The 274,583-nt window shown below is 43.3% G+C and overlaps 11 protein-coding genes, 2 long non-coding RNA genes and 3 other non-coding genes across 43 annotated transcripts; 9 read left to right on the top strand and 7 right to left on the bottom strand.

Moving 5' to 3' along the window:
- Nucleotides 1-29,376: 29,376 nt before the first annotated feature.
- Nucleotides 29,377-33,864, bottom strand: ACTRT3 (actin related protein T3). Its single transcript, XM_053390491.1, has 2 exons — nt 33,516-33,864; nt 29,377-30,423 (listed from the first exon to the last, which is right to left on the bottom strand). The coding sequence occupies exons 1-2, from the start codon at nt 33,716-33,718 to the stop codon at nt 29,505-29,507; spliced, it is 1,122 nt and encodes a 373-aa protein (XP_053246466.1). The 5' UTR covers nt 33,719-33,864; the 3' UTR covers nt 29,377-29,504.
- Nucleotides 33,865-35,609: 1,745 nt separating this feature from the next.
- TRNAV-AAC (transfer RNA valine (anticodon AAC)) lies at nt 35,610-35,682 on the bottom strand. Its single transcript has one exon. It is a non-coding gene; the product is annotated as a tRNA-Val (tRNA).
- A 524-nt stretch (nt 35,683-36,206) lies between these two features.
- Nucleotides 36,207-36,279, top strand: TRNAV-AAC (transfer RNA valine (anticodon AAC)). The gene has a single exon. It is a non-coding gene; the product is annotated as a tRNA-Val (tRNA).
- Nucleotides 36,280-36,590: 311 nt separating this feature from the next.
- TRNAV-AAC (transfer RNA valine (anticodon AAC)) lies at nt 36,591-36,663 on the top strand. Its single transcript has one exon. It is a non-coding gene; the product is annotated as a tRNA-Val (tRNA).
- Nucleotides 36,664-37,368: 705 nt separating this feature from the next.
- Nucleotides 37,369-50,095, top strand: MYNN (myoneurin). 6 transcript variants are annotated; one of them, XM_053390495.1, is made up of 8 exons: nt 37,369-37,467; nt 39,795-40,094; nt 41,816-42,618; nt 44,905-45,100; nt 45,616-45,794; nt 46,422-46,505; nt 47,195-47,281; nt 48,573-50,095. In XM_053390495.1, the coding sequence occupies exons 2-8, from the start codon at nt 39,829-39,831 to the stop codon at nt 48,833-48,835; spliced, it is 1,878 nt and encodes a 625-aa protein (XP_053246470.1). In that variant the 5' UTR covers nt 37,369-37,467; nt 39,795-39,828; the 3' UTR covers nt 48,836-50,095. The 6 variants fall into 6 exon arrangements, with proteins under 6 accessions (XP_053246470.1, XP_053246469.1, XP_053246467.1 ...); XM_053390494.1 differs by having other exon boundaries at nt 37,433-37,521; XM_053390492.1 differs by lacking the exon at nt 37,369-37,467 and adding an exon at nt 38,133-38,594.
- A 5,145-nt stretch (nt 50,096-55,240) lies between these two features.
- LRRC34 (leucine rich repeat containing 34) lies at nt 55,241-73,073 on the bottom strand. Of its 3 annotated transcripts, none has more exons than XM_053390512.1 (11): nt 72,967-73,073; nt 67,320-67,444; nt 66,031-66,152; nt 62,694-62,758; nt 61,738-61,821; nt 61,180-61,308; nt 60,095-60,190; nt 58,656-58,810; nt 57,320-57,475; nt 56,401-56,527; nt 55,241-56,166 (listed from the first exon to the last, which is right to left on the bottom strand). In XM_053390512.1, the coding sequence occupies exons 1-11, from the start codon at nt 73,003-73,005 to the stop codon at nt 55,963-55,965; spliced, it is 1,302 nt and encodes a 433-aa protein (XP_053246487.1). In that variant the 5' UTR covers nt 73,006-73,073; the 3' UTR covers nt 55,241-55,962. The 3 variants fall into 3 exon arrangements, with proteins under 3 accessions (XP_053246487.1, XP_053246488.1, XP_053246489.1); XM_053390513.1 differs by lacking the exon at nt 72,967-73,073 and adding an exon at nt 69,386-69,498; XM_053390514.1 differs by lacking the exon at nt 61,738-61,821.
- Nucleotides 72,688-89,381, top strand: LRRIQ4 (leucine rich repeats and IQ motif containing 4). 2 transcript variants are annotated; one of them, XM_053390510.1, is made up of 7 exons: nt 72,688-72,811; nt 73,071-73,152; nt 80,388-81,565; nt 82,911-83,084; nt 84,971-85,109; nt 87,295-87,491; nt 89,189-89,381. In XM_053390510.1, exons 3-7 carry the CDS (start codon nt 80,405-80,407, stop codon nt 89,378-89,380), a joined length of 1,863 nt encoding a protein of 620 aa, XP_053246485.1. In that variant the 5' UTR covers nt 72,688-72,811; nt 73,071-73,152; nt 80,388-80,404; the 3' UTR covers nt 89,381. The 2 variants fall into 2 exon arrangements, with proteins under 2 accessions (XP_053246485.1, XP_053246486.1); XM_053390511.1 differs by lacking the exon at nt 72,688-72,811 and having other exon boundaries at nt 73,077-73,152; nt 80,398-81,565.
- Nucleotides 89,382-89,729: 348 nt separating this feature from the next.
- Nucleotides 89,730-129,237, bottom strand: LRRC31 (leucine rich repeat containing 31). 11 transcript variants are annotated; one of them, XM_053390503.1, is made up of 13 exons: nt 129,142-129,231; nt 115,794-115,882; nt 106,044-106,154; nt 104,061-104,224; nt 101,218-101,457; nt 100,565-100,684; nt 99,368-99,535; nt 98,533-98,700; nt 96,411-96,578; nt 95,465-95,632; nt 93,838-94,005; nt 91,496-91,663; nt 89,730-90,061 (listed from the first exon to the last, which is right to left on the bottom strand). In XM_053390503.1, the coding sequence occupies exons 4-13, from the start codon at nt 104,221-104,223 to the stop codon at nt 89,730-89,732; spliced, it is 1,863 nt and encodes a 620-aa protein (XP_053246478.1). In that variant the 5' UTR covers nt 104,224; nt 106,044-106,154; nt 115,794-115,882; nt 129,142-129,231. The 11 variants fall into 11 exon arrangements, with proteins under 11 accessions (XP_053246478.1, XP_053246476.1, XP_053246474.1 ...); XM_053390501.1 differs by lacking the exons at nt 106,044-106,154; nt 129,142-129,231 and adding exons at nt 119,686-119,795; nt 124,713-124,779; XM_053390499.1 differs by lacking the exon at nt 129,142-129,231 and adding an exon at nt 117,051-117,138.
- On the top strand, nt 117,094-129,518 carry SAMD7 (sterile alpha motif domain containing 7). Its single transcript, XM_053390517.1, has 8 exons — nt 117,094-117,196; nt 118,308-118,434; nt 119,453-119,589; nt 121,561-121,639; nt 122,678-123,360; nt 124,750-124,871; nt 127,010-127,120; nt 129,165-129,518. The coding sequence occupies exons 1-8, from the start codon at nt 117,094-117,096 to the stop codon at nt 129,435-129,437; spliced, it is 1,635 nt and encodes a 544-aa protein (XP_053246492.1). The 3' UTR covers nt 129,438-129,518.
- Nucleotides 129,519-134,535: 5,017 nt separating this feature from the next.
- SEC62 (SEC62 homolog, preprotein translocation factor) lies at nt 134,536-159,232 on the top strand. The gene is made up of 8 exons (XM_053390516.1): nt 134,536-134,755; nt 143,794-143,902; nt 145,039-145,144; nt 146,042-146,258; nt 152,729-152,821; nt 154,665-154,725; nt 155,039-155,158; nt 157,261-159,232. Exons 1-8 carry the CDS (start codon nt 134,720-134,722, stop codon nt 157,731-157,733), a joined length of 1,215 nt encoding a protein of 404 aa, XP_053246491.1. The 5' UTR covers nt 134,536-134,719; the 3' UTR covers nt 157,734-159,232.
- Nucleotides 159,233-162,618: 3,386 nt separating this feature from the next.
- LOC128414762 (uncharacterized) lies at nt 162,619-166,415 on the bottom strand. The gene is made up of 3 exons (XR_008330726.1): nt 166,005-166,415; nt 164,637-164,780; nt 162,619-163,227 (listed from the first exon to the last, which is right to left on the bottom strand). It is a non-coding gene; the product is annotated as an uncharacterized LOC128414762 (long non-coding RNA).
- Nucleotides 166,416-175,285: 8,870 nt separating this feature from the next.
- Nucleotides 175,286-204,394, bottom strand: LOC128414761 (uncharacterized). 2 transcript variants are annotated; one of them, XR_008330725.1, is made up of 4 exons: nt 203,953-204,394; nt 201,148-201,190; nt 199,825-199,939; nt 175,286-175,821 (listed from the first exon to the last, which is right to left on the bottom strand). It is a non-coding gene; the product is annotated as an uncharacterized LOC128414761 (long non-coding RNA). The 2 variants fall into 2 exon arrangements; XR_008330724.1 differs by lacking the exon at nt 175,286-175,821 and having other exon boundaries at nt 199,547-199,939; nt 203,953-204,386.
- Nucleotides 181,877-217,559, top strand: GPR160 (G protein-coupled receptor 160). Of its 2 annotated transcripts, none has more exons than XM_053390530.1 (2): nt 181,877-182,238; nt 215,341-217,559. In XM_053390530.1, exon 2 carries the CDS (start codon nt 215,389-215,391, stop codon nt 216,409-216,411), a length of 1,023 nt encoding a protein of 340 aa, XP_053246505.1. In that variant the 5' UTR covers nt 181,877-182,238; nt 215,341-215,388; the 3' UTR covers nt 216,412-217,559. The 2 variants fall into 2 exon arrangements, with proteins under 2 accessions (XP_053246505.1, XP_053246504.1); XM_053390529.1 differs by lacking the exon at nt 181,877-182,238 and adding an exon at nt 204,486-204,688.
- Nucleotides 217,560-224,818: 7,259 nt separating this feature from the next.
- Nucleotides 224,819-274,007, bottom strand: PHC3 (polyhomeotic homolog 3). Of its 8 annotated transcripts, none has more exons than XM_053390519.1 (15): nt 273,969-274,007; nt 269,609-269,759; nt 268,932-269,090; nt 267,801-267,878; nt 266,714-266,872; nt 263,866-263,964; nt 240,311-240,551; nt 237,937-238,811; nt 237,076-237,226; nt 235,197-235,450; nt 233,380-233,539; nt 230,053-230,167; nt 227,217-227,352; nt 226,889-227,120; nt 224,819-225,044 (listed from the first exon to the last, which is right to left on the bottom strand). In XM_053390519.1, the coding sequence occupies exons 2-15, from the start codon at nt 269,735-269,737 to the stop codon at nt 224,890-224,892; spliced, it is 2,943 nt and encodes a 980-aa protein (XP_053246494.1). In that variant the 5' UTR covers nt 269,738-269,759; nt 273,969-274,007; the 3' UTR covers nt 224,819-224,889. The 8 variants fall into 8 exon arrangements, with proteins under 8 accessions (XP_053246494.1, XP_053246495.1, XP_053246493.1 ...); XM_053390520.1 differs by having other exon boundaries at nt 266,714-266,839; nt 273,819-274,006; XM_053390518.1 differs by having other exon boundaries at nt 273,819-274,006.
- On the top strand, nt 243,974-246,464 carry LOC128414759 (A-kinase anchor protein 4-like). Its single transcript, XM_053390528.1, has one exon. The coding sequence runs from the start codon at nt 244,115-244,117 to the stop codon at nt 246,161-246,163; it is 2,049 nt and encodes a 682-aa protein (XP_053246503.1). The 5' UTR covers nt 243,974-244,114; the 3' UTR covers nt 246,164-246,464.
- On the top strand, nt 254,566-257,250 carry LOC128414758 (A-kinase anchor protein 4-like). Its single transcript, XM_053390527.1, has one exon. It carries the CDS (start codon nt 254,711-254,713, stop codon nt 257,081-257,083), a length of 2,373 nt encoding a protein of 790 aa, XP_053246502.1. The 5' UTR covers nt 254,566-254,710; the 3' UTR covers nt 257,084-257,250.
- Nucleotides 274,008-274,583: the final 576 nt, after the last annotated feature.

Raw genomic sequence — 274,583 nt, forward strand, 5'->3', positions numbered from 1 at the left:
CAGGAGTAGCCTGATCCTAAGCATATTTACTCAGAAATGCCGTGAGGTTTACTCCCAAGTAAGCGTGCATAGGGACTGTAGGAGAAGTCAGCCTTGTTTAGGGCCGAAAGGTTCGTTCAGTCCCCCGATGAATATACAATTCATAGATGCATTAATATTAAAGCTTACTAGGAGGAAAGTCCCATTGAATTCAGTGGTCTAACTTCCGAGTAAACGTGCTTAGGCTTGGGCTGCGCGGCTGCAGTCCCGAGCACCCTTATACCTCCAATAAAATGTGCAGGATCTTGCAGCAGTGCAATTCTGCAATATAAACAACACATCCAGAATGTTAACAAAAATAAAAATAGGGGGTGCATTTAAATCACCTGAAGATACTTCAGAAGTAATAGATGTAGGATCGGGGCAATGGATGCAGATTGGAGCGGGGTGTATTTGCACACTACTCCTAACCCTTGTTTTGTCACAGGGATCCTATCATATCTTTCATCTTCCCCTGGATACATATTTAACTAGATGGCGATCATGAAATCAGATTCCTTTCATTCGCTTTAATGACAAGGGATGGTTGAAGCGGGGAGCGGCGGCGGCGGCGGGGGCGGGGTGCACATCTATCGAAAACATCTATCGAAAACATGCTTGGGAGAAACTGGCTCCTGTTTGGGGAATGAATCAACCCAAGCTACATAATGATTTTTGCAAAAAAATAAAATAAAAAAAATTGCTCCAGAACAACCTCCTTGCACTAAACAGTTTTGTTCAATACCTTCTCGGCGCTATTTATGTTCCCATTAATATCTGTAGCAAAATCCTGCCAGACGCCATAAAAGAAAATTACGGTCTCTCAGCCCCGATGCTGAGCCAGTTCTGCGAGACCAAATTGTTCCGGATTTGGGGGTGCACCTTCTCCTCTGGATTCCCTGTCTCTCCACCTGCCTGGGGGTGGCCCCTGCCTGAACCCTAGGACAGGAGAGGCATCCGATCCTAAACACAATGATCGGAAGCCAATCGCTGGAATTTTGCTTCTGAATTGATGGTCACAGCTCAGCGTCGGAGTCAGTCGCTTTCAAGCCCTGCTCCATTTCCATAGGATTTAAAGCCACAGGATTTAACGCAGATTGGATCATTTGTGGCCAGCTTTAGCATCCTCTGCATTCTTGACTTGCAGACAAGTGGGACTTGCCTCGGAATAAGCATACTCAGAGTCAGGTGCATTGGCAGCAAATCTAAGCACTTGTATGGGCCTAGGTTTCATTGAAATCAGTGGGATTGATTTCTGAGCAATTTTCATCGGATCTTAGCTGTAAAAGTGGGAGAGACCTGGGGTCGGGGGTTTTCACTTGTAGCAGCGTCCAGCTCGGCAAAAGCGCAAGATCAAAAGCCGAGGGGCGCTTGCTAGGAAAGCACAAGTTTTCTCCATTCTTTCCTGAGCGACCTTTGTCGTTTGCTAGCATGGAGACGGCCAAGCGCGCTTCCTAACCCTCAAAGAGGCCGTGGAATATGGGAATGGTGCTAAATGTACATTACTAAAATCCCTGCGAGGGGTTGCTTTTTTAAAAATTGAGAACAGGTGGTCTTGCGGGGGGAAAACGAGGGTTCCTTTAAAAAAAAAAAAGTAATAATCCCCTTCTCATAAAAAGGAAAAAAATGCATTGGAATTGAAGCCTATTTGTGTACATAAAAAAAAATCTAAAGGGGAAATATTAAATGAATTGGCAACTCCCTCTAAAGCGTATTCATTTGAAGTGAAACAAAGTCGAGAATAACTCGACCAACGGGGTTGGGGAAAGGTTGAACTAAGTAAAACCTACATATACAGGGGCAGTCTACCTCCGAATAGCAACAATGGGAAGGCTACTGCCTTCAGGCAGGTGAGAGGTGAGTTTCTCAGCGGCATATGGCCTGGCTGCTTTTGAAAAGAGGGTGCTGGACGTGATCCGTCGAAATATGTTAAAGACCACCGCGGGAAAGACACAAAAAGCATTGGAAAGGGATCCCCTACAAAGGGAATTATTTGGGGGGGGGGACTGTTCTAGGTAGACCGAAGGTCCCTTTGGTGGGACGTCCGCCCAAGTTCTAGCCTGAGCTTACCTGCGAGGAAAATATTTCCGTTTGGAAAGGCTGGACTTCGTGTCATAATTAACTTTACAATGTAAGTTTTTGTGCTGATGTCAAATACTACCCGCCCTAACTTCCAGAATAGAGTTTATTTGTTTATTGGTTGTTGTTTTTAAACAGCTAGATGAGACAGAAATCTACACACCGATTCAGTCTAGGGTAAAAAGAGGAGGAGGAAAAGGAGAGGCCATGGTCTCCATTTCGGAAGAAATGGGTGGAGACTAAGGTGAGGAGCAAGGAAACAGTTAACTTTGCCCCTCCCTGGCACATCAAAATGCACCTTCTGCTTATGTCTCCCCGCCCCAGCTCAATCTTTTCATTTTTCATTTTTCATTTTTTTATATATATACAAGGGATGCCATTGCCACCTTTCAGATTCTCCGAGCGGGGCTCGCGTGCTTTTTAACATCCCAGGGCAGGATGGAGAGAGATTCAAACAGGTGAGGTGTTTCTCTCCATTTCTGCCCTACCAGGATTCCTGGAGCTGCTTCACCTGTTGAATGTGCAGCTCTTAAAGGCACAGGAGGCCAGCCGAAGAGGAGGAGGGGCGGCGACGGAGGCGGAGAGGATGGCCGTCTTTCTTCTGCCTGAGCCGCCACCTGTTGGCTTCCCCCGTCGCCTGTGTAAACGGAGGCAGACTTCCAGGATTATCACCTTGAAAGCCTCCTCTCGCAGCGCCTCTTCCGTTCGCCTCCCTTTCTCTCTCGCTCTCTCCAGGCCCGGGCAGACTTTTTGCTGGAGTCTGCTGCGTGGCCGAGAGAGTGGGGCAGGATCCGTCCACTGAAAGCCCCTCTCTCCTCGCTCTCCTGCGTGCTTCAGCTGCCCAAGCCCATGTTGTCCACCCGGAGGTCTCCTTTGGGGAGAGCGCTTGCCCGGAACGAACCTTATAGACTTCCAGCCTGCGGCGTTCCCGATGTTCCCAAGCGCTGTGCAATAACGCAGTCTGGTTTACGCACACAGCAAAAGGGGTGGCGGCTGGCGGGCGCGCGTCAGCGAATCGTGGGAGCCGGAGGCAGTCGGGCATAGTGGGCAGCGTCTTGGGTCTTGACCTAGGAAAGTCGCTGCTTACACGGGAGGCGGGGTGTGGGAGAGATCCGGGTTCAAAGCCCGGTTCAGACACGAAGCTCACTTGGGCCAGTCGCTGCCGCGGCGCTCAAACAGACCTACCTCGCTGGGTTGTTGCGAGGATCAAAATGGGGAGGGGGAAAGGCGGGGTGGGTGGGCTCTCTGCCTTGAGCTTCTTGGAATCCAAGGCTCGGGTGAAAGGAGAGATTCAAAAATATATAATTTATGCAGAGAGTCTGACACCTTCTTGGGTGCCCTTGGCAAACGGGCATTGCCTTTATTTTGACCACGATAGCAAAAGGCTGCAATCTAAGTGCACTGACAGTCCTCACCCAGACGTAAGTCCCGTTCAGTTCAGTGGGCTTACTCGCAAGTAAATGTGCAGGATGGTGGGCAAACCCTGTAGTGGGCACCCTTCCTTACTTGGAAGTTAGACCGACTGAACTGGAGGGGGCATATTTCTGAGTAATCGTGCACAGGATCTGGCTTTTAGAACCCAATCCTAATCATTCTACTCAAGCTCCGTTGAGCTCAATGGGATTTGCTGTCAGGCGAATTTTCTTACAAATTTAGCTTTCCTTTGTAGTATATGTCACTGAGACCAGTGGGACTTGCATTCTAGTAAACGTGGTTTGCCCCCGGTGCGGGGTTTTACTCTGCAGAAATGATTGCGAATATTCTTCCCCCTTAGGCATCCTCCAGATACTGTACTTGGGAGTTTTTAAAAAATAAATATGAACATGTCCTTTTGGGTTGTGTCCTTAACTATACAGCAACTACGTTTGCAACAGTTGTTGCGTGAGCTACCTAAGCCGACGCCGGCCGAGCCTCCTATTGTTCTGTCATATGGCACTTATGCACTTATCCACAGCGCTCTTCCTCGAATTTAAGCCCCACTGAATTCAGCCGAGGTTTATACCCGAGTAAGTGTTCACAGGAGTGCAGCACTGGGGCGTGTTTTTCAATATATTTAATCCGGAGAGTAAATCCCATTCAATTCAATGGGACTTGTGGCGCCTGCAAGACCGGGTTCCTTAACCCAAAGGGCAGGATCCACCCAAAATCAAGTACAGTATATACATTATACTTTTGCCTCACTGATTCGAGTTCGTGTTTGAAGTTCCCATTGAAATCAATGGGGCGTGCACTACTAACACCGAGCATGTTTTACTCAGCAAAAAAACAACAACAAAAAAAACTCTCAATAAGACTTCCTTGCACGTGGAGCATAAGAAGGTAGCATAAGAAAGTGGCCAAAGGTGTCCTCCTTATACTCTCGGGTTTTCTGAACTACCCTTGTGAGTGTTACACTCTTCCCATTTCACAGATGAGGAAACTGAGGCTGGGAGAAAAGTCGCTCGCGGGGGGAGTTTCCGACTTGACAGAGGGGGCCACCTTGCAAAACGTCAAAGGAGGAGGTGGGAGGGGAGCGGGCCCTGAAAGCCCTTTCTCTTCCCCATCCAAGATCAAAGGCGAGGGGAGGTTGGTGTGGCAGCGCACGCGACGCATTTGTAAAGCGTTTCTTCCGACGGCCGAAACACCCAACCAGGAGGCGGTGGAATGCAAGGGTTATATATATATATAAACTGTCTCAGCTAAATGCGCAAACCCTTGACCTTTCCCCTCGCCCACCCTCTTCCCGGTCCCCCGGGCAGTACAGACCCTCCCGCGGCGCAGAGAGAAGAGAAAACTCGGGTCCAGCTCCAGGCCCCCTGCGCCTGGTCACTTTCACCTGCTCCGAATCTCAGGCGACTTGCAAGCCAGGGAGCCCCAACCAGACGTCGGGGAACCCCTCCCTCTCCCCTGCACGACTCTCCCTTTCGATTACAGAGCCATCAGGCGGACAGCTCCGGTCTGCATTTATTTCTCGCGCGCCAGAGCCCTATCCTGACGCCTCGAGAGATCCCCAAGCCATGAGGAAAGGCAAGGAGGGCGCCGTCCAGTGCTTTCTATCCATCCTTCCCATCTCTTCGACCACGAATCCGTTTCCATGCCGCTTTTAGGGCAAGAGAGGCGGCGTGGGTTTTTCTGTTTGTTGTTTGCTTTTAAGGATAATATAATATATATATATATGGCTTATGACGCTCCTTCTCAAACGTCCGAATTTGAGAGGGGTGGTTGGGCGGGTGCAAGGAAAGGATCGATGGTGGCGGTCATAAAGGCTGGGCGCGTTTACTGCCCGACCGAAGGAGACACCCCCCTCCCGCCTCCTCGCTTGTAAAATAAAATAAAAAAAATACTCCGCCACGTGGCTTAAAGAACGGTGCGCCGTCTCCGGCGTTATAATCCCAGGTTGTTGGAATTGCGGGTACTGGCGTGCTTTTAAATGCCTGTTACAGGGAAATGGCCCGACGTCCAGAGTTTTCAATGCCTTCTGCTATGGAACAGGAAATTTTTCTTTTCCTCACATTGAACTTAATTGAACATGCCCCGCAGTCTGTTTGGAAAGCGCGGCGGAGAGAAAGCGAGAGAGAGAGCCGGTTCTTTTCTCCTCTTTCTTTCTTCCTTTCCTCCCCTTGATCATGGCGTTTGTAGCCCCCATTGTTTTTGTGCAATGAACTCTACCTGCTGCTATTCAATCTCGTATATATATTCTCCTAGCTACCAACGCAGGGAGATTAATTTAATCGTTGTAAGGCAATTATTAGTACTGTTTACCCAATGCTTGATTTCAGGTTTTTGCTGTTAAGAAATTAAATCTCTCGCGGGCTGATCGCAGCTGATACTGGGAAGCTCCCCCCAGCCCGGGCAGAAAAGAAACTTTTTATTTTTTAAAAAATGTTTTTATTAATAATATTAATATTAAAAGTCTCGGGACTCCCAGCATTCAGCCATGGGGCTCAATTAGGCAAAATGGAAACAATTTCCAGCCGTTGTAGTAACTCAGTCTCCTACAGATCGCTTTCAAAATACACACTTTTATTATGATATGCTGACCTCAGTGGCGTGAAGTGGCATTGGCTCGGGAGGGGTGGGTGGGAAGGAACTCTCCCGCCCCCAAGCCCCCTTGGGCTATAATTATTAGAAATTAATTGGGTTCAGGACCCTGGGTAGCATTGGGTAAATTAATAGCGTGTCTGGTTGCTTACAGTTGAATGTGCAGACCACAGGAGAGAGGGAGAGAGAGTCACAAATGGGCCATTCAGACAACACTTTCACCTCCCCCAGGCTCTGGGGTGGTTAAAAGATTTTTTTTAAGGGGGTATCTTTTTCCTTTACAAGACCCTCCTCTGTTTTAACCTTACTGATCTGCTTCAATGGGCGTAGAGGGCTAGTGAGGAAGCGGGGTATGAAATGGACCTTAGCTGGCTTTATTTACCTCTGATTTTTCTGCCTCTGCATTGTGGGCTTTTCTCTCCCTCTCCTCCCCCCTCCCTCCCGCCCCCCTACTCTTTTCTCCTCCTTCTTCAGGGGGCTACTTAGGGGTTAAAATCAAAGCGAAGGCCCCTGTATAGTTGGAACTGTCGCGCTCAGAGTCAAAGTGGGAAAAGGGAGCCCTGGGCGAAAGGAAATTACTGCGAGCTTGCGTGACCTTTCCGAGAGGTAATCAATCAAGTGATCAACAGGGATATTTATCATTTCTCGATGGGGCTACTTTACAAATGCACAAGGAAGGGGTGGGGGGAACGAGAAAGGAGTGAGGCGGACGGGGGGGGGCGAGAGAGAGAGAGACGGGAAAGTTTGAATAAACCCCAGATGCCTAAAGACAAATATGGAGATTTTAATCAATGGGAGGACTCCCCCTCCCTCCCTCCGTCCGCCGCCATCACCCACATCACTCTGGAAACTTTTGGAGTGCCAAAAACCTCCCGGAATATATGTTGAATCTCCTGCTCCTCCCACCCCGGGTAGCAAACCGGCCTGGTAAAGCCTATAAAAGGATGGAGGCGAGAATCCGATCGGCTGATTCCGCTTTCGCCTCAGACGTTATAAGGAAGGACCGGGGCAATGCGAAAAGATGCTGCCCTTTAAATACATGCATTTTCCAAAACAAACATGTATGCGTATGCGGTATATTAAAGATCCAGGGGCACGATCCCCTCGATTTGAATGGGCAGCCCGGCCCTGGGTTCAAGAGAGCGCTTCGCACCCCGGGAGAAAGCGCGCGTGTGCAGGAAGGGGGTGGCCAGAAGCGCACGCTCCCCTCCACCAAAAGCAGAGGCCATTGAACAGCCCGATCCTCCTGCCTGCTCAGAAAGTAGTACTCAGTGGGGCTTACTCCCAGGTAGACCAGAGACCGCACGCTTCCCTCGGAGCCAAGCCCTTTGAATTGAGCGGGACCTACTCCCGCGTAAACAGCGTGCTGCGCCATCCTGTGCGCGGTGCAGCTCCTCTCCAAATGTGGCGGGTTTTTGTTTTACTCCCCAGTAAAGCCCATGCCTGGGCTCGCGTGCACGTGCTTGACTTGGGCTGGATTGCGGCCTTCAACCTCTCCTCTCCCGCGGAGAGAGAGAGCGCTTTCATTTGTTCTTGGAGAGCACTGCCTAATCCGGGTTTTAGGCTTTCCTGCTTCCTTTCTCCGCCGCGTGTTTCACCGGCACCGAAACAACGCCTCCGGATTCGCACCCGTGGCCCTCCAGTCCCCGGGAAGCTGGCCATCCCCTGCCGTGCCAGCAGCGCCCCTTCGGCGGAAAGCGGCGCCTCGCCCCGCGCGCTCCCAGGGAAGCCAAACCCGCCAACTGCTTCTTCCTCCGGCTGCGGCGGCTGCGCAAGAAGGGGCCTTCCTGGAGCTGCCCGCCCTTCGCCTGGCTTCCTCTTCGCCCAGGGCCTTCCAATCCCGCCTCACCTTCGGGCCTTCGGGCGAGTCCCACGCCGCTTCTGGTGGCGCAGAATTCGGGGCCCCCTTTCCGGGGCTGTTTTTAAAGGTGGAATGAAATAGATGGCGGCTCTGGCGAGGGCAGGTTTCCCCAGAGCTTCCCTTGGGCTTCGCGCCAGGCAAATCAGGGGCAGGCTAGGCTTGCAGGCGCGCAACGGGGCCCGAGGTCGGCATAGGAGCCAACTCCCCCAATAAAATCTTTGAGGGTGCGCCCCCCCCAAAGTTGATGGGCACTGCCATTCAAACGGTGCATCATGCGCCTGCATCATGTGATCAGTTTGCAAGACGGGGCTTACCTGGGCCACCCCAATATTTTATTCAAGTTGGCACACACCCCCCACAGTCAAGTTGCACGTGGTCCCTGCACGACGCCTGCTCCCGAGTAAGTGTGCGCAGGGTTGACACCTTCGATTCGTACACGCCGCGTAACAGAAGATGACCGACAGTCGAAATGTTTATGCTGGACCTTTGGCGAAAATTAGGGCCCAAAGCGAGGGCGATAGTTAAAAGGGAAAAGGGTAAAAGGCGTATCCAGCTGATTGTAAACGGATCCTCATGAATTCATATGATTTTTTCATTCAAATTAAATAAAGCCACCATGATACTGTAGACCATGTCTTACTCTGTAGGCAGCATCAAAAAAATCATGCACCCACTGTTTCGTGGGCCCGCAGTGGCGCAGAAACATGGTTAAAAAACACGGATCCATTAAAAGCGCCTCCATAGGCTCTCTCCTACAAGACACATTTTCCTGGAGATCGTTTAAAACAAAAAACCAGGGGCACTTACTCCCAAGTAACAGTACTTATATTCTGGCCTTGTCTGCTCTAATTGTTCGAGGTGGGGTGGGGGTAAATGCCTCCGATCGCGATGGTGATTTAGGAATCTCGGCCTCCGCCCCCCCTTTAAGGCGAATGAATAAATCTCGGGCTAAATTATTATGAGAAACGCCCTGTGTACGATTTGCGGCCAAAATTCAATCAACTGGATATCAGTGCGGGAGAGATTTCAGCTCGTGCTTTAACTCTTCCCCTGGAAGTATAAGAAGCTGAAAAGACCTTAGTTTTATTGCTCTGGGTGATATTTTGAGTTTCATCCAGAGACCTGGGATCTTCCCGTGTTTGTGTGCAGACGGAGCGAGTGAGAGATTTCGGGAGCCCCTGTATAATTCGAAGGAATTCGCGGCGCTCGGGATCTGCGCATCCTAGATAGCGAGAAGAGAACCTCGTCCTGTCTGCCCGCCGTGGGAAAGATGCCTGGTTGCCAAGTCTGCAATGGATCCCGCCAGATGCGGTTGCGTGGCCCGACTTATTTTCCTTTCCTTTTGCAAGAAACAGAACCGTCTCGGCTTCACACGCTACTGGTTGAGCGCAAACGGGTTGGTCTGCGCTGCCCCCTCCCGGCCACAACGCGGAACTGCAGGTGGAGGGATGGCACAAGCGTGAGACTTTGTGAGGGACCGTCTCTCGCCAGGAAGGGAGTGACTTCTACCCTGTTCCGGTGGCTCTTTCCAGAATTTAATTTCTAAAATGAGTGGTGCTGAAGGCTTCCTAGGGTGGGGGCCAGATGTGTGTGCATTCACAGACGTTATCTTATTTACATTTGCTTCTCAGGTGCTAAAAGGAGGTTTGGAGACAAGGTGGGTGTCTGGACTAATCCTGATTTGTGGCTCTGATAAACCCAACAGTGTCTTTGCATTGTCCCTGCCATGTTTTTCATCTTCTTAGGCACTTTCTTTTATGTATATAGGAGGAAGGGGGGCACATTTCACACATTTGCACAGCAGTGCTTTAATTCGCACTTAATTTGTGCCAGGGGCATTGAAAAATAAAACAAAAAATGGAGAGTGGGGCAACCCAACTAGTTACTATGTCAGAGCATTTTCTCTAAAGGATAATATTGCTGGGGCTTTTGTTTTCATCAGAATTTTTTTTACAAAGGCAGAGGGGTGGAGTTTAAAAAGCGATGTGTGTTGCAGTGCATTGGCATTTATGCACCGATTTCCCTACGCTTCATGTCAAAAGACATTGGAGGGCAATAAATCGTACCCCTTTCCTGATGAAATTCAGTGTTAAGCACGTGATGGAAGCTAGACCTGTCCTCTACCCCGTGTTATGAATGTGGTGTGGTACACAGGCATTTGTGTCAAGTATTCTGCAAAGGTTATTTCTCTCCAGCCCAAATGATGGTGAAGTTCACTCTTGGAGCACATTTAAGAATCTATATGAAGCTGAAGAATTAATGCTTTTGAATTATGGTGCTGGAGGAGACTCTTGAGAGTCCCACGGACTGCAAGAAGATCAAACTCATCCATTCTGAAGGAAATCAGCCCTGAGTGCTCACTGGAAGGACAGATCCTGAAGTTGAGGCTCCAATACTTTGGCCACCTCATGAGAAGAGAAGACTCCCTGGAAAAGACCCTGATGATGGGAAAGATGAAAGGCACAAGGAGAAGGGGACGACAGAGGACGAGATGGTTGGACAGTGTTTTCGAAGCTAGGAACATGAGTTTGACCAAACTGCGGGAGGCAGTGGAAGACAGGAGTGCATGGCGTGCTCTGGTCCATGGGGTCACAAAGAGTCGGACATGACTAAATGACTAAACAACAACAAATTAAGCCTATCAGTCCACCATGCTCAACTGCTAACCTCTTGAGTTTGTCTGCAAAGCAACGTAAATCCCAAAGTTCCCTGGGAAGTGGGATCGGCTGCTAAACCACTCTGGAAGTTGTAGCTCTGTGAGGGAAATAGGGGTCTCCTAACAATTCTCAGCACCCTTGGAAGACTACCCTTCCCAGGATTCATTAAGAGAAGGCATGGTTCTTTAAAGTGGTATTATACTTCTTGAAGTGCACAGTGTATATGGGGCCTTTGGTCTAATCCCTTAAAAAAACAAAACACCCCATGTAAGTCTCCAGCTATCACCACATCTTGAGGCAGTAAGTTCCATAGTTTACTTTTATGTCTCTGAATAAGAATATTCCAGGTTTAGTTTCTGACATCTCCTGTTAAGATGATTGAGTAGCAAGTAACCGGAGTGTTGTTGGGACGCGGTGGCGCTGTGGGGTAAACCACAGAGCCTAGGGCTTGCCAATCAGAAGGTTGGCGGTTCGAATCCCCGCGACGTGGTGAGCTCCCGTTGCTCGGTCCCTGCTCCTGCCAACCTAGCAGTTCAAAAGCACGTCAAAGTGCAAGTAGATAAATAGGTACCGCTCTGGCGGGAAGGTAAACTGCGTTTCCGTGTGCTGCTCTGGTTTGCCAGAAGCGGCTTAGTCATGCTGGCCACATGACCCAGAAGCTGTACGCCGGCTCCCTCGGCCAGTAAAGTGAGATGAGCACCGCAACCCCAGAGTCGGTCACGACTGGACCTAATGGTCAGGGGTCCCTTTACCTTTACCTAAGACATGGTTTAGGGGGGCTTCACATCAAACTGCAGGCCGCAAACCATGCAGGCTGGTTAGGGTTAGGTGACTAACTTTCTCTTTCATTTTTCCAGTATTAAATTCATTTCCCCACATTTCCACTTCAGTTTGCATTAAAAAACAAAAATCCCCATGAAAATTCAGCAGCATTTTACTGCAAAATTCTCCTGACATACACAATTTTGTTTGCAATTCTGCCAAATACAGGGAATTTTGCAACACAGTTTTTCCTAATGTAACAAATTTCTCCACATTATTTTCACTAATATATGCATGCACACTTTCTCCTAGTATCGGCGCCAGATTTAGGGTGGTTCCCCCATACAGGGTGCCAAGTCAAGGGGGAGCAAAATTGAGGCGATCCATAATTGAGAAAATGCATTAGGGAGTGCCGAATTTTGGCCTCATACAGAGCACCATATTATGAAAGATGGTCAAAGTCTGCCTCTGCTAGTATATGCATTTTGTACACATTAGTTGACTAGAAAAGACTACTGAAAATTCAGAGGACATGCAAATTACAAAAGCTGTCCGTGTTTCAGTCCCTGTTTCAGAAAGTGTGAATTGGCGTAGGTTTGCCTTTAAATGTGAACCGAGTTGAGTTTCTCCCCCATTGCAACTTATGCACTTAAACTCAGCTGCAAGCCAAATAATAATGTCTCTGACCAGAATGCCCGTTTGAGAATATCACGATTGCAGGCCAAATAATAGCTTGGTGTATTGCAGTCCACCAGGCGTTACACCTACCTGGCAAATGAGGAAGGAGGAGAGTTAAAATACTCTATTGACCTCTGCAGGGAAGGGAACAGATTGTGCTCTATCGTTGCAAGTTCCTTGGAGCAAGGGCCCATTTTGCTTTCCTTCTGTGCCATTCCACGAGGAACCTGAGGCTTTCTAGATGTTGCCGAACTACAACTCCCATCATCCCCGGCCATTGGCCATGCTTGCTTGAGCTGGTAGCAGTTGTAGTTAAGCAACATCTGTAGGGCCAAAGGTCCAGGGGCAAACGAAGGTGTTGTGACACCCAGGGTGGGCATCGCTACATAGGGCGCATGTGCGGCGGCGCTACGTGCGATGCATGCACTGTACGAGGTGACGCTGCACATGCGCTGTACTTAGCGGTTTGCCGACGGCAGCACTCCAGTGCCCTACGGATGGTGCCAGGATCCTCTGCTCGCGGCTGTAGTGGCGACGAAGGGATCCCAGTGTCCGTACGGTGCTGGAGCGGCGCCGGCAGCAAATCGCTAAGTACAGTGCATGTGCGGCATCACTACATACAGTGCATGCATGTGACGCTGCACATGCGCTGTACATAGCAGTTTGCCACCGGCGCCGGGATCCTCTGCTTGCAGCTGCAGCCACGAACAGAGGATCCTCCACATGCGGCTGTAGCGGCACAATGGCTGCTTGTGCCACTGCAAGCCCCCGCAGGGTGCCTTCTTGTCACCCCCCCAGACATGGCACCCGGGGCGCACTGCCCTCCCACCCCTGTTGTGACACCACTGCAAAGGTCCCCTAGACCTGTAATATATGAAGAAGACATTGTACTAATAAGCACAATCTCAGGGGGAGGCATGCGGACCATACACAGCTTAACAACAAATGCACTCTTACTGCAAAACAGTGGAGAAAAGCATGGAGTGTCTCCATCTATCCTCCAGTTTCTTTCAGCAGAAGATGAGGGCACTCAGCACCTCTTAAGAAACCATCAGCACCTAATAGATGGGGAGGGTGCAATTACCCAGTACTGTCTCTGCAGAGTGAGCCTGCTCTTTTTTCCTTCTCTTTTCTTAAATACAGCTAGCCCCAAACTCATTTCACCAGAGGTCAAATTCACATATGTGACCCAGGTGCCCTTTGCTGCTCTCTGGTGATAACATCTAACATAACATAAGTTGAACTCCTGATCCCTCGGCTGTCCGTGAGTCATCTAACAGTTGCAGGAAAGCTCCATAAATAATACAAATGCATAAAGCTTCATGAGATGGATGACAATGGTAATTAAAATGGTCTTGCCACTGGTGGACACCATTAGCCCAGCAACAGCTGTAGGTAAATTGTTAACTGTAGTCAACGTATTAGAGTTTGTCAAATATATTCCTTGTGGCACTAATACATTCTGGAGATTAAGTAGTACCAAATGAGGGTTAATAATCGGGAACATGCTTCAGTCGGTGTTAGTTACGACTTTTCTTCTTCATATTTTGTTCCTGAGGCCTCTCCTACTTTCTTTAAAAATTCACTCTTCTGTATTAAAAGACAAAAACACTTGGAATCCAGCTTCTTCAGCTTACAAATGTAAATTGTAATTTTCAGGTGTGACATACCCCTATTCATCTCTTGAGGCAAAATGCAAAGTGCTGTCCTGCCCTGCTCTCCTGCTGCCGCTGGCGCCACCATACCTGCTGCCGCCAACGCTGCTCTCCACTTGTCCTGCTGCCTGTTGCTGCTGGTGGAGGAGTGGTGGCCAAAATCAATTTTGGCCAACATCAGTGCCACCTTGGGGGCTTCTGCCACCTGAGGCAGGCGCCTCAGTCTGCCTAATGGCTGAAGCGGCTTGGGTACGTCCTTAGAATAAGCTGAGAAGCATTCATTAGAGTGGGTAAGAAGTGCTGGATTTCAGAAGCGGAGACCAGGGACCAAATCATCAATAGGGTTTATTAAGTTTTGGGCGAAAGGAGAGTAAGGGGGAACATGATAGAGGAGAAAGTGGTTAGAGAGAACTCCCCCACACCGCCAGTAATAGAACCTGCGGCCATCTAAGAAAGTGGAGTATTGGAAGGTTCAGAACAGTTATAAGTATTTTGTCACATAGCATTGAGTCAAATTAGAGACTCTGCTACCAGAAGATGGACAACAGCTTGTGGCTCTAAAAGGAGGTTAGAGTAATGATGATGATGATGATGATGTCTTTATCTTGGCTGAACCACAAAGTTCCTTGAGTGGCCTTGCGCAAATCCTTGTCTTACAGCCTCACCAGCCACAGAGGATTGTGGCAATTCTCTAACTCATTGTCTTCAGCCATCAATATGCATATCAGAGGCAGGATATAGATAAAGCGTCTTAAACTATACCCAGCGCTTAATCTCGGTACAATCCTAACAAAACAAAAGATGGACCCAACTTTTTACAAACCCGTTCTTGCTCCACTGGAGCCAAAATTATTATTATTATTATTATTATTATTATTATTATTATTATTATTATTTATTTATTTATTTATACCCCGCCCATCTGGCTGGGCCTCCCCAGCCACTCTGGGCGGCTTCCATAGAAACCAAAAATACACTAAAATTTCACATGTTAAAAACTTCCCTGAACAGGGCTGCCTTAAGATGTTTATCACTTTGACATTTGCTGGAAGGGCGTTCCACAGGGCGGGTGCCACTACCGAGAAGGCCCTCTGCCTGGTTCCCTGTAGCTTTGCTTCTCGCAATGAGGGAACCGCCAGAAGGCCCTCAGCATTAACTGCTTGCTTCAACAACCAGCTGTTATTTTGAAAACAATAGTGCTTTGCTTTTTATTATTTTCAACAGCATTCTTTTCAGATGCATTTTTTTTCATATTTATTTTCTGCTTCAAAGGCTAAATTCCAGCCTTACATATTGTTCATCACTGGAAAAACACACTCAATAGTTGTGATGTGGTTGAAATTGTGTCCATGGTTCATTTAGCATGATCACTATTTTTTCAGATGAAATAAGTGGTCATAATTAATTACATATCCTTTAGTGCCATGGCATTATTTACTCTCCTAAATCCATTGAGGCTACTTTGAAGCCACACATTTCACTGTCGCATTGGGAAGTATAAACAGGATGAGATGGGAGGGGTCTGCTGGCTTTCTTTGAAGAATAATTCATGTCTAAGGTCCTTTACATGCTTTTGACATAATTTGATGTTATTTTGGCACTCAGATACCAGTCACATTTAGAAACATAGGAAACTGCCTTATGCTGAGTCAGGTCATTGGTCCATCTAGCTTGGTATTGTCCACACTGACTGGCAGCAGCTCTCCAGGATTTCAGATTGGAAGTATTTTCCTGCCCCACCTGGGGTTGTTCCTGGGACCTTCCATATGTAAAGCAGATGCTCTACCACCAAGCTATGGTCCTTCATGTTATAGAATCATAGAACTGGAAGGGACTCCAAGGGTCATCTAGCCCAACCCCCTGCAATGCAGGAATCTCAGGTAAAGCATCCATGACAGATGGCCACCCAGCCTCTGCTTAAAAACCTCCAAGGAAGGAGAGTCCACAACCTCTCAAGTGAGACCGTTCCACTGGCAAACAGCTCTTACTGTCAGAAAGTTCTTCCTGATTTGATCCAGAATCTCCTTTCTTGTAACTTGAAGCCATTGGTTTGTGTCCTACCCTCCAGAGCAGGAGGAAACAATCTTGCCCGTCTTCCATGAGATAGCCCTTGAGATAGTTGAAGATGGTTATCATATCTCCTCTGTTCCCTCTTGCTAAACAAGCTCAGCTCCCTCAACCATTCCTCATAAGGCTTGGTTTCCAGACCCTTGATCACCTTGGTTGCCCTTCTGTGCACACTTTCCAGCTTGTCAACACCCTTATTAAATTGTGGCACCCAGAACTGGGCACAGCACTCTAGCTGTGGTCTTACCAAGGCAGACTAGAGTGGTACTATTACTTCCCTTGACCTGGACTTCTGTTGATGCAGCCTAGAATAGCAGACTTACGGAACAGACTGATGATTAAGTCAGTGCTACAAGATTTCAGTGGAAGTGACTCCCACAAAGGCTTGACCTCCCCATGACCAATAGCTGAAAATTCATTTCAGGTCATTGGTAAACAGTGGTTCATTACTGAATCTAATACAAATTCTCACATTTCCCTCCCCGCCCTCAAAACACACTCCTTTTAGTCAGTATGGTGTTAGTGTTAGAATTTGAACAAAGAGGCCCTGTTGAACATGAAGCTTGCTGGATGACAGAGCTGGCCCAGGGTATTTTTTCCTGCCTGAGGCAAAGGACAGAATGGCAACCACCTCCTCCACATTCCATGAACAGCAGCCAAAGTCAACAGGTTGACTTTGACAGGACAGCATCCTCCACTGTACCTGATGGCAGCAGGATAGCTGTCTTCCAACAGTGGAAGACAGTGCTGAACCACAATACCTGCTACCTGAGGTGCTTGCCTCATAATGTCTAATGGCAGGGCCAGCCCTACTGGGTGACATTAGAATCTTCAGCTTACCTTAACTCATGGGTTGGTGCTAAGCATGAAGAATGAGGAAGCCTGACATGCAGTCTTCTTGGGGGAATAGTGGGGTTTCATTTTGATAAACATGAATTGGTTTTAAAAGGGAGGGGAGGGCTGAATATTAGCAAACTGGCTATTCAGTGGATCAAACCAGACCCCACTGGGCTACCATCTGATGGGCTGCAGTGGGACAGAAAATTGATTCCGTACTGCAAAGGAGAGGTCCCATCAATTGTGCACGGTAATCAAAATTGTAAGGGTAATCAAAATGCTTTTATTTTTGAAAGCAACTGGGATCTTATAAAACTATTGTCCCCTATGTAGTCATTGATACCAATGGAACAGCTTACTTGCAAATAACTTTAATCCCTTTATTTTCAAATAGTCTTACTACAGCAAGATTTGGGCTCAAAGCTATCATTGTAATTTGTGGGGGTAGGGTGGGGATGTGTGTGAGGATATATATTGCATATATTCTATGCAACAGAAGCCTGCCAAGCTGGAATGTTAGTCAAGGAGAAATAGGGGATAATGTTTTCATAAATATAAATAAATAAATAAATCTTTCCCTGGTTGCTATATAAAATTCAGTTTTATTAGTCTGAATCTTCTGGGAAGGATCTATTTTAATAAGGCATAAAAGAACTGTCTAGTAGTTGACTCTTGGCATTTGCTTGATACTTAATGTAATCTGTAATTACTCTAGTTGTTTCAGTGTTGGCTAGCATGCTGAGGTCATTGGCAAGCTATACTATGTAGTACTTGACGTACAAGAACATCCTTACATTGATTAATGTTTAGGCTTTACCGAAGTGTTTTGATTTTGTCCTTGAAGTATGTCTTAAGAAATGCTCTCAGTGTGCATCCTTTCCTATCAAATACTGCACAGTACTTGGAAATCTGGAAACAGATTATGAACTATGAGTGCTCCCACAAGAAAATCAGGATGAATTGCTCTGTGTTGTAAAATTAGAAGAAATGCTCAATTAAGACCTCATATAATCTAACTGCACATAAGCTTTGTACAAGGAAATCAGGATGGATATACAATAGATAGGTCATCTGGAAGGGACTTCAGGTCTTGCTAGCAGTGTTAGTACATTAGAATTTACAAGACTTTAAAAAAAATCAGCAAAGTATACAGCAAATCTTTTCCCCTTTAATGTTTGAGAACATGAGGCCCATATCTTTCCATTTCATAAAATTAGGATATGGTTATTATTTAACCCAACTAAATCAGTGGTTCTCACTGTTCATTAATCAGGAGCAAAATGTATTGGGCTGATGCTCAGAACTTCCATAGTACCTCAAACACAATGGTGTTCATTCTAGTCAGTTTTCACATGTCCAAGAGTTAGTTGTCAAATGAACAAGTAATCAGAGAAACCACCAAATAAATTCACAAGGTATTTCAAGGATAATTGACTAACCATTTTCTTTCCTTGTTTCCGGATACCAATGATAAAATCTTTCCTCTTCTGAATTTCAGAACAATTCTAGTTCTCTTACACCTTGGAAATAAATACCTCAGTCTGGCGAAGGGTTAAAGACTTTTTTTTTTACACACACACAGCTGAATATGTTTTACACACACCCTAATATACCATGACACAGGATGGATGTTTAAGGAGGGCATCTGTGTTTAAACTGTACTTATAAGCAAAGAGTTTATTAGAACAGCAATCAATTAATCTTAGGCCTTATCTTAAGCCTGGACTTGATTCAAGGCCAACACAGATGGAAACGAAATATATTCTTGGTCACCTGTAATGAAAGAGCAGCCCGTGTTTACACAATGCTCTATTTAACTTCTAACTAACAATTCTGTGCATGGAAAGCCAACAAGCTTCTGCCCTTGAAGGAACCATTTGACGGTCTTTGCTGAAAAATGTGTTTTGTTCTGCCTGTCAGCTGTGTTGCATCATTCTCTTCAGGAACTGTGACAGCACCAAGAACAGGCACATCAAAATAATGACATACAATCTCTAGTTAACAGGATCAAGATCAGACATGTCCAAGACTGAAAGATTGCCCATTTTAACACAAAGAAAAATATACTAAAATCAAGGTAATTACAGGAGGGGTGACTTTTACTCAACCCAGCACCGAAGATCTCCCTACTTATCTGTTAAGATTCCTGCTGTAATCCCAGATAATTTTTTGGAACAGGATCAGAGAGGTACACCACTCACTACCAAATGGCCAGGGAAAATATATATTGAAAAAAAATGAAAAAATAAATTTTCTTATGTTTGGTTTAGAAGTGCTCAATTAGCACATGAAAAGATCCAGCACAATTTGTCTTACTATTTGAACACTCTCTTGTAAACATGCAGATAAAGACATTTACCTAAGGGAATTGGTTATGGGGCGGGGGAAACAAAATTAGGAGATTTCAGTTTGTTCCTTTAATTTCACTTTTGCAATGCCCTGCTTGTTAAAAGTTGATAACAAAAAGCATAGTATGAAGCATTTACTAGATTGTAATATAATATAATGTTGGATAATATTTACACATACTTGTCTTTAACCACAGCTACACCTTCCTAGGCAGCACAACAGAGACATTGTGAAAAAAGGCAAGAGTATTTACTTCACAATTTCTAAATTACTCTGGCTGCTTCCTGCAGAGAACATGCATCTTGTAAATAAACTACGGGTAAATATGAATAATATTTGAGTGGTTACCTCTTTGGTCTTGAATACAAGCATACATTGGATTGGACTCAGACATAGCCATGCTTAAATTCACGACTCACTGAGATCAATGAGTTCTATCTACACTTAAGCATGATGAAGTCTAGATCCAACCTATTACCTTTTTTTTTAGTTAGGGGGTTAGCATGCTCTATTTTTCAATTATATATCCCAGTGCAACATATCCACACCTTTTCTGAGACAACAGCAGCAGATCATCGCATCGTTCTTTCAGGATGAGACACCTGTTATTTGACAGCTCAAAAAAACCAAAGGCAATGTTTATATGTCAATACATGCCTACCAGAGCTGCTTTATTAAGGCAGACATATTGCAGCTGTCCAGTTTTTCACTGAAGATGAACTCCACCCAGCAGTGTTTTTCAATGATGAAATAATGCATTCCACAGTACAATCAATATCTTTATAGCAGTGGCAAAAAAAATTATGCCAAAATCTGCTCACTGACATTGTTCAAAGTACCTACTTTTCTGAAGTAAATAAAGTAAATAACTGGGATGGGGTGGGGGAATCAGCAACAGATTCAATTACTCTGCTGTTTATATGTCAGGCCATTCATATAAGCACAACAGAAGTACAGTGGTACCTTGGGTTACATATGCTTCAGGTTACATACACTTCAGGTTACAGACTCCACTAACCCAGAAATAGTGCTTCAGGTTAAGAACTTTGCTTCAGGAAGAGAACAGAAATCGTGCTCCGGTGGTGCGGCAGCAGCAGGAAGCCCCATTAGCTAAAGTGGTGCTTCAGGTTAAGAACAGTTTCAGGTTAAGAACGGACCTCCGGAACGAATTAAGTACTTAACCCGAGGTACCACTGTATTTAGACAAGCACTTTTACTATAAAAGCCAGCCTTCACCAACCTGGTGCCCTCCAGATGTTCTGGAGTACAGCTCCCTTCAGCTTTGAGAGTTGTAGCTCCAAACATCTGGAGAGCATCAGATTGGCCAATGCATCTGCCTGCCATACCCTGCACTTTGGAAAGTCTGTCTTGCACACAGACTTGTAAATTCCAAATAACTGGTTGATAATGGACAAGTACAGGCACACAAAATGGAATCCATAGCTCAGAAAACTGGATCAGCAGTGGATCACACTAATTTGACTTTGCCAAGGTCAGTGCTAGAGATTAAGGTCTGGATATGCTGTTCTAATCCAAGGAATATGTTATATGCAATTCTCTTAAAAGTAAAACACAACTTCTGATTAACTATCATGCTTGCTTCCTCAAGGAAGCAATCCTGCACTACTACACATATAGTAAGGTGGACTTACTATTGCATGATACAATCCAAGGTGGGCAGCTGGAAATAACTGTGCATACATGGAGCAGTCGTGTGACCATAGTTCTTAATCCCACTGCAGTCTATGGATTTTAAGAACACTTTAGCAGGTGCTTCCTTAAGCATGTTATCTTGATATTCACTTAGAATGCATTTATTATTTCTTTTCTGACATTTATATCCTGCCCTTCTTTCTTTATGGAACAAAAATGTGCTTCCCAAGAGGTTAACCATCATTGGCCAGACTCAGAATGGCTTAGCTTTAGCAAGGGTGTGTGTCTTGTGTGCATTCAGACAATACCTTGTGAATGTATGCATTCATATATATATACACATTCAAATAGACACCTAATTTCAATGGGCAGAAATGGGATTTCATAACAGTGTATTTTCATCTCACTTGTTTTGGAACAGGAGACATAACAAATTTTATTATTTGTAGTCTGCAAAAAATCCCCCCAAAATCTGAGCTCTCCATAGTTTGCATTAGCAACTACATAAAGGTTTAGAGGGAAATATGCTATCATGATCATCAAACTGTATTTTAAATGTTCAACTGTTTTAAGTACTGTACTGTATCTTCAATCTTGCGAGTTCTTTGAGATCTACACTTTATTTCTACTTCTAGTGAAAGTATGTTGCCATCTGCTGTTGGGGAAAAAAAGTTCATTCAAAACAGACTGAGTTGAACTTAGTTACCATTGAAATAAACAGGAACAAAATAAATTCATAACTTGTCCCATTGGTTCAAGGGGAACTAAGAGCAACTAGTCTTCTGGCTCCAACCCAATGGCATATGAGTGGGATTCTGTTTGCAGGATGGTGCTTCCCCTTCCTCTCCTCCACTCTGTGCACTACCAAAAACTGTTTCCATCCTTCTGAAGCTGATTTTTACAGGCACATACAGGATGGTCCAAAAGTAAGTATACTGCTTTAGAATCCACTTTGTTCTTGACTCAAGTTCGCTGTCATCATCAGTAAAGAAAAATAATCATTTTATCTGACTCCACTATTCTTTCCAACTGTCAGCCTGAAATTTAACTGCCACTTTGCGGTGTGTCAGTTATGTTTACCCATTTCATCTGTTGCTGATGAATTTCATTGATTCAACTTTTGGGCCACCCTGTATAGGAGATTGCAGGTGGTGGTGAGAAATCAGTTGTGTCAATAGTATTCCATTTCACTGGCATATTGGCACTATTGGATTTCACCCATATTTTTAAAATGCAGTGTTCCATCATTTCATTAATAGCTATTCCTCTGTTTCATGAATACATGGTACTATCTTACACTGTCTCAAGCCAGTAATCCATGTACCCCAACATCATTTATCGAGTGGAAGCAAGTCCTGGGCCTCAGGCAAAGATCTTCTCCAACCCAATTCCACCCCCTCCAACTGGAGATACCAGACTGAACCTGGACCCTTCTGCTCAGCTGTTGTCTGACACCATGTCAAATGATATATGATCCTGAAATAATGCTATAGCAGAATGCATCCACTTAAGTTGTTAAACTATTATACTTGCACATGGTATGCCAATCATGGGGTATTCTACTATAAAAGTGCTGTGGTTTTTAAATGAAAGCTAGGCAGACTATGCATAGTTGATATTTACTTAGAAACACAAGGGCCTTGCCCTAAGTTCTTTGATGATTAATTTGCACAGTAAATCAGCAGCTTTGCCAAACAAACTTATACACCAGCAGCACAATTCTCTACCTGCTTCTATGGAGCAAGTGCCACAGGGGTTGATTGAGTGAACACATGCAGGACTGGGTTGGACAGCACTCAGATGTTTTAGACCAGGCTTCCTCAACCTGGTGCCGTCCCAATGCTTTGGACTATAACCCCCACCTTCCCCAGCCAGCAGTCAAACACAATGATGGAAGTTGCGGATCAAAAATATAGAGGGCACTGTATGGTTTTCCAAATGAGATAAATGTTTATCATTGCCAAAACAGACTATATCTTTCTTGGTATGGCGTAACTCTTCTCATGCAAAAGTCAACAAGATTGCTGCTCAGACTCTGTGCCTTACATCTCACCTGTAAAAACAGACAATGTCTGTTGCAGATGTCCCTCCCCCCACTTACGTGTGATTGACTAACACACGGCACTGGGAAATAAATCTAACCAGGAAATGGAGAGAGAGAGCTGGAGGGTCCTTGAGGCTCACAAGACGACCCTCTCCACTGAGAGGACTTCAGTGAGGGTGGGAAATGGCTGAAAGAGACTGGAGGTGCAGTGAGGTTTTGTTTAGGCTGCTCAGCTGCCCCGCCTAGCAGCAGCCACTTTTCCGTGTGTCCTCCAGCTGGCTCCTTCAGGGCTTCAATAATCAGGATGTTCATTTTTAAATGTACAGCTACAACATCAGAGTTGGAATTGAACTCAAACATCATTTGGACTAATCACCTGCAAAAACAGAAAATCTACAACAGAACCTCTGTTAGGATGCTTTCCAGCCTAGAATTAAAACCAACGAATGAGGTTGCCTGTTCCACTGTCTCCAGTCACTTACGGATTCAATGTTAAGACTGTGTTCATGGAAGACAATCTTACTTGGCTTCGAGTGATCGCCAAAGTAGTACTCAGTCAACAAGTGCATTCTTTCATTAGCTGAAATTCCCTTCTTTAATTTGAATCCACTGGTTTGAGTGCCACCCTCTAGAACAGAAAACTAATATAATCCAGCATGTGACAGAAACTTAGAAGAAAATATACACATATTTGGTCTCATTTTCTTTAAGTAAAGTGGTTTCCACCTCTTTACTTGTGTTAATATACAGTATACCACTAGATGACAGCATACTCAAGAGCATACTCCTTGCAATTAGTTGTATTTGATTTTTGATTTTTTAAAAAAATACAAGTTAAAGGTGTTGAGACATTAAGTTTGCTATCTTCTAAATAAAATAACACTTTCCTAACTTAAACCAGACCATTCCTAATTGTTCTTAATTCTAAAATTAGCAATTTTTATAAAGACTGTCTTTCTCCAAATTTTCATATTGATAAATTGGCTGCCAGTATGTCAATGTAACTTTATAATGCATTACACCAGTAGCTTATCATAGCTGACAAGCAGCAAAGTCCTTAGGAAAAATCACATGAGCCCATAGGGAATTAAGTTTTAGTACTGGTCTGCAGGATCTTGATATACTGTGAGAGAAGTATTCCAACAAGTATCAGACACGGCACAATTTTATATGCATGCACAACTGTCTAAGCACACAATTCACAAGAGCTAATGCCATTTTAACAAACAAAGAGGAACAAACATCAGAAGTGCAGAGAAACAAGTTACAAGTTGGGGCAACAGGGGGACTGAGAATTGACAAAACAGCTCTGTTTTTTTTTAATGATTTTATAAAATTCAAAATATATAAATACATTTGCATAGACTTACAATTTGGTTGCATATGAACATATAACATAAGAAATAAAATTTCAAAATAGCATTTTTAACTTGTAGACTGAGTAAAAAGCTCTGTTCTACAGAGATCAGGGGAAGATAAGGGGCAGGAGAGAGATAAAAATGTACCGTATTTTTCGCTCTATAGGACGCACCCAACCATAGGATGCACCTTGTTTTAGAGGGGGAGAACAAGAAAAAAAATATCCCCCCCTCTCTGCTCAGCGCCCCTTCAGCGAAGCCGCAGGAGAAATGGAGTCCCTTCCATTTCTCCTCCCGCTTGGCTGAAGGGGCGCTGTGCACTCTCCCTCTCTGCTGAAGCCAGGACAGTCTCACCCTCCCAGCTTCAGCAAAAGGAACATGAAGCCTCCGGAGCGCAGCGCGGAGGCTTCAAGCGCCTATCCCTGATAGCCCTCTCACTCTCCAGGCTTCAGCGAAAGCAACGCGAAGCCTCCGGATTTTCTTCTTTTTAAAAGACCTTTATTTTGGAAGACTAGTAACTCTCAAGCGCTGTGGCGTTTGCCTCCTAGGATGGGTCAAGGAAAGGAGTAAAATGGGTGTGATGTGATTGGCCAGTGAGAAGGCAAGGGGGGAGTAAAAGTCAGGAAGATGATCAAGGACTTCATCAATGTACGATGGTTTTCCTTTATGCTTTGTCCAGTTTCAAAAATTCTTGGTGATCATATACATCCCAACCTCCCTGCTTCCCCCCTGTCCGTTGAAGGAATTTATCAAGCTCAACTACTCCAGGAGGCAGGTGATTTCGTGTCTTTTTATCCACTACAAGCATGCCTTGATAAAGCATATTTCCTGTTGCTGAAGTACTTAATGGTCAAAGCTCAATTTTTCTCTCCAATGAATTAATCTCATTAGTAGCTGTCTTCTTCTCTCTCAGAAGCCCCTCAGATCTTAAATAAAAGCATAATTAATAAACCATTAACAATTAGCAAAATAATTATCCAACAATCCTAAAGGCAGTAAGATCGGGATAACTATGTGACTAGTATCAACCATGCTTGCCTGGAAAAATATGTTTGAAACTGAGCAGATTTGTAAAAGGCATGCTGATCAAAGTCAAAAATCCCACTGAGGATGCCTACATTATTGGATGTGTTCGACAACTGGAGCCTGACAGTGGCAGCAAAACATTGGAATAGTAAGTTTTCAGACAGTATTTATGCCAAAAGGTCATATAAACACTCTCTTGTCTATGTAGATGAAGGACGGCATGCATTCCTGAAAACTGGGAAATACCGTTTAAAAATCACCAATACAATCCTATCCCTAGCTACTCAGAAGTCCTCCTGAATTCAAATGGACTTACTCCCAGGTAAGTGTGTATAGGACTGCAGCCTTAAAATCTTAGGTAAGGAACCAAATAATAAAAAAACTATATACATTTCAATCTTTACAAGATGCTACCAGGTACCGTATTTTTCGCTCTGTAAGACGCACCTAGTTTTTAGAGAACAAGAAAAAAAATATTCTGAATCAAATGTTGTTGAAGAGGCTTTGCGCGACTATCCCTGAAGCCAGAACAGCAAGAGGAATTCTGCGCAGCAATCCCTCTTGCTGTTCTGGCCTCAACGAAAGCAACGCAAAGCCTCTTCAGAGAAGTGGGAGAATGTTCCCGCTGTGCTATACCTGGTCATGGGCTGCACAGCCTGCATTTGCTCCATAAGATGCACACACATTTCCCCTTACCTTTTAGGAGGGAAAAAGTGTGTCTTATAGAGTGAAAAATACGGTACGTATTATTCTTAATTAAATTTATATACTGCTTTTCATCTTAAGATAAAGTATGGTTTACAGTATAAAAAGGGTGGTTTACAGTATATGTTAAGAATACAGAAATTGAAGAAGGAAAACCAGTCCTTCCACTGCCTTCAGGCTATATTCATTCTTGAGAAAGGCTTTGGGAACAAACCCCAATAACAATCAATAACTTCTGCTATGTGGGACACCTTTGGGAAAAGAAAAGGCTCAGGAGCGAACCCTACACAAATCCGGAGTGAAGCCCCTAAGGGAGTTGGATGGCATATTGTATGCCTCCTTCCAGCAACTCATGCAGCCATGCTGGTGCCAGATGTGTTTACTTAGACCACATCAGCAAGGCCAAGAGGGGGATGGGTCTTGTCTTTTGGGCTGCTCAGGAGTCAGGACCTCTATACACATTGCCCAGGCTTGCACTCCGGAGACAGGAGACAGCAGTTACGAGTAAATAACAAAACACAGAAATAATGAAATAATAATAACAATGCACAAAAGTTACAGATAGGTAGCCGTGTTGGTCTGCCATAGTCAAAACAAAAATTTTTTTCCCTTCCAGTAGCACCTTAAAGACCAACTAAGTTAGTTATTGGTATGAGCTTTCGTGTGCATGCACACTTCTTCAGATGCACAAAAGAGAAGACATACTAGAATTAAGGTAAAACACCACATAGGCCAGGCTTCCTCAACCTCGGCCCTCCATATGTTTTTGGCCTAGAACTCGCATGATCCCAGCTAGCAGGACCAGCGGTCAGGGATGATGGGAACATCTGAGGACCGAGGTCGAGGAAGCCTGACATAGGCAGCAGCTGTTAAAACTTGCCTAAAACATACAGAACACAGGCAGAAGAATGGCAAGAAAATGAGAATAACTCTCAGGGGCTTGATGACTCCCAATTGTGTTATAATGCTTTTTTCTCTCTTTGAAGATTTAAATCCACCAGCATTTAGGAATGATCAGAAGGTCAGCAGTTCGAATCCCTGCAACGGGGTGAGTTCCCATTGTTCGGTCCCAGCTCCTGCCACCTAGCAGTTCGAAAGCACGTGAAGTGCAAGTAGATAAATACCTTCCGGCGGGAAGGTAAACGGGGTTTCTGTGCGCTGCTCTGGTTCACCAGAAGCGCTTTAGTCATGCTGGCCACATGACGCGGAAGCTGTCTGTGGACAAACATCGTCTCTCTCGGCTTATAGAGCGAAATGAACACGCAACCCCAGAGTCGTCTGCAACTGGACCTAACGGTCAGGGGTACCTTTACCTTTAGGGCAGGCCCACCTATACAAAAGTCCAACCGGGCAAAATATGAAATTTCAAGGAAGCTTACCCTGCAGTCTACATGCATGGGAACCCAGTCAATTGCTACCACCTACATTGAAATGTGTCACTTCAGCAACTTTTAGCGAGAAACTTGCTCTCGAGAACAAGATCTGGGGTGAGCAAGGCTTCACTACAACTACAATTGCAAGGTGCCTATAAACAATTCCTAAGCACTGAGCCTATATGAACCAGCAAGGGACTCCCTTGCCCGAATGACGAAGATACAAAAGGAAAGGAGGTGGAGGAGGGAAGAGAAAAGCTACCAGCAGAGCGCTGCACGTGTACCAAACTTGTCTTCTTACCAACGTGCACCAACAGAGCCTCCCTCCCTTAAGCTCTATAGCTCCCCCCCATGGTGGGCGTGGGGCTTCTTTTAAGCCAAACTTGAGGGGCCAAAGGCACAACTCCCCCCCCCCCATTGCTTCTTAAGGCGCATTTATTGCGCGCTCGCCGCCACCATCAGCTCCTTCCCTCCTCCCCTTTTAAGTGAGTGAGAAATGTAGGCATATACACACAGCAATAGCAACAGTTTTGTGTGTCCGGGCGGCGTCGGCCGCGCGCCCCACTGCTCAGGAGCGCGCGGCACCGGCTCGCGGGGAACCGCAGCACCGCCCGGTTGGTTTGTTTTGCTCTCGCGCCGGTCCCCGCCCCCAAGCTCCTCAACCGCCCTTCAGCCGGCCGCGCCGCTCCCCGAGGCTGACAGGGCCGAACCCTTCGCGGCAGCAGCGGCCCAGGGCCAGGCTGACCGCGGCCTCTTCACCGGGGGTCGGGCTGTGGCCGCTTCAGGAGAAAGGAGTTGGGCGAGAAGGCGCGGCAGGCGGAGGAGAAGGCACCTCCCCATTACACGGATGACGTTTTTTGAAAAAAGAATTCGCTGAAAGTCAACGGTCAAAACAGCGAATGTGAGCGAGAGCCGTTAACGGCTAATTAGGGTTAGAACAGCCGGGGGGGAGGAACCCCACCCGGGGGAGAGAACCTTTCGGCCGCCTGCGGAGTGAATGTTGCCGACATGCGGTTTTATATAGCCGGTCCGCTTCAGGCGATTGCCCCGCCTCCCCGGCGTTTGATTGGCTTTTTCCGGCGCTTGCGCGGCCTCCGCGGCGCTTGATTGGTTAGCAGGCGGAGCGCGCGCTGCCTCTCATTGGCTGCGGGTCGTGGGCGGGAACATCATCTGGCGGAAGTTCATGGTGAGGTCGCTCTGCCTTGTAGCAGCATGCAAGGACATGCCTGCTTGCTAGTTTACTGTGTGGAGTTGCTCGAATTGTACAGGTGCCCCCCCGTTTTACTAGGCTTTGCCTTTGGGGCCCTTATTCGAACTGTTCAGACATGCACGGAGGCATGTTGCAGCATGCCTGTCTTTATACCACTGTGTTCCCTCATTTCCTTCACAAGCAGGGATGGATCTTGTGAACACAATTTAAAGTCTGACAAATGTATCACGGTATAATAAGCTTTCCGGACACAAGGCTAGTTCACCTGATACATTAATGTTAACCTTGATTTGTAGGCATATATACACATCGTTGAAGGCTTCGTCTGCCCTCTTGCTGTATTGATTTATCCCCTCCCCTCATTTAAAAGCCATGTGGATGGTTCTTTTTGTTCAACAACAACAAACATAAAAAGCCACTGTTGTTGCTGAAAGTATTTTGCTTTGCAGTGCTTCATGGTAAGTCCATTCTGGCTTAATGGTAAAACATGCCAAACTGGGATCTTTTGCTGAATGAGGTTGTAAGAAAGGACCTGGTGAACTATATGAAAGAAACATTTAATTAAACCTATACTTGAAACAAAAAACTAGTGCCTTAGTTTGCTTTTTACAACCTTCCTCCAAGTCATTTTTTTTCTTATAGATTGCAAGCATGTCATTTTTCATAAATAAACAAGTAGTCTTGAAGGGACAGGATACCCAAATCCTGTCTGTGAAGTCACCCCAGGCCTAAAACTGTAGCTAGGCCCCAAAATTCCCTTTCCTCTCTTCTAAAATCCGCAGCTTCAGCTTTTCTCTGCTTTTCTCGCTGTAAGAACTTGTACTTGGTTGTAAGTGATCACACAGGTTCCTTCCTGTTACTCAGGATAGCAGGAATAAAAAGCTCTTTCTCTGGTTAACCCTTGAGTGTCTGTTTGACTCCCACTTCCCTTCCCGGGCGCAATGCTCTTCCCACCCGAAGGCAAAGCCTGAAAAGGCTACAGTCTATTCTACAGACAATCCCAAATTTTTACCCTAAACAAGTATGCATGGAAGTGTTACCTTTATTCATCTTTCAGAAAGCTGTGAGGCTAAAAGCCTCACCAAGGATGCCATGAATTTGTGTTTCTTCCCCACAGCTTTTTAAATAAAAATGTTTCAATACAACAGGAATCTAGAAGCACTTCCTGTGTACTATATTGGCCCCAACTTCAGCATATTCTTCCTTGGATATCCACATCTCTTGGAAGGCAGAGAGAGAAGCAAGGATAGATCCTCCCATCCAGACAGAGATCTTCCTGTCAGAAGGTGCTTGGACCATCACCTCCGTGTCCTTGGGAGCCATACGAATCAACTCCTTTGTGAGGCGATCAGAAATGCCAGGAAAGAGACTTGAACCACCAGAAAGGAGTATGTTGGCATACAAAGTGGTCCTCAAATCGATATCACATTTCATTATAGTGTTGAACAGCAGTTTATCAATACCTGGGGCTTCCATGCCAATGTTAGATGGGCGAAAGAGGGTCTCAGGGCAGCGGAACAATTGGTTGTGGATTTTAATGATTTGCCCATCAGGCAATTTCCAGGTTTTCTCAATTGAAGTAGGTTTTTTAGCCATCTCTTCCTCAGGGTTCAAGCACACGTAACACAGAGCCTCCTTGATGATTCGCACAATTTCCCTCTCAGCTGTGCTCACCAACGCAATGCCGCTCTCCCTCAGGATCCTCATGAGATATTCTGTAAGATCCCGGCCTGCCAGGTCAAGCCGAAGAACAGCATGAGGCAAGCAGTAGCCCTCAAATATTGGGACAGTGTGGGTGACACCGTCGCCAGAATCCATCACACAACCTGTTGTGAGGCCTGCTGCATAGAGTGCCAAGACAGCCTGGATGGCCACGTAGAGAGCTGGTGCCTCAAATTTTTCAAAGAGCAGCTTTGTCATTTGTTCACGGTTGGCCAGTGGGTTGAGTGGTGCCTCTGTTATCAGAGCTGGTCTTGTGCAGGAGTTTAACCTCAATTCATTATCATAAACATGCTTCCATATTTTCTCCATGTCAGGCCAGGAAGTGACAATTCCATGTTCCACTGGATATCTGTAGAATAAAAGAAGATGGTGGTATTATATTATCATAATCTGTCATGCCCCAAACCTTTAGCATTCCCAGCTTTAAAATGCAGCATGCCTATGTACCCTTGTGAAAGCACATAGCAAACTTCTTGTACTACTAAATTTGCCAGCATCTTATGTACTCTCTATGTATTGCATGTGCAAGTGTATGTAAAAACACATTGAATCAGAAAATAACCAAAGTGCTAAGTGTGTCTAGTGTTGCACTTGAATCTGGAACATCAGGTTTCAAATTCTTTATCATCTGTGTGGTTCATAGGGTGACCTTGGGCCAGTCACTAACTCTACACCTAAACTACCTCTTAGGGGTTGTTGTGTGGATGAAATGGAAGGGAAAGAGGAACCATATATGCTGCCTTGAGGATAACTGTAGTAAATGAAAATAAATCCCTCATGAAGAGAGTGGCTCCATGCTGAATCAGAAGCAGTTTCAAACTTTTTTTTTTTTTACTGTCATGGATTTAAGGATTCTTTTCTAGATTGATTGATTTTACTTATACGCCACTTTCCCACAACAAACTATGCCCAAAGCAGCTTACAACAAACATTCAAAACATTAAAATAATACACAACATATGGAACATGTCAGTTAATTCAAAATACAAAAATCAACAATTTAGCAAACACAGAATAAATTCAGCATCCCCCCCAATACACCAATTTAGGCTCAAAGCAAAAACAAAAGTTAACCAACAATAAAATTTCTGGTAGTGGTCTTGCTACTTTCCAAAGGAGCCTGACTTATATAAGGTTCAGAGTGGGGATAAAGATGACATACAAGCAGGGCTCCCACATCTCCTGCAGAGGAGGCTGACAGCACCAAAAGGCTATTGTCAGGCAGAGCAATGGTGGCAAGCCTCTTCTCCAGCCTCCTGGAAGTGCCAACTGCAGTTGCAGGTCTTATTGCACTTCAATGTACACCTCAGCAGCCTGCCTTAAATGCTGTTCAGTGGGGAAGAGTCCTCTCACCAGGTTAGATGACATACAGCTGAATCCCATATCCTTACTCCAGAGGAGACTGACAGCAGCAATGATGGTAAATGCACTAAAATGCTGATGCATTTACATGAGAACTTCATTTAAAAAAAAATGCCAACTGATGTAGAAATGTGGAGAACTGAATTTAAGATTGGAAAAACTAAAAACTGAGCAAAACCAACATTGATAGATTCACCCATCCCTCATGGGCCCTAGCTAATAAACCTTGAGAACTGTACCTGTGCCAGGGTGCTTCTCGGTGGGGTGAGGTAGTCATGACTGTTAAACCAATTTCATTTGTAATATAGATGTGTACCAAAGACTTTTAAGTGCCAGCCCGTTTACCACCATTTTAAACACAGTATGAGAAAACAAAGCCAAACTGATCTTAGCTCTTATATGTGTGGTGGAGTTGGGGTGAAAAGTTCAGTGTGAAACTGGATACACTGCAAACAATAGAGGAATGCTCCAGATAACTATCAATCCATTATAAGCTTTGAAACTCACTCTACCCTGTTACTAGGCATTGCATTGATGAGACCATGACATTTCCAGAACAAATTGCATCTGGACTGTAGATTGCAAAATTGGCTCTTTTCCCTGTGAGTCTTGCCATTTTGAATTTGACTATGAATCTTCTGCAAATAAGTCAATTTGAATGTCAGATGCTTTTACCTGTGAACTAGTCCTATTCATTTATGTTGACCTATTTTGCTAATTAGTGCAGTTAGATGACAGCCTAAATTTTGAATCCTAAACATGTTAGCAGAAGCCATGTTGATGTAGGGCTTCTTCAGCCTACAAAATTTGGTTAAGCCTATAGCAGTGGGGCTTTTCATAATTTACCAGACTCATGCATTTGAATAAAGTTTCGGGACAACTCTTTGGATCAGGACCATTGTGTTTCTTATTGTGAAGCCCTCCCAAAACCTGTTTATCCGAATAAGACTATTTTGGCTTTGTTAATTTGGGAAAAGATTTCACACTGCTCCTGTATAGGATATAGAAGATATAGAAACATGATTAGTTGCACCAACAGGGTAAATAACAGCTTCTATCCTTGGGCTGTTAGGCTGCTGAATGAAAAGATAACAATAGGGCAACTGACTTTCGGGTTTGGTGGGTGTGCGTCAGTAAACGAGGGGAATTAAGACTAAAAGAGCTGAGTGGGGGGTGCTTGTGTAATCTCACTGTATACAAGTTGTACAAGTGACAATAAAGTATTTCTATTTCTATTTCTATTTCAATTTCAATTTCAATTTCAATTATATGTAAAAAATAAAAATAAGAAAGTACCAATCAGTGAATAGCCTTAAGATTTTACAAAAAGTAGTCTTTGTCAAAAAGGGAAATGTAAATTTCAGTTGTATTGGGAGGGTAAGTATTTACAAGTGAGCAGATATCCTGAAGTAATAATCACTGATCCATTTTGACCTCTAATTTGTTTGTTTTCAAGAGTGACTCACAGTGCAGATAAAGGGATGCAGCTGTTTCAAGCTGGTGGGCGCAGCCCCTCTCTCATTGCTCTTAAACCCCTCCTCCTGGCCATTTCCCCTGATGCCACTGCCCTCCTCCCTGGGCTGCTCCTATCCTTTTTTTGGTAACCTTCCATGGGCCACATGCTATTTGTGACTGGAACAAAAGGCAAAAGTGGGTGGAGCAACAAATGCAAACATTTGCCTTTAGCTAGTTTCTGCGCACATTCACACACCTTCTCTCAGGAAAGCAAGAGGTATTATCAGAGTTAAAGGGCACATTCCAGCCAGGCAAAAACACTCAATGCCAGTGTGAAGCAGGGCCAGTGAGGGGGGTGTTCTGGGCAAAGTCCCAGGGGCCAGATAATAGAGGCTTGGAGGGCTGCATTTGGCCCCCAAGCCTGAAATCACCACCACCGTTCTACCCTATTGTGACACTATAGCCTTCGTGAGCCTGAACCACTTTTTGCATGAACTCGCCACTCCCCTTCTGTGTACCATCCCAGGCCACTTGTTTCCCTAGACACCCCCACTCCTAAGAAACTAGCTTAGCCAATATGTATTGCTTCCCTACGGTTCAAAATCCCCCACGTCTTCCAAGCACCTGAGGGAGAGGATCCCTCTCTTGGCTTGCGCTTCATCTCCAATGTAGAAGTCCTTCTGGCCAGCGCCCAACATCACAGACTTGGCCTTGGGGCGGCCTATGAGGTTGGTGAAGATGACACGCGGTTCCTTGTCCCCAGCCACGCCAGCCTTGAGCAGACCTGAGCCATTGTCTATCACCACAGCTGGTGGCAGCTCACCCATCCCTGAGAGTTGGTTCTGCTTCTGCCTAGTTCCGGAGCGGTGGTTCCCTGAGTGATGGTTCTGCTGCTGCCTGTTTCTGCTCAGGGCACTTGACTCTCAGTGGGCTTGTCTTATTTTGGGGGAAGAGTAAGGCTAACAATCTTCCCAGGCATGTGTGGCTGGCTCTATTGTGACTTACATGTTGCTATGATACCTTCTCCTGAAGCTTTGTAAGGCTGTGAATATCTAAATGACTAGGAAATGGGGAAGGATTTTTATTTTGTTTTGCTTTCTGTGCACATACTGTGAATCATTATTCCAAGTCTCAAGAACCCAGTGGGAGCTGATACATACAGTAAGGGTGAACAGAGCACTGCCCCACCAAGTTGTCTATAATAATGATGATGATGATGATAATAATAATAATAATAATTTATTATTTATACCCCACCTATCTGCCTGGGTTTCCCCAGCCACTCTGGGCTGCTACCTTCAGCCAGCCCCCATTATGCAATATAAGCAAAAACAAGACTACGTTCTTAACTGTTAATGATTTTTTGTTGCAAACTGCTATACGTAGTTCAGTAGTGTCAAGCATGAAGCTTCTGGGACAAAAGGGATTCCTATGCCTGGGACTACTAAAGGTAAAGGTACCCCTGCCCGTACGGGTCAGTCTTGACAGACTCTGGGGTTGTGCGCCCATCTCACTCAAGAGGCCGGGGGCCAGCGCTGTCCGGAGACACTTCCGGGTCACGTGGCCAGCGTGACATCGCTGCTCTGGCGAGCCAGAGCTGCACACGGAAACGCCGTTTACCTTCCCACTAGAAAGCGGTCCCTATTTATCTACTTGCACTTAGGGGTGCTTTCGAACTGCTAGGTTGGCAGGTGCTGGGACCGAGCAGCGGGAGCGCACCCCGCCGCGGGGATTCGAACCGCCGACCTTTCGATCGGCAAGCCCTAGGCGCTGAGGCTTTTACCCACAGGGACTACTAGAGAGTAACAAATACGTTTGAAATCGTATCAGCTTTGCAAATGTGCTAGCAGTTTTATTGCTGCACCACTAGGAGGCAACATGAGCATACTTTGAACAACATGTCCTGTCTCCATAATTCAGCTACTTTTGGGGCAGAAATAAAGTTACAGTGATCCAGATTTGCGTTTTGTTTTATGCATCTGTTTACATATTTGTAGATTTTTCTATGAATGAGAGAGCTGTAAAGGTGTTAGGGGAAGGTTCACCTGCTGACTAACATGCTCAGCATATAATGCAGATTTGCATGACCCACAAATGAGAAAAGAAATGAACAAGGTGTGACATGATGAAGGAAGGACAACCAACAGTTCCGCACAGAATAACCCTAAATTTACATAGTCAGAATTAAGTTCCAATGAATTCAATTATAAGCTCTATAGTCTGGAAATTTGCTGAGTGTTTGTCAGGCTTCTGGGTGCAAGCCTCTACCTTGGTCCACTGCAATGTTCACCTGCTAATTTATTAAGGGCTGCCCAAAACTGCACAAATTCCTCTGTCCTGGAGGATCACCTCCTTCCTGGTCACTGTGCCTGAATTTCTTTGAATGTTTGTGATTTATGCATTAGTTCTTAAAATAATTTATTAGCTGCTTTTTAAGTCCTCAGAGAAGAGAGGCACCCCAGGAGAATTTCAATAATATTTTTCAAAACCGTAAATTTGGTATATTTTTAAAGAACAATGCAGTTTTGGAGATCAAGGTCAATTCAGGCTACTGTCTATGCACACTTAACTGGGAGCAAGCCCAACACAGAATGCACCTGAGACTATAACTCACGAGGAAACATACCGAAGATTGAGCTGTCAAATCTTCCTGCATGGACATGGCTGATTGATCTCCAATGATTTCAAGGAAGAAGTTTTTTTTTTAAAAAAAGTTTCTGTTTCCGCCCGGTTTCGAACCGGGGACCTTTCGCGTGTTAGGCGAACGTGATAACCACTACACTACGGAAACCTGAATACAAGGGCGTCTGCTTCCTCTTCCTCCAGTAAGTACAATTGCTGTTAATTTCAGATGAGCATCCTAAACAAATACAGCAGATAATTTAAGTGGGAGATTTTGTTATGGGAGAGCTAATAAGCACCATTTCCACAATTAAGATCCCTGGCAAAGTTTTACCTTCTCATTCTACTTGTGGAGATATATACGTATAAATTAGCATACATCAGGCAACCTCTGGGTGGTGGGGTCTGCCGTAGCAATCCCCTGACAAATGCATTGGTCGTTAAAGCTAGAAAGGAGACAAGAGCAACCTTAGTTTTAACTGTAACCCAGCCTCCCCCCACTCCCGGCATGCTGGCCGGGACAGATAGGAGTTGTAGTAAGCCCTTTAGAAATATATGCAATCATAAGTAGAAGGAAAAAAACCCTCAAAAGCTGCCATTGTAATGATCTACTCTTTTCATTTAGAGCGCACGCCTGAGATTACAGCAATGGTACTTACTAGGGAAAGAGGAGGCGTGGTGAGCTGTATGCAAGTTTCCGTAGTGTAGTGGTTATCACGTTCGCCTAACACGCGAAAGGTCCCCGGTTCGAAACCGGGCGGAAACAGGAAAAGTTTTTTTAAAATATGTATACACTGTTGGACATCAGCATGTTCACGCAAGGAAATCTGACAGTTCAGTCTTTGGCATGTTTCCTAGGGAGTTGTAATCTCATTGAGTTCTGTGTGGGGCTTGCTCCCCATATGTTTGGGAGTTCTGCGCATATCTGTCTTTGGGCTTGACCATTCAGGATTATAAATGTACTTTTGGAATAATAGTTCAGTATTAAGTACCATGTATTGTACTGATGTTTCTATTCGCGCTCTCATTAAGCCATAGGCATATATATAGAACAATTTCAAACGTTTTCATATAGAGGTTTCCGTAGTGTAGTGGTTATCACGTTCGCCTAACACGCGAAAGGTCCCCGGTTCGAAACCGGGCGGAAACACGCAAGTTTCTTTTTCTTGAATTTATTTATTTTGACCCGTTTATATTACGGATTTGGGATGACACTTTATTCGCTGCCAAAACGTGTTTTATTTAGTTCAATCTGAAATTGCCTAATACTGGATTGTGGAGGGAGGGGGCAGAACTGGCTGGTAAATCTATTTCAGATTAACCCGAGTGTGTATTTGTAACCGAACTTTCAACATATCACTTTATATCTGCAGCCATTAGGGCCACATTGGAATCACATTTCCTGCAAAACAGCATTTAAGTGGCCGTTATATATCTTGATGGCAGCCCAGTCTCGGGATTTTGATTTATTTATTTCCCTCTTCTGCCCAGCATTGCAGGGCTTTCAGCATAAAAACCGCAATAAATGTTGGGAAATTATCTTATGCAGCTTTGCGGGTGAGGGGACATTCCTTTGCGTGCTCTGCTGCTACAACCTACTTCCTAACAAAGCCTATTCCAATCCGTTCTCATTTCATCCTGTCCTTGGCACCCAAGCAGTTAACCTTGGCGAGCCACCTAGGAACTACATTTCCCCTCACGCTGAGGAAAAACTCGGCCGCTGGCAGAGTTCATTTTTGGTGCTAGGCATCATGGGAAAGGTAGTTTTGTCAGGGGAGGTGGGAGGGAAGAACTTCCCGGCCGGAACCTAATTCGGCCCCGCCCTCCATTTCCACCTTATTTTTTTTTCCCGCCCCTCCCGCCGCCACTCTTTAGTTGCCGGAGTTCATTTGAGAACGGAAGTGAGATTTCGGCTGCCGGTGCGGGTCGCGTCATCATAAAATGGCGGACTGAGGTGAACAAGGTTCCGCGTCCCCCATCCCCCCACCCCACCCCTGCCCCTCTCCAGGTGTGTTTCCCCCTAGTAGTTCTGAGGGGAGGGAAGAATGGGCGGTTGGACGGGACCAATCTGGCGCGGGGGGGGGCGGGTTCGGGTAGTGGAGAGAAAGGGTGTTTTTATGCGAGGAAAGATATACAGGAGGTGTATAGGGAGGGCTGCCTCGACGAAGTGCAGGAGGAATGGGGCAGCGCAGAGGGCGGCGGGGGCGGGGCAGGGCTGGGCCAGTAAATGTGCGGAGTGGTCCTCATAGAGTCAAATCTGCGGGGCGGGTGGAAAGGGGCGCTCCTCGCCCGCAGTCCGTTCGTTGGCAAGCGTCTGTCCCGAGCCTGGGGTAGATCAGTCGGTAGAGCCTGACGCTCTTAATCTCAGAGTTGTGTTTTGAACCCCATGTCGGACAAAAAGATTCCTTTTTCCGTTTGGAGGGGGTTGGACTAGGTGACCGTCGGGGTCCCTTTCAGCTCTATGATTCTGGGAAGTAGAGCTGCCATCCTAAGCACGATTATATCTATTTCATCCAATTTATAACCGGTGGATTGGTCAGACAAACATACCCGCCAAACCCCTCCAAGTGATTTGCAAAAAAGAATTAATAAGGAACAGGAGCCACTGAACACAGTGGTACAATCTTGACTGCTGCCCCCAAAGCGCTGAGTGAGCTTGTTGGGAAGCTTCATAGTTGGTGTAAGATTACAACATGCAAGTGCAGTTGTGTACACGCTTAGGGCATAGTTGTCAACTTTTCCCTTTTCTTGCGAGGAATCTTATTTGGAATAAGGGGATTTCCCTTTAAAAAAGGGAAACATTGACAGCTATGGCTTAGGGGTCATCTAAGCAAGCTGGGAGGAATTTACCTGCTAGCTGAGCAGGCTGAAATTTATAGTTCAGTTGTGATGGTAACAGGATTGGACCACATTGCTCTCCACTCTACAGTATGGGAGGAAAATGATGTGCTAAATGGGTGGTAGAATTGATGTAAGTTTTCAGGAGTAGGCTGGCTGAGGTTATTGGGGGGTGTCGGTAACCATCCTTGACAGACTTGCGCTTGGTTGGACTGAGAAGGCTGGAAGGTTGGTGATAATGATGTATGTACTGTATGTAGATAGTTGGGTAAAGGGAGAGCGATTAATAGGGAGCTGGCACCAAGGTCTAAATCTTTGGGCATAATATACGTGGCATAATGACTCTTGAACTCATTCCAACTTCTGTGTTGTTTTTATGTTCAAGTGTTGAAAGAGCGGCAAAACCCCAGAAAGATAAAGGATTCTTCTCTCTCCCCACCCCAATTGATATAAGTGATTGTGTATACTGAAGGAGAGTTAAAATATCCCTGGTGGTTTGAGTGTGTAGTTTCAGACAAAGGCAGTGGTCTGTGAACACTCCAGAATAGTTACATACTGGATTTCTTTTTGTCTTTGGGGATTGTTGAATTGGAGCCCAATTCATATTTTACAAAAGTTCTATTTAGGAAGTACTTAAGATTACTTATTTTGAGCATTTGTACCCCACTGTTCAGCTGAAAAGCCTCCCAGAGTAGCTTACCTACAGTCAGTTATTCTGAACTGGAAACTACATCTAACACACCTGTAAATATGTGTGTTCTATATGCAGCATATCCATGCAGATTTGAATCCGATTGGAGCTTTATCCTAGCAATTTATATTTGGATGCAATATTATTTTCTTTATGGATGTGCCTTCTTTGTAGGAACTACATGCTGTATGATAATAACTATGGATAATAGTTCTAGTTACAGGTAGGTAGCCGTGTTGGTCTGCTGTCGTCGAAACGAAATAAAAAAATTCCTTCCAGTAGCACCTCAGAGACCAACTAAGTTTGTTATTGGTATGAGCTTTCATGTGCATGCACACAAAAAGCTCATACCAATAACAAACTTAGTTGGTCTCTGAGGTGCTACTGGAAGGAATTTTTAAATATGGAAAATAGCTATGAGATACTAATCTTCCATTCTTGTCAGAGTATACAAGGCCTACATGATGCAGTCTGGGACAAAAAAAATCCCACTGAAATGAGGGACATCAAATTTTCAGTAAGCTATCATATAAAAATGATAGTTGTGACCCAAACCAGTCTGTAAAATTTAATAATCTGGTTTTAGTGGCAAGTAACAGGAAAACTCACTGCATGTGATGCTATTCATATAATTTGTCCTTAAGCGCAGGATTGCTTAAAAGTTTAAGATTGTTGAGTGGGAACTATAGTGAATCTATATTCTATTCTGAGCCTGGCATACTGATACTAAATATGTTCCTTTGCCTTCTCAGACCAAAGCAAGGAAGCTGTGTCTCAATACCCAAAATGCAGTATTCCCATCACTGTGAGCACCTTCTGGAGAGACTGAACAAACAGCGAGAGGTGGGCTTCCTTTGTGACTGCACCATCGTTATTGGTGAATGCCAGTTTAAAGCTCACCGAAATGTTCTGGCTTCCTTTAGCGAGTACTTTGGGGCTTTTTACAGGGATACTTCGGAGAGTAACATATTTTTGGATCAGAATCAAGTGAAGGCTGATGGATTTCAGAAACTTCTGGAGTTCATATATACAGGAGATTTAAACCTTGACAGGTAATACAATAAGGCTGGGCATTTGTCTGCAGAGTATTCAAAATAAGACATTCACAGAGAACTAAAAAGACAGGTTGCTGCCTGACGGCTTGCGATTTAAGTAGACATGTCACAAATGGAGCGAGGACAAAGAGGTCAGAAAATACAACTAGGATATGCTAGGATAATACCACCCACCTGATAGGTGATGTCGCTGTGGTTTCAGGCTCCTCATTCAAGGGAGTAACTGTTTCATAGGCCAATATTATAACATAAAAGGAGGCAAACACTAATTCTAGTTTTGCCAGAGATTATTTACGGGAACAGTTTCTCACCCTAGCTCTCCCTTGCCCCCCCAGAGGGATATAAATAGCAAATGGAAGGGAACTGAGGGCTAAACTATAAGTGATGCCCTTGAGTGCATTATTTTTCTTTCAGAAATAACCAGTATGATCCACCAGATCCAGATCATGACCCTGGTTTGGGGGGGCTTCAGCCCCTTACTTCCCGTGCCTGCAATTTACACAGAATACAGTTCCCATTGGACTGTGATCATCTCGGGCCTGCACTGCCTCTGTTTTAGTATTATACTGCAACCTCAGTTGTTGCATTGCAAGCAGCTGATTAAAGATGTTCCCTATTTCCACACCCTCCCTCCCCAGGGACACAGGTGGCACTGTGGTCTAAACCACTGAGCCTCTTGGGCCTGCTGATCAGAAGGTTGGCAGTTTGAATCCACACTGCGGCAGGAAGGTAAACGGTGTTTCCATGCACTCCAGCTTCTTTCACGGTGTTTTGCTGTGTCAGAAGTGGTTTAGTCATGCTGGTCACATGATTTGGAAAACGTCTGCTCCCTCGTCCTGAAGCGAGATGGGTGCTGCACCCCATAGTTGCCTTTGACTGGACTTAACCATCTAGGAGTCATTGACCTTACTTTTTTTATTACTCTCCTTTCCACTATGCATATCAGCCATTTTCTTCCATGCATCCTGAGGCAAAGGCAAAAGTTATAAGAAGTAAGGGGTCACTGAGGTGACAGAAAAGGTAAGCAGAATTAGAGGCTTTTGCAAAGACTATTCTTGCCTGAGTCAAGACACAGGGAAATTGTGAAAGGAGGGGTGGGGCTTTTCATGAATTTCAGTTGATGTCCCAGTTGTGAAGGAAATGGGCTTAAGGGGTCTTTTGTGCAGCAGCAACGAACCTGTGGGTGAGACCAATGTTACCTGTCCTTTAGTTTTGACCAGTTTCAAAATACAAACACTTGATCATTTTCAAAATTTTAGCATTACTGACTGTGGTCTTGAGATGTAGTGGCTCATACCTAACACCTTTCCTAGGATTTAATGTATTTATTTAAATCAAGTTCTTAACTTTATTTCTCATGTTTTATTATGGAAATCTTATGTTTCTAATATAAGGTTAAAAACTGCAGGGCACCTTTTGGATAGTGGGATCTGAACCTGAGTCTCAGAACCTGAATTAGATGTTCAACCACAGCACCACGCTGGAAAAGAGCAGTGGTTGATTAAAACGCTATTAAATTCAGCTTTTAAACTAGATTATTTTTAAAGGAATATGTAATACATTTGAATTTTTTTAAAAGATGGAAAATTCCAGTCTAAATTATAAAAATCTGATTTCAAACTTCATCAGTTTTTATCCACTTAGTATTTATACTAATTCTATAAGACAGCCTATTTTCTTCAGCTGGTACATTCCCATTTAACCTTTTTCCCTTGCAGCTGGAATGTTAAAGAAATACATCAGGCTGCCGACTATCTCAAAGTGGAGGAGGTGGTCACTAAATGTAAAATAAAGATGGAAGACTTTGCTTTTATTGCTAATCCCTCTTCTACAGAAATTTCTAGTATCACTGGGAATATTGCATTGAACCAGCAGACTTGCCTGCTAACCCTTCGTGACTATAACAGCCAAGAGAGATTGGATGCCCCTTCAGTGGACACGGTGCAGTCCCCAGTCTTAATAGCAACCACAGGGAAAAAATCTGTTCAAACCAAAAAGCGAAAGAAGGCCTTCAGCTCTCCCAAAAACCTGCCAAACAAGCCAGCACAATATCCAAGTGATGCTGCAGAGAACTCTGCAGTGGAGATGTTTTTAGATGCAAATAAGCTCGCCACAGAGATCACGGAGCAAGCTGCCCAAGGTGGGGATAATTCTGAGCTGCAGCTTACGCCTGTGGTGGAGAGTGAAACCTTTGCTGCGCAGGAGATCCTTGTCCAGACGATGACTATGAAGTCCAAACGGGGTAAAACGCAGCAGGATTGTGCTTTGAAGGAGCACTGCTTGTCCAACATCGCCAGTGACAAGAACTCTTACCAGCTGGAAAGCTCGGGAGAGGAACTGGACCCGAAATACCCCAAGGCCAAGCCAGTGTGTAACACCTGTGGCAAGGTGTTTTCCGAAGCTAGCAGTCTGAGGCGGCACATGAGGATCCACAAAGGAGTCAAGCCGTACGTGTGCCAGCTGTGTGGGAAGGCCTTTACGCAGTGCAACCAGCTGAAAACACATGTAAGAACCCATACAGGTAGGCTCCTTGCTTTGTGTTGGGAGTTGCCTCTTGTGAAAGTCAGCAGAAAGACCCTCATTCTCTCCCAGAGAAGTTGCTTTCCCTTCTTCAGTATTGTGGGTTGATAGTTGCTTTTGAATGATCATGGCAATATTGTGAGTGGAATATTCTTTACTGCCAGTGTTTTATTTTTAGCTGTTATCAAATTTGTACAATTACCATTTTTTAAGATTTTTTTTTCTACACTGGCATTGCAGGGGACTACTTTCTTCCACATCAAGTTACAAATACCCATAGCTTGCTCATTTATTCAAACCATAAAGGGCCATATCTGTGTGATAGAGCACATGCTCTGCATGCATAAGGTCGATTCCTGACATATCTAAGTAGGGCTGTGGAATACTCCGGTCTGAAACTTAGGTGAGCCAGGGTCTATGAGTGTACAGCAGGGGTGTCAAACTCAAATTCATCGGGGGCCGCATCAGCAGTTTGGTCACCCTCAAAGGGCCGGTTGTATCTGTAGGAATGCATGTAAAGTGGAGGTTTCCTGTGTAGAACGGCCGGCGCCGCTAGAGGGCAGACGTTCTCTGGCTTGTAGGCTGCCGCGCATGCGCTGAAGAGGCGGCTTTCTTGTGTAAAAAAAAAAAAAAGCGAGAATAAAAGGTGAAGGCTGGTGGCCGGCGGCGGCTACACGGGCCACATGACGAGGTCTGGCGGGCCAGATTCGGCCCGCAGGCCTTGTGTTTGACACCCGTGGTGTACAGTAACAGATGAAACAATGGTTTTGCTCAGTATAGGTCAGTTTCATTTGTTCATTAACCATATTAGGCATGGATCGTGTGACTGTACACCATAAACCATATTCATTTTTTTTTGCCTACAGTACAAGCCTGCAGACTTGTGACCAAGCAGCCATGTGTGGCACGTTACTGCTGCTGGCTTGATACACAATTTCTTGGTGGCCAGCTGCAACTACAAAGGCAGCAGTGTTAACATACCTCTGCCAGGCATCAGTACACAACTATGGTGATGTGCTCAGCTTGGTGACACACAAGTTATGTTGGCCAGCTCTGGTTTAAGCATTAAGTTTACCATTTGCCACAAAAGAATTTAAGAGACAATCGTTTTTAGTGTTTACCTTTTTGGTAGTCTTTTTAAACTGTTTGCTGTGGGAGCTGCAATATAATAATAATAATAATAATAATAATAATAATATTCTTCATACCCCGCCCATCTGGCTGGGTTTCCCCAGCCACTCTGGGTGGCTCCCAACAGAATATTATGAATAAGAAAAGCAACAACATCAAACATTAAAAACTTCCCTAAACAGGGCTGCCTTCAGATGTCTTCTAAAAGTCAAATAGTTGCCTATTTCCTTGACATCTGAAGGGAGGGCATTCCGCAGGGTGGGCGCCACTACCGAGAAGACTCTACCGAGAAGTATGTAGTCCCCACTTCCATACTTTTCTCATATACACTTAGAATAAAAATAATAATGTGAACTTCCTACATTTCCTTTCATCCTGTGGTAACCACTGGTGACATTTGCTTTTGAACAGGTATTTCTGGTGGAATCATCAATAAGCTAATAAGCCCATCAAAGCGGACTCTTTCTTTGTTTCTTTTTAGTCTTGGAGAACATGGTGCATTTTAGGAATTCAAATGTGGCAGTGATTATTTATTAAATTTATATCTTGCTGATTCTCCCAAAGGAACCCAAGGCTATATTTATATGCCTTTTAATCGGGGAAACAACTGCTTATGAAATTAAAGGAACACTTAGATAGCTGCCATACATACATTGATGGTGACCCTGAGACACCATGGGATAAATGTGTTATCTGAAAATGGTCAAAATGGGAAGGATTCTAACTTAAAAAGACAGTACCTAGAGCTCCTGAACATTTGCCATTGCTTATTTTTCGTGTGTGTGTGTGTGTGTGTGAAGAAGTCTCCTAGCATCTACATTATTTTTTCAGTCATCCAGAGTAATATCAGCATTTCATCTGTCACCAGTTATAGATGTCGATTTCCAATTGTTTGCTAAACATTGAAAAAAGGCTACTTAGTGAGTTCATGGCAGAGGTGAGTCTTGAACCAGGGACATCCTGAGATGCCAGCTGCTGTGCCACACTATCTAACATTAATGGTTGGCTGGTTTGGAATAGTTATTTACGGCCCTACCAGCTTAAATTTAGACACGGTCGAGTAGTCTTTGACATACTTTCCCTTTATTCCGAACCTTTTGCCCCCATCCTCCGGTTTGCTATCACTTCTCATCTGAAAAACCTCATCCTTCACAAGACACTGCTAAAGCAAGCAGCTCAATTCTCTACACAGGTGAAAAGCCATACAAATGTGAACTCTGCGACAAAGGCTTTGCTCAAAAATGCCAGCTGGTTTTCCACAGCCGCATGCATCATGGGGAGGAGAAACCGTACAAGTGTGATGCCTGCAACCTGCAGTTTGCAACCTCTAGCAACCTGAAGATTCATGCCAGGTGAGTAAAAGGACTTCATCTGAAACTGACAGCTTAAGTTAGGGAGATTAGTCCCCCCCCCAATGCATTCAGAGAATGCATATGGGTATACAATGTGAAGGGGGCACAGGCTGTGTGCATGCACACCATCTGTACCCGTAGTTTCCTTGTCCCCTCTCTGACCTTCCCACACTGAACGGGAAAGTCTGAAGGCGGATACTTCCTGCTTTCAGCTGAGTGTGTGGATAATCCTTCCCATGGTCACAAATCCTGATAATGCAGGGGTTCCCATTCAAGGGGAGGACTCTTAAGTACATTCACCTGAGCACACAACCCCCCTTCGGACCTTCCTGGTCAATGCAGGAAAGTTGGGGGTAGAGCCAACTGGAACATGGAACACTGGAGCTAGCCTGTGCAGCCTGACATCCCTTTTGCTATTTATGCCTGCATGTGTTCTTTGACTGTTTTAATAGGGCTGTTGTCCAGGGAAACCAATTGGTGCACCAATAGAATCTAACCAGCTCCTTTCCTTTAAGGAAGCACAGTGGAGAAAAGCCATATGTCTGCGATAGATGTGGGCAGCGATTTGCACAGGCAAGCACACTGACATATCATGTGCGGCGACATACGGGAGAAAAGCCGTATGTCTGTGACACCTGTGGGAAAGCCTTTGCAGTCTCGAGTTCCCTCATCACTCATTCAAGAAAGCATACAGGTGAGATCCAAAGTGGAAGACATGAGAGAGATGGCGCAACCAAGTTTGCATGGAGTGCTATAGATATGGAAAGGGAAGAATATGGCTTTGTAGGGCAGCGCAATAGGCAAGAAAATCTGCAAATTGTAAATGAGTTGATCTGTTCTTGCCTGCTTTATTGCCTGCTGAACAGAACACCGTGATAAGCCCAGCTTTCAGTTTGCAACCATGCCGCTTTGAACACACCTGATCTTAAAAGCTTAAAAGGTGGAGATAGACTGTTTGAGAATACCAGATGCTTTAGATGTTAAATGAGGTGTTTGAGGTCAACAGCAGAGCTCAGCAAAAGAACGCATGCTTTGCATGCATGATTTCCTAGAAATCTCCCGTGAACGAAGCTTAGGCAAAATCTCAGAGCTGCTTTAGAACTGCTGCTAGTCTGGGTGGATGTATGTGCGATGTATATCAATCAGACCTTCCAACTGGTGAGCCCAAGGGGCTCAATGGTTTAGACCACAGTGCTACCCGCATCCATGTCTACTAATAGGGGAGACTGAAGTGTGTCCATACACTTGAGATTTCATGATGTCTTCACATTCATTGTTGCTAGGTCGTGTACTGAGTTCATCCACTTCTTTTTCACTATAGGAGAGAAACCTTATATATGTGGAATTTGTAGCAAAAGCTTCATTTCTTCAGGAGAGCTCAGCAAGCATTTTCGGTCCCATACAGGTTAGTTCTCAGACGTGCTCCTCCCTCTTACCTTTTCCATGCCTTGTATGCAGGTATGTGCATACTCAAAGTCATTTAATGTCAAATAGTTAAATGATAGTATACTACACATCATCTAGTTTCAATTAGCATGATCCTCCTACCTGCCTTTCTAATTGTCTGTCTGTATTAGAAGGGCCATAACTTAGAGGCAGAACATCTGCCTTGCAAGGAGGAGTTCCTAGGTTCAATTCCTGACATCTCCAGGCAGGGTTGGGAGAAACTTCTGCCTGAAATCCTGGAGCTTCTGCCAGTCAGTGTAGACAATTCTGAGCTAGGTGGACCAACAGTCTTTGTATAAGGGAGCTTCCTATATGTATGTGAACTGGGGATTATGATCTTTATATGTAATTCTCTAATAAAGAATTGTGAAATGATAGCCTTTCCACATTAAATGTGCTCTTGTCCTCTGATATTGGACACCAGTTTTGAAGAAACCGAAAAGCCTTATGCCTGAGGATCGAAGTCACTTTGTAACTTGTTATTTCCCAAACATGTAGAACAGCCTTAAGCAACTTTGCCATAGAAACCTGGGTGGAGTTTGAGATGCAGTGGCTATAGAAACTTGTTTTTGGTTGTGGGAAGCCCTGGTTCAGATCCTAGGATTGCACTGCACATCTATGAAGTCTAATTGACAATTTTTGTTGAAGGTGAAAGACCATTTATCTGTGAGCTGTGTGGAAACTCCTACACAGATATAAAAAACCTAAAGAAACACAAAGCAAAGGTTCATGCGGGTAAGTGCTGGTTATTTAAGAACTAATATCTACTAATCATAGGTAAAAAGGTTAGCTGTTCAGCAATGCTATCCAAAGACTTAGCCACACTAAAATGGTGGATTCTTTGGACTGCGCCTCAGTATTCTCCGTGGTTAACCTAGGCTCCAAAGTGCTGCCAATGGGAGACCTGCTACCCTTTGTCAAGAGTGTCAGCTCTGTACGTTAGTAAAGTGATGAAGGAATGGCATTGCTGAGCCTGCCTAGGTACATGTTTAGGTACCGTATTTTTCGCCCTATAGGATGCACTTTTCCCCCTCCAAAAATGAAGGGGAAATGTGTGTGCGTCCTATGGGGCGAATGCAGGCTTCAGGAAGCAATCCGCTAAGCAGCGCGCCACAGTCTTCGGGCAGATATCCGCAAGCCTGGGAAGCCCGGCAGGAGTTCCCACGGGCTCCCCAGGCTTGCGGATAGCAGCCCCCAAACTCGACCTGGTTTGGAGGCTGGCGGTGGGGAAAGCAGCACTTCTCCCCACCGCCAGCCCCACAAGCTCGGGGGACAGCGGGGAGGCGGAGCGCCGCCTTCCCGCTGTTCCCCGGCCTGATTTGGAGGCTGGTGGGGGGAAAGCAGCGCTTCTCCCCACCACCAGCCCCACAAGCTCGGGGGACAGCGGGGAGGCGGAGTGCCGCCTTCCTGCTGTTCCCCGACCTGGTTTGGAGGCTGGCGGTGGGGGAAAGCAGCGCTTCTCTCCACCACAAGCCGGATAGCAGCCTGTTCTGGGGGCTGGGGTCCGGGGAAGCTCAGGCCCCAGCCCTGCGCCTGGGGGGAAAAAATTCCCCCTTTATTTCCTCCCCAAAAAACTAGGTGTGCCCTATGGGCCGGTGCGCCCTATAGGGCGAAAAATACAGTACCCTACTACCTGTCATGTAAGGCACTTGGCTTTAGAGGGCAGATACCTGAAATGAGCTAATCTAGTACCAAATTCTGTCATAATGAAAATATTGGTTTTGAGGTGGTGGTTCTGAGATTCTCTCTCCCTCCACCCAAATCTGTAATGAGATTAGTCCCTGAAGTCAGGGCCATCAGCCATTCAGTTATCAAATTTTGCTGATAGTTCTTGTAGCCCAACTGTGAACTTTAAATCCCAGTTATCAGTTTTGTTTTCAGGTTTACAATAAACATCTATGAAGGCTTGAAGACTAGTAAATAGTAGTGAGTGTCCTTGAATCGTTTGCAGGGGGAAATCATATCTTCTCTTCCTGTGCACAACTTTTAGCAATGAACGCAATTTTAGTTCTGTTTGCTTTCACAGGTTCTGAGAACCCCCTGGATCCCATCACACTTGACCATTCCTTCAATGATCAAGACTCCATTCCAAATGAGAAAAGCCCTTTGCTGGAATCTGCTGATGTGAAGCCTTCAGATATAGCATTACCTCTCCCTTTTGGAACAGAGGACCATCAAGTTCTGTTGCCTGTCACAGATAGCCAGTCACCCCAGTCAGACACACTTCTGAGGTCTACCATCACTGGCTATTCAGAACCTCAGTTTATTTTCCTCCAGCAGTTGTATTGACATCCTGCACATGATGAAAACTCGCAAAAAAACTTTGGCCACGAGAGCTTCTTTGGTAAAGGGAACGTAATCATGCAAGCTGTTACTGAGCTGGACTTCATATGGGTTTCAAATAGGGACATTTGAAAACGCACCTGTTTTTCTTCTGTTTATTTTGTTATTCTAGAACAATGGTTGCCATTCTTTTTGTCATGTAACAAAATCAGGATAGAATTACAGTGCTACCTTGGGTTACATACGCTTCAGGTTACATATGCTTCAGGATACAGACTCCGCTAATCCAGAAATATTACCTTGCGTTAAGAACTTTGCTTCAGGGTGAGAACAGAAATTGTGCAGTGGCGGTGCAGCGGCAGCAGGAGGCCCCATTATTTAAAGCGGTGCTTCAGGTTAAGAACAGTTTCAGGTTAAGTACGGACCTCCGGAATGAATTAAGTACTTAACCCAAGGTACCACTGTATTGTATTTCTAGAAGATAGATACTTCCTTTTTTTCTTTAGTAACACATGCCTTAAGAATTATCAGTTCATGCTGGAGGTCTCCTTCATTGTTCATGCAAAAGCTAATTCTATGTAGCCAAGATGTTCGATCCGTGTTGTCCACCACATTGGCTTTCTGCAAAGTGAAGATTGCAGATGTGCATGATTTCTCTATTTTGCGTAGATTTTGGTTAGTGATGAGGAAGGGCCAGAAACTATATGTGAGAATTAAAACTGTGTCCCAATACCTGGAAATCTTTAGTAAATTCCCTAACCGGATATTTTTGTAGCTGTTGCCCCCTACACAGTTTTGAATGTATTTTAATAGCTATAAGGATTTTAAACTTTTTATTTACAAGAAGAAATGAAAGTTGAGATTCTCAGGAAGCTAGATTCTGTACCCAGCACCATATTTTGACCCTTTCTCACACTCCTCAGCAGATCTGCAGCAAACGCACAACCTTCCGAATATGCAGCTGTTTTATATAGGAATTCAGATTCCTGTAGTTACGACCAATGTTGGATTAGTTTTCTGTTGAATGATTTTTAGGAAACACTTATGGAGTGGTTCTTGGCCTTCAAGTTCAGTATTGTAGGGCATGGAAATGCCCATGTTGTCTCATCATTTTACAGTGCAAATATCTTCTTTTTCTTTTATGTAACGGCATCTTGTCGTTCAAGGTTTCATATTTCTCGCCTTCTGAAGTTCTGGGCTTAGAAAGAAGGGTCAGTTTTGTTGCAGTGTCAGTGGGAAATCTTCCTTCAGAAGGCCCCCCCTCCCCAATGAAAGGGGGGCCTGTTTCAGATCAGGAAGCTCAAAGCAGCTTAAGGGGAGTGCAGGCAGTGGTAGTGTCTTGGCAAAATGTTTCATGGGAAGAAAACAAACACACACACACTTTGCTATGATAAATCAAGCCCCTGCCCATTATAAATTCTAAAGTGCCCTGCAAAAAGGGACAGAAAAACGGAAGCCTCATTTGCAAGTAAGAAACATTTTGAGAAGCTGGAGGACAGGTTTTTGCACAGCACTACAGAAAACATTTGTTGGGTCCATATTTTAGAGGAAGTCTGATGGCTCTAGCAAGTTACTATCCCGACAAGTCTAGGATTCTGTTCCCAGTTTTGGCTAGTAAGATGCTTTCCAAGAAGCTTGGCATACTGTGTACAGTTCTGGTCTCCTCGCTGCCAAAATGATATTGTAGAGTTGGAAGAGCTTCAGAAAATGTGGAAGGGCTGAATAGAGCGACTCTTCTATGAAGAAAAGTTGCAGCATTTGAATTTTTGTTTAGTTTAGTGCAAAGGCAAGTAAGAGATGGCATGATAGAAGTTTATAAGATGGTGCATGGCATGGAGAAAGAGGATGGAGAAAAGTTTTGCTTCTCTCATAACACTACAGAGTTTGTGGACATCCAGTGGAGCTGAATGTTGGAAGATTCAGGACAGATAAAAGAAAGTTAGTGCCTCACACAGCGCATAGTTAAACTATGGAACTCACTCCCATAGGAGGCAATGATGGCTACCAACTTAAATGGCTTTGAAAGAGGATTGGAGAAATTCACGAATAAGGCTATTGATGGCTACTTGCTACGATGGCTATGCTCTGTATCCATGATCAGAGGCAGAAACATTTTTGAATACCAGTTGCTAGAAAACTGCAGGAGCGGGAAGTACTCTTGTGCTTGGGTCCTGCTTGCGGGTTTCCCACAGGCACTGAGAAAAGGATCCAGCAGGCTCTTACATTCTTAAGCTCTGCAGCAGGGCCTGATGAAGATGGCTATCCCTTGTTTGCTCCTAGCTTTTGATAATTGGAGGTATACTGCCTCTGAATACGGAGGTTGCATTATCAGCTGTTGTATCTAATAGATATTGATGGTCCTATTCTCACTCAATTTCCCTGGAGGTGCTCTGAATTAAGTATGCAAAGTGGAAGTGTCGGAATAAATGGTTATTTTTAGTGGTTCGTCGGCATCCATACGAGATCACTTAAAAGTTCCAAGTTATACACTATCTAAACACCCAAAAGAACTTTTTGATCTCCCATGAGATCTTTTTTTAAGTCGAAAAAGCAATTTTATCATGTAGTTCAGCCAGTTACTATTTACTGTGCTGCTTCATAGGCTCTGCTTCCTAGTCTGTTGGGTGTTTAGGAAGCAACAAGCCAGGTGGCCTGATGGGATAGAAAAGCACCCTTGTAGGATGCAGTTGTTTTGGAGCTTATCCAGTGCAACAAATGCAAGTTCAGGGTAGAATACAAATAATGACGTTGCCTGTTACGGAGCCAGTTTGGCACTGAAGGGTCTTGAAGCAACCAGCTGGGAAAGAGATAAAATCCAAGATCTGTTTGGGACGGGTTAGTGGTGTCCCCTGGAATAGGGCCGCATGTAGGCCACCCAAATTAAACGCATTTCTGTAGAAAGGTCACCAAATTCCAACATCGGAATACAAGGAGCTATTTCACCCGACATCTTCCCAGTGGTTCCTCTAGCCTGGCAAGCAAGTAGCAAGAGCCCTTTATCATCGCTGCAGCTTCTGTCTAACTGCAGGCCAGCTATTGAACCTGGTTTAATATGCAAAACATACTCTTTGCCATCTGATTGTCTTGCCCATGTTTTCAAGATATTAGGTGACATTTTGGCATGAGTGAAACCGAGATAAATGGGTGAATGGTTTGAAGCTGTCTGCAAGCATTTCTCTGTGGTCGGAGGGGGGTTTATATTTGGAGAGAAAGGCTGTAGCTTAGTGGTGGAGCCCGTGTTTTGCATGCAAAAGGTCCCAGGTTCAACCCCTAGCATCTCCAGAGGGCTGGGAAAGAACTGTCCAAAATCCTTTAGAGCCACTGCCAGTCAGTGTAGACAACACTGAGCTAGATGGACCAATGATATTAGCCAGCTTCCTATGTTCCTATTCGAGCTAGAAATTCCCCCTAGGATGCTTCAGAAACCATGCCTGATATGCATGCTTGCCTAGTAAATCCAAAAGGTATGCAGAATCCTCAATAGCCTCTGACCCTTGCTTCCACAGCTTCAAAAGAGGTTGCAGCGCATGTCAGATAAGACCATCTTGTAGCAGCCCAAGTTCTGTCCTCTTAGGCCACAATGCAAAGACTTCAGCACAGCAGCAGGTTGTTCACCTGTATCTGCTTTTGGGGATACTCTTAACCTCCACTCTACTTAAAGCACTTAACAACTCTTTTGACATGGTTGGGAGAAGAGAATGTGGGTTGCATCTATGAGTTTGACACCAGTTTCCCCCAAACAGGTGATCAGCTGCTGGAGTTGATCATCTTTGTATAGTGCGGGAGTTGTGCATGGGGTTAGTTATGGTTGTATCTTCTTTTCCACACCATTTTCTCCAGCCACTTGCTTTTCTGATGAGGGAATTTAAAAAACACACCAAAACCTTAAATTTGGGTGGAATTTTGTTAAGACCTGATAGTACTAAGTTGCTGTTAGCACAAATGGGCTGTGTCTTTCTTCTGCAAAATATTCCGGGCCCATTTCTTCACAATATGACTGCAACAGCTAACCATCTTCTTGAAAAAAGCATACTGTAGTGTATGCATATTTGATATGAATGTTTTTGAATTTTTTTGGTGTCACTTTTAAAAATGGTTTTGGACTTTTAAAAAACCTGTTCTTAGATTTATAGTAGACCTTACTTAGCTATTTAATATTTATAAAGATGTTTTACTTTGTAGAACTCATTTGTCTTTTGTACATGAATATATTTTTTAAGAAACCATTGTTTGACCCCTCTTATAACACTACACAGGCTCTGGGAGAGCTAGAATCTATTGCAGCAATAATTGAATAAACAGAGCTTTTTGTTTCTAAACTGAAGTGTTTACCTGTGATATCAAGAAATCTTGGGCTGTTAAGCTAGAGTGACCTCTTAAAAATATTCATTAAATCATGACTTACTGATAATAAAATACAGTAGTTAAAAGAGTGTGATCAGCTTGGTTCTATAAAAGTTGCATCTTCGTAAGCAATATAGGGGTATGTTACACACATCCTTTCTATCTATTGCTCCTAAGTTTTGTTTGGGAGTTTCAAGCTTTCCTGTTGAGATGCTCAACATGGAGACATGTTTAAGAGAAGGGAATACTTAAAGCTTTTTTTGGTTCTTGGAATGTTACTACTAGTTCTGGCACCATAACAATTCCAAGACTGGACATTCTGAGGAGCTGTTGTGAATCCTCTCTGGTTTAAATTATTTCCGAAGTACTTTGTCATGGGCGTTTGTGTGTATATAGCTCACCTCCTGCTTTTATACTCCCTTCTGAGGGATTATGTACATAAATTTGCAACATTTTAATGTTTAGACCTGAATAAAACTTTGTTTTGTAACCCTTCTTTGTTCCTCTTGTTGCTCATTTAGCTATAAATAACTGAAGGGAACAAGTGGTTTGAAAAAGCTTCATCCCAGAATGATCTATGAGTTAGTCCTAAGCAAAAGCACAACAATAATTTGACAGGAAAGTAGAATAATGTCTTACAGTGGTAAAGTACTACATTCTGTTATTGCTTTGACTGTAACAGGCTTTTTCCTCAATCCCATTTAATACCATTGTGGACAGCAGCTAAAGTAAATCAAAGAAACTCTGGCATTTTGGTCTCGTGTTTTGAAAGTGAGTTATTGGGGAACATTGGTTTATAGAGACTTATATAAACATTACCATTGTGCGGTAGGCTGGTCTCTGCACATACACAGCCAGGCAAGGAAGAAGCATTATCAAGGGTACAAGCAGGTATGGGGAACCTCTGACCACTCGCCATGCTTGCTGGGGCCAATGGAACTTGTAGCTCAGCAACATCTGTAGGGACAAAGCTTCCCCATACCTGCAGCCAAGAGCACATTTCAGGCACCCAAAAATCCTTAAAGGACCGGGGGGGCGGGGCGGCGGGAAGTGGCCAGATTAGAGAGGCCTAGAGGACTACATTTGGCCCTGATGCTAAATGAGAAGGGTGCCTGCTGTTGGGATATGAGAGCTCACCAGCTGCGTGATAGCAGCACATTGTTTACATCATGTGATTCTTCTGAGTTTACTGAGCGCGAGACAGGATGTCCTACACTGTTCTCAAGGTTGTGTTCTCAGTGTAACTTGAGACCTTCTGTTGTTGCAGCGAAGGAGGAGTGAGAGAGTTGTACGGAGGCTTCTGAGAGAACAGACATGATTTGTACTAGCTCGTGTACAGTGTACAGTCTGTGGAATAAAGTAGAATGAGTTAGACTACTTTCAGACCGTTTTCTTTCTTCTGCTGAGATGCAAGGGGAAAGGGAGTGTGCATCTTCCAAAAGGGAGGTGTCGCTTATTACCGATCTCCCTGGACTGAGCAAAGACCAGCCAGGGGCAGATCACCGGCCAGAGGCCCCGGTGCCTGGGAAGAGGAGTCAGCCTTTCCTGAGGGGGCTGATCGCCAAGAGGTCTGCCAGAGGTCTGGTTCACACATCTAAATATGCAACTGCGAGTGTTGAAAGAACCACAAATGTTCCAGCTGCATCGCTAACAGTGACCGAAACATAATGCTTGCCAATGAAGATGGCACATTCAGTACACCAAGGCTTGAGAAATCAAATGATGCATTTGTACCAGTCCATAGATGGCTAATAGTTTGGAGTAAAAGGGCAGGGACTGTGAAAAAGGAGAGGATGCTGCAAGCGAGTCTCATTGTAGTAATCAGACCCTACCTGGTCTCTTGGAGCCTGTATAGCAGGCGTAGGAAACTTGCTGTCTTCTGGATGTTGTTGGACTCCCAAATGTCATCAGCCCCAGCCAGCATAGGCAATGAACAAGGATGATCTTGTCTCTAGCCATGAAGTCTGTGTACAATTCTAATAGCTTGCAAAATAGGATTAACAGGAGCATAATGCATTCACTGAAAGCCCGTGTCGATGAATGTATAAAATTCAGTGCAGCTCAGACTTAACAGATCAGAACAAACTTTATTGAACATCATTTAGATTACCCTGCCCCGCCCCCAATGTAGCTTATTTTTTAAACAAAATTTGTCATTCATAATAGCTGGAAAACCTATATTCTTTGAAAATAATGTTGTGTCTCAGTCTAAGTCATGAGCCATAAGCCTTGCACTGCTGCACTGTCACAACTTCCTTCTTGCCCATGCTCCCCCACCCCACAGTCGGCTTCAATGAATTCATTTGCGTAGACAAATGTTAATATAAATAATAAACATCCTAAAAACACTTACATTGGCATCATGTTGATTTATATGGTGCTTTATTTCCAAAGAACCATGCCTAGCATAGGAGCCTTACTTTCAAGCTATTGAACATTCCTTAGTAGCCTCTAAGTGTTTGAACTGTATGAAATCACTTCAACAGGCTGCTTTGTATTATCACAGTAAGTGTTGCTCATGACGGTCCCCATGCAGTTAAGAACCTATGGAACTCACTGAAAGCTCTGGAACAAGGGAGTCACCGGTAGTTTACCTTTCAACGGGACCTGAAATTAGCTGTCGCTAGTCAGGGATCCAGCACTTTCCCAGTTCAGTTTAATAGAGTATTTATGGTTCAAAACCTTTTAAAATCAGTTCTCTACATGTAATTGGTTGCAGGTTTGAGGCACACACTATTTAAAAACAACAACTCCAAGATGCCAAGGCTTTAGAAAAAATATGTAGGCATTTACAAGTTTTCTGCAACAGGAGTTATTGCCAGAGAGGCATTCTCATCGTGGTTATCAGGCTGTCCGTAACTCGGTGTCCAGTAATAGTGCCTCTTAAGGCCATGGGAGACTTCGGCAAAGTACGTGTTCCCATCCACTTCATACGGATCGACATCTGTGCCAGTTGGTTTCAGGCGACCGCTTTTAATTAACTCTGCAAATGCCTGAAACACACAGGGTAGACAGATATCTCTTGATAAGAGATCCTTGTTCTTTTAAGGGGAAATGCAGCCGTGGGTGGCTGCAACACTGGGAGAAGGAGATCAAACCCTCCCTCCACCGACCCCCCCCCCCCAGAGCATTGTTTTTCCAATCCAAATCCCTCTTCCTCTATCTATTTTTTTACAGGGTTAGAAGGATGTCAGCTATTTCATTTCATAAGAAGACAACAGATGTACCACACAGCAGTCTTCATCAAATTTGTTCCCCCATATGTAGATATAGGAAAGAACTAGGTTTGTTTTCATTGACTCTGCAAAGGCCACCAGTCCTTTCCCAGATATGTTGTTGTTTGTCACTGCCAGCCTAGAGAGCAGAAGGATAAAAGCAAAAAAACCAAGGTCATTGAGAAGCTGCAGATAGCCAAGCAATCATAAATTACACAAATCCATATATGTGAGCCATTCTATTCTTTTCTCCCAGCAGCTACCAGCCATGAAGTCCACACACCACTTCCTCCCTTAACAGCCTCTGCTTCTTCCTGCTCACTAGCGAACCCAAGAGAGGAAGGCTGTCTTGTTCCTCTTGACTAGAAAACCCTCTGCTGCTGGTTTTCGAGATTTGAAGCAGTTGTTCTCTTCTGTTTTCAACTTTTTCTGATCTACCGTCATATCTGTTTACTGGGTTCACAGCAGGGATGAGGAAGAAGATTGATTCAGTTTGCATCTCAAGGCAAACTTAAACGCGCAAGCAGAAATCCTTGCACTGATGGGACTCGATAGTTGACTACTGCCCAAAATTTCTAAGACAGCCTCCCCCCCCCCCCCGCCAATGCAGGCTGTGATTGCACGTGACCCAAGAACTTACTTGGGGAGAGTAATACTTTTATGGTAGTTGCAAGCAGCAGGTGATCTGAAAGGTGCAATGTAACAGAAGTTGCTGTGGTGGGCCTTTTGGATTGGAAACTGCTTCCCCAGTGATGTCACCATCACCTCAACAGTTTTCTGGAGCTAGGCCCATGGGTCACTGTTGTGTTTACTGCAGACACATTTTGGTCTGAAGTATGGGCCATGGTGCTTCCGAAATTCTGTGCTGCCTTATCCAAATGCCTGTGCTCACAGTAATGCATTATGGGAGTTAAGAGTTCTGTATACTAACGCTTGAAGAGTCCGATTATGTGTAGTAAGGGCCTCACTCAGATAGAAAGCACCATCGTCCTCTATCCTGTTAAAATTAAGGTCCAGGATTTCCAGGGTGGCGTTGTGTTTTAACAGCTTTCCCAAAAATTTAATACCATCCCGAGTAATTTTGTTGCTGAAAAGAGACAAGCGTACACATTTGTTTTCGTTCAGAAACATCGTTTAGAGGACAAAGTGGACTTTGTTCTACAAAAACTTAGGTTGCTATAAGCGGGTTAGTCTTTGCCGTGCCACAAAACTCTTGTTTCTTTTAACTGTTAATGGGTGTTACTTTTTATTATATTTATCAGTCGCCTTGTAAAATAAATGCTGAAGTCATTGTACAAATAAAATGTGAATAAAAACATGACAATAAAACCATACTAAAGCCACAATAAACTTAAGAGACAACTGGCATAAAAACCCAAATGCAAAATAAAATACTATGTATGTGTAGCACTGAGCAAGAAGAGTCATCAAATATTTACAATAAAACCACCAACCACATTACAGGGACTTAAAACCAGATCTTAGGAGCCAGTGTAGTGGATATTGTAATTAAGAGCGTGTGCTGGAGAGCTGCCAGTTCAATCCTGTTACTGTCATGAATACATGAGGTGGCCTTAGACCCGGTGTGGAAAACCTTTGGCCCTCCAGATGTTGCTGAACTACAAGCTCCCATCATCCCTGGCTATTGGCCTCGCTTACTAGGGCTGATGGAATTGTAATTTAGAGACATATGGAGAGCCAAAGGTTCCCCATCCCTGCATTAGACAATCCATTATTCTCTCAGCCTCGCCCTGCTCCCTCCATTCTGCAAAATGTCCCGCTGCAAGAAGTACCAGAATAATGTATGTGAAGCACTTTGCATATTTAAACTGCATGATCTAAATCTTAAGCATTATTATTAAACATTGTACAGTCGTACCTTGGTTGACAAACGCCTTGCGAGTCGAACGTTTTGGCTCCCAAACACCACAAATCCGGAAGTGAGTGTTCTGGTTTGCGAACGTTCTTTGGAACCCGAACGTCTGGCACAGCTTACGCAGCTTCCAATTGGCTGCAGGAGCATCATGCAGCCAATCGGAAGCTGTGCCTTGGTTTCCGAATGTTTTGGAAGTCGAACAGACTTCCGGAATGGATTCCATTCAACTTCTGAGGTATGACTGCATGTACAAGCACAATTGTTTGAAACACTCAGTTAAAAATCGATCTTAGCTTATTTTGAGAAGTAGGTATCAAGTGCATCAGTTTTCATACACTGCATATCATTCTAATAGCTAAAATGCTATCTTTATAACTCAAGCTTCTCTTACCAGCTGAGATCAAGATATCGCAGGGTGCTGTTTTCATACAATGCATCACACAGGCGTTCCATGCCAAAGTTCTTCATTTCGTGTTTACACAAATGCAGTTCAACAAGAGTGCAGTTGACTTTCAACATGAGGGCCGTGTGGACCGTGGTCTCTTCCTAAAGTTCCGTATTATTGAATTACAACTTGAACATAAGATGTTCTAGAGCCAGTGGGGATGTGTACCCTGATCACATTACAAAATACATCTGGTCACTTCTATGGGGATAAATGCAGATGTGATGCACATTATCATTTGCTTTACTCCACAGGACAGGTATGTTCCATCCACCAAATTCTATTGTGCGAACATGAAGCATGTAATGCTAAGCCAAACCATTGCTTAGCTTGAATGTGTGAAGATTCCCAGAGAGGAGCTTGTGGCAGCTGTGCCCCTTCCCCAGCCCTTGTGCTCCCACACTGTTCTGAGCTAAGCCATGGTTTGGCTTAGTGCGTCATCTGAACCACGGCTCACGTATTCTGTTGCTCCAGATAGACCATGATAACAGAACAAACCTTGATGACAGCCCGTGAGACAAACCATGAACCTGGGTTTAGAGGGCACACTTAGACAAACCATGGCTTAGTTCAAAGCAGAATAGCATCAGTAGGGCCAGAGAAGAAGCCAAGCATCCGAAATCTCCTTTCCAGGAGCCCGCATGGTTGCACATCTCCGCTAAGCCAGTTTGGCATAGCATTATGTACAAACCAGCTCTGTATGTAACTAGCTACCCACAACATGAAGGTGTTTGGGGGTGGAGTTGCCCTGTATTTAAATTCAAAAACACCTACTCTAGGGTCCTGCTTTATGCTGAACAAAGGTTGATTTAATTGAATGTGAAAGCATTCCCTTGCGCTGCACCTGAGAATGCAACACAGCTCTTGCTGAGATTAACAATAACATCTATATAAAGGAATGGGGAAAAGTAGAATTGCAGACTACTTACAGACAATAGGGTTTGAAAATTCTGCTGCCTAGTTTAATCTTTTGGAGATGTGCTTTCTGCCATTTACCTTACAGTAAGGGTGGACGGATATCAGGCTAGTGGGATGTGTGTGTGTGTGTTTCTAGATCTCTAAGATCCACCCACTAGAGGCAAGAGTTTGCACAGTGGGGCAGATATACACTTCAAACAGAAGGATAAAGTATACCTCTGAGAATTTGTCTTTAATATCAACTGAGCTCTCAGCCATCTCACACAAAAATTTATTCCTTGTTCCCATCCCTGCCAAGTTTTCTTCATTTCAGCAGCCACAGAGAGAAAGAGAATTTTAGCTGTTATTGTTAAAACTGTTGAAAAGCTTTGTCAGTGCTTATTCTTATTCCCTAGGCTTGTTTTTGATGCATCATGCCTGGCTCCTGGCTCCCCATTTCAAGGGAAACAATGCAAAATGTTGCTTACCTCTTCGCTGTAGAGTATTGGCCGATTTAGATTTATGGCTTTGATTGCACTATTGTAATTCAAAACTGTTGCTAATGCTATGAGACTCTGTGTGCGCTGGAAATAAAAGACAAAAGACACAATCCAGACTAAGGCAGGTGCATTTAGCTCCCACTGAGTAAACCCTCCATCTACAAGCAAGATTACCGTATTTTTCGCTCTATAACACGCACCAGACCATAACACGCACATAGTTTTTAGAGGAGGAAAACAAGAAAAAAAATATTCTAAACGAAACAGTGGATGTATGATTTTTGTGGTTCATGCTGTGGCCACAGACATGTGATCTGACAGTGAGTTTGGAGTAGCCCAATGCAAAAATCCCGAGGATCCATGTGGATCCATGCTTTGTAACCACGTTTTTGCACCACTGCGGCCCCAGGCAACAGTGGATGCGTGATTTTTTTGGTGCAAGATGTAGCCATGGACATGCTATGTGATCTGATGGTGAATTTGGGGTGACCCAGTGCAAAAATCCTGAGGATCCATGTGGATCCGTGCTTTGTAACCACGTTTTAAGTGGGGAGGGAAGGAAAAGCACTCAAGGGACAAGGAGCACGCATGGGGTGTGTGGAGAAGGATGCTGCTAATAATGCTATTTAGCGAGCTGAGTGGGGAGGAGAGAGGGACAGAGAGCCTGCTTGCTTTAAAGGAGCCAACCGGACAGGAGCTGCTTACATTCATGTTAGCGGCTCCTCTCCTCTCCCGCTTTGCTCCTTTGAAGCAAGCAGGCTCTCTGTCCCTCTCTCCTCCCCACTCAGCGGCTCTTCTCCCGCTTTGCTGTTTCAAAGCGAGACACGGAGGAGGGAAGGAAGGGCAACCATGGATCCTCTGCTCACAACTGCAGCAGAGCCCCCCTGCCACCCGTAGGCATTCGCTCCATAACACGCACAGATATTTCCCATTACTTTCTAGGAGGAAAAAAGTGAGTGTTATGGTGCAAAAAATACGGTATATTTTGTCCCCCTAAACTCATAAGGATATGTTTGAAACAGGCTTACATTTCTGTGCATGTAGACGTGTCCTAAAATGGCAAATTTACTCACCAGATCTGTGTCTCCCAAATCTAACTTCTGTAAAGTGTTGTTAACTTGCAACATTGCTGCAAAATACATTCCTCCCTTGTTGTCAATCTTGTTGCCAGTCATTCTTAGGTGAAGCAGTGTTTCATTCCTCTAGGTGTGAAAAGTCAATTATTTCCAATATAACCATAATCTAAACTCACAGAAATAGGTTATCTCCTAGAATACTGTTTATTGCTATGAAAAATAATAACCTGCTACTGCTACAATCCTGTAACATGCTCAAGAATCATATTTGGGCAGCAGGGGCGGAGCGGGGCGGGGGGGGAGTACTAGTGTTAAATAATCCTACAGCTGGGAGGGAGCCTGTGGCTTACCTAATTGATCCCCATTTTCTTAAACCAAGACAGCCTACACCCAAAGCACTGCTCTCAGTGGAAATTCTAAATAAATATGCTTCTGACTGCAGCTTTAAGCATTAAACCATTTAGTTCTGCAAGCTGATTTTTGAGTTCCAAAGTATTTTGCTTCAAAGGGGAAACTCGTGTAGTGTTCTTTCTTATCCAGCTGAACAATACTTACATGCAATGATTTAGCTATGAATTCTGCTCCCATGGTACCAATGTCATTAAACATCAGGTTCAGGTACAGCAGAGTATGATTATCCTGGAATACAAGGAAATTCAGCTTGCTGTCAATGTGTGGGTTCCGCCAGACCCTTCCTTCCCATTCTACCCAAAGACTTGTCATCTGAAAACTGCAAAGCCATGCCCTCCCCAAGTGGATGTACACTGCATTCCAAAGACACCAAACTCCAGGCAGGCACCGGGACCCCAGAAACCTCTCCGTGCTCTGAGTCTGAGATGCACATAGCAATCCCCTACCAACAACATTGATTACTGTATTTTTCACTCTATAAGACACACCAGACCATAAGATGCACCTAGTTTTTGGAAGAGGAAAACAAGAAAAAAAATATTCTGAATCTCAGAAGCCAGAACAGCAAGAGGGATCAACCGCTGCACAGTGAAAGCAACGATCCCTCTTGCTGTTCTGGCTTCTGGGATAACTGCGCAGCCTGCATTCGCTCCATAAGACGCACACACATTTCCCCATACTTTTTAGGAGGGAAAAAGTGAGTCTTATAGAGCAAAAAAATATAGAGAGCAAAAAATGTGCATTTTGCTAAACTCTGTTAAACTCAGCCGCCCTGAGCCCGGCCTTGGCTGGGGAGGGCGGGGTATAAATAAAAATTATTATTATTATTATTATTATTATTATTATTATTATTATTATATTCTTTATAATACCTGAATGGTTTGTATTTCTCTCGCTTTTCGCATTTAAAATAATTTTTTTAAAAAACAATTTACAAAAAAACCCCAAAGCAATGTCCTGGAAGGAACGCAGCGCATCGCAAAGGAGAAACTTACATGTATAAAGCTCACTTTTGGAAGAAGGTCACCTTAACAAATCACCTATAAAATTCACAAATATGATTTAGTCTCCTCCCCCCCCCCCGCCCCCCCAAGAAGTACCTGAAGGAAAGCTGCAATGTGTACTGCGCCAGCGTCACTCAAAAGGTTGTATCTCAGGTCAAGTCCTGAAAGAGCCGAGGAATACAGAAATGAGCAGGCTCCATGTTAACCTTAATGGATCACTTTTTGCCCAGTCCTTTTGTCTTAGCCACCAAATTCTCTGCACCTTTTCATCTACTTTGGTACCTCAGGTTATGTACTTAATTCATTCTGGAGGTCCGTTCTTAACCTGAAACTGTTCTTAACCTGAAGCACCACTTTAGCTAATGGGTCTCCCGCTGCTGCCGCGCCGCCGGAGCACAATTTCTGTTCTCATCCTGAAGCAAAGTTCTTAATCTGAAGCACTATTTCTGAGTGAGCAGAGTCTGTAACCTGAAGCGTCTGTAACCTGAAGCATCTGTAACCCGAGGTACCACTGTAATTGCATTTCCATACATGAGACTTAGGATAACTGTCAAAGGAAAGAATCCTGGGAACCGTAGTTTACCTCTCAAAGAGCTACAATTACCAGCACCTTTAATAAACTACGCTTTCCGGTATTCTTTTTTGGGGGGGTGGGGGGAGGATATGCTTTAAATGCATGGTGAATCTTTCAAAGGAGCAGGTTTGTTGCACAATACCTCCAAACCTACTGCAATTGCATGCGTTGAAATTGGCGTGATGTGACTGAATCCCACCCAAAAATAGGGACGGTCTGTAAGTGCCCTTAAAGTGGCTCTTGCTTCCTTTAGTTTTCTAACGTGAATATAAAACCTAGCCTCTCTTCTGCTTCCACTTATGCAACCCGCATAGGTTGGACACTTTCACTGAAGGACAAAAACAGAGCTTTATTATCGCGTGACCCTGAAATTCTGGATTGCCCCCCCCAACCTGATGCCAAAGTTTAGTGCTCGTTTAGTGCCATTTTGTGCCACGAACCCTGCATTTTGTGCCACCCACAAACAGAGCATTTGACACAGAAAATCGAGGTCACAAGTTAATGCCAAAGAAGTCCAATCTTCCTGCTTCAGTTGGGCTTGTCAACTGAAGGTAAAACCTTCTCCAGGGAAGAACACTCATTCTTGCGGCAGGTCGCTCTTCTCTGTTTCTTCAGCATGAAATAATGCCTGCAGCTAATATAAGTAACTATGGGAAAGACTCAAAGGTGATTTAAGCCTCTCTTGGCAAAATGCCCCATGTCCTGTTTGCACAAGAGCTGGCTTTTGCTCCAGCCCTGGGTTTGTTCTGTAGAGAATTCATAGGAAGAAAACCAATTCTCAGTATCCAAGGCTCTGGATACCATGCAATGAGCTATTTCATAATGAAAGTTGCCGCTTAGGTTGTGTCTGCACCACGTTTCATTTCAGTATTAATTACATCCAGTGCTATTTTCCTAGAAAAAGAGGCGGCAGAGCTCACCATGAACACCTCCCTTATTCTCTTAAAAAGGTATTGGCGCCCACCTGAGAGGTGCTGGAACTGAGTTCCAGCAATTTCCGGCTTGATTACACAAGAGGTAATACTCTTTTCTTCCTTTTTTGGGCAGGGGGGAGGGAACCATTTCTCTCCTGAGCGCCGCATGTGCTTCTGGGAAATTTTCCAGGGGCTGCATGCCCAGAAGCAACAGTGGGAGGAGCAAGGAATATAAATGTCCAACGGTAACATTTATGCTCATTGCTCCACCCACATGCTCCACACGCTTGCACGACCTTCTCTACCCTCCACCCAGGGAAGTGTGAGGCATTATCAGAATTCAAGGGCATATTCCAGCCAGGCAAAATCGCTCAAGGAGGATGCAAAGCAAGGCCAGTAAGTGGTGTGGCTTGGAAGATCCCTTAGCGCTAAAAACAGAGGCTTGGAAAGTGGCCCTCAGAAGGTGATGTTGCCTTTCTGCTGAAAAAGGTTCCTTATCCCGGTGAAAGACTTCTGGGAGAAGATTTATAATGAACTGAAAAAAATGTTGAGATATACATTTATTAAGAAACCAGAGGCCTTTCTTCTTGGAATAACAGGTTTGGAATTGCCCAAGAAAGTTGTCAAATTGTTTTTGTATGCCACAACTGCAGCAAGAATTTTGTTAGCTAAGAATTGGAAAACACAAGAAGTTCAGGAGAATGAAACTGTTAGACTATGCGGAGTTGGATAAATTGACTGGAAAGATTAGATACTTAAGAGACCAAAAGTTCATCGAGGACTGGGGGAAATTTGTGGAATATCTGGAAAGCATAAGTGAGAGACAGATAACGCTAGAGGGATTTAAAGAAGCACTGTGAAAAACTGAGAACTATTGTTGAAAGGGAATAGAAAAGAAAGATATAAATAGTGACAATATTAACTTAAGGAATGCATATTTTAAATAATGATTACGGATGATTTACGGAAAAGCTGAAGGAAGTCCAAAAAAGATGTAATTTGTGAAAAATTGGATGTGAAATTATATATGTTTGTGTTTTTTGGTTGTAAATTAATAAAAATTATTTTTTTAAAAAAAGGAAAACACAAGAAGTTCCAACAGTGGAAGAATGGCAAATGAAAATGATGAACTTTTTGGAGCTAGCCAACCTGACTGGAAGAGTCCGCGACCAGGAGGAGGAGTACCAGGAGGAATGGATGAAATTTAAAGACTATTTAGTTAAATATGTTAAGATAACTTAATTGGAAAAGCTTGCAATTATCAGATAGGCTTAGGCTTTAAATATGTAATGTTAGGAATTAATATGTTTAAAGCTAAAATAGAAAGAAAGAAAGATGTTAAGTGATTAAGTTAATTTTATGAGAAAATTGGTTTTGGAAAACTGTTAAAATGATATACACTGAAATTCAACTAGGGGGATTCGAGGAAGTCACTTAACAATGTCACTAAGATTGGTTCAAATACAGCTGAGATTTATGTTTGTCTGTTTGTTTGTTTAAATTTTTTTTGGAAAATCAATAAAAAAATTTGAGGGGGAAAAAGAAAAAGGTTCCCTATCCCTGGCTTAGAGAAAGGGGGGTATGTGAGTCTGAAAGGCAGTTTCTATAGTGGATCTTGTGCACAAAAACTGCTCTGTGAATCAGGTTGCAAATCCAAAATAAAGATTCTTGATGGTTCTTTGTTTGCTCAGTCCTCCACCCTGGGCTAAGTGCAGGCATGGGTGTGATAAGGAATGTTTTCAGTGCTCACCCACAGCGCAGAATAAGCAACAGAGAAAAAATGCCTACATTAGTAGCTTAAGGCAGTTAGTAGCTTACCCCCTGGAAGGCTGAATATTTCTCAATATGAACATATGAAAAGACAGACAAAGGAAGTGGGCAGAGAATGGAACTAAAGCTATCAATTGGTCTGCATTTCAAAGGCTTAAATAAAAACAAGACATACCTGTAAGAAACATATTATTTGTAAAAATCGTAGCCAGGATTTGAAAATCGTCATCTGTCACCTTCTGCACAGGTATCAAGCGGTTATTTCCAGCAATTTTTATAGTGATTTTCTTTTTCAACCTGTTACGAGGTAAATGGGAAAGTTGGTTGTTGTGGTTTGGTTTCTCTTAGTGCTTCAAAAATTACCGTGTTTTTCGCTCTATAGGACACACTTTTCCCCCTCCAAAAATGAAGGGGAAATGTGTGTGCGTCCTATGGGGCGAATGCAGGCTTTTGCTGAAGCCTGGAGAGCAAGAGGGGTCAGTGCGCACCAATCCCTCTCGCTCTCCAGGCTTCAGGAAGCTATCCGCAAGCCTTTGGAGTGCCTGCCGGGCTCCGAAGGCTTGCGGATAGCAGCCCAAAGCCCAAAGCCCAAAGCCCAGGGACCGCAGCGCTGAGCCCCCCGGGCGTCGGGCAGCTATCTGCAAGTCTTCGGAGCGCAGTAGGAGTTCCCACCGGGCTCCGAAGGCTTGTGGATAGCAGCCTGAAGCCCAGGGAGTGCAGTGCCAACTCCCACTGCGCTCCCCGGGCCTCAGGCAGCTATCCGCAAACCTTCGGAGCGCTCCCCCAGCCCGCAAGCTCTGGGAGCGGCGGCAAGGCTGCGTAACCTTGCCTCCAGTCCTGGACCTGTTCTGGGGGCTGGGGTTGGGGGAAGCTCAGGCTTCCCGCGCCCCAGCCCTGCGGCTAAAAACGAAGCCGTGAGCAGCCTCTCCTGGCTGGAGAGGTTGTGCGTGGCTAAAGAGGAAGCCAAGACAGCCAGCGGGATGGATACCGCTGGCTGTCTTGGCTTCTATGCTCTTTGGGGCTGGAGGGGGAAATATTTTTTTTTCTTTATTCCCCCCCCTAAAAACTAGGTGCGCCCTATGGTCCAGTGCACCCTATGGAGCGAAAAATACGGTACTTCTGGACTCATAGAAGCTCCTTTTCAATAAAACTTTTAGTAGACAGTGATTGATTTATATAATGACAATGTGGATTTGCATACTCTTTAATGTATCTATAGGGGTTTTTTTGTTTTGCTTGTTTGGTTGGTAGTAAGTCGCTTTGGGTTGCCTTGGGCAAGATAAAGCAACCAATAAATTAAACAACAACAACAACTTACTGATTGCAGAAGCCAGCTTAATTGCTGCAGAATTTGGTTTTATCTCGGCATACAATGTTTGCATTTTGAAGCACAGCATATAAAAGCCCAACTTAACAGTTCAAAATCGTATTGGTTTAGTCCCCACAACGTAACTATTCGCTTACGTTTCTTCGTCCTGCTTTACTTCTTGGAGAATGCGGACTATGAAGGGGTTTTCAGGGTGTTTTAGTTCTTCACATGCTAGAGAATATTGTTGGTCAAGGCTTATGTATTTTGGCATAGTATCTACCTGAGGGGGATAAAAACAATTGACTACACATCATGTATGAAGAGAATAATAACAATGCATACAGCAGCAGGAGAAAATGTCTGTCAGCCTCAGGGCCTCACTTCCTTCTGCACAAGTTTCCAAAGGTCACATGTGGCAGCAAAAGTAGGTGGAGCAACGAATGTACATTTTACCTTTGTACAGTAGGCTAATTTTTAGACATGCTCACACACCCCTCTCTGTTCTACATCCAGGGGAGCAAGAGGTATTATCACAGTTCAAGGCCACATTCCAGCAAGGCAAAAGGAGGCTGGTGAGCGGCAGAGAGAAAGACAAATTAGGAGGCGCTTTCAGAGAGAGAAAGAGAATGCAGTGGCCCTGCCCATGCCAACATGCGGCCTCCAACAGAGAATGCAGTTTCCCTCCCTTCCCTAAGACTTAACAACAAGGTAGTTGCTTTTCTATGCAGCCCAATTAGTGCCATCTCTTCAATACAAACTGGGCATTAAAGTCCTGGCGGCAGAGTTATTTTGTGTGCACGCCCACTGCTTCACCCAGGGGCATAATAACCCCACAGAGGAAGTAAGCACGGGGTAGCCAAGATGGTGCCATCCATATGTTGTGGGTCCCAGCCAGCTTGGTCAATAACCAGGGATGATGGGAGTTGTAGTCACCAACACCTGGAGGGCACAGTGTTGGGTAACCCTGAAGCTGACCAGGCAAATGCTGCTTCCAGTTACCAGTCCTTCTTCACATAGGAGTCGAGGTCCCTTCATCCCCCTCAATAAAATATTTTAAGGGGCTGCATGGGTATTGCCATTCAAACAGTGTGTGTCTGCTGTGTCATGGGATCAATTATGTGGAACGGGGCTTACTTGCCCCCACCCCCTGTATTTTTTTCAAGTTACAGATAGGTAGCCGTGTTGGTCTGCCATAGTCAAAACAAAAAAAAAATTCTTTCCAGTAGCACCTTAAAGACCAACTAACTACTGGAAAGAAAGATGCTACTGGAAAGAAAAACTTTTTTTTATTTTTTTCAAGTTGGCACTCCTGCTTCTTCATCCATACAAACAAAATGCTAACAGACCAATTCTAAACACAATTGTTTGGAAGCACATAAGCTGGTTCCAGTGGAATTTTTTTCTAAGTAGTTTTGTTCAGGGTTACACCTAGCATGGAAGGAGAAGGAGCGGGAGGAACACTACTAGGGGAACACTACTGGGGTCATATGATCCCAGTTAATCCCTTTGAGCTGAGTAGTACTTGCTTCCAAGTCGGCAAGCATATACCCTGTTGACAAAGGGTATTTCCAGACAAATGTTTATTATGGTACAGGTGCTGCTCATGCACATAAGTTTTCTCCCAGCTTCCACACAATAATGTCTTCAGCATCAGGATACCAGCTGGTATCCTTCCCCATTCAATCAGGATTTGCCCTATCTGTACACAGAAGCAGTGGGAATAACCTTTCCCCATGCACCCTTCGTTTAAATATGTCAGGGAGGGAGGAAGGACCAGGTCACTTTCTGTCAGCTGATGCCACCCACAGGATGACAGACACCCCCATCCTCTCCTCTCCTTAATCCCCACCCAAAACCTGAAAATAAATTTCTAGCAGCTCCCAACTAAAAATATTCCCCTTCGTTCTAATACTGCACTTCACTGGAATTCCGCGTGGCAACGATTTTCAGATTAATCCCGCAGGAGCCAATCCTTTGCACAGTTGCTTGTGAGCAAACCCCACTAAAAGCAGTACTTCTGAGTAAGCGCGCGCAGATTTTGCACACCGACACTGCTTGAAGGAAAATACTGTAATCCCTTTTTGTAAATCCAATTCCGTTTTGTCGATCGTAGGGCAAAAAGTGAGGGCACCGCTGCCCAGAACCTTGCACCCACCGCGCCTTTGGGGAACCGTGAAACCCCAGGATTAAGACCGCAACCCCCTACAATTGCGCCACTTACCTCCTGCTGCTGTTGCCGCCGAGACGCTTTATATTTATTTATTTTTTGCAGAGCGCGCGCGCCAAGGCAACCAACTCCGCCCCGATCGCGGTTGCTATAGTGAGTGGGCACGCGCTTCTTTTTTTCGCCTGCGTCCCGGGGGATTCCTGAATGCGCCTGCGCCCCTACAGTTTCAGAGTACAAGATCCCGGGTAAGAAGGGACCTCGCGCCGCCCGCCTTTCCCTACAAAGGCAACTAGCAAGAGGGCCTGGCGACCGCCTGATTTCGGGCTCCGTTGGAACTCAGTAAAGCACCACAGCGCGCCTACACCCTGGGTTTCCTTTGCAAAGCATGCAAAGTATTAGCAAAATAATGAGAAAGCGGCATAGCTCAGTGGGTAGAGCATCTGCTTTGCATGCAGAGGATCCCAGGTTCAATCCCGGGCATCTCCAGGTAGGGCTTGGAAATGTTCGTTGTATGGAACATGGTAGAGCTGCTGCCAGTCAAGGCAAGCAATACTGGGGCAGAGGTACCACTTGTTTCATTACAAGGCAGCTTCCTATGTTCATTGATCGGAGACATATTTCCTTCATAGTGCAGTTCCTTTGGCAAAGGTTGGTGGCATCTGAGCCCCGGCACATGGAAAGCAAAGCTAAATGGTGTTCCTGAACATGTACAAGGGCGCCTTTCCTTTATTAGTGAGTTAGTACAGCTACTGCCCATGCAGATGAGGTTAGAAAGAAGTGCTGTGAAGTTGAGAGAGGATGACCTCCAAACTGTTGTTGTTGTTGTTTAGTCGTTTAGTCGTGTCCGACTCTTTGTGACCCCATGGACCAGAGCACGCCAGGCACTCCTGTCTTCCACCGCCTCCCACAGTTTGGTCAAACTCATGCTGGTAGCTTCAAGAACACCGTCCAACCATCTCGTCCTCTGTCATCCCCTTCTTGTGCCCTCCATCTTTCCCAGCATCAGGGGCTTTTCCAGAGAGTCTTCTCTTCTCATGAGGTGGCCAAAGTATTGGAGCCTCAGCTTCAGGATCTGTCTTTCCAGTGAACACTCAGGGCTGATTTCCTTAAGAATGGAGAGGTTTGATCTTCTTGCAGTCCATGGGACTCTCAAGAGTCTCCTCCAGCACCATAATTCAAACCAAACTACTCATCCTATAAAACGCATAAAGGACTGAGCCCATGCCCGTAAGACTTTCAAGGGCAGGAGTGACTAGCCTTTTTCTCTCTGGGTACCCTATTCCCACTGGGGTGGGGTGGGCACGTGGCAGGGGTGTATGGGGTAGGATGAGATGGAAAAGTGGGCAAAGCAGCAAATGTGATTTTTACCCAGTAGGCTAGTTTCTTCAAGCTTGCATGCCCTTCTCTATCCCCTAAATAAATATTCCAAGCAGTCCAATATACTTGATTGTGCAAAGCAGGGCAGGTGAGCGGTGTGGCTCAGGAGGGAGTGTAGAATGGGTAGAACCCCAAGGACCCAATAGCGAGGCTGAAAGGGCTGGATTTTGAGCCCCAGCACCTGAGACCGGAACCCTGTTGCCCTTCAGATGCTGTTGAACATTCTTTGTTGGCATCCGTCTGTCTCTGGAAACCATGGGAGGGAAGTCGAACTGCAGGAGAATCGCAGCGCCTGAAGTGACCTGTGTGGAGTGCAAGCCCGGGCAATGTATGGAGGTCCTGGGCTGCCTAGCCCTAAACAACAAGACCGCCCCCCGCCCCCCAGCCTGGCTGATGTGGTCCAAAGGAAATCAAAGCAATACATTTGGCACCAGTATGGCTACAGCTCTCCTTATCCCTCTGACCATTGGCCATGCCGGCTGGGGCTGAGGAAAGTTGAAGTACAACAACCTCTGTCTGGAGGGCCACTGGTTCCCCATTCCTGCCCTACATGCTTCAGAAGGTTCTGTGAACTATTCCCACAGAGCACATTGAGTTCATGCGCTGGGGCTAAGCATCACTTGCAAGGGAATATCAGTAACGACAGACGAGGTGCCCATCATGAAGTTTGTCCATAGTTACTTATTTTCAAATTGAGGAACCATAGAGATCTTGGGTTGCGCAGTGGGCTAGTATGTCTGGCTCTTAACCAGAAGGTTGGCGGTTTGAGCCCACCCTGGGATGGCTGTGGGCAGGAATTCTGCATTGCAGGAGGTTGGACCAGATGGCTCTCGGGATCCCTTCCAACACACAATTCTATGATTCACATCCCAAGAAGTCAGTCCTCTGGAAAAGTTTGAAACCCACTGTTGCAGACTATTGCCCTGTTTTAGATGGGGGTCTGCTGTGCAAAGACAACCAAGGATGGTTACAGGCTGTGCTTTCAAGTCCAAAGCTGAATACTGCACCCCTTGTAAGTTATGCCAATTTAACACGTTTGTCCATATTTCTTTATTTGGCGCTATTAATGATGCTTCTGTTTGTTGGGAAGCAGCAGTGAAATGATGTGCAAGCCACTGCAGCCACTTATTCTTGGCCACTGAATAATTTTTCCTCTTTCCCTTGCCCTAGCTTGTAGCTGTTAATATAAAATTCCAGGCAAAACAGCAGGAGATGCTTGCAAGGTAGTATGAATCTGAAGACATACTCTGAAGCTGGTAAACAGCAAAACTTTGGACACAGGATGTCTCTTCCTGATTGGGAACTCTTCCTCTGCAAAGCTATGAAAGCCAGTCACCAGGACACAGATTCCGACCATACATTTAAAGCATATCCAACACGCGTTTAAATCACACAACTTCCCTCAAAGATTCCCGGGGGCTCTGGTCTGTTAAGCGTGCTGGGGCTTGAAGCTCTGTGAGCAGAAAGGTACAGTTCACAGGATTCTTTGGGGGAAGCCATGTATTTAAAATGTGAATTTGATATGCTTTAAATGTATGGAGCGGATCTGCTGCAGGTCCGTTTGTGCCTCCAACATGGACCTGTCTTGGCATTAAACGGTATGCTAATTAATTATTTGTGTTCAGTAGTATAATTAGGTTTGGGTAAACAGAGGTACCTGCCCTTGAGAAAACCTGGACAAGAGGTATAAAATAGCCAACAAAAGTTGTGTAATACATTGGCAGCTGTTAAAAGGTCACATTAAATTATGTAAGGCTTTCTTTCCTGTTTGTAATAACTGGACCTGTTTTCAAGGTACCAGATGCAAGACTGTTTGGAGGTTTCGTACAAGCAAGGAATTCAGGCAAAACAACAACAAGATTACACCTTCTCGTTATGGAGAGCTATTCTCCCATTCCTCCCAGGAAATGAATGTGGTACATATACCTCAAAACCAACCTGTGAAGTAGATTAGGCTGGGAGAACACAACTTTACATAATGCCACAGTGAGTTTCAGGATCTAGACAACGTCTCCGTGGGCCAAGGCTCTACCCACTGCACCATACTGCCAGTCATTATGAAGTAAATTAGGCTAGGAGAACACAACTTTACATAATGCCACAGTGAGTTTCAGGATCTAGACAACGTCTCCGTGGGCCAAGGCTCTACCCACTGCACCATACTGCCTGTCATTATGCCGTCGCCAGGATGCAATTTGGTTGCTATATATTAAATTTTCTCTGACCCTACAGCTCCCCACCCCTGCTTTTACTGTTACCTGGGAGGTTGAGGCCAACTCCAAGAGAAAGCTGTCCATGGTGGTGGTGGTATTATTATGATATCTGAGGTAAATGTGAGCTCATCAGCCTCTCCTCCTCACAGCTCTCCTTTCCTCTCATATCGGAGCCTGCCTATTGAAAATCAGACAGAGCCATCCATCCCAAGTACTTTTATGACATCAGAGGTACGTGAACGAATCACATTCACTCCGTTTGAATTTTGACAGTTGGGTCAGAATTCAGGAAGAAACTCTGCCGTTAGGGGAAACTGGGGTGGAAGACAACCTCTGGGTGCTACTGCCAGTGATTCCCAGCGTCGCATCCATATCAGACATTTTAAACACATGGCTCCCCTGCCGCCCAAAAGAATCCTGGGAACTATAGTTTAACCATCACAGAGCTACAGTTCCCAGCACCCTTAACAAACTGCAGTTCCCAATACAAAAAGGGTGGCATTCAACTTAAGTTTTACTCAGAGAAGACCTATTAACATGAATGGATCCCAGTCAGGCTCATTAATTTCAGTAATTTCATTAATTTCAGTAATTTCATTAATTTCTAATCTGAGCAAAATTTATTTGAAGATCATTCCAAGTTTGCAATCAGCCATGCTCCCTCCTCCTCCTCCTTGCCATTGTTTGCTGTTTTATACAGTAAAGTTAAAGGTACCCCTGACTGTTCGGTCCAATCGTGGACGACTCTGGGGTTGCGGCGCTCATCTCGTTCTATAGGCCGAGGGAGCCGGCATTTGTCCACAGACAGCTTCCAGGTCATGTGGCCAGCATGACTAAGCCGCTTCTGGTGAACCAGAGCAGCGCATGGAAGCGCCGTTTACCTTCCCGCCTGAGAGGTGCCTATTTATCTACTTGCACTTTGACATGCTTTCAAACTGCTAGGTTGGCAGGAGCTGGGACCGAACAACGGGAGCTCACCCCGTCACGGGGATTCGAACCGCCAACCTTCTGATCGGCAAGCCCTAGGCTCAGTGGTTTATACCACAGAGCCACCTGCGTCCCTATGTTTATGTTGGGATACTGCCAGGGAGACAAAGTCCATCTGAGCCCCCAAGCCGGCTGCCGGACGTTCCATCGATCTCCCGTAGTCACGCAGTATCAGCAATAGCGACACAAAGCCTCAAGAAAACATTGCCACATTCTTGGACTTGTGCACACTCTATCAGCAGAATTCACACAGCAAAAGATGCACAGCAGGAGAGCATATTTACAGTTTATTCAGCGTTGGTCAGAACAAAGAATCCATGACCGTCTGCTTCGGTCTGCTCAGACAACAAGAGAAAGATGAAAGCAACTGACAACATAAACATCCTGTGAGACAGGAAATACGCAGGCTGTGACACAAACATCCTGCTCCCTTTTTAAGGTGGAACGGAAATATCCTAACAGTTTATACAGCAGGGTGGCTCAAAAGTAGGTATACTGCTTCAGAAGCCACTTTCTTTTTTCTTGATTCAAGTTCTCATCATTCACAATATAAGTAAAGAAAAAATATTTATTTATTTGTTTGTTTGTTTGGATATACTTTTTAATTTATCCTCTTCTGCTAGTCACAATGTGGAACAAACCTCCTAAATATTACTGTTGGCCTTCCTTTGTTAGTTAATGGTTCAGAATGGTTGGCTGACATTTCCTCAGTGATAGTGAATGAATGGTTAGTAGATATTTGGAGATTAGCTGAAAGTTGAGGCATTGTGGGGTGTATACATCTCTTTTTTGGGATCTGTGATGTTTCCCCAATGTTACTGGATTATTGCTGTCTGGAGGGGAACTCTTGCACTATAATGCAACAAAAGCAAGACAAAACACACACATTTGTGGTATGAAATGTTTACAGAATTTCAGCAGGAAGCTATAGGACCTGCACTGACTGGAAATAAAGCAGAATATTTACACCCTGAAACTCTTGTAGGGAAAGATGATATTGAAAGTAGGTGTTATGTACTGAGTTGAATAGGATCCAAACTGCAGCAGTCTGATTGGTCCTAGAACAATAGGATCCAAAAGGCAGCAGTCTGATTGGTCCTAGAACAATAGGATTCAGAATGCAGCAGTCTGATTGGTCCTAGAACAATGCAGCAGTATGATTGGTTGGCAGGAACTACCCAATCATGCTCCAGATAGAAGTGAATCCACAACCTGATTGGCTTACAGTAGAATTCCGGAATTAGCCAATCATGTGTAGCCCATTGTGTAAATAATGTATATAAAGCAGATACTTTGAGGGGACTCTCATTCATTCCTCCTCACCACTATGAGCTGAATAAAGAGCATGAAATCACCTTGCGACTCTGAGTATATTTCACTGGCGACGAAGGTGGGATCCCGCTGAGCTGACTGCCACACACAGCACCGCAGCACCGCCACCTGCCGCACCGCTGCCTCGCACCGTGTATCCAGGCTTCAGCTCCGGGACACAAGGAACTCAGAATGGCAACCGACAACAGCTTCTCGCCGTTCAACCCAGCATCGGGAGACTGGGAAGCGTACGCCTCCCGTTTCACCTTCCTCCTAGAAGCCAAAGGGGTCACCGACGAAGAAGACGCCAAGAAGAGGGCGATATTCTTCAGCGTCTGCGGAGAGGAGACGTTTGAAATCGCCCGGGCTCTCCTTGCGCCTGAAGACGTCGCTACTGTTCCATACAAAACAATAATGGAACAGCTGAAGGGGCACTTTTCGCCGCAGCCCTCAGTGGTGGCTCGTCGAAATGCCTTCTACGCAAAGCGGCAAGCCCCTGGGGAAACCATAACTGGGTTTGTGACCTCTCTCCGCCAAGCCGCCCGGTTCTGCAACTTCTCAGAGCTGGAGAACATGCTTCGTGACCGCCTCGTCGGTGGCCTGAAGGATGAGAAGCTGCAACGACGCCTCTACGCTAAGAAGGACCTAACGTTCCAGGTCGCTCTGGAGGAGGCCCTGGCAACGGAAGCTGCCGAGAGGTCGACGCAAGAGGCACGGCCGAGCCAGCTGTCCCAACCGAGGGTCCACCACGAAGACCTCACCGACGACTCAGGATCCGACAGGGAGGAGGTGCACCGAGTACAGCAGCGCACTCAAGCAGCCCACATACCACAGCTGCCTCGACGAGAAGGAGGGAGCTGCGCAAGCTGTGGAGAAAGTCACGAGAGGAGGACCTGCCGTTTCCGCAACGCAGAGTGCAGGCAGTGCAGAAAATTGGGACACATCGCCCGGGTGTGTCGGGCTCGGCCCACCCGACGCCAGGCATCAGATGACCAATCCAAGAGCCCCAGGTCCCGGGGCCCAACGCACCAAGGCAACTCGACAGAGCTCACGGACTTCCAGGTATACCAGTTGCCCCACCCCAACGTAGAGAAAATTTATGTTGACGTACAGATAGAGGGGGCCCCATGCCGCATGGAGCTTGACACGGGTTCAACTCTATCCATAATCTCGGCAAGGACCTTAAGGAAACTGTGTCCTACTGGGGGTCCCAAACTCAGGCCGGCCCCATTCACCCTCCGGGACTTCCAAAAACGTAAGGTCCCCACAATGGGGGTGGGGACCTTCAGGGTGCAATACCGAGGGCGGACGCGGCAACTGGACTTGCTTGTGGTCAAGGGCCCCTACATTAGCTTACTGGGATTGGCATGGTTTGGACCACTGGGGCTAGCCGTCACCGGGGTGAACCACACTAGCTTACAAGAGGACGTGGACGCCATATGCAAGGAATTTCCGGGGGTTTTCGATGGGAAATTGGGACAGTATACGGGCCCCCCCATTGCTCTACAGCTTGACCCCGCAGTACGACCAGTCAGGCTCAAGGCCCGCCGGGTCCCGTTCGCCCTGAAACCCCGTATAGACGAGGAATTGGACCGGCTCGTGGAGCAAGGAGTGCTGGAGCCGGTGCCTAATGCCCCCTGGGAAACCCCAATCGTCACGCCCGTCAAGCCTAATGGTTCAGTCCGCATCTGCGCAGACTACAAATGTACCATAAACAAGGCCCTCACGGCCCATGCATACCCAGTGCCAGTGGTCAGCCATGTTCTTGCCACCCTGGCTGGGTCGAAAATTTTTGGCAAGCTGGACTTGGCCCAAGCATATCAACAGCTGCCAGTAGATGAGGCCACAGCAGAGGCACAGACGATTGTGACGCACAGAGGAGCATTCAGGGTAAAGCGGCTGCAATTCGGTGTCAGCGTGGCACCAGGCATATTCCAGAATCTAATGGACTCTCTACTTAAAGGGATTCCTGGCGTCACCCCCTTCTTCGATGATGTGTTGATTGCCGGGCCCACACCAGAGGAGTTTGAGGACCGCCTCCGCACCGTTCTGCACCGTTTCCAGACGGCGGGTCTCAAGGTGAAGCGGGAAAAATGTCTACTAGGAGTGCCTCAGGTGGACTTTCTGGGATTTATGGTGGACGCAGAAGGGGTCCACCCGACTGGGGACAAGGTACGGGCCATTTGTGATGCCCCAGCGCCCAAGAACAAGACTGAACTTCAGGCCTTCTTGGGACTATTGAACTTTTACCATTCCTTCCTTCCCCACAAGGCGGCGGTAGCAGAGCCCCTACACAGACTCCTGGACAAGCGGGCCCCTTGGGTGTGGGGCCAGCGCCAGGAGGCCGCATTCCAGGCAGTCAAGGACTTGCTTGTCTCAAACTCGGTCTTGGCACACTTCGACGAGAGGCTGCCGGTGGTGCTAGCATGCGATGCCTCGCCCTATGGAATTGGCGCTGTCCTGGGACACCAACTCCCGGATGGAAGAGAGGTACCGGTGGCATACTTTTCCCAGACACTCAACGCAACCGAGCGGAACTACTCGCAAATCGACAAGGAGGGTCTGGCAATTGTGAAGGGAGTAAAAAAATTCCATGATTTCTTGTACGGGCGGCCCTTCACTGTGGTGACTGACCACAAGCCGTTGCTTGGCTTATTTGCCCCTGAAAAGCAGACCCCCCAAGTGCTGTCTCCTCGCGTCCTCAGGTGGTCAATTTTCCTTGCCAGCTACCAGTATGCACTGATTCACCGTCCGGGAAAGGCGATGGGCCATGCGGATGCCCTCAGCAGGCTACCACTACCGGAAACAGGCCCCGACCCAGCACCTGCACAAGAGGTTATGAGCCTGGAGCTGCTTCCCGACCGCCCCATTCAGGCACAAGAAGTTGCACACCATTCCAAGAAAGATAGGGTCATCTCCCGGGTCCTGGACTGGGTGTGGAGGGGATGGCCCAGCAGCAGCCCCGGGCCAGAATTCGCCGGCTACACAACCCGCAAACATGAACTGTCGGCCCACAAGGGGTGCCTGTTATGGGGAAGCAGGGTCGTTGTTCCCCAGCCCCTCCGCAAAAGGGTCCTCACAGCCCTACACGAGACACACCCAGGGGTAGTAAGAATGAAGGCCCTTGCCAGGAGTTATGTGTGGTGGCCGGGGATCGACGGAGAGATAGAGGCCTGGGTCAAACACTGCCAGGCCTGCCAAGAATCCCGCCCAGATCCCCCAAGGGCCCCAGTCCAGTCCTGGGAGTCCGCCCGAGCACCATGGTCACGCCTGCATGTGGACTTCGCTGGCCCCTTTCAGGGGAAAACATTCTTCATAGTGGTGGACACCTACACCAAATGGCTGGAAGTCGCACTGGTACCGTCCACTTCTACGTCCGCAGCCATCCGGGTACTACGCAGGCTGTTTGCAACCCACGGGCTCCCTGACACTCTCGTCTCAGACAACGGGACTGCATTTACGTCAGGAGAATTCCAAACCTTCACAGCGCAGAACGCCATCCGCCACATCCGTTCGGCGCCATTCCATCCTGCCACCAATGGCCAAGCAGAACGCATGGTGCGGACCACCAAGGACACCCTTCGCCGCATGACGCAAGGGGATTGGGAGTACCGCCTTGCCAATTCCTTCTAGCACAGCACAGCACCCCCAGCTCAACGACTGGCCGGAGCCCCGCTGAACTACTAATGGGTCGGCGCCTTGCAATCAGATTGGACCGCCTTCACCCCGATAGAGCTCAGGATGAGGTAGTGGTGGGGGAAGGCAGGAACCCCCGGACCTTCGAGGCCCAGGACCCAGTGTACGCAAAGAATTTTGGGGCAGGCCCAGCATGGGTACCCGCCACAGTCACCAGGGTCACTGGCCCCGTGTCGTATGAGGTGCTAACAGATGGGGGGCAATGCTGGCGCCGCCACTGCGACCAGATACGGCGACGATTCCCGGGAGAAAACCAGGAGGAGGAAAGGTCAGAGGAGTCCCAAGGGAACAGAGGGGCAGTGAGGCCCATAGAGCACGAGGGGCCAGCAGGAGAGGCAGAATCAGTAAATACAGAGAGGACCTGCGAGGCCGAAAGGACACCGGAACCAGAACCACGACTGAGCGAGCCGGTTGCGCCAGACCAAATAGCCCCATCACAGCCAGCATCCTTGGAACACGAGCCAGAACCTGAACCCCGGACCAGGGAACACCCCAGGCCGCAACGCACACGTAGGCCGCCAGCGTACCTCGAGGACTATGAATGCGACCTCCCGGGCAGGACTGGAACTTAGAGGGGAGGGGTGTTATGTACTGAGTTGAATAGGATCCAAACTGCAGCAGTCTGATTGGTCCTAGAACAATAGGATCCAAAAGGCAGCAGTCTGATTGGTCCTAGAACAATAGGATTCAGAATGCAGCAGTCTGATTGGTCCTAGAACAATGCAGCAGTATGATTGGTTGGCAGGAACTACCCAATCATGCTCCAGATAGAAGTGAATCCACAACCTGATTGGCTTACAGTAGAATTCCGGAATTAGCCAATCATGTGTAGCCCATTGTGTAAATAATGTATATAAAGCAGATACTTTGAGGGGACTCTCATTCATTCCTCCTCACCACTATGAGCTGAATAAAGAGCATGAAATCACCTTGCGACTCTGAGTATATTTCAGTAGGATTGCATATAACTACCTCAATGCCTTCATGACCACAAATTATCATGAGTGCACTATAAACAGGACACCTGGAGGGACATCCAATGTTACAAAAATGCTCCCTTCTCAAGGAAACCAAAACTCAGGGAGTTTGGAACTTTTCACTGCTTGGCAAAGTAGGGAGCATGTAATAATATAACCCAAAAATCTTGATTTGGTTAAGTTCACATAATTCGATTCTTTTACTTCAGCTCAAGAGTAGGTTAAGTGCCAAAAATTCCTCCTACATTTCTTGCACAACCATTTCTCTACAACAACACTAGTTCAAGCACAACATCTCCAAAATTTGGGAAGAGATTCAAATCCTACCTGAATCTTCGTGGATTCAGCGCCATAGCCTAAACATCATTTACACTGCCCCTTACTAAAGAAATAGTTGGGATTTATGAATGAAAACAACATATTTTGTTTATTCTTCATAAAACGTGGTTTAAAGGAATGTCTCCAATTTCATTCCACTTTTTTTTTTTTTTGCAGCCAAAACTAGGTTTACAATGATTGCTACCTCCAAGAGTTTTGTTACCGCTGAAATAGTGTCCCAACTCTCTGAAAAATGGGCCACCATTCCGGAAGAGGATGACGCGGAAGAGACACAAGAAGAGGTTAATGTTGTTGTTGGTGCTGATGTTGGCGTTGAAGAGGTAATAGAGGAAAGGTTGGCAGATGAAGAACCCAAAGAGGAGGTGGTTGTGCCAGTGCAGATCACAGACCGCATCTCTTTTCTTGATTTGGCCAACAAAAAACTGGAAACCATCCCATGGCAGGTTTTTGAACTGGAAGACTTGGAGGAATTGCATCTGGAGAGAAATATAATCAATAGTATCCCAGAAAGTATAAATCGGCTTAGAAATGTGAAAGTCCTTTATTTGAATAAGAACAACATACAAGACCTATGTGAGGAACTTGGAGAACTGAAAAGTCTTCAGAGCTTGGATTTAAGCAGTAATCCACTCCCTCTGAGTTCACTGAATATCATTAGTAAATTAAGGGCACTTTGCCAGCTTAGATTATATGATGTCAACCTGGATGAATTTCCAGTGGAAATCTGCAAACACCTCCATCATCTAGAATTGCTGGGACTCTCTAGTAACAATCTGAATTGCCTTCCCAAGGAAATTGTCAATTTGACCAAACTGAAAGAGATTTATCTAAAGAAGAACAAATTTGAAAATTTCCCACCAGAACTTTTTCAACTCTCTAATTTAGAAATAGTAGATCTAGAAGAAAATAGTCTGAGTCTCATTCCAGAAGAGATTTCCTCCCTGCAAAAATTATCCCAGTTCTTTGTTGCAGTTAACAGCCTAGCATCTTTACCCGATACAATGAGTAAATGCCCGAACCTATCTGTGCTTGATTTGTCCAGTAACCTCCTGCGCAAACTTCCACGATCTTTTAAGGAACTGACAGAGATGAAGGAATTTTCAATGTCTCGGAATAGCCTGGCAACTTTCCCACGCCAGATTCGCCGCTGGAGGTCGCTCATTGTGGTTTACTTGAAAAATTGTGCCCTGGAAGCACTGCATCCTTCTTTCGCCAAGCTAACCAGCTTAATAATACTAGATCTAAGTGAAAATCTCCTAGAGGTGTTTCCAATAGAGATTTGTTCGTTGGAAAATCTGGAAGTGTTGTTACTTGATGACAACTTACTATGTGAGGTAATCGAAATTCAGTTAAAACCTTATTTTAAAAAGCAGGGGCACCAGGGCAAAACTACACATGTTGGCAGCAGACAAATGTCCAGATGTCACTCACTGGGATGGTGGAGCCATTATGCTAGCATCCCTGGAGCAGTGTTGCAGAGTGATGCAAGCAAAAAGAAGAAGAAAAAGCCTTAGACCAAGGAGTTTATAATTTAAAAATTGTAAACTGCTTTTAGAAATCTCCCTTTAATGTTTGTATGCCTGTTTATTTTCCGGATTACCTGAATCCAGGTAATCCACTTCCTGAACTTCTGTCAGTCTTGCTTCTCTAAGCAGGCAATTAGACTCTGGGATACCCTATTATTACAGCACCATCTATGTGGGAGGGTCTCCTCATAGAGATTCAGGTGAGCCCTTCCCAACCTTCATCTTCACAGAGTTAAGGATTTGCAGGCCTGGGCGATTTCTGGTGCCGTGCTGTGCTGCGCCGGTTTAGTGCAGTGTGCGGGGACTCGCTGAGCGGGCGGCTCGGTTCAGTGGCGGCTCGTGGTCTTGTTAAACGACCCCTGTTGACTGATTGTGGCCCATGGGCCTTAGGTTGCCGACCCCTGGACTTGACAGTTGGTAGTGTGTGTGCATCACAGGTACCAACTCCCTGAAGGGGCTGGGCACCCACAAATTTCTGTGCAAGGGCCATGCATGCTCATGTTACCCATGCCCCCGGGCACCCACAATGGCGGGGCCAAGCTGGCACTCCTTGCATGCATGCATGTGTATAAGTTCAGGGGGAGCCAATAATGGGGAAAAAGGGAGACAGCTGGCTAGCTGGAATTCTGTACAGGAGCAGTCCATTTTGTAACATTTTGTTGCATGTCCCACTTCAGCATACTAATAGTGATCTAAGTTCCCCCACTGCTGGTCCCACTATCAGCAGCCATTCTTATTTATATATTTATCGCTTTATGATTAGCGGTGTACATAAAAATAAATCATGCAGATAATAAAACAATAAGAATTAGGGAAATGTGGGGGAAATCAAGGTTTGGCCAATTGCAATCAAATGACTTGTGGTGGTGGAGAAGCCATCTGGGGAAACACTCATCCCTGCAAAACCAGCCTAGTGGGCATGGAATATACTGACAGTTGGGTGTGTGTGGAGTTTTGCAGGTGGAATCTCAAACAGCAGAACTCCCACTTCTTGTCCTAAAAGGAGTTTGGGGTTTTGTCACAGGAAGATTTGCACCCAGCTTTCTGTACCCTGCTATGGGAGGATAATAACACTCATTTCTTTGACTTGTAGTGGAGTGTTGCAGTTTGAGAAATCTATATATTTATATGTTTCAATAAATTGTGTGTGAAGCTATCTCCAGCAGTGCTCAGGCTGTGTAAGCTGAAATGCCTCAGTCTGACCGGCAACAAGTTCACCTCGTTCCCGGAAGAAATATTTGCAATTGGATCGCTGGAGAAACTGTACATGGGGCAAGACCAGGGAACCAAGCTTACAGTAATACCAGAAGGCATCAGTAAGTTAGAGGTAAGGAAATGATCAAGGTTTGGATCTCAAAAGTAGCCTTCCCTTGTCGCCCAAAGAAACATATATGTATGTGAATACACAGACAACATATAATGTAAAACCTTTTCGAACCAGTGGGCGCATTTGAGATTTCAAGAATGCGCTATGGGAGTGAGTCATAAAATGGTTGCCATGGGATGTGTGATATAACAGAAAAGGGCTGCTGTGGGGGTGTGGCGTAACGCAAAATTGGTTAATGGCACTTCCATAGTGTTATGTATTCAGTGGTCTGTGTTTGCCTGAGCTTGAGTCTGGACTAAGGATTCTGAGTTCCTATGTTCTGGTTCAACACATGATATCCAATCACAGAACATTTCAGGATTTGGGCCTCTGCCATTGGCCCTTAAACTCTGAGTTATGGTTTGCAGCTTGGAAGTTTAGACAGCCAATCATGTTGGAAGTAGGAGTTCCACCTACCCCACATCAGGTTTCTGATCCAGATCAGCACCCAGTCCTACTGTATCTGCAATTTACTTTTTAAAAAGCAATTTGTGCAATTGTTATTGGTGGTATTATGTCTAGATTGGCCCAGAGATGTTAGAAACGGGATATAAAGCATTCCTCCAGGACAGGAGCAGCCAAAGCCTATTTGCTGCCTGAGGCGAAGAACAAAGTGGCACATTCTCCACAAAAACTGACTAGACTGGTAGTTGAGTCTTACTTAAGCACTGATGATGGAGCAGAGTCCCTCACTTCACCCCAGGGCAGCAAGCTAGCTTAGGAGCTGCAGGGTAGACCACATGACATACCTTTGCAACCACTTTCTGCCCCTCAGAATTTGCTGCCTGAGGCAGCTGCCTCACTTTGTCTCGCTGAAGCGAGAAAGATTAGAAAGACTTCCATGCCATGCAGAAACCTGAAATCTAGTACACACATATCTCACAAATAGGGCCGGCTTGGGAAGCTTCGCCATTTGATGCAGCTCACCACTTCCACACCCTGGCTGCCTCCTCCATGGCAGAGGAGCTGAGGGTGGGGCAAACCTGAGGCAGAGGCAACAGAGGAGCCCCTGAGTCGGCAGGGGCACCCATGGTAGCAGAAGAGGTAGCGTGTGCCCATGGCGGAGGCATGGCAGCAGCGAGCCAGGCAGTCCTCACGCTGGGCCTGCCTGTTTGCAAGGTCTTTAAAAATTGGGGCATTGGTACAGCTAGCTGTCAAAATATGGGAGGCAAATTTTTGCCACATAATAGAGGCCAGCACTGCAGAACTTACCAAGTCAAGCCAAAAGCATATTCCTACATTGCAGGCGGTTGGCCTAGATGATTCTCAGGGTCCCTTCTAACTCTATGATTCTATGAAAACATAAGTAGGGGGCTGGGCTGTTGGATTTGAGAGGATTTGTCCAATAGCCGATTTGGATCTATGCTTGAAGAACACAAACTGCATTTTCTAATAGAGATGCTCTGAATACACTAGAATCCATATTTGAAATTCACAGTGATGCTTTAACTACAGTGCCCAGAATTCTTTGAGGGAAAGAAAGTGCTTTGAATGTTCTTTAAAGGTATAGTGTATGCACTGTTCATGGTTGCATGTTTAAATTGTTAGAATAATTGTAAACAGATGTTTAGTATGGTAAATGGCCTTTAAAATCATCACAATAAGTAATAAACCGGTGAGGACCAAAAATTTTAAGCAGTGGGGCCAGCACCTTAAAAGGAACATTTGCTTAATTTTTGATCCTGTTGTGCTTTTGGTGAGACTCTTCAGGAATATCAGAATTTGCTTTATACTGAATCAGACCCATTGGTCCATCTACTAGTTCAGTATTTTCTACAGAGAACACAGGTGAGTCTCTACACAAATATATATTCAAAATGCAAATTATGTGTATTTTCCTCCCCCAGAACCTGAAAGAATTGTACCTTGAGAACAACGATTTGGAGTATCTTCCCTCAAGCATAGGCTCGCTGCATAAGTTGGAAGTACTTGACCTTCACAACAACTATCTCATAGAGCTACCTGATCACATATGCGAACTACAAGGTAAAAGGCTAGATAAAAGCAGGCTCTGCACGAAGGCAGAATTCACAGCCATAGCTTCCTTTGCCAAGGGTACCTCTTGTCAACCCCTTATAATGTCTTTCAAGTCCCATTTTCCTCCAAAGCTAAATTTAAAATACATTCTTGCTTTGCATAATTTGGGCTGCAATTCATACTCATGATCTGCCTTGATGTGGGCGGAGGGTGAAGTTTCAGTGGGGCAGAGACTTCCCTCCGCCAGCCCAAAACAGCTCAGTTGGGGTCACCCCTCCAGTGCACAACTCCCTTTTCCACCTGCCAAAAGTGCGGGCAAGAAGAAGTACCCTTCATAGGATTCCCACTGGTGGTAGGCCTACAGAAAGCCTCAAAAAGGGGTGTTCCAGGGGAGAACTCCACAGCTGTCACTTGACATCAAACCCAATCTGATTCTGATAGCTCCATCAGCTGCAGGCTGGCATAAAACAAGGTTTTGCCTCCCATCAAACACCTTCTCTCCTAGCTGGCATGTGTCTGGGTGGTGAATAGGCTGCCCTGTCACACACCCCTCTTTGCCTGGGGCTAGGATTCCTCTGCTAGACTACTTGTGTAGGACCTATACAGACCACTGAAGCTCCTTGACCACTGGGGTTTTGTTCACCCCTTGCTCCCCTCACCTCTGCATCCTGAAATCCCTCCAGGCATTGCACACACACTTGCTAGCCAGTCTTCTGTACCGTAAGGAGAAAGGTCCATTCCCATGTGGATGGAACACAACCCGTCCCAATGTTGTGTACATGCAGGAAGGGATCTCTGTAGGTCTTTATTGAGCATTCCTTCCGATTTGCTTGGACTGTTTTTATACGTCTTCCAGTTAATCATACATTCATCTCACACTATTCAGCGCATTTCCCTGTCACTAGCCTAATTGTAAAAAAAGGGGATTTGTTGTGCTAGGATTACGTAACACTTTTAAGTGGGTTTGTTGTGCTAGGATGGCACTGGACTTTGTAAAAAGTGGGTTTGTTGTGCCAGGATGACTGAGCACTTTAATCACCTTTAACTGTGCAAACCTCGATTTCCTGGGATGCACCTGGATCCCTCCCAAAAAATACTGACCGTTTGGAGGTGCCCAGAGGGAACACAGACCAGGGTGCTTTCCCCCAAGGCAGGAAGGCCAAACACAGTGACTCCCAGCATCTTTTTCTTCTACAAAAAGCAGGTTCAGTCCAGACTACGATCACAGCACAAGTGGGTTAACCATTTATTATTGAATTTTTCTGCTGGAAATCAGTGCCCCTGCCCCCCAAAAAACCTACTATTTGCCACAACTGGGAATAGGGTGGTGGGCCAAACAGTTGTGTTTGCATTTTTCCAATCAGGGCAAATGACAGCTTTAGGTCAGGAGTGGATTATCAACAAGGAAATTGTTTGGGGGAAAGGATTAACCCTTTCCCCCCATGTTAACTCTTCCAAACTTGGTTGGCGGTTCCTGAACCTGCTTTTGGTAAAATCAAAAGTAATTGGGAGATACAAGCCATAGGAAGCACAGGTCACCATCTTATACCATCAGACCACTGATCCATCTAACTCAGTTTTGTCTGCACTGACTGGCAGTGGTTCTCCTGGATTTTCAGACAAGGGTTTTCCCCCTCCTTATCTGGAGATGCAGAGGATTGAACCTGGGACCTTCTGCATTCAAAGCAGATGCTCTACCACTTAGCTTTGGCCCTTTTGTAGTTTGATCCTGAGCCAACTGTTTCACTTAGCTCTGCTGACTGTGTCTCATTTAATGTGTGGTGTTCATGGGCTCCCATGCTCCTCTGTTTCTGCCCCTCTTCACAGCAGGGATTACCCTCCTATGCAATCTTGGGCACTCCAGATGTTGCTGTAGAACCACCATCATCCCCAAGCATTGGCTTTGTTGGTTAGAGTTGATGGGAGTTGAAGTCCAGCAACACCTGGAGGGAACACAGCTTCCCTAGCTGTCCTCTAAGCTACTTGGTACATAAGGAATCTAGAGTCCTTATTCAATTGAGCCTGTTTTTATTGTCAACCAAAGGAAAAAAGAAAAACTTTGGTAGGTTGGCACTTGTAATATTAATATTAATATTAATAACAATAATAATACTCAAACATTTAGTTTGCAAATAAACATGAAATGGATGTTGCTTATGCATCATATTCACCTTTATCATTCTCTTGTGTTTAGAGTTGCAAAAGCTATTTCTTCATTCCAATCAGTTATTTCAAGTCCCGGAGAATCTGGATAAGCTAGAGAAACTGCAGGTTCTGACACTTGAAGGAAACCCTCTGATGTTCCCAGCGGTGGAAATCTTTAGCCAAGGGTTGCAAGTCACCATGCAGTACTTGCGAGATGAAAGATACGAAAAGGCCTTGACCATAACGGTACAGAGAACACACACAAAAAGCCACATGGGTCTGCAGCACGTTGTAGTGACAATTCAGTGGAACTGTGAGTGGGCCACAGGATTTTAAATAGTGGAAGCAAAGTAGCAGATACCCCCACCGGAAAATATTCCAATTAGGGTGCATTATCTCCTGGTACATTGGTATGACTTGGTATTAGAGGAGTGTGGGGAACGTGCGGCATAACAGAGAAAAGAACAAGGGGGAAAGGAGCAGGTCTGGTCAGGTAGGAGAGTATTTTCCTCCTGACTTTGAGAAGAAGCTGGTGGGACAAGACAGGCAGGCAGTAGCAGAACCTTTGAGAGCTCCAAGTGAACATGGCAGCTTTTGCTAATCTGGTGTTTTGGACAACCTGATGGGAGTTCTAGCCCAAAGCATGGAAGGCACGAGGCTGGCAAACACCACCTACTGGCTCCTACAAACTCTAGGACCACTTTTAAAAGGGCAGCCCCCTGGCATATAAGCCAGCATACCTCCTCCTCTTGATTAATTCCCTCAGGGCTCTGCTGATGGCCCAACATAGTGATGTGTAGGGTCCATGATGTTGAGGAGGACAGTTCTTTGGAGAGGACAAGCACAGCCATTACTGACTCTGGAGAGCTCCTAATTCAGGACTCCTAATGGGGTACTGGGACGCGGGTGGCACTGTGGGTTAAACCACAAAGCCTAGGGCTTGCCGATCAGAAGTTCGGTGGTTTGAATCCCCGCGACGGGGTGAGCTCCCGTTGCTCGGTCCCTGCTCCTGTCAACCTAGCAGTTCGAAAGCACGTCAAAGTGCAAGTAGATAAATAGGTACCGCTCCGGCGGGAAGGTAAATGGTGTTTCCGTGCGCTGCTCTGGTTTGCCAGAAGTGGCTTAGTCTTGCTGGCCACATGACCCGGAAGCTGTCTGCAGACAAACGCCGGCTCCCTCCGCCAATAAAGCGAGATGGGCGCCGCAACCCCAGTGTCGGCCATGACTGGACCTAATGGTCAGGGGTCCCTTTACTTTAATGGGGTACTGTATGAGGGATTAGCAAAAGGGGGAGTGGTGCCAGAAGAATTCCTGCAAGAGATGTTTTTGTCCACATGACTGAGCCTTGGGAGGAAAGCGGGAACACAGCATCCATTTTATGTGCCAACATTTGAAATCTGAAAAACAAATAGCTAGGAATGGACAGCGCAGCCTAGGTCTGTCCCATTTCAGTTTCATTATTTAATCATAGGTCTGTTCACCATGAACTTCTCCCTTGTTCTCTTAGAGGGGCCATGGTGCCCACCTGAGAGGTGCCTGAGCTGAGCTCTGGTGAGCTCCAGCTGAAAAAAAGCCCCATGTCTCTTCCATCCCATATTGTGCATTTTTAAAAAGAATGTATGGAAAGTCCAGTTTAAATTGTATGCCTTATTGTACGTCTTTCTGCTAAAATATATATTTTTTCAATGCATGTCTCCATAACATGCATTTTGGCAGTAAAATACCTATTTCGGTGTGCACTTTTTTTGCACACCAAAACTGCATTGTAAAATCCAGAGAAGCAGAGTTGTTCTCCAACCTGGTAGCAAGTTTGCAGCCATCAAATTGGTCTGTCTGCTGTAAGAACAAAATGAGCTAATTCTTCTCCCATCCCTACAAACAGCTGCTTTTTCTTTTTCTTTTCATTTTAATGCTTATGTGGTTGTTTCTCACTCCCCTCAAAGGTCCAGGCTTGGTGGCGTGGCTTGATGGTGCGCAGAGGGATTGGAGCCTTTGGCGAGATCCTGAAAATGATCAGGAGAGGCAAGAAAGAGAAGAAAGAGAAGAAGAAGGAGAAAGACAAAAAGGGAAAAGACAAAGGAAAAGGAAAAGACAAGGGCAAGGAAAAGGACAAAGGCAAGGGCAAGAAGAAATAACTGCATTCTGTGATACCTCAAAGGGCCAGGGGAATAAATACAAGCAAGAAAAGAAAAGGACTCATAGAAAGTCATTTTCTCAGATCAAGATAGTATTTTCTACTGCTCAAGTCACAAACTCCTCTTAGTGGGGAGTAATGGTCCAGCATGGCAAGTCTTGCATCCTGTGTGGTGAAAAATTACTCACAAGGTGGGGCTGAGTAGGATTTTCACTGAGATCAGGGCTTCGGTTTCTCAATTCTGGCGCTCTTCTCTCTCTACCCCACTGCATTCTGTCAGGTAAGGCTATGGGAACTGCGTGCTGAGCTTCTGGGCCACCAGCTATAGATTGTTACACTGGCACAAGACATCATGCTCCATACCAAACATCAAAGCGAACATTTCGTTCATTGTCCCGATTAAAATGTTCCAGTTGCTTTTGCTGAACTTCGGAAAGAACCCAGCCTTGCAGCCCGAGCTCCGTGAACTGGGGCAGCTTCAGCAGTGCTGCCAAAAGTTTGCCCAACCATTGGCCACAGTTGCCACGTGACGACGGGCGACGGCTGACATCCAGTTCAGAAAGCTGCTCAAGGCCAACTATGTCTTGATAGAACATTGTCCATCCTTGGTCAGAGATCTGGTTGTTATAACTAAGGTCCAGTTCTTGTAGTTGAGCCAGATGCCCAGCTTGGATGACCAGGCCTGAAAGAAGCAACCAGTTCATCATTGTAGGTAACATTGGTTTTCAAAGTATACTGTACATGCTTTCAAGTGGTGAAGGGACTTCTGTATCATAAAAAAAAGTGGTACTTTGGAAGGAGAAAAATCATAGAGAAAAATGAGATTAGGGTGTTCATGCATTACATTGGATGAGTGTAAAGCCTGTGTACCTGTGTTCACCAAAGGTAAGTTGTACACTCATACAGTGGTACCTCAGGTTAAGTACTTAATTTGTTCCGGAGGTCCGTACTTAACCTGAAACTGTTCTTAACCTGAAGCACCACTTTAGCTAATGGGGCCTCCTGCTGCGCCACCGGAGCATGATCTCTGTTCTCATCCTGAAGCAAAGTTCTTAACCTGAAGCACTATTTCTGTGTTAGCGGAGTCTGTAACCTGAAGCGTATGTAACCTGAAGCATATGTAACCCGAGGTACCACTGTACTTATTCACATGAAATGTTCAACCGGTGTAGAGTCTGTGTACGTATGTACACAGTAACAGCAGAACAAATTAACAAGTGTACACATTATCACATAAACATTTGTACATGCATAGACAGCTTGTATATATGTTCAGTGCATTGTGTGGACAAGCCAGAGGGTCCTGAGGTTGACAGCACGAGAACTGGCTTTTCTGCAGTGGCTCCCAGCTTGTGAAATGCTCTCCCCAGGGATGCTTGCCCAGCCTGGCGCCATTGTTATACAGTGGTACCTTGGTTCTCGAACTTCATCAGTTTCAGGAGTCCGTTCGACTCCTGAAACCGTTCGAAAACCAAGGCGCGGCTTCCGATTGGCTGCAGGAGCTTCCTGCACTCAAGCAGAAGCCGCGTTGGAAGTTCGGCTTCTGAAAAACGTTTGCAAACTGGAACACTTACTTTGCAGCATTTGGGAGCTGATTTGTTCGCGAGCCAAGCTGTTTGAGTGCCAAGTTATGACTGTATATCTTTAGGTGCCAGGCAAAAACTTGCCTCTGTAACTATCTCTGGCCTTTTAGAAGTAGGTGGGATGTTTTTAATGTATTTCTTCCACCACTTGGTTTTAATGTATGTACCTATGTGGGGTTGTTTGGTTGTAAGTTGCTTTGGGTTGCCTTGGGCAAGATAGAGAGACTTAAAAATTTAATAAATAATAAATAATCCTATAGTGAGCATCACCTGGCATTATTTGCTCTGCATAAACATTGGTAAAATACATTTATTTCATATCTCCCACCTTGGTCCATGATCAATAGTCCACTGAGTTGAGTCCACTATAAAGCAAATAGGCATGGTGAAATATCCCATTTGAAAATATACTACTGGCCAGATTTCCTTCCATTTGTGGAAAAGTCTCTCATGTCCAATGAACAAATCAGCTCTGACATGTGGTCTGAAAACAAGGAGTACTAAGGAGAAGGGAAATACAATTTTATACCAACCAAGGCCACCCAGGTCCTCATCCACCAAGCTGCAGCTGCTTAGTCTTAACACTTTGATCTCAGCTCCAAGGTTTAGCGCTTTCAAAATCAGCTTTAGGTTCCCGCCAACGCATTTATTCCAAGAAAGGTCTAATATCTCCAGTTCAGGAAGGTGAAGGGCAGCATCAGCTGAAAAGATTAGCAACAACATCTTGTGCTTACTGAAATAAATAGGCCTGGTCCAATGCCATTCAACCCTCTGCACCCAGCTGCGTATCTTCGAAATAGATCAGACCGTATACAACATTCTCTCCCCCCTTCTCCCAACATTCTATCACACTTCAGTGCTACCAAGAAACAAAACCCAGAATGGGTCTGTGAAGTTCAAGTGACTTGAGTCTCAGCAGCTAGGAGTTTGACTCCTTTCCCCCTGGAATCATTGAGTGCAATTCTCCCATGCATATAAATGGTTGTCATTTATTCCAGTGGAAAAGTAGAGTGCTGTACTGGGGCACATGGTTGTGGTTAAAGCAAATCTATGTGACTGAGCTTTTCCTGAAAGAAGTCATGCAGGAAGGGTGCCAAGAGGAGCTGCACAATGTACTTCCAAGCATTCTCTGTTCACAACCAGGAGGCCTACCTGCAAAAGTTCATCTGAAATTAATGGGAGCTGAGCAGCAAGACAACTGCTTATGCAGCAAACCTCCCTGGCGATTTGGGCTCTATATTGGCAATCAGAAATATGCTTTTCCTATACTTTTCTAAGAGGGACCTCCCCTAAACCATGTTCAAACATCGAGAAAAAACACATGGGATACAATCCATCCAATGTTGAGTACATTCAACCTCCAATTACTTTCAGTGAGGGATGTGCATATATATGTGTGCGCATGGAACTGTCCCACTGTGCCTTCAATGAGAGTTATCCTCAAGGAAGAGTACACAGGGTTTTGGCCACAAGTGTGCTAAAATCTCTCTGACAGAAACAACTGCATATATTTTTTTCTTGAAATTAAGATTTCTACAGACATATGGAAGCGTCTACAATGCGGAGGTCCCAGCAGGGGTTACAAAAATTTAAAATTCAGAATTCAGAACAGTTAAATCAGATTACAGTCAAAAGAATAGGGAGGGTCTTGAAAACACACATCTCAGGTGTCAAAGGCCAGCGTAAAGACTGCATCTGTATTAGCAGTCTCCATCCAGCTGCAGGTTGTCACACAGACCAAGGGATTTTCTCTTTGTTGCATCAAACATAAAAGGGTGCAGAGAAAATATCCCAGTTTGCATGACAAGCTTCTCTGCAGATAGCTGCCAAGGGTGCAGTTTCAAGTGACCACCATATGAAATGGACATAATCCACAGGAAGTTACGTGTGCATGTGTTAACTGCATCACAGATAAGCATTACCTATGTGCATAATATTCCACTGATGATAATGGGACTTGGATGTGCCTAATTTTCACTCTGTGTTGCTCCTTTTCCACAGTACAGATATTTGGATAAGAGAACAACTTTATTATAGCTTTGTTATAGGATGATCAAACAGAACCAGCCTTGTAGGCAAAACAAAGATAGGAACAAGCCTACAGTGTTTCTGACAATGGAGCAATGTTTTTGTTAATTTGGGAATCAATAAACGATGCGATTATGTCTTAAGAAAGAGCTCATATTGCTTTAGAGGACACAGTTAAATGAAGAAAAAGAAAAGAAGTTGCCAACTTCTATAATTAACTGTCAGCAGGACTTGAGATCACAAAAAATATAGCTCTTGATGTCTGGATACTAGAAGAAAGGGGTTGAAAGAGATTCTTTGGACAGTGGCAAAGCATGATGCTGCTCTTGGTTTGTAGTGTTTTACGTTTTTCAAAGCTTTCATTGTGCTTTTGATTTAGTACTCTGAGCTGCCACTAGAAACCTATTTGAAGAGTTGGATATAATTTCTTGAGTGAATGTATGAATAATGAATAAACAAAAAAATAGCAAAGCCATCTGGGAAAGAGAGAATGAGAATGAGGGAATGAGAATACTACAATTAAGTATTATCTTATACTGCTCTATGTCTAGCAAAAGATCTTTAATGGAAGGTGGTTATTTCAGTACTGAGAAGCCCTTCAATGAAATGTATTCTCTGCATAGAAATTGAACTTCTGTTCCCCTTTCCGTACATTTGATTATATCAGACCTAATGAAAGTAGATGGCTCTGTAATGCACCTCCTGATAAATATTCCCAGGAATGTTTATTCAAATTACTGTCTGTTTCCATTTGACATTCATGCCCAATTGATATACTAGCCCTGTGGATTAGTAAGATGGAGACATAGATAAGGAAAGCTAGAATCATTTTAAGGCATATTCTTACCTAAAGATGCAAATGAATCATGCTTTAAAGAACAATTGCTGAGAAACACCGATTTCAGTTTTGGTAAAAAACGGAGTCTGCTAAGAAGGTGGTCGGAAGACTTCCCAATACTTTTATTTAATGATAAATCCAGGTCCTGAAGACTCGACAAAAGGGGGATTACATGGGCTGCAAAAAGATCAAAGGATAGTACAGCTGCAACATAGTAAACATCAACTCCACAATCAACCTAAAGGAGCTGAAAATATTCAAGTATGTCCCTTCCTTCCGCTCATCTCTATCACTCCCTTTTCTTGGATATTAATATACTACGTTATTTGAAAACTGAAAAATGATCAAATTTCATCAAATCCAGTCATGCCACTAAATTAAATAAACCTTAGCCAATAAACTGTCAGTTTTAGTATATTAACCAATTGATTGATTAAATCTGCATAAATTTGAATATGAATATACTTTTGAATCAAAAAGAATTTTGCTGCTGTTTTCAGATCATGCAGCCACATGTTGCAGCAGCCACAAGCTTAGAACAGGCACTGCTTCTTCACAGGTGCCACTTGCTGCCTCCGTATTTTAGAAGTACTATTTACATTTCGTTGGATGATGAACTTCATCAGACTGTGCCAACAGCTTTGTAGCAAAACAGTCCCACCAAGAAGCAAGAAGTGGATATCGTAATGTTTGGGTGAACTCTGAAGTTTGCAGAAGTGTTTGTGTGTATATCTATATATACACACGCGCGAGTGGCCAACCCTGTTCCCACCACCAAACATACACTTAGGCCCCATCGGCATTATACATTTAAGGCAGCATCATACCACTTTAAACAGTCACAGCTTCCCCCAAACTCTCCTTAGGGAACTTAGAGAATTGTGGCCTCCTGGTTTGTACACAAAACAGAAATCCTGACACTAATTAAGCCATGTTGATGGAAACAGCATTGTGGAACGCAGTGGGGAAGCACTGTGGAACGCACCAAAAAAGCCAATGTCAGTGTGATCCAAGGTGGCAATGTGAACACACCCAAGTGCAAATGTGACTTGAAATGCAGCGGGGAAGGGGAAGACTAAGTTGTACCTAGGCATAGCAGCAAGTTAGAAAATAGGTTGGAGAACCCGGGGAGCTGGTGCCTGACAATACTGGGCTGGGCTGCTTATATTGCCTATTATAATACCTATTATTTTGCCAAGTAGTAGCCTTCCAGATATTGTGGGACTTCAGCTGCCATCACTCCCATGTAGCATTGCCAACAGTCAGGGACAATGTGAGTTGTTAACCAACATCAGCCCGAGGCCACCTTGTTGGCTAAACTTGCTGTAACTTTAATCAAAGACATTGCTGGTTTGGTCATGTCCACAGAATGGATCCCCAAGGGTGTGCTCCTTATGTGGTCCTCTAGATATTGTTGGACTCCAGCTCACATCAGCGCATGCAAACATAGCTAATGAACATTCTGATATTATGGGATTTGTAGTCCAGCAACATCTGGAGGGCCAGAGATATTTCTGAGCTAGTGGGAGAGATGATTGATTGATTGATTGAAGATAAGATAATCTTCCAATTAAATATTCCACATAATGATTTTGCAAAAACGATTCTACGATTAAATGATTTTGCAATATCTTACTTAAAACAGTCATGTCCTCTTCTGTAATACAACACTGATGAAGATTCAGGACTTCTAGGTTCCTTAGCTCGGCCAAATGAGCTGCTAAGTACTTGAAACCTCCTCCAATCTCTTTATTACATGACAGATCTAATTCTCTTAGTTCCAGCAGGTGCTGCAAGGCACTAGCTGAAATAAAATAGGCACAGGAAGACAACTTGTCAATAATCAATTTGCCATCAAGGAAATCTGTTGTTAGCCTCCTTTAGTCCTTTTGCACATTCCTTCTCTTCATTGGCAGAGGCTGGCAAAAAAAAAATCAAATCAAATGATGTTGAAATTTGGCAATTTGAAAATTCAAATTTGATATTTTTAATTTCAAATGTTTTCAAATTACACTTATAATACTGCCCAAAATCTGATTGATAAGTAGACCTGAAGCACATTTGGGAAAATATTTTTTAGCATTTTTGCCCTAATTTGGATTTCTGGGTGTGTATACATTTCTAATTCACATTTAATTCAAAATTTCCAGTTACAGATGTTGACAAATGCATACGCATAATATATTTAAAGCACTTTCAAAGAATTCTGAGTACTGTAGTTTGTTAAGCGTTGCAGTGAATTGTAGCTCTGTGAGGGGCAAACTCTTTGAGGGCGGAAATGTTCCTCAAGTACTTTAAAGGTCTACTGTGAACACAGCTTCAGTTTCCCATCTGCAATAGAGGTATAATCATAGAACCTCTGAGTTGGAAGGGACTCAAGGGTTATCTAGTCTAACCCCTTGCAATGCAGAATAATATTCATGTACCTTACAGGGTTGCTGTAAGGATTGCAAGAAGATAATGCATCTGAACAGCCAGAAATGTGCACATGCTAAGTATCATTATTAAAAGTCCCAGCTACCAAATCATCACCTGCACTTCACCCCCAAAGACACAGTCTTGACAGATGCCAACCAACTTACCTAAACACTTGAATCCATCTAGTTTTAACCCACACCTGTTCAGATTAAGTACTTTCAGTCCTGAGACATGCTGTAATTCCTGGGCAACACTCTCCAGGCTATATCCTATCTTTTTGTTAATTGACAGATCCAGTACTTCAAGGCTGTGGATTTTGTAGAGATGCTGAGCTGAAAAGAAGCCAAGGGATGAACTGGTCACAACATATTCAGAGCAGATAATGGAAGAGTAATGTAATAAATTTAAAAAAGGTTTATTATTAGGAAATCAGGGCACTTGGAATTTAAAACAAAACAAGAAGGTAGTTCCAATCGAAAAAGGAAATATTATTTGCCTCATGATAAATAAATGGGCAATAATTTCATTTATCCAGTTTCTAAATATTCTTTTTAAGGTCATGTCCAAGATGTAGTTGTTATCTGGATGTTGTCTGGACTCCCCAGAATAACCACATAACCTTTATGTATGCATCTCTCTTAATGGGAGGTGGGCAGAGGGAGGGAGGGAGGAAGAGATACTACACATATCTCATTTTAAAATTTAACCCCTTTAGGATTTGAAAAAGGTTATCCTTCTGTAACAAACATGAACCAGTCAATACCTCACACATCTTGAGAGACTGCCCATGCTTCTCAAAAGCCAATCAGACAGCATATGCCAATTATGAAGTTTCCTTCCTCATGCTAATGAATGTTAATTTGCCTTAAAGGTAAAGGTAAAGGACCCCTGACAGCTAAGTCCAGTCACGAACGACTCTGGGGTTGCAGTGCTCATTTCGCTTTACTGGCCAAGGTAGCCAGCATTTGTCCACAGACAGTTTTTCCAGGTAATGTGGCCAGCATTACTAAGCCGCTTCTGTCGAAACCAGAGCTGCGCACGGAAACGCCGTTTACCTTCCCACCAGAGCAGTACCTATTTATCTACTTGCACTTTGACATGATTTCGAACTGCTAGGTTGGCAGGAGCTGGGACCAAACAACAAATGTTGAACCAGTAAGGGAAAAAATTTCAAGTGTTGATTTGATCAAACTAACTATATCTTTTGATACACCTCCCTAGCAATTTGTCGTTCATATCGTGCTATTCATTTTCATGACATTAAAATGTTTTAAATTGCTTTTAACAGGTTCTTATTTAAAATATTAATATTTCTTGCAAAGTGCTTCGAGGTTTTACACCATACTACAATCAAGCGGTATGTAGATTTTATCAAATAAATAAACAATGCTTTCATCTCAATCACTAGGTGTAAGAAACCAATGAAATAAGGTGTTGCCAGTTCCTATGTTATGCATGACTATACTATAGTCAGTGCTCTTTTTTTTCCTGGGAAAATTGGGGCCGATACCCACCATGAAGTTGTTATAGTAAGAACCACACTTTTTAACAACAACAAAAAGAGGTGCCAGTACTGCATATCCTTGAGTATCCCCTGGAAAAAAAGCACTGACTATAGTTACTTGCTGAAAGCCACAGTAAGTTAAAGGGCTGAGCTGAAATGTGAATCTGTACCTCCACTATTTGAAAACCATGATCATATGGGAAAATATGGGCAGGCACAATACAAACCATATTTGAAGCCTCCTAACTCATAAATCAGGGATGCAGGTGGCGCTGTGGGTTAAACCACAGAGCCTAGGACTTGCCGATCAGAAGGTTGGCAGTTCGAATCCCTGTGATGGGGTGAGCTCCCGTTGCTCGGTCCCTGCTCCTGACAACCTAGCAGTTCAAAAGCAGTTCAAAAGTGCAAGTAGATAAATAGGTACCGCTCCGGGGGGAAGGTAAACGGCGTTTCCGTGCGCTGCTCTGGTTCGCCAGAAGCGGCTTAGTCATGCTGACCACATGACCCGGGAGCTGTACGCCGGCTCCCTTGGCCAATAAAGTGAGATGAGCGCCGCAACCCCAGAGTCGGCCACGACTGGACCTAATGGTTAGGGGTCCCTTTACCTTTAACTCATAAATCACAGGGCGCAACCTGACAGTTTTCACACAAATTCTTTAACGCATTCAAGTGCAGCAGGTTTAAAATCTTGATTCCATACGAAGTGGTATTTGGTTTGATATCTAACTAAAATGCTAAAACAGTATTCAAAGCTGCTACATCACTATGTCATGGGCTCTTACCTAGTGATTCACCATCTTCAGAAGTTAGACTGCAATCCATCACTTTTAGTGTTTTGAGTTTATTGTCTTTGGGGATTTTTTGGATTAGAAGTAAAAGCTTCCCACCAATGTTGGTATTCCATGATAAATCTAGTGTTTCAAGGTGAGGAATTACTTCAAGCGCTTCCCCTGTAAATAAGCATTTGATACTACCGGTATTTTATACATTGATTTGAAGAAGCAGAAGACAATAAATGATCGCATCATACTTTTTCACTATTTAAACTTTGGTTTAAGAACATGCAAGAATGTAATAATTTCAGGAACATACATACACAGGTCTGTGTCCCCGTTTACAGCCCTACTTCAGCAAGCTCATATTTGCATAGTCTGGATGCAGCCTTAGGCCTTATCCACATTTACCTTTCCTCTGCTCCTTCCAGGCACAGTCTGCACGTTAAAGCTCTTTAAAGCTCTGCACTTTAAAGTGTTTGAGTGCTCCCCCTTTTTGCTCAAGAGCTTTCCCCACAAAAACCTGCACTTTTAACACTCAGTAGGAACAAGCGTCAATCCACAGTTAACCAGAACTGACACTTACTCCAACTGAGGGCTGAAGAGGGGTTTTGTTGGGAAAACTCCAGGGCAAAAAAAATCAACACACCTGGGCACAGTGCTTTAAGCGTGGACCTGTGCCTGGAAAGAGTGGGGCAAAAGGCAAGTGTGGACAAGCCCTGTGTCTGAAATGGAATTGCAGGACTAGGTCCCCCCAATCCAGATTAGAATTTACCTAGATCTCTAATGAAATAACCCACTGTAATAACCTCTCGGAGTAAGTTATGCAATTACTGGATGATACCTAAAAACGAAAGATCCATGGCTGTGAGTCTGCAGTTCTTCAGTCGGAGGACTTTCAGCTCTTGCAGACATTTGAACGGAAGGGTAAGAGACTTTAATGTCCCTCCTATTAAATCATTCCAGGAAAGATCAATCTCTTCCAGGCCTGGCAGCAAATATATTATGGCAACTAGGGGAGAAAGCAGAGTGAGAGATAAACCACTGCTGATATACGTGAAGGCGGCATGACTGAACTGTGTGCGCACATTAAGGTTTATTGAAGCAGATACGGAAAGCTGCAAGGTACTATTGGTACTACAAGTAACTCTGTGTAGCTCTGCTCCTACATCTGCAAAGAAGGGGGTGGGGGTTGATATTTTAAGACTAAGATGGCTCCAATCCATTCATCTCCTCCATGCGCCTGGGAAGTCAGGTGGCAGCAGAGAGGTGACCAAAGAAGAGAACCTCTGGCCTGCAGAGGAGGAGGAGGAGTTTTGGATTTGATATCCCGTTTTATCACTACCCGAAGAAGTCTCAAAGCGGCTAACATTCCTTTCCTTTCCTCCCCCACAACAAACACTCTGTGAGGTGAGTGGGGCTGAGAGACTTCAAAGAAGTTTGACTAGCCCAAGGTCACCCAGCAGCTGCATGTGGAGGAGTGGAGACGTGAACCCAGTTCCCCAGATTATGAGTCTACTGCTCTTAACCACTACACCACACTGGCAGACCAAACTTCAACCACCAGCCCTCCTCATTTGGTCCGTGAGGTCAACTGAGGCAAGTCGCACCCATCCAGCTTAACTCTTATATAATGCCATGTGGGGGGGGGCAGATATGGCCAGGACTTGGCTGAAAGAGGCTTTGCAGGGGCTACCAACTTATGTAATTGTTTAGATATTTTGATTATATTAAGGGACTATATTTTTAAATAAGTAAATAAACACCCATAGCTGTTGCCAACAGATTGTGATTATGCCAGGGGGCCATCTCCATGCACTGTGCACTGAGCTCACAAAATCCTTTTGGCACACCACAGTAAATCCCTGACTGCTGAAGCTTGCTTTCCCTTTTGCCAGTGAGCCTAAATTTTCATCTATGCATACAAATGATCACATGTAGATTTTATGTAAATTTGTGCCTTAGGCCTGTGCGCTCAAGTATTTAACACCTCTGAAGCCATTACTAGGGTGAAAAAATACGTATCAAAATGTATACTCACCCAGCTCCATTATATCTGTTGTACTTAATGCACAATTATTTAAGTCCAAAACCTTGCTAGAGGCCTGTTTGCCCAATTTCCCCAGGAAATTCTGGACTCTTTGCGGACACAGCATTGAGTCTGTGGAACCAAGACAATGGAAATGCAGTGACCTGAATGGTTTTCAACAATCCCAACATTTGCTGAAAACCAACCAAACCATGCTTCTGATCATGCAGGAGACTCTCTCCCGGCAGATCATGAACATATTTCTCGTAATCATCGTTAACATGCAAAATGCCTTCACAGCTGCTGCACAGCAGTTCTACATCTTCACCTGATGACTCCAAAATCTTGTTCTGGTCAGTTACTGCCGGTTCACACTCTATTAGTATATATGTGAAATGACTTTTTGCCCCAATGTGCACCACTGTACACTTGCTTACATGGAGTTGCATTTGTCCATTGACTGCCCATTCACCCAGTTTGGAGTTCCTCACAATCCTGTTTGCAAAACATTGGGACAACATGGTGGGTGAAAATGCTACATCTGTCTTCACTCACAGATGTTTCAATGTTAAATCTATCTTCACTCACAGAGAGCTACTCTTGGAGCACAGGACCCCTGGGCAGACAGTCCCTGTTCTTCAAGTGCTCTTTCTTATCACTATTACCTGGTGCAGGGAAAATCTGCTCCACCATTTGAGTTTCTAAGCAGGAATCATTCATTTTGTGTCCTCTGCTTTCTTTTCCACTTTCCTCTTTGGATTCTTCATGGTCTGAGCCCTGGTACTGTTCACATCCCCCTTTCTCTGCAGAGGGTTTTTTCTTCTGGATCTGACTTCTAAAGAAGTTGAATGGGGATCTCTGAAAAAAGCCATCTGCAGCCTTTTCTGTGCTTGTCCACTTTGCGCCTTTCCGAGGAGAGAGAGAAAGAGAGGCAGAAATTGTGTTTCGGATAGCACTTGCTCTTGAGCCTGCCTTAAAAACAAGGCAAAGAAGGCCATGCACTGTGTACTATGTACGCCCACACAATTTCATCGTAAGAGAAAGTTCAGAATGTATTGCAACTCCTGCCACGGTATGTACATAGTTATTACTTCCTAGCCATCTCTTCTTATTTTTCTGTATTTCTACACTGTCCAATCATCAAGGTCCTCTGGGCCATTCACAAACAAAAATACATTTAATCACAACAAAACATTCATGGAAACCATATCAATATAACCAAAATAAAAGCACGGGCACCAAGGACAGGGAGAAATTCAGTTTGTATTTAAAGGCAAACTTACCTTTAAGTTTGGGAATTTTTTACTTTGTGGGGTGTGTGATACTGTGCTTTGAAGCCTGGGTTGTTGGGACTTCAAATTGCAATGCAGGGTTGATTGAAAGCCCTGTTGCAAACAGCCCCAAACTGCTCTTTAAGGCTCTGAAAACCAGCTGAAGGGTGGTGGGAGCACACCTTGTTCTGGCAAAGGAACACTCAAGAGCTCACTTTAAGCTCCTGATTCTTCCTTTGCAATACCCACAGCAAACCTGAAATCACATATGGCATCAGGTGTGAGGGAGGTGGGCATGGTTTGGAGACCAAATCTGGCATAAAAGCCAAAGGTTCCCCACCCCATCATACAATATTTATGCTTGCTAACTAATGAGCATTTTGATCTGTTGGTTGCACCTGTTTTTAAGCATTGCTCCCTGAGTTCTTGGGACAGAGCATACTAAAGCTTGAAATACATAAAACAGAATAAGCATTGCCAGAGGTTTTTAAGAGATACAGTAAAACAACCTACCTTCAGCTTCCATTTTTTTTAATTGAAAGGTTGTTTTACCTTTCGAAGTATTTTCATGGCTTATGAAACAAATCAGCTTTGATGCTGATGATCCTCTTGATTCAGTTCCAGTTGCTTTATTGCTTGTCTTCAGACACTTTCTGTTCTTATATTAGCTTTCTCATGCAAAATTCTTGCTTTGGTGCAATGGTGAAGCAGGGACAGATGCTCTTCAGAAGAACTGTGCAGAGTTCAAAAGTATTTTCAAGGGTGATGATGGTCCGGTGGAAAGCATTACCGTAACTTTTTCTTTGATGCGTCTTTTCACCGGTTTTGCCCAACTACCTCCTTGAACATTTCATTTGAACAGTCTGGTCAGCATTTTTTGTGCAGTGGGGTAGGATCATTTGAAGAGAAAAGAGGAAGTAGTTGTGTAGACTTTGATACCGGAGCCTCTTACATGTGACGGATTGCTGGCAGCTGGGAAGGCTGAGTCACTTTATAGCTCAAATTACAAGACTACCTGAAGAAAAAAAGGATTGTTGTGTTCCCTTATAAAAGTAACACTGATGGAGTCTGGGAAAAGCCGAGAGATCAAATAGCTAGCATTCTTCTGTGGAGATAAAGCTATGAAGCAATATTATTACAGTGTGTTCATTTCACAAAAATATCTTATACCTATTGTGATTTAGTCTTCACAGTTAGTCCTCATAGTTAGGGTAGGATTCATAATGAAATCTGCCAAGATCTTTTGAAGAAAGTGATCTGCCAGAAAAATGCTCTGTTTCTTCTGGCCACAATACTTCTGCCGTTAATGTAGCACCTTATTTATTTTAAAATTTACAAAGGTCTTCGTCGTTTCTACTATGTTTGCACGGACAAAATTCACTTTAAAAAAATTTTTTTTATTAGGTTTTCACATAACACATCTTAAGAACATCATATGTTACCATTCTTATTCTTCTGTGACTTCCCATATCACTGCAATGACAAAATTCCTATTAAGCAGATCACTATCATTCCATTTTACAGATTCAGAATTGAGGCTGAGAAATTAGTGACTTGTCCAAGGGCCAAGACCCATGGTATCTAAACTCAGTGCTTTTTCAAAGACAAAGGCACAATTCTCGCCCAACTAGTGCTTTAGAAGGCAAAATCTGTTGGAGCATCTGTCCTGCTTTGTACCTTCCCAGACCCTTAGATGTTAATCTGTGGCCCTTCTCTAGGTACCCTCTCTGAGGAAGGTTTGGAGGGTGGTGACAAGGGCCTTTTCAGTTGTAGCTCCCTGCTTATGGAATGCTTTCCCCAGTGAGATCTGCCTGGTGCCAGCATAAACATCCTTTTGGTGCCAGGTATTTACTTATCTCTTCTCCCATGCATTTGAGAGATGATTTGTTGGATGACATTTTTTGTTGCCAAAGCTTTTGCTGTAGTTTTAACAGGTCTGTTCTAGGGATTTTTGTATGGTTTTATTGTAATATATTGGGTACCCCATTCATTTCTTTTTGATTTTTTTTAAATTGTTTTTAAAATGTTTTTAAATCTTTGTAAGCTGCTTGTTTTTAAATCTTTGTAAGCTGCTTAGAAACCTTTTACATAGCAAATGCCTGATAAATTGAATTGATAATAATAGCAATGCAAAAATGTATCTGTCTTTGAATCTAAGAATAAAAAGTAAGAATTACTAGTTGAAGATTCAGGGAAAAATGGGAGTAGCACCTCAGATGAACTCATTGGATACGCACTTTTGCACTGCACACCCATGAGATGAAGTGCCAGAAAGTCAAGGAACACACCAAAGTGTTGGAGAGATTTCAGTGCAGACCAACCAAGAGGTGATGGATCGATGAAGGAGTGTGTACATAGTACACTGGTTGAAAGACGGGTAATGTTGGGTAAATACACCATTCTGCAAATATACAAAGGGTGTGAACACACAGGACAAGAAAAACTTAACTCTGGTGATGTACAGAGTTATGGAATAGCAAAATACTGAAGGCAGTGGGTAGTGCATTTGGTCTTCAGAACCTCAAGGTTGGCTTAGTCTCTTGCAAGAATCTCCAGGAGACCTCCATTTCTTCCAAACAGGCCTGGTTAACAGATGATGTACTTATTTTCTTTATTTTCTGATGCCTCCAGTTTTGTGGCGTACACTGTATCCATTCAGCTGGTATCATCTTCTGCATTTCACATAGAAATGGTGATCACACAACTTTGCTAGTATGTACTAGACGTTAAAATCTCCAGAACTTTACCATTTGAAAGATGAGATGTGCAGCAATACTAAAATGTGCAGCCTTATATGATATCACAGTAATCCAGAAACACAATGGACCATTGGTCCAGCCAGCACAATATTGTCTGCGCTGATTGGCAGTGTCTCCCCAGAGTTTGAGACCAGGAATTTCATTTCCAGTCCTATCTGGAGATGCCAGGGATTGACCTTTTGCTTGCACCTGTTCTGAGCTACGGCTCTTCCTCTTTCACATGTGAAAATGGGTACCTAATCACTGGAAGTGAGCTACCTGGCCGCCAGGTTCATGCAGCACGAGACCTTTTAATCTCTGGTTGAGGAGGCACTGCCTGGTTAGCCTGTAGCTCCAGCAATGGTGCGGTGGGAAGGCAATGAAGTTAACTGCCCCTTCCCATGGCTTCAGTTAGTATTGAGCTGTCCAAGAGGAGAAGCTCCAGCCCCAGAAATGAAATCATGGAAAGGGAGGTGTTTCCCTATATAATTGTGGAACCTTTAAAAAGCAGTGGTTGTTGGAGTAGTTGTTGAGGAAGGTCTGTAGCTCACAGGTAGAGCTTCTGCTTTGAATGCAGAAGGTCCCGAGTTCAATCCTTGGCATCTCCAAGTGGGGCTGGGGGAGACCCCATCTGAAAGCCTGCCAGACATAAGAACAACCTGCTGGATCAGTTCAATGGCCCATCCAGTCTAGCATTCTGTTCTTACAGTGGCCACCCAGATGCCTATGGGAAGCCAGTGAGCAAAGCATGACACACACATTACTACTCTCCCCTATTGTGGTTTCCAGCAGCTGGTATTCAGAAGCATTGATGCCTACCCACTTGGCCCATGACACTGTTTGGGCCAAGCACACCTGCCCTAAACCTAATAATTGAGGCTAGTATTATACTGTGCTTGGAAGCTCCAACCATCAGCTGTGGATGACACTGAGTTCAATAGAACAATGGTCTGACTCTATAAGGCGTGTTCTACAAGCTAGAGATAGCACAGTGGTCTAGGCATTGCAGCACTCACCTCTGCTTATACTTCAGAGGGACAGGACTGGGGGTATATCTGGGTTATCAGGCCATGCTTTTGTAGGAATAATATAGTCAGAAAGGGAATGCTAGTGACTATTTTCCTTTCTCAAAGACATGCAGGACATTGTTTTCCAAAAGCATGTTTTACTCAGGTGCTGAACTCTGCAACTATGATAAGGTCTTGTGCTTTCTTGTGTGATTTTCAGAAGAAAACCTAGCTTCTGAATGCACAAGGAAACAGGTTTCATAAGTTGTTTTGCATTCACATCGTACAAAGCACAGAAGCCTTTACAATGGAAGTTATCAAGTTACTAATGACTGATTTCAAGGAGGGCAGATTCTGGCCACGGAACTGCTTGGGTGTTTCTTGTGTACACACCATCTACAAATATATTCCTTCCACTTCGTCACCATGATATGCCAGAAGGGGAAGGGACTAGGTGGACAGAAGAAGGACCGACCCTTAATGGGGACAACCTCGTTAGCTGCATCCCACGCAGCATCCTCCTTTGAAAGATTAGCGTGGATTTTTGTACTTTGCCTCATCATGACTCCTTAATCCGGCATATAGTCTAAGGGAATAATGCCATTAGAGGATTAATGCCACAAGTTGATTTGAAAAAAAGGATTTGCAAACACCAAAATCCTATATTGCATGCACTTAATCATGAAGTATTATTTTGAGGATTTCCTTTTCAGTTTAGTAGTGAGTCTAGTCCAGCCTAGGTGGTACTTCCCAAGAAGACACTCATTTCTGCCATCTCAACATAAAAGATTACAGTTCAAAGGCAAAGAGCCCTCTATAGTATCAGACATACCCTCCAACATTTCTCTGAGGAAAATAGGGACGTCCTATTCTACTATTTGGTCCTATTTGACCAAACTGCGGGAGGCAGTGGAAGACAGGAGTGCCTGGCGTGCTCTGGTCCATGGGGTCACGAAGAGTCGGACACAACTAAACGACTAAACAACAACAACATTCTACATTATTATTTTACTATTTATACCCTACCCATTTGTCTGGGTTGCCCCAGCCACTCGGGTGGCTTCCAACATATTAAAAAAAATCATTAAACATTAATCATTAAAAAAAAACTTTCTTATATAGGGCTGCCTTCATATGGCTTGGGAGTCAAATAACTCCATACCCTCCAACATTTCTCTGATGAAAATAGGGACATCTTAGGGAAAAGCAGGACATTCTGGGATCATATCAAAAACTGGGATGGCTTCTGTAAATCTGGGGCTATCCCTGGAAAATAGGGAAACTTGAAGGGTTTGATCTGATGCACATATATAGTTCCTGTTCAAAGGTGCCTCAGTGTGAAGACAGCAGCTCCAGTCATGTATTGATTTGTGCCTATGGGTCTCACCACCCATGAAAAGAACAAGGAAGATTTTGTTGATGAGAGAGCTCTGTGTATACTCTACCTATGCACTGAAGATCAGCCCCACCAAAGGAAACCAGATTGGGGCTCATGGATAAGAGCATCAATATTCCCCATGGGAAGGGCTGTTGCTCAGTTGTAGAGCGCATATTTCGCACGTGAAAGGGCTCTAAGGTTTAGTCACTGGCATCTAGCAGTAGGGCTGGGAAAGGCCCCTGCTTGAGACCCTGGAGCAGGGTGGTCCAACTTTTCATACCGAGTGGGCTGCAAGAGTATTTCAATATGGAACCCATGGGCCACACACTGCCTTGTCGCACTGGACAGCGGGAGCCAGGCCAACATTTGATGCCCCCCCTCAATCTTTCCAGAGCTGGCTAAGCAAGGCACAGGGCTATGGGAAGGAGGTGTGAGGATCTGGCAGGGCCCTAGAGCTCTCCTACCTCCTTCACAAAGCTGGGCTTTGGGAAGGAGGCAGGAGGACTTAAGGACCCTATCAGAGCCCTCATGCCGCCTTCCCAAAGCCAGCACTACAAGGGCTGAAGGCCACAAAAAGAGGCCCTGAGGGCCACTTGCAGCCCTTGGACTATTCATTGGACCACCCTGCCCTGAAGAGTCACTGCAGGTCAATATAGACCAGTTGGAGAGACTATTAATCTGACTTAATATGAGCAGTGTGTGTGTGTGTGTGTGTGTGTGTGTGTGGGCTTGAAATGTGAAAAAAGTGCTTAAACTTAAACTCTGTGATGTGTTCCTCTCTTACTTGGATAGAAGTAAATCCCATTACATCTGAAAGATGTACAGCCGCAACCACAGGGCGATGATCTCTACGGAGCAGACTTGGAAGGACGAAAGCTTCACCAATAGGGAATGGGGTAGAAAAATTGTGGACAGACAGCAGCCAGAATGGAAACACATCAAACTGTGATGATGTTTACCAGGAATTGCAAAATTGAATTGAAAAAGAGCAAGAGAATACAACCGCACTGCATTTTAAGCCTGTAATGTGTACTTAGCCTTAGTTTAGTCATGCTAAGGAACCTGTATGTATCTCCCGAGTGTTTCTTTACCGACACTGAGGTGCTGATAGGCACATGAAGTCCCCATGCCCACAACTGCTCCTTCATTCGCCTTAAGGAATAAAAGGGCTGAGGAAATGAAGGCATTATGCACACGGTACTTTGTCTGACCTTGCATGCCATCAAATCTGTGCTGGAGAATGTGAGCATGGGGATGGTGTCCCACGGTACATACACTGTTTCCAAGTGATACATCTAAAACACACCTGATATATAAATAAATTGGTGGCTAGAAAATATTTTCCACAGGATACATTACTCTCAATTTTACCCATGGACCGCCATATGTCCAGATTTTAATGTGCTCTGAACTAATTTTAAGATGTATTTTAATTAATTGATTGCCTGGTTTTATGTTCTTATGTTCTTTGTATACTGTGTTAGTTTTATGATGTTTTATGATGGTTTGCACATAACACTAAGCCAAGCTATGGCTCAGTGTGAGTATGTGGGTTCTCAAAGGGAAGCTCAAGGCCACTGTACTCTTCATCAGTCCTGTTTCTGCTCCATTAACTGGAGCTAAGCTATGGTTTGGATTGGTGTGCCATCTGAACCCAGGCTCATGGTTTGCCTCATGCCAAACAAACCACAAGCTGTAACCAAGGTTTCTTCTTGGTTTACAAGCTCATGATTTGTCCAGAGGGGACAAACCACGAGTTTGGATGATATGCTAAGCCAAACTACAACATATTTTGTGAGGTAGTGTGAGAACCAGAGAAAGAACACAGTGCCCACGATCTCCTCTCCAGGAACCTGCGCTCTCATATATGTTTGTGCTTTGCCATGATTTGAACTGAGTCATTATTTCACTAATCCTTACAACGACCATGTAAAGTAGGTCAATATTATTACCTCCATTGGGGGTATTTTTGAGGCTCATATCCTGAGTTTACAGTCAAGGCAAGCTTTGAAAAAGCTTATTTCCAGCTTCATTGCTCAGCCTGTTAGTTCCTACACTACATTAGCCCTTAATATATCAAAAGTAATCCCCTTGCACTGAAGCATTTGCATGAATAAGTAATCTGATGAGTTCAATCAAGGCCTGCAAGCTACATTAATTGCCAGAGGCTAATTAAAATCATCATGACTAAGGATCACTGATGCTTCCATCTGGAATACAGATGTTTGGCTTGATTAAGGAGAACTCCACTGCCATGGCTGTTTAATAGGTCACATTTTAAATATTACTTATGATGAATATTAATGCCAGCATCACTTTATTTCCAGTTCATGAATCATTAACTAAATAGAGCAATATTAAATATAATTAGTATATGGATTTACAGATCACAGTAAAAGTACACAGAGATAATACAGTACTAGAGAATTACTATTGCTTTGTAGTGTTAACACTGAATTGTTTTAAAACATTGTATGCCCCTGACTTAAGCTCTTAAGGACCAGACTGCATGTGACATGAATCACAAGGTTTGACTTGAGTGCATGATCCCTTCCCTCCCAAAACAGATAGTCCAGCAAGGCCTATTCAGATCTGAATCCTTTGATTGGGTTTAGGGGGCTTTAGCTCTTAGCCACTAGCTGTGGCCCTGGTCTCCCTCCCCCCCAATGCACATTGTGGATGAGGGAGAGTCCTGAGGCTTGAAGGGCCATATTTTGCTCTCAGGTCTGAGGTTCCCCACTCCTGACATAAAAGGAGCCCAGCTGGAGTGGGCCAACAGATCTACCTAGTTTAGCATTGAAATATACTCAGAGTCGCAAAGTGATTTCATGCTCTTTATTCAGCTCATAGGGGTGAGGAGGAATGAATGAATGTCCCCTCAAAGTATCTGCTTTATATACATTATTTACACAATGGGCTGCACATGATTGGCTAATTCCGGAATTCTACTGTAAGCCAATCAGGTTGTGGATTCACTTCTATCTGGAGCATGATTGGGTAGTTCCTGCCAACCAATCATACTGCTGCATTGTTCTAGGACCAATCAGACTGCTGCATTCTGAATCCTATTGTTCTAGGACCAATCAGACTGCTGCCTTTTGGATCCTATTGTTCTAGGACCAATCAGACTGCTGCAGTTTGGATCCTATTCAACTCAGTACATAACAAGCATCCTTTTCTCAAGAGCTGCCTGCCAGATGCAGCTGGGAGCACACAAGCCAAGCATGAAGTTGACATTTCTCTTTTGCTCCCTTAGCAGGAAGTGCCCTGGGCAGTATTGTAGAGCAGAGATTCTGATCCTTCTTTTTCACCAATGAAGCAGAAGGCTAAAGATTTTGTTGAACTTTTTGAGAAAGGGTTTAAGACACCTTAAGCAGGTTTAGTGATTTGAACTAGGTTTTAGTGATTGTGCTGAACAGATGTCAGATGTTGTCCCTTTCAATAATAATAATAATAATAATAATAATAATAATAATAATAATAATAATAATTTATTATTTATACCCCACCCATCTGGCTGGGCTTCCCCAGCCACTCTGGGCAGCTTCCAAAAAAATATTAAAATACTGTAATACATCAAACATTAAAAGCTTCCCTAAACATAGTTTCAAGTGAAATGTGAATGTGTTCTCTAAGTGTCCCTAGAAACTAAGAAAATGCCCTGGCACTTTTGAAAGAGAAACGTTAAGGAAGCAAATGCAAATATATGGAAAGGGGGTCTGGCACAGCCAGATCTTCAGACAGAGGCTAGTGTCTCAGTACAGATAGTCCGGAAGAGGATGTTTGAATAAAGTGACCTTTAAAAAAAATAGCCACAGGAAAGATCCAAGAATGATAAAAACTGGATTTTAAGCTCTTTTGCAGCAACTCTGTTGCACATGCCAACCAGAATGCCACAATTAAGGTAGACAAGAATTAACCTAGGGAGTGTAAAAAAGAAACAGAAAAGCACGCAAGTCCTGCTGGGCTGTTAAGAAGCAATTAATTCAGGTCTCCAGAAAAGCTCATCTGTCTGACATTCCCACCCACATGTATGTTTGAACTTAAGAGCATTGTGGTCACTGTTGCCAAGCAGCTTGACAAAGCTTACCCATTGTATCAGATCCAAGCACCATCTAGAATTAAATAAGGTGACTGGAATCAGTAATGGGGGTGGAAGCAGGGCAGTAAACTGAAACTCAGTCCCAAGAAGATGAGGATTGTGTTGGTAGCTATTTGTTCAGGAAGGTGGTGTTCAAGATGTCTTAGATGGGACTGCACTTTCCCTAAAGGATCAGGTAATAGGGCTGGGCGTACTCCTGGATCCAGCTTTGACACTGGAAGCCTAGGTAAGCTTGGTAGCCTCTGCAACAAAACCCTTTGCATCCTCTCCTGGGTGGAGATAGCCTGTCCACAGTCATACATGCACCAGTATAATCTAAGGTTGACTGCTGTAATGTGTTCTACAGTACATGGGACTGCCTTTGAAGACCATTCAGAAACTTTGGTTAGTTCAAAAAGTGGCCACTAGGCCAGGGGTGGCTAATCTGTGGCCCTCCTGCTGGATTACAATTCCCACCATCCCTGACTTTTGATCATGCTGGCTGAGCTAGTTGGAAGTTGGAGCCCAAGAACGCCTGGAAGGCCAGATGCTTCATACCCCGGAGCCAGGCTGTTGACTGGGACCAGTTGGAAGTATATCTCCCCAGTATTGAAAGAACTTCTCTGGGTTCCACTCTGCCTGTCAGTATATGGTGGTGGGTTTGCAAAACTACTGGCTTCATTTCATTATTTATTATTTAGTCCCTGCTCCCCCGATTGCAGCAAATATTATGTGTGTGGAACCTGTTTAAATTCTAAACATATCTGATAGTGGAAGGGTAATGCCCCTCTCTTTGCTGAATTTCATTATAGTTTCTGTCAGGAACCAGCCTAAGTTCCCTGTTTTACCAGGCCAGAGTCTACTGGACCTTGGCTCACAGCAATGACTTCATCAATCTGTGCTGGAGCTAGAAAGCCTCAGTGCCTGCTGATGGCCCTGTGATGAGTTCCTCGCTCTCACTGCCCTCCCAATCCCTGCACTCTCCACAGGATGTGCAAAGCGTCAGACCCATACCAGGCATGCCACCGCAGTCCATGAGCATAATGGGTAGTATTCTAGGGCTGCCATATGTCCAGATTTTCCTGGACACTACCGGGATTTCGAAGACATAAGTGACGACTAGGGAGAATTTCCCAAAGGTGATGGTTTGCCCTGGGTCTTTTGGCATTTTCATTTTTGAAAATGCTTTTTGAAATATGGTGACCCTAAGTATTCAATTAAGTTTTACCCATGGTATACCCGTCAAAATTAATAAATGCAGCTAAGTTTTAAAAAAAAGGTAAAGGGACCTCTGACCATTAGGTCCAGTCATGGCCGACTCTGGGGTTGCAGCGCTCATCTCGCTTTATTGGCCGAGGGAGCCGACGTACAGCTTCCGGGTCATGCGGCCAGAATGACTAAGCCGCTTCTGGTAAACCAGAGCAGTGCATGGAAATGCCTTTTACCTTCCCGCCGGAGCGGTACCTATTTATCTACTTGCACTTTGACGTGCTTTCGAACTGCTAGGTTAGCAGGAGCAGGGACTGAGCAACGGGAGCTCACCCCGTTGCGGGGATTCAAACCGCCGACCTTCTGATCGGCAAGTCCTAGGCTCTGTGGTTTAACCCACAGCGCCACCCGCTTCCCCTGCAACTAAGTTAGGTCCATTGATTTCAATGGGTCTATGTTGGGCAAAATTTCATTGAATGCCACCTTGTGGTTCAGTTAGATGCATTCCAAGATGGCATGTATGCATGGAGCACACTTAGGACCGCATTATTATACCAGCAGCTACGTTCTCCTGAATGAATCTACGGGGCCCAAATTTGCATAGAAGCCTTTTAGGACAGGGAACCAATATTAGCTCAAGGGCCACATTCTCACGTGGGCAACCTTTTGAGTGCCACACGGCATTGGTGGGAGAGGCCAGAGGAAAAAGAAGGCTGAGCAATGGTTGTTACCCTTACAGACTCATACAGTAATTTACATTTTACACCCAAACACCTGTCCATCCTCCAACTGACCAAGCAATAGACATGATGACATTTCAGCAGCACTTCCAGCCAGGTAAAAACTCCTGAAGAGGGCATCGTGCAGAGCCAGTGAGGGGCATTGCCAGGCAGAGAGGTCTGGAGGGCTGAATTTGGCTTTCAGGCCTGACATTTCCCTCCCCTGCTTTAGGGAGTCAGGGGCACATGACGTCAAAAATTGAGGGCAGGCCTAGCATCATCTGGCATAACAGGTGACCCAGTAGATTAATCTTCTTATTAGTTTGTAAAGTTTGATTACAAATCCAAGGTACAGGCAGTAAAGCAGTCAGTAGCATAGCGTGGGGAGTGCAGGGTGGGCCGGCCGCACCGGGCACAACATCTGGGGGTTAGGGTTAGGGGGCGCAAATCCACGGGTTAGGGGGCGCAAATTATTTGCCTTGCCCCGGGTGCTGACAACCCACGCTACGCCACTGAAAGCAGTATGCATCATTCCCATGCAAGTCTGGTGAACGCAGAAGAAGTTTGAGCAAGTACAGTAATAGTAGGAAGTGGCATATAACAAGGTATGCAGGTCTTTTCTGGGGAAGGTCAAAGCCAGACTTCAGTTAGTGAATACTGTACTGAGAAAAGGGAGATCAGGGCAGAGTTAGCCTTGCGTGGGCTGGGCCAAGTTGTCTTCAACCGACTGCAGCTTCCAGTTATATGTCCTTGGCAAGGGAGTGCTTCTCTGAAACCAGACAAGGGGGTGTTGTCAGTATTAATCACCCCAGTTCTAATTGTAATGTGTCAGGCTACCTGGAACAGGTAATTTGACCTGTCCCTACATCTCACTAAGAAATGGATAACTTGTGAAGAGGCCCTTAGCATCTCAGTTCAGCCTGAGAGGTGTTAACTAACTGACAGGGAGAATTAAAGAGTAAACTGTGAGCTTGAGCAGTATAACCATCTGATCCGCCTGTTAGCCTCACAGTGTGCTTAACAGCACTTTAATCTTTCCAGCCCTACAGGATAAGTAATTATGGGGCAACAGACCTGTCATGTGGCAGAAGTAAACAGCTTCTTAAAAAATCAATTGTGGACTGATAACAGTCAGAACAATTGTGATCATTTTTCTGTTGCCAAGTGCATAATTTCAGGAACAATTCAGATTTTCAGAGGACGCACCAATTGCCTTAAAGACTAACACCAGCTTAACAGGTTAAATGTTAAAATAGGTTTATCAGCTCAGTGGAATGTGCTACTTGTAAGTAATTATGTGTTGTTTTTTTACAGCCCTCCTGAGAGATGGTCTGGGAGAAGGGCCTGTGATGTCAGAGTGGGGAGGGCTTAAACACAGGGATGAAGGCTAATCAAGATAAATTGAGTTTGTATTTAAAGCAAAGTCATCGTTAGTTAAGAGTTTTTTGATGGGCTAATCCCAATGTGTCTTAAAAGCCAACCAAGCGACACAACCAGCCTGAAGAAAAGATCCACAGCGAAGTCACAAGCTCTTGGATATTCATACAATCTTGCCCAGTTTCAAAACTGAGGTCTTGGCAATTGCTGTAAGTATATACAATGGCTAATGATCGTAACCTATATGGAACATCAGGGTAATAAAAATGCCAGTTGTTTTAATATTGCCTGTTGAGAAAGTGGTTGCTTTACATATGGAACCTGGCGCCAGAAGTAATGTTCAGATAATCATCTAATATTTATGAATAATTGACAGTCATTTAAAATTGTTATTTGTTGTTATTGTGTTTGAGTTATTTTTAATCTTATAAATGGGATTGGCCAAATGTGGAAAGGCAGGGCACAGATGTTTTAAACAAATAAAGTAACAGCTTGTTGAATTTATATTTCTAATTTTTAGCAATGCTGTAATTATCTCTACATGGTGATGCTATTAGTGGGGTACAAGACAAGCAACCTTTCCACAAGTCAGTTAATTTTGAATCCTTGGACTGGATCATGACAAATTTACATCCCATTGATTGTGATGTGTCTACTGTAAGCATTATTCAAGTCTTGATTCAACCCACTTAATTTAAACCAATGTAACTTTACTAACTACAGAAGCCATTTAAAACCAAGAACTCCAGCTTATGGCTTGAGGATCAATTTGTATGAATTGTATTTCCCCCTGCTTTTTATTGTAAACCACCCTGAGTACTTTGTTATAGGATTGTATGTGGATACACATCATAATAATTCAAGTATTTTTTCTGAGAGAAGGCATGAATGAGGTTGGGATAGGTGCAGAAGTAAGTTCTGGAGCTTTTGTTAAAGGCAGCATATTCTCTGTTGATTCCCATGATCTTACAGGGAATTTCTGAAGAAGCTACTTAAAATCTCTTTCCCATCAATCTAAACACAAGAAAAATTACTCTGAACCTCTCTTACCTAATTTACTATAGCATGCTCTGATTCTTGGCTTCACTCACTCACTTTCTGTCTTTGGACACATCCACACCATACACTTAAAGAACATCCAACACACATTTAAAACACATGACTTCCCTTAAAGAATCCTGGGAGCTGAGGCTTGGTAAGTATATGCAAATTGTAGTTCTGGGAGGAGAAAACTACAGTTTCAAGAATTCTTTGAGGAGGAGCCATGTTCTTTAAATGTATGGTGTGGATCTGCCCTTTATCTTCTACTTCCTGTCTTTGATCAGCATTAGCTCCCTTTTGTTCTGGGAATACACCAAATTCATTATCTTGTTCACAGCAAGGTTCCTTTCCCAAAACTAATAATAATAATAATAATAATAATAATAATAATAATAATAATAATGCCTCCACTGTACTTACTTTACACCAGGGCTGATGGGAGTTGTAGTCCAAAACAACTTGAAGGCATCAGGCTGGCTGAACTAGAGCCACAAAGATTGAACCTACAACTATATAAATACAAAGCATGAATTAGCACTTAAATATGCTCTCTTGCGCTAAAGATTCTAAAAAGGTTTCAGAGATGGACCTTGGCTGTACATATAAAACTGAAAGTTAATTGAAGGGAAAAGAGTAAGCATTTTCAACAGTAGAACATATGTCACCAGATAAAGAGCTTAGACTTTTGTTTATTTTTAAAATCTGTTTCTTCAACCCTCTGCACAGAATGGACACACACACTTTTGGGCTCTCATAACATGATTAACTGTATGGAAGTGCTTTTAGTCCATAAAGATTCTGCCCTTCCACCCTTTGCCTAATAAACCGAGACAGAATTAGCACTAGGTGAGTGGTTCTGCCTGCTGCCAAGAAGGGTTTGCTGAGGGTAAAACTCTAAAAGCAGAGATTAACTTGTCTTCATCCCTATAATGTGCTGTACAGTCCGGATTTACGGAATAGGATCAGCAGAGAGTCCTACACAAATGCAGTCTTGGACAGCTGGTGCATATTCTTTTACACAAACCCAGCTTCAAGGTTCTTAGCTATTTCACAGTCCTTATCTGGAGGGGCCATAGCTCAGGGAAGATCCCCTCATCCTCATGCGTAAGGTTCCATTTTCAGTACCTACCATCTGTACCGGAAAGGACCTCCAAAAACTGGAGGTCTACAAGAGACCCATGCCTGAGACCTTAGGTGGTTGCTGCCTGTTGTGTTAGATGGCTCAGTGGACTGGCACAATATAGTCCGGCATTCTGTTTCCCCCAGTTTCCAACCTGAGGCCTATGGCAAGAACAAAGCTTGGAGATGAACAAACCATAAGTTCTGGTTCACATGTAACACTAAGCCAGCCTCTCATTTGTTTCTCCACAGCTTTAGAAAAAGGAGCAGTCTAATACATGCAATTTGACCAGTGTGCAATGCCAGCCTGCTTGTTTGTTCAAGCTGTTATACTTCTTCTTACCATGACAAGCACACTGGGTCTGAAAATAGCTTATCATATATAGATGGTACCTCCAGAATTCTTAGCTGATTTCATTCTGGCAGGGCCTGGGAGGTAGTCCTTCAGATAAGCAGGACCTGTACAGTTTTATATTCCTCTCATGTATCATTGATATTTACAACATATCTGTTCTATTATAAATCATGCTTTCTCTTTCCCCCCCTCTCAGCTCATACCAGTTTCACCAATAACTAGTGGAAAAGCCATCTGCATCCCTCCATGACTCCTCGAGATCACATGAGAAAAATGTCAGTCCTTGGGGAACAGGGAACCTTGGAAGACAAGCATTTATACCGGTTAGCAAGTGGTATGGCAGCAGGCGGTAAGATGGAATACTGACCAACACTTCGGCCCCAAATATATCAAAGACCACCCATTTCCCTAGCGATCCTCTTGTGTGTTAAGATCAGCAGAAGGTCCCCTTTTGGAAGTTCTACCACCCCTAGAAGTGAGGGGAGGCAGTGGCCTGGGAAGGGGCAGCTCCTAGGTTGTGAAATTCCCTCCCCACAGATGTGCCCTCATTATGTAGTTTCTGTTGCATACCCTCCAACATCCTACTAGTCAACACTGGGATGCTTGTGGGAGCCAGCTGATTCGCATAAGAGTAGAAGACCAAAAAATTAGCACCATTTGGTCCAGCACTCTGGTGTGAGGCAGGTGATTTGTACGAGAGCATGAGACCAAAAAATGGAACATTCCAGGATCCAATCAGAAGTGATGATGGCTTCTGTAATTCTGGGATGTCCCACTCAAATCGGAACGGTTGAGGGGTATGCTATCATATGTTGAAGACAAACATCTTTACCCTGGCTTTTAACACACGAGATGCATGTTTTCAGGACCCACCCTAATTCTGTGACATTTCAGTTTTTAATATTTAAAAATCTATTTTCCTGGGACCTAATGGTGAAGAGTGGGTAAAAAATAGAAGAGAGAGAGAGAGAGAGATTAGATAGATAGAATAGAATAGAATAGATAGAGATATAGTGAGAGAACTTTGGCAGGTTGATATTGAGAGCAATGGCTACCATACTACTCCACCTAATTAAAAGTTTCTCCACATTTCATTATATATTCACTTTGTTTTTAAATTATATGTGTAATTTATGTGTTTATGTGCAGTATCACACTGATATCTGTTGCACAAGAACAATATCTAAGTGGGAAAGTGGGGAAAATTGCAAATTATTTTACTGATTGCAATTAATCCCATAAAATACCATTTATATGGCAGCAAAATATTTTGTCATCCTGTTTTTCTTCAACTTTTATTAATGTTAGATAAATTTATCAACTGAATTTAGCAATGGAATTCTTAGAACCTTGAAATAAGGGGGTGAAGATACTATTTCAGATAATTTTTGGTTTGGACTCTGATTTCTGGCATCTATGATATATATTTACTCAAAGAAACATGGTCTGATTTGTGTTAGAATTGCGACAGCGACAAGAGATTATAATGAGAAACCAGATGATGGCAGTAAATCCACAACTAATGGGAGCAGGTCAGCAGAGAATCCAAGCCATTCCTACACAGTTTGAGCCTCGGTTCATGGAAAGGTATTTCTCTTTCAACTGTTAAAAGAGGCTTTGTCTAAACTATTAATTATGAAGGAAAAAACACATCCTCTGCCTGCAGCTGTCATAATGCTTAAAGAATGATTATACTAGTTATGGATTATGAGAACTGTCACCCAAAACATCTGGAGAACACCTGGATGGAAAAAGCTGACCTGAAGACTAAACTAAGGTCCCATCTGCACCATATATTTACAGTGGTATCATACTACTTTAAAAAGCATTGGTTTATCCAAGGAATCATGGGAACTGTAGTTTGTTACTAAGAGTTGTCAGGAAACTCCCTCCCCACAATTTCTCTTATAAAGCTACAATTCTCAAAATTGTTTAACAATGAATCCCTCTTCCCAGGAAATGCTGGGATTGGAAGCTCTGCGAAGGGAGCAGGGGTATTCTAACAACTCAATGCTAGTGGTGGCTTTTGTGTAATTGTTACTGAACTTGCCCTTTATTGGTGGTGGGTAAGAAATGTGAGTCTGGCATACTTAACATAAATTAGCCTTTAAATATGCATTGGTTTTCTACAGAGTATAAGCACTGGATGGTAAAAGAACAGTCTTGTTTGATACCCACAAGTTATTGTATTAGTTGCATAATGTCTAAGCATAAAATAGCATATATTTGATTGGCAGTTCTAAAAATGCTTTAAGCTCCCCCCCCCCCGACTCCCCCCACTTTGCAAGCTGTGGCACTGTCTCTTTCTACTCTTATCATGCTCTGTCCATCGGCAGGCAATCTGCTCATCAGTAGGGGCAGTGGCTCTGCCAAGTGTTTATTATAGCTGTATTCCAGGGCTCTGGATACCGAATGAGTAACCATAGGCTGTCTGGTCTATTTTGCCAATTAGTGTGCCATTTATATGGCAGCAAAATATTTTGCCATCCTGTTTTTATTCAACTTTTATTAATGTTAGATAAATTTATCAACTGAACAGCTTTCCTCTATAGTAACTGCTGCAAAGATGTCCCTGCCTTAACCAGATACTTCTCTACCATCCTAGAGATTTGTTACCTTCAACTGAGATGTTGGCACCAGCTGATCCCAGGCAGATTCACGTAGCTTCCCACCTTGGTCCTTCGGTTCCACAGCATGCCACCATGCCAAACCTTTTATCCAACCGTGTTTACCAAGGGGCAGGTAAGAGATAATGATGGCTGGAGCATTCTCACCCATCAATAACGGTTGTCATAGTGCTTGGCTGGGGAACTTGTGGCCTTCCAGATGCTGAATTACCTCTGGTCACCGGCCATGCTGGCTGTGAATCCAAGGAATATGGCAAGGTGACGCAAGCCCTGAAACAGTTCCTTCCTGCCCACGTCTTCCTCTACATTTGGGGATCAAGACTGAAAAAACAAACTTGTAAGGAAAACCAGCTATTGCTACATGTAAAAATGAAAATGAAGGCAGCTTATATCTTGCTCCAACTCTATGATTCTGTGATTCAGAGCTACTGTTGAATACATAGCTGCAAAGTTATGCACATCTCATCAATTAGTTAATCAGCTTGTGTACCCCACATGGTACTTCCCATGCACAAGTGGGAGGTGCCAGTGGGCCCAGCAAAGCACCATAATTTGCAGAAGTATAATTTTTTTAAGAGAAAAAAAACTACTAGCCCTCCAATCAGTTGTTGCTTGTCCACCCATCTGCAGGTAGTATGCCCAATGATTGAGCATGCTCAGTAGATATGGACTACTGACTGACTGTTGCAGACGGTGGGTGGGTTCAGAAACTGAGGTGGGAGGGGGAATGGAATGGAATAGAGGAGGCTGGCTGGAACACTGAACAGGACCACACCATAGTGCAACATTTTGCTGCAGATCCCATTTCTAAATAACATTAGCAGATACGATGAAATATTAAAAACACACTGTCCAACAACCAGAAACACACCTTGAGAAGTAGGAACCATGAGGGGTTGGACCATGTGAAAAGGCTAGACTGCCATCTATGGGTAGAAATATTGAATACACCATAATTCTTTATTACAGGCTGTGGGGAAAGGATGTGCCATGTTAACAAGCAATCAGAATCTGGGTCACTGAGACAGTCCATTCACATGCTTGGAATTCTTCAACTGTCAGACAGATTCCAGAACACATAGGCATCTTTCACTTTTCCTCGATACAATACAAAATATACATTCACTCTTCCTCTTAGCAAACATTTCTATGCCATGTAACATTTTTCAAATAGTTATCTGTTGCAAGATTTGGATTGAAAACTGCCAATGCATGCAGACCTCAACTGTGGAATCTGGTAGCCAGTGTGCTCCACTAAATGATTTTATGCACCATAAATTTCACAATATTCAGTGGGGGTAAGGGTGGGGAAAACCACTTAACTTTTGTGTTTAAATGCTACAATCCAAACAAGCACTTAACTTGGAAGCAAGTTCTATTGGAAATCAGTGGGGCTTCTTTACAAGTAAAATATACTTCAGATTGTGGTGCCTGTTAATAATGTCAATCTGGTTCTCCAGGAAGTGAGGAACTTAAGAACATCGGAAGAGCCCTGCTGGGTGAGGCTAGTGGCACACCTAGTCCAGCATCCTGTTCTCACAGTGGCCAACCAGATGCCTCTGGGAATCCTGCAAGCCAGACATGAGTACAACAGCATTCTGCCCACCTGTGATTCCCAGCAACTGGTATTTAGTGGCCAGGGAAAATGCTCCTCACCAATGACTGGGTCAGGCCTTTGAGAGGAAGACAGCAGAGCTTTTTTAAGTTTTAACTTTTTTAAGTTTTAAGATTTCCACATTGCAAAGCCCAGGAATGAAGCCCTCATCTAGGGCACTGCATGAGATAGGGTGCAGGCTTAAATAGCAATGCTAGGGAAACTGTTGTGTGACACAGACCTTGGCAGCGAAGTGCCAGGACGTTTGCTAGATAGTGAACGAGTCTGCAACTGAAATTCACTTGCCCTACTTCTTTTGCAGAAACCCTTGAGGCTTTTTAAAAAAATGCACATCACTGCATGATTACATGTTGTAGCTATTCTTCTCTCCAATAGCTGCCCTTTCGTTTGTTTTGTGTGCATTAACCTGCATTTACATGACATAACTATTCAACCAATAATATTTAACCCTCTACCCATTATTTTTTTTAGGCTACAGTTTCCTCCAACCAGAATCCATGGAAGCTGTAACCAGACGGCAGGAATTGGTTCAGAAACAGAATATTGCCAGGTAGAGTAATTTCAATAGAACTTGGAATAATAATGGGGAAAGGCAGAGCTCTTAATTTTTCTGCTAGTTTTCTTCACTGTCCTACTAGAGTGAATTAAGATAGTTGGGCACCTTTAACACTTTGACACTCATACTTCACACTTGGGGCTTCCTGGCAGGTTTCCCAGTCATCTGGTTGGCCACTGTGAGAACAGGATGCTGGACTAAATGGGCCATTGGCCTGATCCAGCAGGCTTTCTTATGTTCTCTTTGTAACCCGTTTGTTCAGTATTTATCCTGGTTTGATTGCACAAAGTTTACATGGTGTTTAGACTATGTCTTGTCTTTACTGAACATTTGCTCTGATTTGTTCATGGGGCAGTTATTCATCTTGATTTGCTTGTTGGGTGCTTACATGCCTTCTTGTTACTCATTTGTTCATCCCACACATTTCTGAGCATTTCCCCAACACTTTCCTGGGCTTTTTAAAAAAATTTGTTCTTACAGTGACAGCACACTTTAACTGCACAACCTTAAAGTTCCAGTATGGACTTGTATCCCTCCTACAAAAGTACTGGCAGTCTATCCTCAGTATGAAGTCAGCTAAGCAGTATTATTGGGTTTGTGGCCTGGAATTGGTTAAGAGTTTCAACATGACTCCTCTTTAGGCATTCAGTATGAATCCATGAAGGTGCTCTCAGGCACAACTGGGCAAGCATGCTCCTTAGACGCTGAAGCATATATCAGCCATGCCCCCTGGCCAACAGAGTCTGCATTAATCTGAAGGGGGCCCTATGCACACTGAGCTTCCTCCATGGGGAAATGAAGCATGCTCATTTGGGAAGGGGGCATATAAGTTGCGTCAATGTTCAAGCATGAGAGCTACTCTTTGTTTTCCAGCTTTGGTGAAGTTTTCATGTGATTGCCTAACCATATGCTGAGCTCACATGAACAGCTGCATTATATAAAGTGGCTCTCTCAAGGCCTCAGGCAGAGAAGGCTAAATAGTTCATCTCCTTTTATGCATTCCTCATTGCTTATACCATGTTCGTTGCATAGGATGGAGATGGAAATGAATGCCATTTTCCAACAAAAAGAAATAGAGAAAGCTCACCGCAAGGGATTGTTGGGGCTGGAAGGCCCCTTTCTTTATCACGGCATGCCGGCTAGCCCAGTTGCTTTCCGAGGGAGGCACAGGGTACCTGAGGGCCATCTTCCTAACGACTTGTACGTTCATCGTACTACTCTTGATGAACTTCACGGCAACACCATGGTGATGGCCACGAGCCCATACCCACCCGTCAGCACTCTGCAAAGAGAGCGAGGCCGTCGGCCTGGCAGAAGAGCTGGGAATCACAAAGCCACTGAGTGTAACACCAACGGCATCAAGAGCCAAGCAGAGGACAAGAGCATAGACCCTTCCTCCGCAACCGCTGAAGAAGAGAAAGACGACAAAAAAGAAACAGAAGTGGAGTTGCTGAGCAAGCATGAACAGAACAAGGTCCAAGCAGAGCCTTCTGCTGCAGCCACCAAAAATGACAAGGAATACGAGCATGGCTTGAGAAAACACTCTGGCAGCCATGAAATGCCCAGCGAAGCAAATGGGTGCAGCAACGGAAATGAGAAAGATCCCAACAGTTCTTGCACAGCCTTTGATGAGAAGTACACTTATCCGTCAGCGTTCACATTCTCTGCTCTGCCATATGGCTTCTCTGTACCCAGCAACCCACTGCTACCATCAGGTAAGTTAAATTTACCTGCATTTCACACTTTGGAGACCTTTAAAAAGTGAAAAGGCAAAAATGCACCCGTTTTCTGTGTTTAGCACTGAGCTGTACATGGGCGCCTGCTTTTTCAAAACCTCACCTGAAAGCCATGGACATAGCCAGGATTTAAGTTGGAGGGGGGGCAGATCACCCACCTATCATCCTCCTCTGTCTTGCAGATTCGGAATGAAATGTCTCAACAACAGTTGTTTTAAATTTTCTTTTGACCCCAAGTGCTCATAAATACCTGTCAAAATCTTTCTACAATTTCTACTTTTAGTTAAGTATTTTTATCTACTTGATGGTGGGGCAGCTGCCCCCCCCCCCGGCTATGCCCAATGTGAAAGCCTTAGGAAAGGATTTTTTTGGGACAGTGGTGACAGTAGTATGGGTATGGGTAATGAAGGATGGGGAACATTTTTTCCACCCATAGGCTGCATTCCCTTTTGAACAACCTTAATGGGGGGGGTTTGCTAGTGGTGGATGGGAGCAGAGACAAAAGGTAGGCAGAGCAATAAATGTAAATTTTACCTTTTACAGTAGGTTAGTTTCCACCCACTCACACATCCCTCTCTGTCCCCCCATCCAGGCAAGCAGCGGGTATTATCCTAATTTAAGGACATATTCCAGCCAGGCATAAACTCTCAAGGAGAATGACCTGGGGAGAAGCAAGTGGCAGCGGCAGTGGCGGCGGCTGGGGAAACAAGTGGCCCAAGGGTCAGACAGAGAGACCTGGAGGGCAGCATTTGGCCTCCAGGCCAGAGGCTCATAATCTCTGGAGTGTGGGATGTAGAAGGGAATGGCTGGAGACGTAGGAGGAAGACAGGTAGCAACATGCAGTGCAATTCTGCCACTTCAAGAACTAAGCTTTTTACAATAACTACAGGAAGCTTTCTTTTTAAAAAAGTAATCTATTTTTTTCAGGAAATCTAAATTCTGTGTTACATATAGGTTGTGTGTGAAATCCATATGCATGGAATCATAGGTGATAAGGAACAATGGTGATACAGAGTATTGTCATGGATAAACTAAAAGCTGCATCGAAACTGTGTGCAGTGACCCATTTTATTCAAAGCATGACCAGAAAAGGGGAGGCAGAATCCTGGAACCCTGAGGGGGTCAAAAACAGAAGTCAGGAGAAGAACTAAGTCCCCCTCCCCTTCATCATGCTCTGTTGCAAATCATCTTGTTCCAAGATTTCTCTGAAGAGGAGAAATGGCTGTTGTGGTTACTTTACACACAGCTTTAGTGTAATATCTAATTTAACCCCTAGCATACAACATAAATTCAAAACCTCCACGTTAAGATTTGATTTGCTTGCCACTCACTGAATGCAAAAACTATTTTTTGCTTCCATTCCCATAGCCACTTCCAGCCTGATTCTGAATGGAGAAGACATTTCTGCAATTGAAGATATCCGCAAATGGACTGTTGAAGACGTATACAGTTTTATCATCAGCCTTCCAGGATGTTCAGACTATGCACAGGTTATTGCAACAGTTGAGGTTTTCTTAATGAGAATGATGGTTCTTGGAGGCTTGACTTCTTTTATTTAACCAACAAACTTCACTAACAACAAAAAGAACTCTGGTGTAAGAACTGTAAGGAAAAGGAAGAAAAGCATAGGAAAATCCAGTTGCATTCAGTTCTCATAAGACTCAATGGGAGTTACAAAAAAGATATTTCCTTTCGGCCTGTTCCTTCCCAAACCATTCCCCTTAAAGTAATAATATAGGTTGAATTCAGGTAGTCATAAACATTAAATATTTGTTTAATATTCTACAAAGGGATCTATCAATGGTTTCAAAATATGAAATTGTTGGCTAAGGTTCAGCCAAAAACAAAGATGTTTAAGTCTCATTGGTTTCAGTGGGAGAGTGTGAAACAGGCTTAAGTTGCCCTCTGAAATTTATGGGTCTTAATTTAATTCAGTTTTTGTGGAGTTGTGCCCCTACATTTTTGTATATTTTGATTAAAAATTAAATTAAAAAAACTACTTAGAAATACTTGCCATGGAATAAATGTTCCAATAGTGTGAAGAAAAGCTAAAGCATTATTTACATTGGCACAGAAAATGATCAAAGAGTACCTGATGCTGCATCCTTAGTAAAGCTAAGCAGGTCCAGACCTGGTCAAAACCTTGAATGGGAGACTAATGGGAACTCGATGCAAGAAGAGCATTGAAAGGCTGGGGTAGCCAATCTGGTACCCTCCAGATGTTGTTGGACTCTGGCTCTCATCAGCATAGTCAATGGTCAGAGACCATGGGCGTTGCAGTACAACAATATCTGGAAGGCATTACATTGGCTCTCTCTGGGGTAACTAGGGAACCATTGGCTAAATTCCTCTCTGAGGGATACCTCTAATGGACACCAACCAAGAGGCACAGAGAATGAAATGCCTGTGGCAAGAAAATGTATTGGTAGACTACTAATAAGATGCTTGCATTGCAGGGGGTTGGACCCTTTTGGTCCCTTCCAACTCTACAATTCTAGTAGAAGTTGTGAGCTGTGGCATAGCCTAGCCACCTCCATTCGCTCGCTTCTCAAAGTGACACTCCAGGAAAACTAATTGTTGAGATTTGGACAGGTTACAATTTAAATCCAAAACATAAACTAATCAGTAAAATTAAGTTATTTTTTGGCTGTCGGTCTAATATCTCCCACATCTAAAAGTGGAACTTTACCTATCAAAATCCAATCAAAATGTGTGGGATGTGAAACACAGGAACAGTCAATTACAACATTCCTAGAGTGTACATGTTTAGACACGGGGAGGGATGTTTGTCCAGCCAGCAGGTAAACTTCCTGTTTCCCTCTGAGCTGGGACAGACTTCCTCCGCGTGTGACTAGAGGTGGGTGTGGCCTCACCTGTGAAGCTAACGACAAAAGCACAGGGCAGGGGCAGCCATCTCTCTCTCTTCCTTCGAAGAAGCAACATCTACTAAGCTAAAGATGCCCTCTTGGCTCCCAGCCAAGAGAGGACAAAGGAACTATCTTCTTATAAGATAGATACCAAATGTATATTACTTTATTAAGCCTAAGTCTTCCTTTCTGGGATCTGATGTGAACAGAATGTGAGTAAACCCTTTTTATACTTTTGTAAAGGACTGTGTCGTGTCTTGTATTTTAAGAGGGAATAAAGGGGAAATTACCAGAGTGATTATTATAGAGGTTCTAGCGAACCTGAGCAAACGCTACTGTTGCAAACTTAAGATAAAGGGGAATGTTTTACTCTGCTGATATTTTGGGAACTTGTTAACACAAGTTGGATAAGGATATAATCAGTCAATATATCCTCTCCTGCATCCCTGTACATTCCCACAAAATGAAATGTTCCGGCACTATTTCTACTCAGACTTTGGTGAAACTCTGAGTGTAGAGTTGCACAGGTATAGGGACAGCATTTGGAATACTTTTCTACAATACCAAAACTCTGGATTTGGCACACTGATGAAATAATTAAAAGGGTGCTGTTGATTTATCCTGGTGACTGTGATGTATCATTAAACAAATATATTTTCCTCTAGTTAGAGCATGTTTTTGCTACTTTTGATTTGGTAATTGCCACAATGTGGAAAAATTGAAAAGTGTTTTCACCAACCACATTTTCCTTTTTGTTAAAGATATTTAAAGATCATGCCATTGATGGAGAAACCTTACCGCTACTCACAGAAGAACATCTTTTGGAAACAATGGGATTAAAACTTGGACCTGCATTAAAGATTCGGTCTCAGGTACAGCCAGTAGACATAGTGAAAATCAAAATATGGAATGAAAGATGTGTCCTAGAAAATGTGTGTATGTCTAGCATTTTCACTCTCTTGTTGTGGCTTGTGTTGAGCTCTCTGCCTGACCCCAAATGATAGGCAGGAAATTATTTCTGTAACATTTTAAATTCACAACATACTCTGCTGTTTAAAAATGTAACTGGACATAAGACTAGACAGATCTGCTTAAAAAGGCTGGGAATACTGAGAATACGAAGGGTATCTTAGCGATATCCACATCTGGCTCAAACACTGAGATGCATGCATCTCCACAATAGGTTTTCAGGATATGATTAAAGAACAGCTTCTATGCTCTTGGTTCATTGTTTCCACACCCAACTGGAAGTGCAAAAGTGGAACAAGAGACCCGGAGAGTCACTAGCACAACATGAAGTTCAGAATCCAGTAGCATTCCAAGACTCACAAAATAAGGCTGAAACTGCCCTGAATTTTAATAGCAATCATAGCTAGAAATATTTAACCTAGAGACTGAAACATCACTGAGTGTGCATTGCAAAGCCAATGTTGGAATAGTTAAAATTAGTCCAGTCCAGTAAAATTGACCAAAAATCCCATTTACAACATGGTTGACAATAAAACCATGTTTAACAGATTATTACAACTGAGAAAGGTACAGGATGTACAGGATTTAGAGCGAAAATCCAATATGTCTCCCATCTATAGAACACAATGTGCATGTTGTACAGTACAGTGGTGCCTCGCAAGACGAAATTAATTCGTTCGAGTTTTTTCGTCTTGCGAAGCACGGTAAAGTCACAACTGCACCTCTTCAAGCGGTTTTAAGAAAAAGGAAACAAACTTGCAAGACGTTTTCGTCTTGCAAAGCAAGCCCATAGGGAAATTCGTCTTGCGAAGCAACTCAACAAACGAAAAACTCTTTCATCTTGCGAGTTTTTCGTCTTCCGAGGCATTCGTCTTGCGAGGTATATGCCAATGTCATCAACACTGGCTGTGTGTATGTGTGTTAAGACTGCACTCTAACTTTTATGCAGCACACACATTTGGTAGTCCGCATATGATTAAACTGACTTCCAAAACCAAAAAAGAGATGTGTAAATGTTTTTAAAAGAAGCAGCTTCCCCCTTTCCTTCCTTCCCCAGACTAGTAAAATATTGTTTACTTTAGCCTTTATTTCTCTGGCTGTTCTTTTAAAGAAAAAAGGTTAATAAAAATCCACTTCCCTTTTATCTATACAAACAATTAAGATTTCGTGCAAGTCCATCCTACATACCTATCTTCTGTCAGTTTGAATTAACCTTATTGGTCTTGAAGTACTGTTGTTTTTCATTTTAATCATTGTGCAGCTCTTATTGTCTCCTCAGCTTCTCTCTCCCTTCCTCTCTTTAACCTTATCTGATCAAATCCATGACTTGCACTATTGATGGCTCAGAGCATGATAAATGGCAGTACTTGCAGAGAAGGAAAACACTGAACTATTAAGCAGGGATGAAGGAAGGAGGTGCGGTGGGGACGGTCCAACCCGGGTGTCACCACTGAGGGGGGTGACAAAATGGCGGGTGGCACTCACCGCGGGGCCTGCAGAGAGCCTGGGAGTGACGTGGTGGCTTGGGTACCCGCAGGCTTCACACTGCCCCAAACAGTTTTCCCTCCACCTCTCCTTCAGCTGTAGGGCAGCTGAGTGGGAGGAGGCAGGCAGACTCCTCGGAGGCCCCACTGAGTGTTCTGCTTGCTCCGCCGCTGCTATTAAGTGCCACTTTTCCTTTTTCAATATAAATTGTGCCAAAGCACTTCAGCCATGCCTAGATTTGGAGGAGAGGGAGAGTCAATGGAAGACATCCCTGATTAATTTACTAGTCCAATTTGCTGCCGTGAAATGGCTGGATCACCCAGACCTAGAAGGCCCAAATGTCATGTCCTTATCAGTCCTGTGGACAATTTGCTATAGAATGTATGTGTAAAGTTAAGCTGGGCATCAAATGTAATCATTATTTTTAAAAAGTAATTACTGTAATTGCTTATCTCTCTAAAGGTGTCCCGGCGGCTGGGCAATGTATTCTACATGATGAATCTTCCTTTGTCCATGCCCACTCCATCTGCTGCGGGCAAGACTTCTGAACCTCCTCCAGATATGCCATTGCCTCTTCAGTGCAACAGTCCTCACGATGCTCTGACCAGTCCTTGCTCCCAGGACCCTGAAACTTCAAAAACAGTTGAACAGATTGTTGCGGAAAGCAGGGAAAATACATCTGACGTAGTTGGAGCTCAGACTGATTTCCAGTTGATCAACTACCAGAAAACTTGAAGCAAGTGACACAGTAGAACAGGCAGTATAATGAAGCCAGTGGATTTGTAAAAAAAAGTTTAAACTTTGGAAATGTGAAGTAACCTGTGTTCAATACAGTTTATTAAATTTATTTTTTTAAAGAACTGAAATCTGTGCAATTTATTTAGTAAATACGAATGCATCAAGGGAGTTTTCCTAAGTTCCCAAAAGGAACTTTGTATGGGAACCTTTGTATACTGCTGGCCTCCTGCTCCACTGCTGCCCTTAGTATTCCTGGGGTGTGTGTGCTAAGGGCAAGTGGGAGGAGATCAGAAGAGGTATAGATTCCCCCAGGATGATAGTCCATCAAGTGGGTTACAACTGTAAAGACAGGAGGCTCTGCAGATATTATACTTGCTCTCTTCTTGGTCCTCTAGCTATTTTGTTGGACTGCTGACAGGGAAAACAAAACATTATAAAAACAGGATGGGTCAGGGAAAGCCTGGGCAAATAAAAGTCTTCATGAGGCATCTGAAGCAATGAATAGATGATTTGCTCCAGAAGGATGTGGAATCCTTTGGGAGATTGCTTGGAAGAATATATAGAGAAGAATGGACAAAAAATCCCTCCCTCCTTCTCATTAGCAGGACCTTACACAACACTGCATCCTTTTTCACAAACAAAAGGGACCTTCTAAGGATACAAACAAGGACACCTTCTGTCTGGTGAACCCACAATTTTTACGCTGGATATTTGACTCACGTTCAGAGTTGCTGTGTGTCAACAATTGGTTCAGCCTCCTCCACCAGTCTCTGGCCATTCAAAAGTTCTATGAATCTATGCAAAATAATTAGGATAAAAATAAAAACAAAAAAATGGTGATGTATTTTACAAGCATTTTCCACAAGCTTTAGAAGGATAAGGGCATTGGAAAAATGAACAGAAACCCATCAGGAGAAAGCAAGCTAAACTGCAGTACAGACATGTTTTGTTTTCCTAAAAAGAAATATATTCCAATTATTTATTATTATTATTATTATTATTATTATTATTATTATTATTAGCCTAAGAATAACTGCTGGAAGTGGGTTGTCAAAAGATGTTACAACATATGAAGACTTTGTTCTTTTAAACAACCCAGTCTACTACCACCTTGTATTTACATCACTGCATCTGCCAGCAACATCACTGTGGTTTTAAACACAAATTGGTAAGAGCATTTGCTCACTAAAAATGGGTAAATATGTTATTAAATTACTGTAACTGACAATTCTAATATTTTATTTAGTTTGTGGATATACTGTATGCTGTTATTTCAAGTGATACATCCTTTTTAGTCTTTGTCTCTGTAAATAAGGATTATTCATTAGGCTGTTCACCACAAGGGTGTTCAGGAACAGGACACACTTATTCAGTTGTGAATTCAGCCTCTGCTAGTCCCCTACCAGTCTATCATGACCATGCTATTTCTTTGCTTCTGGCTGAGCTACTTACAGTTGGTGGCTTATGTTTTCTGTACTTGCTGGATTTGAGGGTCTCAAAGAATTTTGCTTTGTGGCCTGCTATAATCATTTCCCCTTCTGAACTGATATAAACAAAACGATTTTATTACAAGGATTTTAAATAGAACATGGGCTCTCTCTTTCAAAGGAAATTGGCACTACAAAAGCTACCTGATTATTGTGCTGCTTGTAGAAGAGTGACCTCATGGAAGAGTGAGCAAAACAGTACCTATGCCTTTGCTTTTGAAGTAACATTTTTTTATCTGGAAAAGCTTCATGAAAGGTTTTTGGTTCATTATTTCCAAATAATGATGAAATCATGAGGAAAGGGAGGTTGAATACAGATCTACTTACAGCAGGGATAAGAACCTTGTGGCTCTCAAAATGTTTTTGGACTATAACGTTCATCACCACTGACCATACTGGCTGGAACCAATGGGAGTTAGAGTCTAACAGCATCTGAAGGGCCACAGGATTCCCACCTCTGACTTACAACCATTTCTTTCTCTCTGAAGAAGAGATTTAAGATAATTACGATTATTATTACATTTGTATGCTGCTTAATGTGGAAATAGCTTTTAAGTGGTTTACAAGTATAAAGCCAGTTACACATAAATTCAAATATACGGTAAACACCCATATTTAACATATGCAAGAAAGCAATCCAGTTGAAACAATACATCAATTAAAACAGGTGACTCAGGTCAATAGATCAAAGGAATGCCTGTGTAAACAGCCCATCTTCCATTCTTCTTTTCAAATGTTTTCATTTCATGAGGAATTGCATTTAGAAATCTTGGGAGCTGTGTGCAAGGACATGCAATTATTTTCTGCCCATCAGGTCTACATGAAAAGTAAAAATACAGGAAAGCTAAGAACCATGTGCCATTAGTCATAAGTATTAAGTTTGCAGTAAGGGAATGGGCATCAAGTGGCTTACTTAGGAACACTGGAAACCACCTTATTCTGAGATAGGCTATTTTTTTTTTTAAAATAATATTTTTATTAAGGAATTTTTTATAACCACAAAAACATAACATAACAATACAATAAACACAACAAATACATAAACAAACAAAAATACAAACAAAAAAAACAAGTACAATTTCATTTCTTAATTTCTTTTACCTTACTTCCCCGACTTCCTCATGCCTCCCTTTTCTGTATTCCAGATTCTAATCAATTAATCAGCAAACCTTCCCTTATTTTATTTTAATTTAATCCTCCTTATTCTCCTTGTCTTAACCGTTACTAATAGTAACCGTTTACTTTCTAATCCAACATCATTCTAACTTTCATTAATATTGTAATATTTCTTTAAATAGTCCTTAAATTTTTTCCATTCTTCTTCCGCTGCTTCTCTTCCCTGGTTTCGGATTCTGCTCGTCATCTCTGCCAGGCCCATGTAGTCAATCACCTTCATCTGCCATTCTCTGAGATAGGCTATTGGTCCATCTAGCTTGGCTTGTTTCCACTAACTGGCAGCAGCTCTCCAGCATTTCAGACTAGGGGCATTCCAGCCCTACCTGGAGATGCTGGGGGCTGAACATGGGACCTTCTGCATACAAAGCAGGTACTCTACCACAAAGCTATAACCCTAAAGGAGATACCACAGCCCCGTCCTTAACGTCTTTAACAGCAAGGCAAGCATTATATACAGTGGTCAAGCAAGACCAAGAGATAGAAGCTGCAAACTACACTTTATTTATATACATGCTACCTGTCAGGCACCACAGTTGTGCATTTTTAACAGTTGTGGAATATTTTATGGTTTCTCCAAAGTCGAGAACAATAAATATCAATATATTGTTTGCTATTCTCTGGGGAATTACCAAGAGCAAGTACTTTTTAACGTAAATTTCCACTGTCTAACCTAGACAGATATTTCAACAAGGTTGTTGGGTTTTAATCAGTTACTTGAGTAAGCTCTTGTAACCACTTCCCGTTACAACTGTTGCTTCAGTTAAAAACCTGCAATTCTTATCGCATTGTATTCCTTCCTGCCCAGCAACAATACATCTCTAGAATGTGAACATTCCTACAATAAACTGCAATGGTTAGGAATAAGCTTTTACATGGGACAGATATTCTATTGCTGTAGAGAACCTCTACAGACAAATCAAGATTTTTGTTCAAAAACCTGATGGCTAGGATAACAGAAGAATTACCCTATCATCTCTATGAATATTAATTTATTTGTAACTTTTTCTTTACCACCCTTTCTTTAAAAATCCAAGATGATTTACGACACATAGGGTTTAGGATCTAGTAGATCTCTGAGCTGGAAGGTTCTGGGGTAGCCAGGCTCTGCTGGTGTAATTCCTTAACTGTGGCTCAGCCAGAGATACACTGACATATTTTCCCCATCTCAGATGAGTCAAGCCCTAGCTGATTTTAAGCTGCCACAAGCACTGCAAGAAGGTGCTCTGGAGGTTCAGTGGGACTGGGAACAGAGAGTGGGAAGTTCATGTGACCTGGGTACTATGGTGTCAGTGGCAGCCCATTCCATTTTTCCTCCCGAGGCCAAATGGGAAGGTGCCCCCCCCCGCCTACTGGGGTCACACGGCTGCAACTTGTGGGTTCTTGGTGAGATATTGTGAGAGGTTGGTGCGATCTTGCAGGAACCTGGAAGCCACATCTCCCTGGCTCTGGCAGCAGGGGACAGAGTGTCCTGCAACATGGGAGACTTGAGAAGCCACAGCAGTGACGAGATCTCGCAGAAGTTCTATGAGATCTTGCTGAAAGCAGCTTTTCAGGGCCGGCCAAACACATTTTTTGCACCTGAGACAAACCACAAAATGGCACCCCCTCCTTTCAAGGGAAGAAGGGGTAAGCAAAGACCTACATCAGAATCTGCTGTCCCCGTGGATCCTGCTGCCCGAGGCGGTTGCTGCACCTTGCCTCATGGGTGGGCAGGCCCTGCCTTAGATCTGGCAAAAAGGATGGTGTTCAAGTCAAATGCTATTTTAAAGGTTCAGCCACCAGCAGCCCCTCCTTCAGGAGTTAGGAACAGGCATGTACATTGCACCATCCTGTTTTAGTCCAGCTTCTCGTGTACATGGATTTTTCTACCAGCAAGCCTACCAAATAATGGTAACTTTAACCCTGAGGCCAAGTTTTAGCACTTATGCTTTCATATTTTAATTTAATTCGTTTGCTTTTACCGACACTTCGATTAGCATTTTTTCGACTGTTCAAAGTCTTTTGTTCCAGTAGCCAGCGGTATATAAATTTGGTTTAATAACCAAAACAAGTAAAAACGCCGCGAAGGGCGACGCGATGACCCAGCGTCCCCGAGCGGCAGTTGCTGTGGGGAGCAGCGGCTTCCCCTCAGGGACAGACGCCCTCTTGGTCATTCACACCTTCAGGCATATTCAACACCACGCCATCCCAGCACATGCAATAAGAAGCGTGAGGGGAAAATAAGTCGCACACAATTTATTCTGAAGCGCCGCATAGTGTTTTGTTTCAACCCTCTCCCTCAGCGACCCCGTCGCTGCCCCCGACCTGCCCTCAGCGCCCCTCCCTTCCCCCGCGAGAGGTAAACCGGAGGGCGGGAAAAGAACCCAGCAGACGCCACGCGCCTGGCCGCCCTCCTTTATCCTCCCCTCCCCTCGAGTTACATAATAGCTCGCGCGGCCTCTCGCGAGGTTGCCGGCCGGCTGTCCCTCCCTCCCCTCCTCCCGTCCCTGTGTCTGTGCTTCCCTTTCTCATTCACTCACACACAGACAAAATCTGCCCCCCTTCTCCTCCTCTTCCCAGCCCCCCTCCCCGCGCTCGCCTCAGCCCCACGTCACCGGGAGACCAGACGGGGACAACATGGCGGAGCGGAGGAAACACAGGAAGCGGATTCAGGTACCTCGCTCGCTCCTCTCCTCGCCAACCGCCGGCGGGAACCGCTTCCCTTTTTATCGCCGTCCCCCCCGCCTTCCACACGGACTCCCCCTCCCCTCAGTGCCTCTTGTGGTAGTTTCGCCTTCCTTCTTTTCGGCCTCTTTTATTCCCTCTCTTCTCTCTCCCCCCCTCCATCTTCCTATCGCCACAGGGCCAGCCACGTCACTGCTCTCCCCTTCTCTTCAGGGCATCTCTCTCTCCCTCCCCCACCCTCCACTCGCGCCTCTTTCCTTAGTGGGAGACGGATGGGCGCTCCAGTCCCGCATTCCCACCCCACCCTCCAGTAGCTCCATACTGAGCAGATGTCTCTCCTCAGCTCAGGATGTCTATCTGCCCTTTTCACCCCACCAAACACCTCCTCCTCCCCCCCCCACCCCACACACAGAGCAGCCCCTAGGATGGTGACACAGGACTATGGGGCACCCCAGCTCCAAACGCCAGGACGCAGCTGCTCCTTCTCCAGGCGCTGTGCCCCGAGGGAGATATCACTCGCAAGCCCCTCTCCCATCTGCGCCTCCCGCCGTGCTCTTTTTGGGTGCGTCTTGACGGTGCCCCACCTACAGTCCCAGCACGACTCATCCTTTCCCCATTTCTGTTCTGCGGTTCGGATGGTTTTCCCTCCGCAGAGGGGCATCCCGTCGCATTTCTTGGCTATGTGGTTCGAAGCCTAGTGTTCCCCCAAATGGCAGCCCGGCACTCTTCCAGGCTCACCCTACAAACAGTGTAAACGTTTCTACCATCACAACAGCTGTTTGCAATCATCTTTCCACTGTTAATTGTCTACACACCCACACCCCTTATTGCACCATGTTGTGGCATGGAACTATCCCCCCAAAACCCCCCACTTCATTGCCAAATGTACCTGTGAAACCCTGAGGGAATTCCCCAATAAACTGGCTTCTCTTTACACCAGCATAGTAGGCAATCTACTTCACATACATCTAAAATATAGCCTTAGCATGCATGGTTATCACACATACAACCTGTAACTGTGAGAATTTCCTATTTGGTGAGCACTATACTTAATGCTGTTTAATCACCTCTGCATCATGTGGAGTTTGCTTGTTGCATGCTAGTGGATGCCACCCTGTTGCATTGCAATATCAGTTTTTCACTTCTGCTCAATCCTGCTAATTCTAGCACGCTCGCTCATTTACACGACCTGTATTCATTATCATCTTCTGCGATGCCCTTAGGTTCACAGGCATCCTCACACACACCTAGAAGAGTGTTTCTTCTTGGATGTTCCAGATGTAGTGACAGCATATGAATGAGTCACTTTTTCTGCAGTCAACTGCAGTAATTATTTTTGGTAGTCTCATTATGAGAGGAAGGGAAGGGAAGTTTTTCTCACTTCAAAGCTATGCTATAAAGTCTTCCGCAATAGATGACATATGTTAGGTATGCTTCATAGCTATGTGCTCTGTAGTGAACAAATATATCTTTAAAAGTATCTGTGTCAATGAAGCTGTGCTATGTTTGTTAAGGTTATTTAATTCAATATCTTCCAAAACTTGTTCAAATGTGGAAAGGCCAAATAGTGACAATATTGATAAAAGTTTAACTTATGTTGCGTTCAGGATAAGAATATGTAAAGAATATTAACACTAGGTGGACCATTTGTTTTTACAGTTAACAATGCTTGGCAAAAACAAGATATGATATTATTAGCAGTTATAATTTTGTGCAGCCTAAGCATAATGTTTATTTGATTGTAATAATTATGCCAACAAATATTTGAGAAATGTATTCTAAAATATTCATGGCCAACTTGACAGCTACCATCCTGTCTCATTGTGGCTTTGGTAAAACTATTCACCAAACCATAAAGATTGTGAATGAGCTGCAGACACACACTATATACCTCTCTTCCTCCTGTTGTTTTTTTTAAATTCTGAAATTCCCTCCCGCTCATTGCCTCCAAAATGTGAGGCTTCTCTCAACACCTCCCCAATTAATATATAGTCTAAAGAAGGTTTAAACTGTAGGACAGTTTGAAGCCTGAGTTACTCACAATTAATACTAAAAATAATCTTGCATGTTATCTAGGTTATAGGAGCTCTTCAGTATTGGAAAAGATTCTTTAAAATATTGTTTGTTGTTTTTACATGCCAGCGGAGATAACATTTCACAAACTGTTCCTAGATAAAGCTGGAGTAATCTCTTGCAAATGTTTATGGACCTTTGCTTTTGAGTGTCACAGTATGAATATGTTGCATCTTTGATTGCCAGGACGTTGATCTCATGCAAAACATTTACTGACAGCTTTGGATACTTAGAATATGCTTTTTTAGTACTATGCTAGTTTAGTGTGCAATACATTGTGCAGTCATCTCTTTCTAAATATATTTTGTTTGGGTGCTGGATGGTTTAAAATTTATTTAATGAGGGAAAAACTAGTTCAAATAAGTTTATATCAAATAGTAACAGCAATTCTTTCTCTTCAAGAGTAGCACTATTTATTGAATTATGCCCAGTGCCAGGGGGGGGGGGCTAGCTGGGTTTCTCCCCCCAAAGGGTGCCATTGAGGCTCCCAGCCTGTTTGTGCATGTGTGTACACGAATACACATGAGGGGTTCCAAACCAGGTCTTTGACCTGGGTGAAATAAAGCCTACCTAGTTTTGCCCCTGATTACACCATTTCCTTTTGCCACTTTTCTAATATTTCTATACAGTATTTCAGTTTAAACACCCCGACTGTCATGTTGCTCTGTTCAAGGTTTGTAATATATATATCAATTTTATATTTTGTTTGGTGTCATAATGAATAGCAGGCTGATGAATTATACTATCATAAATTCTTAATAGCTACACCTGGAGCAGTAGCACCAGAGGGACAGTGACTGAGAGATGTACTGTATTGGAATCACAGAAGTAAAACAAATACAGATCTCTGTATTAGTATAATTATTTGTATAACTAAAACTGGTGTCGTAATACACTTCTGATTGTCTTGGTTAATGAAAACTGAAGTTTTCCTCTGTATCACATTTGTGGCCACATTGCCATTAATTGACATACTACAGTAGAAAAATCCATCCCATCCAAAATTACAGTGGTACCTCAGGTTACATACGCTTCAGGTTAAAGACTCCGCTAACCCAGAAATAGTGCTTCAGGTTAAGAACTTTGCTTCAGGATGAGAACAGAAATTGTGCAGTGGCGGCACAGCAGCAGCAGGAGGCCCCATTAGCTAAAGTGGTGCTTCAGGTTAAGAACAGTTTCAGGTTAAGTACAGACCTCCAGAACGAATTAAGTACTTAACCTGAGGTACCACTGTAGTCATATATATTGAGCACCTTCACTTAAGATTTAAACTTCAGACATTTTCATTTCTGTCTTGAAAGAACAGGATATATGATTTACAAACATGATTGACTCAAATCTCAAGTCATTTAAGTTAATTTGGTTCTTGGAGGGCAGTTTATCTCACAAGCGGGGAAGTTGGTACAAAAAATGCTCTTTAAGAACAGACTGTGCATGCCAGCTTCTTGCATGGGTAACTATGTTAAACTGACCTTTGCTTCAAGTTTCTCTGAAGAAACTGTAAAAACAGCTGTGGCAAACAAAGGCAACACTGGTATTGGGTAGCTATTTTCTGTTGATAAGGGACTGGAGAAGCCAAGGCAACATGATCTCTGCCTCAAATTCACAACACTTCCGCAGTTATCACGTGCTTATTAGTCTGAAAGAACCAAAATCTTGTCACCTGGAAAAGTAGGCAGTGGTTGCTTGGACAAGGAAGGGAGCTACATGCTCTTCTTCCTATCTCTGCATTCCATTTTAGAGATGTGATCAGGTGCCCTTGGTGCAGTTGACCATGTCCCCTGTAACCATCACCTACATTCAGCTGTTTACCATAAGCACTGCTATTCATGTGCAAGTGCTTTTGTGTGTAAGCCTCTTTCCGATTCAAGCGAAATCTGTTATATGCAGTGCTGCTGAGAGGCAGGCGCAGAGGTACTGATGTACTGGACCCTCAGTCAGCAGGCCCTCCAGTTGCTGAGTTTTCATTTTTTAAAAAAATGTCTCTAGACTTAAGTTGTGGAGCAAAATGTGCAGGCAGCCGTCTATGCAGTTTCTGTGAGATGAACTATATTGTTAGTGCAGTGGTATGGTAGGCAACTTTGTGATGGAATATATATGGAAATATATATATAGGACAGACATTGTGCTCTGATGATTCTTTATAGGTTGTTGATTGGACCCTAGAAATCTAATAAATTGCTTGCATATGGGCTTTAGTGAGTAATGCAAGAGATGAAATTAAATTACATATGGTTATATGTTCAGATGAACAGTGGTGATCTACCCTGGGCCTGATCCAAACCAGTTCAAGCTTAAACTTGTTAACTAGAACCTATTCCATGCCAAATCCAGGGAATCTCGCCCATTTCTTTTTTGTTTGTTTGTTTTTTGTTTTTAGAATGTAGATTTTTAATATTGCGTATTGTGTGGAGTGCCTTTGGACACAGAAATCATTTATAAAATATTTTGCATTCAGAAAAGAAATACAGTTAGTCCTAAAGCAGAAAAAAAGGAAAAAGGCTCCCCATTATTTATTTGTTCGTTTATTCATTACATTTATATCCTACCTTTTTTTCTAAGGAGCTCAAGGTGCTGTACATGGTTCTCCGCCTTCTCATTTCTCCCACAACAACCCTGTGAGTTAGGCTAGGCTGAGAGATAGTGACTGGCCCAACACCCAGTGAGCTTCATGCTCAAGTGAGCTTCAGCCCACCCCCACTTTGAACTCTGGTCTTGTAGGTCCTAGTTGGACACTCTAATTACTGCACTTCACTGGCTCTCTAAGTAGGTAGTTAGTAGTCTATCATGTTAATTACATCAGTGTTCCCCAACCTTGGGCCTCCAGCTGTTTTTGGACTACAACTCCCATCATCTCTCGCTAGCAAGACCAGTGGTCAAGGATGATGGGAATTGTAGTCCAAAAGCAGCTGGAGGCCCAAGGTTGGGGAACACTGAATTACATGAACTTAGAATATGCTGAAAAAAACTGCTAATTGTATTTTTCTAATGTAAGCCTCTGTGCATAACAAGTTGCCTACGTTTGACGTACAAACAGTATTTTCCAAGCAAGTGTAATTAAGTGTCTGAGACAGCAAATTACAGAAACGACTATTGTTTTAGTTAGCCTATCATATTGCACCATTGCTAAACAGCCCTCTTGCAAAAAGAGATTTTAACATACCAAGGTGAACGTGTAAGAATTTAAGATATGATGACATTGGTTCCTTATTTGCATAACATTACTTCCTTACCCGCAGTGGCTTGCATAGGGAAAAGAATAGGCTCCCAAGTAGCTTCTAGCAGCTGCTGCTGTTGTCTTTGCTACGACTTCAGAGCAAACGTTCCTTCTTTGCTCAGTGTAGTAGTTAAGGTTTCATCTGGACATACTTTGTTCCACTGGTTCATTTCTGCACAAAGATTTCATGTGGGGATATGAAGATGAGAGTCCAGAGGACACAGCCCCATTCTACCCGCAGCTTCCTTCTGATCTATGTGAAAATGAGGTGCTGGTTTTAGTAATTTTATGGGGATTGGGAGGGATTGGCTTTTTGTAGCTGTTCATATATAATTCTATCCAATAGATACTCTGTTAAGAATATTATTGTTGTTATTGTTATTATTATTTGTTTTTTATTATTTCATTTTATAATTATATAAAACAGAGAAAACAATTATTAAATTAAAATATGAAAAACAAAACTATAAAGTAGGCACATAGAATAAGTTAAAATAACAAAGCCCAAGTAAAGACCATCAACTTCATCAGCTCATCAAGTATAGTACTAGATTTGCCAGGCTTGTGAAAAGGGTTGTCTTGAAAATGAAGGTTCCGCTGTGTATGTCACAAAGGAATGCCAAATCTCAACTTCTGCGTTATTTTTTCCCTATTATAACTATATTCCAGAATGATTGGTATGAAGTGTCCAGTTTAAGATTTTTTACTGTTTTCCATTGAGTTGCAGTTACTATTCATGCTGCCAAGATCATATACTGTATAAGACCAATTCTTTTGACAATATAGTTACATCGGTATCTTAAAAAATATTCAGTAACATTAATTTTGGACAAGAAGCAATAGTGTTGGGTTTTTTATTAATAATTGTCATTTCTGTCAAAATTACATTCCAAAAATAGTACCAACTAACATTCCCACCATGAATGGTAATAAGTACCAAGTTTATTGCAACCCTTCCAACAATTAGGTGATCTAGAAGGAAATATTTTAGACATTTGCAAAGGAGTGCTATTACCATCTGTGTAATAATTTTAAGGCATTTCCCCCAAGAAAACTGCAAACAGATTTTGAGGTTAATGATTCCCAAGTTTTATTCCAATCATTTGGAAGAATTTGTGTGCCATATCTTTTTAAGGGGTTCCATAGATCCATAAATTACATTAAGCAATTTAGAAACTAACCTTTCTCTCCTCTTACCCATTAGTTTGATTAGCAAAAATTTCCAGGATTTATCTCTCTTAACATTGTATAGTTTTTTTGGACGCTCCAACCTGCTTGCAAAAAGGGAAGAAACAGCTGTGTCATCAATAAACTTGCTTCACAGGCTCAACATGATTTTTCTGTCTTGTAGCAGGTGGAGAATGTTCTGTAGCTTCAGCGTGGTTGCTTCATTTTAATAGTTTGTTCAAGCAAACAAGAACTGTCCAGTACTATAACTTTTTTATATTATTTAGCAAGTGTGTATGTGTTTTAACCCAACTTGCATGTTCTTTCCATTCCCTCTTACAACTCAGCTGCCTTGTTGTAGGCGAAACATTACAAGGTAGAAAACAGAGCTAAATACATTGTTTTAAAATCTTGTTAGTTTTAAGAATACCTAATCACAACTTTTTGACAGACATTTAGCTACAGCCCTTTCTGTTTTTATTTATTTATTAGCCATTTATAGGCTTGCATTACTTCCAAAAGATCACACACCAAAGCAGAGTATGAAACCAATTTAAAGCTACAATCATCAAATAAAATAATTTAAATAAAACACCCATCTAGAGTAATGAAGCAGTTAATAGAAACCATAATGATAATAATAATAATAATTTATTATTTATACCCTGCCCATCTGGCTGAGTTTCCAGTGCAGCAAAATAAAGAATTTATAACCAGACTAAAAGCAACTGCAATTAAAACACCCAATTAGCTGACACCAGAAGCGTTTTGTAAGAGCTGGGGTTTTCATTTACTACTAAAAGACCAACATTATAGGGACCAAATAGCAGTTCATGTTGTGTTCCCCCATAGAGAATATCAAACTCTGCACCTTCACAGTTTTGGTTCCCTAAATGGAGGGGACACTGAGCTTTCCCTGTGAACATGGAGAAACAGGGCAAGAAATGCTCCTAAAGAGATGCAGGACCTAACCTAGACAGATTAAGCCCTTAAAAACAATCACGAGCATGCCCAAAGCAAAAATGCAGCCAGTAAAGATGAGCAATGACAGGAGTGACATTCTTTTTGCAACGTGGCCCTGTCAGGTAAACTGCAAACCACCTGCAACTTCTGAACTGTTTTCCAGAACACATAGAACACATTGTAATTGGCATTATATGACAGAAGTAGCCTCAATACGCTCACCTGTGTTAAGCTTGTAAAATGGCCTCCTGTTATTAGTACTACTACCTGGGAAGTCCTCAATACCAAAGAGTCCATGTTCATTTCCAGACTATGTACTTTGTCATTAAGGGGGAGCATAAAAGGTAAGGGTAAAGGTAAAGGACCCCTGGACAGTTAAGTCCAGTCAAAGGCAACTATGGGGTGGGCCCTCATCTCGGTTCAGGCTGAGAGAAGTGGCATTTGTCCACAGATAGCGTTCTGGGTCATGTGGCCAGCATAACTACAGTGGTACCTCGTGTTAAGTACTTAATTCGTTCCGGAGGTCCGTTCTTAACCTGAAACTGTTCTTAACCTGAAGCACCACTTTAGCTAATGGGGCCTCCTGCCACCGCCATGCTGCTGGAGCCCGATTTCTGTTCTTATCCTGAAGCAAAGTTCTTAACCTGAAGCACTATTTCTGGGTTAGCGGAGTGTGTAACCTGAAGCGTATGTAACCTGAAGCATATGTAACCTGAAGCATATGTAACCCGAGGTACCACTGTAAAACGATTCTGGCGCGATGGAACACTGTAACAGAAGCCAGAGCGCATGGAAACACCATTTACCTTCCCGCCGCAGCGGTACCTATTTATCAACTTTCACTGCTGTGCTTTTGAACTTCTAGGTTGTCAGAAGCTGGAGCAGAGCAACAGGAGCTCACCCTGTCACACGGATTCACACCGCTGATCTTCTGATCAGCAAGCCCAAGAGGCTCAGTGGTTTAAGACCACAGCACAACCTGTTTCCCAAGGGGAACACATCTAGGGATGACAGAATCACATTTCTCTCCACTTCTCCAAAGCCACCAAATTAGAAAACTGTCCAACATTTTCCCAGTCTTTGAAGTTTCTAAATACAATCAACCAGCTTCATTTGGACGCTCTGGTACATAAATTCTGTCCAAAAAAAAATAAAGCATGGTGGTGTTCAAATATTCTGCCAGCTCTGTTCCCACCTTGTGGTTGCTTCTGTTATGTTCTGATAGCATGCTGTTACAATGCTGACCTGCTGATAGAGGCAAAGAATCTAGAATAGTGTCCCAATTACAATTGATGTGGTTACCCATTCTTAACTTTTAAACTACAAGGCAACAATATTTGGTCTTGGGAGGTAAATTTCCTATATTTCCTATATCATGCATCTGATGGATGAAAGATTATGCTGTGATAAATTTGTTAGTCTTTAAGATTTCACAAGAGTCTTCGTTGATAATGAGGTATTTACAAAATATTAGCGTGTAACTATCTGAGGCATCATGTTTCACATGCTATGAAAGTGAGTTGAGGAGCTTTGTAAAATTTCAGTACAAATGAAAATACTGTAGCTTTCTGCTTTAAATTTGCATTTGCTCTGTTTTCTCATAAAGGAGGTGGGTGAGCCATTCAAGGAGGAAAAGGCTGTTGCTAAATACCTGCGTTTCAACTGTCCAACCAAGTCTACCAATATGATGGGTCACAGAGTGGATTACTTCATTGGTAAGGTTAAATATTATCCAAATCATGTGGCAACCTGATTGTCAATATTTGTAGCACTTGGAGGAAAATGTTTTTATTCTTGCTTTTACCTGGGAGATAAGTGGGGATGAGAATATAATTAAAACTAATCACAGCCTGATTCCCCCCCCCATTTTTTTGTTTTTTAATAAGAGTATTTTATGGTCTGCTCTTCACCTCAGTGAATTCCAGGGTAGGAGTAGAATCTTTATCTTCTGCAGAGTGTAGAAGTTTCTGGTTCAGACTGTGTTTATTTTTATTCAGATTTGAAAGCCTGAGTGAGTGACGGTGATGATAACACAACAAACATAATATTCCTATGGTATTAGTCATAATAATCCAGTGGAAAATGGATTGCTGATAGTTGGTGTCCTCTTATGACAACAGCAGTGATAACTGACAAGATAGTTTTGCCTTCTCCCATACTAACCATTGATGCCATCTCATTAACTGTGACAACTTGTATCTAATACTACAATTTATATCCTAGCTGTACTTCTATGGAACTGCTGCAGTATGTAGGGCCCTGAATATCTAACTACCACAGGGCAGCAAGTCTGTAAAACAATTCATTTTTATCTTAGAAAAAGAGAAAAGATATGGAGGAGGCACTCTGCTTTCTGCCAAAATGTCCTCGGCCTACTTAATCCACTAAGCAGTTTATCTTCATAATCACTTGCAGCAGATGGAAGCTTTGGGCTGCACTTCTTGCTCAGTTACCTGGGAGTAAGCTCCACTGAACTCATTGCAATTTACTTTTGAGTAGACATAACAGTGTGTGGTTCAAATAAAAGGCCCTCAGCTTCCCATTCCTTCAAGAGTATAGAAATTTGGACAAACCTAAAAGGCTTCAAATACTTCCACACGTACAAGGTTTATTCATGCTGAAGCCAGAAAAAAGTAAAAGTGAAAATGTCTTAATCAATCAAAATCATTTCCTAGGTTTTCTTTGGACTCAAAAATTGTTGGGTTCTACTGTGGGTGAGCTTTTTAGACAGACACGTCATCAAATGAGGAATAAAATTATTACTGTTCCAAAATTTCCATTTTCTTTAGGACTGGTCACATTTTTCCAGTGTAGCATTCTTGTGAGAGGTATGGTGTGTTTTTCTTTCTAGCTTCCAAAGCTGTGGATTGCCTTCTGGATTCTAAGTGGGCAAAAGCCAAGAAAGGAGAAGAAGCCCTGTTTACCACTCGAGAGTCTGTAGTTGATTATTGCAACAGGTAGGCCTGGTTGTTTTAATGTTGTTGTAAACACTATGAATACTCCTAAATATAATGGTACAGAATGAATTAAAATGTATTTTCATTGTGTTATGTCCAGGTAATCAGAAAGTATTTTTATATCGGGACTAGTCATGGAACCATAGATCCTCCATAGTTGTCTTTGGTCTTTGCTACTACTGTATGGCTTTACTCATATCCCAACAGCCTATGCAGCTAGGATTATTCTAGTTGAATTACAACATTCAGTTGAAAATTACTTTGTTACTGCAGTTGCAGAACTCCAAAAACTCAGCAACAAGACCTTATTATCTTGTCAGATTATAGTTTTATGCTTTGTGGGAATAGAAGAAACTGCCTATAAATGTTAAAGTTGGCTGGTTTTTATTATCAGTATTTTATGAAGAGTTCCTTTGGGTTAGGGTATATTGTCAAAATGTGTTGGAAATAGTGGTCTAATTTTCACTGTCATCTATTACCTTTACCATTTGTCACTGTTTTTTAATTAATAACATGTGCATATATTTAAGTGTGAAGTGGCAACCGATAGGGAAGATTGATATTTTATGTGCTTATAAGAAAATAAGTTTATGTATGGCAAGTATTTTTATACTGCTCTTCAATCCTATTTCCTGAGCAGCTTACAAAAATTTCAAGGAGTAATCAAGCTCTGGCACTATTCTAATGATGACTATTTTTTAAATACAATTTTTATTTAAGAGATTCCCCCCCCATCTTTCTTAATAACCTGCCAAATGTGATGTAGACTTGGTTTGGTCATAGTTGTAGAATGGATTGCTTATTTGATCAAAGTAGTAGTTTGAGTTTACTTTACCATATGACTCTACTTTAGCAGTGGACTCCCAGATTAAGCATGAACTGAATTTTTCTTCTAAGACTTTTAAAGAAGCAGTTTTTCCACCGAGCTCTAAAAGTGATGAAGATGAAGCCAGACAAGGATGCAAAGAAAGAAAAGGAAAAAGAGAAAGGAAAGACTGAAAGTGGAAAAGAAGATGAGAAAAAGAGCAAAAAAGATGGCGGAAAAGAAGAAAAAGCTAAGAAGGAGAAAGAGAAGGAAAAGAAGAAGGATGGTGAGAAAGAAGAAGGCAAAAAGGTCAGTGTGAATCCCCAAGTCCAGCTGAGATGAAACCATAATATAAACAGTGGATTGAATAGCATTCCATTCAGAGTGAGAGAAAATTAAAAACTGCAAAGAACTAATATTAAAGATTAACTTATAGTTTGGATTTCTTTACTTACCATAGCTTTTCTCATAGTACTTTGGGGTCTTTGTAATATAGTTCCTCATGAGAAAAACTGTACATGTTCAGTGGAGGACATTAACAGTATGGACTTGTTTTTACAGGAAGAAGTGAAAAAAGCTAAAAGAAATTAAAGAATACATAGTGCAAGGTACACACTTAAGAGAGTTTTAGCATTTTTGCTGTCATATTAATAGACATGCTTAATAAAACATTTAATAAGATTAGTATTACAGAGATAGTTCTGTGAATTTTTTTGGGGTGCTCAAAAGGTGTTCAGTAGGTTTCAGTGGCCCTTTCTATTACTTATTTCTGAAATAGATTTGTGAGAAGTATTTTCTGCAGTGTACAGTAATCTTCATCCCAATTTGTGTATGAATAAATGCGTTTCTGTCGGGGCACTCTAATTTGGGAAGAGGCAGTAGACATGGTTAGACATAATTTCCTTCTCTCTTTTTCATCATATTAAAATTTCAAGAATAAATACTAATATATGTGCTTAAGATTGTACCATATGCATACTGTAAACAGTTTCAAGTTCTAAAAAAGTTACTGTTTTGATAACTACCTCTTTTAGTATTGGTTCCAGATTTAAGTTTAAGGAAAACTGAAATCCTTGGGGTGAATTTAACCATAGATGAATATCAGTTTCATTAAAAATGCAAGGTCTCTTATTTAGAAATACAATATACTCAGGTAGGATGCATAAAATAACTGAGTTTACAATTTGTTTGAAACACATATTCCTGTCCTGGAGTTTTCCTGTTCAGGTGTCAGCCATGCCCCTTTCCATGACACTACATTTCATCTAGTCCTCCCTCTGTTCTCCCCCCACTCCCAGTTGCCCATTCTAACCACCTGCCACCCAACACAATGTGCTGTAGCAACTGAGAATGCTTAGTCCTTATTGGGTGGGCCTGAGAATTTTTCCCTACAGTTTTTTGTTTGTTTTGTATTTCTGCAAAAGATGCAACTGTCAGCTGAAAAAAAAATCAGCTGCTAAAATTGATAGTATGAATCTCAAGATAAGTCAGCTAAAAAGGTTTGTGGTAGGAAGGAAAGTTTCTCATCCTGCTATGTGCAGAAGACTCCCTCCAAGCTTTCTGGAGGATCATGCGAATGGCCTCCTTTGGAAATTCCTTTGTTCAAGTATGGCTACTTTAAGATCATTGGCAAAGTGCCCTAGTGGATTGAAGCATTCTCCTACTGGTCTATGAATATTGCCATTTCTTATGTCAGATATGTATTCATTGATTCTTTTGTGTAGGGATGGGCCTGTTTGTCCTATGTAGAATGCAGAAGGGCATTGCTGGCAGATGACATATTGCATTGGAAGATGAGCAGGTGAATGAACTATTGATGTTATTTTAGGTCCTGTAATACTGTTGCCAGAGAAGGTATGGGAAAAGAATTGGCATCTCGGTTTGTTGCAGGGCCTGGTTCCTGTTTTTGTGTTCTGTTATATGAGCTCTTGTTGGCGCATAGTTGTTATGAGTGTTGTGTATAAGCAAGAACAGGCCTACTACCCAAGACCTGTGAGAAGGAAGCAATATTGTCCAGGATGGGCTGTAGATTATTCATGCTTGAGTGGCTATATCTGGGAGCTGTAGGTGGCTATAAATGGTGGTCTGTTGCTTTCTCTTCCTCATCTGTCCTGTAGTTGATTATTTCTGGAAATTGGTCTGACCTTGCTGATTTGCTCTTTCACTCCATTGGATTTGTATTGTAATCTTAGAAATGCCTGCTGTAAATCCTTAAATTGTGAGTCTACGTGATGGGTCAGAGCAGATGTAGTGCCTCAAGGCTTTGTTGTTTTTGCTGCAACCAACTATCATGGTTATCCTACTGGACATGGTTTCCTTCTATGAACTTCGTTAACTTGTTCTAGGATCTAAGACGGATTATGGGCGATTCTCCCCTTCCCTCAGAAGACACCCCCAGACATCACAAACTACATTGTTTAGAAGGGCTCGCCAATTCTCCATATAAGCTTATTAGGGGGTTCAAGGTAGGGAAGGGAGAGGAGAGGAGACGGTCATTCTGTGAATGTCTTTCAGAGAACATATCTTAGGATTCATACCATTCAACTAAAATCTGGCAAGTAACAAGTTATGAATCTCACAGCCTACCGTATTTTTCTCTCTATAACACTCACATTTTTCCCCCTAAAAAGTAAGGGGAAATGTCTGTGCGTGTTATTGAGTGAATGTGTGGTCCCTGGAGCCGACTGGCCCGAGTGCAGGGGCAAAAATCAGATCGCGCGCTGCAGAGAGGAGGCTGCTGCTTTCCTGCATTCTGCCTCAGGGTCTTATTGCCCACCCTCTTCTGTTTTCAGTTGCTTTGTTTACAAAGTTGTAAAAGCTGTTTTCGGTTGCTGTGGTTACAAAGCACAGATCCACATGGATTCTCAGGATTTTTGCATTGGCCTACCCCAAACTCACCGTCAAATCACGTCTGTGGCCGCAGCATGAAGCACCAAAATGATACATCCACTGTTTCATTCAGAATTTTTTTTTCTTGTTTCCCTCCTCTAAAAACTATGTGCGTGTTATGATCAGGTGCGTGTTATAGAGCGAAAAATATGGTATATTTGAGCCAGTGAGGTATACCAAATGACAGATAGGTTTAGAGAACTGGACTCCATTTGTCTTGTATTAGAACAACAAGCAGCCTCCAAATTTTCATGAGTAAGAAACCTTTTGCACTGCCTAGCTTTCTTATATACCCTTTCTCCTCACTGCTGTTTTCTGTGTCCTGGAAAAGCTACTCCTGTGGACAGGGAACCCTCAGAATTAGGATGTTATGTGGAAGGTTACAGATGGGGAAATCATCAGACATTGGGCAAAAGCAGTTCCACTTCTGTGAGCTCCCTCTGTCTTTTGGCCATGTTTCCCCTCCTAGCACAGCAATCCAGGGTGAACCCTATTTTGAGTGTTCTCTGATTTTACAGAGAATCATTTTTGGGGCACAGTAAGGAGGAGGGTACGGGAAATCAGGCACCTTTCTGCTTGAGTAACATTTGGCCCAATAAGAACCACAATTACTGTACAATAATTACCTATTCACCTAATTTTCATCATCTTACTTATTCCCCCCACCCCTTTTAGGGCAAATCGTTATACAGCCCCTTACAATAAAAATGTTCAAAAAACCAACTGACAAAATAGTATAATAAACTAGCAACAGATAAAATCATATCTGGGGTAGGAGTGTCACGGGAAAATCAATAGAAAACTTGACAGGATAAGGACACTTTTAGGGGCCATTTAATACAAAAGGGGCCCAAAGCAGACTTTTCAGGGCAGGATATTTCACAGATGTAGGGTCAATCCTGAAAGGGTCCTGTTCCTGACTAATCTGATTGTCTTCAAAGGCAAGAACACGTTCTCTAGGGTTGATTTTAGGGCCTGAGCAGCTTTCTGTGAGTTTGGGTAGTCTGTCAAATAATCTGGTCCCAACCCTTTTGAGGCTTTGGCAGCACATTAAATTGACCCAGGAAACGAATGGCTGACCAATGCAACTGATGCAAAGTTTGTGTGGTGTGGTCGTACTGCCTACCCCACCCCACGCCCTGGCAGGTATTCTGGTGGTTGAATTTTTCACTAGCTGAAGTTTCTGGACTGTCTTCAGAGGCAGCCCTATGTAGATAATATTACAGTAGTGTAGTCTGAATGTTGTGTGTGTAGCTGACGGTTTCTCTAGACATCATTGCAGCTGGTAAAAAGCATTATTATTATTACTGTATATTAAATTTGTATACCACCCTTCATCCATTGATCTCAAGGTGGTTCTCAACATAAAAATACAAGATAAAAATACAAAATGCATAATAAAAACAAGAACAAAAAAAACCCACAAACCAACCCATAAACCAATAACCCCCTCTCCTCCCACCCCCTCCATGTCTACCATCTATACTTCCATAGGTAATACTGGATCCATGAGTACTTTCAAACTGCATACCTGATTTTTTAGAGACAGGGTAAGCCTGTCTAAAATAGTTTGCAAACCTCTGTGCAGATCCCAAACTGTATATCCATTTTATCATGATTAAGTTTCCATTTGTTTGACCTCATTTGTTCCATAACTGCCCCAGGATACCTGATAAGGTTTCTACTGCTTTTCTGAGATTAGTAGATGGAAACGAGAAGCAGAACTGTGTGTTCTCTGCATTTTAGTGGCACACCAGCCCCAAACTCTGGCAGAGCTCATCCAGTGATTAGTCTCCCAACACCATGTTCTAGACCAGGGGTGTCAAACTCAAATTCATCGGGGGGCCGCATCAGCAGTTTGGTCACCCTCAAAGGGCCGGTTGTTCAGGCAGCCGTTGGATCTGTCACATCACAGGATGGCATGCGCTCAATATAAAAACAAGTGGAGGTTTCCTGAATGCATGTAAAGTGGAAGTTTCCTGTGTAGAACGGCCAGCGCCGCTAGAGGGCAGACGTTCTCTGGCTTTTAGGCTGCCGCGCATGTGCTGAAGAGGCGGCTTTCTTGTGTCCAAAAAAAAAAAAAAAACGAGAATAAAAGGTGAAGGCTGGGGGCCGCCGCCGGCTACACGGGCCACACGACGAGGTCTGGCGGGCCTTGTGTTTGACACCCGTGTTCTAGACTCACTCTTCTGGAAAGAGCCAGAGCCACTGTAACATCCGTGTCTCCAAGCCCCATTCAGGCAAGGCGGTTCAGAGGGATGCCATGGTCTGCAGTATCGAAGACATTGGAGAATCAAGAATCAATAGGGTTGTGCTCCTCCTGTCTCTCCTGATGAAGGTCATTAGCTAGAATGATCAAGATAGTTTAAGGGCTATAGCTAGGCTGGAAACCAGATTGTAATACTGTACAAGCAAGGCTCAACTTATGTGGGGGTTATGTTCTGGGGATAGCATATAAAGCCAAACTTGTGTGTAGTCAAAATGCATTGGGTGGAATGGCAGGTGGTATTGCCTAAAAGAAATTTCCCCCAGGCAACCCACCCACTTCCAGCCCCTTTTTATTTATATATTTTAAAATTTGCCAAGCGTGTAAAGTTGAATGCGCACAAGTTAAATGAGTGCAAGTTGTGAGTTAACTGTCGTTATTTTGAGCATTCTTCATTTTTTGTCTGCAATTACCGACTGTAAATTATAATTAACAGCATTCAGCTATAGCTAAGCATATAAAAAATCCCTTGATTTTAATAAAATATTTTAACAGGTGCTTAAATCTTTCCTTTTGAAATTGGTGAAAATAAAAAGGGCTTAATTTTGGCTGCATTGTGCACTTATTTTTGTAACACACATACTTGAGAGATTCCATAGCACAGGTAAGAATTCATGGCACCCCGGCAGTCTTTTCAGTCCATAGTGATGGAACATTACTGGGGAATCACAAAGGGATGTGCCAGGGCAAGGACTGTGAGAAGGGGGAGAGTAAGAAGCTAGGCAGACATGCAGGCAAGAAAGTTTTAAGAATTTATTTGAAAAGATGCACATTAAATAACCTATATTATGTTTGAGTTAAGATCTTTTGGGGGAATTGGTCTAATAAAGAGGAGGTTAAATAGCCTGTTCTAGAACTTGGTGTTCTGTGGAAGATAAGAGAATCAGTCAGAACAATTGGTGTCTGTGTCTTTCTTTCTGAGTGCTCAGTAATACTAAATAGTAAATTTTAACAAAATGTTTAGCTTTTTGTCAATGTTTTATTCCTTGATTTGCATGTAACTGAAATCAGTGGGAGAATTTTAATGGATTTAAGGCGGGTATGGAGGACCTGTTCAGTTCAGTGGATAAGATCTCTCTATCTCCAGTATCGGCAGGGCTGACCCACCTGTCAAATTTATCTCTAGGAGATTAAGTGTCAACGTGTTGTAATTCTTTATGGGACAATTTTTCTTTCTTTTAGGGGAGGTTGCATAGCCCCTTTGTCCAGGTACTCGACGCCCAGTGCTTGGGATGTGTAGCACAAGGGGCATTCCAAACTCTGCTTGCAAAGTGTCTGACAACCTGCTGGTTGTCAGGTGCTTAGGAGCTACTGCAGAAAGGGTTTTGCAGGCACCTTGGATTGGTGGTGCCTGCAAATCCTCATTTGGCCAAACCCCACCTTTATCTGCCTCTCTGTCTGATGTCATATATGAGGTTCCCCAAAAGGAAATGTCTAGTTAAAAAGGTTTATCTCAGTCCAAAGACCATGGTCTGAAGTGGAACCATGTCTTTATCCTCAATCTTGCTTTTGAATCAGTATGTGGGAATAAAGGCAGAAGGGAAGACTCTCTTGTATCCCAGCTACATGAGGTGTTCTCATGAGCACAATTTCACTGGCAATTGTTTCCAATATATGTCATTAGGATGAGACTCCTGGCACACCTAAGAAGAAGGAGACAAAGAGAAAATTCAAACTTGAGCCTCATGAAGATCAGGTTTTTCTGGATGGAAATGAGGTACAGTATCTGAATAATCTCTGTTGCTGAAATGTTTTCCTGTCTATAATGTTTACCAGTAATAAAAATGTGGATAAATCCACTAGTCTGACTAGATTTTTCTTGATGTAGTTGGTCAGAATTGGAGACATCTGGCTCTGGTTTTATGAGTGTTTGGTAATGTTTTAAAATACCTGTTTTAGCTTTTTATCAGTAATTTTTTTAAAAAATATTTTTGTAAACTGCTTAGGGATTTTTTTTACAATCAAGTGGCTTATACATTCTGTTAAATAAATAAAAATAGGGGAATTCTTGGTTTTGATTTTTTATTTTTAAAATATATATTTTTCTGTTCTGTTGTTTTACTGCAGTCTTCTCTAACCTGGTGTCCCCAACTGTTTCAGACTACAATATGTCACCTTGAACTTCTTGGAGGAAAGGTGCAATAATGCAACAAATAAATAAATAAAATCCCTGACCATTGGCCATGCTGGCTGAGGCTGATGGTAACTGTAGTCCAAAACATCTAGAGAGTACTAGGTTGGGAGACACTGTTGTGATGTAGTTTACCTGAGTGTAATTTCCTCTGAGACCATTCGGTGAAGAACAGGATATAAATCTTTTAAATAAAATAGGAGTCATAATCTAAGGGCTATTTTCTGTTAAGATTTCATATTTAGTTTACTTATCACATAATCACAACATGCATAAATTCCATACCAAGGCTAGATAGATTTTGGTCTGATTTAACAGGACATTCTTATGTCCTGGTACTGTTGGTTATTGCTCCCCAAAAAGTGTACGCTTATTCAAAAGCACAGGTTTACTGCTGCCTTAAAGTCCTGAAAAGCTGCTGCCATAGACGGACCATTAGTCTTGCTTGAAATAAGGAACAGCACTTTCCAATTGTTCTTCATAGCCATGACAAGAATTACCTGTTGTGGCTGGATTCAATAGATTGCATCTCTAGGCCTGCCCTTCAAATTGTGGGTGCATTGTGGGTTTATGGGATGTCAGATGTTGTTATAAGGCTAATTGAGCATTTGGTGGTGGAACCACACCACTGTTTCTCTGCTGCAAAGGGAAAGGCAGTTTGCAGGGGAGATGTAGCTCTTCACGTGACACCTCTCTACCCTACACACTACCCGCCCTGTCCATTTTGATCCTAGATGTATGTTTGCTGCTCTTGTTGCAGAAAGCAATGGTAGATGGGTGTTGTGCAGAAACAGTGATGGGCAGGGCGGAGAAGCATCTTCACCCAGCCCTGCTTTTCCTATATGTCCATCCCCAGCCCACTTTGCAGAGAAGTGCTTATCAGGTTCCCAGATCTATGATAATAACCATAAATACTTAGACCTAGTTCTCCTTAAAGAACTAGACCTGTGTCTGAGTTTCATTCCCTCACACTGCAATACTCTAGTACAGGAGAAGGGAGGGAGGGAGAGAGAGCACTAGCTGTCATGGAGAAAGGTTGCAGTTTTCTTCCTGATGCACAGTTTTCTACATGCCAGCAACTTTTTCTATGGAGGAACATTAAAGGATATAAACTTCCATCTGCAGTCTGAAGTGACACAGCCCCAGACATAGAATCGTAGAATTGTAGAGTTGGAAGGGACCTGAGGCTCATCTGTTCCAACCCCCTGCAATGCTTAGATAAAATACATAGATTTATTGTTGCACAGAGAACAAGACTTTAGCTCAGCCCATTAATAAGCTGCCTCAGGTCACGGAGAAAATGTTTAGACTTCTTTACATGCTACAGTGATGAACTATTGCAAGCAGAATATATTATTCCAATCAGCTTCCTCATAAACCTTTGCTTTCTGAACCTGGTTTAATTTTTACATAATCATTCTCCTTCCAGGTATATGTGTGGATTTATGACCCAGTTCATTTTAAAACATTTGCCATGGGACTCATACTTGGTAAGTAAGCGCTGTTGGGTGAAACTGGCAACCCACCCAACTAACGGTCTGCCTCTTAGCACATCTGTGGCTTTCACGGGGGCAAATTCCCCCCCTTCCCATTGAAATAAATGGGGCTTGTTAAGTTCCAATAGATGTTAATTGGTTTTGGGCAGGACAAACACTGCAGTGCATTACAGACACAGCACCCACTTTTACAAGGCAATTGTGAGGGCTCAAAACATTCCCCCCAAATTAAAGTGGTGCTGTTGTATTTATTTCAGTCCCAAAGCTCCCAGTATTTCTTACGCTTGTGCTGTCTTTCTTTTAACAGTGACTGCTGTTATAGCTGCAACTCTCTTCCCACTCTGGCCTGCAGAGATGCGAGTAGGCGTTTATTATTTGAGCGTAGGTGCAGGGTGTTTTGTGGCTAGTATTCTCCTCCTGGCTGTTGGTAAGTGTGTGTTTTTCTTCTCTTCCTCTCCATCTCTCACAGTTCAGATTTAAGCATCTCATAGACTTGCCTTGCACCATGTGAATGTTTCCCAGGTGGCCACATATGTCTCCATTGTGCCATTTGTAATAAAGCTGACTGCAAGTGTGCATTCATTCTGGTTGCTTTCACGCAGTGGGAGCAGTTCTGATGTTTGTGTTGCCATTTCTGTCTCATGGGAGAAGCTAAGTGCACCAGTCCCTGTACAGTAGTCTTGCTTACATTTCTTCTGACTGCTCTTGCAGCAATGACTTATTTTAGGACTGTGCTTACCATTTCCCTCTAGCTTTACTGCTTCAGTGAGAGACTTTTTGTCTCCTTACTGACAATTAGAAGTGCTAAACCTACAGGAGGGGTACTCTGTGATGCTTTGCTGTGAGGCTTGATTTACAGCATAAAAACGGCATTCTGTGCTTTATTGCACATATGATCACTTCATGGAACCATGTTTTATATGGGGCGGCACCTGGTTGTACAGCTTTATGCTAAACTATCTGCCACTGGCTACAAGCAGTTCATTTACTTACTTCAGCATTCACTGCTGAAACTATTTTTGGTAGTAAAAGGAAGCTAGAAGGAAACATATATATGTATAATGAGGCAGGGGGAAAGGTTAAGAGACAAATTGAGATCCCTTTAACATTCTTGAGATTGTAGTGTACAAATTAATTAAATTACTGAGCACAGACAGGACAGTAAATACAATTAACTGAAATGGTTTTCTAGAATCAGGTTTTATTCCAGATATTCCTGCATCTGCTCCAGATACCTATAGTCTCTCAGATAGAGGTCTCTCAGATTCTAAAACTTTATAAATGTCTTGGTCCCTGCTTACCTTAATATATTACTATTACTATTATATTTCCAGTTGTGTTGACTGTGATTGTTCAGAATTCCCCCTTGGTTCTGCTGTATATGTCTATTCCTCAAGGGCATGTAGAGAGTGGTTGTGGGCTTACTCAAAGCAGTGTAATTTCATTCTTCTAGAGCACGGGTGTCAAACACAAGGCCCGCGGGCCGAATCTGGCCCGCCAGACCTCGTCATGTGGCCCGTGTAGCCGCCGCCGGCCGCCAGCCTTCACCTCTTATTATCGCTTTTTTTTTTTTGACACAAGAAAGCCGCCTCTTCAGTGCATGCGCGGCAGCCTACAAGCCAGAGAACGTCTGCCCTCTAGCGGCGCCGGCCGTTCTACACAGGAAAACTTCACTTTACATGCATTCAGGAAACCTCCACTTGTTTTTATATTGAGTGGACACATAGTCCTACAGATACAACCGGCCCTTTGAGGGTGACCAAACTGCTGATGCGGCCCCCGATGAATTTGAGTTTGACACCCCTGTTCTAGAGACTTGCCAATCAGTCTCCTTTTGAATGTGCTTAAGCCACATCATTGGAGGTAGATTGCAGTATCCGCAGCCAAGCAAAAATAGGGCTTAAAATTGTTTGGTAATGATGCAATTTGATTTTAAATGTTTTGTTATATGGTATATGTGTAATGCATGTTTTGTTATCTGCCCTGTGAGGTTTAGTGTGGTCTAGAAATGTAAGTAAATAAAAACCAATGAGCATCTTAACCATTTAGGTATTGCTTGTTGGTGGAATCGAAAGGGAATGCTTACTCAATATTATATTTTAATGTTTTCAACCTTTACCTTGTAGCTTAAACTATTAGCCAACAACCAAAGTTGGTCATTAACTGCCGGTAGAGAGTGTACACCATACAGATTTTCAACCATACAGATTCTTAAAGAAGTTTAAGAATGTTAGGGCCTTAATTAGAACTCAGCAGTTGAGTTTGCATTTTAACGCTTGATCTTAATGTAATTAATAGATATGGAAAGCAATTTCTGGAAAAGAATTGGAGGCGGGAGAACCCGGAGCCCCTTAAATTCCTGAGCTGCCTCTTAAGTGTGGGCCCCAAGGTTGCAGTGGCTTACCTAATTTCTCTCACTCAGAATTTTCTGCTTTGCCAGTTCAGGCATTTTGTCATTTGCAAACATAAATGTAGCTCTGTGTTCTGTAAATATCCTGTTTAAGACATTTGGACATTTTCTTCTTGTAGCCCGCTGCATCCTCTTCCTTATCATCTGGCTGATAACTGGCGGAAGACATCACTTCTGGTTCTTGCCAAACCTGACTGCTGACGTTGGCTTCATTGACTCCTTCAGGCCCCTGTATACACATGAGTACAAAGGACCAAAAGCTGATTCAAAGAAAGATGAGAAGTCCGAATCCAAAAAGCAACCAAAATTCGACAGTGAGGAGAAATCTGATAGTGAGAAAAAAGAAGATGAGGATGGCAAAGCTGATCCACTGGGAGGCTTAGGATCAGAAGCTTCTGGCGGAGAGCGGAATTCAGACACAGACAGTGATAGGCGGGAGGATGACCGGTCCCAGCACAGTAGTGGCAATGGAAATGATTTTGAAATGATCACAAAAGAGGAACTTGACCAGCAAACGGATGAAGAGGATTGTGAAGAGGAGGAAGAGGAAGAGGAGGAGCAAGATACTAGGCCTTTACATGAACAATCTTAATTCAGCTGTAGTTTGGGACTAAATTTTGTGCAGACAGTTGGATTTTCTATGTTGGCTGCTACACCATATTGACAGCATTCATTTCTTCCTTATTTGCTGAAATATACAGATGCAGCTTAGCCAAACAGCTTTATAACATAGTTCTTAATTTGTTTTACAAACAGAAGAAAACCACTTAACTTGATAGTTGTTGTAAGTAATCTAATATACACTTACAAAAGCCATCTGTTTCACAACTTGTCACTCAGATATTTTGGTCTGCTTAAGTCATCAAATATACGGAGGAATGTAGTTCTTTTAATAATATTTTGGGAAATTGCATGTTGTAAGTAACTACACTTTTCCAGAATAGTAATTTAAAATGGCACTTGTTGCATTTATTCCTAATAGCTTAATTTGATTGATACTTACAACAACTGAACTTTTCGGTTCGTTCTATTTATATTGTTATTAATCTTCATAAAACTGTAAGACTTTTCTTAGAACTTTTTGTTTAAGAATATTTTTTTTTCTTAAGAGATATAAGTTAATGCTGACTTGGCTGTAGGGTTTTAAACTTTTTAACCGTGTGTGACCAACTTAGGAAATCCAGACTGTTCTGTCCATCTGGTTCAGAGCAAAGAAGTCATCTTCAACAGGTGGCGGGGGGGAGAGAGAGCATAATTTGGAGTTTATAGCTCTTGTCTTGACTTGCCCCATCATAATACAAGAAGTGTATTCTGTACATAACATACAAATAAAGCAACCCCCTTATTTTACCTGTTACTTATTATTTGGAGGATTTATCCAGTTTTCAATTTGTATAATTAAAAGCCATTTCAGAATGTGTGTGTGTAAGGGAAATGAGAGTGACAAGGACCTAACAGAATCAGTGAGATTGGCAGCTGTGTTCACTACTGCTTTAGTTTTGTGCCAACATTCCACGTATTGAAGTCCAAGTAAACTGATTCTAATTCAACAAAAGCAGACAGCGTAGCTCTGTGTATGCCTTAATGTTAGTCTTTTATTTCTTTCTGTCTTCAGAAAGTGGAGTACTGTATTTGATGAGTAGACACTGCCATGAGAGAGGATAGGCTTGGCTTGAACATTAAAAGAAGCTCATAAAAAGATTACCAAGACCAAATAATTTCTTGAAATCTTGAAGGAGTTCTGATTGTTCACTTTCTCTCTTATGCATCCCTCATTTGACTGACTTGGAAGACCATTGTGTGTTTAGTTCTATAAACATTTTTAAAGTTAAGACTTTACATCATTCCTCTGAATCATTGAATTTCAGCCTAAAACTGAAATTATGAATACAGATTCAGTTCTTTCTTAGCAAAGTGACTGTGAAGAGATAATGCTAGTTGCTTGCATTTTCGATAGCTGACTTAACAGATCTCTCCTTTTTTCCTTGAACTGCTTTTTCCATCACCAGTGTTTTGACTGAAGATGTTAATTTTTTCTGATTGTGCAAATATATGCATTTTATGTGTGCATTGATAAAAACCATTCACAAATGTGGTCTGACTTGCTTATTACCTATTCCTCTCATTTAACAGCTGGGAAAGTAAAATGGTATGTTGTTTCCATTTTTCTGTTCATCTTGATAGCAGTTTTGAGTTAGCAGCATTCAATTATTTCTCTTTTCAAGAGCCCTGTCGCCACCATCTATTGCTTTAAATGTGTGTGTTTTATTTCTCACTGCACTTGCTCAGAATCCTCTTATTCAGCTGCGCAGTAATTCTCAGTAATTCATGGTGTTCATTCAAAAGGTGTTAGAGTCTTACAACACAGTTTAAATATGGATTTGCTAAAACAATTTATCTCTTTCTCTCTGCCAGCACACCCTTTTTTTACACTGAGCCATTCATGGGCAGTGCAGTGACCAAGGCTTGATGTGGAACTACAGTAGAGTACAGTAACTGAAATGGCATCTGGATCACTTGCAGCTTGTCAAGTATTCAATTCTGAGTAGTGAATGCTGCCTTGGAAAGATTGCTCTTCAGCTTAGTGCAATATGACAATTGGGCTGAGCTCTTGGAGGTTGATGGCAGATTTTTCACATCAGTGGAGTAAATCACAACTACTTTAGCCAGTTTACCTGGATGTAATCTGATGGGACATACATGACCATTTGAGCCCATAGCAGCTGCACTTTCTCCATCTATTCATGCTAACTTATGACAGTATTAACTTGGACTGAGTTTGTTGGTTATTTGTGTTTTGAGTATCAATCAAAACTACTCAGTCGTGAAAGTTGGATACCAGTTCCTGACCAATGCTTAGTGTAATATATTTTGTTAACAGACAATTCAGTCCATTGCAGCCCTGATGGGGGGAAATGTGGCTGCTATGTGCTTAGATGGTAGTTTCACTAGGCCTTCTTTGAGGACTGTTCTTTACCACCTCACTAAGTACCGATGCTGCTGCATTTAGGTGAACACAGTCCAGATTTCTGCAGGTCTCTGATTAATTATTATTATTGTTTATACCCCACCCATCTGGGTGGGTTTTTTCCAGCCAGTTAATGTTCTATCTGCATGGTGCTGCAACATTCAACAACAATGTCATGTTCAGTGAACGTACATTATTGCAGCTGGATTTGGAGTGCAGGTTAGCAGTGGTAGTGCAGTTTGGGGTTCATCCAACTGGTGTTGCCAGCCAATCTCTGGTCAAAAAGGGCAGAGGCGGAGGACCTGTGGCCCTCAGACATTGCTGAACCAACTCCCATTGGTCCTAGCCAACATGGTTAATGGTTAGAACTAATGTGAGTTGCAGTCCAGTAATGTCAGGAGTGGAATAGGTTCCCCACCCCTGGTTTAGGATATCTGAAAAAGCAAGTAAAACTAGATTCTTAAGTTGTATCTACATTTTAAATAGCATTGGAAGAACAGCAACTATGAAAGCCCTTTATTTTATTTTTTAAGTGCTGTATCAGTCATCATAGTCCTGTATATGTGAAGTCATCAAAACTAAGCAAAAATGAGTTTGCACTGATTATCCAGTGATGGGCAGCAGTGAAACTAATTTTTCATGTAGTTGAATTGTAATTACAAAACTACAAGGAGTAGTACAAATGACAAAGCTAATTAATTGCAGTTTAACTGCTAACAGTAAAAATTATTTCATCTAGTTGAGGGGAGAAGGCGTATTTGAAATCATCATCTTGTTGAAAACTCAGAGAAACACCAGGATGATTACTAAGAAGAAAATAGGTGTGCTTACAATTCTTTGCAAAGAATGCAGCAACCTTGTGCATTCCTGCAGAATCCAGATAGCTGCAAGGCGCATGATTAATGTGTAGCACTTCTAAGGGGGCTGGTTTTACTCTGAATATTGTAGCAGTTCAACCAGGCTTAGGCAGAGAGTGGTTGTACCACAAGGGTGGGAAGAACTGTGTGGAATCGGCTGTGTACGAGCCTAGTTTGACTACTTACAGGTAAGTGCTAGTATTCAATACTACTTTTAAAAGATGTTGGTGCCCAATAGTATATTTGTCCACCCAGACTCAGGCTCATTTGGACTGATGTTAAAATTGGTCAGAAATTCTGTCACATAGTTTTGACCTTTTGGGGATTAATAGAGCCCACGATAAAGTCAACAGGGAAATGAGGCTGCTTGTACTCAAGCTGGCCCTGTCTTCCGAGGAGCCAAAGCAAAAGGTCAATTACAACTGCAAAGAACAATTAATGGTAAGACAATATAAAAAGAATGGCAGGACCAAACTCAAAATTGCAGAGGAAATGAACTGGCAGTTAAGATCACAATGACAAAGCAGATGTCGAAAGCCTGAAAACCCACAGGCCCGAAACAAACTTAAAAAGTACCTAGAGGGCAGAAGATGCTAAATACCTGCCCAGCAACAACAAAAAGTGCCTGGTGACAAAAAAAAATCCGCGTAACAAGAAGTCCAAGGACCCCTATCAAGCCAACTGCTACCAAAATTGCCAAACCCCAAAAGTACCAAAAGGGGAAAGGGGGAGCAAAAAGCCTTAAACAAACTGAAACCTCTTAAATGGCCAATTACACCCCCCAAAATATCCCACCCAAAACAGCTCCCCAGCCCTATTTGCTAAAAAGGCTGCAGGCGCACTGGTGCCTTATAACTTTGAACCTGAGACAAAGTCTGAAAGCACCCAGGGCCAGCTCGTCCATGAGGCATGGTAAGGCTGTGGCCTCGAGAAAGCAGGCTCCCAGGAGTGGCATTGTTACTGCCACATGCCACCAACTGCTGCTCGCTGCTGCGCACCCCTGCTTTTCCACTTCCAGGTGCTGCTCCTCCATTGCAGGTTTGCTTGGGGAAGCCCTGGTGTGCTGGCTTCAAGTGTGCATAGCCATGGGTGGGTGGGTTTGCAGCTGTAGCAGTGGAGGAGCGGAGCACCAGGCAGCAGCAAATGCTTGGTAGTAGAGGACTTGCCGATCAGAAGGTTGGCGGTTCAAATCCCCGCAATGGGGTGAGCTCCTGTTGCTCTATCCCAGCTCCTGCCAACCTAGCAGTTCAAAAGCACGTCAAAGTGCAAATAGATAAATAGATACCGCTCCGGTGGGAAGGTAAACGGCGTTTCCATGCGCTGCTCTGGTTCGCCAGAAGCGGCTTAGTCATGCTGGCCACATGACCCGGAAGCTGTACGCTGGCTCCCTCGACCAATAAAGCGAGGTGAGCACCGCAACCCCAGAGTCGGCCACGACTGGACCTAATGGTTAGGGGTCGCTTTACCTTTAGTGGCCGCCAGGCAGTGACGGGGTGGATGGCAGCTCCAGTGCCTTTGCCTCTAGCAGCAGAATGTCTTGGGCCACCCCTGAAGGCACCCTCCGGTAATTCCCTCCAAAGCTGGTAATTCCCACCAGCAACAGAAGTGGGGTGGGCAGTAAAATTGAAGCACAGGCCAAATGCACTAGCCTCAAAAGGAGATAGATGTGTTTATTAGCATTTTAAAAAGGGTTTGCAAAGCGGCTGCAAAGCTTCCACAACTTTCAATACCGTACTGTAGAGGAGAAGCTGAAATGCATGAGAATACAGCCAACAAGCCGTGATTTTGTTGAGAGACTTCACTCATGGGAAAAACAATTTCCTGCATTCTAATTACTAGGACACCTTTGTATGAGACAGGTATAATGTGTCAGATGACAGCAGAGGGCGCTGGCTCAAATAGTGTCATAAAGCAAGTCACATAATTTTTTTTTTGTAACTTTTACCTTGTATTTTAACAGTTTTTCATTCCAACACAGCTACACCCAAAGGTTTAGCAACCCTTCAGGATAGATTTGCAATGCTGTTAGTATATGACTCATTTTGTTGCACATAATATTTACAAATAATTTATAAAACAGAAAGGTGGTACAGAAACATACTGTTGCCAGATGAGGTGCTTCCATTTGGTATGTCTGCAAGCTAGTTCAATGCCTTATTTCAAGATACTCCATTCCAGTCTCCCTCTGTCATATCACACCCCAGCTTCACACTGTTGCAAAGCCATCCTTGCAGGTTCGCTTAACATCTGGGGGCCTAAGGCTGAAAAAGGATCCCTTAATAAGTATGATTATCATTGCAACTAAACACCAACATTATCTGCAAAAGATTTTTTAAAAATCAAAGTACTGCCTTTGAAGTGAAAGTGCAACTGGTGCAGAATGATATGGCCAGAGTGTTAACAGCTGCCTGTTTATCAGAGTGTGTTATCCTGCTATTATTTGATATCTGTTGGTTCCTGGTTTGTTTCATAGTCCAAATCGAAGCGCTGCTTGTCAGTTTTTAAGCCCTAAACCAGTGGTGGCTAACCTGGACTGTAGCTTAGTGGTGATATGTTACTGAACTACAGCTCAGATAATCTTGCTGGTTGATTCACCTTTGGCCGACCACAGGCTAGCCACTGTGCCCTAAATGGTTTGGGACTGGGGTATTTATTAAATGGCTGCCTGCTTCTACATTGCCCTGCCTCACTGCAGATACCTACAGAACTGTCCTGCTTCACATCCCAACACTGTCAGAAGTGCAGTTGTCAGGAATGCAGGACAAGAAGTTATTGGTTTTAGCCCCCAAGCTGTGGAAGTCCCTCCCTAAGGGAGCTAATCTCATCCTTCGTTGAGGGTTTTGCTCCTGTTTTCTGCTGGTCTTTTGACATTTGTTGTATTTTGTTTTCTTGAGGGATCTTCATCAACATTTTAATTGCCTCTATTGTATGCCACTTTTAGGTAGTATAACAGCTTTATTATTTTATTTATTTCATAAAATTTATACACCACTTGATTGTTATCCTATGCCAAGGGTCGGCAACCTGCGGCCCACGGGGGTCGTTTAACTGAGCCATGAGCTGCCCCCAAACCAAGCTGCCCACTCGGTGAGTCCCCGCCCGCTGCGCTAAACCGACGCAGTGTGGCCCGGGGACTCGCTTCCGCAGCACCGGAAATGGCGTCTGCGCAGACGCCGGAAATTGCGGCCCACTGAGGGATCTCTGGTGGAGTGAACTGGCCCAGGCGAGGTAAACCTTGCCGGCCCCTGTCCTATGCCCTTTTAAATGTGTTTGTGGGAGGGATTATTGTCTTGTTTTTATTATGTATTTTGTGTTTTTAATCTTGTATTTTTATGCTGTGAACCGCCCTGAGATCTACGAATGAAGGGCTGTATGCAAATTTAATAAATAGAAGAAGAAGCTCAAAGCAGCTTACAAAAGCAACAAAATAAAATCAGGAAAAAACAAACATAAAACTACTGTTTAAAACGTTCAAAATATGAAAGAAGAAATAAACTGAGAACATATTAAAACACTAATTCACATTCTACACGCCTGCCTGATGTCATTTAATATATATAAGTAAGTAAATAAATACAAATGTAACCTACTGTAGCAGTTAACTCAAGGCTTCAATCAATTTATGAGCAGCAGTGCACTTTCTCTGTGACTGAAAGCTTTTTTCACTTACCAAGGCTACTGATTCCTGCTTTGCACGCACACAAGCCATTAGGTTCCTCTGTCAACACACATGAACCCTCGCACTGGCCAGCTGTGGAGATTAGCATTCTGAACAGAGTTGCCTGGCAGTGGTTGGTGCTATAATTTCATGCGTCTTTAAAAAAATAAAAATTAGCGATTGAATGATTTTATTTGTAGCATAGCAACATTTCTATTTCCAACAAGTTCATACACAGGCACTCAAAGTCCATATTTAGCACGTCACATTCTTTAGGGAAGATGCTACTTGGTCATTTATTTAGAAGAAAACTTAAATCCTATGCCTTCCATCCCAAACAGGATGGAATAATGTATATAACCTGCTTTCTCCCTCCAAATACAGTGGTACCTCGGGTTAAGTACTTAATTCATTCCGGAGGTCTGTTCTTAACCTGAAACTGTTCTTAACCTGAAGTACCACTTTAGCTAATGGGGCCTCCTGCTGCTGCCGCACCGCCAGAGCACGATTTCTGTTCTCATCCTGAAGCAAAGTTCTTAACCCAAGGTACTATTTCTGGGTTAGCGGAGTCTGTAACCTGAAGTGTATGTAACCTGAAGCGTATGTAACCCAAGGTACCACTGTAGAGATGAAAGGGTTTGCTCTGTTCACCAGATATCCCAGTTGCTGTTTTCATGTGATTCCTTGTAAGTGGGAATGGTGGTGAGATAAAATAATGGATAGATTTCTGGAGATGCAGCCTTGTGTTTTGCTGACATACTCCACTGGGTGCAAATTCTTCAGAAGCCATCCTTTGAGCTGATTCTATGAGACTGGATTCTTTGGATTATAATCTGGAGCCCGAAACAGAATGAAATGTGTCTGAATATGCTTGAAAAATAAGTGCGGGGACTGGAATGGAATTCTCTGTTTTTAATGTTCTAAAGGCACTGTTCTTTATGTAACCAGAGTGGCACCACTCATCAACAAGAGGGAGATAAGAACAGACAGGTCTGAGGGAATCTCTATGTTTCCAGAAATAATACAACACAAACATCTTTAGGCGGGAAAACAAACAGCCAAATGAGGGCTAAGCATGCTCAGTGGCTATGGAATGCTTACTGAGTAATGGACTGGCAGAAGAATGAAGTGGATGGCACCCTAAAGAGTAGAACTTTGCTCTAGGGATGGACAAACTGTTAATTTGCATGTGTAGGGCTTTCTGTTCCTTACATTTTTAATTTTTTTATTTGCAATTAAATAATAATAAATATGAAAATTCATCAGCATTTCAGTGCAGATTTCTCTTAACACACTTTTGTATGCGGTTTTGACTATTAACACATTTTTGCAAGCAATTTCCCCGAATGTATTCCTTTTAGTATAAATGGTTAGATGTACCTTGTTAGCCTGGAGAAGTAGGATTGGATCCATTGAAGAATTATTGACTATGGAGAGTTGGAAAGGTTGACCAACTGCATTATTATATGATGTTTCAATACCGTCCCACTTCTCAGTAATTGGCTTGGGAAGAGAATGCAGAGCTATCACAGATAGCAGGCTGTTTACATTATTTGAGATGTTTCTGAGCTCTTTAAAAACATTTTGGACTGTTGCAGCCACCAAATTACATTGTGCAGCAAGAAGTACCCTATCACTTGGAGAAGAGATGGAATTTTTAAAACCTTCCTCTCCACTTCAACTTGTATGATTGATATCATTAGTGTTATTAGTATTCCTGACATAATTGCCGGGGCTCTGGCCTTTCCATTTCTATAATGTCAAATCTATTAAAGATACGAATTGTAGGTTTACTATCATCTGGTATTGACCTACTGGGTCTAAAAATAATATAATAATAAGAATATATTCAGATACATTCACATATAAATATACATATAGGTACATATAATCAAGTGCTATATCTAGAAAAATTAAATTTAAAACTAACAAATTGTTCAGGAAGAAATGCATTAAGTCTGTTACTTCAGCTTAGGTCTATCCATCAGAGGAGAAACAATTAGTAATAAATGCAAAAGACAGGGCTATAGGACCTCACCATATGAAAGGAGTGGTTTTGCCTGTATGGAGCTGGCCAGTTCGGGTTTAAGTCCTAGTGTTTGTCTTCAGAAGACTGCTTAGTGGTTCAAAAGTCTCGTAGAAAACATTGGGGGCTCAAAGCTAGAATAGACAGATGTTCTTTCTTCTTCCAAACTTCTTGAAGTTTCCTTTCACCCCACAGATTGAATTTATTAAGTGTCAGGGCTTCTGTTAACATCTTCCTGTCCCAGGAATCAGGCATGGTCTTTCCCTGGTCAGGATGTCAACTCACTCTTTAGAGCAGCAACCACAATCCATGGAACTCAGTCTGATATCTTTAACTGGTTACCAGCTACCAGGGAGTAGGGAGTGGTTCCAATTGTCCTATTTTGGGTCCTAATCCCACTGGGGACTCAGCTATACAGCTGCAAATACAGTAAAACGTTTTGAATGTGTTGCAAAGTGCAATATACAATTGTGACACTAGATGGAGACTGTGAGCTATAGCAAATTCAAAGCATTTTTCAAAACGATTGTTTAAAAAGCATTTTCACAAAGATTTTAACATGTGTGTTCTTCCTTTTCGACCGGACCACAGATCCACACATCAATCTGGAGCTCTGACCACCTGTTTACCACCTCCTCCACAGGTCTCAGCAAGTAGGTTCTCAATAGTTATAAGTCAAAGGAGTAAATACTTTGTGAAGCTTAGATTGTAAACATTCCAGGGAGTGGTGACAACTCTTTTTTCTGCGGCTTTTTAAGTTCATTGGCCAGAGAGGAGAAGAAAGGGTGGGGGGAGAAGAAACCAAATAGCTCCACAGCTTTTAAAATAAAATAAAGCATAAGGCACAGGCAGCTAAAATATATAACCGCTTAAAAGCAGAGGGCGACTCCTCCTATAGGTGTGGGCTCGTGGCAGCTAAAACAGATCAAAGTACGCCTGTTAATTGAATCCTCAAAGCAGAAAGGGGGGGGCACTGGATAAAATGTAGCTGCTGCTTACTGCAAACCAGCAACCTCAGGCATTTGAAAACAAAACTTTTGAAGTACTAATAAAAACTAAGATAAGCTGTGGAGCTGCCTCTAACAGGGTGGTGACCCAGTCTTCCTGGAAGTTTCAGTGTTGCCAACTATATTCATTTTTATGTTTTATGTGTGTTATGCTATGTTATGTTATGTTATGTTATGTTGTTATGTTATGTTATGTTATGTTATGTTGTTATGTTATGTTTTATGTTATGTTATGTTGTTATGTTATGTTATGTTATGTTGTTATGTTATGTTATGTTATGTTATGTTATGTTATGTTATGTACACACACACACTCATAGTGGGGTAGGAGAGCTGGATTTTTTTTTTTACATCTGGCAACCCTTTGGTTTCAGATCATATATGGGTAGACGAGCCTAAAAAGCCTGGTACACAAATTTTCACGGCCCTCTTAGCAGCTATGGTGCCTCATTTACCAAAAGTAATGTAAAAAGGTAAAGGTAAAGGTACCCCTGCCCGTATGGGCCAGTCTTGACAGACTCTAGGGTTGTGCGCCCATCTCACTCAAGAGGCCGGGGGCCAGCGCTGTCTGGAGACACTTCCAGGTTACGTGGCCAGCGTGACATCGCTGCTCTGGCGAGCCAGAGCCGCACACGGAAACGCCGTTTACCTTCCCGCTAGTAAGCGGTCCCTATTTATCTACTTGCACCCAGGAGTGCTTTCGAACTGCTAGGTTGGCAGGCGCTGGGACCGAACAACGGGAGCGCACCCCGCTGCAGGGATTCGAACCGCCGACCTTTCGATCGGCAATCCCTAGGCGCTGAGGCTTTTACCCACAGCGCCACCCACGTCCCTAAAAGTAATGTATCTACCATTAACTCTGGAAGTGTATACACGAATCTGACCAAACTAAGCTGCCTAGAGCAAAATCAATATCAGAGGCTTACACTTCCAGAGTTAACGCAAAGTACATTACTTATAGTAAATGGGCCACCATAGCTGCTAGAGGGCCATGAAATTTTTTAGACTCGTCTACCCATATATGGGGGACGCGGGTGGCGCTGTGAGTAAAACCTCAGCGCCTAGGACTTGCCGATCGCATGGTCGGTGGTTCGAATGAATGAATGAATCTTTATTTGTGTCAGCCATCGGCCATAGCAATAAAACAGCAATACGATATACAAAGAATAGAAATAAAAAGTCAATTATATAAAATACATTTTAGGGTTTTGAATCAATAGTCAAATAGTGGATCAATAATCTCAATACTTAAAACTTGGCGGAGGTAATAAAATAATAGTAGTAAAAGATAATGATAATAATAATAAGATCCTAGGCGAGGAATCCGGGTGACGACACTAATGTCATTCAGATAGCAGCTCTCAGTCTCATTGCTCTCTCGATAAATTTGGCAACCTTCTCTGTTGTCGAGCTGTTCTGGTCGGCTAGGAGTGAGAACAGTTTGGCTTCACAAGAGTGGCCCGGGATGGCAGATAGGAGCGGCGTGATGGTCTCGTCCCTGAGATCTTTATATAGGGAGCAAGACAAGAGAACGTGTGACACAGTCTCTACGTAGCCAGCTCCACAGGGGCAGAGCCGGTTCTCGAATGAAATTTTCTGATATCTACCTTCAAGAACAGCTGAGGGTAACATATTTAGTCTGGCCAGTGTAAAGGCCCGCCTGAGTTTTGGAATGGTTAAGGTAGACAAATAAGGTGCCCGAAAATCAAAGTGGGAGGGGGGCAGATAAGCGTACCAAGCACTAAATTTCTTAATATAGGCCAGATTATTCTGCTGCTCAATATCCTTCATGCGCTGGTCAATAATAGTTTTTGCCTTGGGGAGACCCATTTTCAGGAGATGCTGTGCTTGGAGGCCACATATAAGTAGTTTTTGATGCACTACTTTGGACCACCAACTTCTATGAGCATCTCGTGCTACTAGAGGTAGTAGTCCGGATGGGTTTAAATTTAAGCGAAGCCAATATTTAAATGTTCTTAACCAGGTTCGGGTTTCGACGGAGAGGAGGCCAGTCTCCAGCCATAGGGCCGCATTTGGTGCGCATGGTGGAACGGCTAGAATCTGTCTTAAGAATTTAGACTGGACCGTTTCAAGTGTGCGGCAACGATTTCCCGTCCAGATTTGGGCCCCGTAGAGTAATTGCGCCAAGGGTTTTGCTTGAAAGACCTCCAGAGCTGCTGGGATATGTCTGCCCCCTTTCGTAAAGTAAAAGCGAGACAGTATTTTGCGCTTTGAGATGCTTTTTCCCTAGCATATTTATGATGGGCCTCCCAGGCCCCTGTTGACTGGAAAACTACTCCGAGGTATTTGAAAATTTTGACCTGTTCTATTGGCTGATTGTCCATCTCTCATCTGTGATATCTGTGTCTCCTAGCGAAGACCATGACTTTGGTTTTTTGGTGATTAACCACCAATTGATCTCTCCTGCAGTAGGCTGAGAATTCTCAGTAGCCTTTTGAGGCCTACTTTAGTTCGTGATAAGAGAACCGCGTCGTCCGCATAGAGGAGTACTGAAATTGGTTTTTCGGCCAATTTGGGGGCATGAAACTCCGGGGATGTTAGGTATTTGACCATGTCATTTATATGTAAGTTGAATAAGGCCGGGGCTAAAATACAGCCCTGCTTGACTCCTTTGGTGGCTGGTACAGGGCCAATTAGTTGCCCATTTACTGAGGTTCTTACATATAATTTGGAGTCTTTATATAGGCTTTTTATCAAGAATAGTAATCTTTTGTCAATGTTGTTAGCATTGAGTTTAGCCCAAAGTTTGACTCGTGAGATCGAGTCAAAGGCTGCCTTCAGGTCAATAAATGCTGCGTATAGAATCCCACGTGTTTTATTGGCGTATTTGTCAATGAGGTGTGCTAATACGAAACAATGGTCTATTGTTGTTCTGCCCTGTCTGAAGCCGGCTTGCTCCTCTGCCAGAACTGCCTCAGTTTCCATCCAATCAATTAGTTTGATGTGGAGGTGTTTGGCATACAATTTGCTGGGGATAGTAAGGAGGCTAATGGGTCTATAGCTCGCTGGATCTGCCATAGGACCCTTTTTATAGATTGGAATGATTACTGCCTCTGTCCAGCAGCCAGAGATTATGCCTGTTGAATCAATGTATGTGAATATTGACGCCATTATAGGAGCTCACCAACTGATATTGTTCTTCATGAGCTCTGCTGGAATGTGGTCTATGCCCGGGGCTTTGTTGTTTTTCAGTTGGGCAATTAGTTTCCCCACCTCCTCTATGGAGACAGGCGGCCAATATGGTAAATTCTCGGAGTAGGCACTTGGATCATTGTGCTGAGCTTTGTCGTCATAGAAGAGGGTTTGGAAGTATTTCATCCACTCCTGGGGTTCTACAGTACATGTGGGACCAATCCGCTCTTGGCCCAGGAGCCCCCTAATGGTACGCCAGAAGGAGGTTGAGTCTTTCTCATTCGAGGCCTTCACTAAGTTACACCAGGCCAATCTCTCAGCTTTTTGTTTTTTTAGCTTTAATAGCTGTTTATAGTTTCGTCTTAAATCGATGTAAGCCATAAATAGCAAGGGTGCTCCGGTGTTTCTGTAGTTCCGGTAGGTTGATCTCAGACGTTTCCTTGCTTGTCTGCACTCCAAATCAAACCATCTCTCTTGATCCTTTGCCCGCTTTGTAACAGAATTAAGTATCTCAGTTGTTAGAAAGGTCTTTAGTCTTGCTAATAACTCGTTGAACGAGTCCATGGCCTTTTCCCCGGTATTAGCTGATACAATGGCTGTGTAGATGGTCTTCACGTCTTCCGAATGGAGGAGATGAGTCAGCTCTGTATTGAGCATGGGGGTCCATTTAATTCTTCTGGGGGCCAATGATCCCAGATTAACGATGGGGGTGTAGTAAAGGTTAGCCGTGGGTTTGTTAAACGATGGGCCATTGAGCGCTAAAATTAGTGGGAGGTGGTCACTTTTGGTGTTATGTCCCACTTGAAACTTCGACACAGAGTTATAGGCGAATCTTGATATCAGAATATAGTCTATCACACTTCCTCCCATCTTTGAAAAATGGGTATACTCCCCTGGGCGATCCTCTTCCTTACTACCGTTTATTATCATCATCAGCTCCCTTCTTTTTGCGACCTGGGCTAGACATAGCCCCGAGAAGTTGCATTTATTATCTTTAGAAAGTCGTGAAACGCCTGCTTCGGTTGGACTTTCAGGGTCCTGAATCTGATTATATTGGCTATAAAGATTGTTGTCATCAATTCCCATATGGGCGTTGAAATCCCCCCCGATTATAATCGGTGTAGAAGGGTGGGAAGATTCTAGGGACTCTAGAAATGCCTCTAATTCTGCCCAGTTAGCTTTCACTATAGATTTTTTTTGGCAGGGGGGCAGATAGACATTGACCACTACCAGTGCATCTCTCTTAAATTTGAGTAGGACTGCCGTGGCTAGTGAATTGCAGTTTGGGAGGGCTTTTAAGGAGTGTTCAAGCTCTGTGGAGATAAGGCTAGCTAAACCTCCACTAGGCCTACCTCCCCTCACAGATGGAGTAGCAAATAGGGAGTGACAAGAATACCCATTGAAGAGAATGGGGTCGCTGTGCCAGGTCTCCTGCAGGATGATATCGAATCGCTTAAGAAACATTGCAAGTTGTTGATTGCTTTTCTTAGCGCGCCATCCTGCAATGTTCCAGGACAGCAGCTTTAATTCTCTGTCCCTCCATGGTGTAGATTTGTTGGGTCCACGGTGTCCAGTGACCCCTTTACATCTAAAAAACCCACTCCCATTAAGTTTGTCAATAGGCATCTGCTGCATAAGGGAATGATTATCCATAGCTCTTGGGGACTTAAGGGGGTGGTTTGGACTTGGCGGAGTTGCTAATTCATTTGGGGAGAGTTTTAGATAGTTGAACCAGGTACTTGGGGATGTGACAGTCTGTTTTGGTTTTGCCTTACCATACACCAGCGGGGGCTGCGATTGGTCTTCCGAATCTACACATTTAAAGGCGCCTCCCACCGTCCTCTTGTCCACTAGGCACTTGGGGGATATAGGCCGTATGTGTGAGCCTTCCGTAGTCTCAACATGGGCCTCCTTTTTGGTCAGTCTGCTTCTCAGGGTGTCCAGTCTGACCAAGATTTCCTTTTGGGCTGGCATCTGCAGTGACCAGAACCGATTTATTAGGGCATGTTCTTCTATGGAAAAAGAGTCCTCTCTGTCGTTCAAATGAAGTTGAGTCTCAGTAGGAGCTATGTTTTCCTGCTGGTGCACTAGGCTCTGGTTTTGCTGGTTTTGTTGCATGTGCACTCTATCGTTTTGTACCTCTGTTCCTGGTCTCCCTTCCCCCTTGGCCGCCAGTAGGGAGGTTAGCGGGGCTCTGTTCTCAAAGATTCTTAATAAATCTATTCCTTTCTTTAAAAATAGATTTCTTGTTCTAAAGATGAAGTTGACCAGATTATGATCTGTGAAAGTGATCAGGGCACGGACTGAATGTCCATCTTGATATAGGTAGTCTATACTGTCTATGTCGGTTGCTTTAACTGCCCCAGGTAGAATGTTGTTTATAATAGTCAGCAGGTGCCTCACGCGGTCTGTCCCTGTGCGAGGACCCAGTGGTTTTGGATAGTTCGTGAATACCATCTTTTCTGGGCTTAGGACCAGGATCCATTCTTTCTTTCTAGTGCGGGCTTGGAGTTCCCGTGGGTTCCCGTCTATATTGGAGATCCCCGACTTACTTCTGTTTGCAGTTGCTACGGGGGTCCTAGGTGGATTCAAGGCAGGAACATCCAGCTGTAGTTTGGTTGCTTTTGTCAGGCTGGGCGAACATAGGGGGAGAACAGCCGTGGGGGGGCTTATTTCTTTGAATGTACTTGGGGAATTATTTTCACATATGGGGAGGGGTTTGGTCTTTGGCGAGTCTCCCTTGTCAATCTCTTTGGTGCCTTGAGCTTTGATTTTTTTTGTGGATATAGGAGGTGATGATAATAAGTTGAAGAGTTTCTGCCACTGTTTTTTACTGATGTGTTGGGTTTTTCTGGACGGCTTAAAATTTTTGATGTTTTTAGTTTTCTTCATCTTGGGTTCCAGTTTTCTTTTGCGTGAGTTCTTTTTGGGTGGTATGTGGATTCTAGCCTCTGAGTCCAAGGACTGATCTGTGGCTCTTTTTGCTTGGTTGAAATTCTCCACGAGCGTCAGGAGTAGGCCATTTGTTACTGCTAGGAAGTTTTTTATATTGTACAGGTCTGTGCGTATCTGATCTATTTGATCATGTAACTGGTCACCCCTCTCTTCTATACTGTTGGCATTCGCTGTGGGTTGAGGGTCTTGCTGGTTTCCCCTGAGATTCTGAGGGTCTTGCTGGTTTTCCCTGAGATTCTGGGTTGATTTTTGGTGCTCGAGGTCATTGGGGTTGGGGGAATTGGTCATCAAGGCGTTCTCAGCTAGGTCCAGTTCCTGCGCCCAGCTCATGGAATAATTTGGTCTTTCAAGCTCAGTTTGTAAGTCTTTGCATTGTAATGACCAATCCAGCACAGTAGGGGCAATTTCTTTTGGAGTGATCTCGTGCTGTGGATTCTTACTCCCTTCTTTATGGGGGAAGTAATTGGTGATTTTACTTTGCTTCCCTTGGGGCTCCCACTCCCCCTGAGGTGATATTGGTGCAATTCCCAGGTCCATATAGTTCTTTCTTGTAAGGACCATATTGAGCGTGGAAAAAGGTAATTGGGAGCAGTTTGCTGGAGTCTCTTAGTCCTGGGTTTTTTGGCTTCACTTGTCTTGCTCACAAGATGGATTATGTTTATCTTCCAGTTTCCCACCTTCCAGTTTCCCACCTTCGAAGGGTGGGGAGGGTTGTTTTACAAGCAAGGTTTAACGCTTGCCCCTTATCTCGGTGGGCCTCTAGGGTTTCTGCTCCCTTTTCCGTCTTTAGTTCTTAGCTTTAAGGCTTTCAACGCTCACCGCAGAAATATTTTTGGAAAGGGGAATAATTTACCTCAGCCTTGACGATACAGCGGGTTCGTGCCTCCCTTCAATGGATGAAAGCTGTGTGTTAGTTGCAAAGACTGCAATCTATCTTCTTTAGCGTTCCTTGTTACGCTAAATCGAGTTGAGCCATAAAACAGTAGGTAATAAAACAGTAAAACAATAAACCATTAGGCTAAAAGCAGAGGGGGGGGGGAAATGACGACTAAAAATATAAACATAGGGTCAGAAGATTGCTAAAACCTAATTAAAAGCTTAATTGAAGACAGGAGGTTCTGGCTAGGCTGCTACCTCCGTCGCCATCTTTCGTCGGTGGTTCGAATCCCCACGGCGGGGTGAGCTCCCGTCGTTCGGTCCCAGCTCCTGCCCACCTAGCAGTTCGAAAGCACCCTTAAAGTGCAAGTAGATAAATAGGTACCGCTTTATAGCGGGAAGGTAAATGGCGTATCCGTGTGCTGCGCTGGTGCCGGCTCGCCAGAGCAGCTTCGTCATGCTGGCCACGTGACCCGGAAGTGTCTTCGGACAGCGCTGGCCCCCGGCCTCTTAAGTGAGATGGGCACACAACCCTAGAGTCAGACACGACTGGCCCGTACGGGCAGGGGTACCTTTACCTTTACCCATATATGATCTGAAACCAAAGGGACGCATTGGTTGCCAGATGTGAATTTCCCCCCAGCTCTCCTACCCCACTATTAAGCTTTCTCCAGGCGATGGTAAATAGTTATTACAGAGAGGAGGAAAATTCACACTACAGTAAGCAAATGTATGTAACACAATCCCAATGTCTGCTTCTACTACAGTAAATCGGGTTCAGGAAGAGGCGATTTGGAGCAGAGTAATCAGGCGAGTGGGTGTTCCAGTGCTTAATGCCCCCTTCTGTTTCCATAGAAGCCATAGCTGGCACCAGGAAGTACTATAAACCGTTGGGGCAATCCTATGGCAAGATCAGGGCCTGCCCAGTATATGTGAAAGTAAAACACATGGCCACCCTACCAGTTCAATAGGAAGATGAGGGTTTCTTGTGTGGCGGGAGATGGTTCCTAGAGTCTCCGGAGATCCCAGCTGCGTGATGCCTAGCTCAGAAGCCGCTGATTCAATGGGATCTGGCTGCACCACAATGAGGCCTGTTGCTCTACCACCAGTGACACTGGCCTGCTGGATCTGGCCCCATTCATCAAAGTGAGAGCCCAAACAGCTGCTCCTGGTGCAGGTCCTGACAATTTTAAAGAAAACATGGAAATGTGAATCCTGTAAAGTCAGAAAGCAAGTACTGTGCAAACTTCTTTTTAAAGTGTTGTCTCTGGCTAGCTATGACTAGATTCTTTTCATGTTGGAATGAGAACAATTTTGCACCTTGATACTCATTCCGGATGTGGATTAATCTTGAGTAAAGAAAATAATGCCTTACAGACCTGCCTTGGAAAGGTTATGGAATTTGGAACTGTGCAAAAGAATCCACCAGGGTGTTTAACTGAGTGATTACAATTGATGAGAACTAACAAGGCACAGAGTTGAAATTCAACAAAATATATAAATAACTCCTCCCCTTACAGAAAGTCCAGGTGCAACTACAAGGAAACAGAGCATTCAAAATCTCAAAAGGTGCCTCTGACTGCAGAGGTGAGGAAAATCAGTGCTTGGAATGAACCAATTTGGTTTAACAAAGTTCACTGAATTAGTTCAAAAACCTGAACTCCTACTGAACATGTAGTTCCCATAATTGCCAGGTGAACCAAACATAAGTTTGCTTTGGGTAGAACTTTGTACAATATCTAGTTCATATTCACATAAATTCTCTAACATGTTTTTTTATAAAAAAAACAAACACTTTTTAGAGTTTAGATTCTTTGGACCTTTAAGTTCAAAGATCATTATTGTTGGGGGAAACGTATTAAACCATTCCCATTCTACTGTGTGAGAGTTTTGATATTTTATTAGTCTTAAGTATACTTAAGCACAGCAGCTTGGCAACATTCTGAATGCTGGAAAGAAAGAAAGAAAGAAAGAAAGAAAGAAAGAAAGAAAGAAAGAAAGGAAGGAAGGAAGGAAGGAAGGAAGGAAGGGAGGGAGGGGAAAAAATTGCTGGACTCGAACTGTGAACTGAATGTGAGCTGAATTGGTTTGTTTTGTAAAGGGGTGAACAACTTGAGTAAATTCTGATTGGGACATATCAAAGTACTTTTTAAAACAAACTTTGCAAGTTCTGAAGAAAGCAAAGTTACATACCGACGGGAAAATATTTGACTGCAAGTCTCTGCTAGCCATCGCTGGCTTCAGGAAGTATATTCCTCCTGAGGAAGGGACAACTAATACAGCTGTATGAAAGCACCAAATCCTCACACAACAGAAAGGCATCCATGAGGGAGCACCTCAAGTGAGCAACAAAGGCGACAACCCCCAACCCCCCAGATCAGATGGCGAGGAAAGGTCCTAAAACATTTTTGAGGAGCTACTTAGGGGCAGAATCTTATCTTATACTGGTTAAACAGGTATTTTATATAGACTTTCCTTTCTAGCTTAATCACCACCTCCCCCTATGGGTTCATGCAAAAGTAGTAAGCGTAAGCAAAACCTCATTTGAGAGAGAGTACAAAAATATATAAAGTCGTAACCCAGGGCAGTTTCCCATTGTTTGTGCCTTCAGGGTCACCTAAAGAGCAATAATTTCACTAGCATTCAGCTACATTTTCATCTTAAAGCAGGCAGCCTAATAGGGATAGGTTTGCCAACTAATGAGGAGAAAAAATGGCCTGACCTTCCATTTTGACAGGTGCGGAGCCTTTGGCCCTCCCAATGTTGCTGGACTACAACTCCCATCAGCCCTAGCAAGCATGGCCATTGACCAGGGATGATGGGAGTGTAGTTCAGCAACGTCTGGAGGGCCAAAGGCTCCCAGGCCTTGTCTTATGACTTAAAAAAAGAAGCCATATGTCTCCGGAGCCACATGTCTCGTCTAGCAGATGCCATAATTTTTTGCTGAAATGGGCATCCATTACCCTCATTTAGGCTGCAGTCTTAACTCCAGTGACCTGGGAGTAAACCTCATTGAATTCAAGGAGACTTCTTTCTGAGTAGACCTGGTTACAATTCTGTTTGTTGCCTCCACCTAAAAGATAAAAATAAGTGTAGGAGGACATGAGATGAGATGAGATCCAGGTTCTCACTTTATCCCTCTTAAACATAATGCTCTTAGATGTGGGCAACTCATAATAAATAAACTTTCAATGTCGATTTTTAACACACACTTCTTTTGAGATAGAGTACCTTTCCTCCTTTAAAAATTTTTGATTTCTTTGTCTTCTGTGCAAGGGCAAAGAGACTATGCAATCTCCTGCTCCACTTTCTCTAAAATCCATTTATTTGTTCAAACTATTATTCCATCTATTAGTTTGATAACATGGGTTTGAAGTCCAGTAAGAACAAATACCATTTTGGCATTACTTAGCACTTATATCTTGTTTTTCAACGTTCAAAGTGTTTCAGATCCATTATCTTGCGATTATCCTTACAACAACCCTGTAAAGGTGATTGATTTGAACAAAGGGAAAAGCTTCAGAAGTAATCAGTTTTATTTCAGCTTTGCTCTGTAAATGAAATTAGAACCAGGAAGCTTTGTTGCTCATATTTTATGTCTACAGTATAGTTAATTGCTTTTGTATATGTGTCGGTATGCAGAGGGCTGTGGCTAACAGCTATAGATCTTTCCTTTATCTAATAAGCTTAGATGTTTGAAGATTGCAGCTTTACACATCCTGTAAAATACACATATTTTCTTTGCTGCAGTTGTGACACTCTGCATTTGCACAGGTGCAATAACAGTGATGTTTATAGCTATGTGCCCTGAAGCAGTGTCCCACAGGCACTCTGTGCTGAGAGTCAGCAGCCTATGTGCCATGCTGATCCCAGGGGTGTTCTCAGTCCCAGCAGCACAGCTGGTGGCTCCTATACACCAGCTAGCTACACGGGTGGTCCCTACATGTTGGCTTTTCCTTGCTTTCACATCCTCCTCCGGTCCAGGATCACAGCAACTTCCTGGCACGACCCACATACACCTCTGCTGTTCAGGCAATACTCGCCTCGCTTCCCTCTGTCACTGTTGCCTCTGCTACTCTCCCTTTCCTGTACAACCTTCATGTCAAGCAAGCATCCACCCTGGTAAGTTACTCTCTTCTTATATAGCCTTTAGTTGATGGGGGCGGAGACTCACCACCTGAGTTTTGACTCCATTGGTTCCAGGTGTTGACTCTTAATTGGTTTCAGGTGGTGAGTCATGTGCTCTCAATCCTGCACTCCTTTGTACCAGCCATGGCAGTTGTTCTGCCCTCCTAATCCTCCTCCTGGCTCTCAGAGAGTCGGGATAGCAAATAGTCATGTTCCTTCAGGGTTCTAGTTCCCTCTGTGCTGGAAGGCTGTTTGATCTCTTCTTCCCTGTATTCCTGGTGTTCTGTGCTGTCTTCCTGCTCTTCCAATGGTCCCTCTTCCACCAGCTCCTATGATGTCCCACAGTGGTGTTGAGATCTCCTGAATTAAGTCCCACGGACCTCCAGTAGCTGCTGGTGGCCTCCTCCGGTCTGTCCTTGACCTGGCGCCCCCACCACCCCACAACAAGTATTTAATTATTTGGGAGTCATCCCCTTAAGTGTACAAGGGTGTTTGTTCTTGTATAAACGGAGCCAGGTGGTGCATTCTTAACAATTGTTCACAAGGACTTACTAGGTGGCTTTAGGCATGAGTATTTCTCTCTTTCACATCTGCACTATGGGACTAATATTTAAGTCTTTTCTGCTTCAGAGCCATCTTTCTTTCGCGTGCCTTCTGAGAAAATATGAATTGGTTTGGGTTACGCCATGCTTGGCATACAGAGGGGCTGTTGTTGTAGATGCAGACAAGGAGGCTTCCTGTTTCTCAAGTCAGGTAAAGTTTGAACTATTTCTCCTTTGAGAACTTGTTTACCAAATTTTGAAGTGACTTACGCAATACCATTAAAAGCGGGTGGGGTTGGGGCTGTAAAACCATTAAGTCTCCAGAGCCTAAAATCCCCTAATTACAACGCTGCTCCAATATGGAGGAGGACTCTCAGTAAGGAAGCTTGTGTTTGAGCCACACCTTGGATAATGCAATTGCTTGTAACAGCAAAGTATATCAGGCAAGTCCAAGCTGTGCCTTGTGCAATTTCCTCTTTCTGTCTCTGAGAGTACCAAATGGGAAGACCTTTGCAAGAATGTTCAAGCAGGCTGTAACTTTCACACCAACAGGCTTGGTGATTCAGCAATGGCATTTTTGCACAAGCTCTGGCTTGACTGATTGCTGTGGTTCCTACACAACATTCCATACAGCAGAAATGAATTTGTTTCACCTGGGTCAGTTTAGCTGCTGTCATGCCTAGCCCTGACCTGGTACCAAACACTGACACGTCGGAGGCCAAACTGGACACCCCACAGGTTTGAGTGCTGAGAATCCCCTTGAGGGGCCTACTGAAGAACCCATGAAGCTGTCACAGGAAGTGTTGGATCCATCCTTCAATTCTGGAGAACACTGGTGCCAAAAGGCCTGGGCCTGAAGAGCAATATCATAGCATGCATTGATAGACTCAGTGTTTTTGCATGGCTCATGAGTAAGGAATCCCTGGAACACCTTCACTACCAGTAACTGGGGTTAGGTACCACAGAGGTCTCCCTCTTCAGCCGCCTTGTTGCTGCCAACAGAACTGGTTCCTGGTACTTTGGCACCTTGCTCCCAATTCCCCCTCCTGGCTATGTTGTACAGTCAAACCTCGGTTGTTGGACGGCTCCATTTTCAAACATTTCAGCTCTTGAATGCTGAAAACCCAGAAGTAAATGCTCCAGTTCTCTGTTTTTTGGAAGCCAAACATCCGACGTGGCTTCCATTTGAGTGCATGAAGCTCTTGCAACCAATCAGAAGCCATGCCTCGGTTGTCAAACATTTTGGAAGCCGGGTGGGCTTCCGGAACAGATTGTGTTCGACAACCAAGGTTTGACTGTACCTTGAGTATCAGTGGACTGTAAAAGTAATTACAGTGGTACCTCGGTTCAAGAACAGTCCTGTTCATGAACGATTCGGTTTACGAACGCCACAAAACCGGAAGTAGTGCCCTGGTTTGCGAACTTTACCTTGGTCTAAGAACGGAATCTGAATGGTGGAAGAGCACCAGTGGCAGGAGGCCCCATTAGGGAAAGCGTGCCTCGGTTTAAGAACAGTTTCGGTTTAAGAACGGACTTCCAGAACAGATTAAGTTTGTAAACCGAGGTACCACTGTAATTAATTTGACCCTGCACTATTGACCTTGTACTGTTGTCTGACCTAGTCTCCACATCAGTTTGTATCATCCACACCATGCCTTTAAAGCATTCTTATACCATGTTAACTTGCATGAAGAATCTTGTGAACTGTAGTTGCTAAGGATACTGGTAATTGTAGCTCTACAAGGTCAGTATCCTTAACAAATTACAGTTTCCAGGATTCTTTCGGGGACTCTGTTGCTGTTAAACTGATTCCCTGTGCTTGACCTGGGCTTGTTGAGGTTACACTGCCCTTTGAACCCTGCTGGTCTGGATAAGTGTTCACATAATGCTGTTGGCATCAAAATGCCAGCCCATTTCCCCCGATTTAATCTGGATCTGTCCTTTCCAGGGAGTAATTTGGTAAGTTGAAAGAACCTGCTGTCCTAAAACCAGTTTGTGCTGGCTGAACAACCCATTTGCAATATTAAACCTTCATCTGGAAACAACTATTTTCTGAAGAAAAACTGCTTGGGGATGATCCCATTTTTAGCATAGAAACAGCAGGTGGGAAGTGTTGCATTATAAGCCTTCCCCATCACTAATTTTCCTGCTGTGAATTGCTTCCCTCCAGCTGCTTCCCTCCCATGGTATTCCTAATGCAAGTGGACATGTACTTAGAACCATGCATCTCATGGGATGCATCAGTTTTGCATCTACATACTACGAAAAGCTTCACTGGCTGAATTTCTGCTTAGCACATTTCAACAAAGGTGGGGTTGAGGAATTCCACTGGGAATTCTAGTGGAGCATGAAAACAACCAGTCTCAGGGGAGCACCAAAAGTAAGGCAAAGAGAAGAAGCCTCATTAGAAATTACCGAGAAACTTCTGAACTCCCAAGACAGCAATCTGGAACTTCCATCAAAATGGATTCTCTGGGAGTGTTTGGCAGCAGATCCTACAGAGGAGGAGGCAACTCTCATTTCCCACAGTGTGGTACTAATGCAGCATCTTAAAATATTGCCACCTTGCCTAGATAGCATAGCTGTTTTCTCAACTGCTGTATTCCACTTCTGCACTCCTTCTTCCAGAGAGCTGCTTTTCAGGAAATGAGCTCCACCTCCTGCTCTGCGTGCTTTTGTCCAACCTCCTTCTCCCCTACCTGGACTCTGCCCTTCTTTTTTCACTTGTAAACTGGCACTCATTACACAGACAAGCAGGAGCTTGTTCTCAGATGCTACCTTGGTCACCTTCCCATCTGCTGCTTGCTCAAGTCCACATTCAAAGTTCTTCTGTATTAGGCTTTGAGACCATCTGGCTGGAAAACCCTGGAATGACCTGACTTGCTCCCACCTGAGGATGGTCGCTTCAGTCCCACCCTGCTGTGACAGTGAGTAGCAGAAGCAATTTTGGGAATAGTCCAGAACACTTGTCATTACCTGATCATGCCAAAAGTCATTTGGACATTCAAAATGTCATGAAATGGCATCCCCTGAATCTGTCAGGTATTATGTGGGTTGAGGTTTTTTATTTTGCTACTCTAAAGCTGATACCTTTTGTGGATTCTGTTTCCTGTGGGCTGTTTTTGTAAGCTCGCCAGACTCATTACATCTCAGGCGCCTCTGACTTTTTAATGTCTCCACTTCTCATGTTCTCAGAAGTACACACTGTACATTTAAAGCACACACACCCAGAAAGAGTTTTCTGGGAACTGCACTTTATCTCAACATAGCTATAACTCCCAGCACCCTTAACAAATTTAAGCTTCCGAGATTCTTTGGAGGAATATGCTTTAAATGTATGGTGCATGTGAAGTAATATGTTGGGGAAGAGAATTACCGTAACAGAAAACTGGTTGTGCTATCTAATTGCAATATTGTTGAGGTTTCCAAATTGTGAGGTTAGCAATACTGCTGCCCTTGAAAGATGCAGGTCTAAAACTTAAATCACACAGGAGAGTTTTGTGAAGTCTAATAACATCAAGGCAATAATTATATATGTATATTTATTATACTCACTCCACTTCTCCAATAAGTGAGATGTTCCAGGGTTAGTTTTATTTACATTTTGAAGGAGATCGCTTGGAAGGAGCCTTATTGGCACTTCATAATATTCACATCCATTTACAAATCTGCAGATTCATCATAGGTGAAGGCACAGCTTAAATCGGGGTAGGCAACCTAAGGCCCAGGGGCCAGATGCGGCCCAATCGCCTTCTTAATCCGGCCTGCGGACGGTCTGGGTATCAGCAGTGGCGTAGCGTGGGTTGTCAGCACCCGGGGCAAGGCAAGTAATTTGTGCCCCCTAACCCGTGGATTTGTGCCCCCTAACCCGTGGATTTGCGCCCCCTAACCCGTGGATTTGCGCCCCCTAACCCTAACCCCCAGATGTTGCGCCTGGTGCGGCCGGCCCCCCCCTGCACCCCCCATGCTACGCCACTGCGTATCAGCGTGTTTTTACATGAGTAGAATGTGTGCTTTTATTTAAAATGCATCTCTGGGTTATTTGTGGGCCATAGGAATTTGTTCATATTCCCCCCCCCCAAAAAAAAGTATAGTCCGGCCCACCACATGATCTGAGGAATGGTGGACCGGCCCTCAGCTGAAAAAGATTGCTGACCCCTGGCTTAAACATTTCAGCAGACAACCATGGCCAACTGCTTCTACACTGGAGCTCTAGAGAAAGCACTGTAAGATGCTCACAGATACTGTATTCAGCTCTGTGTGTCTGTGCCTTTCTCAGTCTCTCTTAACTTCCAGCCTGCTTCCTTCACAAGCTCCTAGGGTGTGTTCACATTACCCCACTTAGAGCACAGTGAACCCCCCCCCCCAGTGTTTCACAGTTCTTCCCCACCGCCAGCTGTTCAAATCAGCCCAACTTCCTCAAACTGTAGTATTTTGTAACAAAGTAAAGGATGCATATGCACTTTGGATAAATTTCCTGTGAACTCAGATTAAAAATTCAGCACTTAAAACACAGTGAATGTACAGTAAATGGACGTGTGAACACAGCCTGATGAAATCTGTAATCTAACAACATCTGGCAGACCTTGGTTCCCTACTCCACACTATTTGCAAGCCACTGTCAACAATTTACCTGTAATTTCCCACAAAGGAGATACTTGGCAAATTTGCCAGGACTATTAAGACACCCTTCAGCTCCATTAACCTTCTGCTAGCCAACCCTTCAATTTTAGAAACTTACAGAACAATGGCTGTGACGCAGCAACATCTTGGCAAGGTACATAAAAATACAATTGTATATAAAGCGCGCTCTTGTGGGTGCTACTGGGACATTTCCTGAATTTCTTTCTGGGTTATTTTGGACCATTCTGGGATGTGGTAACAGGAAATGTTAATGAACTGAAGTAGGTTTTGGCAGGAGATATGGGGCAAAATGAAATAGGGCGGTGTTTATGCCAACTCTCTAAACTCTGATTTCAGCACGGCAGGCTTCCTTTGTAGTTTGGTGTGCATGGTTAGATCAAGAGTGTAAAACTATGGTAAGGTTTATCAAGCTGGGCAGAAATATGACTCCAGAAATCTGATAAAATAATAATAAAGAAACACACTGGTTTAATTTATAAACATAAAGAAGAGTTCTCACAAATGGCATGTGTGTATGCGGTTGCTCTTTGAGAACATGCCAACACCATTGATAAGCTCCATTTGCTAACTAGGGTTGCCATATGTCCTCTCTTTCCAGGACATGTCCTCTTTTTCATGGGTAGAGTCGTCATAGCAATCCATAGTTAAAAGCAGAAGTCGGCAAATGTGTCCTCTTTTTTGCTCCTCAAAATATGGCAACTGTAGAATGCTAATTTGTCAAAACTGCAGACTTTCCATACTAACCTCTAGAGATTTATGGCTTTCTAAGATGTGGGGAACAGCGTATACCATCAATATTACTTCTCTAATCAAGTAAGAGAAGGCAGATTAAGAGATAAGTTTGAAGAAAAACTGAGTTTGCTTTATCATTGATTGGAATGATAAATTGCCAGCCGTACCTGGAGAGATGTTGAAGGTTGAACCCGAGACCACCTTCTATGTGCAGAGCAGACGCTCTACCACTCAGCTATGACCTTGCCCCATGATTTAGACCAAAGCTCTGCCAACTGTACTCTGAGACAACTTTGCAAAATTGTGGCTCTCCTTGTGCCATCTGTTCTTCTCCCTCACCTGTGCTTTAAAACAAGTACAAAGATTAAGCACAGAAAAATCTCTCTTCCTATCAGGGCCAGAATATCAGTTGCTTTTGTCATATGTCCTGATACATTTTTCTTAGGCATATAGCATACGGTGACAAAAGAAAGCCAAAGAATAAACAAGCCTTTGAAATTGTGGCTTGGGTTACCTCTGTAACAGGGTGTGTCAAGCTGGAAAATGATTGTTGCTTAGTGTAGATGATGTTCTTACTGGAGGGTGGGTAGACAAGGAGAAAAAATACTTTTTCTCACCTACGCAAGTCCAACATAGCTTTTTATAGCGTTGCCATGAAGATAATGAGAATATGGAAGGGTGTGTGCAGCCAAACCACATGTATACTAAAGAAGCTTTTGAGCTTCTTTCCCATCGTGGATGTGCAACTGAAAGCATGCCTGAAAGACAGAAATGCATTTTTATTAGGGTTTTTAAAAAACTGGCTATGCAAGAAGGTAGATTTACAATTACAACTTGCAAAATGCACAACATTTGTGAATAGGTGGTGTTCTATACAAAGCACATTTTTAGTCTTTCATCCACTTTCCCCTGCTCCCAGTAAAGAAGTTCACATTTTGGCATGGCCTTTTTTCACAGTTTAAGCTCTCTTCCCTGTGTGACAGAACTGTTTTTATGGTCACCATTCACAGTTATAACCCAATTCCTCCTATTCCTCCTTTTTCAATGAATGAATGAATGTGAGGGGCATCTGTTCAACACCTTTTCCATTGCCTTTCCTCCCTTTTGAAATAAAACTGACAAGGTCCATGAGAAAGCCCACTAATTTCATTTGCATGTTGTTCTTATACATATACACCAATGGCAATACACATAGTAATAGCTCAGTTGTGTGTGTGTGTGTTTAATGCAAACCCTGAGGAGACATGGGTGAAATTGACAAGGCTTTCCCCAAACTTGTAAGTTTCAACAGACGGGGGATAATTATCAACTAGGTCAGGGTGGGATTGCATAGGAATCTAGCTGTAGGTCAGGAATAGCCAACTTGGTACACTCCTGATGTTGTTGGACTACAATTCCCAGCATCCTTGACCATTGCCCACTTTGGCAATACCTGTTACAAGGCAATCTAGGGTTCCTCACTTGGGGGGGGGTGTCTACAGTTCAAGTGTCTCTGAAAATGTCCTATCATGCCCACTGGCTTCACATTTCAGCAGGTGGGCATGGAAGTAGAATGAAATAGAGTCATTTAGAAGGCTGTGATTCTACATACATACATACATACATACATACATACATACATACATAGGTTGCTGTTCAGGTAGGTACAATTAAGAAATTAAGTGTTGGGAAATGTAAAAAGATACCTTAGACCATGCTGAGGACCCCGTCACCAGACCTGGTCAGCCAAGGCTGCTAAAGCTACTCCTTAAAATAATAAGGAATTATTTTAGAGCTCTAGATTAGTGAAAAAACACCTCTGACGGGAAAAGGCATTAAGGGTTACAATATATTGCCGTTCATTTGTTTCAAGCTTGCAAATTCCTACTTGCCTAATCGCCTACAGTGGGTAATAACCATTGGGCAACCAGATAGGGGAGCTTCTATATATTGGAAATAACTGGTGATTTTTAAAAATTCTGTCTTCCCCCCCTGCATTTTTATTCACTGTTCCTTCAAGGAGCTCAGGATGGCATACATACTCCCCCTTACTTTTGTAGCAGGAAACCCACCCCCCCAATCATTCAGTTTGTGCAAACTTCACTCACACTCACACACTACATAAACTACGCTTCTGTTATGAATTTATAGAAAAAGCAACCATACATCGGATTTGCACTGTTCCACTTTTATTTTACTCCATGAAGGAAGGACTACAAAATGGGGAAGGTTTGATACAGGTCACCATAATCCCTTGAGCATCCCAGCACATCCACAGGAGCCCTGCCCAGTTGCTATGCCAACCCTGATGGTCTCAGACAGAAGACCATCAACAACACAACGGACTGCATACACGAGTGAATTCAACAACAAGAACAGTGATTGGATTCCCCCTCAGGGGGCAGGAAACTGCGACTACCTTTTGTCTTCTGAAAATGACTCATGGGGAGGGGGAGAAGGGAACCAGCCAGGTGACAGGACACTCAGGTTACCACCACAACTCCTCCCTCAACCCCTCCTTTCTGTAATATATGCATGATGTTTCTGGGGGTGGTCTTGATCTACAGGGTGGGAATTTCAAAAGTTTTTATAAGGCCTTGCACACCATTTTTCTGTGTCTTTCCTCTCTCCTACAAGTGAGGGGAGCACCCTGTTGCAACAGTTCAATAAAGGCCAAGCCTACAGGCTGCTGTTTTGCTCCAAGTTATCCTGGTTTATGGGGATGCGGGTGGTGATGGGGATGTGGGTGGCGCTGTGGGTTAAAGCCTCAGCACCTAGGACTTGCCGATCGCATGGTCGGCGGTTCGAATCCCCACGGCGGGGTGCGCTCCCGTCGTTCGGTCCCAGCGTCTGCCAACCTAGCAGTTCGAAAGCACCTCTGGGTGCAAGTAGATAAATAGGGACCGCTTACCAGCGGGAAGGTAAACAGCGTTTCTGTGTGCTGCGCTGGCTCGCCAGATGCAGCTTGTCACGCTGGCCACGTGACCCGGAAGTGTCTGCGGACAGCGCTGGCTCCCAGCCTATAGAGTGAGATGAGCGCACAACCCTAGAGTCTGGCAAGACTGGCTCGTACGGGCAGGGGTACCTTATCCTGGTTGGTGTCTTTACTTTTTGTCCAAGGGAGCCCTCGGATTTTTCCGGTAACACTTTATCCTCACAATAACTATGTGAGGCAGATTAAGCTGAGAGTGAATGGAGGAGTCAGAGTCATACAGTGAGCTCATATTCCAGCAGGAATGTGAACCTGTGGTCTCCTTCATTTAGGTACGTACACTTCAGTCACTAAATCACAACACATCTCCCCCCCCCCCCATTTTTTTAAAGGGTACCAATGTATGTGTGTGAGAGTTGGCTAGTAAAATTTATTGTGCACTACTTTTGGAAACATGTGCGAGGTCACTTATTTCTTTTCTCCTCCCCTTTTGCCTTTTTGTGCATGTGCACATAAATACATATGAATATAAATATTTGCCTGTGCTCATTGGATTTTTATGGTGCAAGACTTCTGAGAAAACCTGTGGGGGTGGAGATAGGGGGCATACCTATTATGTATGGCTTACACTAAAACAGTGCTGTTGCTAAGATCTCCGTTCCAAAGAGCAGTGTGGATGAGAGAAAAGGTTTATTGGGTCAGTCGCTGATGAAAAGGTGTTTTTTAGCTACTTTACTAGGTGGTGTGCACACCTATAAAGGCATAAAGATAAGGGGCCCTATATCTTCAGCACACAGCAGTTCCAGGAACAAGCTGTTTTCAGTTGACATACACAGCTTCAAAGACTAGTTGAATGGAAGGTAAACGGAATTATCTCTTCCTTAACAGAACAGGAAGTGAGCAGGGCCCCTGCCTTCTATAAGGGAGTGAGCATCAAACAAAAGTGTGCCTTTACACATCTCTTCTCCCACAGCCCATCCAGCTGCAAGAAGCTGGATATACATGGAATTCATTCCTGTAACATCCACTTGGGGCCACCTCTTCTCCCTGGGGCCCCTTCAAATCTCTATAACGGAGGTGAGGAACCTTTAACCCTCCAGATGTTGAACTACAGCTCCTATCACCCCCAGCAAGTTTAGCCAGTGGTCAGGGATGACAGCAGTTGTAGTTCAGCAGCATGATAGAAAGCATGGTAGAAGTTTCTAAGATTGTGCACGGCATGGAGGAAATGGATAGAGAAAAGTTTTTCTCCCTCTCTCATAACACTAGGACTTGTGGACATCCAGTGATGCTGAATGTGGGAAGATTCAGGGCAGACAGAAGCGAGTGCTTAATCACATAGCATAGTTAAAATAAGGAACTCACTCCCACAGGAGACAGTGATGGCCACCAGCTTGGATGGCTTTAAAGGAGGATAAGACAAATCATTGCAGGGCAAGGCTATCAACAGCTTCCAGCCATGTTGACTATGCTCTACCACCTTCATTGTTAGAGCACTGTAATCATGCTGAAACGCAAGCTTAAGAGGGACAGAGAAAGTGCAAACCACAAGGAAAGTTTTAAGAACGTGCAAGGGTATGACTTTTATAACAAGATTATAAACAGGAAAAAGCTGAGCTAGCTGAGTTGTGGAAACATCTGTATTTGTGGTTAAGCTGGGGTAAAACTGTAGCACTGGGTGTCTTGCATGCATAACTTATATTACTATAAAAACTGTGTAAACAGAGATCTGGATTCGGCCTCTGAATGCCTTACTGATCGCTTGCTGAAACCTTTCCTGCTCGGCAAGAAATGTTAACTTTTCTTGGGTGTGATTCATCATCGTTATTGAGTAAAGGACTCAATTGTGCAACATCAGTGCTTAATTTAAATGAACTCATGGGCAGAAAACTATTGTTACATGTTCCCCACTGGGCTGTCAACTCCCTAAAATCCAAACTCTTGTACCTGGTCAGGGCCTAGGATAGAGCCTGTTCAGAAGGCAGTAGGAGAGCTAAAGGTGGAGCTCAATGGGGCCACAGCCCATAGAAAACATACTAATCTAAGACAGGCTTCACCAACCTGGTGCCCTCTAGTTCTTATTGGAGCATTCTGAAGGAGCGTCTCCTTCCCCTTTGTTCAGCCCAGACACTGAGGTCCAGCTATGAGGGCTTTCTGGCAGTTCCCTCACTGTGAGGTTACAGGGAGATAGGCAGAGGGCCTTCTCAGTAATTGGCACCCCTTTGTGGAACGTGCTCCCATCAGATGTCAAGGAAATAAATAAATATCTGAAGTCAACCCTGTATTGGGAAATTTTTAATGTCTAATCCGTTCTTAAGGAAATCAGCCCTGAGTGCTCACTGGAAGGACATATCCTGAAGCTGAGGCTCCAATACTTTGGCCACCTCACAAGAAAAGAAGATTCCCTGGAAAAGACCCTGATGTTGGGAAAGATGGAGGGCACAAGGAGAAGGGGACGACAGAGGATGAGATGGTTGGACAGTGTTTTCAAAGCTACCAACATGAGTTTGACCAAACTGCAGGAGGCAGTGAAAGACAGGAGTGCCTGGCGTGCTCTGGTCCATGGGGTCATGAAGAGTCGGACATGACTAAATGACTAAACAACAACAACGTTTTACAATTTTTTAATGCCCAGAGTGGCTGGGGAAACCCAGCTGGATGGGTGGGGTATAAATAATAAAGTTATTATTTTTATTATCATAACTCCTAACAGCCCCAGACAACACTTTAGGAAAGAATAAAACCCTCAACAGAAAAAAAATCCACAACAGCACGATGAGGACTAAGCATGCTTAGCGGGCATAAAATCCTGGCTGTTAAGGGGGAAGATGGTAGGAGTGGAGGGGAAATGGAATGGAGTATTCTGCAAGAGGTGGTGGCTGGAATTATGAACAGAAGCACTCCACAGCACAACATTTTGTTGCTTTTCCCACTTGTATGAATATATGATGAACAAATATAACATTTAGAAGAGAGGGGGTTGTAAAAATTTTTTTTTGCCCACTTTACAGATGAGACACATTGAGGCAGGGAAGCAGTAGTCTGAAAGGCAATCAGTAAGTAACTTCATAGAAGAAAATGCAAACCCCATGCAAAGCAGATCACACAAGAAAGTGAGCCTGCTTAGCCCAAGATTATACATTAAGTCATTGTTTCACTGTGCACAACATCTCCCTCCTCAACACACCAGTCTCTCTCTGCATTTTTATGCCCCCGACTCTGGCTGATCTCCACTACTAGGTGGTTCCTTCTTGGGTGTATTAGGTCATGTTACTGGTAGCAAGCTGGGGCTGGAAGACTGAAACACCCTCCTCTCCTTGGCTGCAGGGATCACAGCGCATGTGATGACACTTGCTCAGAACCCTCCCAAAGGCCTTCCTATTCCATGGGAAGCATGAATGTGCAATGCACATTAGAAAGGCACTGCAGGATCAGCCCAAAAGCTGTTGTGTGTGTGTGTGTGGTGAGAAGCTGGAGGGGGGGCGGGGAGAATGGCCTCCTTTATAAAAAAAAATCCTGACCTTGCAACCTGTTCCAAACTAAAAGAACTAGTGTAGCCTTATGAGGCTTTGCCCTCGGGTGGGAAAAATATTGCGCCTGGGAAAGGGAAGTGGGAGTCAAAAGACACTCAAGGAATAGTTTCGGAGAAAAGGCTTTTATTTCTACCATCCATGAACTGGTAGAAGGAGCAAGTGTGATAACTCACAAAAAGCATGCACGAAGTTCACAGTCATGTGCACAAGCATATATACCCCTTTCTAGTTCCCTCCCCCTTTCTCCAGAGTCCTGCCCCATGAGTTCCTCTGAGCATGAACAGAAAGCTGTCTTGGGACTATTTTGGACTCTTCCCAGGAAAGGGGAATGAGAGTGGTTCAGCATGTCCAAGCATGTCCAAGAAGTTGCAACTAGAATGAGATAAGATTCAGTCTCAGGCCTGCTATGAACAGAGCCTATTCATTAGCCTTTAAAAGTAACATTTTGCCTTTTGCACAGCATCTTGTGATAGAGAAGAGGAGAGCAGAGAAAAGCTGTTTTGGATTTTTAGAAGACAAAAGGAGTTTTGGACAGTTTTGAGGCCTGGTGTGATTCTTGAAGCCTGGGGTGATTTCACAGACAGGATTTGGGTATCCTGTCCTTTCACTAGCTAAGCTGTTTAAAAATAAGGTTGTAACTTTTTGTGTTTTTTTTAAAGATGAGAACTTTTTAAAACAAATTGTTTGAAATGCTATAATTGACAATCTCTTTATTAGCACCAACCACATTGCCACAAATTAGTGAGCAGGCTTTCCGGTTTTCCAGAACTCTGCATCAAAGTGGATGTTAAACAAAGCTGGAAGGGAGGGAGAGAAAGCAAGAAAACCCCTTCAGCCATCTAGGAAAATCATTAAACTAATAAATGAGAGGGAGAGGTGGGAATGAGCAAGCTTTTCTGCATAGCATTGGGGTTGGGCTAGATGACCCCCAGGATCCCTTCCGACTCTGTGCATGTATCATCAGCTCTGCATGTAGAACCCTGATTTCCCGGGGCTGCACACAATGCAGGGCCAACCTCATGAATAGAAGTTGACTCCCTGTGGCACACAATTGCCCTCCACCTGACAAAGGGCAGTAGGAATGGGGTGGACTACGGCACCTCATTTCAATGCCCGCTGCCTCACATGTTAACCACTTTCCTCAACACTTGCAGAGGACAAGTTAGTCTAAAAACTGAGTGTTGCGAGTTGATAGCAAACCTAATTTCTATAAAGATGTAAGGTTGCACCAAGAAAACTGCTCTCTATGTCTTTGAAAAATGTGAAGGTCCCTACCACTAAAGTGCATATTTTCAGAAAAGCCCTGGGGATGATGTGCCATAAACGAGGAAGAGAAAGTGTAGCCAGTTTGAGGGAGGGGCACACAGCTTCCCCTATTCTTGTTGCTTTTAAAGGAGCTTGGTATGCAGAAATTAGCCGATGAAAGCTTTTCACAGCAGGGAGATAAGTATTATGACCTGCTAATTGATGCAAATCAAATGGGACTAGTTCAAAAGCTGGCAACACTAGAAACAAGTGTGTATTTATTTTGCTTCTCGAAAATAGTGTCTTGGTGAAATTTGGTGACCAGGAGATTTGTTTCCAGTGAGGCAGAGCCACATGTACTTCTTCTGTAAACCAATAAAATATTTAATAAAAACAATAAAAAGAGTGTTCTATATACTTTCTTATTGCAGCATGATTCACAATTGCAGAATTCTGAAGGGACTTGGCAGGAGCTAATCAGAATTACTGTGCGATGTTGTGTCACTTGGAAATTTGACATTCAAATTTAGAGTCATTGGAGGCCAAAATCAAAAATATAAATTTATTTCAGTATGGTATGGTTTTGTGATGTATGCTAAATTACAGAAACACAGATGGTCTCCATCTTTTATGCAATTTGGACGATTTGAGTTTTGTAAATTTTTGCCAATATTCATATCTCCTTTATAGTGTTCTCAATTTTGTTTTGGGGGAAAAATCGGACGCTTATTTGATGCACTTACCTCAGCAGATACTTCACATCATAAAAATGTTTATTATGTGCCTGCCCGGAAAGTTAACTTTAATCCAAATTTTATTTGTTGCAATTAGATTTTGCTTTCTTTTTTATATAGCTCATATTAAAATGTATCTTATTTTTTTGAATGGTGAGGGAGGGAGGGGAATGAGGCATCAGCAATGTTTGAACTGAACGCTTCACTAATGGAGCCAATCTGGAGCTCCCAACCTCATCCCTCCCACTAAGCAGCCGTGATCCTGTTGCCAGGAAGCTATTGCTATGGCTCTGCCCACCGCCAGGCAACGCACTGCTGTGTTGCCAATCTTATTTTTGAAAGTGGTTTTCTTTTAACAATGGGAGAGGAAGAAGTGCATTTTCTTTGGTTCTGTTTGCTAAAAGAAATTTAGCATCTCTGCAATATGCTAATTTCTATCATTTAAATTACATCATAGCCACAAGGTTCAGTGAACTTGAATATAATGTCTCTGCTTTGGTGTGGATTGCATCATCACCACCACCACCACCATCATCATCATTATTTTCTAAATAAAAGCTTGTCTTATTCTTTTAGAGGTCTTTGGAGAGGCTGCTCAGGCTAATGTGGAATTTTTGCATGCTGTGGTTGAGTTTCAGACATGAAGGCTATTTGTATATTAGTAATTCAGTACAGGAAATCGCTCCTAGAACAGCACATTTGGCAGCAGCTAGGGGCAGGTGCCTTTGAAAATACGTAAGTTGGGAAGAACACAAGGGAGAGGAAATTTGGGTATGTTCATACCTGCCCTCTCAAACAGTAGTAGTAGTAGTTTCATTACTAAAACACTTCCTTCTGATCTGTTCATGCTGACATTGCAGTGAGGAATACATTGCCCCTGTTCACATCAATGTGTCTGCAGAGTTGCATCTGGACTGCCAATATTTTGCAAGAGGCATTCAGTCACATTCTCAAAATTTAGGTTTCCACAATCGAAGTGGGTTGAAGTGCTCTGGCACAACACATTCACGTATTTATTTATTTAGAGAAAAGCATACTTTTTGCAATTAGGGGAAATGATGGGAAAATGCACTAAAAAGCATGAGATACTAATAGGTGGACAGGAAGATATATAACCTCCACACAAACAAACTGGGATGAGTGCTGCTTGTTGTACAAGCTCCCCACAAAGCAGTCAGAATGAATACTCAATAAAGGGTGGACACTGTATAGTCTCCACACACATTTTGTGCAAGCAAATCAGGATGAGCTGAAGGACTTCTACATCAACCAAGATGAGGCATATAATTACTGAAGTTACTAATGGAGTAACTATTGCTGTTTGAGGGGATACAGTAGATGCAGATGTACCCTTAACTTGCCCACATCCTAATTTTCAGAGAAGCACAGTGGGACTGCATTAGAGTAGGTAGGTTTGATGGAAAAGGGTTACCAATTTCTTTTTTGGCAGTGCTTCCTGCAGACATTCTGTCTCTTTTAACAGGTCAATGGGCTGTATCCAACTATGTCATGCTCAGGTAGGTTAACTGAAATCAATGAACTTGACCAATGTATTTAATATATCTAGTTTGGCCCACAACTAGTAGTTTTAACATCAACTTCACAGAGTGCATGTTGTTGTTTAGTCGTTTAGTCGTGTCCGACTCTTCGTGACCCCATGGACCAGAGCACGCCAGGCACTTCTGTCTTCCACTGTCTCCCGCAGTTTGGTCAGACTCATGTTTGTAGCTTCGAGAACACTGTCCAACCATCTCGTCCTCTGTCGTCCCCTTCTCCTTGTGCCCTCAATCTTTCCCAACATCAGGGTCTTTTCCAGGGAGTCTTCTCTTCTCATGAGGTGGCCAAAGTATTGGAGCCTCAGCTTCACGACCTGTCCTTCCAGTGAGCACTCACACAGAGTGCATAGTCCTGGTTAAATGCTTAATATATGTTTGTATCAGTCAGACACACCTATGCAGCTGGTTCATGGTTCACTCATTTATGCAAACTGTGAGGTGGTGTTGATTTCAAGAACAAAATACAACTTCATTTGCTTCAACAATAAATCAGGAAGAGTGCTTTTGACAATAGTGTTGTTCCCATGGACATTCTGCTGCCCACCTACCAAGGTGAAGCTTTCCCCTGTTGTTGTTTTTTAAAGAATATATCCTTAAAAGTAATCCCACACACTCACAGTTTTGAGAACTTGCTCTCCCTTAATGATTAATCCAATTTTTAGGGAGCCGTGCAGTTTCAAACCCTCCCCCGGGCCAATAGAAATCTGGACCAAGTAATTTGACTCAGTGATAATTAATGACACAGGGTTATTATCTGAATACAAGACAGGGATCCAAAGCAGATGAAGGATTATCTGGGTTACTTTCAGATCTCAGGTATGCTCGTTCAGTACATCTGAACTGCTGAGAGAATCTTTGTATCTCCCACTTGCTTATTGCAGATTGGGAGAGCGCTGCACTGAACTGAGCATGGATGCTACATTTTAAACAGAAATATTAGCAAGAGAAAATCAATGCTACATCATACTTTCTTTCCACTATCTTATTGGATTTCCATGCTCCTAAGGAGGCATCTGAAGCATGGAAAGGAAAAGTTCTACGCTTGCCAACCTTTTTCTGGATTTTTCTTTGTTCATTCATACCATTGGAGTACATGGCATTTACGCAGTTACAAAGGCAACATAGGTATGTCCCTGCTCTCAATGTGCTTACAGTCTAAGACAGACAGTGGAGCAGCAACGGAAAGAAGGAACAGACAAAAGAAAGCAAGGATGACCATAGGCAAACTGCATGTAAATGAGGGTGATGAGGACAAACAAAAGACTATATGGAAAAAGTGAGTTTTGGATTGTTTGGATTGTTGTGGACTTTAACTGTGTGGTATCTATACTTTTTCTATGTATACCACTCAGGGACCTCTTTAAGTGATTTATAAATTTTCTGTACATATATATATATATATATATATATATAAAAAATATCATGAGCTAAACTGAAGAAGCATGAAAAACAACATGCTGTGCAGTGAAATATTCAAAACACACCATCAGTTTAAATAGCAGGAAATGAGCAGAGGTCTGTTCATTGCATTAGGCTAATCACCAGGGCTGGGTATGGTGCAATCTAGTAGTTGACACAAAGTATGAACAATTCCAGAGAACCTCCGGTTTAATTTTGAAAAGGAGACAAAGTTCATTTTTAGAACTGCTGTGAAAAAAAACCTAGCATGTTTCATGTTGTGTCAGACTGTTCATGTACACTATCTGCCTGCTGCTGCCTGCTCTGACTGGCAGCAACTCTCTAAGATACCAAGGCCACACTAGAATCATAGAATCATAGAGTTGGAAGAGACCACAAGGGCCATCGAGTCCAACCCCCTGCCAAGCAGGAAACACCATCAGAGCACTCCTGACATATGGTTGTCAAGCCTCTGCTTAAAGACCTCCAAAGAAGGAGACTCCACCACACTCCTTGGCAGCAAATTCCACTGTCGAACAGCTCTTACTGTCAGGAAGTTCTTCCTAATGTTTAGGTGGAATCTTCTTTCTTGTAGTTTGGATCCATTGCTCCGTGTCCGCTTCTTTGGAGCAGCAGAAAACAACCTTTCTCCCTCCTCTATGTGACATCCTTTTATATACCGTATTTTTCGCACTATTGGACGCACCGGTCCATAGGACGCACCTAGATTTGGGGGGGGGGAAATAAAGGGGGGGAAATTTATTCCCCCCCCGCCAGGCGCGGGGCTGGGGCGGGGGAAGCCCGAGCTTCTCCCTCCCCCAGAACGGGACCCAGAGCCATGCCAAAGCTGCGCTGCGCCTCTCCCGCTGTCTCCCGAGTTTGCGGGGCTGGCGAGGGGAGGAGCAGGCTTCTCCCCCCCGCCAGCCTTCTAGCCAAGTCGGGGGACAGCGGGATGGTGCGCTGCGCCTCTCCCGCTGTCTCCCGAGTTTGCGGGGCCGGCGAGGGGAGGAGCAGGCTTCTCCCCCCCCGCCAGCCTTCTAGCCAAGTCGGGGGACAGCGGGAAGGGCGCGCTGCGCCTCTCCCGCTGTCCCCCGAGTCTGCGGGGCTGGCGAGGGGAGGAGCAGGCTTCTCCCCCCCGCCAGCCTTCTAGCCAAGTCGGGGGACAGGGGGATGGCGCGCTGCGCCTCTCCCGCTGTCTCCCGAGTTTGCAGGGCTGGCGACGGGGAGGAGCAGGCTTCTCCCCCCGCCAGCCTTCTAACCAAGTCGGGGGACAGCGGGATGGCGGCGTTCCGCCTCCCCGCTGTCCCCCGAGCTTGTGGGGCTGGCGGTGGGGCTCTCCTGAAGCCTGGAGAGCGAGAGGGGTCGGTGCGCACCGACCCCTCTCGCTCTCCAGGCTTCAGCGAAAGCCTGCATTCGCACCATAGGACGCACACACATTTCCCCTTCATTTTTGGAGGGGAAAAAGTGCGTCCTATAGTGCGAAAAATACGGTATTTGAACATGGCTATCATATCACCCCTTAACCTCCTCTTCTCCAGGCTAAACATGCCTGGAGCAGCAGAAAACAACCTTTCTCCCTCCTCTATGTGACATCCTTTTATATATTTGAACATGGCTATCATATCACCCCTTAACCTCCTCTTCTCCAGGCTAAACATGCCCAGCTCCCTTAGCCGTTCCTCATAAGGCATCGTTTCCAGGCCTCTGACCATTATGGTTGCCCTCCTCTGTACACGTTCCAGTTTGTCAGTGTCCTTCTTGAACTGTGGTGCCCAGAACTGGACACAGTACTCCAGGTGAGGTCTGACCAGAGCAGAATACAGTGGCACTATTACTTCCCTTGATCTAGATGCTATACTCCTATTGATGCAGCCCAGAATTGCATTGGCTTTTTTAGCTGCCGCGTCACACTGTTGGCTCATGTCAAGTTTGTGGTCAACCAAGACTCCTAGATCCTTTTCACATGTACTGCTCTCAAGCCAGGTGTCTAACTGGGCTGTTGTGTCTTGTTTTGGGAGATGGAGATGATGATGATGATGATGATGATGATGATGATGATGATAATGATAATTTATATACTGAAAGATGGAGGGCACAGGGAGAAGGGGACGACAGAGGACGAGGTGGTTGGACAGTGTTCTTGAAGCTATGAACATGAGTTTGACCAAACTGTGGGAGGCAGTGGAAGACAGGAGTGCCTGGCGTGCTCTAGTCCATGGGGTCACAAAGAGTCAGACACGACTAAAGGACTAAACAACAACAACGTATACTGCCCTATACCTGGGGGTCTCAGGGCAGTTCACAGAATAAATGCCGCACTGCCCTGCGGCCTCCACTTTGTTCATCCCACTGTCCCTGCCACTGGTAGAGAAGAAGAAGCAGTGCTGATTTCCAGCAAGATCTCACCAGAAATCAGGGCTGCTTCTCTACCAGAGTGGTGGGTGCCTGTGTGGCGTCACCTTGGAGGCTTCCACCATCTGAGGCAGTTGCTTCACCCCGCCTCATGGATGGGATGGGCTTGCACACTATAAATTACAAGGGGAACTCTGTTTCCAGTGTAACATTACTAGAAAGCTTGGGACTATTTGTAGGAAGGATTGTGGGCAGGAAGTGGGTGCTTAACTTGTCCTTGGCTTATTGATTTATCCCTGCAAATGCCATTTAGAAAAGTTTTGTCTTCAGTTTTTTTAAACCTGTCGTGTGGGGAGACCCCTATAATAATAAATGGGGAGGGGATAGGAAACCTGGGGTTTTGACATAGGGGTGGCATATAATGATTGGATAGGAGTCTGTAAATAAACAACAGCTGTCTCTCAGCTCTCCTTTCAGAGGTAAGAGCTGAAAGCAAGTTCAGGAAACTGATCCGAACATGAGTAATAAAATTACGTTGTATGCTAGTGATGTAGTTTTTAATCCAGCATAATCTTTTTTTGCCCTTATGGATCTATTGAACAAGTTTAACTCTCTCAAGATACAAAATTGATTGATCAAAGTCCACATTACTGAATATACTTGATTTGATTAAAAAATGAAACTGAAGAATTGAAGAGCATAGCACAGCCCAGTGGTACAGTGACTGACTATGACCAGGACAACCCAGATATTCTTTCCTTTGTTTGATGTGTACCCCCCCCCTTTATTTAAAAAACGGCTTTATCTGAAATAATGTTTACAGCAATAGCTGAAGAGTATTTGGTAAAACTTGCTAAATATATTTTGTAGTAGAATGTTGCATTTTTAAATGTTTCGGTTTTTGCATTTTTTTTTACATTTAGGCTTGTGTGCACACACACCTGAGTCTCCTAGGTTGCTTAGCCACAGACAAAAATCTCCTGACCTGAACTCCAACCTATGTTTCTGGGCCTCTCACATACAGAAAGAGGAGGAACAGAGCCGCTTTCTTGGCTTTTGCATTCTAGTAAATTCTTCCCTTATAGGTATTTAGGGCTACCTGCTTGTTATGGAAGTAAGAGGAAGTCCAACTTGCAGGCGGGTTAGGGAGTTACATAGCTCCTAGAACTACTTTATAATGCAATACTGTATATGAAAACATGGTATTAAATGACCACTTGAATAATTTTCTGTCTTAAAACAGGAATAGCGCTGTAGAGTAGCTTTGGAAAGCAGCAGTTAAACTAGTCCCCGCTATGCACCCATGCTTTTTGTATGGAACTATTTCCAGGTGCTACAAGGGAGTTGTGTTTGTGTGTGGGCCGATTCTTACTCTGCTGTACTAAATTCATAATTAGTAAGAGTGTACCTTAGAGGCCAAGTGCAGGAGAAGAGGATATTAGCTTGCTTTCATCTATTTTGTGGATTTTCATCATGGAGATAACTTGGGCAGCACGGGCAGAGAAACAAGATTCTGCTCAGAGCTACGAAAGAGAAAAAAACAGCAAATTTTAGATGCCTCAATTATCAGAGAAGCACAGGGCTGCTAACAATATAATAAACATCGTAATAGTTTAATCACTGGCAAATCCAACACTGATAATTCTATACATAAAACAGCAGCAGCACTCAGCAGTACCTTGACCAAGAGACTTGGCTCCTATAACGTCTATAAGGCCTGGACAAAAAAATGTATCTAAAGCAGGCAACAATGGAATTACAGTTCTGACCTAGTCACCATGTGTCATTTGGCAGGTGCTGAAAAGTTCGCTTTTTAGGAAAGCGTTTAAAACTGCTGCTACTACCACCACTTTTGCTGTGTTCAATATACTTTGCTTTGATTATGATATGTTTACTTTGTTTCTTCACCTCCTTGCTGCTTGTGTGGTTTTTTAAAAAAATGGTTTATTCCTCCCCCACTCTGTTTTATTTTTGTATTTGCTATTTGTAAATTGCCTTTGAGACCCTTTGAATCTCAATAAATAAATAAATATTGGGTTTACATACTAAAGGATGATGTGCAGCTTTTCCACTCCCCTCCTGTAGTGTCTAGCAACAGCTGTCACGTAACTCTTTCCATTTTTAAAATATATTTCTATTAATATGTTTCTTTTCTATTATTCCCTTCCTTTGATGAGCATAGGGTGGTATACATAGGTTTTCTCCTTTAAACATTTATCTCCATAACAACCCTGTGATGCAGATCAAGCTAACTGAGATGTGTGTTTTCAGGACCCACTCTATTCCAGTGACTGTAATTTGTCTTTACTGTTTAATACTAAATTTCAAATTGTTGTAGCCTGCCCCGGGACTTGCTGGTGAAGGGTGGGTAATAAATCTAGTAGCTGTGGTTGTAGTAGTAGTATAGTAGTAGTAATAATAATAATAATAAATCACTGGCCCAAGTTTCATAGCTGAGTGACAGTTTGAGCCTGAGTCAGTTTTCGTCCCTACAAATTGTGTGAAAAAAGTCATTTCCTGTAGTTTGTTCTCTGTGCAATGCAATCCTAGTTGTGTCTTAACTGAGTAGAGCTATTCAATGAGGAGGGAACTTTATACATACTCATAAGCAGACTCGTCTTTTCTGTTTAGGATGAGCACTTGTGCTGAAAACAAGTTTTGACACTAAACCCTCATAAGCCTGGATTGAATTATGTCTTGTATTCTGGTATCCTTTTAACGTGCCACTCACCCACTTTCCTTATCTCTATGCCGTCCTGCGTTTCATCTGGGTTCTGTAACATCACAACAAATAAGGCAGTGGTTATAAAGATGAAATTAAATGGACCAGAAAAAACAGTACAGTAAGGAATGGATGGTTTCTGTCACTACAGTCAATTCTGTAACCTGTACAAGTTGTGCAAATCAAGGAAATATGCATGATTTATTTTCTTCTCTAAAATATATTCTGATTATGGAGATAAGCAAGGACCTTTGCAGACTCCTTTGGCTTAGGAGGCATTTGCCCATACACATTGCACCCATCCCCGCCTGCCATGGGACATATATAGTCTATAGCAGCTAGGGGAGGGTAAAGGGCAGGCCATAGTCAGTGTACAGTTCCAGCTTATGTACAATTAATAATTCAAATTATCATTCAAAGTAAGGGGAATGTAAGGAAAAAATAGAAATGATAGAAAAAAGAAAATATCTATTAAAAATACCACTCAAGTTATCCTGAAGGATTTATGATAAGGAACTCACTAGTGATGCTGACAAGGTGAAATAGTAATTTCTTTTCAAGCACAAAATAACCTATGGCAGAAAAAGGCTCAGCTCTTTGAAACATAGGGTGTAAGTGCCAAGCAAAAACTCAAGAACAATTCTGGAATATGTCCAATTAACCCTGCAGGTTAAGGAGTGGACATTTCTGATAACTAGGTGGGAAAATGGGAGTGAAAAGTTTCCTCAGTGTTGTTTGCTGCTGTAATGGCTTTAGAGTACAAAGGACTACACTAAATTTATGAAGGAAGTTTTGTTTTGTTCAATGGAAATTATTCCTATGCATAATTATTTGGAAGTAACATCAACCAAGTTCAAGGGGACATAGTAAGTGTGATTAAACTTGCATCCTAAACATCAGCCTTCCAGAATCTGATAGTAGAGTTTGGGACTAGGATACTAAAATTAGGGATAGGGGTAGTGCCCCCTTCCTAGTATTTACAAAGATATTTACAAAAAAAGTAACAACTTCATAGGTTAGCTGCCCAAAGATGATTATTCTTGTCAGACATTTATTCCAGTTTTCCCTTGCCGGAGGGACTCCTTTGCTCTTGGATTGAAATTCTAAAACTGCATCAAATCCAGTTGCAACTTGTTAAATACCGGTAATTTGTTGGAGGACAACAGATGAGAGTTCTGCCAGTTTGGTTCTGCCAGCTCCACATTTGAAAATGGAAATGTGTAACACTATGAGGGGACTTTGTTTAGAAGATCTGGCCAAGTTATTCAAAGAGCCACATTGGGGAAAGGGCTTCAGCTTTGAGAGATAAAAGTTAGGCATAGCAAAGGGACACGGCTAAACGAGGTGCAAAAATGTGAGACAGAAACACTGGTCCCCACTTTGAAATAATAAAGTCTGGGCAAAGTTGATGAAGCAGCAATATTTTATTGAAAATAAACACTTGCAAGTGGGTGACCTGAAGAGGCAGGCACACACCTTCTTATCAAAAACATGAATATTTAAACCCTTTTCCCGAGCGCAAGTCCCTCCTTTGCCGCCCACTAGGAAGGGGCATTCAAAGTTCAACACCTATCGAGTCCACCTATTGCAATGTAAAATCCAACCCCCCCCCCACCTCTTTCATCCCCCAAAGCCCCTTATTTGGTTAATTTTTCCCATTCCCCAAAGCCCCTAATTTGTTCAAGCCTCTGTCCCTTTCATACTGTTTTAGCAACAATGCTAGGTTCCTTTATTTCACTGAAGTGTGTGACACAGTGACCTGTTTCAGCTACCTGTTTTGCAAAAAGCCCCTGGTGACGGTTGCTAAAGATAATCTATTTCTTCAGAACTTATCTTTCTCAAAAAGTTCCCAGCCTCAAGATTTCGAAAGAAACAACACCCTATAGAACATGTGACCACAGCTAGTTTGAAATATGCTAGCAATAGCCACGCCACATCCTGGCTGCAATATTCCTATAGCCTTACACATCCCTGCTGCAATTTTCTTAAAGATTTAGATGATTAATAAAAACATTTTCCTTTTCTGCAGGAGCAAACTGAAAAGACAACATATACATTTCTCACAAAAAGTCTCAGTCTATAAGATTTGAATATTTCAACTATAAAGATTACCGCATAGCTGGGGCAAGTTGCTCATTCTCCCAACTGATATTATATCTCCTTATCTCACTCTGCACACCCACATCCTTCTGCTTTTCTCTCAGATAAAAATGATGGGTGTGCTGCTGATGGGATCCAGCAAGCAATTTTATTGTTAAGGAGAGGGTGAGGTGGGAGATCAGGGCTGCCCAAACATACCCATTGCTTATGCAGGGCTGGCCCATCCATTAGGCAAGGTGAGGCAACCGCCTCTGGCGGCAGGATCCACAGGGGCAGCAGCAGCAGCAGCAGAGCCCCATGATGTAGATATTTATTTCCCACCTACCCACCCTTGTTCCTGATGTAAAAAAGGTAAAGGTCCCTCACGCCTCTTCCCTGGTGCTCAGAAGGGCGCCATTTTGTGGTTCGCCTCAGGTGCCAAAATGCCTTGGGCAGGTGACATTTATGCCAGAGAGGCTTTGTTGCGAACGGCGTTCCCTCAGGGGTGAGGTAAAACCTATGAAAAGTGGGCAGAGAGCAGGTTGTCGGAGGGGGAATGTGTATTCGTTATATTTCCTCCCCACCCGTCTGTGGCGGCGAAGGCCACCAGAAGCGGCTCAAGACCACGGCAGAGACGACCAAGTGCTGAGGGAACGTGTGGGGGAAGTCTTTCCCTCCTTTAAAAATAAATAATAATAATATCCATGCGAGACGGCTAATGCGATATAAACTGACCAAGACGTTAGCCCCCTTAGGGGCGCTCAAAATCAGACGGCGGCTTCGATGGACGAGTCAGATTAAAACATGAAACAGGCCGAGAAATGAACGACCAGAGGGCTGTGAGGGCGCTTCCCTCCCTGCCTCCGAGCCTCCACCGTCAGACCGGTTCTGCTCGCGGAGCGAGGCCCGCGAAGCCCCACCCAGGGCCGCCTTTGGGAGTGGCCGCCAGTCAAGCGGCGGGCACCTTTATCCTAGGCAGGCAGTCCGACCGCCTGCTCGCTCTCTCGCCCTCCCGCCGAGCCCAGCGTCTTGCTGGGTCATGGCGTGGGGCTTGGGTGGGTGGCTGCCTGCAAGTTAAAAGTGGCCGCCGAAGGAGCTCGCCTGCCTTCCTTCCCGCCCCACGCGAGCTGAACTCTGAAGCCCCGCCCTTAATCCAAAGGCTCGCTTGAAGAGATGACAGCGGAAGATCGGCTTGCGTGTTTGACAGGGTTTCCTCTGAGTCGGGAACCTCCTTTGGGCGCGAGGGATTCGTGAAGAGGAGAGTGCTTCTGAGCGTGTGCAGAGTGCGTCTCTCTCTTTCCAGGGAGCCTAGGTTCGCGTGTAAATTCTGATATAGACAGGCATGAGCCTCTAAATTTAGAAACTTAAGGATTTATGGAAGGCGGGGGTGAGGGGGGAAATGTCCTTTTTTTGGTCCAGCCCTCCTCCTGATGTGCTATCTTCCCTAGAAACTGAAGACCGCTTAAGACAGGTGAGTTCCTGCTTTATGCTCTTTAACCAACTGCGCAGCAGGCAAAAATGGCAATAGGTTAAGCTTCTGTGTGGATCGTGAGAGTTAAATCGGTTAGATTTCTGCTTGCCAGGCAATGGCTGAATACGCATCACCTCTGGAAGGAAAAGGTTGCTTACCAGTTAAGTTGTGGCAATGAAGGTGAAAGCAAAAGGAGATGATCTGACAAAATAACAGTCAGGAAATGTGATCACAAAGGTGTGATTAGGGTCAAATGACATTCGATGGGTAGTTGTAACTTTGTTTAGGTTTGATTTTTATTTTTTAAAGGGACCCCTGACCATTAGGTCCAGTTGTGGCTGACTCTGGGGTTGCGGCGCTCATCTCACTTTACTGGCTGAGGGAGCTGGCGTACAGCTTCCGGGTCATGTGGCCAGCATGACTAAGCCGCTTCTGGCGAACCAGAGCAGTGCACGGAAACGCCGTTTACCTTCCCGCCGGAGCAGTACCTATTTATCTACTTGCACTTTGATGTGCTTTCCAGCTCCTAGGTTGGCAGGAGCAGGGACCGAGCAATGGGAGCTCACCCCGTCGCAGGGATTTGAACCGCCGACCTTCTGATCGGCAAGTCCTAGGCTCTGTGGTTTAACCCACAGCGCCACCCGCGTCCCTCTGACCCCTGTATAGCAAAGGTGCATTTATGAATCTGCCTTAGTTCAGTAACTAACCAGCACAAAAAAAATCGGAGTCCTTTAAGGGTATTTACCTGGATGAGTTGAAGCGTCACCTGCTAGAAGGTGAAGAAGAGCCCAAACAAAGGTGTTATAATGTGGTTTGAGTCATTTGTAATAAGTAAGAAAACTGAGTGCATTCTACCCGTATATAATTTGTATACATTCTGTCCTTGACATGGCCTGTTATTTAAATGCTTAATAAACACAAAAACCTAAAGTGCCTGATCCTCCTTTTTCAAAATTGCATTTTATCAGCTGTCCAACTGCACAATTCGCCCCCCAACTCCACATTTTGTGCCAAACTACACTAACCCCACCTGCTTAGAGACTGCTTTACCCTTCCATCTGCTCTTCTATTGAAAAATCACCCACCTCCACTTCAGCTGCTTTTCTTGGTGTGGGGAGAGCAAGCTAGACTCGAACCTTTCTCCCTGGTCATTTTTGTGTGTACACAGTATGATTTTGTATGGATGGAAATTGTTAGCCCCCGCCTTGCAGTCTGAAATAGTATTCCCCTGTACACAAATTTTATCACCTCAGAGAGAACAAGATATTTGGTCTACATGAGGCCCTATTATCACCCCATCTGCCTTGATGTGAGACCCAGTGTTGTCTTATTTTGTGGCTCCCAATTGCACACTTAGCTCTTTAACTCCCCTCCACTGATATGAAAATAACCTCCACTTCTCCCTCCCACTCGCCTGACTCCTCCTTCACTTCATTCATAGGCGTGTGTTCCCCTTTCTCCTTTACACAACTGTGGCAAGATCACTTCCTTACACTTCATGTTATGATGGTTGCTTCAAACGTCGTGAAAACCCACAATTTACATAAGTACTTTCTATTTAAGTCCTTTTCTAGGTAACTGTTAGTAAGTAGGTTGTTTCTAAAAAATAGTTTGCGACTTACTTGGTGTCTGACACTCCCACGAGTGGCTTTTTGCATGTGCTGTACACTCATGCCATGCTTTCCTTGGAGGAATTAGAATAATCACATAATTTGGAATAAGAAAACGGTGTAAAGCACATGACTTGAAGAAAATACTGCTGGCCAGTCTTATGAGCTTCTGAAAATTTGATGTTGACATCAACAACCCTTTTCTAGTCAAGGGAGTTTAGTTTGTGTGGCAGTGAGAAATTTATTTATTTTACAAGCCATGTACAACAAGAGAAAATGAGTTAAAATACAAGTTTTAAAAACAATAAAACCATCCCTACAAACTCTAAAAACAACTGTTTCTACATATGTACAATTAATATTCCATAAATGATTAAGTCACACCTCAGGGAAAGCCTTCTTAAACAAAAATGTCTTCAGTAGGCACCATTGTGCTCTAGGTTAACAGTAATGTCTGATTGCCCCATCATGGACTCTTAATGATTGGGTTCTTCATGCCATTACTAATCATATTAATGTGAATGTTGGCCTCTATTGAGATTTGAATCTATTTCTCCAGTTTAACATTGCAAACTCAAAACAGCTTATTGCCCTATAATGAGCAAGCTAATTAAGCAATGGGCTAAGAGTGAGACTCCATCCCACTTTTGAAAGGTTTAGTTGGGTGCTGCAGTACCCATGTGGAGAAGCTGCATGAGGTCCTCTACAGATAGGTTTCTTTGTGACCACCGGTTTTGGTCGAGCTCTGATTCGCATAGTGAATAGCTCTGATTCACCACCATAGCTCCGATTCACCAGACAACCAACTGGAAAATTTGTATGAGTTTAAATTTGTTTTAGTTTATACTATTGTGGTTTTAACTGTAACTTTTTAGTGGTAATTCTATTGTTTTATTTAATTTTTTTATAAACCACTTCAAGGTTCTTTTTACAATCAAGTGGTATATAAATTTTATGAAAAGAATACAAAAATAAAACTGGAGGAAAATCATGTGAAGTGGGCACACATGGCTTTCTTGCAGAGGACCCAGTTTCAGACTATTGGCTCACACTTCAGTGTCTGTCGGTCAGGATGGCCGTTTATCACCCTCAGTACTGAAGGCAACATGTGGGAGAGTGCTGTCACACTCCTGTTTGTGAGCTTCTCATAGGTATCTGGTTGGTTACAGTGGGAGCATAAACCTGGACTTTATAGGCATTTGGCCTGATCCAGCAGAGCTTTTCTTATTTTCTTAATTTATCTGTTTGGTGAATGGAGGGACTCGCACCACTTTTTCACAAGGCTAGTGTAGGATGGCTCTGGGTAAAAGTATGAACCATATCTGACTATGTTCATGCGTATAGTGGGTAGTCTGGATTACATAACTTGAATTAAAAATGCCATATCTTATGTAGGCGCCCCAAGGACACATACTCAGAATTGCATAACATTCTGTTCCATAGTCTTCTGTATCCATGTGTGGTTGAAGACTGACTTTTTCCAACTCTTTCAGTGCCTGCTTTTGAAGCGATTATACCAGCTGTTGGATTTGAGCATGGGACTAAGACTATAATCCTGTACCCATTTACCGGTACCTGTACCTCGTTGAACTCAATGGGACATTGCAGAACTGTTTTCTGGAATATGAAATGTGTGTATGTAGTATTGTTTATTTGTGGTGTTCTATGGCATACCAGTCCCAAAGAAGGGCAGTGCCAAAGAGTGCTCCAACTACCGCACAATTGCACTCATTTCGCACGCTAGCAAGGTTATGCTTAAAATTCTACAAGGAAGGCTCAAGCAGTATGTGGACCGAGAACTCCCAGAAGTGCAAGCTGGATTTAGAAGAGGCAGAGGAACCAGAGACCAAATTGCAAACATGCGCTGGATTATGGAGAAAGCTAGAGAGTTCCAGAAAGACATCTACTTCTGCTTCATTGACTATGCAAAAGCCTTTGACTGTGTCGACCACGGCAAACTATGGCAAGTTCTTAAAGAAATGGGAGTGCCTGATCACCTCATCTGTCTCCTGAGAAATCTCTATGTGGGACAAGAAGCTACAGTTAGAACTGGATATGGAACAACTGATTGGTTCAAAATTGGAAAAGGAGTACGACAAGGCTGTATTTTGTCTCCCTGCTTATTTAACTTATATGCAGAATTCATCATGCGAAAGGCTGGGCTGGATGAATCCCTAGCCGGAATTAAGATTGCCGGAAGAAATATCAACAACCTCAGATATGCAGATGACACAACCTTGATGGCAGAAAGTGAGGAGGAATTAAAGAACCTTTTAATGAGGGTGAAAGACGAGAGCGCAAAATATGGTCTGAAGCTCAACATCAAAAAAACGAAGATCATGGCCACTGGTCCCATCACCTCCTGGCAAATAGAAGGGGAAGAAATGGAGGCAGTGAGAGATTTTACTTTCTTGGGCTCCATGATCACTGCAGATGGTGACAGCAGTCACGAAATTAAAAGACGCCTGCTTCTTGGGAGAAGGGCAATGACAAGCCTAGACAGCATCTTGAGAAGTAGAGACATCACCTTGCCAACAAAGGTTCGTATAGTTAAAGCTATGGTTTTCCCAGTAGTGATGTATGGAAGTGAGAGCTGGACCATAAACAAGGCTGATTGCCGAAGAATTGATGCTTTTGAATTATGGTGCTGGAGGAGACTCTTGAGAGTCCCATGGACTGCAAGAAGATCAAACCTCTCCATTCTGAAGGAAATCAGCCCTGAGTGCTCACTGGAAGGACAGATTGTGAAGCTGAGGCTCCAGTACTTTGGCCACCTCATGAGAAGAGAAGACTCCCTGGAGAAGACCCTGATGTTGGGAAAGATGGAGGGCACAAGGAGAAGGGGGCAACAGAGGACGAGATGGTTGGATAGTGTTTTCGAGGTTACCAGCATGAGTTTGACCAAACTGCGGGAGGCAGTGGAGGACAGAGGTGCCTGGCATTCTCTGGTCCATGGGGTCACGAAGAGTCGGACACGACTAAACGACTAAACAACAACAACAACAATGGCTTAAGTAGTCTTTCAGCACATATTATGCATTGTATGCAACTAAATTCTACTCAGAGTAGGACCATTCAAATTAATGGATCTAAATTAACCATGTCCATTAATTTTAGTGGGTCTGTGAGTATGATTAATGCCGGAAACAACCCTATGAGTATAATATGTTCACATTTATTTACTGCTTTTTTAATCATAGCTTAATACATTTGTGAAGTGGGAAAGATATCAGTAGTGTCTTTCTGTAAAAGTTTTGTCTTGTATTTCCTCTTCAGTTTCTTTGCTTGATGTTTTAGTTAGGTAAGTGGTCCTTTAAAAAAACAGTCTAAATATGTACCTTTAAAAATGAGACATAGTAATAATAATCATATATATTGCACACATACCCTGGGCTTGACAGTAATTTGGCTTAGAAAGGAATCAGTACATCCAATGGTTATTTGGTGTCATTCCTTTTAGAATGTCCTATTAGATGCTGTGTTGAATTATTCAGTATCAGCAGCCACTGAATAGTTAAAGCCTGATGGATTGTTTTTTGGCTGAGATTACATATTCATTTCCCAAAGGATTCCAACAGGTTGCATAGCAAATTCCTTGCATTGCTAATGTAAGTGCAGTTTGCCCATTGTCCCCAATCCTATCTACAGGCTTCACTTCTTATACCCCAGAACATCCTACTATGTGACTGACTTTCCAACAGTATTGCATAACATGCCCATTTGTGGAAATAGTATGATCATTTCTGTGAGATCACTTGTTTGTGTAAGATTCACTCCTTCTGCCCAGAAAGGCATTATTTTTGTACAAATCCAAAAAAATGTATTAAATACACCTTAATTCTGTTATACCTCCAGCAATGCATGTTTCGGCCAAAAGTTTTACTAATCCTGTGTGGAATATATATATATATATATATATATATATATATATATATATATATATCAAAACATCTACTTCAAGACAACACCCAACAATTCTACTTTCTATAAATCAATATTTTCTTCAATCCTCAAACTCAGATATCATAAGTTGATTTCCTTTTTCACACAAAAAGTCTATAAGGAGTTTCCAATCTTCAGTAAATATTAACAATGATTTTTCTCTGATTAAACATGCCAACTTCGCCATCTCAATTAAGTCCAATAATGTTAACAACCATTCCTCCATGGTAGGTAATGATGAATAATTCCATCTTGTGCATATAAAAATCTAGCCACATTTTTGGAATATTTTTAATGCCCACATCCATTCTGCTTCAAGGATTATTAATCCAATATTTGCTAATTCCCATTCCTTTCCTTTTATGTGAAGGACAAATATATTATTTTGCATATATTGAGAGTATTAAATACTCTGGTTTCTCTTCTGATCGTTTAAATCTTTCACCATTTCCCTCCTATTATATCTAGAAATAGCCATATCTCACTGGTTCTCTCCATTCTACCAGGTGTCTAAGACCAATGTATTTTGTTTTGGCCTCTCTAAATTGCTAACTTGTGCCCCTGCACTCACAGTGGTGGGTTCTATGTCTCCTGATTTAAATTAACATTAATTTTATCATCTTCATCATGGGGCCCCCCCTGAGATGGGTTCTGAACTGGACCCTCCTCAGTTCCTGATGACTTCCCTCCAGAGCAGGTAAAATAAAAAAGGTCGCAGAGCAGGTCTAAGTGCCAATGGTGTTTCCATCCTAGTGCAAATAGAGCCATCCCTTTTATGCAGGCCTAGTCTGCCCTAGAATATTCCCCATTGCCTAACAAATCCAAACCTTTCCTCATAACACCATTATCACATCCATTGCACTGAGACTGAAAAGTTGTGTCTGTGTAGCTCGCCCTGTGTATGGAAGCAGTAGCATTGCATAGAAAGCTACCTTGGAGAACCTTGTTTTTAAACACACTTGGTCCTTGGAGTTCCTTATATAAAATGCTGGAGGCCTGACCAGGGTGAAGATCAAAATGATCTCAATCAGCTACATCTTATGACTTTTACCCAGCATTGAGATGTTAATATAAACAAAATCACAGGGACCGTCATGTGCTGTGTATAATGCAAGAGTTCATTCTCATCTAGTAAATAGACCATTTTCTCTAAAAAAGGAGGATATCTAGTAAACAGACCAGATATCCTTCTTTTTAGAGAAAATGGTCTAGAACGTCCAAAATCTCGCCTAAGGTCAACTGTCTTTCCCTATCCAACAAGTTACGGTACAGTAATTCAGAGCCTATTCATACAGTCAGTGTACAATGAGATAACCTTTGATTTGTTTAAACATTCAAGAGATGAATCAGAAGTTAAAGTAAACTGAAGGAAACTTGACAGCTCCAAACTCGGTCATAACCAATCTCCTTAAGCCATGAAAGCAACAGATTGAATGTCTTCAGCCTCTTCCTACTCCCCTACAATCTGCTTGCAAATCAAACAAAACAAAACAAGGCAAAACAAAACAAAATAAGCATTTGGTCAGGATTCAAAGAAGTGATACATGCATGCCAAGGAGACAACATAGCTGGAGCCTCATTTGTTGCTTTTGCAGCAGCTGATCATATTGGTGAAGAAAAGACAAGCCACAATCACCTGCTTTTTCACTATGGAAACTTATGGTGACAACCATGAATGATGATGGTATTCCATAATGGCTCTTACACATGATAGTCTTTGGATCATGCTATGTGTCTGTCAGGGTCTTTGTCTGTCATGGATCACTTTCTTATTTCTCCTTAGGACAGGGAGACCCTGAGTTCAGCAGTAGGGCAAAGAGAATAATAGAGCATCAAAAAGACTAAACGCAATTACAATAAACACAATAAATAAAAACAGAAGGCTTTATAAGTTAAATCAGCACTTTAAATTGAGCCAGGAAACTAACTGGTAGCTAATGCAGTTGTTCCAGAATTGGTATTATATGTCCAGACTGTTCTGTCCCTGTCAACAATCTAGCTGCCAAATTCTGTGCCATCTGCAATTGCTGCAATGTCTTCAAAGGCAGCCCAACATAGAATGCATTGCAACAATCCAACCTAGAGGTTACCAGAGCATAGAAAACAGATGTTAAGACTATCTCAGTCCAGATAGGGGCACAGCTGCATCATCACTAAAAAGCTGGTGGAAGGCATTCTATGCCACTGAGGCAACCTGAACCTCAAGCAACCGTAACAGGTCTAGAAGTACCCGCAAGCTATGTACCTACTCCTTTGGAGGGAATATTACCCCACTCAGAGCCGGCCGTATCCAACCCCTCTGGTTTAGAGAACCACTTACTAACAGTGCCTCAGTCTTGTCTGGAGTTTAAGTTTTGTTAAATAAAATAAATGGGGGGAAATTTAAAGTCAATATTTCATCATTATTCACCCTATCTAGAGTATGGGAATAGTCATACTGAACTACTTTGTTGAAAGGGTTATTGTGTGGCCCTGCTTTGGACAGTAATGCTTCTGCTTAATAATGGTAAATTTGTAAGCTGCCTTGAATGATAAGCGTCACAAGGTGGTGTGGGTATGGGGAAGGAAGCTTGGGTTGATCTTTGGCTCTGAGAAGGTACTTTCCTTCTAGGTCAGACTGCCTTGTAGTCCTGCTTTGTTTGCTCCCCACTCCCCAGCTGTTCACAGTCCTCTATTTTTATGCATATTAAAGAACTTTTCATGCTATGAAACTCATCAAATCAAGAGAATTGGACACTTGCTTTTTAAAAAGTGTAAGACTGCAATATTGAGGGAAACAGAATTCTGCAGTGGAACGGGACTCGAAAATACTCAGTTTTGCTGCCTTCAAGAGTACAAACACCTGATGTTTCCATTTTAAGCCTTCCAACACAATGGCATTCCTCTAATAGGAATAATCTATGCAAATAAAATGGCTCTTGTGCTTTGACCTCGTGAACAGAGTTTTAATGCTGCCCAGGCCTTTTAGGCTGAGTCATAACATTTTAAAAGATAGGAGCGAGGAGCAGGATGGGGGGCGGGGAAGGTTTATAATAGAAATGCTGACACAAGAGTGGCTGAAAACAACTGTTTGAGCCAGAGGTGGTGGGATCCAGGTCTTTCTTTGGATAAAGGCTGCATTATTCAAGAGTTAATGCCACTGACCTCATTCCTGCTGACTGCAGGTTCTGACTGATAAGGCTGCACCCACCCAGATCAGTGACTTGGTTGAACAGTGGCTACATCATGATGTTCTGCTGGCCTGTGCATCACAATGTATTTTGGTTGACCAAGGGTCTGATTCAGTATAAAGCTGAGAGGTATATATAAATTCATAGGCTAGATGATATAAACAAAATATACATGCCCTTCTCTTGCTTCCAAACCCCTCCATGGTTCTATTGCCTTCTGATCTCATGATGCTGGTCAATAGTGGGTCAGGGAATGGACTCTGGTCTTGGTTTTCTGCACTGACTTGGATTATGGTGATCTTAGAGTGGAGGAACTTTCTATAGTTCAGTTGTCATGGTCAGATTAAAGGTAAAGGGACCCCTGACCATTAGGTCCAGTCATGGACAACTCTGAGGCTTTATTGGCCGAGGGAGCTGGCGTACAGCTTCCAGGTCATGTGGCCAGCATGACTAAGCCGCTTCTGGTGAACCAGAGCAGCTCACAGAAAAACAATTTACCTTCCTGCCGGAGCGGTACCTATTTATCTACTTGCACTTTGATGTGCTTTCGAACTGCTAGGTTGGCAGGAGCAGGGACCAAGCAACGGGAGCTCACCCTGTCGCAGGGATTCATAGAATCATAGAGTTGGAAGAGACCACAAGGGCCATCGAGTCCAACCCCCTGCCAAGCAGGAAACACCATCAGAGCACTCCTGACATATGGTTGTCAAGCCTCTGCTTAAAGACCTCCTAAGAAGGAGACTCCACCACACTCCTTGGATTCAAACCGCTGACCTTCTGATCGGCAAGCCCTAGGCTCTGTGGTTTAACCCACAGTCCCACCCGCATCCCTTAACATGGTCAGATTACTACCTGGTAAAGTTTAGACTTGCTGGAACTCAGAGCCTCTGCAGGGGTGGGGGACTGAATAAGTGTTGCACCCCAGGAGGCTAATGGATCTGGATGGTTTCCTGATGACTCATACAAATCTGCCTGGGTTTTGAGATCTTCAGGGGAGGCCTTCTCTTGTTCCCACCACCCTCACAGGCATGCTTTGTGGGATCATGGGAGAGGGACTTCTCGGTAGCTGCTCCCAGTCTTTGAAATTCCCTCCCCAGATAAGCTAGACTGGCTCCCTCCTTGTCCTTCTGCTGGCAGGCGAATACTGTTTTGTTCCACCAGGCTTTTGTGAACCGACTGCCTTTAATAATAACTTTGTTAATAAGTTTGGTGTCTAGCTCTGGGCCTTACTGTCAAGATTGCATGTACAGAGCTATTTCCCACTTGGGGCTATGGTTTCTTTGTTGAGAAACAAAACCATCATTTCTGACAGTGCATGTCAAGAAACAGGGCAATGGTGTTTTCAGTACTGGGAAATGGGGCTGATTTTTGGGTCCGTCTCAGCCTAGCATTGTTTGTTTTGATTGGCAATGTCTCTTAAAGGTCTGAGTCAGAGGTGTTTCTAGTGGTGCTACTTGACTTTAAAATGGAGATGCCAGGGATTTAATATGAGACTGCATACATGCAAAAGCTTCACCACTATGCTTTCCTAAATGTGGTGAAAGCAAAACACAAGACATCTTGGTTTTCTGTGTTCATTCTCCTGACAAGTGAGGAAGGCAGAGAAAATGGAAGAATGGCAACATATGAATATGGCATGATTTAAAGCCTGCTGGATAAGAAAATGAAATTTTTTTATATGGATTCCTCTGGCAGTGGGTTGATTGTGCAATATCTTTTAATATGGATAGGTATACCCAATTTGGTGGAGTCATCACAGTAGTGGGATCCCTTCCCTGGAGGTATTGATCAGCATCCCCCTTTGTTGTTAGGAAGTCTTTGAAAACATATTTTATTCCAACGAGCTTTTAATATATAGCTTGTACTGCTATTTTAATTATGTATCTAAGAACCTAGACATAACTAACAAACCTTTGTTTTTATCTTTTAGGTATGCATTGGAAATAAAGTTCAATAATACTCAACTCCATCCAAAATAATGGCTGCCATTTTCTGTGAGAACTGTTCCTTTTCATATTTTCAACATGGCCAAGCCTCCCATCATTCTGAAGCTAGTGGAGCTCTTCTGCTCATCATGCTTGGGAAAGTCATGCTCAATCTATTTTTGTTACAAGTCCAAAAACCAAATCTCCGTGAGAGTTATATGGGCTATTTCTGCAAATCACTAGCCTTTGTTGACTTTGTGCTTCTAGCAACTATGTCCTTCATCGCCTGTTTTCAGGATTTCATGCTTTTAGGCGTCCGATTTACTGTGTATCATATCTGTCTTCTGGCTCAGATAGCAGCCCTTGCCTATGGAATCCTATTTTACCCAGTTTCTTTTGTAGCTGGTTTGGATTATTACTTTACAATAACCCAAACTTCCAAGCATCCTAACATGTGTTGGCGAACACTATACACAGTTGCTGTTGCCTTCACGTGGATTTCAGTTCTCTGCTATGTTCTGAATCTTCCAGGCAGCTCTATAGGACTTGAGGTAAGCCATTCCAATTCTGCCTACCAGTGCCCTTTCTACACCAGCAGCCAGAGCTACTGGCTGACGGTAGGCATGCTGTTTATCATATGCCTGGTTCTTGTATTCTGTTGGTCAGAAGTTGTGGACATGGTAAAATCAATGAAACTAATTTCCATCGAGAGAGAGGTTGTTTTGTTCTTCCCTTACATGCCTGAGTGCAGCCTCAGAGACTCTGCGAAGCATTTTTTGACAAGACTTCTTATCTGCTTTATTGGCACTTGGGCACCATTTGTGCTCCTTCAAATGCTAATCCTGTTCCTTGGTGCAGAGATTCCTGCTTGCATAGAGATGAACGTTCCCTGGCTTTATTTTGCCAACAGCTTTATTATTGGAATCGCATTTTGGGTCAGGCGCCACCAGATTGAAATGACAGAAGAGACTTGGGATGTGGATCCATTTGTCAGCTGGAAATTCTGCTTTGCCCCATTCAATTGCCAAGATGAAGAGAAAACTCAAAAGCCCACCACCCAAAGTTTAATCTGTTAGCAAGCAGCTGCGAGAGGTGAATATTGAGTTACCATAATAGCTTGGGGGAAGATTGTATTATTCTGCGCCATTTGTAAAATTTTGTAGGTTTTTTTGGGGAGGGATCACCAATATGTGTGTGGTGCTATAATGTAATTGTGTGCTGTTTACCAAGTTGGATTCCCAGTATGTTTACTTCAAAATAATGACAAATTACTGTCAAAGGTGCCCAACAGTGTTGTTTGTAATAATAACCAAATTCTGCCCTCATCTCATTCAAGGCTCTCAGATCCAGTGGAGGCTACCATGGATGGAAGTAGGCAGTTGTTGCAATTTCCACCTTTCTCTTGCAGCCCTCAATGCCACCTTCCCTGCTCCCACCAAATGCTGTCCCAAAGGTTTCCTCAACCCTTGGAACAGATTTGGGGATGGGGGCAAGGGCTGCAGAAGGAAGGGGGAATAATAGAAAATTGCCTCCTAGCGCCCGTCCATGGAAGCCTCGACTGGATCAAAGAGCTTCTATGAATGGTTGCAATTGGGAAAAACACCAATGGCTAAAATGTTTTGATTTGAAAGAAAAGACAGTTAAATTGATCTTTTAATCCTTGATGATACCTGATGGGTGCGTATTTTTATGTTTTATTACAAATACTGTGTATGTGTGTTTTAAATTTTATTTTCCCTCTCTGATTATTTGCAGGGGATTGCTGGGTTGTTCTTGCTTTTATTTTGATTATATATTTTGTGTTTTTATATTGTATAGGGTGGTATATAAATAAATATAGTTTTATTACACAGCGTTTGAGCAACATACTTGAAATAAAATAATCAGTGGCTGTCACTCTTCCCTCAACGTGAAAAAAGACATCAAACTAGACAAATGGAAGTAGCTTTTATTTCTGCAGCACTGTATTCACACTTTCAATGTAAAGTTCAACTATAAACCAAGTTGGTGATGCTGTAGGTCAAATATTTAACCCCACAGGAAGCAAATATTACCACATAAGAATGCTCAATTTAAAAAAAAGTGTGCGCCAATAACAAAAGGTGCAATTACAAGCAAATTGAAGCAGCAATAGTATAAGGTGCTTTGATTCATCCTTTGTATAATCTGATTATTCATGGACAGATTTAATAACAAGTAAATTTTACATCACTCCTACAGACCATAACAAATATGAGAATCTAAAATTCATCCACATGCTATGTAAATATGAAAGTGCTTTTTATATAAAAAGGATACATATAGATCAATTTTTTTTTTACCGAAATCACTGTGTGGCTTATTCTTTAAATGTAAAAATGATACAGCTTAATTAGGGGAGGGATAATTTTTCAAAACTTTCACTGGAAACAATGAAAGTGCCAAATTGTTGCTACATATGCTTAAACCACTTGTTTAGGAAAATCGAAGTACCATTCCATGATACAAACACAGACGTACATATATTATTATTATTTATCGAATTTATATACCGCCCTGTACCCAGAGGTCTCAGGGCGGTTCACAGAATAAAATCAAAATATAAAACCACAAAATACATAATCAAAATAAAAGCAACAACCCAATAACCCCCCCAAAAAACCCCCACATTTTAAAAGGGCATAGGATGTCAATCAAATCAACCAAAGGCCTGGTTAAAAAGGAACATTTTTACCTTGCGCCTAAAGATGTATAATGAAGGTGCCAGGCAAACTTCTCTGGAGAGAACATTCCACGGATGGGGAGCCAATGCAGAGAAGGCCCGTTCTTGTGTTGCCACCCTCTGGGCCTCTCGAGGAGGCACACAAGGAAGTGTGATTAATTTTACACAAATTTATATGCAAATATACTCAAAGTCCCATTGTCTCTCCACCTCACACAAATTTGCTAATTCCTCACATAACCCTTGTCTCTGTGTTGCCTTTCATAGATGTAACAAAAGAGAAGAGAGGGAGAAATTACCCTGGATAAATACAAAAACGGGGTTCAGAACATACAGAATTTAGTTTACAAGCTTATAAATTGTAGTTAAGTATTTTATCTGCTTGAACAGCATTTTCAGATATTAGTGCAATAGAAGAGGCAGTAAAGTTAAGATTGTGTTTCATCCATTTACTGGTTCACGTAACAGAAATATTATTTCATCCATTATGAAAAGGGTAAAGAACACAAAATGGTCATTTTTCAGAGTCAGAAATGTTTAAGGCCATAGGGCCAATTTTATCCTATAGTTTTTTGGGGGGGCACAGTACTTTTGTCAATCTCTATAACTAGACACCCATAGAGAGGAATTATTAACATATTTATAAACCCAACAGATTTATGAAAGGCAGTATAACAGAGGTACTCTAGCATCAGATGTTTTAAAAGACCATGGATATGAACAAAAAATCCAGAAAATAAAAACCCAGAAGTATGTGGAAGAAATATTTCCTAATACAAATGAGATTATATATATATATAATAAAGAGTTAATATATGTATTCAGGTTTTCCCCAATGGCACTGATTCCAGATGATCTTGCTTAATTAAGGTGCCAGTTTGAACATATTGATCCTGGCATCAGAAAACCATATTCGGCAGGAACAAATATTGGGCCAACATTCTCCCCCTTCCTCCCACTGCATGTCAATTTTAGTACTTTGATCATAGTATCTTTAATCACAATTTCCCATAAGGTCTGAAATGGGGAAGGATTATTGTAATGTCAGTTTGTTAACCAAGATCTAAAAGCACAGGAAAAAGTCGAGAAAGGCTACGGCTACTTAGGCAACAGCTTGTAGACCACTTATATGGGGTTCTTATATCTTTTAGTTATTAGGACACAACAAAGGTTGAAATCTTGTGCTATATGAGGCTTTCATTTACTGTAACTGACTAGCTTCAGACATACGCAGGGAACTTTCTCCTACTATTGTAAACAAATCTGTTTTTTATGCCTTCATTAGAATCATATTTACTGAAATGTAAACTGTTCATGTTTACTTAGATTTCACTGATAACATCAGAAAGAACATATTTTAGAGTAAGCATTTTTATTTAAAAAATTACATGCAAATGTTATGGGAAGAATATGTCAAGTTTGCATTTCAGGAGTGAATATTTACTTTACAGATTTGTGTGAAGAGATAATAACACTGGTGATGAAATATGATGTAAGCTGCTTGTTTATAACTAACTTAGTGCTGCAAGGGAGCTGCAGTTTAAGGGACTGCTCCATCCTGTTAGAGAAAATGAAGGATGTGAAGTAACTTCCATCAAAACTGCACCCAGGACTTGCTTTGCCATCACTCCATTGCTAATGTCCTTTCCCCATTCTCCTAAAATACTGCCTGAGTCAAGTATGACACTTCTCTTCTCCATATACAATAGCTTTAGCCAAGATTTGTTAGTCTGTGTTTAAACCCCTCACATGTCCTTACTCCCAGGATAATGTCAGCAGGCATTGATCCTTGGCTATCTTAACAACCCAACAAGAAGGTGATCCCATGGAGTTACTCAAATGTAACAAGCATCACTTGGTGAATCACTGACGGGGAGATTATGCAGGTGAATCATCAAATGATTCTCAAACACTGAAAGGCACTTGAGCCCTCACTTTGGCTCAGGTCCTTAATTTTGTTTTAAATATATCAAAAGGCAGTTTTCTATGCCCTTTTCCTGCAGATGACTCCATCACATATTTGTTGTTGTTTAGTCGTTTAGTCGTGTCCGACTCTTCGTGACCCCATGGACCAGAGCACGCCAGGCACCTCTGTCCTCCACTACCTCCTGCAGTTTGGTCAGAATATATACCTGATGCATATTTACATTGCACACTTGTGGAGTCTACTGTCAAGTCTCCATGGCTGTTTACAATCATGGGATTTTAGCCCACGTCAATACAAAAAGGTTGAACACTGTGACAAGTTATTAAACTGACAGCGATGAGGGGTGGCTGCTGCTACTACTACATCTGGCGCCATTTTACGTTTCTATTCCTATTACAGCTTGGTATATGGAAAATAGCCATCTAATGTAAAAGTGTTCTGGAGTGTCAGGAGTATAATTTTGTGCAGTCTGTGCCTGAAACCCACATGGGAAATATGTATGTCCTTGTGCAGATGCTTGCTAATCTATGAGGAAGACCTGAGGTGTGGCCAACTCAGGTGGCACAGTCTATAAATGACAGATTGCCCAGAATAGTAGTGCAAGTTTCTGTGTGACTTGGTACATGTTTCCCCCAAACACCCTCAAGCAAACTGTTTCTTGTAGTTCCCATTAGATTCTAAACCTTGCAACTAACAGTGACTGGACACAGCCCAAGTACGACTCAGATTTCTAACTTCTATAAATGCCATCACTTGACTAGAATCAAGGATGTGATCCAAAGAGGCAGGGAATTTTATTAAAAGGAGAAGAAAACATTGTATTTACCTTAGGACTAAAATTTAAAATACTCCATACTAAGCCTGTAGCTTCAGCAAATAGTCCCCAAACTATCAACCAATGCAAATTACCACTTCCCATTTCACATCCTGTTCTTTTAGAAGCTGTTCTTGAGTACAAAATGTAAAGTGAGAATTAGCCCTGAAATGCTGACGCTGATAATGGTGCTGATAATTGCAAGCAAATAATGTGCTTCCACTTGTTGCTGTATTCACACAAGCACTGAAGATCACTTTTAACAAGCCTTGTGCAATTATTTCTGGGCATCCCCTAAATGCTACAAGCACTACTAAAGGAATCTGAAATCCAAGTGCTATTCCTAACTGTAGGGCAGGATTGAAGCTCAATACCATGTAGTCCATACATGTCCATGTTGCTCCATACAGTGTTAAAATGTCTTCAAGATCACAAACCTGCCCCCTAACAAATTAGCCATCTTAAAGAATAAATACTAATTATAGCCACCTCATGCTAAGTAACACTTAAAGGCAAACTGAAACAAATTCATTGACTCAGGGCTCAAACTAGCCTATTATATCAAGCTATGAAAACCACTTTAGTTTCTCACTTGATCGTGCTCCTTTTCATGCTGTTAGGAATCAGTGTTTTAGAGTGGCAATTCCCAGACTCTGGAACTTCCTGCCCATTGCCTTTAGGCAGGTGCCTACACTGCCTCTTTTCAGAGCCTAAAAACATTTCGGTTTAAGCAAGCCTACCTAGACATGCAAAGTTTATGTGTATTTTAATCAGTAATTCTAGCTCATAATGTATATTTTTAACTAATTAATTTAATTATAATTTGATATTTTTTTTTAAAAAAAGAATTACCCGGTAGTTTAAGCCTTACCTTTATTAACTAATTAGTGTATAATTTTGTAACCTGCTTAGGGGTTTCATTTATAATTAAGTGGTATACACACTTGGTTAAATTAAGGGGTAAACTCCAGTGCATACACTGGAATGGCTTGTGAAACATTACCTTCTATGGTGGGCAAGGGCAGGAATACTATTGCCATAAAGAGACAAGCTGAGTTGTAGGGGATGAACAAGGAGGAGATGATGTGCTTTTTTTATCTGACCCAAAGTCTAACTTTACTGTCCCGAGGTCAATGCTGAGAGTAACAGGTACTGCCTTTTGGCAATAACCAGTCCGCTTTTGCATAATACAGAAACTTCTCTGTATAGCTTTTGCTTTAGTTCAGTGTGGCGGTGGCTTGGCAATTGTATCAGACTGCTTCTGCCAGGGGTGGTGGTGCTATGACAGCAGCTTGCCACAGCACCAGTCTTCTTTGCCGCTCTGTTTGGTCTGCCACCATTGCCACAGCCTGAGTGGGAGGGGAGAGAAAGGAACCCATCAAACTGATAGGCTGATATATTAGGATAAGGTAAGCGCCTGGTTCTTTGAGCAATACATCTCGCAGGACAAACTGGTTTGTTGGAGACAGCTCGAACAAATGTTTCTATTCAGGGCAGAATTATCTGTGCTTCTGTTCTTACTTTTTATCCTCAGGCCCACAGTACTTTAATATACTATATTATTCTATAATTGTTGTCAGGATTGTCTGTGAACCTATACATAGTGCAGCTAATGAAAGTAACTGAGCATTTGGTATAATTTATATAATGTTTATGTAATAATCACTCGGCCATGGATATGAATTTGTGCTCTATTTATAATTACAGGAGATGTAACATTGTTCCAGTTCCCAGATGCTTAAAATAAGAGACTTAAAATAAAAAATAATAATAGCAATTTACAAAATAAAATAAGCTTTGTGTAGCACTCAGTTAAATTGAAATATTTTGATTCATATGATTTACAGCCCAGTACACATTTACTGAGAACTGTCACACAGAATTAAAACGGGACTTATAAATACGCATCATACTTCAGCCTTAATCTTTGTGAAGTAAACGAGACTAAAATGGCTCAAATGTTCCCCACCTAAATCCCATGTGAATAGGACTGAACAACTAATGTCTGTCCAAAATGTGGAAGAAAGCTCTTAATTCTGAAATCCTCCTGTTGTGCTTTCTGAAAAAAACACCTTTACCAGTTTTCTGAACTTACAGTTACCAATACTATTTAGGCAGTTAGCTGTTCACAACTACTATTTCTGTAAAGAACCAAACCATATGATTTGGAGGCAGCTTTAACTACTTTGCATCCTATAACATGTTTGCATGTTTCATATGCAAAAGAATCTATGCGCAGTAAATACGAGGAGTTGGAGAATGATTAATACTTTGTAATTCTTGAACCTTTACCATACACCTGTAAATGTTTGGTAGCTCTCCTTAACACTATAAAGAATTTACTTACTTTGAGCTTCTGATAATAATAATAATAATTGTTGAAGGTTAACTATAATACCTTTCTGAACGCATTCCTAAATTTGAGATTAAACAACCAGTAGGGCTAAATCAGTAGTCTTAAGTAATTTTGCTAATTAAACCACCCTTAAATTAACAGATACAGTGTTAATGCCCAATAAAACAAACAACATTTTACCAGGTCACAAGCCCTTGTGGAAGATTCACATTCAGTTAAATGATGATCACAATCTATAAGACATTTCTTTTGAACAAGCTCTATTAAAATGAACAGAGATCCCTTAGTCTTATGACACACTCATTCATGTTAATGGGTCTGGCTTAGGAGAAGTACTCAGTGAACTGGGCCCCATTTCACTGAAGCATGCTAACTTAATGGTGGTGTAGAAGATCTTCCAAAGAACGATTCAAACTCCTACTCAGATATAGAGGACAAACTTCTGAACACTTACTCTTAATACTTTGGTGCCATTGGTTTAGGGTCCTTGCTGTAACACGAATAACTGCTGCAGATAACACTGGGCTGTGAGGAAATGTTACAAAGAAAAACCATTGTGATTTCAAAAAGTGCTTATTCCCTATGGAGAGGGAAGAACAACGTCCCCAGCAGCGTTCACCAGAACACCTGCAAATGGAGAGGCGAGAGAACTATAGAAAGAAAGCGAAGTCTAGAAACGTCTGCTGATCCAATTTGCCCTTGAGAATTATTCAATAATTCGGAGTTGCACACCAGCGTATGGGCGACACATTTGCATTGAACAGGTGTACATTAACTCCTTTGGTCTAAACCAGCAAGAAGAAAAAAAAACCCAGAACAATAACAACATAATGCCCTCTTCAGTGCATAGCAGCATACAAAGAATCATCGTCATCATGTATGTGCTTTTTACTACCGTCTGGGAAGTGTGTGCCACACCGCCGTTCCAGCTGTCAGCAGTTTTGCCACTATGTGCATCACACCTAACTGTACAACTTCATTTATCAAGAATACCCCCCACCCCTTCCCCCACCCCCCCAAAAAACATTCATAGGTTTGTACACATGAGAGGGATGCTTATGCTGACCTGGAATTCAAGTGACCAAGGTTCTGACAGTGGAAGGTATACTGCATTTACAAAATATCTTGCATGTTCACAGAAAAGCTTCAGCACTTAAAAGAGAATACTACAGTGGTGGGGCAGCTGTAGGGTTATGAGAGAAGAGGAAGTCAGTTGCAAGTTCCCTTCAAACTATACGCTCAGGATTAATTGAAACTCAAAAGAGCACAATTAAATGCATAGCATTTTACCATAATCAGTGCTTCCACAGACTCTGTGGACTCTTCTGTTAATCCATATTCTTAAAAAGCTTTCTACAAAGGAAAAAGTGTATAGAAACACAATTTGAAACTGTAATCAAGGTTATATCAAGGTTACATTTTCTAAAAAAAGCTTAAATCTTGAATGTTAAATAATCACCTTTTTGGAATAAGCATCACTCGCAACATATTATAGAAGCCTCACAGAGCTTTCCACTGACTCTCCTTGCCCTGCATTTGACTACAACAACTTGCCAACACAGCTTATGCTTCCTGATAAGCTGGATAACTACTGGAAGGTTTGGAAGATTACATTAGAGATGGTCCTCCAACAGTCTTTATGTGGAAAAGGATGCTTAGCAAAACACAGCAGTAATAATCACATCAAACATTAAGATGCTGTTTTATTACAAGTCTGTCATATGGTGGAAGCTGTGATTTAAAGCCTTATTTTCCACTAGGATTCCTTCAAGGAGTTGATTCGTGCACAGATTTTCAGTGCAGGTCCTAGCTTAATATTCATTGCACTCATGAGATGATCCTCTTTTAATAAGAGGAGAGCCTGCCCATCGATCTCCTGGGCTCGAAATTCATCGGCAATATCTTGGCAACCTGCAAGGAAATGACAAATATTAATTTAAAAATAGGCAATGTGATCTTGAAATAAGATTTCCTCCCCCAAAGCTTGGCTTAATGACTTCCACTTTTATCTAAATCTTGCCTATAATTCCATCCTTGTTTGCATTATTGTTGGTAGAAAAGAGCGCACATTCTCAAGGGTTCCAGCTCTTCATCAACCTGGGCCTTCTCTTTCTACTGTTGTAAAACCACTGAAATATTGCAGCAGACACTTTCTGTTCCTTCATATCTCTGCCTGCTCTGAAATAAAATAAAAAAATTCCTTCCAGTAGCACCTTAGAGACCAACTAAGTTTGTTATTGGTGTGAGCTTTCGTGTGCATGCACACTTCTTCAGATACACTGAAACAGGAGTCACCGGAGCCTTATACATACTGGGAGGGTGGGGAGGGGTATTACTCAGAAGGGTGGTGGGAATGGGTGATTGGCTGATAGGTGTAGTAAACCTGTTGATGACTGTTAACGACTGCAATTGGTCTTACAGGAAAAAGCAAGGGGTGAGATGGCTAAAAATAGCTTTATCATGTATAATGAGATAAGAAATACAGTGGTACCTCGGGTTACGTACTTAATTCGTTCCGGAGGTCTGTTCTTAACCTGAAACTGTTCTTAACCTGAAGAACCACTTTAGCTAATGGGGCCTCCCGCTGCCGCTGTGCCGCAGCACAATTTCTGTTCTCATCCTGAAGCAAAGTTCTTAACCTGAGCTACTATTTCTGGGTTAGTGGAGTCTGTAACCTGAAGAGTCTGTAACCTGAAGCGTATGTAACCCGAGGTACCACTGTAGACCTGAAATGCTCTGAAATAGACCATTTATGTCTTCTGCGGTGTGAAACACTAGTATTCCACTTCAGATTAGACACAGATGCAACAGAACTGGAATCACGTAACACTGCAATGTCTGAAGTGTTCACAGATTACAGCTTGATCTTCGAGAATAGGAACCAATGCACAGACCACAACACAAGGATGGGGGGGGACACCCTCTTCCTCCTGCTTGGTGGTGTGAATTAGCCCTGTTGACTGGAGACTTCTTGGCAGTGGAGCGTGGGTGAAACTGGGTCTCTCTCAGGATCCCAGCTGCTACCTAAGCAAACACATTCAGCCAATGCTGTGTTATTTCAACAAGAGATATCTGGGATGTTTAAAAGGAAATCAGGGTTCAGTTGAATAGGGAGGTGTTGCCACACTATTGTAGCATAAACCTCTCACTACACAACAGCCTCAGTGATGTACCAAGGGATACTGGACAATGCCATAGTGATTGTGAAACAGTACTGGTGGACATACTAAGGTTTGTGGAAGCAAAAGAAAAAGATTGAAGAACTGAAAATAAACCAGCTATTTTGAAAACTGTCACAACAGTTTCCATCTGAGTGGTTTTAAGTGGCTGCGAGGGAAAAGGCCTATTTAGTGGTGGCACCCTGATTGTGGCGGGCTCACCTGAGACCTACCCTGATGTCATTTTGGAACTAGGCAAATGTCTTTTTTATTGTTCCAGTTTTTAAAAACTTAACTTTCCCCCCTACAAATCACTTTAATGTTTGCATTTAATTTGTTTGGACCAAGATTTTATTTTATTTTATTTTTGGTAAGCCTGAGAACTTGCTGGAAGTCACCGTATAAATCCCGACACCCCTCTCTGCTGCCAAGGATTCTGAAAGTAAACTCTAGAAGCACAAGAAGAAATAGGTGCGATATTAACCCTGTTTCTTTGCAACCCAAACCAGCTCTCCTACGCCTCCTCTGCCTCTCCCCTCAAAGTAGTAATATTGCCATCGGACATTCTTAACAAACAAATGTGCTCCATCTCCATACCAGGCAAAGAATGTATGAAGGCCCAAACATCTTCCACAGTCCATCCGGATGGATCAGATTGTATCGCTGGTAACAAATCCATGTTGTCTGTTGTTTTCCTAATTCTCAGTTCCCTAAGTTCGCGCTCTCTTTCCCTTTCACTTTGCCTTCGCAAGCGAGTGGTCATGGCAACCGGTACATTGTCTTCCTGAGAAGCCAAGTCTTCTTCTGCAGATGGATAAGTAATTGGAAGCTGGAAAATGCAGTACAGATAAACCACAGTATAACCATTTTCCTTGATTAACTCTTACAAAAGGACACCGTGGAGTTTAGTTAGCATTCCACAGACCTGTCTAAGGAAGTGTTCCCTGGGAGCTCCATCAGAGCTGCTTGGCCGTCGCCCGCGTCGCCCAAGGCTCCGGCTCCAACGACTGCTTTTGTCTGAGCCATATAATCCAAATTTCTTACTGCAGCTGACGTTGTACCTAAAAATTAAAAAAAAAAAATTAAACGCTCTGAAAAATTGCTTCTGGGAGTAGAATGTCAATGCTCAGTGAGAACTAACTTTTTTTTTAAAAAAGCAATAGAGCCTTTGGTTCCATAATGCAAGAAGGAAATAAATATCATAAACAAATAATTCTTTTCTTATCAAAACTGGTCCAAGTCCATTGATTCATAGTTTAAAATAAATGTTACTTCCCTAAATGTTCTGAGTTAACTGTATCTAATGGGTTCAAGATATTTTAGTTTACTACCTCTTGTGGTTTTATATGATTTCACCTGTAGTTATTTGGCCCCTAGGAGGGTGAGCCGAGGGTAATAGGAAGTATTAGGTCTTCTCTGAGGGTGGGGAGAGTTCTGACTTCAGGGAGGGAGAGCCCATGTCAGATTCCCCTCCTCCTGCTGCCATTACCTCTACAGTCCATACCCTGCCAGTGTTGGAGCTCTAATACAGGTGCAGCTGAAAAGGGGACATACCAGAGGAGGACTGAAGCATGACAGGGGCAAATCCAGGCGATGGCTTGGATCAAGTGTCCAAAACTACCCCCGTCATTCCACATATCCATGACCCACACCAAAAATAATTTCTGCCCAGGGGCTAGTATAGTTCAGTATTGTTTCTTTCCCTCCATTCCAAAGTTCCAACTATGTGCTGCATGAAGAAATACCGTATTTTTCGCTCTATAACACGCACCAGACCATAACACGCATGTAGTTTTTAGAGGAGGAAAACAAGAAAAAAAATATTCTAAACGATATAGTGGATATATGATTTTTGTGGTTCATGCTGTGGCCACAGACATGTGATCTGACTGTGAGTTTGGAGTAGCCCAATGCAAAAATCCTGAGGATCCATGTGGATCCATGCTTTGTAACCACGGAGGAGGGAAGGAAGGGGAACCATGGATCCTCTGCTCACGACTGCAGCAGATCCCCCCCTGCCACCCGCAGGCATTCGCTCCATAACACGCACAGACATTTCCCCTTACTTTCTAGGAGGAAAAAAGTGAGTGTTATGGTGCAAAAAATATGGTACTTTCTTTTATCTGTCTTGAATTTTTCAACATTCAGCTTCACTGGAGGTTCATGAGCTCTGCTATTATGAGATGGGGAAAACTTTTCTCTATCCACTTTTCCTATGAGTTGCTGGTGGTTGTGTTGTTAATTTCTTTACATTGCTTTTAGAGCACAATAAGTAGCATGTTTGGGGTTAATTGGTTTTTTTAAAAACAACAACAACTACAATGATAAATGTTTTAATCAATCATACTGATAAATTGTGGTCTTACTTCCATAAGTGGTGGAACTGCAATAAGAATGAATTCCTTTGGTAATTAATTATGATTAAAAAATCTGTAATTACAGGTCAAGCGGTACCCTGTGACCCCAAACGTAAGCTTGTTTATTGATTATTTGAAAGACTTAATGTTTAAAGAAGTGTTAATCCTTTTTATGACTGAAGCCAGACAACTTATAGCAAGGCACTGGAAAACATCTGCTAATTTGACCCTGGAGACTTGGTTGGAAAGGGCATGGAAGGCTGCTCTTATGGAAAAGTCATCAGAGCAACTTACAGCTCTAAAAAACATGAGAGCTAAGGATGGTTTTGGAGAAACATGGTACATGTTTATTCAGCACGTCAGAAGAGACAGTACAATAACAAAACCACCAGCAGTGCATGGCTCTCTCTGGAACAACTTGTTAAGGTAAGAATAGAAAACATTGCCCAACAATCGTAAACATCCAAAATCCCAACCCGTGAAATTCACTGTAACGAATGAGAGAAGGGAAATGGAAATTTGTGTTACATGCTTCATAAACTTGTAGTTTTTTAATACAGTAGACCAGGGGTCTGCAAACTTTTTCAGCAGGGGGCCGGTCCACTTTCCCTCAGACCTTGTGGGGGGCCGGACTATATTTTGAAGGGGGGAAAAAAGAACAAATTCCTGTGCCCCACAAATAACGCAGAGATGCATTTTAAATAAAGAAACACATTCTACTCATGTAAAAACATGCTGATTCCCAGACCATCCATGGGCCGGATTTAGAAGGCGATTGGGCTGGATCCGGCCCCCGGGCCTTAGTTTGCCGACCCATGCAGTAGACTCTCAACTTACATGGGGCTTAAGTTCCAGGGATAGAGCATAAAGTCAAAATCGCACATAGCAAAAGCAACCCTTTCAAAACTGTAAAAAGCACAGTGCTGTACTTTCCAGCCACCTCCACGCTCTCTTTGAAGGTGGTATGCACTCTTCCCAAGGATGCTGTAGACTTTCCCTGCACCTCTGGATGCACTCCCAGGGTGAGTGTAGTGGCAGGTGAGACTGCCAACGTTCCCCAGCCCACTCTCCTGTCCCCTTCCAATGTTTTCCCACTCTCTCCTGACCCTCCCCCCCTTTTCCAGCCAAGAGTGCAAAACTGTGACTGTGCAAGTTAAATATGTGTAAATTGCAAGTTGACTATATTTTTGAAAATGCAAAAAAAAGGTTATTTAAAAAAAACATACTGATAAACACCAATAGCAACATTGGAATAAAGAATCACTAGGCTGGGTAAATCCTATGCTGGGGTCTCACTGAACTATTTGGTTCATAAGATTTTGATTCCAAATCCAGCATTATGTTTAAAAAGCGGGCCTATACACAATTTTTGGAATATTTGAAATTAGAACTAATGAAGAATACCTCTTGGCACAGGACATGGTGCAGAATCGCTTTGACCGCAGAAACTTATTTGCATATCCCATCTTCCCACAAAACTCGCACTTGAGGAGATCCGTTTCCATCTCATCCAGCCCCTCTAAAGGGAAACAGCAACATAAATTCAGTCAGTCTGAGCCACTCAGTTATGAAAACATTTTCAAAAGTCCGACAGAAGCTGGGATGAACTGTCAAAGAAAAGATACTCCAAACCGTATTGCCAAGAGAAACGGTATTTGATGGCTTGTATAAATTATGTAGGGACGCGGGTGGCGCTGTGGGTTAAACCACAGAGCCTAGGACTTGCCGATCAGAAGGTCGGCGGTTCAAATCCCTGCAACGGGGTGAGCTCCTGTTGCTCGGTTCCTGCTCATGCCAACCTAGCAGTTCGAAAGCTCGTCAAAGTGCAAGTAGATAAATAGGTACCGCTCCGGCGGGAAGGTAAACGGCATTTCCGTGCACCAGAAGCGGCTTAGTCATGCTGGCCACATGACCAGGAAGCTGTACGCCGGCTCCCTCGGCCAATAAAGCGAGATGAGCGCCGCAACCCCAGAGTCAGTCACGACTGGACCTAATGGTCAGGGGTCCTTTTACCTTTACCTTATAAATTAATTTAGATCAAGCGAGTTTGTCTGTAAACATACTAATTTTGCATAATTTAACAAACATTTAAAAGTGCCTGAAGCTGAGTCAGGTCCATTCAGTCCAACTGCTCTGACTAGCAAAGAATTGGATAGGCTGCAGACTGAACCTAGGATCTTCATGCAAAACATGCATTCTACCAGTGTGTTACCACCCAGAGCTCCAATGCTGGCAATGGGAAATTGAAAGCCAAGAACACAAAGTTTGTCTTGCTAGATCAGGGATGGGGAACCACTGGCCCACGAGCCAATCCTGACCCACCGCGTCGGCGCATGAGGCCACCCTCCTGTCAAAAACTCCCCAGAACTGGATGAGCCAGTTCTTTATCTGGTCCTTGGGATGAAAGCGTTTTCCTCACTCCTGTCGCAGAACAAGTTGCCAACTGCTGCCTTTAAGCAAATTTGTTGTTTGAGTAAATGTTGGCTGAACCGGTTAATTGTAGCATTCGTTCACCAGGCTAGCACCACTTGTGCGTAAAGTCCAAACCAAAGAGAAAACAAGGATGCAAATATTTGAGACACCACAAAAGAACAGAAACACTATTTCTTGGAGGTTTGTTGAAGAAAAGCGACTATTAAAACAAAAGCAATCAAATAAATAAATAGATAAATAAATCCTATCGGAAAATATAATACATTCGTGTGGATTACAACAAGAACAGGAAGGCTCATTGTTTGCAGTTCCTCCAATGTCTTAGTTAAGACTGAAACGTAAGACTGAGAAATAACTGTAAGAGTGGGGTGCGTAACAGCATACGTATAAATTTTGGCACAAAACATGAGGAAATGCTTAACACAATGCTTCTTTTTTTATTTAAAAAAACATAATTTGAGAACTACTTGTCCTTTATGAGAAAGGCCACATGGAATTTTAGTCAAATAAAGTACAACAGGTGACCAACAGCTTATCTTGGAAATATAAGAGATTATTGCATCTTATTTTACTTTTGCTAAACACTACCTGCAGAACAGCTTCTGTAGTATAAAAGCTGTTAACTCTTTGAAATATCCAATAGCTGAACAAAGGGAACTTCTCAATGGCTTATCTGATGGTGTTTACAAAATACGGAGGAATTTAACGACACCAAATGCTGCTTTTCAGTGGTATGAAAGCCAAACACCTGTAAATTCAGTTCCCTGTACAGACAGGAGTGGCTCTATGAAGATATTTCAGCATAAATCAGGTTATGTCATATTTTTGGCCTATGCTTGCCCTTTTGTTGTAGTGCTCTCCAACCCTATTCCTGCACCAAAGAGATTCACTTGGCTCAGTATATAAAGTTGGAATCTCGCTTGTCTATGCTTGTTATTTCACCTGGGATTCTAGCCATGAAAATTCCCTATTGTCAGCTTGATGAAAAGGGGGAGGGCTTGTCTATAAATCAATGTAGTTCTTATTATGCTGTACTAGGCTGACTGGAATCTGGCTGTGTAACCACCAAAATTGCAATTATTTTACATAATGGAGCCTACTGTAATGCAGTTGCCTGATCAAGCAAGGAAGGGAAGTCCATACATGCTGCTGATTTATGTGTTACCATTTGAAGCGGATAAGGATACGCATCTTGACCTCCATGCAACAAAAAGGACAACAGCTGGATCAGGTGCTAAAACATTTACAGTGGTACCTTGGGTACTTAATTCATTCCGGAGGTCCATACTTAACCTCAAACTGTTCTTAACCTGAAGCACCACTTTAGCTAATGGGGCCTCCTGCTGCCGCCGTGCCGCTGGAGCAGAATTTCTGTTCTCATCCTGAAGCAAAGTTCTTAACCTGAAGCACTATTTCTGGGTTAGCGGAGTCTGTAACCTGAAGCGTATGTAACCTGAAGCGTATGTAACCCGAGGTACCACTGTATTTACAACTTCGGCATCCACACAAAATATGGCATTGGGTGACAACGTCTGGGAAACTCTCTTTCCTAACATACTGTATTATTCTGTGTATAAGACGCCCCCATGTATAAGACGACCCCTATTTTTGGAGCCCAAAATTAAGAAATAAATATTTTAAACACTAAAGAGAACACCTTTGATATTTTATTAAATATTCAAAACACTGGTATATTTATTACCATATATTTAAACATCAAATGGTGAGGCAAGCTGTGTAATGGCGGCCGCTCCTGTCAGCTCAGTGTAACTCCACTGTAGCTACAGCTACAGCTCTCCCGCCTGTGTGTGGCACTTTTGTCTCAGTATTTACGGTATGTACTGTATTTACTCCACAAGCGCTGGCAGATGTGAATGCTGATCGAGGAACTGCAATTGCCAGAGCTGCCTGAGTGAGTGCGCGTGGGGAATGGGGGATCTGGGTAGCCAGGGGGCGGCTGAGGGAACTGGGTGGATGGGACAACGTCTGGAGTGGGGGCTGCTGGGGGGGGAGTACCAGACCAGGGTTTGTCGTGAGCCCAATAGTGAGGGGAGGCTGGGGGGCGGGGTAAGAATATGGATGGCGGCATGTATTTATTTACATATTTAATTGCAGCATTCCGCTGTATAAGGCAACCCCCAATTTTAAACTTTAAAAAATTGGGAGGAAATCTTGTCTTATACATGGGAAAATGTGGTAATTAGAAATCTCAGGAAACAGTCTCTGGCGGAAAAATAGAATAGGCTCAGGTTTCAGAAAATACAGTCGCTCAGCATATGTTAAATAAGATGCACAAACCTTCCGTAATTATATCCTCCAATTCTGTGTCTGAGGAGTTGTCTACGTGCTTTGCATTGTTCTGCAGCTCTGGCTCCACACACATAACATTCATCGCCTGGCCTTCCACTAGCAGCCTCTTTTTCGCAGGCTGCTCAACTAGAAGAGATGAACAACTTACCTGTTACAAGAGAAAAGAAGAAAATCATGATACAAGAAAATAATACACATAACCTTGCAAGGTCAGGGCATGCATTCATTAGACTTATTGCTACACATAGAGACAAAGAATAGGTGTGTGCCTTTTGTTGTCTACGGTCCAACTCCGAACCAACATAACAACCAAAACAGATGAAATGAGAATGGAAGAATGAGAAGAGAAGCAAAGAAATCTATTTTTCATTTGAAATAAATAGTTGCTTATTTTAGACTTCTACTTGTGGCTTCGGAAATCTCAAAACACAAGGGAAAGTATCAAAAGAAAACACCACAGAAAATATATATGCTATTTTCAATTCATCCAATGCCTGTTATATCAAAAATATCTTCCCACTCCTTTCCTGATAGATTACCTTCCATTGTCTTGCATTGTTTATTTTCTGTCTTTAAATGTGTACAAAGGAAAGGAAAGAGACTCAGGAAGATAATCTGCCTGTTATGAAGGTAGAAGAATTCTGCTGAATGTTATACGTGGCGCTGACTCTAAAGGATGTAACACCAATTCTGGCCCAACTGCACTGGCTGCTATTTAGCTTCTGCATCCATTTCAAAGTGATGGTTTTGACCTATGATATCTTACGCTACTCAGGATGCCAATAGCTCATATGAACAGACCCAGTGATCTGTGATGAGGCCTTCCCAGAGAACGGGCCTTTTCTGTGGTGGCTCCCCATTTGTGGAACGCTGTCCCCAGGGAAATAAGTTTAGGCAAAAGCATTCCTCTTCAACCAGGCCTGCAGCTGTTAATCAACCTATAGCCTTTTCAAGGGGGAAGTGGGGACAATGACACAGTATATAAATATAATACTACTACTACTACTACTGCTACTAATATTAAAAATGGCTTGGGATCTATCTACAAGTATCTATCTATCTATCTATGTATCTATCCTCTTTGCTTATTTTTTCCTCTCTGAAGTTCAATAGATGGACTGAACGTAAGTTGTATTTAACAGCTGACAACAATAACAGCGTGGTATAAGCAAAAAAACTGCCCATTCAGGGTCAGCCTATCCAGAAGTGAATCCATTTAGAAAATTGTGGCAGGATTCGGATTGGGTAAATCAGTCTATTTCTAGTCCATGACCGTTTTGCATGTTTTGGCATCAATTACAGTACTGGTTCCTCTTTCCTTTAATGGTTGCCCCCAAGGAAGAGTCAATTGACTCAGAAGGTCTTGGGACGAATACATAATCTTATCTACCTTTGAGCTCTCCTCTCTACATCCTGACATCGGATGCCTTCCCATTTCCTGCCCCCTTTTTTATACTGAGTCAACACATTGGTCCAGTGAACCCTGAATTACATAATCTGAAGGGCAGCGGTCTTTTGGGACTCATGCAGAAGGCCTTCCTAGCTCTGCTACTTTATGTTCAGAATTGTAGGGAGGCAACACATCTAAACCAAGAAAAAATAGACCCCATTGACCACAGTGAAAGAGTTTCTAATGAGCTATTTGACAGACAGCAGTTACTATAATCAAGTTCAGTCTGTTGTAAAGTTATTTGGAGCGAAAAGCTTTAGAGAAGCAACAGCCCCAAATAACCACAACACATTGCCTCCTAAATCAATCAAACCAACCAAGAAGATACAAATATGGCTCAACAATGCACACTTACAGGAAATGGCTCTAAACCCTCTTGGATCACAAAGCCCTCAATAACATGGGTCAGGATTTGTGGCTTAACGATAGCCTGTGGAGGTTTGTTTTCTATGCTAGGGTTCTTATGAGACACTGATGCGCTGTTACTCCTTGTTGGGATTGCTGGAAGCAAAAGAGGTGGTTGTGGAACAGAGGCATGTGAAGGGTCTGATGGTGATTTAATTACAGAAGCGCTAACTGATGAGGCCATTGAGGGATGTCCGTCTTGTTCTGAAAAAAAAGTATTATTATTTTTAAAAAAACAACTCAAGCATTATTTACATTCACTGCTTCACCACTACAGAATTCCTTCCTAATTCTTGTTTCCTCAGCTGACAAATTGCCAAAGTAATCTGGTCTTTTTGTCCAGTACGCTCTTATCTTAGATAAGAGCCTACCAGTATCACAAATGCATTGTTGGGAGTGGGAACTGCACAACATAGCAATTTGCATAATGTGATTTATCACAATACTGTTTAACTAGCACAGAAATCCAGTTCCACTGGCATGAAATTTATTGGTGCAAGGAGGACAATATGCTAGCAGCCTGTTGTGCATAATAATTATCCTTATTTCTTGCCTAAAGCATTTTTCTAGTCCATTAAACATTATTGTAACATTAAAGGAACCACACTCATATTTTTATTTTTAATAAGCAGAAGATAAATTGTATACCCTAATTTGTGTACATGCTGAGAAATTGAGAAACAACCGGCAAGGATGCCTCCTTCTATGTTTCTGATCCTTAACTATCACTGCTACTTCTTCAATTCTATGGTCCATCTTGCCCAATATTCTGCCTGTGACATATTCCATTTCTGAATACTTTTGAGGAAATGCACACCAATGACAGTTTACCTATAGCTAAATAGCTACTGACATTCTTGTCCTCTGTTATCTTGTGTTGACAGAGGTTAACAGAAGTGACCAGCAATTGTGAAGTCTGGCTTTGTGACATTTCATTTTTTTTAAAATGGGAACTAACCAAATTATACCCAGTTAAGCAAAGTTCATTGGTACTTTTCACCAAATCTGATGAATCTGTGGCCTGGGATGGGACCTGGAATGCAATGTAAGGTGTGGGGGGTTAAAATGCAATGATTATTGAGTTACACCTATTGCCATGTTTTAAGATAGCTGGTTGCAGACATCTGGCTTACAGATGTTAGAGACTGGTAGCTCTAGAGATCTGGGGATCTTAGGGCGGATGAACATTGCTAGTCATGGCCTCTGAGCAAGCAGCAAAAAAACGCATTAGGCAAAAGACTCAATCCTACATCCACCTCAAGTCAATAATGCCTGGCTTTGGGGTCTGTGAAACCCTAAGAGGGTGCCCCCGCACCTCTCCCCAATTCCACAATCATGTCAGCCATTGGTTGTACCTCAGTGGCTATGAGGCTGCTCACTTATGCTTCCCCTCATATAGAAACTGTTTAGCTCCTTCCTCTTCTGTTCCTACTGATGTTGGATCTGCCTGGCTTCCTCATGTCTGCCTACTATAACAGGCCCTTGAATTCTCTCTTTTTCCTTCAGGGGTCTGAGCTGCAGAAGCACATGCGCAAAAATAGCAGAGGCTCTTGCCGTTTCCTTCTGCCTTAAGCTACAAACCAGCAGGCTGCCTGCTGCTAAGGTGAACTAGTTGGCGGGTGTTCAGTTTTCCCGTCCTCTCCCCACCTTGAATCTAAATTGGTTTCAGCAATATGCTGAATCCAAGATACAATTCAGACATTCAAGTATACTGGGTGAGATTCTATTGCTTTATCTTGCAGCACAATCAAAAGTGCACAAAGAAAAAGACACGGACACCACACCGGAATCTGCCCTAAATAATTACGCACCTCCATATTCCTTCTTACCTGAAAAAGGTTCCTCATAGCCAAGCTCATCTCTGTTTCTTAAAGTTATAGCTGGAGGTGACAAGGTGGGTGGAGTGGGGGTCCTAACCATACGCACACAGTCCGATTCTTCTGGCATCTCCTCCTCACACATGTCTTCCACTTGATAAATCTGCATTGAAGAGACAAGCACTTTTAGAAGCAAACCCTATGGAATTGTTAGTTGCCCAGGACAGCCATACTGAAATAAAGGTTTTGCCAACTTAATCAAAATAAGGCTTTTATGAATGTAACTTTAGCTATTATCAATGTAACTTTAGCAAAGATTACAGTCATACCTCGGGTTACAGATACTTCAGGTTGTGCATTTTCGGGCTGTGCACTGCGCCAAACCCAGAAGTACCGGAATGGGTTACTTCCAGGTTTCGGCGCTTGCGCATGTGCAGAAGCACTAAATCATGCTTTGCACATGCGCAGAAGTGCCAAATCACGACCCGCGCAGACGCGGCACTGCGGGTTGCAAACGTGCCTCCCGCACGGATCACATTTGCAACCTGAGCATCCACTGTATAGTGATTACTGCTTCATCATGAAAAAAACAGCATACATGACAGGGTTAGGATGCTCTGATTTACATATGCATTCATTGCTTTAGCTATTTCCACCTTGCTCTTGGTCAAGACTTCTCAGAGTACCTAACAATTTTTAAGTCAAATGTATAATCTATCACATCAAAATCATAAAACCGGCAAACGCTTTTGAGAAAAACACTATTTTCAATCCTGAAGAGCTTTAAGAAAACAAATATCTAACATCCATCCAGTTTAAACTTGTCAGTGTTTCATCTCCCATTTCAAAACTGGAAAGTTCTCAGATGCTCACCACTGGGGTCTCAACAGGTACTGCTTGTTGCACTTGAAGATTCACTGCAACTGTCTGAGGAGGAGGAAGAGTCTGAAACGGCAGCTGGACCAACGCTTCGGCAGCAGGAAGCTCCTCCTCAGAAACCAACGTGTTCTGCACCAAAACCTGACCCTGGGACAAAATGTCAGGCTGCACTTGTAAAGACTGAACGGGCGGGAGAGGAAGCGGCTGGCTGTGGGCTGGAGATGTTGGCAGCTGGGGAGAGGCTGCCACTGGGATTGGCGTGGGCTGCAAAGCTGGATACTGCTGGTGAGGCGTTGGAGATGTTATATGTTGGCCCGTGGACACCATGGCAGGCTGATCCGGTGACCCAATGTGAACTATTGGGGAAGGTGGCAGCTGGGCTGGAAGATTAGAAGGCTGCGAGGTTGCTTCTGCTGGCCTATCATCGGCCTGCGCTGGGTGATGCTCTGACTGAAGTGCTGATGATGCTAGCGGGTGTGTTTGCGACTGAATAAGAGCTTGGGGGTGTATAATGATTGTTGGCGACTGGCTGGGCGAAGGAGGTGGTGGAGGAGATACCACGACTGACTGTTGGGAGGACTGGGATGGAGTTGGAGAAAGTGGAGGAGGAAGTGGCGGGGGGTGGATGTGGACAGGTGTGCAGTGCTGCGATGAGGCGCTGCTGGGGGCTGGAGGAAGAGCATGGCCTTGGAGAGGGGCACAGTGTTGCGACACAGCTGCTTCCTGGTTGGGAGGAAGCTGGAGCGTGATTGGTTGAACTTGTTGCTGCTGGAAGATCAGCTGGTGGTGGGAAATTTTTGAAGGTGGTGAGTGAAGAGGGGACTGCTGGTGCTTCAACAGAGAATGAGGCTGAATAGCAGAATATGAAGCTGGAAAAGGAAAATAAAAAGAGAGAATCAATAATCATTTCCTTAAATCCGCAAAAAATAATAATGCATGGTTTTAGAGTCACGTCCACCCGGCATTTGACCAAATCAAGCAAACAGATCCATTATCTTTATAGACGGCAACTAATATATTCAATACCATACCCGGAATTTGACAAATCGTTAGAGAAACACACCTATGAACAATAATATGAGGGTTGGGGGACTATTTTTCACTAGAAAATTCTTCATTTTTAGAATTAAATTGGGCAACTGTAACAGACAAAACACTAGTCAAATCTAAAATCAAAGTTGTAGCTAACTTTTTTCCAGTGACTATCCCTAGGAATCAGTTCTTCAGGCATACTACAATAATTTGTATGTTAACATTTAGTATCTGAAGAAGTGTGCATGCACACAAAAGCTCATACCAATAACAAACTTAGTTGGTCTCTACGGTGCTACTGGAATTTTTTTTTAATTTTGTATGTTAACAGTTTTCACTGCCGTTCGCTGCCTTAAAATCTATATAATTCATACATTTATGGAAGGGCGTGTGTTGTTGTGCCATCATGTATTAAAATACTTACAAATATCCTAATAAAAATAATTCCCCAGTAAAGCTTCGAGTTTGTTTGACTGTAACATTCAAACACTAACCCTAAAATCCTATGGGTCCCTGAGATGGCAACCCATGGGATAGAGGAACATCAGCTCTCCAGTAGTGGAAAGAGACATCTAACCTTGGAGAGGGAGACCGTATGCCGGCTGCTCCCTTCCTGAAGCTGTGGAAACTGCCATGGCCCTTTGCTTTGCTGACGTCAGAGTTCTGGTGCTTGTAGGGTTGACAAGGGTGTTTTGGGGCCAGACCAGGGCAAGGCTTGGGGATGAATGATCCATTGCTGTCCCAGTTCCCCGACATGCCCCAAACCAGGAGGACAAGTATATTAGCCCTGGGGCCGACATTTATACCGATTTGATCCCAACAAGAATGGGAGGGAAATTTAAAACAAAAACAGATAGGTGCACAAGAGCAATCCTTTACCCAGCAGAGCGCTGGATTCGGATGTTCTGTTCTGTTCTCCTCTCACCATCAGGAATAGCACAAAGTGAAGTTTATTGAAATGCTTCCCTCTCATCAAATACTTCAGTTCAACTTCTGTTGGTAACAGGAAGAAACCTTCCGAGATAGATATACAGTGATGTATCACTAATGTGCAACGCTGTTTCTTCAGTATATGTAAAATGAATATGTACGTCACATTTCAATGACTTTAGGCAGAATTTTTCAGTCCAGAATGTGATGGAACACTGTCGTGTCAGTATATGAGTGATTATTTTAATGTTCCCACTTACCTAGAGCTTCCTAGAATTTCCTGGGGCTTCAGATTTTGTGGTGCATTCCACACAAGTGACTGGACACAGAAAATATGCACAAAAATCAAACAATACATTGTATTTAAAATGAACATTCTTTGAAGAAGGTGACCTCTCTATCCTACCTGGTGCCATGAGCTGATGAATACTGGATGTGCGTGTGACGGCTGGGCTTCGAGGCTCTGCTGTTGGGCTGTCACCTTTCCGTTTGCTTTCCAGAGGATCTGACTGGCTGGCTTTGGTACTGGTTACGGGTTTATTAGGGCACACAGCTAGTGTCTGGGCATGGCTACTGCTTTTTGGAGAGCCGTTCTGTGAACTAGATAATACACCCAACTTCTGGCTGCGTAATGTCAAATTCTGGACCTAAAGAAAGTGATTAAAAAACAAATCCAACATGAAGTTTAATAACCAGCTTGATTTCAAGTTTTCAATTTGATGATACCAAAATCAGAAAAGCACTACAATGAAGCCCAGCAAGCTCCATGGGAAAACCAGGTCAGAACTGAGCTTCTCAATATCTACTGTTCACACAGTGCCAGAGATGTTAAGAATACCGAAGTCCATACTATCTTGGTTAGAGAGCTATCTTAAAATTTACATGATATTACTATTAGACTGACAATAAATAGTGGAATTCAAATCCATTCACAGTTCCCCCAAGGAAATTACTTTGCTTGGTTTTCTGTCACATCTATGATAGGCTATACAGTTCTGGTTGGGGTAGCGGCAGGATAAAATGAAAAGAGGGAGGGATCATAGATACCCCTAATATTACCATACAGAAAGGCCACCTCAAAGTGTATCTAACAAAACAATTAAATATATTGCAAAAAGGGATGTAACATATTTGTATTGGACACTAGTTGTAAAAGTGAAACACAACACAGAAGTACGGGATTCTTATAGTTCCACATGATGCTAATTGAATCCTGAAAAGATGAAGTTTCCCACTGACAAATAAAATAAAAACACTGTAGATGCTTCACTAGACCACAGCTGGGTCAAAGTCAATGCTCCTCAAATCAGAATGACTTCTCACATTCCAGGAAACTGTTAGATACCTGCACCTAGCTTGAAATGCCAGGCTGTAAGGTGCTATACTTATAATACAAAGGTAAGGGAAGTCCAGCTACAGTGGTACCTCAGGTTACATATGCTTCAGGTTACAGACTCCGCTAACCCAGAAATAGTACCTCGGGTTAAGAACTTTGCTTCAGGATGAGAACAGAAATTGTGCTCTGGCGGCGCGGCAGCTGCAGGAGGCCCCCTTAGCTAAAGTGGTGCTTCAAGTTAAGAACAGTTTCAGGTTAAGAACGGACCTCCAGAACGAATTAAGTACTTAACCCGAGGTACCACTGTATATCTGTTTTGAACACTTCCGTAATCATGTTGATCAAACAGACAATAAATAAATTTATATCCTTAAGGCCCTGCATAGCTTCACACGAACCACTTTTAACTGACATCCCAAGACATTCCTGTGACCTTTGGGGTCCCTTCCAACTCTACAATTCTATGGTTCTATTAAAAGATTGGAAGAACACGGGAGCAATTCTGTCTTCACAAGAGAGAAATACTAAACATTAAGAAAATTATCAGACCTGCCTGGAGAGAATTTGAATTGTGCTTATCTAAAGGAAAACCAATTCACAATGTTAACCAGCAGGAAATTAGGCGAGAAGAACAATATTGGTGACAGATCTTAGAATACTTGACTGCTTTGCTCAGAGTTCTTGGCATGTAAAACTTGGCATTCCGTTGTACAACTGAAAAGATTCCAGCCGCTACAACAATATAATTCCCTATTTGGCTTCCTGTATGATATACAGTCAAACCTTGGATCGTGAATTCCTCCATTTTGGAATGTTTCGGCTCCTGAACGCCAAAACCTGGAAGTAAATGCTCCGGTTTTGAATGTTTTTCGGAAGCCGAATGTCTGACGCAGCTTCCGTTTGAGTCCAGGAAGCTCCTGCAACCAACTGGAAGCTGTGCCTCAGTTGTCAAACATTTCAGAAGCCAAACGGATTACTTTCAACAACAGAGGTTTGACTGTATACAGTATGAACACAAAATCTACTGATGATGTACTGGAGGTCTGCAAAAAATTGGAAAAATCATAGATGCACGATGGAAACAAAAATACTATACTGATGCTGAATATCTTTGCTGTGAATTTATAGCAATAGCTCAAAGACTTCCAAAGTCTCTGCTGCCACAAGGAGTACTCCTTTTCATACTGAAACACAAACTCCTGGATAATGTGCCTAATGTTTCTTACACTTGCAGTGTCAGTGGCAAGTGGCAAATGCAGTTTCTCAAGGCTCAAACTTATAAAAACTTACATATGCTCAACCATGTTGCAAAAGAGACTAGTTGGCTTGAGAACTATAACAGTTGAACATGCCCAAGCATCAGCACTTGACCTGAAGGAATTGGTGGCAAAATTAGTAAAGGAAACGGGACTCAAAGCAAGATACTGATGTGCATGAAATTGAAATTTATGAGACATCTTAATATCATAATTCACAAGATTATTATTCAAAATGATTTGGCTAAAACATTTTCTATTTGAGAAACATAATCAAATATGGATGTATTACATATTCTTTCAATTTAAGATAAATTTAGCAGTTTCAAGTTTGTGCTTTTCATTTTTTCTGCAAGACATCTGTTTCTGAAAACTGAAGTTAGCAATTTTTTGAGGTAGTTAGCCTTGCCTAGGGCACAAAATAGCCTGGCACTTGCAATGCCTATATGTTACTTCTAAGTAGAAGCTTAAAAACAGCAGAACTACCCTGCTCTTTCCTAGATGGCATAGCCTAAAGCAGGCTTCGTCAAACTCAGCCGCCCAGATGTTTTTGGCCTACAACTCCCATGATCCCTAGCAGGACCAGTGGTCAGGGCTGATGGGAATTGTAGTATCGAAACACCTGGAAGGCTGAGTTTGAGGAAGTCTGGCCTAAAAGCTGAAATATTCCTTCTCTCCAGGAAGGACAAAAATTCCCCACCTTCATCTTGAAGAGGAATGGACTTTTTGCTGTTTGCTCTGTTACATATTGAGATGGATGATTTTTCTTTTATTTTCTTCTGTTCATTGCTCTGTCTGACTTTTACACAAAACAGTGTCTATGACTAGGTTCCTGACCCTAATATGGTCAAAGTCACAGTCTCACTTTTAAGAAATAATACATCGAGGTATTTAAAAACTACAGAGGACAATGAACAATGACAAGGAAACTATAAATGAAAATATGAAGATGAGCACTCAAAGGTAACATACCACAGTAAGACTGAAGGTAGTGGTAGAAAAAAGAGGCAACAGAAAAGCAAGCAGATCAAAAAATTGAGAGGATAGGGTTATTGATGTGGCAACAGTTCTTTGTGAGGTCACTAAAAGCCTTGAGGCCAAAGATCCTACATGAGAAAAGATTGCCCTTAAGCTCTTAATTCTCATACACGCTCAAATATGTGGCACACTGAGCTAATGCAAATGCAATATATTTATTTGTACAAAAATAAAAGCTTATATTGGAACAGTTGGCTGCCTGCTTCCTTGATTGTGTTCTGAAAAGGGGGATTACTTAGGAAGAAAGCCAATACACGCCCTTCTTTTTCAACCTGACTACTAAAATCAATACTTTAATCTTTTGGGTATGCTTTTAGTACAGGTTAACAGGGGAAAAACACAGAACAATCTTATGTTAAGCAGGGCCAAGGCATCACTGGTTGGTGGATGATATCCATGCTTTATGATGTCACTGCTGTCATAGAAACCATGTGTGCACACAAATGAAAATGCCATCAGCCAGTACAAGAGCATGGAAAGCTGAGAGAGGAGGCAACATCTTGAGTGGGGCAGGGTCAGCGAAAACCGAAACAAGAACGCTCCACAACCTGGGGCACAATTCAGATTCTGGGCACATAGTATGGAACAGGAGTTTGATTGGCTACAGAGTCAGTCAGCCCTTTGCAAAGTAGACCTCTACAGTCCCGACGAGTCAAGAAACCAAGACCGCAAAGTTATCTGTTTCGTTGATGTTGGCAACCTCAAAGTAACAGACAAACACAAACACAACAGAGGATTATCTGGTGCCGCTGACCCTTGTCTTGACCTTCGTAATCTTGAAGAAAAGGAAGTAATCGTAATAAAGGACAACGAGAACGATCCCCATTCTAATACCGAAGGCGCCGTCTGCCTTTTCAAGCAAGGCTCTTCTGAAGAACTCAACATTGTTAGCTGGCTCAGCAACGACCTTCAGAAATACGCAGTTGGATTCCAGCATGCACTAACCCCCTCAGGCCCTCGTAAATCTGCTTACAATTCACCTGCGCTTGAGAAGATGTCCCAGACCAGTGATACTTCCTTCCGGGGCAATGGTTGCCCAAGAGGAGGAGATGATCTTTCCTATTATGTTAACAAACTCTGTTCTTTAGTGGTTCAAATGGCACAGAAGGAAATGAAGGATAAATTTGACAGTAGTAAATGCATTCGGCAATCCATCAATCCCCGCGGATCAAACAGCAGTGCAGACTATGGCAAGCTATCCCCCAAATCATCTCACGATGACCCCAGAAAAGCTTCCGTCTTTTATGGAGAGATGTGCAATCAGAACGGCTACAGGAATGGTCAGGGAGCAGACAGACAAATGCTGGAAAGGAAACAGTCATGTCCTGGACAGGATGATGGCTCTGTAAGCAAAGGGTTGATGGTATATGCAAACCAGGTTGCTTCAGATATGATGTTCTCATTCATGAAGACAATGAAAGTCCAAAAAGGCAAGCATCCTCCACCAGCTTGCGTGGTGTTAAAGAAGGTGCTTTTGAAACACACCAGGGATGTCATATCTGACTTAATCGACTCCACTATGAAAAATCTACACAACGTCACAGGAGTGCTCATGACAGACTCTGACTTTGTCAATACAGTAAAGAAGAACCTTTTCAATGCAGGAACCCAGAAGTCAACTGAGATTCTGGAAGCAATGGTGAAACGTTTATTCAAAGCATTGTCAGGAGACGATAAAAAGCAATGCCTAGCTTTCACAGCACTAAAAGCAGGTACACACACAGACTCCAGAACTCAAGGATTGCAGTTTGCATCACTTAAAGGTGAAATGCAGGGCAGAGGAGGAAATGGACAAATGAGGCCCCATCCCGGTGGAAGCAAAGGTGCAGACAAGCACTGTTCAATGGATGTGTACGCTAAAGACCTTATTGTAACAGCGTTAATGTTAATACAGCAACACCTCTTAGAAAAAAACAAAGATCAAGCACCCACCCGCGAGACAACTACCACATCGTTTTGCTGTTCCCATGACAGAAGCGGTGGGTCCAAATATGGTTCAAGGCCAGGCGGGGGCAGACAGGAAAGCCTGGAATCCCAAAAATGCGATATCTCAAGTATTCTCTTGTCCATCATCCAGAAAGTACTAAGAGAAGCTGGTGTTGCAGACGAGTGTCCCCCTGACAGAGGCTATAAGCAGCCTTCCTTTGCCGAGTGCAGACCACAGAGGGCCTTATCAAAATCATATGGGGGGCCTGATATGAATGACAACATGGAACAGATAAACAAGCAGTTTATTGACCAACTGGTGGAATCGGTGATGAAGCTGTGCATGCTGATGGCTAAAGGTGGCGATGACGGAAAATGTAACGGGATGCCATTAGGTGGGGGCTCTGAGGTGATTGTGAATAACCAGAACTGCAACAACAGTACACAAAACAAAGAACTGCAAGCTGTGCTCCAGTGGTTAGTTGCTTCGCAATTCAATGTGCCAAACCTGACATTCATGAACGATCAAGATGGAGAATTGGCAAGGCTTCCTCAGCTGGCTGACAAAGCAGCCAAGAAGGGCTATAGCGTAGGCGACATTGTTCAGGAGGTAATGAGGTATTATGAAAAACAACAGGTGGATGCCATGTCGGGACAAATGCCTCGGTGTGGACTAGTCGACTGGCTGCTTGCTAACCTGTAAGAACTAACTCTTCCCTCTCATGTTACTCTCGTGAGCCCAGTCCAGGCGCCGAAACCACTCTTTGCTGGCGCAACTGAAACCACCAATACAGCCCCACTGCAAGCAACAGTGCACTGAACTGAACTGGGGTAGCTGGGCAAGCTCATCAATAAAAAAGAATAAAAAAAAAAGTGAGAGGGGAGACAGGCTGTTTATTGATCACTTCAAACAAATAACCAGGTCCTAATTAGCTGCAACATTATACATAATCCAAGGAGCCCAGAAACAGCATTAAAAAAAATAAATCAAAGTGCAGGATGTGTTCAAGGCCTTTCTACTACTCCTGTAGGCTGCTAATGAAAATTAGTGATAAGGCACAGAAAGGTGGGGAAAAGAAGGAAGGGGAGGGAGTCCAAGTTTCCGGTCACAGTAGATGAGAAAGTATCAGTTGTGGCAACCGTCTCAACTCGTTACAAATCAGAATGTGTTAAATTTTAAAAGCTCACTTCTGCTTTGTGACACCCACTTTGTGCTTTGTACATTCCACCCTCATCTACCTACTGATGTAAAGAAGTATTCTGTCTCCAAAAGGGAGTGCTCCAGAAAATAAATGTTAGGACAATGCATTTACGTTGTGTCCTAATAAATGTTAGGACAATGCATTTACCAGGCCAGTTTATTTTAAAGGAATCTCCGTGCTTCTCCTTTGTTGCTGCCCATAACTTTAATAGGGAAGTAGAATGCAATTAACAAACTACCGTACTGGGGACACACTGCAACCTCTGGCGCTTATGGGAGACTCCCTCTACTTCTTAGCTATTTTGAAAGTCAGTTGCCTCTTACATGGTTGCATCCAGGATGTCTGTAACCAAAGACAGACACGCTAAGCTGTATACTGCTGAGGTGGAATAATAGAATATCAAGCACTGGTAGATCTTGCTGACCAATTCAGGGTCTCAGAAATTAATGTCTCTGAAATCAGGAATACTCCCCCCCCCCATAAAATGCACACAACCCCATGACAGAAAGTTCATGACAATGGGATGAATAGGAGGTCCTCATCTTGAGCATCACATTATATAGCTAGCTTCGGTCAGTCAACTGGATAGACCTTGTTGCATTTGGAATGGTGCATCTTTTTTGCATGTCCTTTCTGACATATGAAATTTAATGCTAAATTGTAGGCAACACAGTGAATTAAACAAGGACTAAATGACTATCCTGCAATTTTGAGTGTGGTGAGTATTGTTTTAATGCCTTAGTCTCAGCAAGGTAATTTTGGTGTTACTTCTAGCTTAACAAAGTTTAGGATTTTAGACAAGTAACAATAAAAGTAGACCTGCATCTTCTTTCTACATAATGAAGGACAAAGATGTACCAGTTGCAAGGACTGGTTTTGTGATTACATGAAAAATAAGTCTTTTACTTTCTGTAATTTAAGCTCTACCCATTCTGAATTGGTGGATCTCTACAAGGGTATGTCACAACATGTGGCAAAAAAAATAAAAAAGTCCCTGTCACTTGATTATGGAAAGATGAAGAACGTAAGATTGCACCATAAAATGCTTAAGAAATTTTCACTGTTAAAAAACCCCCAAGTACAGTGGTGCCCCGCAAGATGAAAATAATCCGTTCTGCGGGTGCCTTCGTCTTGCAGGGATTTTCGTCTTGCGGAGCTCCGCTATCAGCGGATCAGCTGATAAGCGGTAATTGACAGATAAGCGGCTTAGCGGCTTTTAGCGGCTTAGGGGATAAGCGGCAATTTGCAGATAAGGAGCTTAGCGCCTTTCAGAAAAGGCAAAAAAAAAGGGAGACCACGGAAAAAAATTCGTTTTGCGAGACAGCCCCATAGAAAACTTCGTCTTGCGAAGCGGAAAAAATATCGGAAAGCCCTTTCGTCTTGCGCGTTTTTCGTTTAGCGGGGCATTTGTCTAGCGGGGTACCACTGTATCTTCTTGAGTCTGCATTTAATAATGTTAAAAGAAAATGCAGATCTTTCTGTTATAAAATATAATCCTACATGCACATGCATTATCTTTTAGCTCAAACAGTAAGAATAACTTGCAAGTACTTTCTCTGTTGGGGCCCAGGCCTCCATCCTAGAACACTCTGCACATTGCTTTTGACGTTACCAGCCCCACATCAAGTACAGCAGTTGTGCATGGTAGAGGATTTTCCTGTTTACACAATCCCTCCTCCTTGAGATATCTCTCACTGCACAGGTTGCAAAAAGGCTTATCAAACCTGGAACCACCCCTTACCAGAACCAAGGAAAAACGTTCTTTTATGCAAAACTGTATGATGTGAAGACCAATTATTTGCTGCTACAAAACTGATGGAAGCGAACATATGAGGTGAAGAGCAGTAATAATCAGCACACGGTAAGGAACTGGAGAAATGTTAGGCAACGCTTTGTACTATATTGCAAGAGACACTATGCAGAGAATGCAAGTAGAGCCAATATAGCAATCTTATACAGACTGCTGATATCCTTGGAAGAGTTCTGTTTGCAAATTCAGCACAGCTTACTACACACATTGCCAGCTTGCCCTTAGCCAGCCTGCTGATATGTGAATGATTTCAATATAATTAGCAGCATAAATTCATTAAAAATACTATCTATTTCACAAACACTTCCCAAACCTGCATCAAGCTCACTGAAAGCTTGCTAGAATTAAAAGGTTTACAGTGTTTTGGGAACTGCATCTTCTTAGACTCTGGTAGACCTCCTCAACGCAAGCCTCGGGTGACCCTCATAAAAGAAAACATAGTCTCAAGGCTAACGTTTTCAAAATAATAAATAATAATAATAATAATAACAATAATAATAATAATAATTTTTATTTATACCCCGCCCTCCCCAGCCAAGGCCGGGGTCAGAGCGGCTTACAAGCAATAATAAAAACAAGTTGAATGATTACAACTTAAAAACAAAATTAAAATACAACATTAAAATATTGAAACATTAAAATATTAAAATGTAGCCTCATCGCAGGAGGAGAAGGAAAGGAAAAAAGAAAGAGAGGGAGGGAATCAAATTGGCTCCAAGCCAAAGGCCAGGCAGAACAACTCTGTCTTACAGGCCCTGTGGAAAGAAATCAGATCCTGCAGGGCCCTGGTCTCATGAGGCAGAGCGTTCCACCAGACCGGAGCCAGTGTTGAAAAGGCCCTGGCTCTGGTTGAAGCCAATCTAACTTCCTTAGGGCCCGGGACCACTAGGGTGTTGCTATTTATGGACCTTGAGGCTCTCCGTGGGGCATACTGGGAGAGGCGGTCCCGTAGGTACGAGGGTCCTAGGCCGTGAAGGGCTTTAAAGGTCAAAACCAGCACCTTATCTGACCCTGTACTCCACCAGGAGCCAGTGCAGCTGGAAAAGCACTGGGTGAATATGCTCCCATGGCAGAGACCCCGTGAGGAGCCTCGCTGCAGCATTCTGCACCCGCTGGAGTTTCTGGGTCAGCTTCAAGGGCAGCCCCACGTAGAGAGAAATGTGGGGCAAGTCTCACTGGGGAAGAAGGATGGGACACCTGGAGGGTAAACAAAGTTTCAAGAGGAGACTGGTATGCAAGTGTTTATGCTAGAAGTCTCCAAGCCAAGATGGGACAACTGGAGCGCTTGGACTTAGGGAATGGCATTGATATAGTGAACATCACAAAAACCTGGTGGAATAGAGAGAACAAGTGGGACATGGTTATCTTTGGATATAAATGCTACAGGAAGGACAGATAAGGGCAGACCAGAGGTGGTGTCACTCTGTACCTCAAAGACAGCACTGAATCCAGCAAGCTAGAAACGAGCAGACTCCACCACAAAATCATTGTGGGTGGCGATACTGGCCCCCCAAAATAATTTAGTACTGGGGATGTGCTATCAAAATGCTTAAAGAGACCTTGAGATGATGAATGAAATCAAGGAAGTATCTAAAAGAGGAGACATTGCAATAATGTATAGAATGGCTACATATGTGTACCAGCCATGACAAAGAGGTAATATTTCTAGATGCTCTAAATGACTGCACTATAACAGCTCGTGTTGGAATTGACCAGAGGGGTAAGCGTTGTTAAGCGAACTGGGAGCAGTGCCTATAGTGCTCTTAAATATACATGCAAATGGTCAATTGCTTAGAAGGCTCATCTTTTGTTCTTGTGACCTTTAGTAAGGTAATGTGTACCTCCCTTAACAGCTGAGATGTGGGTATTGTTGCCACTGGTGTCTCCAAATAAGTTTGACCTAGTACAAACCAATTCTGTGGGGCATGGTCAGTCACTTTTGGAGTGTGTGGTGAGAATGGACTGGGGAAGCTGATCAGACACAATTAAGATCACATATACCACTACTTTATGATCATTTGCATGTGTGAGGCAGTACATTTTTCAGCCAGTGTGTTCGCTTGCATCACCATCAGTTAAGAGGCTCAGTAACCATGGATGGGCCTGGTCAGATGTTACTTTACACATATGTATCCATAGGGCCACTCCGCTTGGAGGATTTTCCTGTGATTGAATCAGACCTATAGTTACCCAGGAGGAAAAATGAAAAGAAGGGAGGATGCTTGCTGAGCCAGATACACAAAGAAATTAGAATGTGCTGCTCCTTCTTGCAGTGCAACTCTGTAACTCATTCCTCAGATTAGCTTCCATACCCAAGGGCTGGAAAACTGTCAATATAACACTAGGTTGTGGTTTTTTTAAGCAATCAAGGTGGATGGGTAGGAATCCAAGAAATTAGACCAGGTAGTTTAACATGTGTTCCAGGAAACGTGATGGAATGCGCTTAAAGATAAAAACACTAAGCATATAGAAGAACAAGTCTTGCTGAAGAAGAATCAGCATAGCTTCCACAAAGGAAAGTTATGTCTAAATTTTCAAAGTTCTTTGTGAGTGTCAGTTAGTCCAAGAGTATCAATAAGCAGCAGACATTTGGAACTTTTGACTTTCAAGGAGCTTGATACAGTCCCTCATGAAAGACCCCTAAGTAAGCTTAGAAATCACTGGATAAGAGGAGAGGCCCTCTTATGGACTGGGTAAGCAAGGAGAAGCAGAAAGTAGGAATAAACAGATGGTTCTCTTGTGGAGGCATGTGGAAAGTAAGATTCTGGTGCTTTTTAACCTATTCATAAATGATCTGGAGTTAGGAGTGAGCAGTGAGGTGGCCAATTTTGCTGATGACATAAAACTGGTAAAATAAAAAGAGGGCTATGAGGAACTCCAAAAGAATATTTCCAAACTAGCTGAGTTGGCATTAAAACGGCAAATATAGTTCAATGTAAGCAAGCATAGATACACAATCGAGCAAAAAATCCTAAATTCACATATATACTAAAGAGCTCTAAACTGGAGGTGACTGACCAGAAAAGAGAACTTGGGGTTGTAGTGCATAGGTTGGTGCAAATGTTGTCCAATTGTGCAGCAGCTGTGAAAAAGGTGAATTGCATGTTTGGCACCATTCAGAAAGATAGTAAAAATAAAACGCTCAGTATCGTAATATCTAAGATGCAACTGCACTTGGGATACAGTTCTGTATTAAAAATAATATTGCAGAGCTGGGGCATAGGAAGCTGCCTTCTACTGAATCAGACCATTGGTCCATCTAGCTCAATACTGTCTACTCTGACTGGCAGCTGCTCTCCAGGGTTTCACGCAAGGGGCATTTCCAGCCCCCCATGGAGATGCTGGGGATTGAAACTGGAGCAAAAAATGATACACAATGTCGAGAAAATGAATAGAGGTTTTCCCATCCTCTCACAACGCAAGAAATCATGATTATCCAATGAAGTTGAATACTGGAAAATTCAGGAAGTACTTCTTCACGTAGTAAACAGTTAAACTATGGAATCTGCTGCCACCAACTATAGCGATGGGTCCCAACTTGGATAGCTTTAAAATGCAGTTAGACAAATTCAAGGCTATCAATGGCTACTAGCCATGATGGCTGTATCTCCAGTACACTAGTTCCTGAGGAACACAGGGGTGCAGAGTGCTGTAGGCACTTAGAACCTCTTGTGGCTTTTCCAAAGTATCTAGTTGGCCACTATGAGAACAGGACTAAATGGGCCCTTAATGTGAACCAGAAGGGCACTTACGTTCTATAAACCTTCAGAGTGGATGTAGCATGGGACCTATTACATGATACTTGAGCTACAAGCATTGTTTGGCTTGCATCAAAGTCGATCTTGGCTGGTCAATTTAACAGGTTCCCAAATTCATCAGACAGGTGTGCAAGAGGGACGCTGAGCCCTACTGTATGGCTTGATTCTACTCAGGAGGAACCCCATGAATTACTATGACTTCAGTTCAAAGTGTCTGAATTTTTTTCACCATTTAAGGCTGCAATCCTATATCCAGGATTGAGTGCCACAGAATTTGTTGCTAATGCCACAGCTCCCTTCTTGCCGTTCTCTCTTTGCCCAATCTGACCACCTCCCAGAATGCTGACATGGTATTCAGCGGCGGAGCTAACTGCTCGGGCACCCGGAGCGGCGCATATGCCGTGCACCTGGGGGCAGCACGATCCGCCCAAGAGGGCAGCGCAATTGCAATGTGGTGGTGCAATCCTCCTAGTGGAGGTCTCATTGTGGTGTGGCAGTGTGATTCTCCCGGCAGGGGTCCGATCGTGGCGCGGTGGTGTGATCCGCCCAGGGTGGATTTTGTCATCCCCCTCTGGGACACCTGGGGCGACTGCCCCTGCCGCCCCCTTCCTATGCCCCTGATGTAGAAATTACAACTCCTCCTCATTCATGTTAATGCTCACTCACCCACAGTGAGCAGGAGGCAGGCAACAATAGCAAGTAGTATGAGAAGGCACAGGCCTCAGCCAAATGTCCAGTGATGCCAACCAAAGGCTATATCCTCTTCTGGGTTTCATATGCATATGTGAGATCATGGCCTAAATCCTGAGAACATGCCTTTTAAGCAATAGCAGTGGAAGCCTCTCAGGCACCTGGGGCAGCATGCCCAGGGGCAGGGTGCTCTGAGGAAGGGACAGGGTGTGCCACGGGGCCTCATCTGCCCTTCAGCTGGGGGGGAGGCAGCGGGCAGACAGTGCAGCGTCTGCGGCTGGTGCCCATTGGGTGATGCTCAGGGGGTGGTGTGGCGATCTGCCCAGGTGGCATTTGTCACCCCCCTCAGAGATGACACCCAGGACGGACCGCCCCCCAATGCCCCCCTTCCTATGCCCCTGCTTTTAAGTGTGTGGGTTCCTGGATCTAGGAATTCGGTAGATTATCTAATGTGGACAGGGTTGCACTCCATCTGAAGGAACAACGCTCCAGGATCCAGCAGTGGCAGCGGAGGCACAAGTGGTTTTCACCACTAGGAGTGTCTTCTGTCAGTTTTGGCTTGTGTACGAGTTACAGCTATTCTTGGACAAAGGATAGCATGGCAACAGAGACCCATGCATTGGTAACCTCAAAGTTGGGTTACTTTAGCACACTGTAGCACTGCAGGGAGCTGACTTCAGGCACCAGACCCATCGGCAGACAAATCCTGTGTTACAAAGATGTCTGCAAATGAGACGGGAAGGCTGGCATCGTTAACTCTGCCGCACAGGAATCCTATGCAGATGACTGCAGGGCCTGAAGACAATCAGGTCACGTATCCACAGCAGTGCCCAGAGGAGGAAGGACTGCTGGGAGGAGTGCAGAGGCATTTGCAGCAGCACAACAAGACATCTTCATCTGCCCCAACTGCAACAAAACATGTCTCTCCCATATTAATCTCTACAGCCACAGCAGACGCTGTGTAACATTCCAACAGTTTGACTTCGCCCTGAAAGGCACACTCCTTCATTGTCTCTTGAGAAAGACAGATGACAACCAAGTGCTTCAAGTATTTTGAAGTTGTGACACTTCCTTTGTGGCTATGTTTAGAAACCTATTATGATTAAATCACTGTGGAAGCTTTACTTAAGGTCTGCATAGATTCTTTTTATAGTAAAATAAATGTAGAAAATAACCATTCTTAATTTTCCATTACAGTGGTACCTCTGGTTACGAACAGGATCGGTTCTAGAGGCCCGTTCGCAACATGAAAAGAGCGCAACCTGAAGCGCCATATCTGCGCAGGTGCGTGGTGCGATTTGGTGGTTGTGCGCATGCGCGAAGCGCGATTTAGCGCTAGTGCGCATGCGCGAGTGGCGAAACCTGGAAGTAACCCTTTCCGGTACTTCTGGGTCGCCGCGGGACGAAACCTGAAAGAACATAACATGAAGCAAATGGAACATGAGGTATGACTGTATTAGGTTTGAAAATGCACCATTAATTTCCCCCTACACACAACAAATGTCTCATAGACCATGTAGGATAGATAAGGAGAAAAGTTGGGCAACAATATCTTGTTAAATAACTGAAATCACACCACTGGTGGGTGGCAGTGCTGCTTCTTTGTGATGTCATTGCTGCCATAGAAACCATGTGTGCACACAAGTGAAAATGACATCTGGCAGCAGAAGAGCATGGAAAGTTGAGAGAGGAGGCAACATCTTCAGTCTGGCAGGGTCACCAAAGCAGCTGAGCTGAGAAAGAACACCCACGACGGTCCTAGGTGCAATTCCAGTTGTAAACTTCAAAGGATGTCTCAAGAAGTTGACTGGTTACACAGCCAAGCAGGCGTGTGTAAGGTAGACCTCTACAATCCTGATGGAGGGAAGGACCAGGAGCGAAAAGTGATCTGTTTTGTTGATGTCTCCAGCCTGAACATAAAAAACACAGACGATACAGGCAAAGATGCTGCTGGCCAGTCTAAAGGCAATGAAACTGCCACAGGACTTGATCTGGGGAAAATGCAGGACAAAGAGGTAATTGTAATAAAGGATAGTGAGACACCAGAACAGTCTAAGACTGAAGGAGCAGTCTGTCTGTTCAAACAAGGTTCAACTGAAGAACTGAATGTTGTGTCCTGGCTCTTTGACGACCTGCAGAAATATGCATGTGGATTCCAACATGCACTGACCCCTTCTACTGCCCCTCGTCAACAAAAGCCATCAGCGGCTGACAAGATGTCCCAGAACAACAACAACACAGCTTTCAAGTCTGCTGAAGGTCAGAAAGGACCTGCAGATGAAGTAGCAAGCACTGTTCAAAAGTTGTGCTCCTTGGTTATGCAAATGGCAAGTAAAGAGATCTCTGAAAATCTGGAAGATGCTGCCAATAAATGTATACGCCAGGCAATTTATGCCACCAAAGATGGGAAAGCCCTCAATCCTGGTTCTGTAAGTAAAGTTGCATCCAAGATGGTGAACGAGGTGATGGAAAATGCCCAGGATCCTGGTGTTAAATCATCTCAAGAACAGGTTACGGGCAAGAAGGAAGAGGGTAAAGGAAGTCCCAAGAAAACCTCTCTCTTTTATGGTGAGGTATGCTCCAACCAAAGTGAATCCATGCCAGAATGTGATGACGGAAAGCCAACGTCACATGCTCATTTGATACATCCAAGGAAACAGTCAGGTCGCAATGACTGCGGTTCTTTTAACAAAGGGCTAATGGTTTATGCAAATAAAAATGCTAAGGATATGACATTCTCATTTGTGAATGCCACAAAGATTCACAAGAGTAGGCAACCACTTCCAGCTTGTGTGATTTTGAAAAGAGTGTTTCTCAAACACACAAAGGATGTCATATCAGACTTAATTGACTCTACTATGAAAAATCTACATAATGTCACTGGGGTCCTCATGACAGACTCTGACTTTGTTACCACAGTGAAGAAAAATCTCTTCAATGCAGGGACCCAGAAGTCAACGGAGATTTTAGAAGCAATGGTACTAAGAATGTACAACGCTTTGATGTCGGAAACTAAGGAGAAAGGGCATAGTCTTGTATACTCTTTATTGAAGACAGGATGTTCGTTAGATCCTAATGCTCCAAATATGCATTTCGCATCTTTGAAAGGTGGATTACACACGAGGGAGAAAGTAAAGCAAGATCCAGCTCAGTCTGCAGCTCAGAAAGTAGGTGAGACAATAATTAAGGATGGAATCAGCATGCTGCGATCAAAAACAGGATGCAAAGGTCCAGACAGGGGATGCCATGACAAGAGACCAGAAAAAAGTAGCTCCACAACTGAGTTTCTAGCAAAAGACCTCATTTTGACAGCTTTAATGTTGATACAGCAGCACCTGCTAACTCAATACAAGGACCCATGTCATGACTCAAACACATCTTCATTTGGGTTCTGTGAAAAGGGAGGCAAACATGGTTCCAAATCTCATGGTTGCAAGGGTGATCCACAACAGCAAGATTACCAGAGGGGAGAAATACAAAGTGCTCTCCTATCAATCATCCAGAAGGTCCTTCAAGAGGCTGGTTTCAACGTGGATGAGTGCGAAATAAGCACCAAGAATTGCAAACCAAGCTCATATGATGATAGGTCTAGCAGAAAATCCTCAACCAAACACTGCAATCCAGAAATGGATTCTGAAAACATGGACCAAATAAACAAGAAATTCATTGATCAGCTGATGGAATCTGTGATGAAGCTGTGTATGTACATGACTAAAAGCCCTGATTTTGTTGTTGAAGATTACTCTGATGATCAAGCTACATACTTTACCGCAAGAAACAAAGGTGTATCAAGTCCAGATTCGATGGCATCCCAGAAACCTCCACAACCTACTAATATTGGAAAGCCACTTGTGCCCGCTGGTTCTGAGGTGATAGTAAACAACCAGTGTGCCAATACCAGCTCACAGAACAAAGAGCTCCAGGCTATCCTCCAATGGATGGCGGCCTCTCACTTCCAAGTGCCCAATCTCACATTCATGAATGAGAATGATGAGGAACTGAAGAAGCTTCCTCAACTGGCTGACAAAGCAGCCAAGAAGGGTGCGAGTGTGGGGGATATTTTGCAGGAGGTAATGAAGTATTTCGAAAAACAACAGGTTGATGCCGCTGTGGGAAACATGCCTCGTGGCGGACTTCTTGACTGGTTGCTTGCTAATCTGTAGACAAGTGCCAACACCTCCCTCTCATTAATTCCACCCAGCGAAGTGCCATCTTAATTACCAGATGGAATAACAATACAGCTCATTTTCCATAGACAACAGTTCATCAAATTCCACAGGCTGTCACACTAGCTGGGCAAAATCATCAATAAAAAAAATACAAATGTCAACTGTCATTGATTTGTTTATTAATTCAAATGTAGATACTATTTATGAGATGGAAAGGCGATACGAAAGCTAGAGGTTGTTTTATTGGAGATTGTTACCAGTGTAGTTGATAGACCATTTGGGTAGTTTTGCCTTTTGACATCTGTTTTTTACTATTAGGGAGATTCTTTCTGGATTCAAGACTGATCACAGTTTCTTTCCCTCTTCTTTCCCTTCCACTTCAATAGACATCACAAAGCATTTAAAGTTAGGTAAAAAGGTTTATGTTGCTGAACAGTACTCCTTGTACTTCAGGATTCCACTTTCTGTCAAGCAAAACCCATGAAGTTTAAGTTTTGTTAGTAAGATGAAGAAAATTGGTTGGGTTTTGATTTAGCAGTGTTTAGTTTCTTCAACTACAATATCCATAATTTAACATTGGTATTGACAAGTTAAGCAAAGATAGGAGGGTAAATATTTTGATCCACAAAAGGATCACTGATTTATATATTCTGAATCTGCAAAGCTTCTCCCACAGCCCTGCTATTTCTAAAGATGTAGCTTTTTGTAAAACTGGCAGTCACTCACAGGCTACAAAAGCCCTATTTTCAAAAGCTATTGTAACTGATTCTGCTGAACCTATAACCTTGCTTATATAAACAAGGAAGAAAAAGAGGCATTTTATGATCAGATGATCAGATGACTCAGGACTTACATGCAGGACTTACAATAAAATGTAAACTTGACATCTGTCTTTGGAATGGGATTCACCAAGGCTGCGAATCGTGTGAGATTTCTACACATAACAGTATCTGATGCAGATGCCTTCATGCTGCTATTACCCAAACTCTGCACATTCCACTCCCAATGTCTCTGCCACTGCTCCCAAGCCTGAATGTGCAACCTTGTTAGACTACACATTTGTTTCATTGTCCTTTTAACACCACTCTGATCTGCTCAAAGGGAAATTAGAGAAGGTGTAGAAATAATACTTTACTGATTGCACATGGTTCTTTTTGTACTAAAGTATTTCTGTTGATGGATTTTTTTCATATTTCATATTTTTTCACACACACATATACATACATATACGATGGTACCTCTGAATGAAGCAACCAGGGAAAAACCACAAACTGAAGGACTGGTGATTCCCCCCCTTCCCCCCCCCCCAAAACATAGATTTAGTTAACACCATCAACATCCCCCCCAGCCCCGCACCCCCACAGAAATCCCCACCCCAACACCAGTCCAGACGACCTCAACCACATTCCCCATCCCCAAACCTTCAACATCCTCATACTCCATACTAAGGAAAAACAACTCCAACCTTAATAACACAACCCACAATCAGGCTAAAATCTGATACCCAAACAGCACTATGGTGGCACCAGAGCGTACCAGCACCCACATCCCCACCCCAACACACGAACAATGTTGCTCATAACATTGGCAACATTGCTTACGAACCTTATACCTGACAGCGACGTTACAAAGTCACTTCACACTGTCTCGCTGATCACCCCCTATCGCAGACAACAGGGGGGATGGCCTGTCCTTGAACATGGCCTTCCACACCAGCTGAGACCTAGGACCAACCGGCTAAATGCCAGATGGCCCAAAATACCCCAAACAAGCACCTTTATGACTACATATAGGAAACTCCCTACAACTTACCCCCTACTCTTTAACCCAAATCTCACTCTAATCCCACTAGCCCCCCACCCACCACACCCTAGGTCAGCGCAACCCCACTGGTTCTTTAAACAACACGAAGAGAGAGACACAAGACAACCCGAACGGGTTGGCAGGGAATCGCCCCACATAATAGATAAGCAAGATGGCTAACCTAAAAGCAATTACATTAAATGTGAGGGGGCTGGGAAACCCCATCAAAAGAAAATGCATCACCTCATACATAAACACCATGAAACCACACATCACCTTCCTACAAGAAATACACAACCCACCCAAAGGCAGCAAACTCCTGAGCGACCCCCGCTTCAGTCAACAGTGGGTCGCACAAGGCTCAGGGAAAGCTCGTGGTGTAGCCATAATACTCAGTAGAGACCTGAACTTCACTGCCACAACAGTCCTCAAGGACAAAAAAGGCAGATTCATTTTCGCTAAAGGGACACTAGATGGCAAAATCAAACTGACAATCGGCTCCATATATGCCCCAAACGCATAACAATTAGAATTCTTCCAGAAGACACTAAACAAATTCCTCTCCTTCTCTGAAGGGGAAGCAATCCTAGGAGGGGACCTCAATCTAAATATGAAAGGTTTATCCCTGAAAGATATCCACCCCACAACCCCATGGGCAACCTTCCTCCGAAGGAAACCCCCAACAACTAGGAACTCTTACAAGTTACTAAAAATGCTAAAAAACAGGGGTCTCTACGACATTTGGGGTGAGCAAAACCCGGGAGACATCAGCCATACATTCCAATCAGGACGCCATGATACAGTGTCCAGACTGGACAGCATTCTACTCACACAGGGTCTGATCCCCTCAGTAGAATCAACAAACATAGGTAACATTAAAATCACAGATCACGCCCCAGTAGAAGTCATCGTTAAAATAGGAGAAGGAACACAAACCACCCCATCATGGTCCTTCAGTCCCATCCTAACTACAAACAAACAAATTAGAGAGAGTCTCACAAAAACCCTCCAAAACTACTTCAAGGAAAACGATGTAGACAATATAACAACCCCCCTCCTATGGGACGCAATGAAAGCAGTCACCAGAGGAGCTTGCATAAAAGAGAAAACATTCCTTAAAAAACAAACCACCTCAAAAATTAGCAAAATAGAACAAGACATCACAGCCCTCTCATCACGCTACAAACAAACAGGATCTAAAAAACTCCTCAAACTTATAGAACAAAAAAGGAGAGAACTAGACTCCCTAGAAATTAACAAAACAATGATCAACATTCTATACTCTAAACAACGTTTCTACGAATATGGAGGGAAAAACTCCAGATTACTAGCAAATAGATGTAGGAAAAAAGCACTCAAAACAAGAATACACTGCATCACCAAAAAAGACGGCAACATAACATTCTCCCCCGAAGAAATAACCTCAGAATTTGCAGAATTCTACTCCAACCTATACACCTCCCATAACCCACCAGAGAAGGAAATCAGAACATTTCTAGCAGGACTGACCATGCCTACCCTAACTGATGAGGAACAGGAATTCATGGACAGCCCTATCACCCCAGAGGAAATAGATGCGGTCCTCAAAAACCTGAAACCACACAAAGCCCCAGGCCCAGACGGCTTCACAGCAGAATTCTATAGGAAATTCAAAGAACCCTTGATGCCCTACATGACCCGCTTATTCAACGACATCATAAAAGGGGGCCCCATCCCCAAAACCTGGACCCACTCCAAAATAGTCTCCATCCCAAAACCACTAAAAGATAGCCTCAAAGTAGAATCATACCGCCCAATCTCATTAATAAACCAAGACTACAAGATATTCACATCAATCTTGGCCAACCGCCTAAAAATCTTCCTACACAAGTTAATAGCCCCAGACCAGACTGGCTTTGTCCCTGGCCGCAATATAACAGACCCCATCAGGAAACTACTGAACCTGATCGAACACAGCAAGGCAACTAAACTCCCATTGACAATTATGTCCCTAGACATCCTCAAAGCCTTTGATTGCTTGGAGTGGAAATACATATTAGCAGTACTAACTAACATGAAATTTGGCCCCAACTTCCTACAAATCCTCAAACAAATATACTCCCAAGCCTCAGCAAAATGCAGAACTAACAATATGTATTCTAATACTATAGCTATCCAAAGAGGCACGAAACAAGGATGCCCACTGTCTCCTTTCTTATTTATCCTGGCTCTGGAACCCCTAGCAATCCGCATCCGAGCAGCCACAGACATCAAGGAAGTGGAAATAAAAGGCAGAACCTATAAATTAGGGCTCTTTGCAGATGACCTAATGGTCACAACACCAGACCCCATAAGCACAGCAACCTCCCTAATCAGAGAACTCAACACATTTGCAATAGTGTCGGGCCTACAGGTAAATTTTACAAAGTCAGAAGCTATGTGCTTCAACACCCCTCCTCACACCCAAAAAGAACTCATGAAGGTCACCAAAATAAAACTTTGCCACACCAAGTTCAGATACCTAGGGGTACAAATAACCAGAAACCTCAATAAATTGTACCTCCACAACTACAAGCCCCTGTGGTGACAAATTAACAAAGACCTAAAGAGATGGAATAACATGAATTTCACTCTCTCAGACAAAATAGCCATGATCAAAATGATCACACTCCCAAAACTAACCTACCTATTCCAAACCCTCCCAACCTGGATCCCCTCAACCCAACTTCGCAGTTGGCAGAGAAAACTATACTCTTTCATCTTCTCACATAAAAAACCAAGAATAAGCCCCAAATACCTGCACCTCCCCACCTCAGAAGGAGGATGGGGAATCCCCAACATAGAAGCATATTACAATGCCAACCAAATACGCCATATAATCCCATATATACTAGAAGATGAGACAAAACAATGGGTACACCTAGAGAGGGACACAATTGAAAACACCTGCACCACAACATACCCACTCCTCCCAAACAAACTAAAGAAAATTCCCACAACACTTAACAGGTACACACAGACCATGCTCAAAGCATGGAAAACACAAATAGGCAAACTATCCCCAACCCCATCCCCACTAATCCCCCTGGCGTACCACCCATTATTCCACCATGCAGCACAGCACAAAACCTCCAGATAAAAACCTGGCGAACCGAAGGCTTATATCGCCTAATAGACTTTTATAAAAATAATAAACCCTTGTCAACACAAGAAATACAAGACAAACTAGAAGACACCCAAATGACCTGGTTAACACAACACCAACTACATGCCCTCTTAAACAACCCAACAGTAAAATCAGCAGCAACTAGGCCCCTGACAACCTTCGAAAACCTCCTCCTAACAACAAAGGGAAACGGTAAAGGGACGGTATCCGCAATATACAAAATACTACTCCAAAACCCCGCAAATCCCCTAGACGCAATCAAAAAACAATGGGAGAATGACATAGGCTATGAGATTAACCCCACTCAATGGACCAGAATGTGGTCTAACCCCCCCTTTAAATCCATATCAACGAAAAGAAAAGAACTCACACTGAAACTCACCTACAGGTGGTACCTAACACCAAGGAAACTAGCGCTAATACACCCAGGAACCTCACCAAAATGCTGGAGAGGGTGCACCTCCACAGGCACATACCTCCACATGTGGTGGGAGTGTCCCAAAATTCAACTATTCTGGACAACAGCCATACAAGAAATATGTAAAATAACTAAGCAAGTAATAGACATCACCCCAGAATTGGCCCTACTAAACATCTTCCAAGACAACAATGCCCATTTACACCACAAAGAACTCATAACCCACCTGCTCTCAGCAGCCAGAAACACCATAACCAGACACTGGAGAGACCTGTCAGGACTAAGCATGGACCAATGGTACCAAATAGTATGGGAAACAGCCCTACTAGAAAAATAAACTAATAAACTGAAACTGACACGGGGACAAACAGAAGAAGACGCCTTCACCCCGGTATGGCTCCCCTTTATCACATACACAGCCCAACAGGACAATGACAATAATCCACCAACAGCATACAAATCAATATGGCTAACCTGATCCAAAACACACGCCCACCTCACTCACACACGAAAACAAAGATCACCACAGCCAATCACAAGCAAACAATCACACCCTAGGCCAACCCCAACCTCTCTCACCACCAAAGGAACACAAGTGAACAACACAAGCAACGCTGACACCAAACTCTACATACATTAAACATAATAGAAACACCACCACCCGACCCCACCCCCATCCATCTTCCCTCTCTCCACCCCCCCTTCTAATGTCGCTGTAGCAGTTCAAAGTTTTAAGGTAAAGATACAGATAACAGTTGAATGAGTGGCCCTATAGTGGCTGTGGTTCAACAGTCATCTTGCTCTGTGAGGAGGAGAAAGATGGAAAACCCTGGAGAATTGACATCATCCAGCTCTCGGTGTTTCAGCTGGGGAGACCTCTCCCACTCCCAACTACCACTACAGTGGTGCCTAGGATTAAGTACTTAATTCGTTCTGGAGGTCCGTACTTAACCTGAAGCACCACTTTAGCTAATGGGGCCTCCTGCTGCCGCCGCGCCACTGCTGCACAATTTCTGTTCTCATCCTGAAGCAAAGTTCTTAACCCGAGGTACTATTTCTGGGTTAGCGGAGTCTGTAACCTGAAGCGTCTGTAACCTGAAGCGTATGTAACCCGAGGTACCACTGTACAGAGAAACTCAAGAAGCACCTTGCCCTGAAGGTAAATGGGATCTAGCATTCACAGGCTTCTACACCCCCCTACCCCATAGCTTGTCTGTTGTTGTTTTTAAATTTTATTTATCTTACAGTTTTAATACTTTTATATAAACCCCTTTGTGAGGTCCGCTTGAAAAGCAGTATATAAATAATGCAGCATTAGATACAAAGAATAGAACAGCATGCCGACCACTCACAATGGATCTGGAAATGGATACACACACACACATGCTCACACAACCCACGTGAGCTCACCTGAGTAGCCGCAGACTGACAGGGAAACGAAGAGGACGACGACACAACAGGAATGTCAGACTGGACAGCCGCCACAGTGGTAGCAGGTGTAAAAATCAGCTGTGGAAGGTAGCAAAAAAGAAAATTGAGGCACACACTGTACCATGAATGCACACAAACAAACCAAAGCTTAGATAGAAAATTCTCTCAGGTCTTTTTTTTTTAAAGAAAAGGCTGCAAAGATTTGCTGCAGTATTCCAGAATAATGCAGCTTTCCAGCCTTTCACCAAGTAGCTCAGCCACAGGAGGGGTAAAGCAGAGAACAGCACCAGGACTGCAGGCAGTGGAAAGGAAGAGTTTTAACCCTTCCGACTCACTTGCGATGCTCCTGATGAAAATCCCTCCTTCCTCAGAAGCTGCTTTTTGCAGAGAGGAAAGGGAGGCAAACAACTGATTTGCTCACTCTCTCCAAAATGAGGCAGAAACGCAGAACCAGCAGATCCCTGCATTAATTTATTTATGCGGAGTTGCAAAGTGATATCCAGTTCCAAGGAGAGGCAGAGAGGCCAGTGAGATCACAAAGCCTTTTCAAGGGATGGCACATTAGGAATCAGCAGGCTTGACTGGGAATGGAAGAAGCACATGCAACAAGTCCACAAAAGCCATGACCAGAGGATGACAGAAGGAACTGTAAACCGGGCCATTGGTGCTGCATCTCCATATATATCTGAGACATGACTGGTGAGAAGCTGCAGCCAACATCTCTAAAATCCCACAGGTGAAAAAACACAAACTTGGGGATGTCTACAGCAAGAGATGGTGTGCTCCCTTCAGAAATATTTCCCACTATCCTAAGTCTAGCAAGAAAAGTAGCATAGTTATTTTAATTACAGGCCTGAACCAGGTAATCCCCTAACAAAACAAGCAAACAAAAAAACAAAACACTTGCTGACCCCACAGATCATCTTTGCCAACTCTTTGTTCCTTCAAATGAATTATTCTAGTCATGCCCCACAACAAACTGGATCAGAGAGATTGATTTAACAAAAACAGAACAGCATATTTCCCCCCGTTAATGCTTAAAATCATTCTCAAAGAGAATCATCAGAAGAAGAAATCAAAAAGGCTCAACAGCACAAACTTTTTTTTTAAACAGTTCTTTGCCAATGATTTTACACATCATTTCCAAAGGTTTCCAATTCATACTCATAAAAATCTTTCACTCATAAGCAACCGGGTTTAAAGATAAACAATCATGGAACCGGCCCTGGTGGATGAACATCCTGGCCTGATGCTACTTGAGAAACAGCTTACTCCATTTAGTATCTAAGAAAAAGTTATACAGAGGAAGTGGATCAGGGGTATTCCTGCCCATGCAACAGTATGATATCACACAATGTGGAGGACTAGGCAAAAGTTCTTCCTTTAATATACTCCAACTGTTCTATGGCACTTTCTTCTACATAGAACAGGGGTGCAGAACATATGGCCCAGCACAAGCCCCAATATGGCACATGAGGCTATTTCCCCAAGCCATTTCCATCTGCCACACAGCTCACATCACATGTGGAATCAAGTGTGGGGTAAGCAGCAACATAGCTGCAAAGGAACAAACGAGATCCCCAATTTTTCCTTGACAAGCGGGGCTTGCTGTCTTAACTATGGATTTGCTTAACCATCGTTTGTTGGGTTACCCTACACCAGATGTTCACCAAGCTACAGAGGAAGAGCAGCTAAAAAAACAAAACTGCTGGCAAGGCTAAGTGACTCTCACTTGTGTCCGTCCTGAAAACGCCCTACTATAAACACCAGACCACATATACTTTGCAAGCAGAGGGAGTAATTTAAAAGGCCCATTCTTCTACTTTAAGAATATCTAAGAACTTAAGAAGAGCGTCCTGGATGAAGCCAATGGCTCATCTAGTCCAGCTTTTCACAGAGGCCAACCAGACGCCTGTGAGAAACCCACTAGAAGGATTCAAGCACAAGGACACTCTCCCCTCCTGCTGTTTCCAGCTACTAGTACTGGTTCCAGCACTGCTGCCTCCAACTGTGGCAGCAGAGAATAGCCATCTTAGCTAGTAACCACTGATTGCCCTCTCCCTCCATGAATTTGTCGAATCCTCTTTTACGTTGGAGGTCATCACTGCCTACCTGTGGGAGCGAGTTCTACAGTTTAACTATGTGTCACATGAACAAGTATTTTCTTTTATCTCTCCTGAACCTTCCAACACTAAGCTTCATTGGATGTCCATGAATTCTAGTATCTGAAGAAGTCTGCATGCACATGAAAGCTCATACCAATAACAAACTTAGTTGGTCTCTAAGGTGCTACTGGAAGGAACTTTTTTATTTTGTTTCGACTACGGCAGACCAACCTACCTGTAACATGAATTCTAGTGTTAGGGGAAGGGGGAGGGGGAAAATTCTGTATCCACTTTCTCTGCACCATGAATAATTTTATAAACTCCATCATGTCACCTCTCACTTGTCTTTTCTCTAAACTTAAAAATCCCAAACACTGCAACCTTTCTTCATAGGGGAGTTGCTTCCCCCACTTGATCATTTTGGCTGCCCTTTTCTAACTCTACAATATCCTTTTTGAGGAAATGTATGCAGGGCTGTTATGTCAAAATCACCAATTATCCGGTACCCACAGAAATGTTCTTGAGATTTCAGCAGGATTCTGCTCCTTTGTGGCCTCGTGATATTTAAACAAGATGCAATTACAAAACTTAACTGCTAAATTACAGTCACTGTTGGAAACTCGGAAGGGACAAGGAACCATTAGCCACGAAACAGAAAAGAACAACTAAACCTTAGCAACCATTCAAAAAATAATAATAAAATATAAACTAGCAAGACTTACCATTTGGGCTCGTAGGTACATCTGAGCCTGGCTTGCGGTCAAAGTAGGAGAGGTGCTCCCCAGAAGCATGGTCTGTTGGGTAAGACTGCTGCTACTACTGTTGGAGGTCTGTGAACGGCTTATTAGCTGCGCGGGTGTAGGAGAAGGAGAAAGATTAATCTATGGAAGCAAAAATATTGTTTTATTAACTACCTTCATTCCATAATTTCAAAAGAGCCCCACAGAAAACAGCGGAACTTGCTTCCAAGTAAACATGCCCAGGGTTGCCAGGCAATATATTGGACTTGCAGTTGTACTCTGAGCCACAGAATCTAGGTTTGTGAAAAAAATTATGTCATCTGTCAAAGTTGCATCCTTAAGCACCTGTTTGTTCATCAGGAAGATCTTTGCGCAAAGCAATAAATTTTTAACTATTGCCAACACGTTAAGAAAAATATTTAAGTTTAAATATGTAACTTAAACAGCCACCAATTCTGATACAGCAGATCTTGCATTTGTCTTCTGATATACTTGATCATAAGGAGGTGTTTCATTTTTATACTAGAGTTTAAAATTATGATTGCAATAAAATGTTCAGCCACATTGCAGAAGATCTGCCTTCTTAGATTTGCCATTTTACTTTTTCCAAATTGCAATTAAAATGTCCAGAATAAGGCTTAATTTAGCCCACACTAAACTCAACGTGTTATTAGTAACTGATATTATCCACCTGTAAAAGTCATGGACACTTACGCTCAAACATTATTATTGATTAAGCCTCTAATTGGTATTCTGCAAAAATTTCCTGTTTTAAGAGATCTGGCAAAATCTACACAAGTGGATAACATTAAGTTATTCTTGCAAAACACAATGTCAGGGGTTCACCATAGAGCTTCTTCAATGGCAAATTTATATTTATGTGTCTGTTATTGTTTTTCAAACTATTAACGCTCTGAGATTCTGTTGCGGACAATTTTTAAAATTGAAGCTTCTGCTCCTCCAGCTATTTGCATGTAAATGTGATCACACAGCTGCATTCCTAACTTTCCGAGAACCGACATGGTAACTTAAGCTGGGTTAAAAGAAAGCACTTTGTTTCGCTACTTACCGATGTCTCCGACATACTTGACTGCTGAGTGACACTGCCATTGGGGGATGCGCACTGCCTCCCACCTGACAGGTTTGCCTAAATAGCAAGCACATCTGTCAAATGTGTCATTTACACTGCAATAAAAAGTATTTAAATAATGTTGAATATGATACATTGAACATCTAGGCTCAATGGCATTTGCTAGGCAGTCCTATGCCCACATGAAACCCACAATGGTTTTCTCTGTGGCCTGCAGTCTCTTTAACCCTGCAGCCAACTCTCTACTTTTTAAGAGACTGCCAAGTGCCAGATCTGTTATTTTCACTGTGCTGTCTAGAGACCCCAATGAAAGCTTTAGTTTGATGATGGGGCAGGTCCTATTTAAAAGTCACACAAATTCAAAAGAGGATCTAGTTGTTGTTATTAGGTCAAACTTCAAGAGCACAAGACGCTTAATTTCAGGGTTGTAGGCTTGAGCCCCAGGTCGGGCAAAAGATTCCTGCACTGCAGGGGTTTGAACTAGATGACCCTCGTGGCCTCTTCCAATTACACAATTTGATGACTCTTACAATTTTGTGCAGGGCTACGCCCCATGGCAGCCATTTTGTGGGAGGAGCAACAACACTTCCAAATGCTCACAAAGGCCCAGAAAGGTTAGAGACCCATGATTCATGGGAATGTCACAACCTAGAATGTGATACAAGGCTAAAATTGGCGCATTAAATATACATCTCTGATTAAAAACTGACCAGTCACATAGTTAAAATGATCTTGCAAATATTAATTTGATTATTTTGAAGTAGCTGCTGAACTAGCTTGGTCTTCTGCTCCAGATACCCTCTTTACAACTCAAAATTGCAAAGTTGAAAAGTCTTTTTAAAAACATATCCCCTTGGATCCAACAACATGGTATTGGTTGGCGGTATGATGATCTAGAAGGAGAGAACACTGTCCCTTTTCCCTAGCTGACCCTCATGCTGCCAGGTAAAATTGTGAACTGAAGCTCTCGCTGATGATTAAAAAACATGGGGTAAAAAGAAAATCTGTCAAAAACTGTCATTAAGACGAAAGCAGTATTCTGATAAGGCATTTTGTGGCACTTTAAGCTTAATTCCCAGATGGTTGCTGTATTTTCTGTTTCAATCTCACCTGTGGGACACTGGCCAGGCTCTGGAACTGGGTGCTACTTAAATGCTGTTGTTGCAAAGCAGCTGTTTGTAACATGAGATGCTGCTGCTGAGCTGCATACATCTGCTGAAGATACTGCGCTGCTGAGCTTGGCGGACGATGCAAGGCCTGCTGAATAACCTGTGGATTTTAAAGTAACATCATCACTGGGACAGAAATAGAAAACGCGCTGATGCTAGCACATTAAACCATTCAAGAACCTGTGGCTGGTCAGATATACAGGATGCATTTAAAATTAGCATATATCAACTCAACGGTGACCAGTAATACAGTACAACTGCTATAAATTACTTTATGGATGTTACCGAAAAAGCAGATTTCTTCTCCCACAAAAGGACTTCCCCTCCTTCACTCCCTGCCCCCCCACACTTTGAAAGAGGCTTAGTTGACTGTCAGCTTCTGGAAGCCCCTTTCAAAGCACCATCTCGTGGACCACATTGAAAGGGACTCTGCAAGTGTGGGGCAAAACCATCATCTGAGGTCTCGCCCACCTGTCGAATCTGCAACAGGTTGGAGAAATAAAGATCTGGATTGCCAGCCAGATCCAGTTCCCCACCAGATATACAGAAATTACCATTGCTTGTCGGTGCTTTTGAATCATCCGTATTTTTTTATTATTATTGTCAACTACAAAATACCTGCACGGCATGTCGATCTGCACCACTATAGACAGATATCTGAGGTGGCTGAGTACGGGAAGGGGAGGATGTGGTGGTGATAGTGGTTGTGCATGTAGAACATGTTGTTGTGCTCGGTTCATTCTCCATAGCTGTGAAATTATTCTTCCACCTGGTAAGGAAAAACAAAAGAAGAACCAACGGCTCAAGGTAAGCAACATCCTAGTGTTTGGAAACCAGAGAGGAACACAGAAGCTGGTGTGATTCGAATAAGAAAGTGTGCTGGGCATTGCCCTGGGAAATGCAAGTTCAAATCGTGGGTCATCCAAGAATGCAAGTTGCAATCGCTCACTTGCAGCTCTGCATTTGCAGAACAAGAAAATGGCTTGCCTCAAAAGACTGCTGTGGCTATTACTTCAGGAAGGAAATCGCACCCATTTGAAGACTGAGAGAGGGTGTTACCAGAGTAAGCTATTCAAACTAGTAATTACTGAGTAAGTATATTTCAGAGTCATAATATTAAAGAAACAAAGTGAAGTTGCCTTATTAATTTGCACTGTACACCCAAAAAGTAACAAATAAAGAACTATTCCAGTTCTTCTGAGCCTAGACTACCTCAAAACCTTTTTTAAAAAATCCAGAAGGGATTTGCACTTGATTGGGAATTCTAGATTCTCGCCATGGTTCCAATTTCTGAAGATGGAGCATTTAAGAGCATTTTATTTCACCAAATTCATGCCTGCTGTCTTAAGAAATGCCTTTATGGAGCTCCGATATGAAGTGATGCTCACAGCAGTCTTGGATAGCCACTACAATAAGGTTGTTAATCTGCCCTTTATATCAGGATCCAAGATATCAATTCCTGAAACCTTTGCTAATTCATGGAAGCAGGCTTCCTATGGCAGAAATGGTTTGCTTTCTTTTGTATGACACTAACAGATCTGTGACACATAAAGAGGCGCTTTCTGCTCTGGCTGAAAGAAAGATTGGAAAAAGAGAGGTAGACAATATTGCAATAAATTGCACTGGAGCTTCAGAGGTCTAATGGAAGTTAAGCTTAGTATGAGCCAGCAGATGATACTTAAGAATTCTTACTTCCTTTCTTTAAATCACTGATGCATTGCATTATGCAACTGTTATATGCTGTATGTTATGATTTGCAGTTTGGCAAACTGTAATGAAATTGTTATGGCCTTTGGTTAATGCAATACATTCTTTGATATGGATTGACCTTTTAAAAAATCATATTGCCTTAGAGGGGAAAATATGATAAAGCAGATACTGCTATTAACTTGCATATGCTGGATGAATCACCCCATTGTAGTGCTGGATTTAGAGGAGACATTTAAATTTCTCCTTTCAATCTAGCACTATGATGGGGATGAGTGTGTGTGTGTGTGTGTGTGTGTGAGAGAGAGAGAGAGAGAGAGAGAGAGAGAGAGAGAGAATGTGTGTAGTGTGCTGTGAAATGGACAGTACTGTGTACTTGCATATATGGTGAATGCTGTTAGTGCTGTATGTGTGGCAAGTATGTCTGTGTGCTGCATGAGTGCAAGAGTGCCTTTGGTGCTGGCACACCTGTGCAATACACCATGTGAAAGAATATAGATCATTTAACACATAACTCAGCGAGTAACTCAGATACACCTCAGAATGTACACCCAACCAGGAGCTCCAGTTAATCCAAGCTGACAGATGTGCCTGTATCATACGTGTATTCTAAACTACCTGTCTGATGTATCCACACTACAGATTTAAGTACCGTATTTTTCGCCCTATAGGACGCACTTTTCCCCCTCCAAAAATGAAGGGGAAATGTGTGTGCGTCCTATGGGGCGAATGCAGGCTTTCGCTGAAGCCTGGAGAGCGAGAGGGGTTGGTGTGCACCGACCCCTCTCGCTCTCCAGGCTTCAGGAGAGCCGCAGCGCCAGCCCCACAAGGCCGGGGGACAGCGGGGAGGCGGAATGCCGCCAACCCGCTGTCTCCCGATGTGGTTTGGAGGCTGATGGTGGGGAGACGCGTGCTTCTCCCCGCTGCCTGCCCCGCAAGCTCTGGGGACAGCTGGGAGGCGCAGCGCGTCTTCCCACTGTCCCCGGACCTGGTCTGCAGGTGGGCGGTGGGGAGAAGAGCGCTTCTCCCCGCTGCCTGCCCTGCAAGCTCCGGGGACAGCTGGGAGGCACAGTGCGTCTCCCTGCTGCCGGCCCCACAAGCGCCTGGGGGGGAAATAATTCCCCCCCCTTTATTTTCCCCCCAAAAAACTTGGTGCGTCCTATGGGCCGGTGCGTTCCATGGGGCGAAAAATACGGGTATATACTTGAAAAGTAAGAGGTATAACATGAGCAGCAACCCTAACTGTTCATAAAAGGATACCAAGCAGCACGAGCCAATCACTCTGATGGGACCTGCTGGCTAGCATAGTCTATTAAATATAGCTGAAAATTCCGATTTCCAATTTATAAATTCCGACTCTGTCTAGAAAACACAATTTTCCAGTTTGCACCTCTTTGGTATCTAAGTCCTGTATACAGAAAAACAGAAAACTACAGAATTCCTACACTTTTATTAACATTTCAAATTTTATACTACTAAGCCAAGAAAGCTGTTTCTTACTAGTTATAAACATATACATTATATATTACTCTCTACACACCAGCAACTACCAGTCTGCTCATCTAAAAAAAAATCTATACATTATCTTCTTGCATTAAGCATTAGCATATATGGAAACACTGGTCCAAGCTTGTTTATAAATTTGTCCTCCTTCCCAAGGAGCTCAGAAAGGTGTTCATCTCAGGACTGCCCTTTGAGGAAGGATGGGCAATACACTGTGGCCTTTTGAACCTGGGTTTTGTGCATTTGTTTTTCCAGAGACTCTATAACCAAAGGTTGTAACTGAGTGAATGAGGCTAAACAAGCTGATGCTGAATCCAGATTAAGATGGAAGTGATGCTTCTGGGTAATCTTACTGCTCTAAAAAGGGATGTGTTATGCCTGTGATAGATGGGCTGGTAATCTCTCCAGCCGACCAGAGGGGTACCTTTGGATCAGGACACAAAAGTGTATTATCAGGCTCTGACTTGTTTTCAGAGCACTGTTCCACAATTTTGTTTTATGTGGGTTAGGGTTGAAGCTGACTCAGAAGCTACAGTTGGCTCAGGAGGTCTGTAGCATACCTTCTGATAAATATGGGAATGCAAGACATATTGTATACAAGATGAAAACATCACCTTCAAAGAGTGCGACCATTTTTTCTGCAATTGTCTCAAGGCTGTGGAATGGTCTCCCTAACAAAGTCAAAAGCCGCTCTCCTCTCATTCTGGAGGGGCCTAGTGGAATTTGGCTGCTGCTTGTTTGTACACAGCAATAATTATGTTTAATGGTGAATTAAACTTTTTGATGCATATTTGTTTTATTATTTTCCAAATACGGTTTTATCTTGTTGAAGGTAACAAAACTTAACATTTGGATAGCACTTTCAAGTGTTCAAAGCACTCCACGTGCATAATTAAGTGCTAACCCATGCAAAAAAAAACAAACCAAACGCTGTCAGTATTATTATACCCCCACATAGCAGGTGGGGTGGCCCAGATAAGAGCGGCCACCTACTGCGAGTTCATGGAAAAGGCAAGAGTCAAGTTAAGAGACTTCCTGTTTCGTGGCTCCGTCAGGACACCAGCACCTCCCGCATGTCGCTTGGGATGATTGGGGGTGGGACGTGAATAATTTAAATAAATAAAAACGCACAGCCTGCAGAATCACAGAGCTGGAAGGGACTCCGATACCTAGTCCAACCTCCTGCAATGCAAGAATATTTTGCCCAAAGTGGGACCCGAACCCAAGACCCTTATGTTCTACCGACTGAGCTATCCCAACAGCGGCAGCTTTTCCCCAGAGCAAAAGGGGCCGAGCTTGGTGCAATCCGCACCTGTTGGATTTCCACCTGCCAAGAGTCTTTTATCCATTTTGCAGAGGGAGAAGCCGCTCTGCCCTAACCACTAACACACGCCGCAGGAAAATGCGTAGACACGGATAGATATACAAATAGATGGATATAGAACCGAAGGGAGCACCAGCTTCCAGCCAGCCAGCAGGGCCCAGCCTCCCGCTCCCCTCCCGCCCTTCGGCTGGGCCAGGGCACTCCAGGGGTCGTCCAGTCGAGGCAGCCCTCGGTCTTCGCTGCCAGCGCCAGGAGAAACCGGTGTCTGGGCCCAGGACCTTCCCCATTCCCTACCTGACAAAGCCCAAGGGGAGGCTGCGGCCGCCACCCGCGGGCCCCGGAGCCAGCAGTCGCCGCGCAGCAGCAGCCCCTCAGCAGGCCTCTCCTTTCCCCGCGCACAGCGCCGCCCGCCCGCGAGAAGACGCGCCCGCTTGGCGTACAGACCCTTCACACCGCTTCCGCCATGTTCTCGCCTCCCTCACAGGGAGGTACCGCGCATGCGCCCCTCGGCCGGACTCGGCTCGCGTCAAAAGGTCGCGGCGTAGGGATGAGTCGCGCCAGGCTTCTTTCAGCGCCGCTTCGGCCGTCGCTTTTGAAGCGCGAGTCTCTTTGTGTAGACATATGCTGGGTATACAGTTGTGTAAGGCGGCGGTGCAGGTTGCGGGGAGGCAAAAGCATTCGGAGGTGTGTTTTTTTGTTTAGTTTAGGGAAAGGGATGTCTAACAGCGAACGCTGTACATGTCTACTCGGAGGTATGTCCTATTGATTTCAGGTAAGCGGGTGCAGGGTTGCAGTGTGCAAGGGAAAATGGTAGAAGCTTTTAAAAACTAGTATGCAGGTTGTGGGCTGAGAAGAAGAAGAAGAAGAAGAAGAAGAAGAAGAAGAAGAAGAAGAAGAAGAGTTTGGATTTGATATCCTGCTTGATCACTACCCAAAGGAGTCTCAAAGCGGCTAACATTCTCCTTTCCCTTCCTCCCCCACAACAAACACTCTGTGAGGTGAGTGGGGCTGAGAGACTTCAGAGAAGTGTGACTAGCCCAAGGTCACCCAGCAGCTGCA

Source organism: Podarcis raffonei, chromosome 5, assembly GCF_027172205.1.
Source record: "Podarcis raffonei isolate rPodRaf1 chromosome 5, rPodRaf1.pri, whole genome shotgun sequence".
NCBI lineage: Eukaryota > Metazoa > Chordata > Lepidosauria > Squamata > Lacertidae > Podarcis > Podarcis raffonei.

Bases quoted from the DNA above. Each gene is read 5' to 3' on its own strand.
- ACTRT3 (XM_053390491.1), bottom strand. From the start codon at position 33,718: ATGGGTGAGCTGCCACCAGCTGTGGTGATAGACAATGGCTCAGGTCTG. The intron at 30,424-33,515 runs GTGCTTGGAAGA...TTTATTCTACAG, and splicing joins AGAGGGATCCTCTCCCTCAG to ATATCCAGTGGAACATGGAA.
- MYNN (XM_053390492.1), top strand. The intron at 45,101-45,615 runs GTGAGTAAAAGG...CTTTCCTTTAAG, and splicing joins AACCTGAAGATTCATGCCAG to GAAGCACAGTGGAGAAAAGC. The intron at 45,795-46,421 runs GTGAGATCCAAA...TTTTCACTATAG, and splicing joins TCATTCAAGAAAGCATACAG to GAGAGAAACCTTATATATGT.
- LRRC34 (XM_053390512.1), bottom strand. From the start codon at position 73,005: ATGGACAGCTTTCTCTTGGAGTTGGCCTCAACCTCCCAG. The intron at 62,759-66,030 runs GTATGTCTTGTT...CGGCTCTTTCAG, and splicing joins AAATAATATGTTTCTTACAG to GACTTGACCTGAGATACAAC. The intron at 56,167-56,400 runs GTACATCTGTTG...TGTGTGTTTCAG, and splicing joins TTGATGAAGACTGCTGTGTG to GCATTTGCAGAGTTAATTAA.
- LRRIQ4 (XM_053390510.1), top strand. From the start codon at position 80,405: ATGATTGCTACCTCCAAGAGTTTTGTTACCGCTGAAATAGTGTCCCAA. The intron at 81,566-82,910 runs GTAATCGAAATT...TTGTGTGTGAAG, and splicing joins ATGACAACTTACTATGTGAG to CTATCTCCAGCAGTGCTCAG. The intron at 87,492-89,188 runs GTACAGAGAACA...CTCCCCTCAAAG, and splicing joins AAAAGGCCTTGACCATAACG to GTCCAGGCTTGGTGGCGTGG.
- LRRC31 (XM_053390504.1), bottom strand. From the start codon at position 104,223: ATGGTGTATTTACCCAACATTACCCGTCTTTCAACCAGTGTACTATGT. The intron at 99,536-100,564 runs GTGAGTATACAT...TTTCTCCCCTAG, and splicing joins AACAGATATAATGGAGCTGG to TTGCCATAATATATTTGCTG. The intron at 91,664-93,837 runs GTAAGAATATGC...TAATCTTTTCAG, and splicing joins TGATTCATTTGCATCTTTAG to CTGATGCTGCCCTTCACCTT.
- SAMD7 (XM_053390517.1), top strand. From the start codon at position 117,094: ATGACTCCTCGAGATCACATGAGAAAAATGTCAGTCCTTGGGGAACAG. The intron at 121,640-122,677 runs GTAGAGTAATTT...TTCGTTGCATAG, and splicing joins CAGAAACAGAATATTGCCAG to GATGGAGATGGAAATGAATG. The intron at 123,361-124,749 runs GTAAGTTAAATT...CCATTCCCATAG, and splicing joins CAACCCACTGCTACCATCAG to CCACTTCCAGCCTGATTCTG.
- SEC62 (XM_053390516.1), top strand. From the start codon at position 134,720: ATGGCGGAGCGGAGGAAACACAGGAAGCGGATTCAG. The intron at 134,756-143,793 runs GTACCTCGCTCG...TTTCTCATAAAG, and splicing joins AACACAGGAAGCGGATTCAG to GAGGTGGGTGAGCCATTCAA. The intron at 146,259-152,728 runs GTCAGTGTGAAT...ATATGTCATTAG, and splicing joins AGAAAGAAGAAGGCAAAAAG to GATGAGACTCCTGGCACACC.
- GPR160 (XM_053390530.1), top strand. From the start codon at position 215,389: ATGGCTGCCATTTTCTGTGAGAACTGTTCCTTTTCATATTTTCAACAT.
- LOC128414759 (XM_053390528.1), top strand. From the start codon at position 244,115: ATGGAACAGGAGTTTGATTGGCTACAGAGTCAGTCAGCCCTTTGCAAA.
- LOC128414758 (XM_053390527.1), top strand. From the start codon at position 254,711: ATGTCTCAAGAAGTTGACTGGTTACACAGCCAAGCAGGCGTGTGTAAG.
- PHC3 (XM_053390519.1), bottom strand. From the start codon at position 269,737: ATGGAGAATGAACCGAGCACAACAACATGTTCTACATGCACAACCACT. The intron at 230,168-233,379 runs GTTTGTGCATCT...GTTTCCCTTTAG, and splicing joins GGAGGATATAATTACGGAAG to AGGGGCTGGATGAGATGGAA. The intron at 227,353-230,052 runs GTATTCTTCATT...TTTAATTTTTAG, and splicing joins ACCATGTCCTGTGCCAAGAG to GTACAACGTCAGCTGCAGTA.